Source organism: Spermophilus citellus, assembly GCF_964194105.1.
Source record: "Spermophilus citellus genome assembly, chromosome: 12".
NCBI classification, from domain to species: Eukaryota; Metazoa; Chordata; class Mammalia; order Rodentia; family Sciuridae; genus Spermophilus; species Spermophilus citellus.
This window is the reverse complement of record NC_138198.1, coordinates 85,513,849-85,758,564: the sequence shown is the minus strand read 5'-3', so window position 1 is coordinate 85,758,564 and position 244,716 is coordinate 85,513,849. Positions and strand designations below refer to the sequence as shown.

The following is a 244,716-nucleotide window of genomic DNA, read 5'->3' as shown; positions in this document are numbered from 1 at the left end:
GGCGGACACAACATCTTTGTTGGTATGTGGTGCTGAGGATCGAACCAGGGCCACACGCATGCCAGGCGAGCGCGCTACCACTTGAGCCACATCCCCAGCCCTCCATTTCTTTCTTGATAAGTTCCCAGTTTGTAGTATTCAGTCATCACAACAGGAAATGGATGAAGACAACCTAATGTAGAATGAAAGTCTCTTGTGACATGCCCACTGTCTGGCATCACTTCTGGCTCCCTGCCTTCCCACACTACTGTCCATGGGAGACCCTGTTTTTTTTTTTTTTTTTTTTTTTTGCCAGGGAGAAGAAGGGGAAGAGCTTTCCACAAGAAGTCGTTGATCCTAGCTAGCTTGACAAACATCCTTCCTTGTATTCCTGTTCTCCGTCTGGTATGTTCATCACTTCCCTCTCTTCCCCGTAGGCTCTGGAAGTTCCTTGACAGAGGGTCTGGGTTCTTTTCCTGTTTAACATGCAGCTTCTTCACAATATGGCAAAGATTTTGTGGTCTGCACCTACCATCATCTCTCTGGAATTTTTTCCCTGGGCCTCCCCAGACACTCTTCCCTATCATAAGTGTGAATGTGTTTCATCTTCTTTTCCCTCTACTATGAAGCAATGCATTCCATTTTGATTATATTGTTAGCTAATAAGGTATAATAAGTTCCTTTTCTTCTTTATTTAAAAAAGCAACTTTTGAATGAAAAAAGAAAGGCTTCAAGTTTTAAAGTTTAAAAAATCGTGTTTCCTATAGTTTTTAATACATTAAATCTGGATTTAAATTTAAATTGCAATGAGCATTCATATATCAAGAACTCTTGAGAAGACTCACAGTAAAGCAGCTATTCTCAAAATATTTTTTATCGCCAGGCATGGTGGCACATGCCTGTAATCCCAGTGATTCTGGAGGCCAAGGCAAGAGGATCACAATTTCCAAGCCAACCTGGCAACAGTGAGACCCTGTCTCAAAATCATAAAAATGGCTGAGGGTGTAGTTCAGTGGCAAATCACCCCTGGATTCTATCCCCAGTACAAAATAAAAGAACAAAAAAATATTTTTAGTCTCAGGAAATGCTTATACTTTTGGAAGGGGCGGGAAGGGTGTACTGTGGATTGTTCAGAGGCACTTGACTACTGAGTCACATCCCTAGCCACACACACACACACACACACACACACACATATCTCTTAAGTTGTTATGGGCCTTTATTTTATTTATTTATATGTGATGCTGAGAATCAAACCCAGTGCCTCACACATGCTAGGCAAGTGCTCTACCACTGAGCCACATCCCCAAACCTTTTTTTTTTTTTTTTTTAGAGAGTGAGAGAGGAGAGAGAGAGAGAGAGAGAGAGAGAGAGAGAGAGAGAGAGAATTTTTAATATTTATTTTTTAGTTCTCGGCGGACACAACATCTTTGTTGGTACGTGGTGCTGAGGATCGAACCCGGGCCGCACGCATGCGAGGCGAGCGCGCTACCGCTTGAGCCACATCCCCAGCCCTTTTTTTTTTTGTATTTGTCTCACTGAGTTGCTTAGCACCTCCCTGTTGCTGAGGTTGACTTTGAACTCATGATCCTCTGGCCTCAGCCTTTCAAGCCACTGGGATTACACATGTGGGCCACCGTACCCAGCTTACACTTTTAAAGTTAGTGAGGAACCCACAAATATTCCATTTCTATGGCCTATGTCTATCCATATTTGTCAGGTTAGAAATTTAAACTGAGAATGTTATAAATTATTAATTAGATCATTTAAAAAGAAGAATGCAAAAATCTCATTACATGCTATTTTAGAAAGAGTCCAGTCAGGAGGCAGATATTGTACTACTTATTTGAAGAAGCAAATTCTAATATAGAGAATTATTAGCTGGTAGAAGATGGTTCAGTACTATTAAAGGTAGAAGAGAACTCCAACATGTCCAGACGTAGCAGATGCAAAACTCATTGCTATGGTTTGAATGCATCTCCCCAAAGTGCACATACAGTATTTTGGGATCATGGTGTCTCCTTTGCTAATAAGTACCATGTGTTGTACAGTCAGTCCCGGGAGTTAGCAGTGTTGAGAGGTGGGGACATTTAAAAGTTGATGGGTCAATACTGTGACCTTGGGGATGGGTTAGTTATCTCAGTGCTGGTTCCTAATGAAAGGATGAATTAGGACTCTTTATTCTCTGACTTCCTCTTCCTTAGGATGCCTTCTACCATGTTATGATGCAGAAGGAAGGCCTTCACCAGAAGCAGACCTTCCACCTTGGCCTTTCCAGCCTTTAAAACTGTAAGCCAAGGACATTTCTCTTCCTTATAAATGACAGCCTGTGGTATTGTTATAGTAGCATAAAGAGGACTAAGACAACCATCTCCTCCCTCTTGAGAGAGAGTGGGCAATAAAAGAGCCACAGACTAGGAGAGGACTACTCCCTGGACTGAGATTCAGATCCTCAAAGAGATGCTGATAGCGAAAAGAAACTTGCTTGAGGGACTGGGCCTCCTCGGATCTGTAAGCCATTGCAGGTGGGGAAAGCATTGCCTGGGGGTGTAACTGGAGTCCAGCTGTGAATAATAATAGATCCCAGAGTCCAGAAGCCCTGGGTGTACCTGCAGCTATAGCTCTGCAGTGTCCCTCCAGTGCCCTCTATTGACCAAGTTTATCATTTCGCCATTTGGAAAAGGAGAAAGTTTTTCCCTTTAGGCCCAGCTCCACTATCACAAAGGAGGGCAAAGGAAAGTGGATTTCTAGTCTAGAGGAGAAACGGGTCATTAGCATACATTATCAATATTTCATAAATATTTTAATCAAAGTAACAACCCTCCCCAAATAGTGAGAATAAGGTGGTTTTACATTGTTGCAAATATCTTTAACATCTGGCATAACTTCAGACAGCTAGACTGCATATCTATTTTTTTTTTAAAGATTAAAGATTGTTGTGGATATTTTTCATGCAGCACTAAAATGGTGAGTACAATAAAATATTTTGAGAAGGGACTACATTTACATAGTTTTTATTACAGAGTATTGTTTTTTTTTTTTTCAGAGAGAGTGAGAGAGGAGAGAGAGAGAGAATTTTTAATATTTATTTTTTAGTTCTCGGCGGACACAACATCTTTGTTGGTATGTGGTGCTGAGGATCGAACCCGGGCCGCACGCATGCCAGGCAAGCGCGCTACCGCTTGAGCCACATCCCCAGCCCCAGAGTATTGTTATAATTGTTCTTTTTATTATTAGTTATTGTTAATCTCTCATTGTGACTAATTGATAGATTAATTTTTGTAATAGGTATGTATGATTTTGTGTGTGTGTGCGTGTGTGTGTGTGTGTGGTGCTGGGGATGGAACTCAGGGCTTTGTGCATGCAAGGCAAGCACTCTACCAACTGAGCTATATCACCAGCCAATAATAGGTATGTATGTGTAGAAAAAAAATCAGCAATATATGAGCCTAGGTATTGTCTGTCCATGGTTTCAGGCATTCACTGAGGATCTTAAAGTATATTGACCTGAATAGAAGGGAGTCTTCTGCATTCTCCATAACATCATCCATCTTACCAGCTTTATGTATAGGGAAGCTGTCAATCTCATAGTAATATATATAAGTCTTCCAACTTTTTTTTTTTTGTACTGGGAATTGTAGCCAGGGGCACTTTACCAATGAGCTACATTCCAGCCCTTTTCTTTTTTGTATTTTGAAACAGAGAGTCACTAAATTGCTGAGGCTGGCCCTCAACTTGCAACCTTCCTGACTTACTTAGCCTCTCAAGTTGCAGAGATTACAGGCGTGTCCCACCATGCCTGCCAAGTCTTCCAAAATTCTAATTTCTGCTTGAAAAGTTAAACTTTGTCATTGACAATAAACAGTATCCGTGGTTTCCTTGAAGTGATAGGTTTACTATTTTCATTTTTGAAAAAGTGTTTACCAACTATTCAAATCTGAAAAAAAGCAATTTGTTCCTCCATGGTTCTTTTAAGAAATGGTGTGACAGGTGTGATGGTGACTCGGAATGCCAGCAAGAAGGCCAGCCTCAGCAGCTTAGTGAGACTCTGTCTTAAAATTAAAAATAAAAAGGAGGGGCTGGGGATGTGGCTCAAGCGGTGGCGCGCTCGCCTGGCATGCGTGCGGCCCGGGTTCGATCCTCAGCACCACATACCAACAAAGATGTTGTGTCCGCCGAGAACTAAAAAATAAATATTAAAAATTCTCTCTCTCTCTCTCTCTCTCTCTCTCTCTCTCTCTCCTCTCTTTTTAAAAAATAAAAAAAATAAAATAAAATAAAAAGGAACCGGTGGTTATACCTGTAATCTCAGTGGCTCCGGAGGTTGAGACAGGAGGATCACAAGTTTGAGGCCCTATCCAATTAGACCCTGTCTCAAAATAAAAAATATAAAAAGGGCTAGGAAAGTGGTTCAGTGGTTAAGTGCCTCTGGGTTCGATTTCTGGTACCATAAATAAATAAATGGGGCTGGGGAGGCAGCTCAGTGGTAGAGCACCCCTGGATTCATTCCTGATGGTAGGGGCAGGGGGTGGTGGTGGGAGGCAGTTCATTTAAAAGTGGATAATCCAGGTGGTACTGGCATGCGTGCGGCCCGGGTTCGATCCTCAGCACCATATACAAACAACGATGTTGTGTCCGCCGAGAACTAAAAAATAAATATTAAAAATTCTCACTCTCTCTCTTTAAAAAAAAAAATCACTTAAGGTGCTTTTCTTTAATTCAGTTATCTTATTGTGGTAAATATGAATGTCTCACTTTATTACACAGAATATTCAAAAAGACATCTAATTTTACTGCTTCATCAAGATCACTCTTAAGTAAAACTACATTAAAAAAAACTGAGGGCTGGGGTTGTAGCTCAGTGGTAGAGTGTTCGCCTCACATGTGGAAAGCGCTGGGTTCGATCCTCAGCACCACATAAAAATAAAATAAAGATACTGTGTTCATCTACACCTAAAAAATATTTTTAAAAAACTGAATGTGTGGCAGTAAAGAATATAACTACCGTGCATGTACAATATACAATACTACTGCATAGTTTGGTGTCTACATTAGGGTTCTCCAGACAGAACCAATAGGATATTTTAAAGCGATAGACATATGAGAAAGGATTTCTTAGGGGAATTGGCTCATATGATAGTGGAGGCTGACAAGCCCATGATACACTACCTACAAGTTGGAAAACCAGGGAGGCAACAATGCAGCTCAGTTCAAGTCTGAAGGCCTCAGAACCAGGAAGTCCATGGTGTAACTCTCAATCTGAGGCTGTAGGACTGAAGGTCTGGGCAGACAAAGGCAGGAGAACCTGCCGTCCTGATGTCCAAGGAGAGGAACAGAACAAGGTTCCTGTCTTGGAACAGTGAATGTGCCTTTTCTCTGTCTTTTTTGTTTTTGTTTTTGGTACCAGGGGTTGAACTCAAGGTCACTCAACACTGAGCCACATCCCCAGCCCTATTTTGTATTTTATTTAGAGACAGGGTCTCACTGAGGTGCTTAGCACCTCCCCGTTACTGAGGCTGGCTTTGAACTTTTCATCCTCCTGCCCCAACCCCTCCCAGTCAGCGGGGATTATAGGTGTGCGTCACCGCACCAGATTCCTCTGTCTTTTTGTTCTGTCTGGGGTTAGTAAATTGGATGGTGCCTGCTCACATCAGGTAAGGGCAGATCTTCTTTACACAGTCCACTGTTTCAAATGCCAATCTTTTCCAGAAACTCTCACGGACACACCCAGAAAGAATGTTTACCAGCTACCTGGATATCACTTAGCCCAGTCAAGTTGACCCCCAAAATTAACCATCACAGTGTCCCTGTTCTGATTTGTCCTGAAGCCCCAGCAAGGATATCCATCTTTGCTTTTGCATCATCAGTGGAAATGTCCAAACTGTAAAAAATTAAATAGCATTAAATAAAAATAATTAAAACACTCAAATGCTTCTTGAGACGGTCTCAGATACTAACTGGTAGACAGACTCATTTCAATAACCACTGCAATAAAGAAAACTGCCTGCCTTCCTTCCTTCCTTCCTTCCTTCCTTCCTTCCTTCCTCCCTCCCTCCCTCCCTCCCTCCCTCTCTCTCTTTTTCTTTCTTTCTCTCATACAGGGCACTTAACCACTGTGCTGCATCCCTAGCTCTTTTTAGTTTTAATTTTGAGACAGAGTCTCACTAAGTTGCTCAGGGCCTCACTAAATTATTGAGGCTAGCCTTGAATTTGTGATCCTTCTGCCTTAGCCTCCGGAGTCTTTGGGATTACAGGCGTGTACCACTGCCCAGCTGCTTTACTTTCTTTAAGCCAGTGTTTCACACATTTTCTTTACCAGGAACATGACACATGACATTCATTAGCATCCTACAAGGGATGCTTTGTGGAAGACAAGTTTTGGGAAACTGCTGAACTGCTCCTTTGCCCCGCTATCTTGCACTTTCCTACAAGGACCAGTTCTTAAGGAGGTTCACCTCTTTAATGGTATGTGTACTTTTCCTATCAGAAAGAAAAAATCCTTCTGCACTATCTCCTCTTTTTCAGGAGTTGGGAAGCATATAGGTTTTGTTTCCTGCTTCAGTACAGTTAAAGCTTGCTTATTTAGTAATCTTATTTTTTTGGGGGGTGGGATGGGTACCAGGAATTGAACTCAGGGACATTCAACCACTGAGCCACATCCCCAGCCCTATTTTATATTTTAGTTAGAGACAAGGTCTCACTGAGTCACTTAGGACCTCGCTAAATTGCTGAGGTTGGCTTTGAACTCATGATCCTCCTGCCTCAGCCTCCCGAGCTGCTGGGGTTACAGGTGTGCTCCACTGTGCCCAGTTTATTTAGTAATCTTAAGTTGAGGCCCGTATATAAGACCTTACACCTGGACCCGAGAGGTCTAGTAGGAGACACAGCATGAAACAAGTTACAGCAAAGAGCTGTCAAGACACATTGGTCAGGCTTTCCACCTCGCTTGTGGGTAAGCTTCTTGGAGTCAGACTACAGAGGTGAGTCATGACACATCCTGGCTGCTCAGAGGAAGGGAAGAAACAAGTGTTCCTGATGAGAGGAAGCACGTGCTTACACTGCATGGGTCAGACATGATTCCCATTCACTCACTTGCAGGAGAACTACTTTACCTACACTGAGGGCAACTGCTGGTGGAAACACTTGACCCCATACCACTGGCCACTGCTGATTGGACAAACAACAGAAAGTTGGTCCAAGAACAGCCAATCCTTTGGCCACAGTAACCCTTATAAAGAAAAGAAAAGAAAAAAGGAAAGTCAGCGGGTCCAAGGACACTGCAGAATTGGAACTGAGAACCTTGGAAAGAGAAGGCAAATTAACCATGACACTGTTCTAGACACTCGCCATGTTACCAATGAATAAAGTGACATGGTTAGCATATCTGAGGAACAGCAAGAAGGCCACTGTGAATGTAGCTGAGGAAGGAAAGAAATGGCAGAAGATGAAGTATCTGGGGAGTTGGGGGAAGATCATTAGATTAGTTAAGCTTTCCATAACTACCAGAAAATACCTGAGGCTATTATAAAGAGAAAAGGTTTTTTAGCTCACAATTCTGATGGTTCCAGTCCAAGTTCATGTGGCATCCATGCTTTGGGTTTCTGGTGAGGCACTGGCTGGCAATGGCACGGGGTACACAGTGGAGCAAACTGCTTACCTCATGAACCAAGAACAACAAAGACCCCTGCTGAGGGCCATTGCCAAGTAGGAATGACGCATCAAAATTTCCTTGCCAGCGTACCCCATGTTGCTTAGAGGACATTCGCTGGGACATTGCATGTATGCTTTAGTAAGGTGACCTTGCTCAAGGACCAGGGCGGATCCGGGTTTAGAGCTGATCAGGTTTTAGGGAGTATCCCGTCCTTGGGTTTAGGGAAGTTCCAGGTTTAAGGTGTACCCTGGGGGGGGGGGATAGGGTGTATCCTGCTGCCTCAGGCACACCCGATCCTTGAGTTCTCGTGAGATGCAGAAAGTATTGGAAAAGAAAGCCTCGTGGAGTAGGTGAATTGGGCTGCGGCAGAACTGGGATTTCCCCAGAACGTGTGTGTAGAGGCCGGTGTGAGTTCGGGAATAAAGATTGCTACAAGGTGTGTGCTCGTGATTCTGTGCCCAGCCAAGACTGCGGCAGACCCCCTGGGAGACTGGGTTCCACAGTCCCCATTAAGAGCACACCCCCAAAGACCTATAAAGGCCCCACATCTTAAAGGTCCACAGCATTTCCCAAGGACAACATCCTAGGAACCAAGTCTCTAACACATAGACCCTAGGGGACACACTATTCGTATTCAAACCACAGCAATCACCTAACTACTCAGCTAATGAGTCTAACAGGTTCCCACTTAATGTTATTCCATCTTATTCTTGGGCTATACTGTAGGCCTATAATGGGAGCTTGCATTTTAACAAAATCCCAAGGTCTGTATACGCGCTACAGCAAAAAAAAAAAAAAAAAAAGTAATAGTTTAGATTACTTTTTTTTACAGATAAACAAATTACAATTAGCATTTTTAAAAATTTTCGTATTAGGATGGAGTTTTCTGTTTCTACAAAAGACATCTCTGGGGCTGGGCTCAGCATGCCTATAATCCAGTGACTTGGGAGGCTGAGGCAGGAGGATTGTAAGTTCAAAACTTATTGAGACCCTGTCTCAAAATTAAAAAATATATATATAAAGGGCAGGGGATGTGCTTCAGTAGTTCAGTACCCATGGGTTCAATTCCTAGTACAAAAAAAAAGTTGGGATTTTGATGGGAATGGTGGTGACTTTGTATATAGCATTGGGTAGAATTGACATCTTAACCATATTAAGTCTTCTAGTCTATGAACACAGACTATCCTTTTCTCTTTTGTCTCATTTCTCTTTAACAACAGCAACGCTTTGCATTTTATAGTTTACAAGACTTTTACTTCACTGGTTTAGTTACTCCTAAGTATTTTATTCTTTGTGATGTTATTACAAATAGAATTGTCTTCTTAATTCCTTTATGAATTATTTATTGTTAGTTAATAGAAACAAAACCTATTATTTGTGTGTTAATTTAGCATCCTGCAATGAATTGCACTGAAATCGTCTATAAGTGCTAGAACTCATAAACAAATATCTTCTGTTTACAAAAATAATTTACTGATTTTTTTTTTTTTTTTTTTACAATTTGTATGGTTTCTTTTGGTTGCTATTGTTGGTTTTGTTTGTTTATTTGCTTGCCTAATTGTTTTGGTTAGAGCTTTGCATACTTCAAAATTGCTCTTTAGATTGCTGAGGAGCTTCCCTTTTCTCCTCCAGTTACTGAGTATTTTCATCACAGTTGATCCTTTAAAGGTTTTCTCCATCTTGTGGCTTATCACCGATAGACAAGGAAACCTTGAGTGTGTTTGAAAATGGGGAGCCACAGAACGGAACAAGTTGTGATTCCTAGATTTTTACTTGCAGATTGCTGTCTACAGCAGTGGAATTTGTTATTTAAGAAATAAACTCTATTATGTGGATTCACCTATCATAGTACTAGTACTACTTTAATGCAAAAGAAAGAGGGTAATTTCCCAAATATATAAAAAGCTCTTATAAATCAATGAGAAGAAAGACTAAAATCCTATTGGAAAAATTAAGCATAGGATCTGAACAATCAATGGAAAAATTCAAAAGGCTTTAAATGAACAAAATATTCAATATCATAATGGGGAAAGCAAATCAAAAAAAAGCAAATTGTATTCAATTTTTTTACAAAAATAAAGACACACTGGGGCTGTGTTGAAAGCCACAGCCGAAGGGGCCCCAGCAAACTTCCAGCTGCCAGCAAACTTCTAGCTGCCAGCTGATGATTGGCTCACAGCAGCCCCAGCAAACTTCTAGCTGCCAACTGATTGGCTCCTCTGCAGTGATGCTCATTGGGCTGTTTCCCCTCCCTTTCAGACCATGGAGCTGCTCATTGGGGGACTTTTTTGGCTCCGCCCACGCGACCCAGCCAATGGGCCTCAAGAGCAGGAGGAGTGGGGTTGGTTGAGAGGCTTGTGGGAAGCTGGTGGTGGCAGTTGGGCTCTGAGGGTTTTCCTGAAGAGCTGTGTAGTGCGGTGTGTGTGTTCTAAAAATAAAGTTCCTTTCCTTTGACAAGTGGCTCCTGAATTGTGCCCAGCCAGACTGCACCAGGGCTGAGATTGTGGCTCAGTGGTAGAGCGCTTGCCTAGCATGTGCAGGACCCTGGGTTTGATCCTCAGCAGTGGTGAGGATCAAAATAAATAAATAAAGATATTGTGTCTAACTAGAGCTAAAAAAGTAAATATTAAAAAAAAATAAAGACACATTAATTCTTAATGTGAGATTTCCTCTATTTTTTTTTTTTTAGAGAGAGAGAGAGAGAGAGAGAATTTTTTTAATCTTTATTTTTTAGTTTTCGGCGGGCACAACATCTTTGTTTGTATGTGGTGCTGAGGATGGAACCCAGGCCGCACGCGTTCCAGGCAAGCGCGCTAAGGCTTGAGCCACATCCCCAGCCCCAGATTTCCTCTATTTTGGAAAAAAAAATTTAAAACTACTGTATCAGATTGGGTTCAATTAGTGAAGCAAAACCACTGTGATATAGAAAAAGCAATTTCTATGGCAAATACACCCCACACAATTGTGGGAGTCTATGTAGATTATGCAAGACTGTTGCTCCTTTGGTATAGGGACTGAAGGCACAATGCTCAGCTCTGTCTGGTAATCAGAAAAAAAAAGAAAAACTGGATATGAATTGGGAGGAGAGAACCCACAAGGTCAAACTGGTGCCCACAAGTATCATTTTACTGTTTGCAAATATGATACCAGTGACCTTCAGGAAAAGCTGATGTTCTTTCCATGAAGATACACACACACACACACACACACACACACACACACACACACCTGGTCTGATTGCCAGAGAATCTGAAGGAAGAGAAGAACAGGATTTGGAGGAACTAGAGTAGTTATAGGCTTGAATGTCTCTCCACACCAAGGCAAGCCAGCTAATCAACATTTGGGAGTGCTACCATGCCTAACACAAGTCGCTGAGCTGCTTCCCTTCAGCCTTTTGAATCCTATTCAAATTTCCCTGATGGTCAACCCTAATCTGGAGCTATAGAAGAAAGAGAATTCTAAGAAACAGAACTCCTGTTTAAATGTATTAAACTAAGCCAGTGTAACCACAATGGGAAGATGTGAGAAAGAGGGATTGTCACTGTTAGAAGCAGCCTAAATTCATGTAATTGTATAAAATACTTTGATCTTGCAATTCTACTTCTAGTGATTTACTTTATAAAAAATACCCTCACATATGTGACAAATGCAAGTTTATTCATTGCAACATTATTTGCAATGACAATATTATGAAAACTAATGCTTATCAATGGAAGATTGGTTATTAAGTTGTTATATCAATAAAATGGAAGGAAAGACACATGAAAGATCCTCAATCTTCCACTTTCATATTGTTGGAAAAACAAGGTATAGAAACAGTGTAGAATGTGCTACCATTTATATAAAAAGATATTAATATTTGTGTGTACATATATGCATCATATGTGTGTATACATATATGTATACATATCACTTGATGAATACTGAAAATATCAGTGGAAATTTATTGATAGTATGAGTTGCCTCCAAAAGAGTATCTTAGTTGCTGAAGGGATAATGAAATGGAGACATTAAAAATATTGGGCTGGGCCAGACGCAGCAGCTCACACCTGTAATCCCAGTGGCTCAGGAGGCTGAGACAGGAGGATCATGAATTCAAAACCAGCCTCAGCAATGGCAAAGTAGTAAGCAACTCAGTGAGATCCTGTCTCTAAATAAAATTCAAAACTGGGCTGAAGATGTGGCTCAGTGGTCGAGTACTCCCCTAAAAAATAACAGTAATAATATAAGCCAGGCATGGTGATACAATCCTGTAATCCCAACAAATTGGGAAGCTAAGGCAGGAGGATCACAATTTTGAGGCTGGCTTTAGAAACTTAGTGAGACCCTGTCTCAAAAGAAAAAATTAAAAGGGCTAGGATGTAGCTCAGTGATAAAGCAACCTTGGTTTCAATCTCTAGTATGAATGAATAAATAAATAATTAAATAAATAAATAACAAAAATTCCTTTCAATGAGAATATTACTATTCATTTCTTCAAAAATTGTTTTTTTTTTATCTCATATATACCTCTATGTGAAATTAAGATCTTAAAGAAATCTAGTACCTGTATTATTCTCCTTCTCCTTCTTGTGGGGGGACTGGGAATTGAACTCAGGGGCACTCAACCACTGAGCCCAATCCCCAGCCGTATTTTGTATTACAGGGTCTCACTGAATTGCTTTGAGTCTCGCTTTTTGCTGAGGCTGGCTTTGAACTTGTGATCCTCTTGCCTCACCCTTCCAAGCTGCTGGGGTTACAGGCGTGTGCCACCATGCACAACTACCTGTATTTTTTAATATGTAAAATGTATAACACAATGTACCTTTATATACATGAACTAAAACTACAGTGAAAAATCTTTTTGTAGTTAGGTTTTTTCATAAAACTTAGTATACCTAAAATTTGTGGAGTTATGACAATTGCTGAATTTCTCCCTAAGGGAGTTAGTCTCAGTAGATGTACATAAAAACAAGCACACAATCACACACACATACAGAATTTTTCATTAAATTACATAAAGCCTAGAAATAACCTCTTGTCTCTAGGAAATATGAAATACATGAATTTTTGGCAAATTTGGAGAAGCATATATTTCAATCATACCCTTTTGTCAAAGATCAAGTAGAAATTTATTAAGTTCTGAATGTTCCTTAAGTCTTATACAAATCTGTTTCCTAAGAGGGCTGATAAAGAATCATTTCAAATAATGGTGAGATTGTTATTATTTCACTAACTTGTTCATCTCTTAATGTCCAAGATGAAAAAATAAATTTTAAAGTGCTAAGCCTTCGTAATAAATCAGAGAAGACTTTGGCTCTGTTAGACAGTAACTTGAACATCTTGAAGACATACACAAATTAGAGTGAGTATTACAATGAGCATTCCATCCACTGTTTAATAAATATGACGTGTTGTGATGTACTGTCAAGTGAGGGTGGGAAACATTGGAAAGAATCCACTGCTTTAAAATTAGCCCAATTTATGTCTAAGAATTTGTGATCTAAGCTTTACCACATGTATAAACTCGAACATGTATAACCTCTTTGAAAATCAATTTCCTCATCTTTAAAAGGGGAATGTTGACATGATCCAAAATGATTTTCATGTGGATTCAATTATAGAAAATGCAAAGTTGTAGCTCTCAGGTGTTATTATTTTTGAAAACTTGGACTTTTTTCCCCTAGTCTTTTCAGTTTTGTTCTTGCCAAAAGAAAAAATGTAAAAATTCTGAAACAAAAGGAATGCAAATATTCACAACTTCTTTTTCAATGTAAACAATAGTAGAATCAATTATTCATTGATAATGTATTTGAGACATAAAAGATCCCATTCAGATGACCAGTAAACCAAATAATATCGATATCTTTCAAATAGAACATCCCAATTGCTATATTTCAATTTCATTAAAAGAAACAAAGTGAAAAAAAATACTGTGTGTTAAATGCAGTTGAAACTTTATGTTCCATTCTTTTTTTTTTTAGAGTTTATTTTTTAGTTGTTGATAGACCTTTATTTTTTATTTATTTATATGCAGTGCTGAGAATTGAACCCAGTGCCTCACATATGCCAGGCAAGGGCACTACCGCTGAGCCACAACCCCAGCCCTATGTTCCATTCTTTTTGAAGCTGATTTTGCTTTTTGTTTTTACTACATGTAAATACATTCATAGACATCACTTTACATATTATTGTTATGCATGCTTTTAATTTTTCTGTGTTTCTCTATGGCAAAGTATGTTTACATTTTTTTCTAAACTTTTTATCTAAATTGAAATTTTTTGGATTTGTAATTGTGACAAACAGCACATAGTAAACAGAGTAGATAATTGTATGTGCAGTTTAGGGAATAAGGAAGTGAATACAAACAAAAACCAACACCCAGCTTTCACCAGTTCTTGTGCATTCCCCTCCCCAGCTCCCAATAGAAGTTCTCACCATCCTGAATTTTCCAACTATCCTGGCTCCGTTTTTTTTTTTTTTTTTCAATTTTATTTCATTTTATCTTTTAAATACTATCTTTAGCTTTGCAGATTTTTTTTTTGTACCCAGGATTGAACTCAAGGACACTCAACCACTCAGCCACATCCCCAGCCCTTTTTTATTTTGATAGGGGGTCTCTCTGAGTTGTGGACCTCACTAAGTTGCTGAGAATGGTTTGGAACTTGTGATCCTCCTGCTTCAGCCTCCTGAACCACTGGGATTATAAGGTGTGTGTGACACTGTACCAGCCTGGCCTAAACTTTTTAGAAATGTTATTATATATTTGATGTAGTTTTTGCTTAATATTGTTTTTGAGACTTATTCATGTTGACACATGGCTATAGTTCCTTCCTCCTTTCCCCTGCAATATGGTATGCTCCTATATGAATAAATCATAATTTGTTTGCTTATTCTATTGATGACTGATAATTACTTCTCATTTTTTTCCTGTCAGGAGGAATTTGTTATTATTTTATTCACATATGCAAGTTTTGGAAAGCTTATATACCTGGAAGTAGAACTGCAGGCATATGCCTCTTTGACTTTACTAGATATCACTAACTTGCTGCCCCAGACTCTCATCTCATTTACTGTTCTAAAAGCCGTAGATAAAAGAATTTTTTGGGTTCCATGTGTTCACCAACAATTCATTTTTAAATTTTTTTGGGGGGATTGAACCAGAGGCACTTTATCACTGAGCCATATCCCCAGCCCATTTTATTTATTTATTTATTTTTATTTTGAGTTAGTGTCTCACTAAGTTGCTTAGAGCCTCAGTAAATTGCTGAAGGTGGCCTTGAACTTGTGATACTCCTGCCTCAGCCTCCTGAATTGCTGAAATTACAGATGTGCCACTATGCCCAGCATAACCAACACTTTATACATAAAATTTGTATAAATGACTTTATACAGTCATTTTTATTTTACAGTCTGATGGTTATAAAAAAGAGTATTTCAACATAGTTATGTGTTTGCTTGATTATTAGAATGGGAAAGCATCATTTAATAAGATCCTCACAAGAGAAAATAACGTGGGTGTCACCTCCTGTAAACTGTTTATACATTCCATTCACTTTTCTGTTGCATTTTATTCCTTTGAATCAATAGTTCTCTGAGCTGGACTGAGAATGTAGCTTAGTGGCAAAGGACCCATCCAATATGCTTGAATTTCAGGGCTTCATCCCCAGAACTACACAGAAAGGAGAAAACAAACAGTGTTAACATCAGCAACAAAAACAGATCAAGAGCTGGGCTTAGTGGTGCATGCCTGTAATCCTAGAAGTTCCTGAGGCTGAGGCAGGAGGATTGTGAATTCAAAGCCAGCCTCAGCAATTTAGTGAGACCCTAAACAATTCAGCAAGACTCCGTCTCTAAATAAAATATAAAAAAGGGCTCGGGATGTGACTCAGTGGTTAAGTGCCCTAGTTCAATCCCCTGTATCCCCACCGTCCCCACCCCACCCCCAAAAACAAAAAAGATCAATGGAGTAGCTGGGGCTCCGGAGGCTGAGGCAGGAGAATTGTGAGAACAAAGCCATTCTCAGCAATGGTGAGGTGTTAAGCAACTCAGTGAGACCCTGTCTCTAAATAGAATACAAAAAAATAGGGCTGCTGATGGGGCTCAGTGGTCGGGTGTCCCAGAGTTCAATTCCTGGTATCCCCTCGAAAGAAATGAAATAAAAAAATTTAATAAAAACAACAATCTCAACACTGCCACCATCAAAGGGGCAAAAATAATATGCAATAAACGAAAAAGTAAAAAAAAAAATAATAAAAACAAAACATAAAATTTTAAAAAGGAAGAAAAATAAAATGAAAAAAGAAAAATTAGACAATTAAAAAGAAAAAATGAGGAAAGCTGGAAAAGGTAAGCAAGTGAAAAAAAGGGAAAAAATTAAATACTAAAAGAAAAAAATTTAAAAATTTAAATTAAAATTAATTTTAAAAAATGTATGCTCACTCGCTCTCCTTCTGTTTCGTCTTCTTGGCTGCCATATGTAAGAAACTGTGCTATTCTTGTGCTCCCAGAAAATTAAAAACCAAACAAAAAGAAGTAATTAAAGAGTAAAGTTTTCCTCTGGGTTGAGGTGCTTAATAGTGTTTTGCAGAGTGGATGATCACAACCTATGTTCATCTGAGCTTCTTCCTATGGCTTCTTAGGCTGCCTGTCCATTGGCAAGACCAAAGGCTGGGGGTTATTCACCCCTCTTTTCCTTTGCTGTACTCACCAGACAACCAGTGAGAATTGTTTGTGGTCAGTAGAACACCTCCTAGCTGCCCTGCATGGAGAAAAAGCCAATGCAGAACCAAGCTTTCCAGGCAAAGATTTACTCTGGAATTTGGGGCTCTCTGAGGGCCAAGCAGGTGCCTACGTTGCAGCAGGTCAAGGACAGTGGAGACTTTTGTGCTGTTCACTCAGAGTTCAGGAGAGGTTATGGAATCTGTGACAGTTTGAATATGTAAAATCCTCTAAGGGCTCATGTGTTGAAGGCTTGGTCCCCAATGCAGTGATGTTTAGAGGTGGGGATTTGGGGAAGTGATTGAATTATGAGGGAACGGATCTTATCAATGGATTAATCCATTTGATGGCATTGGGAGATGGTGGAAACTTCCAATGTAGGTTTTTTGGAAGAGGTAGGTTACCGAAGGCATGCCTTGGAAGTGTACACTGCTATAGCGTTTTATTTTTAAGACAGAGTCTCGCTAAATGGCCCAGGATATTCTCCTGCCACAACCTTCTGAGTTGCTGGGATTACAGGCAGGAGCCACTGTGCCAGCAGGAGCATATGTTTTATCCCTGGCCACTTCCTTGGTCCTTGGCTTCCTGGCTGCCATGAAGTGAGCAGCTTTACTCCTCCACAACCTTCCACTATGATGTGTCTACAGTGGAGCCAACTAACCATGGACTGAAATCTCTGAAACTGTGAGCCAAAATAAATCTTTCCTCTTCTAAATTCATTATCTTTGTCAAAGTGACAATAAGCTAACACAGTCTCTGTGCTGGGTGTGGTGGTGAGCTCTGTGTAGTCCACTGCCTTCTGCTCTGATATTCTTTTATTTGTGTGTGTGTGTGTGGGTACCCAGAATTGAATGGGGGGGTGCGGTGGGGGTCTTAACCACTGAGCAACATTCCCAGTCCTTTTTTATATTTTATTTAGAGACAGGGTCTCACTGAGTCAATTAGGACCTTGCTAAACTGCTGAGGTTGGCTTTAAACTCGAAATCCTCCTGCCTTGGCCTCCCAAGCTGCTGGGATCACAGGTGTGGGCAACTGTGCCCAGCTCTGCTGTGATATTCTGATACTTAGCTCCCTTGCAAAATCACATGTGAATGCTCATTTCTCTGGAATCCTGCTTATAGAACTGCTGATTTTTAAGGGGAAGCACTCTCTATTCCATGTTACAGTATAGTTTCCCACAAGAGAATTCCCAGCAGCTTTGTGTCTGGGGCCCAACTCTCTAGGCAGCTGCCCATTGAGCCAGTACAGTGATATTGCCACAGGGACCTGCAGTCAGAAAATATTCACTCCCAGAGCAGTAAGCTCAGATAAGACCTTCTCAAGGTTGCCCCTTAGAGCATGATGAGACTACAGTGCAAAGTGAACTTCTCCAGAACCAGTTTCATGGGATATTAGCTCTTTAGACTATTCCTACAAGGTACAGATTCCTGTGCTAGTGTCGCTCACTGAGACTCTTTCATCCCTACCCCTTGCCTTCCACCACACTGCTGCATGGCATGTATTAGGATGCATGGATGTGGTGGTGGGCCCTGTGTAGTCCACTGCCTTTATTTGTGTGTGTGTGTGTGGGGGGGTACCCAGGATTGAACGGGGGTGGGGGGAAGGGGGTGGGGGTGAGGGTGGGGGTGAGGGGGTGGGGTGGGGTGGGGCTTAACCTCTGAACAACATTCCCATTCCTTTTTTATAATTTATTTAGAGACAGGGTCTCACTGAGTCAATTAGGACCTTGCTAAACTGCTGAGGCTGGCTTTAAACTTGAAATCCGGGGGTTTCTTCAAGTCTTTGTGTATTCACCATTGAACTTCAGCATTCTCCCAGTCACCCATCTTGACTAAACTTTGTGGAGAAATATGTGAGTGCTGGGTGTGGTGGTGCATGCCTGTAATCCCAGACTCAGGAGGGTGAGGCAGGAGGATCACAAACTCAAGGTCAACCTCAACAATTTACTGAGGTCCTAAGTAGTTTAGGGAGGTCCTATTAAAAAAAAAAAAAGTCTGAGGATTCAGCTTGTAGTAAGGTGGCCTTGGGTTTAGTACTCTCTGGTACTAAAAAAACGTGTTAGTGCTGGGTGCCTCTAAATCTACTATCTTTTTCTAAATTGTTTTAGTAGTTGATATAAATTTACATGTGGTGCTGAGAATCAAACCCAGTGCCTCACACATGCCAGGCAAGTGCACTACAGCTGAGCCACAGTCCCAGCCCCTGAATCTACTATCTTTTTTTAAATCTCAACCCTAAGTGATGTCTTAAATAATAGCAGTAATGTTTGAGTTTTTTTTTGTTACAATCTTACATTAAATAAAAAATTGCTTTGTTGGGCTGGGGATATTGTTCAGTGGAAAGCAAGCACTTGCCTAGCATAAACAAGGCCTGGGGTCAACTCCCAGTACTGCATAAACAAACAAAAATTGCTTTCTGCAGACGAGTAAAACTTGGCCAAAATAACACTTAGACTTCCAGTCAAGTAAAGCAATGAGCCAAAATATAACCAGACTCTGATGTCTGAGAATAACTGAGTCACTGGAGAAAAAAACCCAATGAGATTTAAAAAAAAAAAAAAAAAAAAAGCTCTTGCCTCTCATGATTTATCTTTGTGAGGGACAGACTGGTGAGAAATTACTCCATTTTGATGGACAGTTGTGTTGGCAAAGCACTGTAATCAGCAGCACCAGGAGGGCATAAGTTATAGAACTTGTCTCATGAGGGTCATTAAGAAAATTAAATGAGTGAATGTTTATAAAGAATTCAGAACAGTTTCTGGCATGCAGCATTTTATGAATATTTATTTGTCAAGTAAAAATAATGGGTAGAATTACAACCATATCCTGAGACGATGTATCCCTATTTCTCCCAGATAGGAAATGTGGAAATGCACAGAGCTGAGCTATGGTTTATAAAAGAGCCATTAACATTTTATCTATTTACGTCAAATCCATCCAGAGGTGTAGAATGTTCTGTTTTCAGATCTGTGGTGGAAACTGGGATACAGGGAGGTCTCACTCCCTCTTTTCTTCATTATCACCCAAAATAGATTTAATTTCCTTTTTAAAAGATCTGGTGTTGTTTGTTACATTTATTAGGGAAGATTCAAATAAGTTGCTCAGGAAACACTAGCAACCTACCATACTTTATTAAATTCACAGTTCATGAGGAAATAGACATTTTAGCATTCATATAACTCATAAGAATAGGCTTAACTATTTGGCATTTGACTTCTTCAGGATAAGGACTGTATCTAGGTCATTTCTGGTACCTGCACATAGAATGTTCAATCAAGGATGAATAGTATAGAATGTCACTTCAAATTACTGCACCTTCAGGTTTCCCAGGATGTAGGGACTTACTTTGTTGCTTGTAATGCAGTCCTCTCTTCCTGGAAGTACTCCTGTTTTTACTTAACTAGAGCCTGAATCCACTGTTAAATATGTATTTATTGACTATGTGGTATCTTACCATCACTATAATGTTCAACGAGTGTCAAAGAGATTAGGAAGTTGGCTTCTACAGTGAGTAAGTGATTAGACTAGTTGATTACTCTCCTCTTTCTCTCAATATCTGATTTCTTTTTTGAAAACAGGGACACTCTGTAAAGGTAAAATTTCTAAGCTGATTCTAAACTGCAAAGCCTGAATTAAAATGTAAAAGACAGGGCATTGTAAAGTATTGTTAAGTTCCTCTGCTACACCCAGAACCTGAAATTCCTGAGATAGTTAAGACAATGCCCTACTGGCCATTTAGCCTAGGGCCCTGTGCAGTTTGTCACAGGGCCGGAACCAATCAGTTTGAATATGTACCCCGCTTAGGAGTGACCAATCACCCCCGCCCGACCTGTTCCCACCAATGAATGTGCTAATCATGTCTCAGAGTTGTTGTTCAATTTTCCCGCACCTCATGATGATTTGTTCTGATGTATGCAAAGCCCCCGCCCTCTCCAAAAAGTGTACTTAAGCTCTGCTTGACCTCTGCTCTGGGCTCTGGGCTGCTCTCCCTTCTTGAGTGAGCATGGAGCCCCAGCGTGCTGGAATGGATCCCCAATAAATCCCCTTCTGCAATTGCATGAAGCCAGTCTCTTGTGTGGTCTCTCCCTCCGATGCTTCGCCAGACCCTTACAACTCTAGATACTTTTTTTGGAGATAGAGTCTCGGTAAGTTGCTTATGGTCTTGCTAAACTGCCAAGGGTGGCCTCGAATTTGCAATTCTCCCGCTTCAGCCTCCTGAGTTGCATGCTCCACCATACCTGGCCAAAAATCTGATGTTTTAAAGAATGCAATCTGCAAGTTAACAGTCCTACAAGCATGTATTAAGTCATAACTTCAGGTGGCTGTGGAAACAAAGATGAAAAAGACTCAGTTCTCAGCCCTAACATTTCTTACATATCTTCTAGTTTAAAAGGGAAGACAGAAACATACACTGGAGAAGATAGCGTTTTCAACAAATGGTGCTGGGAAAACTGAAAATCCATATGTAGAACAATGAAACTAAATCCCTCTCTCACCCTGTACCAAAATCAATTCAAAGTAGATCAAAGACCTAGGAAACACTGCAACTGCTAGAAGAAAGCAGAGTCAACACTCCACTAGTGCAGGCACCAACTTCCTTAATACTCCCTAAAACGCAAGAACTTAAACCCAGAATCAATAGAGGGTTTATTAAAAAGCTTCTGCACAGCAATGGAAACAATTAAGAGCATGAAAAGAGAGCATACAGAATACAAGAAAGTCTTTCCAGCAACTACTATTCCAACAAGGGGTTGATATCCAGAATATATAAAGAACTAAAAAAACAAACAAACAAACAAAAAAACCACACAACAAAAAACCAAAACAAAACCCAAATAACCTAATCAATAAATAGGAAAATAGACTAAACATACATTTCGCAAAAGAAGAAATGCAAATGACCAACAAATATATGAAAAAATGTTCAACATACTTGGCAATCAGGGTAATACAAATCAAAGCTACAGTGAAATTTCATCTCATTCCAGTTATAATGGCAATCATTATGAATACAAATATCAAATGCTGGTGAGGATGTGGGAAGAAACACACATTCATGCATTGTTTGTGGGACTGCAAATTAGTACAACCACTCTGTAAAGCAGTATGGAGATTCCTCAAAAGACTAGGAATGGAGTCACCACATGACCCAGCTATCTACTCCTTGGTATTTACCTGAAAGAACTAAAATCAGCATACTAAAGTGATACATGCATACCAATGTTTACAGCAGCACAATTCACAATAGCTAAGTTATGGAACCAGCCTAGGTGTCTGTCAAAACCTGAATGGATAAAAAAAAAAGTTTGTATATACATAATGGAGTTTTACTCAGCCAAAAAGAAGAACAGAATTATGTCATTAGCTGGTAAATGGATGGAATCAGAGAATATTATTGCTAGGTGAAATAAGCCAGACTCAGAAAGTCAAGGGTTGAATGTTTTCTCTCACACATGGAAACAAGAAAAAAATCAGGATTTTTAAAGAAAGGGTATGTCATGAAAATAGATGGGAGAAGAATGGCATAGAGAAAGGGGGAAGAAGGGGGATGTGAAAGGAGAGCGACTATGGAATGAAACTGACAAAATTATGCTATGTGCATGTATGAATACATTAATTCTACTTTTATGTATAACTATAATACATCAATTAAAAATAAATAAGTAAATAAATTAAAGACCAATAGAGTAGAGTAAGGGGACTGGGGAAGGGAGAAGATGAGAGAAGGGGTAAGCACTGGAGACTGAAATGAAGCAAACAGTGTTATATGCACTTATGAATATGTCAAAATGAACTTTACTATTATGCGTAACTCTCATGCACTAACACAAATATTTTTTAAAAACCAGCATTATAAGGGCACATAGACCAAAACTGTATTAAATCAGCATTTCTAATGATCTCTGTAACAGGCAGGGTAATGACATTATGGAAGTCATTCTGTTTTCTACTCAAGAGTTATCCAGAACCACTGGAAATTCCGTGGCAGCAAAGGACAGGAAAGACTACACCAAGGCTGCTGGTAATCATCAGAAGCAATGTAATTCCCTCAGGAATGTGTCCCCAAGCAGTGAAAGTGCAAAGAACCTCACAGGGAATCTTCCAATCAGCTTCCATGGAAGCTACTTTGAATATTATACATACAAAATGAGTGACTGATGGTAACTTTCCAGGGAGCTGCTGTGAACTGAAGGTCTGCCATATGCCCATGCTGGTGGCTGGCTGCATACAGAGAACAATGACCTCATCTTCTTTATTGCCTTCCAAATTTTACATGAAGGTATGTCATAGGTACATTCCAACCTGGAACCATATGTAGAAGAACATTTTGGAAATACAATTCTAATTCTTATTCCTAGGAAGGGGTGGGAGGGATGCTGAGTTGACAACGTGTACTTATACAGCTTGCACAGAGGAAACTGTTGTTTTTTTCCTCTCCGTTGGTTTCTCTAATTGTATATATAGTCCTTCTAATATCTTCTTGAATGAGTAAATAACAGAGAATAAACTAGGAAAAAATAAATGCAACTCAGTATTACATTCAATTTATTGTGGAATAGCCAGCTCTTTAACTGAGGGTGAATACTCAAACTTCACCCAAATTACTCATTTCTTAAAATTAGAATTTTTTTCTTAATTAAATCTGCTTATCTAAAGAAAACCTTCACACCAATCTATGTAAGACTGAAGACAGCCACAAATTTGGCATTCTCAAAGTAGCACATTTGAGTATTAAAGGTAATACTGCAAACTAACTTATTTCTTTTAACTCTTCATTAAGTAACTCCAAGCAGTACAGCAAAACATTAAAAGCTCCCAATGCTCATTCTAAGAATTAGGCATTCTTCTTTGATTTTTTCTTCTCTGCTTCTTCCTTTTCCTTTTCTATTTCAGTTACTTGTAACTCAATTTCTTTAGCACTAAACATCTGAAAAGAAAAAAGAAATTAAAGCAAATTTCAATTATGCCAATGTCTAAATATTTACAACATGAAGCAATCCCATTTTCATAAGCTTATATTTGTTTATAATTTTGCATTTTATAACTTCAAGTGTACAACAAAATGATTCAAAAGGTTTAAAAGCCACATATGTGTAATAATTATTGTAAAGATATTAAGATAAATTTAATTATCTTAATAATAAAAAAAAGAGAATCTGGAATATGAAAAAACATAATCAACTTAATGAGAAGAAATATTGTCAAAGATGTTAAGAAAACAAAGTGATTTTAGCAATTAATTCGCCACCAGATTTTGCAATATAAGGAAGTTTAAATTCATAAAGTTTATTTATCTGGTCAAAAATTGAAGAGGGTTTAAAAATCAGGTCCCTGTGACTCTGATTTCAATTCCAGAATTCTTTTTATTTCACCAATAAGATATGTGGCAGAAAGTCTATATTTGTCAATAATCTGTAAAACATATTACCTGGACATATTATATTTTATATATTTTAAATGTAATTTTCCATGATTTGAGTGCCTTTGTACTCTCAGCTAGAGAGTTCACTGGCAAACTAGACTGAACAGAGTTTTACCTAATGAACCCTATTCCAAATGCTATTTTAGCTAATAAGTCCTCTATCAAAATACTCTGAACAGTTTATTTTGTGGCTCAATGCTTTTAATCCATAATGGCTGGAAAAGGCATATAGATAATGTCAGATTTGCCACAAAAGATGTATGGAAAGATTATCATGCTAGGTACTAAAATGTAAGCCTGACAGAGGTTCAAGGAGCTCCAGGTGAAATGTAGAAAAATAGATCAAAACCAGCAGACAGAGGCTGAGGACACAGCTCAGTGGTAGAGCCTGTGCTTAGTGCACACAAGGCTCTGGGTGCAATCCCCAGCATGGCAAAAAAACGAAACCAAAACAAACCCCCAAACCAGTACACAATCAGAAGAGGGTAGGAGTTTCCTTGATATAAGGAAGAATAACATTTATGTTAGAAACCTGGAGAATCAACAATTATATAAAAGTAGTAGCTGAATGACACTGATACATTCAGGAGATCTAAAAGACAGGAAGAGTAACAACTGCTCTCTTAAGCAATGAATTTACAGAGAGTACATGTTCTCTAATGGCTAGGGGGCTGGCTCAGTAAGCCTTCCTTACAGAAACACAGTAAATGGTGGAGGTAGAGATCAAGTACCTCTAAGTCTTCAAAAAGAGCCCGGGACTCATAACTGCTTGAAATGAGTATGTATAAATTAGTACATTAGCTTACAGAAGCTAATACTATACAAAACAGAAGTCATCATGGTGTCAAAGGGTATGAAAGGATATCTGACACTTAAAATGAAGATTCATAGCTTCAACATTTTAACTTCTCAAACTATACTACTGATATTTTTTCTTCTTTGGTTAATAACATACCTTCAAAGGTTGATTTCTTCTTATTATAGCCAGTTCAATGTTTTTTCCACCAGACTGGACAACCTAATGTAGAACAAGTATATATCAGAACTACTTCAGCTGGCTCGGGGTCTAGTTCAATGGTACAATTGTGTGCCTAGCATGGGCAAGTCCCTGAGCTTGATCCCTAGCACTAAAACACACACACACACACACACACACACACACACACACACAATCATTCAGTAAATGTGTTTAGTAAATTAAAATGGATGAGGAAAAGTAGCTAGTTTTCTGAATGTGATCACTTACTTCTAGCAAAGCTCTTATTGCTAATTTAATAGCTTCATTGTCATTTGCTATAGCATCTTCTGTGTAATTCTTTTCTAGAAATTCTCGGACAGTTTTAGCACTTCGGCCTATTGCATTTGCCTTTAAAAATAAAAAAAATAATAATTAATATCATTACAATATAAATGAATTTATGATTTTGAAGTTAGGATTTTGAAGTTTTTTATTTCTTAGTAAAAATTATGGACTTAATAACTTAGTAAACATCTCACAAACTCATTTGGTTATTATATGAATAATCCATAATGGTGACATTACTTTTATTTGCAAATATACCAATGTTTTGTCCTGACTTAGTTTGATGGCTCCTAAGTCCTTCATAAAAGTCTTTTTTAGTCATTAGAAAACACTGAAAAAGTTGAAACTCCAAAAGGTATGGAGAAGAAAGGAGGTATAACTTTTCAATAGGATGCAAAAGGAAGAGAGAAAAAAGACATCAATGTCAATGTGAAAAAGAAAACTATTAACATGAATAGAACCAAACAGCATTTTCTTAGACTAAATATGTACTTTGAATAGGTGTACTGGGTCACTTACTCTTTATTTCTTTGACTCTCTAAGCAACAAGGGCTTCTATCCATTCTCTATTCTTTAGAAATTTCCCTCAGATGAAGGAAAGAGGTAAACTGATTTCCCTAGTTGCATGGCTATAGGTAGCAAATAGTGTGTTCTTTTAATTCAGATTAAATACCCAGATCAGTATGGATGAGGATGATGATGATTCATATTAACAGAGCACTTAAGAGCTAGAAATCTTGCTGTTTTAAGTGGATTGTCTCATTTAACCATCATAAAAATGATTATGAACTCCAATTCTTGGATGACAAAATGGAGGCTTGGAAAGGCTAAAATAGGATTTCTGAGCCTTAGCACTATTAGTATTTTGGCCAGATAATTTGTTGTGGGCTGTCCTGTGAGTTGTAGGATATTTAGCAGCCTTTACTAATTGGATGCCAGAGGCACTTTGTTATACATATGCAATGTCTCCCAACGTATCATATGTCGCCAATGCAGTAATGTCCAGAGGTGGGGATTTTGGGAAGTGACTGGATCACAAGGGCTCTAACCCCATCAGTGGATGAATCTACTGATGGCTGGATGGGAGGTGGGATTTGGTTGAAGTAAGCAGGTCATAGTGGGGGGTGAGGGATGGAAGGATTATCTTTTCCCAGTTTCTTCCTTTCTCTGCTTTCTGGCTGCCATGAGTTGAGCAGCATCCTCTGCCATCTTCTGCCATGATATTTGTCTTACCTTAAACCCAGAGCAATGCAACTAGCCAACCTCTTCTAAGTTTGATCCCAAGGGCACTTAACCACTGAGCCACATCCCCAGCCCTTAAAAAAAAAATTTTTTTTTTGAGACAGGTTTTACTAAATTACTCTGGCCTCACTAAATTGCTGAAGCTGGCTTGAATTTGTGGTCCTCCTGCCTCAGCCTCCTGAGCTGCTGGGATTATAGGTATGCACCACAGTGCCCAGCTCTTAGTTTTTCTTATCAGATATTTTGGTCAGAGGTGAAAAACTGACTCATACACTCCCCCACACCCCATAGAAGTTGTGACAACCAAATCTCTCTTTTATTTTGCTACTAGGGATTCAACCAGGTGTTTGCCACTGAGCTATATCCCCAGTGCTTTTTATTTTTTGAGACAGGGTCTTGCTAAATTTCTGAGGCTGGCCTCAAACTTGAGGTCCTCATGCTTCAGCTTCCTGAGTAGCTGGGATTTTAGGTGTACGTCACCTCACCTGGCTCAAGTAGCTTTTAAACAATCCCTGTTAACTATTGGCTCCAGTAATCTTGCCCTAAATCACATAAAACTGGGTTTTGAAACCAAGTGGTCTGAATCAACAAGTCATGCATTTAACTCTGTACATGTCTTGCCTTACGCCCCTTTGTTATGATGAACTATAGAGGGGAAAGAATCAGCAGAAAGCCCCATCATTTTACTGGTGTTAAATGGGGGAATGTCATAACAGCTCTACTGTGATCACAGGAAAGGAATCTCAAAGCAAATTTTAGGAAGTGGTCATGAAAATATATCTTTTTACTACATGAGATTACACTGCTCTGGCTAGAAGAAGATTTTTCTACTTCACTTTTTTTCTACATTATTATATTTCAGAGGATTAAAATAAGCAGCTGTGAATTTTTACATAAAATTTTGCAACCCTGAAACTTTTCTAAGCTCACAGGGAAAGCCTGTGATTTTGGATTGTACTTGCTTCTAGGTCTTTCTATTTATTTTTGATTCTTGCAGTACTGGGGCTTGAACCCAGGGGTGCTCTACCACTGATCTATGACCCCAGTCCTTTTCATTTTTTATTTTGAGACAGGGTATTTCTAGTTTGTGATTCTCCTGCCTCAGCACTGAGTCGCTGCTGTTGCAACTGTGTGCTCTGCACTTAGGTGCTTATAGTATTTTCTTGTTTTGTTTTTTTGCAGCTGGTTGCTGCCCAGCAAGGAGGCACTTTAATAGTGGTTTATCCAAAAATATCATTGGGGGCTGGGGATGTGGCTCAGCGGTAGAGCGCTCGCCTAACACATGTGAGGTGCTGGGTTCAATCCTCAGCACCACATAAAAATAAATAAAGGCATTGTGTCCAACTACAACCAAAAATATATATATATATATTTTTAAAAATCACTGGGTCCTTAAGGTCACCCTGTAAATTCCTGGTGGCTTTTTTGTCTACCTTATCCAAATGCTGATGTTAAAATTCTTTAACTCTTAACAGGGCAGAGAAGCTCACATCTATAATCTAAACTACTTAGGAGGCTGAGGCAGGAAGACTGCAAGTTGATGGCCAGCCTGGGTAACTCAGTGAGATTTGGCCTCAAAATAAAATATAAAAAATACTAGGGATGTATCTCAGTGGTAGATGCTTCTGGGTTCAATCCCTAGTACTACATAACAACAATAACAAAACGAACTTTAACTCTTACCTTCCAGACTGGTTTCCTAAGATCTAGCCTGTTTCTAACACTCATATCCTCTGCCCCCATCACCTACTCTAGCCTATTTCAATAAAGGCTCTGATAGTTTTGCAATGTTTTTCCTTCCTATCTGCATAGCACACAACTTTTTTAATGTGGTAAATACTAACAGTGTCAAATTTAATATTCATTTTTCTTTTGTGACAGACCTCTAGATAATGTGACTGCAGAAAAATGTCATTGTCTAGTGTGTGCTAATGAATAGGTAAAAAGTACAAGTATAATGGAGCTTCTGGAAATCTTTGCTGCTTGGAATTCATACAGGTTGGCTGGAGGTCTAGCAGCCACGTTGAGGGCATGGGGAAAAGAGTTAAAAAAAAAAAAAAGCAAAATGCCAGCATCTTCAAACTTCTTATTATGTGAGAAAAATCAATCCTTATGTGTTAAGTGTTGTCAGGTCTTTGTTGTTAGGTATCTAATACCTCATTAGGGGCTGGGGTTGTGGCTCAGTGGTAGAGCAATTGCTTAGCATGTGCAAGACCCTGGGTTTGAAAGGGTAAAGTTTCTAAGCTGGAAAGTTTGAATTAAAATGTAAAAGATTAGGTACTATTAAGTTCCTCTTTTACACCCAGATTCCTGAGATAGTTAAGACAACGCCCTACTGGCCATTCAGCCTAGGGCCCTGTGCAGTTCGTCACAGGGCCCGAACCAATCAGTTTGAATGTGTACTCAGTTTAGAAGTGACCAATCACCCCTGCCCAGCCTGTTCCCGCCAATGAATGGACTAATCATGTATCAGAGTTGTTGTTCAATTTTCCCGCGCCTCATGATGATTTGTTCTGATGTATGCAAAGCCCCCCACCCTCTCCAAAAAGTGTACTTAAGCTCTGCTTGACCTCTGCTCTGGGCTCCGGGCTGCTCTCCCTTCTTGAGTGAGCATGGAGTCCCAGCGCGCTGGAATGGATCCAATAAATCCCCCTTGCAATTGCATGAAGCTAGTCTCGTGGTCTCTTTCTCCGACGTTTCGCCTGACCCTTACATTTGGTGCGTTGGCCGGGAACTGCGCATCGCCGGACAGGGAGACCTACGAACTGCTTTGGGGGTAAGTAAGGCGCCTTTCTCTCTCTTTCTCTCTCTCTCTCTCCCCTCTCCTTCTTCTCCTTCTCTCCCCCTTGTTCTTCTTTCGAAATTGCTCAGGTGCGATCGCTCAGGTTTGGCTCAGGTGCGATCGCTCAGGTTTGGTCTCTGGCGGCTCAATGGTGGGCGTAAGTCCCCAGAGGGCATAAGCTCTCAGAGCCTCGGGTGGGGTTGGCAGTGTGTGTGTGTGGCTGTCAGTGGAGAGCGTAAGCTCCCCCTGGCGGTGACTGGCAGACGTGCCTCAGGAGTCACAGGCCACGCCCCCAAGGGACGCTTTGGGGGACTCGGGGTGACGGAGGTGCTCCCCATCAGGTAGAGGGGCGGATGAACCCTCCTCGGTGTATTTTACTGCCAACCCGTCTGGTTTTGCCGGCAACTCTTTCTGTTGAATTCACTGTCTGTCTTTAATTTTTGCTTCTGAATTTGTGTTAAACGTTTACTGTGTGTCCGCATTTGTGTTGTCTCCCTGCGCTTCAGAGTGGCCCACCCTCGGAGTTGAATGGCCCCCAGGAGAGTCCCTCCTGTTTCAGCCAGGGCCGCATGGCCATCCAGATCATGGTGATCTAACCTTTCAGGACCTCTGCGAATCTCCTCCTGTATGGGTGGGGTCTGCGCAGTCTGCCGGGAGGATTCCGCGGTATGGCGGATTCATCCTGTCCCTGTTCCTCCTGGCCCTTCCACCCATCTGTCCTCTCCGCCAGTGGCCGTCTCCCCTGGGGGGGGGAGGGGGAATGCTCCCGCAGGTTTGGGGGATGGGCGGACGGAATCGGGGGTGAGGTCCGCGGGGGACCGCCCCTCCTCCCCCTCCTCTGCCGGCAACCAGTTGCCACTGGGCCCATTCGCACCACAGCAGAGCGGGCGGAGTTGGCGGGGGATTGCCCCCCCCCCCCCCCCCCCGCGAGCAGAAAAAGCGGCTCTGGAGTACCTGGCCCTCTCCCTCCTTCGTGGGGGTAGAAGGGACCGGGTCCTCAAACCCCCCCCGAATGTTACAGCCCTCCCCGGCTGCAATCACCAAATCCCGGCGCAAAAGAATCGAATGGGTCTTCCTCGAGTCGGGCTGCTTAAAAATGAAGCCCAAAGCAGATGATAGATTCCAACTAAGGTTAATACTGAGACTAGGAAAGCGATGTTTTCTCTCCCTCCCGTAATCAGCTTGAGTGCAAATAGAGATGCTTGCTGGAGATTTAACAACTTTGACATCTCGCTTTGACTTTTCTCAAAGCCCTGTCCTCATTATTAAATTGGTGTTAATTGGCTTTAGAGATGTTTTATTGGGGAAGCCTAGCACTCGAAATAACTGTAAGCAGAGGATGGGCTTTTTGGGAGCTGGCTACTAAAAAGTTAGGAAAAAAAAAAAAGCCTAGTGCCTAAGGTCAAACCAAACTGGAGGAGCTAATCTTGCAAGTGAAAGGGAAACTGAGGAATTCCCAGCAGCTGCCAGAGCCATTTTCGCTTTGGGGAAAATTTCCTCATAATTTCCCTGCACTTAAGGATTACTCCACCTAAATGCAGTAAAGTCAGTCACACTGAGACCCTTGATTTTACACCTATAGTTGCCCCTATGTGAAAACATCTGGTCCACTCGTGGGAAAGTCTATGGTGCCACTGATGGGAGTCATAATTAAATGAAAGTTCAAAACTTGGAGGGATATATTCTTATCTGGTTGTCTGATTGTTTCTTAAAGATAAACTAGGTTAAATGTGTGTCTAAAAAAATAATTTCTTTATTGTAACAATCTGGTATCTGAATGGGTTTCTAAAGCATTGCGCTATCTTGCAGTTAAAAGTTGGGTTTAAGCAATTGTTTAGTTTGATTTCAGATAGTTCTAAAGAGTTTCAATTTTTGAACTGGGTAGCCTAAGGAGATTTCACTAGGTATACAGTGCATTGATTTGGGCAAGGATAGTAAATTATGATTTGGTATCTGTTTCTGTGTGTGTAAGATTTAGAGAAAAAGTGTTGAATTAAAACGTTGGTCTGCCTTATTGAAATGACATTAATTAGCAACAGTCTTGGGAATTTTCAAAGCTTAATTTCAGATATGCATGGTAGTGTGTGGTTCTTCCTAAAATTTTTCAGGCAAATTTAATGTAACTTAATACTACTTTAGGAACTTCAGAACAAAGAAAGTAGCTTAATGATCCTGAAGGAACTTCTTCTGATGGTGGCTTTTATACTATCAAGAAAGATCCTATTTTCAGTTTTGTGTGAGCAAGTTTTTCTAGTGTAGGAAGATATAAAGATGAAATTTTGTAAATTGTACCATATTTTCAACTTCCACACCTGAAAATTGTGACTTATGGTTAAAATGCCTTAGACATGAAGTTTCTGCTCAAAATTCCAGTTTTCCCAGTTCCTTCCAGACTTCAGCCAGGACTTAAATTGATATGCAAATAGAAGAAGCCTGGAGCACTCAGTAGGAGACAGATCTGAGGCCCAAAGGAAAAAAAAGTAAAGGTGTCTTACCTGAACTCAAACTAGATTAAACCAAAGAGTAAATTGTATGGCATTTACTAATTACTGGCCGGTCAATTCTTTCTAGGACTTTTGCCTTTTCTTAGATTCTATGTTTTTTTTGAGCTCATGAGTTTTATCCTACAGACAAGTTAATGTTTTTCTGATAAGTTCTATTTTTTGATCAACTGGAGTTTTTTTTTTAAAGAACATTACAATGGAGATTTCATCTGCGAAAAACTATGAGGCCTTTATTATTGTTATGTGTGCACACTCTTGTTATGTGTTGTATGTCGGTATGTCTGTATGTGTGTATGTCCATATATCCTGCAGTGATATGACAATTAACAGATGAGGAGCGCTCATAAAAAAATTAAAAATGGATCCAAATATCTTTGATTCACGTGATTCAAATGGTTCAATTTAAATTTGGTAAACAGATAAAAAAGGAGGTCTTAAATTAAGCTTATAAGTTTTTCTAGGTGTTCAAAAAGGCCCTAATAAAATGTTAACTCTGCTTAAATTAAAAAGTTTACAAGTATTGTTTCAAGATGTGAACAGAAGGGGGTTAACAGATAGAAAAGAGAAACTAGAAGGTTCTAAATATGGTTTAATAGAAGGAAAATGTGTTTCTGGATAAGAGAGTCTAATTAAGAGGGTTTAAGTAAATGATAAAAAAGGTCTGTGCAAGTTGGTTATAAATAAATTTTTGAGCAAGTAGTCTTAAAGAAATTAAGCAACTGGTTAAACAAGTGCTATTGTTTTAGAGAATTATGCTATGTTATTTCTTTAAAAGCCAAACTTGGTTAGCATAAAATCATCAATGTAATTGTGATGTTACTAATGTGTTCATATCTTCCAGGTATACAAGTCTGTAAGGTAGAAGCTTTACAAGCTGATGTTCTAAAGTTGTATGGTAATTTTAGGTTCAAAGAAAAAAAACATGTTGGAAATTTATTTATATCACTTGTGTTCTATAACTGTACTTATTATCAATAAGTTATGTAACGTTCTATGTTGCTTTCTACACTGAGACACAATTTAAATGTATTTTTAAGTTAATGAGAGCCTAATCTGGGTAAAGGTTTTATTGTAAAACACAAAAGTGCTTTGCTACTTTCCTACAAGAGGTTAGAAGCTTCCAGCCTTCCTTTAATTCATGTTTTAGATGTGATATTATGTTGTGTTAGCTAATATTCATGTGAACTTGAGCAACAATTTATGTAAGTTTTGTAAAATGATGTCTAAAAAGCAAAGATCAGCTTTAGAACTATAGTATTTAAGACTTATGAAGAGCCCCACCTTACTTGAGATAAGGCTCTATGTCCCAACTCACTGCATGTGAAAGTGACTATGAAAGAAGTAGGCCAGATTTCAGTGCATTTAAAGTTGTGCCCAAAAGTTGGTTTTTGTCACGATTGCCAGGATATCAAACAGGGGATTATAATGCATAACTCTGCCAGAATTCAAGGTAGCTATTACGTAAACTAAATATGTTTTTATCCTAGTTAGTTTTGTTTTGAAGTTTGCTTTTAGATGGTCTAAGGATTGCCTGTTAATTTTTTTTAAGAGGTACTGCTTTAAGAACTCACAACCTGGGTTAACTTAAGGTAAGGAGTTATCACCTACAGGATAGAGAGATAGACATAAAAGTTCAGCACCCTTAATATAAGGCTGTTAACTTATTTTGCTGGATGTTTAAGATTAAGTTTTAAAATTAAAAATTTGGCTCTTGCCCTCTGAGTCAGTCTGAATCAGGGGATAGGGAACTTTTTCAAAGGGCTCTGCAACTCTAGGCCACATAACCTCCCGATCAGGGAGATTAATGAGACCAGTGGAGGACAGGAAGCCAGTCAGTGCATTTGCTGTGAAGAGGAGGGTCATCAGAAAAGGGAGATATCCCTGATGCTTCTGAGGGAAGCCACATGGTCAAGCAAGGCCTGGACCCATCCTAGCGCAAATGGCACTAGCAGAACTGAGAAGCTGCTGTGAAGTTCCCGAGGACTTCCCAGAGACTCAGCTGACTGTTAACAATAGGAAGAAACAGAAGTCAGTTTGACTTGCTTCATCTTAAACACTTAGCAAAGACAGTCAAAGCCAAAGCACAGCTGTTCCTGGACATCTTAAATGATAATAATAGTTAAATGTAACTTCCATAAATAAGTAGACTGGAGGCTACAAAAGAGATTCTTAGACTGAAATGCCTGATAACTGTCAAAGGGACTGCTAGAGTAGTTTTAGTCTAAGGCCTTTATTTCTAACCAACGCAGGTAGGCTTGATGTTTGCTAGTATGGTTATCCAGCCCTGAGTAGCACAATTAAAGATTTCTCTATTAGACACAGAGGTCATACTAGCAAAGGATTTTGAAGGATCAGATGGCATTAGATTATTAGACTATATCTTAAGGGAAAAGACATCTGTAACCCTAAATGTTGTGTTGACATCCCTGACATGTCTGACAATGTGACAAATATCCTTAAAGATTTACATGCTCAGATGGAAGCCATGTCCTCAGCAACTTTGTTGTGAAAACAATATCTTAGCTCCTAGTTCCTGGTACTGCCTTATTGGAAAACATTGTTAATCTTTGTCTTGGTCATTATACTCATTGGCATATTTCTGTGCTGTGGCATTTCTTGCTGCATCAATCTGGTTCCAGTACTAATGAATTCTTGTTTCTCTTATAGACCACCTATCACTCGAATGGCCCTCCAGCCTATTACTTCTCAATTGGACTTTTAGCATGGACCACTCGATAGACCCGATATTTCTAAGGGGGACTCCAAACTGCTTGCCCCACACCGTCCCTTTTCAGCCTGAAGAAGCCAGAGAGATCCTCTTCGTCCCCCTTCCTCACAGCAGTAAGGAGTTCCCAAATTAGAGGGGGGAATGAAGCCAGATTTAAAGTTAGGTAGTCAGTGTAGTTAGATAAATCAGGGTCTAATACCGAGTGAAATCTAAAATGGAGGCCATGCTAAAAATGATTCCAGGAAACACAGGACAACCCATGGTAATCAGAAGGCAATATGCTCCACCGACAGAGATGAAAAATGAGACTCCCCAATATTCATTACTTTTAAGATTAAAAGTAGTCAGAAAAAGGAGTGGGGAATGAAAGGGTAAAGTTTCTAAGCTGGAAAGTTTGAATTAAAATGTAAAAGATTAGGTACTATTAAGTTCCTCTTTTACACCCAGATTCCTGAGATAGTTAAGACAACGCCCTACTGGCCATTCAGCCTAGGGCCCTGTGCAGTTCGTCACAGGGCCCGAACCAATCAGTTTGAATGTGTACTCAGTTTAGAAGTGACCAATCACCCCTGCCCAGCCTGTTCCCGCCAATGAATGGACTAATCATGTATCAGAGTTGTTGTTCAATTTTCCCGCGCCTCATGATGATTTGTTCTGATGTATGCAAAGCCCCCCACCCTCTCCAAAAAGTGTACTTAAGCTCTGCTTGACCTCTGCTCTGGGCTCCGGGCTGCTCTCCCTTCTTGAGTGAGCATGGAGTCCCAGCGCGCTGGAATGGATCCAATAAATCCCCCTTGCAATTGCATGAAGCTAGTCTCGTGGTCTCTTTCTCCGACGTTTCGCCTGACCCTTACAGGTTCAATCCTCAACACCACATAAAAATAAATTTTAAAAAAGGTACAACTAAAAAATAAATATTAAAAAAAATTTTAAAATAAATACCTCATTAATAATCCACTGAGCCTGATCCTGTGACATACTACCTCAAACTCCTTCAGAAATAAAAACTTTCTTCTTCTTATTCTTCTTCTTCTTCTTTTTTTTTTTTTTTTTTTTTGTACTGGGGGTTGAACTCAGAGGCACTCAACAACTGAGCCACATCCCCAGCCCTGCTTTTGTTGAGGCTGGCTTTGAACTCAGGATCCTCCTGCCTCAGCCTCTCAAGCCACTGGGATTACAGGCATGTGCCACCACGCCCTGCAATTTTATTCTTGCAGCTACTGAAAATACTACCAGCAGAAGCTCACAGCCCTTAACCCTCCTTGGAAAGTTCCTAGATTAACATGAGCTGCCTTGTGTAAGGTTATGGCTCTTTCAGAGGCAGCCCTAACCAATGACTCCAATCTGGAACAACTCTGAAGAGCCACCACAGATCCAGAGCTTCCAACAGGGTCATTTGAAGTCTGTACTGTGACTGTGCCATAGGTGGCCCAACTCTTCCTTCTACCCTTCAACAGATGCTCATCCCAACAGCACTTCCTAAGAAACTTCCTAAAAATAACTGCCTCTTTTTGGAGCTAGTTTTTAAATGGAACTTAATTGTAATAATCTTTCAAAGTCTAGAAATTACTTTTCTGTCCTGTTCTTTACTGCATGTGTATCTCTGCCAGTGATCATGGTTCTCATGAAACACACATTGAGGAAGTCAAGGCCAGGTCCTCTAGTCCCCTGGACGACTTTCCTTGAGGTTGTGTGACTTCAGGAAGACTGAGGCCTCAATTGACGGAGGTCAGGCCACTTTCTTACCTGAAGACTTTCTGACTCCTACAGTGAATCTCGAACATATTCTCCCATATAAGAAAAATAGATATGGTAACGATTAAGAAACTTTCCCCATAATAAATCAAGTTAATCATAATTTCCATTATCTTTTGAAAGCAAAACAGGCTGTTTTCAACACAGTGAATTTAATGGTTATAGTAAACATTCTTTGAAGTATTTTCTGCCCTGAGATTCTGTCCTTACGGCAACATTTTCCAAAGTGGATTTCACAGAGTACTAGAGTAGAGAAAGAGGATCTATGAAGAGAGTTCTGTAAGACTGGAAGACGCCGCACCACAGGACACAGATCACCAAAGAGGTTTCTGCTTTATTACAAAAGGCTGTGTGTTTATATAGGTCTAAGGAGAGGTCGCAGGGCTGAGGTAGATAACAGGTCGCCCACTTATTGGCAAGCTCTTCCATATGTCAGTTCCGGAGCCCAAGAAGTTAATTCTAATTGGGGCTAAGGCTTCCCACCGGCAGGGTTTGAACATTGGCTCTGGCGGGAACGTTTCGCGCCAGTGAAAGAAACAAAGAGGAGAAAGAGGGTCCTTAGACCCCATGCTGGGGTTTTTCCTCTGGGGTGCTGCTGCCATTATATGTTTTCCCAACAAGTTCTACATTTAAGGAATTTTGGACACTTCTATTTTACATGCATTTAAAAAATTTATAGATACTTTCAGAAGACCCAAAAGTATTTCAATAATGAAAATTATTGAAAAAATTTAAAGAAACATCTCCTCATATTATCTAGGTAGAGAGTTTTTTACTTTATTTAATGCATCAAAAGAAAAATACTTTGAGCATTGGTGGTTATACTGATGAGCAAAGCTGCCTTGCAAAAGAAAAACACTTTAAGGCTGAGGCAGGAATATCTTAAGTTCAAAGTCAACCTCAGCAATGGCAGGGCACTAAGCAACTTAGTGAGACCCTGTCTCTAAATAAAATAAAAAATACTATTCTTACATAAGCAACACATTAACTTTACTCACATTTATAAGTGCTATGGTTCATACCCAGAACAGCAAAACATGTCCCTTTATAAATCATTAATACTCTTAGTCACAGGGGGTCTTAAGTCTATGGATGTGTGTCTCTTTAAAGTGGTACAGAGTGATTTTGTTTGTTTTTTGGTATGAGGGATTGAACCCAGGGACACTTTACCACCTAGCTATATCACCAGCCTTTTCTTTTCTTTAACTTTGAGACACGGTTTCACTAAGTTGCTGAGGATGGTTTTGAATTTACAATCTTCTTGCTTCAGTCTCCAGAGTCACTGATGTTGAGAGCCACAGCCAAGTCGGATGGCGCCCGGCATTGCCAGAAGTAGTGGTTGAGAGTTGACACAAGAGAGCCATTAAGATGATAATTAGGTTAAGCTGTGTATAACTGCTGTGACTGGATGATGCTGGATTGGGGCAGGCTGTGTATTCAGTTGTATATGGACCCTGCTGTCGGGCAATAGGGCGGCTCCTACTGCCTCGGGCGCCAGCTACTTTTGAGTTCTCTCGGAGTTTCCGGAGTTTCCCTTTGAGTTCCCGTTGGGTTCTAGCGGGGTGCCCACTGAGTGCTAGCGGAGCCCAGTGAGGGCGGAGAGTTCCCAGGGAGTGCGTGGGAAGTGGGGAGTGCTGGTGGAGTTCGGGCAATAAAGGAGTTCCTGTTTGAACCTACAAGTGCCTCGTGGTGGCTTGGTTATTTTGTGCCCAGACTGCGGCAACTGGGATTATATGTGTGGGACACTGCACCCAGCCATGCTAGATTTCAGAACTACTAAGCAAAAACCTATTAATTCCCTCAATTAAATGTCTATATTATTTTGAAAAAAATAAATAAAACAGGACTACAGAAAAAGGCACTTAGAAGTAGAATTTCATGCTCTGAAGGCTTTAAGTGTTTTAACCATAAAACATGAGTAGTGATTACTGTAAAACAAACCTTATATGCTTAAGACATAAACTTTCCCTCATAAGTTTTTAGTTAATAGAGAAAATAAAATAAGCAAAAAAGGAAACATTACTTGCTGGGCACACTGGCACACGCCTGTAATCCCAGTGGCTCACAGGCTGAGGCAGGAATATCTCTAGTTCAAAGTCAACCTCAGAAATGGCGAGGCACTAAGCAACTTAGTGAGACCCTGTCTCTAAATAAAATACAAAATAGGACTGGGGATGTGGTTCAGCGGTAGAGTACCCCTGAGTTCAATCCCTGGTACCAAAAAGAAAAAGAATTACAAATGCTTCAGAAATTCAAAAGAGCCAGTCACAGTGGTGCTGTAATTACAGCAACTCAGGAAGGTAAATCAGGAGGATCACAAGTTAGAGACCAGCCTCAGCAATTTAGTGAGGCCCTAAGCAAATTAGAAAGAACCTGTCTCTCCCTTCCCCCCCCCCCCCAAAGGGGCTGGGATGCCATGGATTCAAGGATCTGATTACTGTTGATGGGGCAGAGGAATATGTCAGGACCATGTTAGTAGCAAACCACCTTGAAATAGGAGGTAATGTCTCCCTGCAGAAAGAGGAGACTTGATCACTACCTACTATAAAAGTGGTAGCTTCCCCAAGTTTAGGGTTTCTTGGCTACTAGGATGACCCATTGGTCCACCTGGGTTCCTCTGTTTTGCTTATGGCATTTTGAAGAGCATGGAGAACTGGCACAGTCATTGAGTTCATGCTGCTTGTTATGATGAGCTTGAAAGATGTAGTGTGACTGACCAAGGCTTGGCTCTTCTTTTTTTCTTTAGTGAAAGATAAAAGAGTATTTTTAGGTTGACTTCTTTTTTTTTTTTTTTTAAAGAGAGAGTGAGAGACAGAGAGAGAGAGAGAGAGAGAGAGAGAGAGAGAGAGAGAGAGAGAATTTTTTTTAATCTTTATTTTTTAGTTTTCGGCGGGCACAACATCTTTGTTTTGTATGTGGTGCTGAGAATCGAACCCGGGCCACACGCATGCCAGGAGAGCGCGCTACCACTTGAGCCACATCCCCAGCCCTAGGTTGACTTCTTAATTTGTTGTTTTTAGATATACATGGCATTACAGCATATTTTTACATATTATACATACATGGAGTATAACTTCCCATTCTTGTGGTTGTATATGATACGGAGCTACACTGGTCGTGTATTCATATATGAACATAAGAAAGTTATCAATTCATTCTACTGTCTTTCCTATTCCCATCTACCCTGCCTTCCCTTCATTTCCCTTTGTCTAATCCAATGAACTTATACTCTTCCCCAGGGCACACCCCCCCCCCCCCATTGTGCATTAGAATCTGCATATCAGAGAACATTTGCCCTTTGGTTTTTTGGGACTGGCTTATTTCACTTAGCATGATAGTCTCCAGATCCATTCATTTACCAGAAAATGCCATCATTTCATTCTTTTTTATGGCTAAATAATATAACACTGTGTATATACAGCACATTTTGTTTATCAACCCATCTATTGAAGGACACCTAGGCTGGTTCCATAGCTTAGCTATTGTGAATTGACCTGCAATAAACATTGATGTAGTTGTGTCACTATAGTATTCCGATTTTAAGCCCTTTGGGTATACATTGAAAAAATTTTCTAAGGAATCTCCATATTACTTTCCAGACTGGGTGCACCAATTTGCAGCCCTACCAGCAATGTATGAGTGAGTATTTTCCTCCACATCCTCACTAACATTTATTATTATTTATATTCTTGATAATTGCCATTCTGACTGGATTGAGATGAAATCTCAGGGTAGTTTTAATTTGCACTTCTCTAATTGCTAGAGATGTTGGGCATTTTTTCATATATTTGTTGACTGATAGTATTTCTTCTTTTTCGATGTGCCTGGTAAGTTCCTTTGCCCATTTATTAAATTAGGTTATTTATTGTTTTGGTGGTTTTTGAGTACTTTACATATCCTGGAAATTAATGCTGTATCTGAGGTGCAGGTGGCAAAGATTTTCTCCCATTTTATAGGCTCTCTCTTCACGTTCTTGATTGTTTCCCCATTTATAGATTCTCAATTTTACTTCTTCCTCTTTGGGAGTCTTGTTGAAGAATTCAGTTCCTAAGCTGACACGACGGAGAAAGAGTTGGGTCTACTTTTTCTTCTAATAGGCACAAGGTCCCTGGTCCTTGATTTACTTTGAGTTGAGTTTTGATCAGGGTGAGAGACAGGGTTTAATTTCATTTAGCTACATATGGATTTCCAGTTTTCCCAGCACCATTTGTTGAAGAGGCTATCCTTTTCTCCAATGTATGTTAATGGCACCTTTGTTTAGTATGAGGTAATTGTATTTATGTGGGCTTATCTCTGTGTTTCCTATTCTGTACCATTGGTCTTCATGTCTATTTTTGGTGCCAATATCATGTCATTTTTGTTACTATACCTCTGTAGTATAGTTTAAGGTCTGGTATTGTGATACCTCCTGTTTTTCTACTAAGGATTGCTTTGGCTATTCTGGGCCTCTTATTTTTCCAAATTAATTTCACGGGTGCTTTTTCTATTTTCATGAAGAACATCACTGGAACCTTAATAGGAATTGTATTAAGTCTGTATAGTGCTTTTGGTAGTAAGACCATTTTAACAATATTAATTCTGCCTATCTAAGAACATGGGAGATCTTTTCATCTTCAAAGGTTTTCTTCAATTTCTTTCTTTAGTGTTCTGTTTTCATTGTAAAGGTCTTTCATCTCCTTTTTTAGATCAATTCCCAAATACTTATTTTTGAGGCAAGTGTGAATGGGATAGTTTTCCTATCTTTCATTGGTTTATCACTAATGTATAAGAATGCAATGATTTGTGGGTGTTAATTTTATAAACTGCTACTTTGCTGAATTCATTTGTGAATCCTAAAAGTCTCCTGATGGAGTTTTTTTGGGTCTTCTAAATATAGAATCATGTCCTCAGCTAATAGGGATAGTATGAGTTCTTCTTTTCCAATTCATATTCCTTTAATTTCTTTCTTCTAATTAATTGCTCTGGCAAAAGTTTCCAGGACTATGTTGAATAGAAGTGGTGAAAGACGCCAATCCTGTCTTGTTCCAGTTTTTAGAGAAAACGTTTCCAATTTTTCTCCATTTAGAATGATGCTAGCCTTGGGTTTAGTATATGTAGCTCTTACAATGTTGAGGTATGTTCCTACTGTCCCTAGTTTTTCTAGTGATTTGAACATGAATGGATGCTGTATTTTGTCAAAAACTGAATCTAATTACAATAGTCATGTGACTCTTGTATTTAGGCTACTGAAGTGACTGACGAATTATGTTTATTTATTTCCGGATATTGAACCAACCTAGCATCCCTGGGGTGAACTCCGCTTGATCATGGTGTTCTATCTTTTAAATATATTTTTGTATGGATTTTGCCTACAGTATTTTACTAAGAATTTTTGCATCTATATTTATCAAGGATATTGCTCTGAAGTTTTCTTTCCTTGATGTGTTTTTGTTTTTTGGTATCAGGGTAATACTAGCTTCATAAAATGGGTTTGGAAGTTTTCTATTTCATAGAATAATTTGAGGAGGATTGGTGTTAGTTCTACTTTAAAGGTCTGATAGAACTTGGCTGAGAACCTGGTCCTGGGCTAGGTTTTTTTTTGTGTTGTTCTCATGAGTTACTATGGTAGGCCTTTGATGGTGTCTTCAACTTCACTGCTTGAAATTTATCTGTCTAAATTTTCTATGTCCTCCTGACTCAATTTGGGCAGGTCATATGTTTCTAGAAATTTGTCATTGTCTTCAAGATTTTCTATTCCATTAGAGAATAAGTTTTCCAAATAAGTTCTGATTATCATCTGTGTTTCACTAGTTTCCATTGTGATATTTCCTTTTTCATAGTGCATTTTAGTAATTTGAGTTTTCTCTTGTTAGCTTGCCTAAGTGTTTATATCAATTTTCTTGATTTTTTTTTAAAGAACCAACTTTTTGTATCATCATTTTTTTGAATTTTTATTTGTTTCAATTTCATTAACATCATCACTGATTTTAATTACTTCTTGTCTTCTACTGATTTTGGTGTTGATTTGTTCTTCTTTTTATAGGCTTTGAGATGTAATGTTAGGTAACTTATTTGGTGACTTTCTGTTCTTTTAATAAATGAGCTTACTGCAATGAACTTTCCTCTCAGAATAGCCTTCAAAGGATCCCAGAGATTTTGGTATATTTTTTTTTAAAGAGAGAGGGAGAGAGGGAGAGAGGGAGAGAGGGAGAGGGAGAGGGAGAGGGAGAGGGAGAGGGAGGGAGGGAGAGAGAGAGAGAGAGAGAGAGAGAGAGAGAGAGAGAATTTTAATATTTATTTTTTAGTTCTCGGCGGACACAACATCTTTGTTTGTATGTGGTGCTGAGGATCGAACCCGGGCTGCACACCTGCCAGGTGAGCACGCTACCGCTGAGCCACATCTCCAGCCTGAGATTTTGGTATATTGTATTACCATTCTCATTTACCTCTAAGTATTTTTTTTATTTAATCTGTGATTTTTTCTACTAAATAATTTATTATTTAGTCTCCAGGTGTTAAGAGTAGCTTATTTTATCTTTGATTTCTAATTTCATTCCATCATGATATGATAAAATGCAAGGTATTATCTCTATGTTTTCATATTTGCTGAGAGTTGCTTTGTGGGATAAGATATGGTCCATTTTAGAGAAGGATCTGTATGCTGCTGAGAAGAAAATGTATTCAGTCTTTAATGGATGAAAAATTATACATATGTCTGTTACATCTAAATTATCAATTGCATTTTTTAGTTCTATAATCTATCCAGTGATGAGAGAAGCATGTTAAAGTCATCCAGTATTATTTTATTGTGGTCCATTTGATTCTTGAAATGGAAAGGGGTTTGTCTGATGTACATAGATGTTCCACTGTTTGGGGCATAAATATTTGCAATTGTTATGTCTTGTTTATGTATAATTCCCTTAAACAGTTATGAAATGTCCTTTTTATCCCTTCTAATTTGTCTTGAAATCCATTTTACCTGATATGAGGATGGAAACCCCTGCCTGTTTACATGATCCATGTAGGTGATATGTTTTTCTCCATCCTTTTACCTTCAGTCTGTGGATGTCTCTGCCTATGAGGTGAGTCTCTTGGAGATAGCATGTTGCTGGGTCTTGGGTCTTAATCCAATCTACTAGTATATGTCTTTTGATTGACGAGTTTAGGCCATTTACATGCAATGCTATTATTGAGAAAGATTTTTATTCCCTGTCATTTTAAGTCATTTCTGGTTTTAATTTGTATTAGTTTCTCCTTTGATTCACTATTCTTTTAGTGTAGTTCCTCCCTTTGCTGGTTTTCAGTTTTACTTTTCATTTTTCTTCATGAAATATTTTACTGAATATGTTTTATAGTGCAGGATTTCTTGCTGTAAATTCTTTTACCCTTTGTTTATCATGGAAGATTTTTACTTCATGGTCAATTCTAAAGCCTAATTTTGCTGGGTATAGTATTCTTGGCTGACATTCATTTTCTTTCAGAGCTTGGTATTTATTATTCTACAACCTCTGAACTTTGAATGTCTTCCTTGAGAAATCAGCTGATATATGTTTTCTTCTAAATATGACCTCTATGACCTGCTATTTTTCTCTGGAAGCCTTTAAAATCCTATCTTGATTCTGTATGTCAGGCATTGTACTTTTGCATATTTGGAGTTCTGTAGCTCCTGTATTTGACTTTTCCATTTCATTCTTTAGGTTTGGGAATTTTTCTGATATTATTTCATTGAAAAGATTGTGCATTCCTTTGGTTTGCATCTCTGAGCCTTCATCTATCCTGATAAACCTTAAATTTGGTCTTTCAGGTTATCCCATGTTTCTTGGGAAGTTTTGTTCATCAACTTTTTTTTTATTTTTTAGTTTTAGGTGTACACAATATCTTTATTTTTTATTTTTATGTGGTGCTGAGGATTGAATACAGTGCCTCATGCATGCTAGATGAGTGTGCCACCACCGAGCCACAACCCCAGCCCTTGGTTCACTGTCTTTAACATCTTTTCTCCATGGTCAACTTTATCTTCAAGATTATATATTTTGTCTTCTTTGCCTGAAAGTCTTGTCTTCCAAATGATCTAGTCTGTTGGTGATGCTTTCCACTGAATTTTTAATTTGGTTTATTGATTCCTTCATTTTCAGGATTTCTGATTTCTTGTTCAGAATCTTTCCTTACTGAAATAATCTTTCACTTCCTGTATTTTCTCTAATTTCACTCCTTACATTGTCCTTTATCTTGCAGATCAGTTTAACTATGTACATTCTAAATTCCTCTGATGTTTCTTCCATAGTGTGTAGAAGGATTCTGTTGTTGAAGCATCTTAGTTTGTTTTAGCAGATTTGCTCCCTTGCTTTTTCATTTTGTTTGTGTGTCATTGCATATAACAGTATGGATCTGAGGCTGTAGAGTTTCTACCCTGTGGACTTAATATTGTGTCCCCAAAGATTTCCAGTACTTCACCATTTAGGGGGAGACAAATAATAACAATCAATGCAAACAATATAAGCATTAAATCAAATAATTCCTGCTATGACATCTACAACGTCAATTGTCACAATAAGTAGGAATGAGGTGATCAGTTACTGTCTACAATAAAAACAGTAAATCTGCAAAAAAGGTTTTAAATTTCAAATGGTAGACAGGGAGAGAACAGAAGTGATGCAGAATCTAATGATACTAGGGAGGGGGGAGAGAAATAGAAGTAAAAAAATAAAGGAAGAGTGAAAGAATAATAGTGATTGAATATTAGTAGAAGAAAAGAGAGAAATGGAAACAGATAAATGAGAGTAAAAAATACATATAAAGTAAAATTTTTAAATAAAAATGAAAGAAACCAAAACAAAACTGAAATATACTTATCAAACATCCTAGTCCTCAACAATTGATCCATGAAAAATAACTAGCTTCAAAAATACTAGAAATGAGAAAAAGACAAATATAAATATATATAAATATCTATGAACCATTAAGGTTACAGTTAAACAGAGAAAAGAAAAAAGAAATCTCAATGAAAAGTTAAAGAATTGTTTCCATGGTGTTCAAAAGATTCTCAGCTTTCTTTCTCAGCAGTGTTAGGTGGGGTCATCTGGATTATGATGCTTGTTCCACCCTCAGGGCAGGATTGCTGCAATTAGTGTGGTAATCCCATAGGCAGAACTCCTGGAGGGAAGTTTAGGTTTAGGTATGCTCCAGGTTCTTCACTGAATGCCAACTGGTCTGGAGAGTTTAAACCAATGTTCTTCCAGGGCCTAGCAATTGTCAGTCCACACTGGAAGACTGCAACCCAAGGATCTCCTTTGGGTTCCACTTGTGTCGTGGAGGAGCCAATTCTTAGTTCACTATGGTATCTGTGGACCACATGTTTCCTTAGTTCACTATGGTACCTGTGGACCACATGTTTCCTGGTCTTTGAGTTCTATCTCCAAACTCAATCTCTCCTGCCCCTGCCCTTTCCAATTCGTGGCTTGGCACCTCTCTCCCAGCCAGCCCTGCAAGCAGCTGGATTAGAGAAGGAGGGGAAGAGCTGGGTAAGTTTCCATGACTAGTAGTTCCCTGTGTAAACCTCTCTCCATATTTGATTTTCTCCTGGTGACTTAGGCACACTGTGTCGTGCAGTGTGGGTTTGCCAGGAGTTGGCTCCCATAGCTGTCAGCCCCTGCTCTGAGGCTGCAAAATGGTTCCTTCCTCTGTCCTCTACAAGTACCTGGGGGAGATGCAGCTTCTTTCACACACTAGGATATTGTGCAGTACACCTTTCAGGTTAGTCGGGCAGCGTCTTTGATCTCTAAACTCTCTGTACCCACACACACCTCAGTCACCCACTAAAAATGCAGGTTCCTTTAATTCCCTTATCCCTGGCTTGTGGAGGGACCACTCTGGCTGATGCTTCTGGCCATGGCAGTGGCTATGGCGCTAAGGATTTCTTCCTTATTATATCCGATCTCCTGAGTCCCCAGTCTCCTTTGAATGTCCAGTATTATATTCCAGTAAAGTCCCCCCACTTCCCTTTTTTGTTCACCCATTTTGCTGAGAAGCTGCCTATCTGCTTTCTTGGTTTCTAGGAAAGTGACGTTCTCTATTCTACCATATCGAAATCTCTCTAGATTGATCTTATTAAATAAAAATAGTCTGATTTATGGTTTTCCAGTTGATCTCTAAGAAAGATTATTTCCATACATAGCTTAACTTTATGTTCAGGAACCTTTCTCAAAAAGATCTGTATCAATGTATTATAGATATATATACCAGTGCTAAAATACAGGGGTTAGAAATTACAGCCTCTGGGCCAATTCACTGTTTTTATAATAAAGTTTCATTGGTACATGGTCACACACACTCCTTTACATATTGACAATTTCTCATTTTATGCTATTACAACAGAGCTTAGTAATTAGAGCAGAGACTATCCTATAAGCCTAAACTATTTACCACTGGGCTTTTAAAGACAGTTAGCTCATTCCTACTATAAATCAGTAGTTTATACTCCTAAAATGCTTTTGTTTATTTTACCTATTGGTATTTACCAAATTAGTGTTAAAAGAGTTCTGTTCCTTGGCCCCAAGTAAGGTTCTGTTTTTCAGAGTTGTCTATGTAGTTGGTAATCTTTATTTTTTTTCAAACAGGAATATCTAACTTCTTTTATTTGCCAGACAACATCCAATATAAATTTCCCCCAAAGCATCTAAGAACTGCAAATTTCTGACCAGTTTACAAAACCACAAACTGACACTTTATCATGATGGTCAACAGCTGGAGATCTTGATACAAGGTAATGTCTTTTTTTGGTTACAGAGCAAGCTAGCTTACTCTTTACTCTAAATGCAACTGATTCTCTTTATGTTAAATGTTCCTCAGCTGTGAAGCAAACCAATGGTGTATGCAGCATTCAACTAGGACACATGACATCAACTATGTGGGACATGAATACAAAAGGAATCTATGAAAATATGCTGATACTCATGCCATTTGCTGTGTCATTAGGAATAAATTCCTTTGTTTCAAACCCAGTGGGTCTTGTGGTTTGGGCCCCTATCCTTGAAATAGCAGCAGGCTAATTATTAGCATGTAAGTATTATAGTATAAAATCAAATCCAGACTGAATTAGAAATCAAAACTGAAAATTTAAAAACAATTAACTAACTTATAAATAATAAATTACATATTTATTAGCCTCTCTGGTCTGCCATAACAAAATACTGGGTGGCGTAAATAACAGAATTTATTTTCTCAAAGTTCTGGAGCCTAAAAATCTAAGGTCATGGTGCTGGCAATTCTGGTTTGTGGTAAGGGCTCTCTTCATAGCTTGCAGACAGCCACTTTCTTACTGTGTCCTCATATGGTCTTTTTTCTATCTATGTGTACACGCAAAATGCAAAAGAAATATCTCCTTGGTATATCTTTGTCATCTTGTAAGGACACCAAAATTAGGGCCCCACCTTTACATTTAACCTTAATTATCTCCTTAAGGCTCTGTCTTCAAATACACTAGTTCAACATATCAATTTTGGGGAACACAGTTTAGTCCATAACATGTAATGTAAATACCATTTTTTAATGAAAAAATTATATTTCCCCAAACAACAACATATAACTTCATGGAAAGATTGGTTCTGTTTTATATTTTTGTAATGAAGTTTACTGTTTGGCTTTATTTTAAAAGCTGGATTCTTCTGTTCTGCATTCAACAATTTGCAATACTATTATTGTGGGTAAAGTGCAGTCTTATGCGAATGTACAGTTATGAAAGGGAGAAATATTTTAATACCCTTCTCAGAAAGTGTGCATATTCAGAGCTGACCATGGTGGTATATGCCTGTAATCCCAGTGACCTGGAAGACTGCAAGTTCAAGACCAGCCTCAGCAACTTAGTAAGACCCTGTCTCAAAATTTAAAAGTGCTGGGGATATAGCTCAGTCATAAAGTGGCCTTGGGTTCAAATCATAGTACCAAAAGAAAACTATGAATATTCCACTCAGAAGGTTGTTTGTTTTGGGTACACTGGGGATTGAACCCAGGGACACTTTACCACTGAGCTACATCCCTAATACTTTTCATTTTTTATTTTGAAAATGAAAAGTGAGACAGGATCTTAACTAAGTTCCTGAGGGTTTCACCAAGTTTCTAAGGCTGGCTTTGAACTTGAGACTCTCCTGTCTCAGCCTCCTGAGTGTCTGGAATTACAGGTGTGCATCACCATGCCCCACCCTGGGGGTACACCGAGACTTGAAGCCAGAGAACATCATGGTAGATGCCAGAGGCAATATCAAACTCAATGACTTTGTCCTCGGAGCCAGGTTCATAGCTGGGCAGAAGCTGAAAAATTTCTGGCATACTCTCATATACCTTGCCTGTGAAATTGTCCTAAAGCAGGAGTATGTGAGAGTTCCCCAGTGGACATCTGGAGCCTAGGTGCCCTTCTGTATTTTATACTGACAGAGAGCCCACCCATTTAGGGGAACTACTGCTCAGGAGATGCTGATGCAGGTATCATGTCCCTAGCTCTGTTTCCATCAAAGCACAAAGGCTCATCCGCAAAATATTCACCATGAAACATAAGAAGTGGCCCACACTCAAGAAAATCTCACAGCATCCATGGCTAAAGCAGGATGAGCAGTGTGTACCCCATCATTCTAGCGAGGCACTCCCCAAAGACACAGACCCTATGATCATGATCATCCTGTTTGACATGGGTTTTGATTCATACCAAACCTGGGTGTCTCTGGCCAAAAGGGAATGTGGCAGTAATGGCCACATACCTGATACTGAACCACAGCAAGGCAAGGGGGTAGGGTGAGTGTTCCAGGGAAAGCCTGTGCCTCCCAAGGATCTTTCAGATGTCCCTGTCCTCCCAAAGGGGAGTGCAGCTTAGCCTGTCCTTTGTACCTTTCCCTTTCCCTATGAGTATCAGCTACCTGAGGAGGCCCAACAACTAGAGCCCAAATGTGAGCCTGTCTACCATTCCTCCCATTTCCTGCCTGCAAAAGGCCCCAACTCTCAGCAGTTCCTCCCAGTCTGATTCTGCTTCCACATGCCCGATCCCTCTGCCACCTTCATTAGGCAGTCCAGAACAGAGAGCAGCAGTTCTTCTTCTCAGGATACATCCACAGAGCAAGACCCTGGCAACAGAAATGGTTGGAAGTGGGTGAAGAGGAGGATCACTGCCTGTGTCTGACAAACGTGTTGCTGCATGACATGCATCAGCAATAAAGTGGCTCCAATAACATAGAAAAGAAACGCATTACATCCATAAGCAGCAGCATCCTTCCAAGGAAGGGGAGAGATGATTCAGACACCACAAGTGGACAGCTCATCTCTCTTCTGCCCCCACCTGTGGAAGACCTCAGAGACTTTTCTGCCTGGGACACTTTGCCCTGCCCTGCCCCTCTGTTGTTTCTCCCATTTCTTCTGACCTGTTTCTTAAATTGGTTTTAGAAAATTGGATCAGAACATTTTTGTTCCAAAGATTAAAATGTAAGCTGATGAAAAGAAAGGTGGGGCCCCAAGCTGAGGGCAGGATCCCATCAGCTGTCCTCTCCAAGGTCTGGACCTCTATGCCTCTCTCTGCAGTGTAGATAGATACTCACTGGCCTTGATCCAGAATACATGGGACTCACATGCCTTAAGCAGTATAGAGCATTCCTCTCCATAAACTAGGTCTCTCCCCTTGAGCCAGTGTAGACATGACTTTTAGTTGGTGACCTTGGCCAGAAGGAATTCCTCCCTGAAGGTGTGAACAAGGCAGGTGGTAGCTGTTGGTGGCAACTGAGAATGCGCAACCTCAGTGTTCTATGGCGGCATCTTCATGATACTGTGTTCAGAGAAGGAAGAGATGGACCAGTGGGCAGCATGGACCTGCCTGACGGGGCCAGGGCAGAGATGAAGAGACTCAGTGCCAAGATGAAGAAGGAAGAGTTGTAGAAAGCACTGCCAGTGCCAGGAAGGAGAGACTCGAGGACAGTACACCCGGGCATGAGTGTGCCCAGCTCTGACATGGCAAGGTCCTCTATCACTGCCCCATTCAAAGCATTCTTGATGAAGGGGTGGTAATTTCTTAAAAGTTAATTGCAATTTGGAATCTGCAATCATATGAGTGAATTTTTTTTGTACTTCTGTAACATTAAAGTATGTTGTCTTATTATTTTAATTTTTTTTTTTAGTCATGACAGTAGAATGCATTTTGACATATAATGGAATGTACATACATCAATCAAATTGTCAATTCTATTCTGCTGCCCTTCCTATCCTCCCTACTCCTCCCCTCCTCTCCCATCCTTTCTCTCTATCCAATCTAATGTGACACACTCTTTTTTTATTTTTCTCATTACAACATCATATATGTATTCTGTATAACAATGAGTTTCTCCTTCCATCTTCTGTGTAACTCCCCTTCTCCCTCTTTTTCCCTCCCACCTCTCTTCCCTATTAAGTGGTAGTCTTCTTCTCATGCACTTCCTCCCTATCCCATTTTGAGTCACCCCCATTATATCAGAGAAGACATTCAGCATTTGTTTTTTAGGGATCGGCTAACTTCACTTAGCATAATCTGCTCTAATGCCATCCATTTGCCTGCAAATGCCATGATTTTATTATTTTTTTAGTGCTGAGTAATATTCCATTGTGTATAAATGCCACATTTTTTAATCCATTCATCTATTGAAGGGCATCTAGGTTGGTTCCATATTCTAGCTATTGTGAATTGTGCTGCTATAAACATTGATGTGGCTGCGTCGCTGTAGTATGCTCTTCTTAGGTCTTTTGGGTATAGTCCAAGGAGGGCAATAGCTGGGTCAAATGGTGGTTCCATTCCCAGCTTTCCCAGGAATCTCAGTACTGCTTTCCACATTGGCTGCACCAATCTGCAGTCCCACCAGCAATGTATGAGTGTACCTTTTTCCCCGCATCCTCGCCAGCACTTATTGTGGTTTGACTTCATAATGGATGCCACTCAATTTCAATTTGTTGCATATGGATTTCCAGTTCTCCCAGCACCATTTGTTGAAGATGCTATCTTTTCTCCATTGCATGGTTTTAGCACCTTTGTCTAATATAAGGTAGTTGTAATTTTGTGGATTTGTCTCTGTGTCCTCTATTTTGTACCACTGGTTTACCAGCCTGTTTTGGTGCCAGTTCCATGCTGTTTTTGTTACTATTGCTCTATAGTATAGTTTAAAATCTGGAATTGCAATACCACCAATTTCACACTTCCTGCTTAGAATTACTTTAGCTATTCTCAGTCTCTTGTTTTTCCAGATGAATTTCATGATTGCTTTTTCTATTTCTGCAAGGAATGTCATTGGGATTTTGATGGTAATTGCATTGAATCTGTAAAGTGCTTTTGGTAGTATGGCCATCTTAATAATATTAATTCTACCAATCCATGAGCAAGGTAAATCCTTCCATCTTCCAAGGTCTTCTTCTATTTCTTTCTTCAGAGTTCTGTAGTTTTCATTGTATAGCTCTTTTACCTCTTTTGTTGATTCCTAGGTATTTTTTTTTTGAGGATATTGTGAATGGAGTAGTTGTCTTCATTTCCATTTCAGAGAATTTGTCACTGATATACAGGAATGCCTTTCATTTATTGGTATTGATTTTATATCCTGCCACTTTGCTGAATTCATTTACTAGTTCTAGATGTTTCTTGGTTGAATTTTTTGGGTCTGCTAGGTATAGGATCACGTCATCGGCAAATAGTGCTAATTTAAATTCTTCTTTTCCTATATTTATGCCTTTAATTTCTTTTGTCTGTCTAATTGCTCTGGCTAGTGTTTCAAGAACTATGTTGAATAAAAGTGGTGAGAGAGGGGATCCCTGTCTTGTTCCAGATTTTAAAGGGAATGCCTTCATTTTCTCCATTTAGAAAGATGCTGGCCTGAGGCTTAGTGTATATACCTTTTACTATTTTGAGGTAATTTCCTGTTATCCCTAATTTTTCTAGAGTTTTGAACATAAAAGTATTTTGTCAAATGCTTTTTTCAGCATGTATCGAGATGATCATATGGTTCTTTTCTTTAAGTCTATTGATGTGGTGAATTACATTTATTGATTTCCATATATTGAACCATCCTTGCATCCCAGGGATGAATCCCACTTGGTCATGGTGCATGATCTTTTTGATATGTTTTTGTATCTGATTTGCAAGAATTTTATTGAGATTTTTGCATCTAAATTCATTAGGGATATTGGTCTGTAGTTTTCTTTCTTTGAGGTGTCTTTATCTGGTTTGGGAATCAGGGTGATATTGGCCTCACAGAATGAATTTGGAAGTTCTCCCTCCTTTTCTATCTCCTGAAATTGATTGTAGAGTATTGGTATTAGTTCTTCTTTAAAGTTCTTGTAAAACTCTGCTGTATATCCATCCAGATCTGGGCTTTTCTTGGTTGGTAGTCTTTTGATGGCTTCTTCTATTTCCTCACTCGATATTGGTCTGTTTAGGTTGTTTATATCGTCCTGACTCAATCTGGGTAGCTCATATGTCTTAAGGAATTTATCAATGCCTTTACTACCTTCTATTTTATTAGAGTATAGGGTTTCAAAATAATTTCTAATTATCTTCTGTATTTCTGAATTGTCTGTTGTGATGTTGCCTTTTTCATCCCATAAGCTAGTAATCTGGGTTCTCTCTCTTCTTCTCTTTGTTAGCGTGGCTAGTGGTCTATCAATCTTTTTTATTTATTTATTTATTTTTTTTAAAGAGAGAGAGAATTTTAATATATATATATATATATATTTTTTTTTTTTAAATTATCGGCAGACACAACATCTTTGTTTATACGTGGTGTTGAGGATCGAACCCTGGCCGCACGCAAGCTAGGCGAGCGTGTTACTGCTTGAGCCACATCCCCAGCCCCTCTTATTTATTTTTTCAAAGAACCAAGTTTTAGTTTTGTCAATTTTTTCAATTGTTTCTTTTGTTTCGATTTCATTAATTTCAGCTCTGATTTTAATTATTTCTTGCCTTCTACTGTATTTCCTGCTGATTTGTTCTTCTTTTTCTAAGGCTTCAAGGATAGTGTAAGGTCATTTATTTGTTGGCTTTTCCTTCTTTTAAGGAATGAACTCCATGAAATGAATTTTCCTCTTAGTACTGCTTTCATAGTGTCCCAGAGATTTCAATATGTTGTGTCTGAGTTTTCATTTACCTCTAAGAATTTTTTAATTTCCTCTTTGATGTCTTGTGTAACCCTTTGTTCATTCAGTAGCATATTGTTTAATCTCCATGCGATGTAGGTTTTATTCTTTCTTATTTTATTATTGATTTCCAATTTCATTCCATTATGATCAGATAAAATGCATGGTAGTATCTCTACTCCTTTGTAATTGCTAAGATTTGCCCTGTGACATAATATATGGTCTATTTTTGAGAAGGATCCATGTGCTGCTGAGAAGAAAGTGTATCCGCTTGATGTTGGGTGGTATATATCAATTAAGTCTAAGTTATTAATTGTATTATTGAGCTATATGGTTTCTTTATTCAACTTTTGTTTGGAAGATCTGTCCAGTGGTGAGAGAGGTGTGTTAAAATCTCCCATGATTATTGTGTTGTGGTCTATTTGACTCTTGAACTTGAGAAGAGTTTGTTTGATGAACGTAGCTGCACCACTGTTTGGGGCATATATATTAATGATTGTCAAGTCTTGTTGGTGTATGGTTCCCTTGAGCAGTATGTAGTGTCCTTGTCCTTTTGATTAACTTTGGCTTGAAGTCTATTTTATTTGATACAAGAATGGACACCCCTGCATGCTTCCGGGGTCCATATGAGTGGTATGATTTTTCCCAACCTTTCACCTTCAGTCTGTGTATGTCTTTTCCTATCAGATGAGTCTCCTGTAGGCAGCATATTGTTGGATCTTTTTTTTAATCCATTCTACTATCCTATGTCTTTTGATTGGTGCATTTAATCCATTAACATTTAGGGTTACTATTGAGATACGGTTTGTACTTCCAGCCATATTTGATTATGTATGTTACTTAACATGATTTGTTTTTCCTCTATGATTAGTTTTTCCTTTATTGTACTACCTCCCGCTGTTGGTTTTCATTGTTATTTTTCATTTCCTATTCCTGTAATGTTTTGCCAAGGATGTTTTGAAGAGCTGGTTTTCTAGCTGCAAATTAACTTTTGTTTATCGTGGAAGACTTTTATTTCATCTTCAATCCTGAGGCTTAATTTCACTGGATACATGATTCTTGGTTGGAACACTTTTTCTTTCAGCGTTTGAAATACGTTGTTCTAGGATCTTCTATCTTTCAGAGTCTGTGTGGAAAGATCAGCAGTTATCCTGATTGGTTTACTCTTAAATGTAATCTGCTTCCTCTCTCTTGTGGCTTTTAAGATTCTCTCCTTATTCTGTATGTTGGGCATCTTCATTATTATGTGTCTTGGTGTGGATATCTTATGATTTTGTACATTCGGTGTCCTATAGGCTTCTAGTATTTGGATTTTTCATTATTTTTTTTAAATTTTTTTTTATTGATTGTTCAAAACATTACAGAGCTCATGATATATCATCTTTCATACATTTGACTCAATTGGGTTTTGAACTCCCATTTTTACCCCAAATACAGATTGCAGAATCACATCTGTTACACACTCACATTTTTACATAATGGCATATTAGTGACTGTTGTATTCTGCTACCATTCCTATCTCCTACTATCCCCCCTCCCTTCCCCTCCCCTCCCATCTTCCCTCTCTACCTCCTCTGCTGTTGTTCAATTCTCTCCCCTTTTTTTTTCCTCCCCCTTGCCCCTCACAACCTCTTATAATTTTGTGTATCATTGAAGGTCTCCTACCATTTCCATATGTTTTTTCTTCTCTCTCTTTCTCTCCCCCCATTCGTCTTTGTTTACTGTTAGTCTTTTCCTCATGCTCTTCCTTCCTGTTCTGTTCTTAGTTGCTTTCTTTATATCAAAGAAGACACTTGGCATTTGGTTTTTAGGGCTTGGCTAGCTTCACTTAGCATAATCTGCTCTAATGCCATCCATTTCCCTCCAAATTCTATGATTTTGTCATTTCTTAGTGCTGCATAATACTCCATTGTGTATAGATGCCACATTTTTTTTATCCATTCATCTATTGAAGGGCATCTAGGTTGATTCCACAGTCTAGCTATTGTGAATTATGCCGCTATAATCATTGATGTGGCCATATCCCTATAGTGCACTCTTTTAAGGTCCTCAGGGAATAGTCCGAGAAGGGCGATAGCTGGGTCAAATGGTGGATCCATTCCCAGCTTTCCCAGGAATCTCCATACTACTTTCCAAACTGGCCTCACCAATTTGCAGTCCCACCAGCAGTGTACAAGTGTACCCTTTTCCCCACATCCTCACCAACACTTATTGTTGTTTGACTTCATAATGGCTGCCAATCTTACTGGAGTGAGATGGTATCTTAGGGTGGTTTTGATTTGCATTTCTCTGATTGCTAGAGATGGTGAGCATTTTTTCATGTACTTGTTGACTGATTATATGTTCTCCTCTGAGAAGTGTCTGTTCAGGTCCTTGGCCCATTTGTTGATCATTCTTTTTTTTTAAAGAGAGAGAAGAGAATTTTTTTAACATTTATTTTTTAGTTTTGGGCGGACACAACATCTCTGTTTGTATGTGGTGCTGAGGACCGAACCCGGGCCGCACGCATGCCAGGCGAGCGTGCTACCGCTTGAGCCAAATCCCCAGCCCCTCTTTTTCATTCTTTAAGTCTGGGAAGTTTTCTAGTATTATTTCATTGAATAGATTGCTCATTCCCTTGGTTTGCACCTCTATACCCTCTTGTGTCCCAATAACTCTTAAGTTTGGTTTCTTTATGTTATCCCATAATTCTTGGATGTTCTGCTCATGATTTCTTAACATTCTCGCTGAGCTATGTTCTTTTCAAGTTGAAAAACTTTGTCTTCGTTGTCTGAAGTTCTATCTTCTAAGCGTTCTACTCTGGTGGTAATACTCTTGAGTTTTTAATTTGGTTTATTGTTTCCTGCATTTCTAGGATTTCTTTTTTTATTTATTTATTTTTTAAAGATATGCACTTTATTTTTATTTTTTTTTGAATTTTAATATTTATTTATTTATTTTTTTGGCAGACACAACATCTTTGTTTGTATGTGGTGTTGAGGATCAAACCCAGGCCGCACACATGCCAGGCGAGCACGCTACCGCTTGAGCCACATTCCCAACCCATTTCCAGGATTTCTGTTTGTTTGCTTTTTATATTCTCTATCTCCCTATAGAGTTGATCTTTTGCTTCTTGGATTTGTTTATGTAATTCATTGTCAAAGTGATCTTTCATAGTCTGAATTTGCTGTATAATGTCTTCCTTGAGACTCCAGGTCATCTGAAGCATGTATATCCTGAACTCTTTGTCTGACATTCCATCAGCTGCAGATATTACCTCATCTAATGTTGTATTGACCTGTATTGTTTGTGGTCCTTTCTTTCCTTGTCTTTTCATACTGCTCATGTTTCTTTCTAGCTTTGTGAAACTGTTGTGTTAATGGTTTTCCCCTTATATATTTATATTGTTCTTGTATAGCTCTAAAATCCCTCTTTTTCGGAGAAAGACAATATTAACAGTTCCCAAAATCAACAGTACATCATCTAAGCACAAGTTTTCATTATGAATACATTTATAGTTAGATTCTAAGTCTATAGATATTGGTTTTAATTATTATTTAAGAATATAGTCATTAGCTTCATAAAAGGCATACCATATCTGGTGGCATATAGAAAACTTAATTTCAGATGAAGGATGTTATAGTTAGAGGGAAGGAGTGAGGGTATGAGGTTAAACTAACTTACTCAGCAACTTTGGAGAACTCTAACCAATAGACTGGTAATTTATGGAAGAATGTATAGACTCAACCTCCTATCTGTATTTAGATAGTTACCCTACGTATAGATAGCAAAAGTTAGGAAGTTGACAGTGGGATAGAGGGAATACGAATGAAGAAAAGAAAAAAAAATAACAAGGAAGAAAAGATAAATAAGAGAGAAGGAAAAGGAAAGTAAGATAGAAATAAAGAAAAAAATGGGGGAAAGGTGGGGTATATGCAATTCCTCTATATTATATTACTTTGGTAATTCGGTTGTTCATGCACAGTTCTTGGTTTCACATATGTTGAAGTTGTGAAAGAGAGAGAAGAGAGAAAGAGAAAAAAAAAAGTCTCTCAGAACACTGTTTTCCTTGCTTCCAGTAGGTGGCATTGTCTATTCCTAGCTTGAGCCTCTGTTTTCAGGGTGGTGGTATAGCCAGTGTGAAAGGACATGATCTTCCACCTGTATCTTCCCTACTCTAGTCTCTGAGGTGGAAACCAGGTGCCTGCACAGTTGTTGTTTTGCGTTGATAGCTACAACCCCCAAAGCTTGTGGGAAATATTTTGAGTTATCGCAGCTAAGGGTGGAGGGGTTGGAAACCGGGTACCTGGATCAGCCGCAGAACCGTGCTGGTAGCCACACCCGCTTTGATGGGTTTTAAGGGTTGATGGGCTTCCTCTGGACTAGCACGCAGGGCGGGGCCGGGCTTCCTCCTCCGGTCTGGGCTGGTGCTGGGCTTCCTCCTCCGGTCCTTGTCTTATTATTTTTAAATAAGTTAATATTTAAACAGGTTCACTACATTATGCAGATCTTTTAAATATTGACCTATTTGATTTCTAATATCAAATAATTATGCTTGTTAATTTCTCCATCATATATATATATATATATATATATGTGTGTGTGTGTGTGTGTGTGTGTCAAAATATACTTTACTGTCATGCATATCTAAAAATAAAAAATTTTAAAAAGTGAAATATCATCTTGGTATTACTATGAAAATCGGATTTTCCTCCTTCATGGGTCACTGAGATGTTTTCTTTTGCACACAAAGCCTCTGAGCATCTTCCCTACTGATACCTTGGAAATTACATGGGCCATATACCTGGTTCTAAACACGAAGTGGTTAGAAGAAAAAAACAATGTTTTGAGCCAATGGCATGATCACAGTGATGGGGTTTCCAGGAGGGTCCAAGTGGTCAATCTTCACTTTTATGTAAGTTGTAAGGAACCAATGAGAACATCACAGGGATGGGAAAGGGGAGCTAATTACCATAATTCTTGGCAAGTACTAGTTGGGGGTCTCAAGCTGCCTACGTCAACATCAGGGACGGAGCTAAATAGCCAGCTGGTACCTGCAGGTCACCGTGAGATCATTCCTGGTAAAACGGATCCTTGTTAGACAATACTGGATATTCCTTGATGAAGAACTTGTACAGGCTGGACAGCTATCAAGTGTGATGTACCTCTAGTGTTATCAGAAGACTTGAAGTCCAACTCATACTTCCTAGACCTGAAGAACTCAGAGACAAATATATCCATGCTAATTACAGTCTAAACAGTATAACAGGTTTTTATTGATTTGATTTTTTCAGTAGCTCCAGGATTTCTTAATTTTCAGGATGTTAGGTACAAACATGCACTTGACCCCACTTTGTAGCATCTTTACCATCTCTATTCTTCTTTTTTTAACCTATTTTTAGTTGTAGATGGACACAATACCTTTATTTATGTGGTGCCAAGTATGGAAGCCAGTGTCTCACACATGCTAGGCAAGTGCTCTACTATTGAGCCACAACACCAGCCCCACCATCTGTCTTTTTGATGACATTTTTCAGGTTATGGTAGTCCTTTACTCCAATATGCATGGATGAAGTTGCCTGCCTGAGTTCTGACACCATGAAAGCCAGCAAAAATCATACTAAAAGCTGGAACTGGCAGGAGGAATTCAGAACTGGCAGTCTTATTTTGGAGTTGCCAGTAAAGTCTGTGATATGGCAATACAGTGTACCTCCTTCTCAGTGGTGACAGTTTGAGAGAGCCCCAGAATGGGACTCACCCGAACTTGGATTTATTTTCTATTTCACCCATTTTGATCACCATCTATTTATCAATTTTCTGTCCTATGACACTCCCTTTATTGCTAACCAGGAAAGGTGCAATACTATTGATGTGCTCAGCAGCCTTTTAGACACCCTTCTCCATAGAACAAGACTTATCAAGATCCTGGTGCTATGGCCTCCACATATACCAGTTGAGACACTACTGGGTATAGCGGCTCTAAAAAGATTTTTTTTTAAAGATTCTTATTTCTATTCTATTTTATTTCACTTGTGTCCATTTCACTGATATAGTTCCAATAGTTCCATAATTGAAATTTTAGGGTTTAATGGGCTCAAGTGTCTTAGGACCTATAAAGGGCTTCTTAGATGTCTTTGTAACTGGCTGTGGAAGCTCCGTCTTTTTTTTTTTTTTTCCTTTTGGAAGCTCCATCTTAATGTGGATTTATTGTTACTCTCATGTCTGCATATACTTCTCTCTTTAATATAACCGTTGTCCTTGCTCAATCCCACCCTTCCATTTTTGCCTTATTTCAGTATGCATTCTGTGTTGTGGATCCAGAATCCTGAGTCATTGTTTATTCCTTGTACACATTTTGTTGTCTGTGTCTTTGGTTTGGTTTGGTTATGTATCTGTAGTGCTACCCAAGGAATATGCTCCAGAGTCTGTACTTTGATCTCCCACCCTTTACATCTGTCTTCCCTTTCTACTTGCCTGTCAGGTGGAATTCAAAAAGAAATTTTTGTTGCAGAGACTGGAATATCGTGTTCAGTGTTCTGAGTTGAAAGGCAGCTTTACTTTTCCGAGATTCTGGAGATGGTTTCAGAGGTCTTAGTCCAGAAAAGGCCGGCTCCATTCTGCTGGGCTTGAGGTGAGGCTTAACATCATGGCGGAAGAGTGTGGTGGAGGGAAGCAGCTCACATCATGGTGATCTAGAAGCCTAAAAAGACTGTCTTAAGGTGAAAAGAACAGCTTCAACATAGGATTTTCATAAGAGTTAAAGATCTCCCTGGGATGGATTTTGAAACAGACATGATGAATTTCTGACCACCAGCTCTTGTTGCCAAGGAAAGAATCAGTAGAGGGTGCTATGCTGCAAATGAAGCAAGCATTAATCTAGTGAGGTCTCTGAAAATGATTTTTTTTTTTACCTTATGGACCAGGGATTTGCAGATGGAATTTTGAGAGCTGCCACTTTAGAATTTTCCTCCTTTTGAGTTCAAATATACATTTAAAAACTTATAATAGAAGTCATGCATGGTCGTACATGCGTAAAATCTCAATGATTCAGGAGACTGAGACAGGCGGCTCACAAGTTCAAGACCAGCCTCAGTAATTTAGCAAGACCCCGAGTAACTTAGAGAGACCCTATCTCAAGATAAAAATAAAAAGAGCTGGACATGTAGCTCAGTGGTAAAATGCCTCTGGGTTCATTCACACTATCAAAAGCAACAACAAACCTCATAACATAATGACTATTCTATTCTAGCATTGGAGGTTTTTATAAAAGGATAGTTTTTAGTTAATGTAATTTGACAAACCAAGGAACCCGTTACAACAATTTTAAAGAAGTTTCTTCTAAGTCCCAAAACGCAAATAGTCAATGACCTCACTTACACTGAATCTAAAATAATCAAACTCATAGATACAATAGAATAGTAGTTACTAGAGGCTGGTTGAGGGAAGGAAATGGGAACTTTCTGGTTGAAGAGTACAAACTTTCAGTCAGGATAAATAAGTTCTGGATATCTACTGCATAGCATGGTGGTTATAGTTAATAATAATATACTGGGGACTTAAAAATTGCTTATAGAGAATAGATTCTAGGTATGGTGATAGGTGTGTTATCAAAACATCACATTTTCACCAATACATAAAATTTTCATTTTTCATTTTTTTTTTAAATTGGGAGGCCTAGAATGCAGCTCAGTGGCAGAGTGCTTACCTAACACATGGGAGGCCCTGGGTTCAAGAAACAAAAATTTAAAGTTGACATGCCAACATGACTAACTGATTTTGCTGAACTCTTCCATCATGGAAGGAGTAGCAGCATTATCTCACTGGAAGACGAACTTACAGTTTACCCGTACATATGCCAAATGTACATTTACTGAATGCTTTTCAGTATTATACATCATGGTATCCCACAAAATATTGCCTCTAAGCAATGAATTAACTGTGAAGAAGCAGGGAAACTGACATATGCTCAGGGCATTCACTGGTTCTTATCATATTTTTTATCACCTCGAAGGAGCCCGTCAGATAGAAATATGAAGACTCAGTTACAGCAGCAGTTATAAGACAACATCTGTCAAGGCTAGGATTCTGTTCTATAAGATCTTGTGTCCTGAACCATGCACCAGTAATTAAGTTCTCCCCAAACCTACAGATACAGAAACCAAAGAATGGATGCGCCTTATTTATATCCCTAATGGCCCACTTGTAAAATTTCTGCTTCCTGTTCCCATTTGGTTCTACTAATTTAAAGTCCTAGTCCTCAAGGTGGGGAAGGGGTTATATTGATACCAGGAGACATCATAATTTTAACGAACTAGGAACTGAGACTTCCTCTTGGCTATTTGGGCCTTTTCATGCCATTGAACCTATAGAAGGAGTTGTTATCATTGTAAGGATGCTGTTTTAGTCAGCTTTTTTTGCTGCTGTGACCAAAAGACCTGACAAAAACAATTAGAAGAGGAAAAGTTTATTTGCGGGCTCATGGTTTCAGAGGTCTCAATCCACAGATGACCAACTCTGTTGCTCTGGGTCCAAGGTGAGGCAAAATATCATAGTGTTAAGAGTGGTAGAGGAAACAGCTCAGGACATGACAGTTATGAAGCAGAGAGATAGAAACTCCCCTCTACATGGACAAAATATATATCCCAAAGGTATGACCCCAATGACTCATATCCTCCAGGCACACCCTACCTGCCTACAGTTACCACCCAGTTAATCCCTATCACAAGATTAATGTACTGATTAGATTAAGGCTTTCATAACCAATCATTTCACCTCAAAGCTTTCTTGCATTGTCTCATACAGGAGCTTTTGGAGGATACCTAAATCTAAACCATAACTGATACTATGATTTATTCTGATTATCAAAATTAAAAATGACTACTATACAGGGAGAAGATATTAGAACTCAAAAGAGATTTTCTGAAGGTTTCTCTTAGCACTTCCACATAAAGTGAAAAAGTTAATGGAAGGCTCTATAACCCACGAAGGCAAGATCACTAATGGACCAGAACCTTCAGAATTAAAAGTTGTGATCTGGGTTCAATGGTGCATACCTATAATCTGAGCCATTCAGGAGCCTTAGGTAGGATCAAAAGTTCGGATGCTAGTTCCAGCAACTTAATGAGACCCTGTCTCAAAAAAAAAAAAAAAAAAAAAAAAAAAAAAGGTGGGGTTTCCTGGGTTCAACCCCCAGTAACAAGGAAGGAAGGAAGGAAAGCTGTGTCATGTGCCAGGTAATGATCCCTCAACAAACTAAAGTACTGGCATTAGCTACTTCTATTCTTATTTCTATAACAGGTCATGAAGACAGTTTATTTTTATAACTTCCCATTTCTATTACCTATTCTACATGTTATTCTTCCTGTACCTTGTGAGACTAAAATCTAGCACTGCAAAGTGTTGTAATTCCAGTCAGTGCCATGGCTGCTCCCAACAGTCCATTGCACCATTTTGTTAGGCTACATGAAATAATATGTCATCATAAAAACAAACAAATGGAACACAGAAAAACAAAAAACTTGATCATAGATAAAATGCCATACTCCCTCAGAAGTAGAAATCCAATCAGTTTTTATTCTATCTTTCAAAAATGGATATCAGAATTTATATAATGTGTACAGAGTGTCAATTGGCTAAGGGCGGTAACATGTTATAGTGGAAAGAATTAAATGTTTATTCCAATATTGCTTCAGTATTTACTGAGTTTTAATTTTAATGTTGCTATTAAATAGGGATTTGAACCTAAATCAATCTCTTAATCCCTGAATCTCAATTACCAAATTCATAAAATAAAAAATTTTTCAAATGTTTTATTATAGATGAGTTTTTAAGTTGCATAATACTTCCTTCAACCAAAGCCTTACAAAAAAACATAGTATAAGAAGTGAGTAAAATAACAATAGTGAGGCACATGTGTGTGCATATTCACAACTGTTCACATGTTCTTAACTCTACCATGTGGCCTGAAGACACCACAGCAGAGCACAGTTCAGATCAATGAAATGATCAATAAAATTTACAATAATTATAAGAATTCCAGGGCTGGGGTTTTGGCTCAGCAGTACAGCGCTTGCCTAGAACGTGCGAGGCCTTCGAGTTTGAGCCTCAGCACCACATATAAATAAATAAAAGTATTGTGTCCAACCACAACTAAAAATAAATATTAATAAAAAGAATTCCATAATTTTCCCAAGAGAAAATTAAAATACTTCTCTGTAAGTCCCCAGAAAGCAATTTAAAATGAAAACTTCATGTAAACTTAGAAATTGCTGTTATGATATTGAAATAAATACTAAATGTAATGATAAATGCAAACAGAAGATGGCAGGCTTTAAATTATTTAAAGATGGGAATATACTAACTTCTTTTGTTTAGGTCACTGATTTGGAAGGCACAGAAACCTAGTAGATGTTAAAAAATTCTTGGCATGAAAAAGTTCTGATATTTGCAGCAGGTAAACCATACCTTCTGATTACCAATTAGATTTCACAAACAGATTAAAAGATTGCATCTGGCACAAGTATTCTGGTATTTGTTGGAAGATTACAATCCACTGTTTTAGTGATCTGGTTAAATGGATTTATTTTTGTGGTACTGAGGATTGAAATCAGAGGCACTTTAACACTGAGCTACATCCTCAGCCATTTTTATTTTGAGATGGGGTATCTCTAAATTGCTTAGGGATTCATTAAGTTGCTAAGTCTGGCCGCAAACTTGGAATCTTCCTGTAGTAGCCATCTGAGCCTCTGGAATTACAGGTGTGTGTCACTGCACCCAGCTGGTTAACTGGTTTATGAAACAGTATCTTACACATATGATCAGAGTCAACCAATTTCTTAAGACATGCATAAAGACCATAGCAATATTTCCCACTTAATTTATTTGGCAATAGTAAACTAAACTCAGCAGGAAATTATTTAAAACCTATGTACTTAAACTTTTGATAAAGTCACATTTCTGAACTGTCATCTTATTCTATGAGAATATATAAAAATTCATTTCTAGAAACTGCTACTAGTTTTTCTGGGCTTTTTTATTGGATTTGAGTGCACCATAAACAAAGCAGTTCAGTACAAATACAAGAATAACAATTTAGCCAAGAAACGAATTACATTCCACAAATTATGTAGAGGTCATTGCTGTATACTAACAAATAAGTATATATCAGAGTTTAGGATGCTCTGACTGACTTAGAATAGAGAACACATTAAGCATTTCAGTATGGAGTTTAAGCGCCCATCTAGTTCTTCACTAAAAGCAAAAACACTATTTTACTCAAAACAAGCATCTATATGAAGCAATACTAATTTGGAAAAAAAATGAATGCTCAATAGAAACTAGACAGTATTTCTCTTATTTGGCCATTTAGGTTTGTCAGTTAGGTCTGTCACATCTTTTCAAAAGTAAGGAAAGGATCCTGTGATTAATAAACACCAAGGCATTTCATTATCCAAAAATTGTAATTTCTGACCAGCTGACTATATTTATAAAGGTTTTGACAGTGCAAACATTTGCCTTTTAATTTTAATTTGTTATATATAACAAGATTCATTAAATTTACATTACACATATAGAGCATAATTTTTCATATCACTGGCCAGTGCAAACATTTTAATGCAACATAATTTTGTCATGTTCCTGAAAGCTATTAAGCATTTATTTATTTATTTATTTATTTTTAAAAGATATTTTATTAGTTGTTGGTGGCCCTTTGTTTATTTTCATGTGGTGCTGAGAATCGAACCTAGTACCTCACACATGCTAGGCAAGTGCTCTACCACTGAGCCACAACCCGCGCCTGCTATTAAGCATTTAAAAGTGAAAACATTTATTCAATTTCTCAAAAAGTATTAACAAATTGAAGACTCACTTTCCATGCATGGTAAGTACCAGAGGGATCTGTCTGATATAATCTTGGGATACCATCATCATCAAAACCTACAATTAAGGCAGAGATTCCGAAAGGTCTTCGTCCATTGCTCTGGGTATATTTCTGAAAAATAAAATTTATTTTTAGAATAACACTATTAATTATTACATACAAATTCTAATAATTAATAGAGCATTGCTATCAAAATGGTCTCCCTTCCTAATTCTTATTCTACACATTTTTAGAATTCTTTCTGGACTAATTTCAATTCATAACAAATTTTGAAAGAAATTAATGTATACAATCTATAAAATAAAACCAACTTTATATAACTGTATAAAATTCTGTGTCCGTGTTTAATTATGTGGCTTGAAACAGCTTAATAGTAGCTTTCTTCCTGGTCTTGTCTATATATTGTTTCTATTTTCCTTTCATTTTTTGCAGGGGGAGGTACTCGGGACTTAGATGTTCTCAAAATGTTTTCCTATTGTGTTGTGTACATTTTGGTAACAAACTAGACTGTAACCTCTTTAATAGTAGAGAACAGTGTTCATGACATACCCATCTTGGTTCTCAGCAAAACTGACTTCAATGAGTTGTATACTTTTGAAGCACATCCTTGGTTTACCTGGAGGAACACTATAATTGCTACTATTATCATCCAGTATCCTTACTTGATACTATTATTAACAAATATATTCTGTTCACTTATACTAAGTTATCTTTACTTAAAAACCCAAGTGAGATATTTCTTTCAGTCCCAAGACAAGGGACCCTTTGTTTCTCTTGAATAAAAAGCATGTTGTTTTTTTTCTTTCACAGACAAAGTGGCACTGGAAACCAATTATATTTCTTATTACTTCAGTGCCAGGGAACTTCCTGGATATGTGCTCCAAGGATGGAATTCACACTGAGACTGGTGCTCCTACATGTCATACAAAAAAGCAGCCATGATAGAAAGCTAAGGACTAAAAATTTGGGCAACTTTATATAAACTGTATAAAATTCTGTGTTTGTGTTTAATTATGTGGTTTGAAACAGCTTAATAGTAGCTTTCTTCCTGGTCTTGTCTATATATTGTGTCTATTTTCCTTTTTTTTTTTTTTTGTAGGGGGAGGTACTTGGGACTGAATTCAGGGGGACTCAACCACTGAGCCACATCCCCAAAATCCTGTTTTGTATTTTGGAGACAGGGTCTGAGTTGCTTAGCGCAACACCTTTGCTGAGGTTGGCTTTGAACTTGTGATCCTCCTGTCTCAGCCACCCGAGCTGCTGGGATTATAGGCATGTGCCATGGTACCCAGCTTTCTATTTATTTTCTTACTTTTCAATTTTATTATATGAATTTTTAAAAAGCCACTTCAGAATTCAATGTTAATAGTTAAACTTGAACCTCTTTGAAAATAAAGTTTATGTGTTAATTCCTCTGTACTTCCTAATGTGCCTAGTGTACCTCTAGGCATGAAGTAGTTGCTCTGTAAATATACCTTAGAGGAGAAGACTTTTTACTTTTTTTTTTTTTGCTTAATCAACTTTTTTTTTTTTTTTTTTGTGTGTGTGTGTGTGTGTGGTCCTGGGGATTGAACCCAGGGCCTTGTGCATGAGGGACAAGCACTCTACCAACTGAGCTATATCCCCTTCATCATTTTTTTAAATAAAAAAATTATATATGCACAGGGTTAAAATAATATAAAAGTACAAAAGGTGCTCATGAGATCTATCTTCTGCCCCAGACCTTACCAGTCCCAATCCCATTGTTACAAATTTACAATTCTTTTCATAAAAATTCTATGCACAGCCTCTGCTGCCATAGACAAAATGCACGTAAAACAAGAGAAAAATAATACTTGTATACATCATGATTACATTTATCATTAAACCACGTATCTATGCATGGGTTCCAGAAGAAGTCATATCTAAACTTGCTCAGCTGTGTTTAGGTTCATAGGTGAAAAAAATGGGCATTTCTTTGGGAAAAAAAAATTAAAGAATGCTAGTATCTGTATCTCCAGAAGTGTAGAAATTGCCTTAAAAGATTATAGACTTATGTTCTTTTAAGTTTTATATAATTTCAAGAATTGAAATTGACTGGGATATCTAGTGATTAAGTCAATGCATTTTTATCTGAATAAGAGTGTGACTGTGAATTAACTGTGAGAAAGAATAAAGTATCTAGTAGATTAATAGATCAAATGCTTGGGGTAGCTGTACTGTTTCTATGACAGAACCTAAAACAATGGATTATTACTAGATTAGATATTTTAACTGATTTGAAGAAACCTAATAGAATATTAGCTTACCTGCTTTAAAGTTGCTATGAAGCGAGTTATATATTCTACAGTTACTGGGTCTTCAACTGTAAGCTTATGGCTCTGGCACTCCACCCGGGCTCTGTTTATTACTACTCTAGCATCAGCAGTCAATCCTATAAAAATAGTCAAAATTTTACAAAAATACTTTTTTTCATAATACATATTTTCCTTCTCCAATCAAACCTTTCTTATAACATCTTTTTTCTCAATACATGACCTTTATAAAGGAATTATGATATAAGGTGTCACTTAAACATTCTGATTTATTTCCTTTTCAAACTTAATTTGATGCATTCTTTTTTGTAAAGAAAATAGTTTTCAAGATTTATGGTTTAGGGGCTAAGGATGTAGCTAAAAAAAAAAAAAAAAAAAAAAAAAAAAGACCCAGACATGGTGGCACACACCATAATCCCAGCGATTTGGGTTCAGCTCCTGTTAAGGCAGGAGGATCACAAGTCAAAGCCAGCCACAGCAAAAGCAAGTTGTTAAGCAAGTCAGTGAGACTCTGTCTCTAAATTAAATACAAAATAGGGCTGGGGATGTGGTTTAGTGGTTGAGTGCCCCTGAGTTCAATCCCCAGTAAAAAGAATGATTTAAACACTAATAATAAGCTAGATTTAATCTCCTGAAAATAAGAGTTTTACTTTACATTGTGAAACATACTTCCACTGAATTAAAACTGCATTTAATAAAACCATAATTTTTTTGGCCTAAGATCAAGATTTAAAAATCAAGATGTTGAAACAGAAAAAAAACTTTTTTTCAATGCTGGGGAAAAATCCAGGGCCTAAAACATGCTGTGCAAGTATTCTACCACTGAGCTACAACCCGACTCTAAATTTTTTATTTTGAGACAGTCTTGCTCCATTGGCTGAGCTTGTCCTCTTGCCTCAGCCTCTAGAGTAGCTGGGATTACAGGTGTGCACCACTGCACCCAGCCAGAAAAAGAAAACATATGACTTTGCTTTTACAATATCAAAATGTCTTATGATTAGTTCTCAATATTTCCATAAGGAAACAGATGTGTCCTATCAAAGGAATAACAAACTGACTACAAACTTTAACTGATAAAATGGTCACAAACATTTGTATTAAGGATTTATTTAGCATTTGACTTTTATTTGGCCATTTTCTTTCCCCACTCTCTTAATACTAACTAGATTGCCAAAAAAAAAAAAAACCCAAAAAACACACTTTTATAAAATCTTTCTCACATAACTATCCATCTTTCATGGATTCCCTTCAACAGAGTTTCAAAACCTATTTCTAGAAACCCAAAAGAATCTGAAGACAGATAATGTTAGCTAACAATGAAGAAACTGTCTGAACCTCTGTTTGCAATCCCCTAACACTCATGTAGGGTGTGAATCATCATCACATACACAGTTAAAGAAAAGAAACCAATTCTCTTCTCTTTGCAAAAGTTATCTAAGATAAAGAAACAGCAAGAGATTGATTAGTTTACCCTACAGATGAAAACTTCAGTCAGTTTGCTTGGCATGGTGGCACATACCTGTAATCACAGGCACTAGGAAGACTAAGCAGAAGGACTAAAAGTTCAAGGCCAGCCTGGGCAACTCAGCAAGGATCTGTCTTAATTAGTCAATTAATTTAAAGCAATGGGGATGTAGTTCAATGGTAGAACACTTGCCTAGCATACAGGAAACCCTAGGTATAATAGTTGATACTGCAAAAAATTTAAAACAAACAAAAATCTTCAATTAGAAATATAATCAGATATGTAATTTTGTATTGAATCAAATATATGATGTCATTGTATTGTCTTGAGCAATTAATAAAAAAAAATTTTTTAAAAAGAAATATAATCAGATATGGTATGCCAAAGTATTTTCTCTTTACAATGTGAAATGTGATACAAAACTAAGTGACATAAAGAAGTAGTAATATAACTGATTCAAGGAAAAAATAATCAATGATAAATTTGCCAAACTTTATAAGTAATATAGTTTTATATGTCTGTTTTGAATATAAGTAGCAATTATATCCATCATTTGGTTAGGCAAAAGAGAACAAATTCTATTTGGGGAAAGCATTTAAAATCATAATTTCATTTTGTTTAAAAGCAAGCCACACATAGAACAAATGAGCTCTCAATTTATTTTAAATTTATACCACATTATCTTGAAAATACTATCATCATATAAAATTTATACAATGGAACTCCATATGATATATAATTTAAAAAGATTCTTTCATTCTTCTGAAGGTTTGTTTCCTAAACATTTAATACACAGTATAACAATATCAACAAAATGTCATTTTTTTCAAAGTGAAACTATATTTTTTTATATATGCTCACTATAAACTAGGAAACAAAAGCTACCATTCCAAAATTCATAAATATAATTATATTATACATGTTCTTCTGTAACTTGCCATTTTATATTATAATTGCTTTATATTATACATGTATATTCATATAAATATAAAATGGATACTTTCTTAAGCTAGTACATATTTTGCCACATCCTTTCTTGTTATTTATTTATTTAGGTACCAGGGATTGAACTTGAGGGTGCTTAACCACTGAACCACATCCCCAGCCCTTTTTATGTTTTATTTTGAGACAGGGTCTTGCTAAGTTGCTTAGGGCCTAGCTAGGTTGCTGAGGCTGGCTTTGACCTCATGATCCTCCTGCCTTAGCCTCCTGAGCCACTGGGATTACAGTCTTGTGCCATTGTGCCTGAGCTTTTTATATATTAACCATATATGGTACTACTAGTAGTAATAATAATATCTGTTCAACACATGTCAGACATCTTTTTTTTCTTTTTGGTACTGGGGATGAATTCAGGGACACTTTGTCACTGAGCCACATCCGGAGATCTTTTCATTTGTTAGAGACAGGGTCTCACTATGTTGCTTAGGGCCTCACTAAGTTGCTGAGGCAGGCCTGGAATTTGTGATTCTCCTACCTAGCCTCCTGAGTCGCTGGAATTACCACTGTGCCCAGACACTATTTCAATGAATCATATGTATTACTCCCTTAATTCTTGTAACAAATCAATGAAGTACTCAAATGGATGAGTAAAGCAAGGAAAGGGGCATTCAAGTACTCTGTCCATAGTCCAGGTATAGTAAATAACGAAGTCTGGCTTTGAACTCAGTGGGAATAAGGACTTCAGAACGTTTGTGTGTGTGTGTGTGTGTGTGTGTGTGTGTGTGTGTGTGTGTGTTTGTACCAGGGATTGAACCCAGGGGTGCTTAACCAGTGAGCAACATCTCTAGCCCACATTACTTTTTATTCTGAGACAGGGTCTCACTAAGTTGATGAGGCTGTCTTTGAACTTGTGATCTTCCAGCTTCAGCCTCCAAACTCCTGCAATTACAGGTGTGCTCCACCATGCCCATTTGTATTGAGGTCTTTTTTAAAAAGTACTTATTTATTTTTTTTTAGTTGTAGTTGGACACAATATCTTTATTTTTATGTGGTGCTGAGGATCGAACCCAGGGCCTCGAATGTGCTAGGTGAGCACTCTATCGCTGAGCCACAATCCCAGCTCTGTATTGAATTTTTAAATCAAGAAATATGAGACCTCCAGCTTTGTTCTTTTCTAAGATTGGGCAATTCAGGGCCATTTGAGATTTCGTAAATTTCAAATAGATTTTATTAAAAATATCATTGGGATTTTGATAGGAATGCCACTGAAGCTGTATACTGCCTTGGACAGTACTGGTATGTTCATAATAAATTAAGTCTTCCAGTTCATAAATGAGGGGCATTTACTTCTTTGTATCTTCTTTAATTTCTTTCAGCAACATTTCATATTTTTCATCATAGAACTCTTTTACCTCCCGTTAATTTATTCTAAATAGTATCTTATTCTTTTTGATGTTACTGTAAATGAATTCTGTGTATGTGTGTGAATACAGATTGAAACTAGGAATATTCTGCCTCTTAATACCATAGCCTGTCAGAATTTTGAGACAGTTCTGTCTCAAAATAAATAAAGAACTAGTAAATGGTGCTTACTAGTTCTTTATTCGAGACAGTCTCCCTAAGTTGTTACAAGTTGAACTTGTGATCTTCCTGCCTCAGCTTCCTAAGTAAGTAGGATTAAAGGCATGCACCGGGCTGGGGATGTGGCTCAAGCAGTAGCGTGCTCACCTCGCATGCATGCGGCCCGGGTTCGATCCTCAGCACCACATACAAAGATGTTGTGTCCACTGATAACTAAAAAATAAATATTAAAATTCTCTGTCAAAAAAAATAAATAAAGGCATGCACCTCTGTGCCTAGCATGACAAAATTTTTAAGTTACTATTCAAATTTCTCACTGTTAGGTTTAGAAATGACTGAATTCTTTTATATCTTTTTTTTTTTTCTTTGCTGTACTGGGAATTGAACCCATGGCCTTGAGCATGCACCTGATTTTTTAAGTTTTGATTTTGTGCCCTGCAACTTTGTTCAATTCATTATTTATAACAATATTTTTGTGTGGAATTGATAGTCTCTACTTATAAGATCACAATGTCTGTAAACATTTGACTTCTTCCTTCATAATTTGGATGCCTTTTGTTTTTTTTTCATGCACAACTACTCTGAATAGGACATTCATTACTATATTGAATAGGAGCAGAGCAAAAGAGGCACCCTTGTCTTATTCTTGATTCTGGAAGAAAAGCTTTTCAGTGTTTTACCAATAAGATGTGGGTTTTTCATATGTGATCTTAATTATGTTGAAGTAATTTCCTTTTATTCTGTAGTTATTGAATGTTTTTTAAAACTTTTTTGTAGTTGTAGATGGACAGCATGCCTTTATTATTACACGTTATTACTATGTGTATTTTTTTATGTGGTGCTGAGGATCGAACCCAGTGCCTCCCTTGTGCAAGGCAGATAAGCTGCCATTGAGCTACAGCCCCAGCCCCTATTGAGTGTCTTCTGAGGAGTATAATTTTGAATTTTGTCAAATGCATTTTTCTGTACCAAATGATAAGATCATGTATTTTTTCCTTGAATATTCTTTTCCTGTTAACATGATGTATTTTATTGATTCGTTTTCTTATGCCAAACCATCCTTACACTCCAAAAATAAATTCCACTTGGTCATGAGGTATGATCCTATTAATATGTTGAATTCAGTTTGCTAGTATTTTGTTGATATTTTTATATCACTGTTCATCAGCAATATTGTTTCTTTTTTTTTTTTTTTTCAGAGTAGAAATTAGAAGTTTATTAAAGGACAGCAGAAAAGACTTCTCCCGGAGGAAGAAGGGGACCCAAGAGGTGGAATCCCTCAATATTGTTTCTATAATTTTATCTTCTTGTAGTATCTTTGCTTTCGGCATCTTGATAATATCAGTCTCATAAAATTAATTTAGAGGTGTTCTCTTTAATTTTTTGGACAAGTCTGAAAATGATTTATTAATTCCTCTTTAAAATATTTGGTAGAATTTACCAGTGAAGTCATTAGATCCTGGACTATTCTTTGTTGGGGATCTTTGGTAACTGATTCAATTTCTTTGCTATGCCTATTGAGATTTTAAGTTTCATATTGAGTACTTAAAGGGATCTGTGTATTTGAAGAAATTTTGTTGGTATACAATAGTACTCTCTTAAAATCCTCTATTTCTCTAAAATTGGCAGTAAAATTCCCTTTTTTTCTTATTTTGATTCAATAATCTTTTTTTAGTCAATATAGTTGTCAATTTTGTTCACCTTTTCAAAGAACCAATTTTTGGTGTTATTAATATTCTATTATTTTTCTATTCTCTCTATTTCACTCTGTGCTGATCTCTATTATTATCTCCTTTTCTAGCTTTGGAATTAGTTTGTCTCATCTTGTTTTTAACATATAGGTTGTTGAGTTAGGTCTCTGTTTTTCAATATAAGTGTTTGCATCTATATTTCCTTTGTAACACTGCTTTAACTCTATTTCCTAAGTAAGACTGCTGTGTGTTCAGTTATTTATTTCTCTCAAGATATCTGCTAATTTCCTTTGGGCTTTTTTTTTTTTTTCTCCCACTCCATGGACGATTTAGGAGTATTCTGCTTACTTTCCATTTATTTGTAAAGTTTTAGGTTTTATTCTTCTGCTACTTATTTCTAGTTTCATTCCATTTTGATCAGAAAAGATACTTCATATGATTTTTATCTTTTATATTTATTGACTTGATTCCAAAAGGAAATAGGATAAGAGCTACATTTTGCTGAATAAGATTTTTAAACTTCAATATAAAATTCCAGCTTAAAATACACTTAAAGGGGCTCAGGTTGTGGCTCAGTGGTAGAGAGCTTACCAAGCTTGCTGAGGCACTGGGTTCGATTCCTGGCACCACATAAAAATAAAATAAAGGTATTGTGTCCACCTACAACTAAAAAACTATTTTAAAAATACACACTTAGAAAATGAGCAAAAACAAAATAAAAAAGATAATGTCTTATCCACTGTACAAAGGGAAATAAGCACATGAAAAATATGTTCAACATCATTAACCACGAGGGAAATACAAATTAAAACCACAATTAAATATTACTACATGCTTATAGGAATTTCTAAAATTAAAAAAAAAAACTGGGCTGGGCATGGTGGTTCACACCTGTAAATCCCAGTGGCTCAGGAGGCTGATGCAGGAGGATTTCGAGTTCAAAGCCAGCCTCAACAACTTAGCAAGGCCCTAAGCAACTCAGCAAGACCCTGTCTCTAAATAATATATAAAAAGGGAGGGGGATATGGCTCAGGGTTAAGCACCCCTGGGTTCAACCCCCAGTACCAATAAAAAATAAATTTAAAAAAATTGAAATTAAAAAAAAAATTAATGAGCTGGGGATGTGGCTCAAGTGGTAGCATGCTCACCTGGCATGCGTGCGGCCTGGGTTTGATCCTCAGCACCACATACAAACAAAAATGTTGTGTCCGCCGAAAACTAAAAAATAAATATTAAAAATAAATTCTCTCTCTCTCACTCACTCTTAAAAAAAATTAACAACAACAAATGCTGTTGAGGATATAGAAAAATGAACCATTCATACAATGCTAGTGGGAATATAAAAGAGTATAGTTACTTTGAAATAAAATTTGGAAGTGTTTTATGAGAATAAGCATGCATTATCATACAATCTAGCAATGATACTCTTACGGTATTCAACCAAGAGATATGAAAACCTATATTCACACAAAAACTATACACAAATGTTCAAAATACTTTATTTGTGATAGGCAAAACCTGGAACTACTCCAAATGTCCTTCAGTGGCTAAGCTGTTAACAAACTGCAACACATTCATACCATGGGATACTACTTAGAAATAAAAGAGGAAAGTATAATTGATATATGCAATAACTTGCTTGGATGAATTGTAAGAAAATTATGCTGAATGAAAAAAGACCACTGAAAAGGCTATATACATCATATGATTTTATTCATATGACATTCTGAAAATGACAAAATTTGAAAATAGAAAGTAGACTTGTAGGGGCTGGGGCTATGGTTCAGTGGTAGCACACTTGCCTAGCATATGTGAGGCACTGGGTTCCATTCTCAGCACCACATATAAATAAGGACTATCAACAACTAAAAAAAATAAATTGAATTAAAAAAAATAGATTAGTGGCTTCCAGAGGTCAAAGATGGGGAGAAGGAATACCATAGGTAGTGTTTTGTGATAGAAGAGTTTGTGTATCTTGACAGTGGTGGTAACTAAATGAACCTATACTTGTGGTAAGTATAACTACAAATATGCACATACACATGCAATTGAATGCATATAAAACTGGTGAAATCTGTAAAAACTCTTTAAATATACAAATAAGAATTTATGGGTTTTGAAGGTATGGCCATTGAGAGAGACTGGGTAAAGTTAAAGTGAACTTTCCTGAGGTTTTTGGAAACTTTTTGGGAATCTATAAGTATTTCAAAATAAAAAGTTGATAGATAGAAGGTGCAGTGGCACACACCTGTAATCCTAGTGGCTTGGGAGACTGAGGCAGGAGGATCACAAGTTCAGAGCCAGCCCCAAGCAACTTAGAGAGACCCTGTCTCAAACTAAAATAATAAAAAGGGGGGCTGAGGCTGGGCTCAGTGGTAGTGCACTTGCCTGGCATGTGTGACACTGGGTTTGACTCAGCACCATATATAAAGAAATACAATAAAGATTTATCAACAACTAAAAAAAATAAAATAAAAATTTTTTAAAAATGAATAAGGAGGAAAGGTAGCAGAATACAACAGTCACTAATATGGCAGTATGTAAAAACGTGATGTGTAACCGATGTGATTCTGCAATCTGTATTTGGGGTAAAAATGGGAGTTCATAACCCACTTGATTCTAATGTATGAAATATGATTTGTCAAGAGCTTTGTAATGTTGTGAACAACCAATAAAAAAAAAATGAATAAGGCCAGAGATGTGACTTAAGGATTGAGCACCTCTGGGTCCAATCTCCAGTATCCCCCCCCCCCAAAAAAAGTTCATAGTAGCTAGGTATATAGCTTAATGTTAGAGTGTTTACCTACCATGCATAAAGTCCTGAGTTTAATCCCTAGCACTACAAAAACAAAACAAAGCGCTTGTGCACACACATACACACACACACACACACAAACAGCTTAAAAGGAGAACTTCTCCCTAAAGTTCTAAGGAGTTAAAATACTTCTTTTAACATTTATGCTTTATTATCAAAGCATTATCATAAATCCCAGTTTATAAAGTCACAATTTTCTTTTACAAATGTTATATTGTTTCTTTTCAATAAGATATGAAGTATAACTATATATATACTGCATATATACAGCAAATTGCAGTAGTAGGGCCAACTGTGTTGCCCCACTGCACTAGAATACTATTATGCATCATTATTGTTGGTCCATAAGTACCTGCAAAAGCCATGCAGACATGATCATCAAGAGCACAAATTTTCCTCACAGTTCTTTCATCTTGAAGTTTAGCAACAGATTTTTTTTCTACTCCAAGCACAACTATATTGGTGCCTCTAATTCCAACCTGTTGAGTCATTAAAAAAACAGTTAATTTGAAACTTAAGACTGACAAGTTATTCTAATAAATGACTATTCTTTAAGTATTCAATAAAATGAGAAAAGCAGACTTCTAGGAAAATAGTTGCATAGATACTAGCTTATGGGAGGCCCATTCCCTAAACTCAAAGCAAAGAAGATAGGTAGAAACTGCAAAGAAAACACCACCACTGAGAAACTACATGAACACCCTAATCACACACAACGCAATTGAAAAAGTACTATCTAACTACAGTACAATTTCAACTAAAACAAGATGGTAATCCATGTGAATTCCTTATAGAGTGGCAATAGCAGAACTGATAATGAAAGTAGTTAAAAAAACAAAACCTGAAGTATACAAAATTCTGCAAAAGCTCTCTCATGTATCTCACAATTTGGAGGGATAGAAATTGGAGGTTGTTGTAGCTCCACTCCAAATACACATGTTGAAATCCTGATCCCCAAAGTGATAATATTAGGCATTCGGGCCTCCTGGAGATAATTAGTTCACAAGGGTGGAGTGCTCACAGATTGGATTAGTGCCTTATAAAAAGATCCAAGGAAGCTCATTTGCTTCTTCTACCTTGTGAGGCCAAAGCAAGTAGGCACCATCTGTGATGTAGGAAACAGGTCCTCATCGGACACCAAATTGGCCTTGATATTAGACATCTCAGTCTCTGGAATTATGAGAAATAAACTTCTTAGTTTATAAGCTAATCAGTTTATGGTACTTAAAGCCAAATGTGATGACATTAAAAATGCTTTATATAACAATGCAAAGAGGTGTTCTCTGAATCAGCATTTTTGAAGTATAAGTACACAATAGATTAAATAGAAAGACAGACTTGAAATTAAATCTTTCAGTTAAATAAAACATAGACAATTTATCAAAGCATTTGCTTTTATTGTTCCCTCATTTCATTTAAATCTGTCAGTTTATCCAAGAGACCTTTCCTAACCATCCTAAGATGATCAATGCTCTCTGCATATCCCATCCTCATCGAATGGACAAATGTTTAACTTTATATACTATAGGTACTCTTCTCATGGACATTATAACAATTTAACATACATTATGACTCAAAAACATCCCAGCATATTCCCCAGATTAAAACAAATCAAATGAAATTTATTGATCATAAGCTATTTCTATAACTCTCATCTAAATAATTTAACTCCCAAGGCAGATTATTTAGAAAATGTTGATAATAAATATATTAATATTAAAGTCTTTGGGATATGGCCAAAATTATGCCCAGGAGAAAATTCATTATCTTATGTTTCTAATTAAATAAGAAAAAAATTAAAGTAATAAAGCATTCAAAAAGTACAAAAAGAAATTCAAATATTTAAGCTTAGCTAAAGAGGAAAAATAAAGAAGCAAAAATGAATGTTTAAGGAGAAAACAATAAAATTGATAAATAATACCAAGAGTTTTTTTTAAACAAAAGAAATCTCTCTATTAATCTAACCATGAGGACAGAATAAAAGAAATGTATTCAGGGGCTAGGGGTGTAGCTCAGTGGTAGAATATTTGCCTCACACGGGTAAGGCTGCCTCGCACGGGTAAGGCACTGGGGGTTTAGTCCTCAGCACCACATAAAAATACATCAATCAATCAATAAAAGGTTAAAAAAACTATTTAAAAATGTATTCAAATGTGAAAAAGTAGCAATTTAATAATTATAGCAATAATTTAATAAACTTGAAAAACTGAAAAGGATGACAGGGAAAAAATAAATCGACTCCAGAAAAGACAAGGCTGGGGTTGTGGCTCAGTGGTAGAGCACTCACCTAGCACATGTGAGGCCCTGGGTTTGATCCTCAGCACCACATAAAAATAAATTAAATAAAGGTATTGTGTCCAACTACAATTAAGAAATAATTTTCTTTAAAAAGAGAGAGAGAGAGAGAGAGAGAGAGAGAAAATTTTTTTAATATTTATTTTTTAGTGGACACAACATCTTTATTTTTATGTGGTGCTGAGGATTAAACCCAGCGCCCCGTGCATGCCAGGCAAGTGGCTACCGCTTGAGCCACATCCCCAGCCCAGAAATAATTTTTTTTAAGAAAAAAAAAAAATACAGACACCTTAGTCTCGCTAATAAATACGGATAATATTCAGAAAAAGTATTGTTGTTCAAAAATAAGCATGAGACTTGGGGGACTCAATGGTGAATTCTTTTAGTTTTCTGTTCTGAGTAATTCCTAAGCTATTTAAATTATTCTATGTTAAAGTTAAAACTATAGTAACACAATTATATTAAATATAGAAACAAATGTAAATAAGAAAACTTACAAAGGTATCTGATAAAATTCAACATCCATACCTAATTTACTAACAACAGAAAAACAGAAGACTATATTCCACATGATTAAATTTGTCACAAACTAGAAACCAGATTAATTTTTCTGATTCATCTCAAAAAATGAATCTCTATCTGCTCAACTGTTTAAACAAATGCCCAGTTGCTATGTGTAGTAGTCAGTTTTTTTGTTATTTTAATAAAATATCTGAGATAATTAACCTGTGAACAGAAAAGGTTTACTCTGATTCATGGTTTTGGAGATTCCAGTCCAAGTTCAGGTGGACTCATCATTTTGGGTTTCTGATAGGGGTGCTACATGGTAATGGTGGGAAGCAAACAGGGAGCAAACTACTCACATCCTGAGCCAGGAAGCAAAAGAGAAAAGGAAGAGGAAAGAGATCAGGATCCCATGATCTCCTTCTAAGGCACAATTCCAGTGACCTAAGCACCTCCTACAATGTTCTACCTCCTAAAAATTCCACCATCTCCCAAAAGAGACCAAAAGTAAACACATGGGTAGGGGGATGACATTCAATATTCAACTATTAGCACCATCCTTTATCACTCTCTGTCCCTCCCGATCCTTTTTCACAATTACCAAGCGTCCAAGCTATCTACTACTTTCTATCACCATTGCAGTACAAGCAACTACCATTTTCATCATCAGGCTACTGCAACAGCCTAATAAGATTTCTCAGTTTTTACTCTGGATTCCCGACTATCTGAATCCACACAGTCCCCATTGGACCTTCATGCAGTTTCCATAAAGCAGCCAAGGTGGGCATTTTAAAACATCAACAGAGTCAGATTATGTTCCTATTGACTTCCCTTCCACAATTTGCCAAGGCGCTTAGTTATCTGACTCCTGCATGTGTCTCCAACAGCATGTCATATTCTTCCTTATTCATCAAGTGCCAGCCCAACTAGTGTGTTTTCTTCCTCCAAGTCTTCATGTGTTACATTCCTTCTACCTGGAACACTTATCTCTCAACTTAAATTTTAGCTCAAAAAGTCCTTCTCTTAAAAAAAGTTCTTTTCTTCTAATCAACAAATTTATAATTATTTATAATTATCTTTCTAAACATTAATTCTGCAAAGGCAAGGAAACCATGAGCTGAATCTAGAAAGTGCAACACTCTACAAACCAATTAGCCCAGTCGCTTTAAGTCAAGGCATAAGAATGGGGAAGATGTTGTTCAATAATAAAACAGAAATATTTAACCGCTAAGTGCTATAAAAAGATATTTTGTGAGCAATTAGAAAAATCAGAACACAGGCTATTATAATATATTAAACAGTTATCATTAATTTCACTCATAGTGAGAATGGTTTTAAGAAACATCTTTGTATTTTAGAGAAATATACTGAAATGTAATGATTATCTAGGATTTGTTTTTAAATACTTCACCCCAAAATAAATTTCATTCTTAAACTGACACCTACATAAAAATTAATTCAAAATGGATCGCAGATTTAAATATAAGATGTAAAATAATAAAATTTTAGAAAAAAATAGAAAAACTTTGGAATCTAAAGCTAGGCAATAATTCTTAGAATTGATACCAAAAACATGAACTACACAAAGAAGAAATTATAAATCTTCTTTGAAGTTACAATTTATCCATGAAGTTGAAAAAATGATGAAAATATATGCAACAGACTGGTAGAAAATATTTGCAAAACATATCTGAAAAGGACTAGTATCTAGAATATGTAAAGAACTGTCAAATATCAATAGTACAAAAATAAGCCATTCATTAGAAAATGCTCAAAAGATGCATTTCAACAAAGAAGACAGATGGCAAATAAGTACATGAGAATATGTTCAACCATCTATCATTAACCATTAATGTCCAACTTAGTTAATTTAATTAAAACCACAGATACGAGCCACTACACACTTATCAAGATGATTAAACCAAAAAACAGTAACACCACCAAATGCTGGCAAGGATGTAGGGAAACTAGATAACTCATACATTGCTAGTAGGAGTGTAAAACTATGTAGTTACTGTAGGAAACCATTTGGCAGTTTCTTATAAACTACCCAAGCAATTACACATAACCTGCATACTGAGGCACTTATACCAGAGAAACAAAAACTTGTTTTCATGCTTTGGCTTCCTTTCTAGGGATTGTTCTATCATTAGGAAAGGATCAATGCCATCAATGTGCTGCTTTCCTCTTTACTCCCTCTTCCCAGGCCACACTATTTGGGGGTTTGTCATTTTCCATATCTAATATTAAATGTGTAAGAGATTTATGACTATCCTTTGATTTTTGTTAACCAATTCACACCTGTGATTATTGTTACCATACACTCTGGATTCTAAATCACTCTTTAAAAGTTAAGCTCAGTTAAATGAAAACCTTTGGAGAACACGTTGCCAAGTTGGTGTTCTCCAAACTAAAAGTTATGTGTAGCAAAAGTCTTGGGTTTGTACGGAAATAACAAGTTTTGTTGGTATTTATTCATGTATTTGATGTTTTAGAGCTGGATAAAATAAACTATTACCAATAAGTTATAGATACAATTTTGTGTTATTCTTCACACTGGAATTAGATTTCAAAAATTTTTTTTGGAAGGTATTAAGGAGAGTCTGATTTAAAGGTGATATTGTAAAACATGGAAGCATTCTTCCACTCTTTCCATAAAAAGAAAGTTAAAAGCTCTTAGCCTTTCTTTGATGTATCAGATATAATATTGTATTGTGTTATTTGTGAAGAGCCCCTCCCTACCTGAGATAGGGCTCTGGCTCCCACCTTACAACATGTTAGAATGGCTCCAAAATAGGCTAGACTTCAGCTCATTTAAAAGTTTTGTTTAAAAGATTGATTTCTGTTGTAAAGATTACAGTGATCTCAAACAGGGGATATAATATATAACTAAGTAAAGGTTCAAGATTTTAAAAATTTATTTTCACACAAAGCCTGCATAAATAAAACTATAAAATGTTTTCATACTATGAGATACTATTTATATAACATTTCTTTTTTTTTCTTTCTGTGTGTGTGTGTGTGTGTTAGTTACTGGGAATTGAACCCAGGGGGTCTCTACCATTGATCTACATCACCAGTGCTTCTTTATTTTTCATTCAGAAACAAGATCTCACTACATTACCCAGACTGGCCTTGAAATTTCGATCCTCCTAACTCAGCCTCCAAAGTCTCTGGGATTACAGGTGTGTGCCACTGTGATCTGCCTATGTAATATTTCTGAAATGGAAAAATTTTAGATATGGTGGACAGATGAATGCTGCTAGGGGTTAAGACATGATGAGAAGGATATGATGACTAGATATACAAATGTACATGTACAATAAGATCTGATACAACTTTATATACACATTAGTACAAAGAAAACTGGAGAAATCTGAATAAAATCGGTGTGTATCAATTACAATAACCTGGCTGTGTGTGTGTTTTTTTTAAGTTGTAGATGGACACAATACCTTATTTTATTTATTTTTAGGTGGTGCTGAGAATTGAACCCAGTGCCTCACATGTGTGAGACAATGAGTCATGGTTTTACCACTGAGCCATGACCCCAGCCCCTGTGTTATTTTTACTATAGTTTTGCAAAATGTTATCATTGGCAGAAAATGGGTAAAGCATGCAAGGGCTTTCTCTATGTATTATTCCTTAAAACTACATGTGAATTTATAAGTACTGCAATAAAGATTTCAATTTTAACAAACTCCAGGGCTGGGAGCTAGGAGGTGGAATGCTTGCCTAGCATGCACAAAGCCCTAGGTTCAATCCTAGGCACACCAAAAAAAATAAAATAAAATAACAACAACAAAAATCCCACAAAACTCCAATAGAAAGAGAAATGTGTTTAACTGGAAGCAAACTGATAAAAATGTCGATAACTTTAACTATTGAAGCTGGGTGATGGACATAGAGCAGAAATTAATTTTTCTATTATGTCTTTTTTAAAAAATATATTTTATTTTAGTTGTAGCTGGACACAATACTTTTATTTTATTTTTATGTGGTGCTGAGGATCGAACCCAGCTCCCCACATGTGCTAGGCAAGCGCTCTACTGCTGAGCCACAACCCCAGCCCTCTATTATGTCTTTATGTATTTAAAATAATCCATAATAAAAGGTTAAAAATAAACTTCAAAACAAGTAAACCTCAACTTTCTCTATTAGCCCTTTCTCACCACCATTTAAACGTATTCTAGTCTCTCTTAAACATAATCTTAAAAATCCACTCCACTTTAATCCAGCTTTTTTCCCCCCTCAACCCCTCCAAAGTCACATATTGTCATCTTCTCTCAGCTCACAGCAACCTGATTTCTATCTCCTATCTCCTCTGAGAGTTCAGACACAGGTCATTAAGGTCCTTCAAGGCACAGGCTATCCTCTCAAAGGAAGATGAATAGTACTCAAGAATTTTCATTTATTCAAACTTAACATAAGTGTTAAGAATGGGAGAGAAATGATACACTTGAAAATTATAATCTCCAGGAAAGATAAATTTCCTCAATTCTAAACAGGTATATTTCATAGCCTCACAGTCTCTGTGTGTCAGGAATCTGAACATCTTTTAGCCAGAGGGCTCTGGAACTCACAAGGCTGCAATCAAGTTGTGCCCCAGGACTGCGTTTATCTCATGGCTCCACTGGAAGAGGAACCATTTCCAAGCTCACACATATCATTGCTGGCAAGATCTAGTTTCTCCTACACTGCTGGATTAAGGGTCTTGGTACCACACTGAATTTTGAGCAGATGTTTCTCTCAGGTCCATTGCCATGTAGTTCCCTTGGTAGGGCAACTAACAACATAAGAAGCTGGGTTCTATGACAGTGAGCTAGTAAGAGAGCAAGTAATGGCAAGCAAAAGTGAATCATCTCTTCATAATCTAATCTCTGAAATGACATTCCATCAATTTTGCATATTTCATTCCTTCAAAGTCACTCATTACAGGGGCTGGGGTTAAGCTTAGTGGTAGAGAACTTGCCTAGAATGCTTGAAGCCCTGGGTTAAATCCCAGAACCACACACAAAAAATTAATTAATTAATTAATTAATTAATTAATGGCTGGGGATTTAGTGGTAGAACACTTGCAAGGGGTTCAATCCCAGGACTGAAAAAAATTAAATCATAAGATTCATCCCACACCCAAGGAGGGGCATGAAAAACCAGGAAGTAGGGATCACTGGAGGCCATTCTGGAAGTGCTCAGACATATCTCAATTTCAGGAAGACCATAAATATTATATTCCTGCTCAAACCTGGTGCTTCATATTCTTTATCAAAAAGGCAACACTATTAACTTAGTGGTCAACCCCCCAAACAAACAGAAGCAGCATCTTTGACTCTTCCCTCTCCAATACCTCTTTTTACCCCCTCCCACCACCAGCAAACACCATCCAAATAATCATCACATCCAATACTGCTGACATCTCTTTGGAATCTGCTGTATTTCCATTTCTGCATCAACCCTAGCAAAAACTAGTAACATCTTTCATCTACACTATCTCCATAGTATCCTATTTCCCTGCTTCTAGTTATGATTTCATCTAATCTACAGATCACAATGTAGTCTGAGAAATCTTTGGAAAATGAAATGAAAGAGGAGAGAGTGTATGCACACAAGCACACAAGAGAGTAAAATGAAAACCTCAATGTGCCATTCTTCTACTTAAAACTTTACAGGTAGGGACCATTTCTCACTAAGCAAATCAAGACAGGACAAACTTGGACAAGAGGATCTATGAATTATAATATTTATTCTTTGCATGTTGTCCTTTAGCACTTCTAGAGATTTTCTCTCTATAGAAGCAAACATGGCCACCAGCATCTTGAACTCATATCCCAACAGCTCTCCCACAGAATAAAAGTTACCATTATCTCTAGTCAGAATTAACTCCCGAAGGTGGACTCATAGCACTGAATCATGTGCTCATGACTGTGGCCAGGAGGAAAGAAACTATGATGACTCTACCTGGCTTATGTGAGTACCTACGAGGTTGGATAAGTGTACTCATGCTACTAGAAGGATAGAATAGCAATAATCTAGAAAGTTACAGTAGTCACATCAAAACCTTTTAGGCCTCTTATCTCTCAGGATCAAATATATTCTACTAAAACAGTTTTAAAAGTATTCCATGATCTGGTTCTGCTTTCTAGCTTCTTGTCTTCATATATTTCCATTACTTCACAATGTTAAGTGTCCTCCAGTTCACAGAACACAGATGTCTTCTGCTACTGGTCCTCCCACATGCTATTTCCTTTGTCTAAAATATTCTTCACTTTTTTCCTTTTTTAAATATCACTATCTCAATGGGGCTTCCCTTATACCTAGAATTCCCATAATTATATTCAATATATCCAATATGATATTCTCTATTACTATATTTGTTATTTATTCATTTTCTCAATCATCTAACCTTCCTACTAAACAGCAAATTCTATAATAAAATACTGGGGTTCAACACCCAGTTTAGCATGTTAAAAATGTCTTGAAGAAATAAATGTGCTTAAAGAATTATAGACAAAATTGAACTGAAGGAAAAAGAGAAAAACCAAAAGAACAGTAAATAATAATGTCTTCAATTTATTAAGTACTTTCTGTGAACTAGGCACTATGCAAGATGCTTAACATGTTTTACCCCAATTCTCACATCAACCCTAGAAAACAGGCATTGTTCTGATGTCTATTTCCTACTAAAGACATTGAACCTCAGAGAAATTAATTGCCTTAAGCAACACACATCTATTTCCATATTCATGATAATGACAGCTTATTGATATACAAATATTTACTGAACAGAGTAACTTTGAAACTAGAAAAATATAAGTATGAATATGGACTCCTTCACCTTCTGGCTGGGTACTTTCAGCAAACTATGAGTGCTTCCAAATCATGTTTCTCACAAATGTAAAAAAGTGGTTAAATGCTGTCCTTAATACCAGATGTGGTACATAAAATGCCTGTTACAAAATACTGCTTAAATGTTAGTTCCTTCCTAGTACTTATACTGTGCAGCAGAATATAAAACAGAAATTACACCATTTAGAACCTCAAAGATCTTACTATCTGGTTGATGAGATTATTTCATTAAATATTCCTGAAATTAAATAGAATCTGATGTGAAACAGTAAACATGTACAACACCCAGCAGTACAGATTATAAAGTCAGAAAAAGAAAATGATCCACGATGAGTGTGTGAATCAGAAAAAGCTTTCATGAAGGAAGAGAAATGTGTGGAGACTCTTAAAGTATAAGTAAGGGCTAAGAAGGTAGCTCAGCAAGAGGATGTGTGCTTAGTATGTGCAAGACGCCTGGGTTCAATCCCCAACACTGCAAACAACCACCATCACAAAGTTAAAAGGATATGTAAGATGTACATCAGTAAAGAGAAAGGTGTTTTTCCTTCTTCCTCCTCACAGGGGAAGAAGCATATATTAATGAAATCAAGGAACTGCTCTTCAATTAACGAAGGCAGATTTAAAACAAACAACAACAACAACAAAAACTAGGCATGGTGGCACAAGTTTTAATCCCAGCTGCTCAGGAGGGTGAGGTAGAAGGATGACAAATTTGTCAGCCTAGACATCTTAGTAAGATCCTGCTTCAAAAATAAAAAATAAGATGTATCTCAGGGCTGGGGATGTGGCTCAAGCGGTAGCGCGTTCGCCTGGCATGCGTGCGGCCCGGGTTCGATCCTCAGCACCACATACCAACAAAGATGTTGTGTCCGCCGAGAACTAAAAAATAAATATTAAAATTTTCTCTCTCTCTCTCTCCCCCCCACTCTCTCTCTTAAAAAAAAAAAAAGATGTATCTCAGTGGTAGAGCACTCCTGGGTTCAATTCTCAACACTGGGGGGGGGGGGAGAAAAGAAGAGAGAGAAAGAGAAGGTGGATAAGGATTATGGAAAGCTTTGATGGCAGAATTGTGGAGCTGAGATTCATAGAAGAAAGAAATATGGAGCCAATTAAGAATTTGGGGTCAGGGAAAGGACAGACTGAGGAATGATAATAAATCTTATATTTTTTTCCACAGAAATATCATGGTTTACTTTTTTCCCTAAGAAGGAAGGTAGTACTTCTCCAAAATATTATTCAACATATTTTGCATTTAAAGAAAAAGAAACTAAAACCAAAAAAAAAAAAAAAATCTAACAGCTTTCTCACCCACTTCATGCTGTCAGGTAATCATCTAGAGAGGAGAACCTAAGCCCTCTAAGTATGGCCCATATAACTTTTGTACAACTAAACAATATAACATGTACTTACTGGCCAAAATTGGCCAATCCTGGTTTATTTGTAATTCTTCATATTAACTGTTGTTTATAGACATACTAATTTACAACCTCTTTTAATAAACAAGTGCCAGTATAAACTTTACCCTATGCAAAAGGTCATAGCACCCTCAAGGAAACACAATGAATAACTTCATACAAAGATGCAAATTATAATTTCAGAATCCTGAGACAAAATTCTCATCCTTCCAATGTATCTTTAAAAATGCCCACTATAGGTATTTTTATATCCTTACCCTTTTACAGCTCATTACAAAGGAACTATCAATCAGTTCTATAGTGTTCTTAAAACATTTTAAATGAGCCAATGTGGTTTCTTATTACACCTCAGTCTTCTCCCATTACACCCTTTATTTTAGGCTCTAAAACTTGGGCATTATTTTCTAACCATATGCTACATGTCATGCTGGGGATTATATAACTTTTGTTTTTATCAAAATGGTACCCTTTTGGTTTAAGCTACATCAGGCTTTTCTTAAATTTACAATTCTAAAAAAATTACTTATAAAACAGAAGCTAAACTAGTGGGCCTAATTAAATAGAAAAATACTTTAAAATGATTCTGCTTTCTAATGTTATTTTTGCCCCATCATATTTGATAGATTTATAATGAGAGTGAATTATTTCCTTCCATTATCAAGTGGGTAAAGAAAAGTGAGAGTAAAGACACTTGTGGACTCAGAAATGCTGTGTATTCTCACAGCTACTGTCTAATTTCCAAAACATACAACAAACATGCTCATGAAATTTTAGATATTTTTTTAAAATCAGAACCTTTTAAATTTATAGGCTAGGTCTTGAAAGTTTGGGGATAATAGATCTTTGGTCACCAGGGCACTTTTGTCCTTTTTAATTTTTATAAATCATTAAGCTTACTGAACATAGTTAAAATTTGGCAGCAATATTACTGCTACCTTGAGTATTTGAAAGTTTTTCAGTAATGTGGTACCTAAGTCTAACAAAGTATAATCTCTCATGAAACTTCCATTATCACTTAAAAACAACAACAAAGGTGGCAAAAAGTGGAGATTCTTGGGATTTTGAGCCTCTAAAAGGCCACCAAATATTGGGGTGGAGATTTTGGTACAATTATTTTTCATGGATATATCTGGACTACCATTTTTAGCTGTTTCCTCACGAATAAGAGTTTAATATTATGTAGGTTTAAACCATATAAAAGAAAAATTTTAATTTGGGTGGGGGAAGGTACTGTGCTTTATTACTTAGCTACATTCCTCTTCTAAGTGCCTTGCCTAGCATCTGAGTGGCCATTTTAAGGCTTTCCCGCCCTAGGGTTTTTCAGAGAAAGGCTCACCACTCCCTCAAACCAATCCAACCCTGCAGCGCCTGCATTCTTTCCCTGGCCAAGGGCATATCACCACTCCCTCCTACCAATCCCACCCTTAATCGTCCACATCAGGACCCGAACTATGCGGCTCTACATTCCTGAGCCACCGCCATAAATCTCCAATCCCAAGCCTGCGTGGCTTCTGGCGGGCTATGGACTGATGCCCTTTGTCAGCTCTGACAAACTCTCCTGTGTATCTCCGCCTGGTCACCGTCTTTCATTTCTCGCTGGCCCATCCGGGTTCCTCGCTTTCCTGTCACCCAGTTCTTTTTAATTTTCAGACACGGTCCCTGTAAGGTGCTTAAGACTTCTCTGAATTACTGAAGCTCGCCTTGAACTTGGGATCTTCCTGCCTCAGCCTCCTGAGTGGCTGGGATTGCAAGCGCGCACCACAGGATCTGGACCCCTTTTTAATTTTTATGATGATTAAAACAACGGCTTCTGCCATAAAGGTACCGTTAAGTTTCCCATGATTCTGTGAATTCCTGAGGCAGTGGGCTATGAGCATTCAGGTTAGCTGTGCTAGCCTTATTTACGGCCAGACATAGCATTAATACTCGTTGGGGTCCAGGTTATCAAACACAGTCTTTGGTCTGTAACTATCTTTAAACAAAAACCAATGAAATCTACCAGAGTTTACTCCGCCCAAATCTCAGAAGTAGCATCTCCTTCAATTAAAAAAAAAAAAAAAAAAACAAGCACTTTCCACAAGTGCTGGACTCTCCCCAACACTCAAGCACTAAGCTGGGGCAGTGCGGGGCGGCCTGCCAAGACCCAGGGGAATGAAGGTCGGGAAGTCGCTGCTCACCGCAGTGGATCCCTTCTTCACTGCTTCCTGCGCATATTCCACTTGAAAAAGGTGTCCGTCTGGGGAGAAGACGGTGATTGCCCGGTCATACCGAGACGCCATCGTATAAAACTAAGATTCCCGCGGAGCCTAAGACGCTACCAGAGCTACACGTGGCTGGAAACCGCTTGCACCTCCACGTGCTGGCTCCCGGAAGTGCTCACGAACGCCCCGCGCCTCGAGCCGCCTCCCAGAAGTCTTTGCGCCTCACGCAAGCGCACGGGCACGCGCCTCGAGCCGCCTCCCAGAAGTCTTTGCGCCCACGCCTTTGGCTGCCTCCCAGAAGTCCTAGTGCGCGAGGGTCTAGGTGACCTCAGCCTCTTCCTTTCCCTTCTTGTCTCGTAAATCTCCGAGATTGCCATCAGTGTAATCCTGGGCGTGATGACAGCTCACTGATTTATAAAAATGATATGCAAGATTAAGGGCTTAAAGATAAAATCTTCAAAGGTCAGATATTTTTGTATGCACTTATTAACAGAAAGAATGGTACGTACAATTTCAGCCTCTTGCCTTTGGTTTTCAATTCTAAAGTCCCCTACCACCACCCCCTTTTTCTTTCTCTGGTTATCTTTGGTCACTTGAATCCAAGAAATGATAATTTTCAAAATAGTGTTGTTTATTCTTTTTTGTTTGTTTTGTTTTGCCTTGTGAGCAAATAGATCCTGTGAGCAAATGGTCCATTAACTAGAGGAAATTGTCCATCAAACTAATACTAATGACAGTAATTAAGAAAATACTCTTTTCATTGAAGAAAAATTAAAAAATCCAAAGATGTGACTTGAATGATTTATGGAAGTTTAGCTATATCTGTATTATGTTGTAAAACATTACTACCTGTGAAACAACTCTCTTTATCAATAATATGAGAGTATTAAAAAATTCTTCAGCAATGTGGTCCAAAGGTCGAACATTAAATGTGCATTATAAAAATGATTCCAGGAGGTGCTAATGACCAAGTAAATTTGGCTATTATTACCTACTCTGTATTGTTTATTAGATGCTGTATTAAAATGGACAGGATCTTAAAGTTGGTGAAATCAATTTGGACTTAAGAAAAAGAGCTAGGCATGGTGGGGCATGTCTGTAATGCCAGCAACTTGGGAGTCTGAAGCAGGAGTATCTTAAGTTCAAGCCAGCCTCAGCAACTTAGCAAAATCCTGTCTCAAAAGGGTTGGGGATGTGGCTAAGTGGTTAAGTACCCCTAGATTCAATCCTGGTACTGAAAAGAAAAAAGAAAGAAAGAAAAATTATCCACAAAAGAGGAAACTCATTTTTCTTAATTCCAAAAAAGCTAGAATTGAGTTGACTCTTGAGAGCAATTTGTATTCATTCCCCTTCTGGTCTCTTTTTTTCCATTGGAAAATAAGTTAATTCATTTTGGGGAATGGGTAGACATCCAATCTCAGAACTTCTGGAATTGCTTCTTGGTGCCAGCAGCCTTGATGACCTTGAGCACATTACAGTGCACTATCTTGTTAAGGGGCCCGCACTTGACCAATGTGATAATATCACCAATCTGGACATACCTGAAGCAGGGGGATAGGTGCACAGACATGTTCTTGTGGTGCTTCTCCCAGTAACTGTACTTGCATATGTAATGGAAATAGTCCCAGAGGATAACAGTGGTGCCTGCATCTTCATCTTGGTCACCACACCCAAACAGAATCTGCCCTTGGATAAAAATGTTACCAGTAAAGGGACATTCTTATTAATGTAGGTGTCCTCAATGGCCTCCTTGGGTGTCCTGAAGTGCAGGCTAATATTATTGTGGTATTTAGAGGCGTCTCCTTGCCAGTTTTTCCCAGCAAGACCCCCTTCTTGTTTTGAAAGATGGTTAGCTGCTTTTGATAAGCACACTGAGTCTAAATGTCTGCCACCTTCTCGGCTACCTGAAAAAAGAACCCCTTTTCTTTACTGTGGGAAACTCTAGAAAAGTTTGGTTCTACTGAGAAAAACAAAAATTTCCAACAGAACAATTTATTTTGTGGTTACAAAACTGTTGTTTGCCAGAAGATGTTTTTTTGAGAAGTATTTCATTATTCTTGTTAAGTAACCCCCTTTTCTGTTCTATATTGAAATAATAGAAAAATAGTGGAGAGAAGTCTCCTACTCTTCACCTAGTTTGGTCCAATGGTAATACCTTACATACCTATAGTACAATAAAATAACAAAGCTATGAAACTGACATTGGTACAACCCATAGAGGCTTTTCAGATTTCAGCAATTTTACATGTACTCCTATGTGTGTTTCTGTGTAATTTATTGTGTGCTAAAACCACTACCACCATTAAGATATAGAACTGTTTCAAATCACAAAGATCCCTATGCTGTCCACCTTAGAAAACATATCTTTCTACCTCCACCATCCCTGACAACCACTAATCTGTTCTCCTTCTCTATAATTCTGTCATTTCAAAAAATGTATATAAATGGAATTCTACATTATGTAAAGGTTTGTGACTTTTTTTTTTTTTAAATTATGGACTCAGCCAGGTGCGATACCAAAAAGACAAAAACAACAAAAAAACTTATAGACTCACATTTAAAGACATTTTACAGAGGGTCTTTGTACCATTCATTTAGTTCTCCCAGTTGGTGACATCTTATATGCTTATGGTATAATATGAAAATGAGAAAACTGACATTTGAATAGAGGATTTTTGTAACTTTGATTGAAAGGAATTTTATGAATGTTATAATGTGTTATAGTGTACATTTTAGAAATATTGACAAGGATTAATTCACACATTCAGGCTTCATATTGAGACTACAATTTAACAGTTTTGTGGTTTGGGGTAGTGTTTAAGTCAACTTTTTTATTACTGTGACCAAAAGACCTGACAAGAACAATTAGAGGAGGAAAAGTTTATTTGGGGGCTCAAAATTAATTTTATAGAAGTCTAGTTCTATTCCTTAGGGCTTGAGGCAAGGCAAAACATCATGGTGGAAGAGTGTGGTGGAGGGAAACAGCTCAGGACATTGCACCATGAAGCAGAGAGAGAGAGAGAGACAGAGAGCTCCATTCTTTAGGGATAAAATATATACCCCAAAGACATGTTCCCAATGACCCATTTCTTCCAGCCACACCCTACTTGCCTACACTTACATTCTGGTTGATACCTATCAGGTGATTAATTTACTGGTTGGATTAAGGCTCTCATAACCTGGTCATTCCACCTTTAAATCTTCTTGCATTGTCTCACACATGAGCTTTTGGAGGATACCTGATATCTAACCATAACAGGTAGATAAAATTAATTTTACTAAAACTTAGTTTCCTTACCTGTAAAATGGGGATAGTATCTACTTCACAAGGTTGTTGTGAAGAATAAATGAAATAATACATTAGTCCCCAGGTCTACTTGATACAGAGTAAATGCTTACAAAATGGTAGCTATTGTTATTTGTCATTGAGTTAACTAAAAAGTTGATTACTCTATAAAAGAGAAATTTGGAAGTGTAAAGCTATAGCATGAACCCGTTTATACTTTTAAAGAATATATGTATACAAATATATGATCCTAAATATGTGAGGAAAAGAGTGAAAGAACATACACCAAGTTGACAAAAGTGGTTTTCTTTGCAGGAGGACAGAGATTGGAAAGAGAATAGAAAGACATGGTAAACAAAGAGAAGTCACCATTTTAAACTGTTTATGTGTAACTATATTATGTTTTTTTATAGATTTTTTTTAGAGAGAGGGAAGAGAGAGAGAATTTTAATATTTTATTTTTTAGTTATTGGCGGACACAACATCTTTGTTTGTATGTGGTGCTGAGGATCGAACCTGGGCCGCACGCATGCCAGGCGAGCGCGCTACTGCTTGAGCCACATCCCCAGCCCTTATGTTATTTTTTACAACAAGCATAGTTTAGACTAACAAAAACAATGGTCAGAAACAATTTAATGCCTAGAGATTTTTAACGATGGTAATCTTAATGATTTGAGCCAAATCTTCTATTGAGAACAACTAGAAATATGGGACAAAATATGTTTTCAAATCCATGTTGCAGGGTGCAGTGATACATGCCTGTAATCCCGGTGACTGGAGAGGCTGAGGCAGGAGGATCCCAAATTCAAAGCCAGCCTTAGCAATTTAGTGAGCCCATGAATAATTTAGCGAGACCCCATCTCAAAGCAAAATGTAAAATTTGCTGGGGATGTGGCTCAGTGGTTAAGCACCTCTGAGTTCAATTCCTGGCACACACAAAAAAACAAATAAACCAAAACAAAAAACAAAATCTGTATGCTATTCCTAAAGAGCTAACAAGGAATGAACATTTGTGGTGCTTATATTTAAAGGAGAAGAAAAACCCAGAGATATTTGTCTGTTCCTGATGCCTAGTTTAGAAGTTAAAGCAGATCTTTTTTTAAAAGTGTCCCTGGATTGAACCCAGGGGTGCTTAACCACATCCTCAGTGCTTTTTATTTTTTATTTTGAGACAGGATCTTGCTCAATTGCTGAGACTAACTTGCCTCAGCTTTCTAAGCTGTTGAGATTATAGACTTGTTCCACTGCGTCCAGCTAAAGCAGATCTTTGATTAGACAAAAATTGGAGTTCAAAGCATGACGAGATGTTATGCAAAACATTTAAGCTTTTTTGTTGGAACCCATTATCCCACAAGAGTGAAGTCAAAATAGACCTATTCTACATTCTGACGTGGCTACTACATATACCTTGCTTGCTCATATACCTTGTTCTGCTTTTTCTGCAACCACGTTTGACAAACTTTGTATGATTGAGATTGAGAAATTGAGAAGTCAAAATTGAAGAACACAGAAACACAAAGTAATATCCTTCAAAATGCCGGGTTTCTGTTCTCATGACTAAAAGGCTCAGGGGTCACTCCAGTTAAACTGGGCTAATTGGGCTTCACGAAATAACCACACAAGAGACACAAATACCTTTTTCTTTGGGGTCACTGTGACAGCTCCTCTGAACTTAAGGGTACACAGGAAGAGAGAGAGCGAGAGCACACCCTGACCCCTTTTATTGAGGGGAAGTTATTTAAATGAGTCAAGGGGTCAGGTTTCAGGGGGCTGAGTCTATCTTCATGATGTTCACTGTCAGCAGGTTGACTGACACCTGGGTAGGCCACACCCAAGGGCACAGTAAGAGAAGGGGACACACACAAGGCACTTCCATGGAAGATTCTATCTTAAACAGGGAAAGGGGTTATAGTACAAAGGAACAGGTGAGCATAGCTTCACCCATGGAACTGTAGCAAGACACACCCATGCATGAGACACCAACCCTCGACCCTCAGACCCAAGAAGGGTGGGGAAAGCTCTGCCACATTAATGTGACTGAGCACCTCAGCACCCAGCCAGGGAGTGTGACTCAGTCACTGTAAGGTTGGTTTCCCACATCAAAAGAAACAATGGAACAGGAGTGCTGCCAACATGCCTTGTGTGAGCACTGCCTTCATATTTTACTTCTTTTAGCTGTTTAGCTTATAAGATGCAAAGAGGTTGGATCAAGTCTAAATAACTGTGCTGCCCCTTTCACATCAAAAAATTGAGAACTAAACCAGGTGTGGTGGTGCACACCTATAATCCAGTGGCTTGGGAAGCGGAGACAGGAGGATTGCGAGTTCAAACCGAGCCTCAGCAAAAGCAAGATACTAAGCAACTCAGCAAGACCCTGTCTCTAAATAAAATACAAATAGGACTGGGATGTGGCTCAGTGGTCAAGTGCCCCTGAGTTGAATTCCCAGTACAAAAAAAAGAACTACTGACAGGGAAGGCCATGCCTGCTCCTCGAATATGCCTATCTAGCTGGCAGGTAAAGAAAAGAACTTGAATGTTGGTGTAAGAAATGGGGTGGGATGATAATTGAAATCCAGAATAAAAACCAGACTGATTCAAGGTGTCCTGAAGGCTGTAAAATGCAGTCTAATAGATTCCTTGTGGGGTTTTTGTTGTTGTTGTTCAAAGATTTTAATTATTGGAATGCACAATTTTACAATATTCAAATAAAGTTTAAAGCTTAAAAAACCTTTTTTTTTAGAGAGTGAGAGAATTTTAATATTTATTTTTTAGTATTTGGCGGACACAACATCTTTGTTTGTATGTGGTGCTGAGGATGGAACCTGGGCCCCACGCATGCCAGGCGAGCGCGCTACTGCTTGAGCCACATCCCCAGCCCCCAAAACACCTTTTTGCACAGAGACAATAACTAAGCACAATAGAAATGCTTTATTTTTTTATTTATTTTTTTTTAAAGAGAGAGTGAGAGAGGGGGGAGAGAGAGAAGAGAGAGAGAGAGAGAGAGAGAGAGAGAGAATTTTTAATATTTATTTTTTAGTTCTCGGCGGACACAACATCTTTGTTGGTATGTGGTGCTGAGGATCGAACCTGGGCCGCACACATGCAAGGCGAGCGTGCTACCGCTTGAGCCACATCCCCAGCCCCTAGAAATGCTTTATTACAGTGCTTCCAACACTTTGCCTTTTAAAAAATTACTGAAGACACCAGAGTGCTTTCTAAATGTGTGTTATGTCTATCAATATTTATCATATTAGAAATTAGAAATTATTAGTTCATGAAAAATAATAAATTTATTACATAATAATAATAACTAAGTTTTAAATTCACCTCAATCCCTAATTGAAATAAAGCAGTGGTTGTCATAAACTATTATATAGTTCTTTGGAGCAATACCAAAAACTTTGAAGGGAATCACAATGTTAAAATTATAATAATATTAAGACAATATCTTGCTTTTCATTACATGAATATGTATATTGACAATGCAAAAGCAAAAGTGGGTGAATCTACTGGATTCTTATCTGTATCAAGGCAGTAGCACTAAACTTACTCTAGTACATGCTGTATTCTTTATTCCTAAGCACTCATGGGGGGAAAATAACCAATTTCATTTTAGAATCTGATTTACTAAGCATTAAATTATTAATTATTTTGTTTTTGACTCTTGAATATCTATCTTTTTTAATATTTATTTTTTAGTTGTAGTTGGACACAATACCTTTATTTTATTTATTTTTATGTCGTGCTGAGGATCAAACCCAGGGTCTTGCATGTGCTAGGTGAGCGCTCTACTGCTGAGCCACAATCCCTGCCCCAGAATACCTATCTTCTTACAAAAGACAGAGAGAGAAGTCCATATAAAGCATTTTTACTGTCTTTAAATAAGATGGTTGGCTTGAAGCACCTGTGTAAATCTTTTAGTTGCTGGCTGAATCAGCCCCCTTTTCTCATGGAACACCTTTTATATTAGAAAGAATGACTGACAAACTATGTTTATTCAGAGTTACTTATTTAGACAGATATTTGAAGATGAACAAAGTGAGTCTGTCTCTTCGAGAAAAACAACGTTTAATGATCTTATCTATTTCCAAAGATAAAAATTCAAGCTTTTAAGCAACAGTTGGGATTTTTGAAGACTTTTATCACTATGAACTTAACTGTTTCCCAATGATTAAAGACTACTGATAAGATTTATGGTGATGTGATTTTTTTTTGATGTACTAGATTTGCAAGATATAAGATATTCATAACTTTGTGAGCCAGTATTTTCCAGAACTAAAGTATGATGTACAGTTGTGCATAAGTAAAAGCAATAATCAAAGGGTTTTTGTTTGTTTGTTTGTTTTTTTGGTGTGTGCTTGTGTGGTGATGATGGGGATCAAACCCAGGGCCTTAGCACATGCTAGGCAAGCACTCTACTACTGAGCTATATCCCCAACCCTTAGAACTAATATTCAAATAGACCAGGATTTTAATGTAAAAGAGTACTAAAAGTTCTTTAATAGGATTTTTGATTACATACTTCAACTGATGTCTAGGAAACTAAATAATTGTATACTTGCTTTGAAGGGATCTAAAAGGCCTATTTAAATAATTATCTTCTTTGTTCTACTATATATCTTTGTAAGGTTAGATTTTCTCCCTATATTTCAAGCAAAATAACATTGCAGCAGTTTGAATATAGAAGCAAATATGAGAATAAAGCTGTTTTATTGAGCCAAACATTGAGAGATTTACAGGGCTGGGGATATAGCTCAGTGGTAGGGAGCTTGCCTAGTATATACAAGATCCTGGGCTAGTTTCCAACACACACACACACACACACACACACACACACACAGACATAGGCAGAGAAGAGACTTGCAATGTCATTCTCATTTTTTTAAATTTGGAAAATGTAATTATCACAAAAATGTGTTAACTGTGTAAATGTATAATGAGTTTATTACTTTTCATGAACTAATAAAAGTAAAGCTTCTTTTAATTTCTAATATGATAAATATTAATAGACATAACCCACATTTAGAAAACACTCTGGGTTCTTCAATAATTTTTTAAAAGGCAAAGTGTTGGAAGCACTAGAACAAAGCATTTCTAGTGTGCTTAGTGAGTAGTTGCCTACCAGAAGCAAAAGTAAATTCTGTGCATAGAAAGATAATGTCATGCAGAGCTGCATATAATTGTTGTATTGTTGCATTTTTATATGCAGTATTCTGTGCTCAATCAAAAATAATCATGCACACTTAAAGAAAAGATGGATCAAACAACAAGATAAACAATAGGCAATAGAAAGAGGCTCATATAATACATTAAAGTTATCAAATACATATTTTTTTTTTTGTACCAGGGATTGAACCCAAGGGCACCTAACCACTGAGCCACATCCCTATTTCTTTTAATTTTTAATTTTGAGAAAGGGTCTCACTAAATTGTTGAGGCGGCTTTGAATTTGTGATCTTCCCAGGTCTCTGGGGTTACCACCACACCTGGATCAGATACAGATTTTTGAAACAAATAAGATAATTATAATCAAGAGATTAAAAACTAGATTGAGGGGTTTGTTTATGTTTTTATTTTTGTTTTGGTAGTACTGGGGATTGAACCGAGGGTTGCTCTACTTCTAAGCTAGATCCCCAAACCCTTTTCTTGGTCTTTTTCTCCCCCATTAAGCAGTCTATCTTTAAGCTACATTCCCAGTCCTTTTTCTTTTTGTTTTGAGACAGAGCCTTCCTAAATTGTTGAGGCTAGCTTCAAATGTAGGATCCTTCTGTCTCAGCCTCCTCAGAAGCTGGGATTACAGGCTTGTGTCACCAGGGCAAATCCCTTTTCAGCCTTTGAGACAGGGCCTCACTAAATTGCCCAATATGGCCTTGAATTTGTGACCATCCTGCCTAAGACACTTGAGTAGCTGGAACTACAGGTGTGTGCCACTATGCCTGTCCTGATTGAGATTTTTTAACAGGAACTAGAACTATTAATAAATAGTCAGTTGGAAATTGTAAAAACGAAAACTATATTAACTAAAATTAAAAGGTCAATGAATGAATTTAAGATTGGAGACCTAGTTTAAGATAGAAGTGTGAATTATAAAATAGTATAAGAAGAAAAATCTATATTAAAGCACAGAGAAAAGAATAGGGAGCACTGAAAAAAATATCCTGGATGTGTTGAAAAATCTAATGTATATATAGTTGGGGTGCTAGAAGATAGGAAATAAAGGTCAAAATAATACATAAAGATATTTGGTTTGGAATTTTTCAAAATTAACAAAAGAAACAAAAGATTTAGGAAAAACTGAACACTGAGCAGGATAAAATTCACATTTAGAAAAACCATAATAAACCTGCTATAAACCAAAAATTTACAGCAAGAAAAATTTAAAGCTATCCAAAGGGGGGAAATTAGCATATTACCAATATGCAATAATTGACATTCAACTGATTTATTTCTATAATGACATACAGGATTCTATCTTCAGCATGCTAAAAGAAAAAAAATGCAAGCAAGATATTCTGTATGTAGTGAAAATTGTCCCTCAAAACTGAAGGTAAATGAAGGTATTTTTCATACAAAGAAAACCAGAAAACATTACTTAAATACTTTTTAAAGAAAATACTAAATAGTGTTCTTTAGACAGAAAAAAAAATGATCAAAGATGTAAGTTTGGAGATGTAGGAAGAAATGAAGAGCATTAAGGTAAATACATGCCTAAATTAAAAAAAAATTGACTAAAATAATAATAATCCCTTATGTGTGTATTAAGATAAGAGTATTAAAATCAGTGATGAAATATAACTTGGGAAAGAGTGCAAATGAAATTAAGGTGTCCTCAATTGCCTTTCATTGTTGCACAGTGTTCAAAAAGTAAACGTATGTTCATTTCACAGTACTGGGGATTGAACCCATGGGCACTCTGACACTGAGCTACATCCCCATCCCATTTTATTTTTTATTTTAAGACAAGGACTTGTATGTGTTAACATGCCTGTAATTCCAGCAACTCGGGAGACTGAGACAGGAGGATTGCAGGTTCAAAGCCAGCCTCAGCAACTTAGTGAGATCCTGTTTAAAATAAAAATTAAAAAGGGCTGGGGATGTAAGTGTTCCTGGATTCAATCCTGTACCAAAAATACAAAATAAAAAGATAGTGTCTTGCTAAATTGCCCAGTCTGGCCTCAACTTGTGATCCTCCTGCTTCAGACTCTCAAGTAACTGTATTGCAGGCATATACCACAACGTTTGTAATATATTAATTTTCAGGTGGTCCAGAAGACATGTTGTAATCTTTGCAAAAATCACTAAGAGAATAATGTAATATTGTGTAAAAAAAATATAATAATAAAAGATATCACTAGAAAGAAGGGGTTGGGAGTGTAGCTCAGTGGTACAGCTTGTGCCTATCATGCAGAAGTCCTTGGGTTCAGTCCCCAGTCCCCAAAAAAGATAGAAAATAAAGAGAAAGGAATAATTACAGGCTAGAAAAATAGAAAGCAAATAGTATTTAGTAGATTTAAAGATAATTATATTAATACTTATATTCTCTATAATTATATAAACATTTTAGTTATAAGAAATAGTTGTAGGGGCTATGGCTGTGGCTCAGTGGTGGCATACTTGCCTGGCATGTGGGAGGCACTGGGTTTGATTCTCAGCACCACATATAAATAAAGAAAATAAAGGTCTATCAGTAGCTAAAAAAACAGCATTTATTAAAAAAATTTAATAAATAAATAAAGCATTTATTAAAAAATAGTTTAGAGTAGATAAAAATAAATGCACTTATGTACTGCTTAGAATAAATAATAAAAGAGTTTTAAAAAGTGAAAGTGAAGAAGATACATCATGCAACATTTAACCAAAAAACCCCAAAACAAAAAACTGCTAAAAAGTAGATCTTACCTCAAGATGCATAGCAAGGAGTTGGGCATAGTGGCACATGACTGTATTCCCAGCAACTCTGGGGACTGAGGCTGGAGGATCACAAGTTAGAGGCCACCCTGGGCAATTTAGCAAGAACCTGTCTCAAAATTTAAAAAAAGTTCTGGGGATATAGCTCAGTAGTTAAGTGCCCCTGGATTTAATCCTGAGTACTGAATAAATTTTTTTTAAAAAAAGTATAGCAAGAGATTCTGACGAATATTTTATAATGACAAATCTAATCTGGAAGATCCAACAATTCTAAATTTGTACCCAATACCAAGTATTACAGGTGGAAATTCAATAGTTTTCTTGGTAATTGATAAAATAAGCAGACTAAAAAACAAAGAAACAAACAAAAAACCCAATAAATACTATTCAAACAACATGATGAATAAAATTGGCATGCTATCTCTGTCAGTGTCTTTCCCATCATGTATGTACACACTAAATATATTAATTAATGAATGTAACTTACCACTTTATAGTGTGTATAAAATAACTGCAGACTTCATTTACATTTTGAACAAACATTAGATATTTACAAAAATTGACTGTATAATAGGTTTTGAGGAAAGTTTGACAAATCTCAAAGGATTAAAAGCATACAAAGTATTTTCTCTGCCAGTAGTGAAATTAGGCCAGAAATCAGTAACAATATAAGTAGAAAACACCACATACTGAAAAATTTTTAAATCTTTTTCAAAATTATGGTTCTAAGAGGAATTAATAATGGAAATTAGTAAATACTTTTAACTGAATCATAACAAAAACATAATATGTAAAAGTTTTGTGTTAGGGCCAAAATAGTGTTGGAGGGTGGTGGTTTAAAATAGCATTAAGGGTGCTGGGGATATAGGTCAGTTAGTAGACTGCTTATTTCATATGCACAAGGCCATGGGTTCAATTCTCAGCACCACAAGAAAAAATAAAAAAGCATTATAAAAGAAGAAAGGCTAAACATCAATTTTTTAAGCATCCATGTCAAGATGTTATATATATATTTAAGATGGTATATTTTAAAAACAGCATATTAAATCAAGGAAAGTGAAAGGAAAAAAATAAGAATAGTGGCTGTTGCTATGGCTCAGTGGTAGAGCACTTGCCTAGTACATGTGGGGCACTGAGTTCCATTTTTAGCATCACATAAAAATAAATAAAATAAAGATATCATTTCCATCTACAGTGAATTAAAAAAATAGAAAATAAAGCTAAAATTTGGGTTATTGAAAAACTAATAAAACTGATAGATACTGGAAAACCAAATCAAGAAAAGAAAGTAGGTATGAATAATAGTAGTAACAAGATGAACCTTAATACCATGAAAATTTTTTTGTAACTTAATGACAGTAATGAAAAATTGAGGTAAAATGAGCAAATTCTTAGAAAAGCATCAAAAACCTAACACAAGGTGGGGGTGATGGAAAGAAATGTCTTGTATGTCTCAAATTTGTTAAATCCATAAATAAAAATTCTATCTTAAAGAAACTCTTGACCCAGGGATATCATCACTTCCGAATCCTATAAACCTTTTAAGAAACAATACCAATCTTATTCAAATTCATCAAGAGAATAGAAAAAGACTTCTTCCATACTTGTTTTATGAAGCAGTATAATCTTAACAAAACCCGATATAAGAGAAGAAAATGAATGCATAGAAAAATTCTAAGCAAAATAACAAATGTACAAAAAGATAAGTGTATCACAAGTTGAATTTATTCTATGAATTAATCAATGAATGTAATTTACCACTTTATAGTTTGGATGTGAGGTGTCCCAAAAATTCATGTGTGAGACAATGCAAGAAGGTTTAAAGGAGAAATGATTGTCCCACACCAACCTTAACCCAATCAGTGGTTTAACCAGTGATGGGATTAACTGGGATGGGGCTGAAGGTGGGTAGGCTGTGGCTGGAGGAAGTGGGTCATTGGGCGCGTGGCTTTAGGATATATATTTTGTATCTGGCAAGTAGAGTCTCTCTGCTGTCTTACCATCAAGTGAGCTGCTTCCCTCTGCCACTGTCTTCCACCATGATGTTCTGACTCACCTAGAGTCCTGAAGAATGGAGCTGGCTGTCTATGGACTGAGATCTCTGAAATTGTGAGCCCTCAAATAAACTTTTCCTTTTCTAAAATTGTTTTGGTCAGTCTTTTAGTCACAGCAGTGAAAAAGTTAACTGAAATACCGCATTAACAGACTACAGCAGAAGCTGGCAAAGTACTGCTCCGGGACCAAATTTGTCCTACTGCTTCCCTTGTTCTTATGAGTAATGTTTTATTGGAGCACAGTTGTGCCTATTCTTCTTTATATTGTCTATCATTGCTTTCCTGCTAAAATGGCTAAGCTGCATAATAACACAGGGCCTGTATAGCTTGCAAAACCTAAAATATTTACCATCTGGTCCTTTATAGAAAAGGTCTTCTGATTCACAGAATAAAGGGGAAGTTTTTACTCAACAAATGCAGAAAAGCATACAATTCACCATCTCTAGCAATCTCATTGACTCAAAACAGTCTAAGAATAGGAAGACATTTCTTTAATGTCCCAAGGTCCCTCACAAGAACCCTTAAAGCTCCACGTTCCATCCCCATCACTGGGGGAAAAAAATTAAGCCAGGCACAGTGGTGCATGCTTCTAATCCCTGTGACTCAAAAAGCTGAATCAGGAGGATTGCAAGTTCCAGGCAGCCTGGACAATTTAGCGAGACTCTGTCTTAAAATAAAAGGGACTGGGGAAGTAGCTCAGTGGAAAAGTACCTGTGTTCAATCCCCAGCACCAAAAATTTTTGTTAAAAAGAAACCTTAAGGGCTGGGGATGTGGCTCAAGCGGTAGCGCGCTCGCCTGGAATGCCTGCGGCCCAGGTTTGATCCTCAGCACCACATACCAACAAAGATGTTGTGTCTGCCGAGAACTAAAAAAAATAAATAAATATTAAAAAATCTCTCTCTCTCTCACTCTCTCTTTAAAAAAAAAAAAAAGAAACCTTAAGTAAACATGATATTCAATGGCAAGGTGTTGGAACATTTTTCATTTAAGATCAATGTAGCTGGGTGATGGTGTACAACTATAATCTCAGCAGTTTGGGAGACTGAGGAAGGAGGATCTCAAGTTTGAAGCCAGCCAGTACAATTTAGTGTGAACCTGCCTCAAAATAAAAACAAAAAGTGTTGGACTGGGAAAGTAGCTCGTGGTAAAATACCCTTATGTTCAATTCCCAGTACCAAAACATTTTTTAATTGAAAAAAAATTAATTTTGTTGCTAGGAAGTATGATATTAGGGTCTTTGGAGGTTCCTTTTACCTTTTGAAAGGTCTAGGAGGTGGCCAGTGTGGTGCTACATGCCTGTAATACCAGCAGCTTGGAAATTGGGAGGCTGAGGCAGGAAGATCCCAAGTTTCAGGTCAGCTTGGCCAACTTAGTGAGACCCTGTCTTGAAATTTAAAAATAAATGAATAAATAAAGGGTTTGTTTTCCTTTGCTTTCTAAAACTCATTTTCTCTTAGGAGAATATGATGGAATTTTCCAGAGGTACAAGATGTTTGAGGATCCAGTAGCTATCAGAGCAAATGGAAAATGTTGAAAGACTCCAAATTTTCATATTCAATCAGGTAAATAATTGAGAGCCGTGACTCACTTAAACAAAAGATCTTTAAGACACACAATATTTTTAAGGGTGCTAAGGGATTCTGAGGCCAAAATGCTTGAGAATTACTACCTGTGGGTTTGCAATATTATGCTTTTTATTATCATATATTTTAACTTTTTATGCTATAATTCTTCTATTGTCATCATCATTTTCTTCTTTTATTATTATTGCAGTGCTGGGGATTGAACCCAGGGCTTTATGTCCACTAGGGAAGCACTCCCAGCCTCTATTATTTTTCTTTTAAGATAATGTGTAAGAAATGTGATTATTAGTTTAATTTAATATGTATTAGGATGGTAGTTTGCAATATATTCAATAACATCAACATTTTACTACATATTGTTGAAATCCCACATTATATTGGAAAACATTATATTAGTTTCTTATTACTTTTCTATGAAGATATCACAAACTTAGTGGCTTAAAATTACATATCTTTAAACACTGTTTTGAAGTTTGGTAAGCCTGATACGTGGGCTAAAATTCAGGTGTTAGAGAAGTTAACAGTGTCAGAAAGTTAGCAATGCCCATCTTCCTCAAGATGCCATCTCTCTGATTCTGACTTTTAAGTCTTACTATTCCCTGTTTAAGGGCACTTGAGATTTCACAGGGTTCACCTGGATAATCTAGGTTACTCTTCACATTTTAAAATCAGTTGGTTAACCACTTTAATTCCATGTAGAATATTAATTCCAATTTGCTATGTCACATAACATAATCAATAGTTTCCAGGGATTAGGGAGTAGTCATCTTTGTGAAATTGTTCTGTCTACCACACCCATGCCTAGGGAACTTAGTTAATAGACACTATTTTATAATCCTCTCTATAAATTATGAAGTAGTTGGAGAACAGTTATATGTGTGTATGTGTGTAAATATATATATATATATATATATATATATTTTTTTTTTTTTTTTTACTAAGGGTAGAGAATATACTAAATAGCAGAGAGGAGTACATAAATTCTGGCCAGAAAACTTTCCAAGGATAGACTCAATATCATTTCTACTCTTGAAATGAACATTTTTCTCCTTATTACTTTTTTTACTTTATTTTTGCAGTACTGGGAATTGAAACCAGTGCTTTATACATGCTAGACAAGTGCTCTACTGCCAAGTTATATCTCCAGCCCTCGTACTATATTTTTATGTACAAATCTAATTCTTGTAACTTACAGTACCTGATGTGTTTTTACATAGTTTATCTGTTAAAATTGAAACAATCTGTATTGAAAAATCCAATGTAAGTAAAGGCAATCACCAGCATACTAGCTAGTACATAATAAATGCTAAATAAATAAGCATTGATGGAGGATGTTGCTGTATATTTATCATATTGAGTTAAGTTGGGTGAAACTATCCATGAAACTATGTATTTTTCCAAAAAGCAATTCTTTTTTATATCATAAAATCCCCAAATATAATTGATTTGATTCATTCTTAATTCATTTAATATTTAATAATATAAGAAGTGACAATGTGCCAGATAGGCTATGTTATAATCTAAGTTGAATGAAATTTGCTGTAGTATTGAAAATAAGTCTTTTATGGAGAATTGTGAAAAGCGATTTGTTCTGCCTAGAACAATGATTAAATAAATATAGCATATGCTGTTCTCCTTGCAATCTTGAAATCTGTGGAAGTCACAACTCAAATTGACTCATCAAATGCCACAGAGACTGTGAGCAGAAATATTTTGAAAGATATTACCTAAGGGATTGTGCCCTGAGCCCAATTATGGGCAGACAGGCTGGGTCTATGCCTTCCTAGTGTATTCTAAGAATTTATGGCAGCACAGGGGCTTAAAATATCAGCAAATTTGGTAGTACAGATGTTCTATTAATTATAAAACAATAAGTGTTAAAAGAAATTCTTTTTTAAAACAAAGTTTTCTCCATTATCTGCATATACATGATTTATTTGGGGAGAGGATTAAGATTTTTAATCCCATGATTACAGTTTCACTGAATATTGGACATTATCCAGCAGCACTTCATCAGTTCATTGAAATATATTTAAGGAATACAAACAACTTCATAGAAAGCAAATTAAAAATTGAAACATTTGAAAATCAAATAAGCAATTTTCTATAGCAGCACTGTAAAGTACTATTTCTATTTTCAATTTGTTAAAACAGTCTGCTATACATTCATTAGTGTGAATAAACAAGAATGAATTGTTAATATAGATTACTTATTCTGAGTCTCTTTATACATTCTTCTATTAGTATTATTCAAAAAAATCTCCCACCTCTTGATTATGTGACTTCAATTCCTACTTCAGATGTCCCTTTGCAAAAGTAGTCTGAATAAAGGGACTGATTTTTTTTTTTGTTTGTTTGTTTGGGGAGATGCTTAACTGGGGAGCTATTTTTTTTTTAAGTCCCCAGAGTCATTTCCCAGATTTAGGCTAACTTTGCATATTCGTTCTTCATTCCTTTCTTAACTAAATGCCAGAGGCTCTTGATTTTCCTTTTCCTCCCAGCTCTTCTATCAATCTACCTTGGGATTCCTCTCAAAACTAATGGTGAAGTGAAACAGGATTTACTACATTCCCTAAGACACCTCTGGCTGAGGCATCTCCTTGGTTTCAATCTTCCTTCTGTCTGAATTTTCAACTTTTGCAGGTAAGACTGAGTTTTACCAAGAAAGCCTGAGAATGAGGCAAGGTTCTTTTTAAGTGTCTTCTTCCAGTGAGATCATTTACATTTCCAGCTGAACCTTTTGGCTAGTGCCTTCCTACAGATTTCATGTAATGAGACACATAGAAAATTATAGTATTTTTTCCCAAGCCAAACTGTACTCAGATTTATTAAAAATACTCTTCATAAACAATCATGGTATTTCATGTAGGACATGGATTGATGGTATACCAGAACTTTCAAACTCCCTCTTGGATGGACTGCCCAAATCAGGAAGCCACCATAAAACCCAATGAAGTCTTCATTTAATGTTCTGAATAGGAAAAGTTTGGACTGAGGTTTGATATTTTACATTTAGCATGTTGTTTTAACAACTTTTCATGAGTTGACCCTGAATTTCAGGAACTGAAATGAAAATGGCAGAATTACCAATCTGAAGATTCACAATCTAGAAAAGGAACTGCTGCACTTTTGAGGGACATCATCTCTCTAATGTCACTGGAAAGTCCAGATTGACAGGTCTTCATGAAGTTGGTGAAACCAATTTTGGGGAGTCAGGTCCCAACAAGTTTCTGGGTTCAGGGGAGTTAAGTCTATGTCAGTGGCAGAGAGGGAGAGAAGAACATAAAGATGAATTTGAGAAAATGATTGTATTTTTAAGGCATACATAATGTAAGCACAAAATAACCTGGTCAGATGCAGACCTCACAAATTCAGCAAAGCCTTTATTCAGCAGCAGAGTCTATCCGTCAGGCATCAGAGCACAGCTTTCTGGACCAAAAATGGTCCCCAATTACAGCAAGGTCTGTGTTTATATAGGTTACACACTGGGAGATGACTCAACCAATGAAGACCTTAACAGAATATATTAGTTTGGGCATTCAGGAAGCTTTTTCGAGAATTTTTTTTTTTTTTTTTGAGAGAGTGAGAGAGGGGAGAGAGAGAGAGAATTTTTAATATTTATTTTTTAGTTCTCGGCGGACACAACATATTCGTTGGTATGTGGTGCTGAGGATCGAACCCGGGCCGCTCGCCTCGCATGCCAGCGCGCTACCGCTTGAGCCACATCCCCAGCCCCATTTTCGAGAATTTGAAATTTGTTTTTACTGGGTAAGAATGGAGGGCTCAGAGTTCAGCATTTAGTGCTTATCTCTTACCCTCCAGGGTCTAATTGTACTGTCACTGGGAAAGGATTTATATGGGGAAGGATCAATGTTTTGGCTCCTTCCCAGAGATTGTCATTTTTAGGCCTGATGGACATCTCCTTCCTAGGGATGGTCTTGTCACTGGGTAAGTTTTGTTTCCCTCCCAGGGATTGTCCTTTCACTGGGAAAGGATCAATGTTATTAATATGTTGTTTTCTTCCTCCTTCTCTCTTCCCAGGCTACACTGTTTGGGGGGTTGTCATTTCTATATCCTTCACATAGAATCACTGTGGTTATTTCTGCATGGGGTGCTAAGAGTGCCCTAGGCTGCTACTACGAAGGAGTAAAATACCTCAGGAGGACCCATAACCTGTTCTTAATGGATTTCCCTTCCCCACTGTTGGGAATTTGTAATTTAAAAAAAGATGGTACCTATCCCTGGGTGTCTTCCTAGAATGGGAGTTCCACTGGGGGATTTTTTTTTTTTTTTTAAACTGGTTAGACAGCTGTCCTCATTGGTTCCTGTTGCTTTTTAAGATTTCTATGTTATCTGCCAAGTGGATGTAACTGGAGCAGTTGGAGTATTTAGGATTTGTTTTTTCAGCCAGGCATGATGGAGCATGCCTGGAATTCTAGCGACTCTGGGGGTTGAGGCAGAAGGATCTCAGGTTCAAAGCCAGCTTCAGCAATTTACCATTGAGCTACATACCCCAGCCATTTTATTTTTGATTTTGAGGCAGTTTCACTAAATTGCTTAGGGCCTTGCCAATGTACTGAGGCTGTATTCCTCCTGCCTCAACCTCCCAGTTGATGGGAATACAGGCATATGTCATCAGGACTCTGGGCTTAAATAAGGTACTTTTGTGTAAACAAAACATGACCTTACATACTAGATGTTAGACTCACAGCCTGGTGGTAGGCAAGAATTAGTTTCTATTCTGAATTCAATAGATTATTTTTCAATTCAGTTTGATACATAAAGTACAAACATAACAGTGTTTTCTTCAAGGCTTAGAATTCCGAAGAATATTTGCCATTCGAAGGGAGGCAGTATAAACTCCCTTCCTTTATTTTTGGAATGGCTTGAGTTTTTTCAGGTTTCAGTTTAGATATAATGGAGGCCAGGCACAGGGATGCACACCTGTAATCCCAGGACTAGGGTGACTGAGGCAGAAGGATGGCAAGTTCAAGACCAGCCTCATTAACTAACCCTGTCTCAAAATAAAAACATAAAAGGACTAAGGAGGTAGTTCAGTGATGGAGTGTTTGGGTGCAATCCCTAGTGCTCCCTGCTCTCTTTATAAAGATGTCCCACTTTAACTTACATCATTCTCTTGTTTGCCAGTCTTTCTTTGGGCTTCACATATACGCATATTAACTTCATTTTTGGCCTGTCAACTTTATTCAAATACAAATCATTGAGCAGAGGTTCCCTGTCCAACTCTTTCAGTTGTGTCTACCGGTACCTAGCATAAAGCCTGGCAAAGATGACACACCCAAATTTGCTGAATGAATGAAACTGAACTTATGCAAAACAATTTATTTGAAACAAAATTTAAAAATGTCTTTTTTATTTTTCTATTTTATTTATAAATATTGAATTTTGAGTCTCAACGTTGGGTAACATTTTATATAAACTTTTATTTTTTGTTGTATGTTAGTCTAGATTTACAGAATAATTTAAAAATCCACAGCAACACATTACCCACATTTGCTTGTGTTCTTCACTCATTCGAAAACTTTTTCCCCTTCACACTGACTTGAAGCCTAGCAGCTTGGGCGTACTTGACAAACCACTAAGTATATCATTGGAAACGAGAGAGCGACCGTGCTTTCAAAGCTTAATCCCAAATTGGATGAAACCGACCCACTTCTCTGCTAGCCGTGTTGGACGACTGCCCCCGAGTACCGGACACAGCCTTGGTGTCCCAATTTTGGGTCAGCATTACTTTCTAATTGTTAGACACGACTTGGCGTGCGAGCGAAGCTGTGGACTCGGAGGTGCGCTTTTGGGGCGTAACCGAGCCATTTAAATCAGCGAATCCGCGTTCACCGAGTTCTTCCACCTCTGGCTCATCTCGGCAGATGCTCCACGGGTCCGCACGAACTCCCGAGTCCAGACCGTCCTCCTCCTCTCTCCCGGCTGCCCGGACAACTCAGGGCCGCCGCTTCTTCTCAAGGAAGGGTAACGATGAAGTTGGAAAAACTGAACTAGGTCTATAACAGCGCACGAAACGCACTTTTGAGGCTGCTTCAGGGCGCCGGGGAGGGCGGCGAGCAGCACCCGCGCGAAAGGGGCGGGCCGGCTTGGGCCGCTCGCATTTCCTGTGACAGGGGCTGCCCCTGCCTCTCCCTCTCCCGCGGCGGCGGGACCATTTCCTGAATCGCTGAAGCGGAGGGAGGACTGTGGCGCGGCTCTACCATTAGCACAAAGGAACGGGGGTGCCTACCAGAAAAGGTCGGGTGTGCTCCAGAGCATTCAAGAATGGAGAAGTTTTATTCGGAGCTGTGGTTTCTAAAAACCGCACAGAAACAAGATCTCCACGACCCGGAGTTCCTCGTTGAGGACAGACCAGTTGGTTGTTTGCTCGGCACTGGAGCATCCCCCCTCCCTGCATTCCCGAGGTGGTTCCGCCCGAGAGGCCGGCGTCTTTCCCCCAGTTTGCCGTTCACCCGGAGCGCTCGGGACTTGCCGATAGTGGTGACGGCGGCAACATGTCTGTGGCGTTCGCAGCCCCGCGTCAGCGAGGCAAGGGGGAGATCACACCCGCCGCGATCCAGAAGGTGAAAGCTCGCCGGGCTGGGGATGCCAGGCTCATCCCGTCTTTGCGAGAGACCCCGAGGGCAGGGCCGGGCGGGAATCGGCCCGGCCGGGGGCGGAGGGGGAGGCGGAGGCGGGCCTGCTGGGAAGCGGCAGTCTATGGGAACCCAAGCCGCGGGCTGTGCCTGAGTGGGAGGCTGAAGAGGGCGAACCGGTTTTTTTCTTTCACGGAGTCTTCCGCGCGTTTAGGCTCTTAGAGGCACAAAAGCCCACGCAACCGTCGCCCGATTTCTCTAGGGATGGGGCGGCGTTCGGACGGCGGGGCGCGTGCGCCCGCGCCCGCGCGGGGAAGGGCAGTGTGTTGGAGCCTGCGGCCCCGCGCGTCGCTCAGAGTTACTTTGGCGTCGCTCCGCCCCGCCCCGCGCGCCGCGGCTGCCTGGTGCGGACCCCACCTCAGGTCGCCCGGCGCGGAGGGAGAGTCGGAATCCCGTGAACTCCCGCGGAGTTGGGGATCTCTCTGGAGAACTTGAGAACCTTAATAGAGTCTTTGCGGGCAGACGAGGAAGAACTCCATGGATTTTGGGGGTGATCCTGGGGCCCCTTTCTGCTTTCTGGATCACCCCATGTACATTTATATCTGCAGCAAATATTTCTGGAGTGCCTATTGCAAGCTTTGGGGTTACTGTGGTGAGCAGTGAACCCTGCTCTCTTGGAGCTTGCAGTCCAGTGGTGGAGACACTCCTGACTAATTACATAAGTCCTGATGAAAACACAAGGGGCTGCGTCCCCCTTAGAAAAGCTACCGCAGTCGCTGCGGTATTACTGCCAGTTGGGGACACAAAGATTCTGTATTATCCTCCTCCCTGTTGTTGCCTACGGAGCAAGGCAGCTTTGTAAATTGTAGTGGGCTGAACTTGGAAAAGTTACTTGCTAATTTTAGCAGTTTATATTAAATATTTCCATTTTCTTTTCTGCACTGGAGCAAGGATGAAAACAGAAGAAAAGTCAACTTTTAATGCCACTCAGGGAACCATTGTGTGCCCGTAGAATATGTTAATCGGTTTCTGTTTACTGTCAGATTCTTTGTGGTGTGGCATTTGACATTTGCCCAACTGTTGCTTTATCTCATGAACAAACCGGCTTGTTAGTGCCTGGAAAAGCAGTGCTTTGGTGTAGTGCGCTGGACTAAGCCTGCAGCCTGGCAAACGGTGTCAAGTGCACATGCACACAAAACATGTTTTTGGAGGAGTTCTGTCTTATTTTTGGACTCTAAAAAACTCTGGAATTTTTCTTTGTTCCTACAGAGTTTTTCTTATGTAAGTCTCAGGCTGTTTATCATGGATAATTAATTTAGAGGATGCTGATTATCGTGACATGAGAGGAGAAAAATGAATTCCAAACTCAGTGCCTCATCTTTAGTGTCGAATTGATATTATATATGAGACATTTTAATTTCAAGCTTGTTAGATTGACGAATATACTGGAGAAGATACGTTGTGAATTCACTAAACTGGAGTTTGGATTAGGATGTTGAGACATTAAGTGCAAAATTTTTATTTGGCATCCAGGAATTGTATTTATTACAATCTTGTTAGACCGTTTTTTCCCCCTCAGCAAGGGAAGATTATGATGAAGATACAGGAAAAAAGTCACAGCTAATGTTATTTATTTATTTTGGTACCAGGGATTAAACCCAGGGGTGTTTAACCACTGAGCCATAGCACCTTTTTCATATTTATTTAGAGATAGGGTCTCCTTGAATTGGTTAGGGCTTTGGTAAATTGCTGAGGCTGGCTTTGAACTGTCATTCCTCCTGCCTCAGCCTCTTGAGCCGCTGGGAGTACAGGCATGTACCACTGTGCCCAGCACATCTAATGTTAAATGGGTCTTTTTTAATGAAAAAAAATTAAGTTATTTAGATAGCGATTATAGCATTGTTCTTTCATTGAATTCTGGAAGACTGGGATAGGTGTATAAGGAACGGCTCTTGTTCCTTGATCTTGAAGGTCCTGGAAACTTAAGTGGTTTGTTCAGGATAGCAAAGTTGGCACTAAAACTAACTGACCTTTAATTGCCATAATTAGTACTCTTTCAAAGAGTGTGACTTATTTAACTTTCAAAGCCAAGATGGCTTAGAATTGTTACAAGAAGAACAAATTGCTATTTTTTTTTTATTGGTTGTTCACAACATTACAAAGCTCTTGACATATCATATTTCATACATTAGATTGAAGTGGGTTATGAACTCCCAGTTTTACCCCAAATGCAGATTGCAGAATCATGTTGGTTACACATCCACAATTTTACATAATGCCATATTAGTAATTGTTGTATTCTGCTACCTTTCACAAATTGATATTTTTAAAAAAGTTTTGAGACAACATATATCTGGTAATCTTACAGGTCTGTATTAATATACATGTTTAGAAATCTTTGTACTTTATTATTATACATATTTGGAGAATCATAAAATCATACTGGTATAGAACTTGGAAGCTAGCCACTACCTTATCAAGCCTCTTGAGCTGAAATTTTCATGTATTTTACTTAATTCTGTATAATAAGGATAGACTTTCTCCTTACAATTACTAAGCTGTAGAATGATGCAAAGCCAACTTGGACTCTTAAATTTTAGTCTTAACTCGCTAAAACTACTTTTACAGATAGCAGAGGTAATTAAATGTTTGAATGTAAAAGAAACCTAAATTTTCCTTTCTGGGCTTCAGTTAATAATACAGAGGGAGAATACTTAGAATAGGGATATTTAAAATTATTGATTAAGTATGATATCATTCCAAAGATATAAAATAGTTTTTTTGTAGTAAACCATAGTAGGTGTAGGAAAAGACCTAAATGAATTCAGTTTCTAAATAAATAAAGTATTTCTAGAAATCTGAAGGAAGAAATATCACTTGTTTAATACATTGTCCATATGAACTGTGTATTGCATACTTTTATAAAAGAGATTTCTTTAGTGTGTAATGAAATTTTATGTGAGCTGATTCACTAATCCCCTTTATAATTTGTTATTAAAATGAATTTTAAAATATAGCAGCAGGTAGCAACATTAACAAAGTATTTTTTAAGAGAATTATGTTTTTTGTGTTTTCATGTTTGCTTAAATGATTTTAGAATATATAACAGTCGTTTCCGGGTAGCAATATAGTGTTAGGGGGTGCACTTTAATGTTCTTTTATAAGCAGTATTTATTAATGCCCTCCCTCAAATTTTCTAGTTTTTTATTTTACTTGACAGACTTTACAATAAACTTTTTCTAATTTTATTTCAGATGTTGGATGAAAATAACCATCTTATTCAGTGTATAATGGACTATCAGAATAAAGGAAAGACTTCAGAGTGTTCTCAGTAAGATTGATAAGAAACATTTTTTGTATTCATTTTTCTGTGTGTGTATTTTTTTTTTACTTTTTCATTTAAAACAGGTTGAATTATAACTATTTTAAAGTGTAAAGTTTAGTGTTTTTAAAATATTTTGTAGAGTTATGCAATTTTAGAAAGTTTTCATCATCCCAGAAAGAATTCTTATGCCCTGTGGCAGTCATTTCCCATCCTCCTCTCTAATCTTTGAACTCCAGATATACTTGCTATTTTTATAGATTTTAGATTTGCCTATTGGATCCAGACAATATGTGATCTGTTCTGAGTTTTTTCACATGGTAAAATGTTTTCAAGGTTCATCCATGTTGAAGCACATATCAGAACTTCATTTTTATTGCCAAATGTTTTTCCACTGTACATTATTTGTCAGTGATAGACATTTGGGTGGTTTATAATACTGCTATGAACCTCTGTGTACAAGTTTCCATGTCTTTCTTGGTATTTTACAAAAGAAAACTTTCTTTGTGAGGGAGGTGGGTATCAATTTTTTTTTACACTTCTTACCCTGTTTTATAAATAATGAATTCAAATCTGTGTATCGATCGATCTATGGAAAAGTTAGATATTGATCTATGTAGTATGTTTATTTGCTTCTGTGATATAGATGAGAAAGCAAAGCCTATGTTTAATAAATAATTGGTTACTGTTTATGAGAACCACACTTTTTAAATTTGAAATGATATGTCTGAAGTAAATGGTATATCCTAATTGAAACTGATATGATAGAATAAGTTGAATATTTTATCAAACATCTCTGGAGGAGCATTGTCTAGCGGATATTTAAATGTAGGCCACATATGTAATATAAAATATTCTTGTGGATGCAGTATATAAATAAAAAGAAAAAGGTGAAATGAATATTAATAATATATTTAAACTCATTATTTCCAAAATGTAATTTCATTATTTAATCAACATAAAAAGTATTAATGAGATATTTTACATTGTTTTATTCATATTAAGTATTGAAAATCCATTGTGTATATTACTATAATGACACATCTCATTTTGAATTAGCCACATTTCATTTTGTCTAGTACTGCTGTATTGGACAACACAGCTTTTGGATATCTTATTGAGACCATTTTATGGGGCACATCTGTCTTTCTTAGCAATCTCACTAGTCTGTTTCCAGGCAGACATTCCCAGCAACCTCTGGCTAGCTTGCTTTTCCTTTTGTGCTGGTCTCTTGGTTGTCATTTGATTCACTACATGTTAATTTCAGGTCTTTGTTACTTTTTCTTCTTTGTGTAGAACTATTTTGAAATCAAAAAGTTGTATTTTGTTTTTGTAAAAACAAAATCATCCAGATTTGATGGTGCACACCTCTAATCCCAACTACTCTACAGGTGGAGGCGGGAGAATCACAAGTTCAAGGCTGACATAATTAGACTCTACCTTGAAATAAAGTGAAAGGCCTGGGGGATAGGAGGATAGCTTTATGGTAGAATACTTGTTTAGCATGTGCAAGGCTGTAGGTTCAATCCCTGCTATTGTAAACAATTTTTAAAAAATTAAAAAATCAAAGTATAAAAACAGAGAACATAAGTAATCTTTTTATTTCCAGTCTTATTTCTCTTCCTTCCACAGTTGACTATTTTTAATGCTTTAGTATGTATCCTTCCAAAAACTTTGCTGTACATTTATATGTTGTATTCATATCTATGTAAACATACACGGATAAATATTGTTGTTCTAATATTTTTGTAGATGATAGTTTTATTTTTTGTGGTGCTGTGGCTTAAACCCAGGACCTTGCACCTACCTGCTAGGCAAGTGCTGTACCCTGACCTGCATCCCTAGCTGTAGGTTACAGTTATTAAATGGAATTAATGGGTCAAAGACCATGCTAAATGGCAAGATTACCCCACAAAGAAATGGTATTGGTTTGCTTTCCCTAATCAGGTTTTCAGAGTCCTGGTTTTAAACCATACCTGCCAGCAGTGAGTATTAGCCATCTTTTAAATATTTTTGTCTATGTGATTGGTGAAAAGTGGTGTCTTTTTAAATAAAACATTATTTTGTAATAATTTTCACGCTTAATGAAAGTTCAAAGATAGCACAAGAGACCAGGGGTGGTGGGGTGGGGGTGCTGGAAGGTATGGTGCATGCCTGTAATCTTAGCAGCTAGCAAGGCTGAGGCAGGAGGATTACAGGTTCAAAGCCAGCCTCAATAACTTAGCAAGGCCCTAAACAAATTAGTGAGACCTTGTCTCAAAATAAAAAAAGTAAAAGGGCTGGGGATGTGGCTCAATGATTTAATCCTTGGTACAAAAAAAGAAAAAACCACAAGAAATTTCTGTGTGATATTCACTGAAATTCCTCAAATGATAACATTGGCCTATTTGCTCTTTCATTTTTTTATCATAGTGTTTTTTTTTTTTTTCTGGAACATTTGAGAGTAAGTATAGATTGTGAGTCTCTCTTCTTACTTTGAGAAATCTCAGTGTTTCCTAAAAACAAAAATGTATTTCTAAATTGCCAGAATGTAATTGTCAAAATCAAGAATATAATACTATTATTCATTCTTTTTTTTTAAACATATACTTGAGAGCTTTATTGAAATATATTTTACATCCTTTAACATGCAACTTTTCAGAGTACACAATTCGGTGGCTTTCAGTATATTCATAGGTTGTACCACCATCACTGCTGCCTTATATTATAAACATTTTTTCATCACTCTGAAAAGAGATCTCTACTATTTTTTTTTTTGAGAGAGAGAGAGAGAGAATTTTTAATATTTATTTTTTAGTTCTCGGCAGACACAACATCTTTGTTGGTATGTGGTGCTGAGGATCGAACCTGGGCCGCACGCATGCCAGGCGAGCGCGCTACCGCTTGAGCCACATCCCCAGCCCAAGAGATCTCTACTATTATTCAGTCTTTATCACCTTTTCAGATTTTGCCAGTTGTCCCATTAGTGGGTTTTTTTTTTTTTTTCCCCTGGTCCAGGGTCCAATGCAGGATCAGATGTTGCATTTAGTTTGCATGTCTTATCTTAATACTTTAATTTGGAACTGTTCCTTTGTCTTGTCATTATACTTTAATCTAGAATTATTCCTTTCTATCTTGAAATTGATGTTGAAGAATACAGACTAGTTATTTTGTGGACTGTATTTCTTTTAGGATTTGACTGCTGTTTCTTCAGGATTAAATTCACACTATGTACTTTGCCATTTGCCAGTAGTACCACAGACACAATATTCTGTCCTTCTCAGTCCATTCTTAGTTTGTCCCAATATTGGTGATAACTTTGACTTAATTAAGGTGGTGGCTACTATTTTCTCTACCATAAAGTTATTGTTTTTTTCCTTTGTAATTTATATGTATCTTGATGGGAAAATACTTTGAGACACACATATGCTCTTATCATACTTTTACACATTAATTTTAGCATCTCCCAGTGATTTGTTTCCTGATGTAGTTATTATTATAGTCATTGTCAAATGCTAACTAGACCCATCATTCCTTCTGTATTTATTTGGAATCCTACTTAAGAAAGATATTTTCCCTTCTCTCCCCAATTCATTAATTCATTCCTTTATTTATATCTGAAATGACTTGCACATTTTTGTTGTTTTCTTTAGGTTGTAATTTATTACACTAATAATACTATTTTTTTTAACTGTTCCATATTCAGCCACTGGGAGCCCCTCTGTATTCTTGACATTTCTCTATTATTTTTTGAGAATTTTCTTATTTTGTACCACAAAATGTTCTAGTTTTATCCCATCCTTTTTCCTGTAGAAGTCTGGAATCACCAATTTCTCTAAGCCTAGTTCTTTTTTGTAGGATGATATTTAGAAACCAAGATCTGAGTATTAGATTTTTTAATTTTCTAATCAGCTGTCCATTTTGCATTTTATATGGATTAATTCAACTTGGGAGGCATTGATTAGAATAATTATTTTTACCTTTGGCTTTAAAGAACTCAAAATATGGCCTTTGGATTTTATGGCATAGGACAATTTAATTTCTTTCTTTCTTTTTTTGTATTGGGAATTGAATCCAGGGCCATTTAACCACATCTCCACCCCTTTTAATTCATTTACTTATTTTAAGACTGGGTCTCACTAAATTCCTTAGGGCCTTGCTAAGTGCTGAGACTAACCTTGAATTTGTGATTCTCCTGCCTCAGCCTCCAACTCACTGGATTTACAGGCCTGTGTCAAAGCATCAGATCACCAGATTTAGTTTCTTATTGGACCCAGCAGCACATGTCATGAGTAGTAGATGTTCAGAGTGATAATTAACTTTTATAACTCAAGTCAGCAAAAATTTATGCTGTATTATTTTGTATATTTTCAACTTTTTCAGGAGCATATGATCATTTCCTTTGTTCTCTGTATATTGAAATAGACCTCATTTTCACATATGCTTGATGCAAATGGGGCTTAAATTGATTTAGGCTAGAATATTAAATTCTGCCCTTTGATGAATTTCACAACTTTCTTTTTCAGAACCAGGGACGCCTTGTGTTGCATAGGGTGAGCCTGAATTCTTGGGCTTAGTTTTCTGTTTCATTTGCCTAAGTAGCTGGGAAATGGGCATGGGCTACCAAACCTAGTTTGTAATTTAATTTTATTTTTTGTATTAAAGATTAAGTATCACTGACCTACATCCTCAATCCTTTTTTATTTTTTTATTTTGAGACAGAGTCTCGCTAAATTGCTTAGTACTGTACTAAGTTGCTAAGCCTGGCCTGAAACTTGTGATCCTCCTGCCTCAGCCTCCAAAGTCCCTGGGATTACAGGTGTGCACCACTGCATCCTGCTTCAACCCAGCCTTGATGTATTTAATTTTATTCTTATTGTTCTTTACATATTCTTATTTAAGTTGTCAGGGTTGGTTTGTGAGTAAAGAAAAAATGTCCTCTTACCAACTCAATTTTCATAATGTAGAAAAAGAAAAAGGAAAATATGAGATGTGTTAAAAATTACAACTGTTTAAGAATTAATAGGGGCTGGGGATGTGGCTCAAGCGGTGGCGTGCTTGCCTGGCATGTGTGCGGCCCAGGTTCGATCCTCAGCACCACATAAACAAAGATGTTGTGTCTGCCGAAAACTGAAAAACAAAAAAAAAGAATTAATAGGCTAATTTTAATTAAATACTTCCTTCAGATGTGATAACTTTGCCTGAAGCAGTTTTTTTTTTTTTTTTTTTTTAATTAAAAGAACTATTTTGGGGACTGGGGTTGTGGCTCAGCGGTAGAGTGCTTGCCTAGCATGTGTGAAGCCCTGGGTTTTATCCTCAGCACCACATAAAAATAAATAAAATAAAGGTATTGTGTCCAACTACAACTAAAAAATAAATATGTAAAAAGAAAAAGAATCAATACCTTATTTAAAAAAAAAGAAATATTTTGCTAGGCATGGTGGCGCACACGTATTATTCCAGTGGCTGAGGCAGGAGGATTATGAGTTCAAAGCCAGCCTCAGTAATTTAGTGGGGTCCTAAGAAATACTGGGAGACCCTGTCTCTAAATAAGAATACAAACAAAGTGCTGGGGATGTTGCTCAGTGGTTAACGCCCCTGGATTCATTCCCTGGTACCAAAAAACCCAAAAAACTATTTTATGAAAAAAATATATGCATTGTAAAAAATTAGAAAACAAATATGTTGAGATAAGTGAGTTAATATCATATTTCTACCACCCCAAAATTTTTCACTGGCAATGTGTTTGTATATATTGCTTTCTCCAACTTTATTTGCAGACATATACAAACATACCATAATTTTTTTTCTGGTGTAGGGGGGCGTCAAACAGATATGAATCAATGGTATGAATCACTTTTGGACCTCTATGTCCAGATCCTCTTCCTTTTTCATTCTGGTAACATGAGAACACATTTTTAAGCTGTTATGGCAGTTAAGCATTTTCTAAATTGACCAACTGATTACTTTAGTCAGTCCTTATTTTTTGCATTTTGTGTTGGGTCTAGTTGTTTCAGAGTGTTTATAAGTAGTTATGAAACTGAAAATTTAAGGGTTTTTCTTTTTGGGGGTTGATGTTAGGAATTAATCCTGGGGCCTTGTGCATGCTGGATAAGCACTGTACCACTGAGCCACATCCCTGTCCCAAGGGAACTTAATTTTAAATTTCTACTTGGGAACATCACTTTTATTCTTTAAAATGTATTCCTGTTGTCTAATAGAAATGTATCCTTTATACCTTCTAGGTAAAGTTTTTTTTTTTTTTTTAAGAAATCTGACCATTTCAGATTAATTTTTAATTATATCAATACATTTAATAGTTGTTATTTTACATTATGCAAGGAAATTGATGTAGTAGTGTATTAGTGGAATCTTTAAGAGGTGAACATTCTCTCACTTAATATCTTAATAATAGTAAGTATTTGGGGATAACCATCAGTAGATGAAAACAGTATTATCACCAAACATAAAACATTTTGCTAGGTATGGTTGTGCACAAATCCTAGTAACTCAGTAGGTTGATGCAGGAGAATCACAAGTTTGAGGCCTCTTGGGACCTCAGTGAGGCCCTAAGAAACTTAGTGAGACCCTGTCTCAAAATAAAAAACGAAAGGGCTTGGGATATATAGCTCAGTGGTAAAGTGTCCCTGGGTTCAATCTCAGTACCAAAAATAAACAAATAAAAACCTTCAAAATCATAAAATGTAGAATATATTTTATATCTGCTGCTAGCTTATAAAAGAATTACCAGCATCAGATTGAACATGTTTTATATGTGCCCTTAGCTTATATATTCAATTTTCTGTTCTTTTTTTTGGGGTGGGGGGTACCGGGGATTAAACTCAAGGGGCACTCAACCACTGAGCCAAATCACCAGCCCCATTTTGTATTTTATTTTAGAGACAGGGCCTCACTGATTTGCTTAGTATCTCACTTTTTGCTGAATCTGGCATTGAACTCGCAATCCTTCTGCCTCAGCCCCCAGAGTTGCTGGGATTACAGGCATACAACACTGCGCTCAGCTACGCTTTTCTTTTTTAATGCACTATTTTAGAAATCATAAGTGTATACATTAAGAAAATGCAGTCATGTTGCTTAATAATGGGATATTCTGAGAAATGCATCATTAGTCAATTTCATCATTGTGCAGATGTCATGGGGTGTACAGTGTACAAACAAAGATAACTGGGTTACTTCGTGAAATAATCTTATGGGATCACTATGATATATAAAGAGATATACGTCCATCATTATGTTATTATATGGTATATAACTAAACTACACCAGTGACAAATGTAATGGTATTTATGGAATCTCAGGAAGATATTTAATTTTTTATTATTATTTTGTGTGTAACTAAATTTAGACTCTTGAATCTTTCCTGATTGCATTTAAGTTTACCTATACACAGACTTAGAAAACATAAATATATACTATATTTGTTAGTATTTGTCTTTGAGCCTTGTTTTATCTTAGAATAAGTTTATTTGATGAATGCTGTAAAAAGCATGCAATTTTGGGCTGGGGATATAGCTCAGCTGGTAGAGTGCTTGCCTCACATGCACAATGTCCTGTGTTCAATTCCCAGCACCACACACACACACACACACACACACACACATGCAGTTTCACCAAAAAGAAAAACCTATTGAAGTTAGAAAAGCCCAGTTAAAAAAAATTTTTTTTCCCTACCTTTTTGTTTTGGGGGAAATGACTTTGGGGAGGTATCAGGACAAATTTAAATGTGCTTTGTGGGTTAGATGGTAATATTGTTAATGTTAATTTTAATTTCCTTATTATCATGGTTATACTGTTCTTTAAGGGAATGTCCTTATGTTTGAGAAACTGACAATGAAGTATTAGGAGTAATGGGCTGTTATATCTGCAGCTGACACACAAATGGTTTTGGAAAAAAGTGTGTGTGTGTGTCTGCATACCTGTGTGTATTTAGAGACAAATGATAGGATGTGTTAAAATACTAAAATTAGGGAATCTTTTTTTTTTTCCCTAAAGAGAGAGAGACAGAGAGAGAGAGAGAGAGAATGTGTGTGTGTGTGTGAGAGAGAGAGAGAGAGAATTTTTTAATATTTATTTTTTAGTTTTCGGCGGACACAACATCTTTGTTTGTATGTGGTGCTGAGGATTGAACCCGGGCTGCACGCATGCCAGACGAGCCCGCTACCACTTGAGCCACCTCCCCAGCCCCTAAAAATTAGGGAATCTGAAAGAAAGATAAATGGGATTCTTTACTGTTCTCAAAACTTTTCTGCAAGTTTTAAGTAATTTTAAAATTAAAAGTTAAAAAGTTTGGCGGGGATGGAAGGATTAAATGAACACTAGATAGGGAAGGGAGAGGGCACACTGGTAGGAAAGATGGTGGAATGCAATGGTCATCATTACTCTAAGTACATGTAAGAAGACACGAAGGATGTGACTCTACTTTATGTACAACAAGAGACGTAAAAAATTGTTCTCTATATGTGTATTATGAATTGTAATGCATTCTGTTATAACAAATCAAAATTTTAAAAAAATTTGATGGTTAGAAGAAGGTTAGGGGAATTAATCTACTTCATAAACAATGCTCTATTTATAGTTATTTAAAATTGCAAGGGACTTTCGAAGAAATCTACTTTAACTTCATTTTTAGATAAGTGAGACTGTTGAGTGGCAGATTGGATTTAATAGTACTTCAACACTGGCTTAGTAAGTACTAATCAGCATAACAATTTTTTAATTAAAGAATCATGAATACAATTCCGGAAGTTGCTTTCTGAGGTAAAGTGCTGGTTGCTTGAATCTTTGTGAGATTCTACCATGGCTTACAATTGTGAGGGCCAGAAAGGGCAGAAGGTGATGGTGTAGCTCATCAGCCTTACTTTAGATACTTGCAAAACAGAAGCTGGATTCAGGTGTGGTTCTGTAATCAAGCTAATATGCCAGTGGATGGCTGAATTTATTGGTTTTGATGAGTACATGAATCTTGTATTAGATGATGCAGAAGAGATTCATACTAAAAGTAAAGAAAACAATTAGGTAGGATCATGCTAAAAGGAGATAATATTACTCTGCTATAAAGTGTCTCCAATTAGATATGATGAATGAGTGAGAAATCACAGAGAAAGTTACATTTTTTTTTTAGATGTTCTTTGCTGGGAGTATAGTTCTAAAACATTTGTTTATATTGTTTTGATTATCCTTATGTTATTACCAGATGACAGTGAATGCTGTGGGACTCTTTATTAAAAAAAAAGAATCATGAATAAACTATGCCTTTTAGTACAATTTATATTTCTATTTTTGGTGTGGTAGTCAGTGGTCCTCAGAAAATCTTGTATCTGAGTATTTAATACAACCATAGTAATAATTAAATATCAGGAAAGCATGAAGGAAGAGACTTTGAAATGAAGTATATTTGTTCTAATAAAAAATGACAGATTGGCAGTATGGAAACCAGTATGGAGGTTCCTTAAAAGACTAGGCATGGAACCACTATATGACCCAGCTATGTCACTCCTTGGTTTTTATTCTGAAGATAGTGATTAGTGATACCCACACACCCATGTTTATAGCAGCACAATTCACAATAGCCACACTATGGAACCAGCCTAGGTGTCCATCAGCCGATGAATGGATAAAGAAAATGTATATATGAACAATGGAGTTTTATTCAGCCATAAAGAAAAATGAAATTATAGCTTTTGTAGGAAAGTGGATGGAACTAGAGACCATTACATTAAGCATAGTAAGTCAAACTGAAAAGTTTAGGGTCCTGTATTTTCACTCATATGTGGTAGCTAGAGGGGAAAAGGAAAAGGAAGATGGAGGCAAACCTCATTAAAATCAAAAGGGGATTAGAAGAGGAAATGGACCAAGGGGTTAGAGTGGGGAGGGAGGGAGTGGGAAAGTACTGGGGAGTGATACTGGCCAGATTATATTGTTGTATGTTGTATAAGTGTATGAATATATAACAACAGAACTATCAGTATGTACAAGTATAATGCACCAATAAAAATGGGGAAAAAAATGACAGGTTGGTTTTTAAAGAATTCTGTATCTTTTTAAAATTTAAATTTTTTAAAATCTTTTTCTGGTGCTGGGGATAGAATGGAAGGCCCTTTTTTCTGCTAGGCAAACTCTCTACCACTGAGATACATCTTCAACCCTTAGAATCCTGTATCTTAAATTCCATTTAAGCTGTCTTCAGAATACAAAATGGTTCCCATTACTTGTTGCTGTTAGTACAATTTGAAAAACAAAACTAATCATCTGAGTAATTCAGTACAATGTAATAACTTTTTTTGGTCCTTGTTTAAGACTCATTAAAAAATAGATCATGTCTGACTAGGTACATGTTGAGGAACAGCATTAAATGTATAGACTTGTTAGTAAACTAAGGTTAGTGAGAATTAAGTTTTTTCCCCTTGATAAACAAAAATTGTGAAGCCAGTTGTTTCTAACAGGAAAAAAATATGTACCAAATAATTTACTATGTTTTCTTTTAAGGTCTTTTTTTAGGAAATAATTTTGTTTTGGACCTGAATTCATATACTTTAATCTGATAAAACTTTTGACTTATTTTCATTATTTTAATTCATAGTTAATATGTGGTGAGATCTTTGTTAATTTTTACCTTAAATATTGTTGAGAACCACAGCCCAGTCAGAATGACGCCTGGCATTTGCTAGAGGGAATGGTTGAAAGGTGATGCCAGTGAACCATTGAGATGGTGATTTGAATTAAGCTACATATAATTGCTGTGATGCTGGAGTGATTGAATTGTATATTTGACTTTTACTGTCAGGCAATGGGGCGCCCACTACTTTGGAGTTCCCGCGCAGTTCTTGGGGTTCAGTTCTTGGGGTTCGGAGAGATTGGACGGGCCGTGTGGTGTGTGCAGTGCTGGTGAGAGTTGGGGAATAAAGAGTTGCTGTTTGAATCTACAAGGCTTTGTGGTGGCTTGGTTATTTGTGCCCAGCCAGACTGCGGCAAAATATATTATTACTTGGAATTATTTTGCAGAGGAAGTAGGAAAAATTGAAGTGTTATTGATGTTAAGCTAACAAATCTTCTATAGAAATGATTGGAATGTTTATATTTAAGCATATAGGAATAGTTTTTTTAATACTGATATTTGTTTTGTTTTAATAGGTATCAGCAGATGTTGCATACAAACTTGGTATACCTTGCTACAATAGCAGATTCTAATCAAAATATGCAGTCTCTTTTACCAGCAGTAAGTACCTTTAAAATAGTGTGAAGTAGATAGTCTTTATAGTCTTTATAGTTACGGTATAACACATTTTTGTTGAGTGATTTTTGAGTTTTGTTTAGTAAACCTTGAATTACTTTGAGAACTTGAAAGTACACAATATTATCTAAAAGCTTTATTATTTTGCTCTCATTTAATTTGAATTAATCTATCTAGAATCAGTTCTTATCCTCAGAAAGTTATATCTACTCACCCATGCACCCACATACTTGCCCACCTACCTATGTATTTATCTTTTTAATTTTAATTACACAAGTAATTTGCTGATGTATCTGGAATATTTCACAGCAAATACCAGACATCCTATAATTTCACTAATAAATGTTTCAGTATACATTTCTGGTAGATAAGACCATTATCCTACCCAATAAAATTAACTATAATTTCTTAACATCTTGTGATAACCAATCTGTTTGAATTTTTCCATCAGTTATCTCATAATGTCTAAAAGTTTTAAAGTTCAGTTGCTTCAGAATATAAACAAGGTCTGTGGATTGCATTGGTTGTTATATGTATTAAGTTTCTTTCAATGTATATCAGTTTGTCTTTTTAGATTTGCATTTATTGGAGAAATTGAGTCATCTACCATATAAATTTTATCACATTCTGGATTGTATCCTCCTGATCATTATCCATGTTTCCTCAATCTCTTATTTCATGTAAATTGATAATTGGGTAGAGAGGCTTAATTATAGATAAGTTTGGTTTTTGGTTGAGAGTATTTATTGGTGGTAGGTACTATGTACTTCTTAGGGTATCATATCAGGAAGAACATGTTTGATAATATTTTTAGCAGTGTTAAAATTGATCAGTGAGAATTGGTAATGCCAATCTGATCAGTCCATTTTGAAGCTTACTATCTACCTTTCACCTAATTGTTTTAGTAGTCATTTATGTTTATTGAGGGTCCTATATTTCATTTTGGTATCACAGAATGGCAGATTTCTATTTTACAATTCTCTTAAAGTTAGTAAAATAAAAACTTCCTTTTACTGAATTCTTGGTTATACTGAAATTAAAAAAAAAAAAAAAAACCATTAGGAGAGTCAGGATAGAGGCTCCATGCTATCCCTTTATGAGTTTTCAGAATAACCAGTTGGTCCTTACAACCTGCCAGTGTGACCAGTGGTTTTGTTTTTACATTTATTTGAATTTACAGATTTTAATTTGAGAATTAAAAAAAAAATTGATCGATTGTACTGGGTTTATTTAACCCAAGGTGCTTTACCACATGCCTATTCCTTTTTATTTTTTATTTTGAGATAGGGTCTCACTAAGTTACCCAGGCTGACCTTGAACTTGAGTGCCTCAGCCTCCCAGAGTTGCTGGGTTTACAGGCATGTGCTGCCATCCTCAAGTGTTTTTATTAGGTTATTTTGTCCAGGCTGGTCTTGAACTCCTGAGCTCAAGTGATCCTCATGCCTTATCCTCCTGCATGCTAGTACTATAGGTGAACAATACTGTATTCAGCTTCAATTTTTATATTTTTAATATTTAAATTCATTGCAATCATTGTTTTTATTTTTTAATTTTTCTTTTGGTGCTAGAGATTGAACCCAGGGGTGTTTTCTCACTGAGTTACATCCACAGTCCTTTTTATTTTTTATTTTTAGATAAGGTCTTGCTAAGTTGCTGAGGCTAGCCTCAAAGTTGTACTCCTTTTGCTTCTGCCTTTAGAGTTACTAGGGATGTGCTACCATGCCCAGTGTAGTTATTCGTTATGATACTCAAATTATCTTTCTTTGATCCGTGGAAGCCTCTTCATTTGGCTCCTATGTGCTTCTGATGTGACTCTGGTATTATTTTATAGCTTCTTTGATTTTGTGATTTGAGAGATCAGAGTGATTTATTTTATGTCTTAGGCCTGTAATCAACAGTATTTTCAAGAAGTTTTTTTATTTTTCTAATGACAACTGGTATTTAGAGATCAAAATTTGAATGCTTGGAGCACTCTTTATTAATCAAATATTGAGATCTTAGTGATAGTTCTACTTTAGGAAGGGATTTTTATTTAGTTTTGAGTTTATGTATTTCTATCTTTTCTCTTAATCTAAAAATCTATGTTCCTTAATGACATTACTATAGTTCCTTATTTGCTTTGTACTCCTTTATATAAGGAATATTTTAAATATAATGATACCAAGATTACTAGTAACAGTAAGATATTTGTCCATAAGATAGATCTTATTGTGTTATTTAATCAATTAATTTTGTTTTGAACTTGAAATAGTTCTTTGTGTGACTTTTGTCATAAACTTCATTATCAACCAAGTAAAATTTAGTTTTGTGATTAGGAGGAGGAATAAGTTTATTTTCATTTGTTTCCATATGAGTAGCTCTTTGTCCCAGTATTATTTAGTGGAAAACTAAAACATTTTTTCTCTGTTTTGTGATGCCACTTCTGGCATATATCAAGTGTCTGGACATTTGTTGTTCTGTGTCTGATGTCTGTTCTGTTCCATTGGTCTATTTTCATAAATTCTACATTATCTTGTCACATTTGATGTTTATTAAACGAGTTTGTACTCTTTTTTTCTTTTCCTCAAAAAATAAGTGTCTTGGCTGTTAGTCATTTGCATTTCTATATATCCTTAAGTATCATCATGTCATGTTACATACATACATACATACTATATTGGGATTTTCATTGATATCACCTTGACTTTAAATTAATTTGTGAAGAATTGATCTTTATAAAATTACATTTTCCAAATCATGAGTATTGCACATATTTTCATTTATTTAGTACTTTCAAGTCTGTCAAGGAAGTTTTATGATTTTCTTTCAGGCTTTGAATATCTCTTATTGGACTTATTGCTAGGTATTTTATTGGAGTTCTTGATTTTTAAATTTTATTTTCTAACTACAGTTGCTATTTACATGGAAATGCAATTGATTTGGAATCTCACAATCTTGTTCCTTTTTATTTCTAACAGTTTTTCTGTAGATAACTTTGTTTTCTATATTCACAATCATATCATTTGTGAATAGAAAAAAAATTTTTTTTGCCAATCCTTACACCTTTTATTTCTTTCTCTTGCCTTACTTCTCTGGCTAGGATCTCCAGTACATTCCTGAATAGAAGTGGTACTAGAGAACATCCTTGTCTTGTTCCTGATCTCAAAGGGAAAGTTTTCACTGTTTGAATATTATAATTATGATGTTTAACAATGTTCATCACATTCCACCATCATTTCTAACTCCAAGCCCCTTCCCTTCCCCTTCCACCCCTCTTTGTGATGGATATTATTATCCAAAGTACATGTATGAAGACACGAATTGCTGTGAATGTACTTTGTATACAACCAAAGATATGAAAAATTGTGCCCTATATGTGTAATAAGAATTGTAATGCATTCTGTTGTCATAAATAAATAAAAAAATTAATTAAGAAAAAAGAAAGATAGAATGAAATATAAAAAAAATAAGTATGATGTTTGCTGTAGTATTGTATAGATACCTGTTATTAGAATAAAGAAGTTCCCTCTGTTTCTGGCAGGCCAAGTAAGAATTGATACCTTGAATGGATTTAAAACTTTATCAAATAATTTTATTGCATTTAATGAAATGATCAAAAGCTTTTTCTTCTTTAAACTGTTAATGTGATAAATTACACTGATTGATTTTTACTTTTTTAGTTTCTCATTCTTATAATTAACTTCCTTGTTCATGACATACTTGGTCACAATTTTAAAAAAATTGATGCACTAGCACAGTTCACAATAGCTAGATCATGGAACGAACCTAGATGCCCTTCAGTAAATGAATGGATAAAGAAAATGTGGTATATATTCACAATGGAATATTACTCTGCATTAAAAGAGAATAAAATCATTGTGTTTGCAGGTAAATGGATGGAGTTGGAGAATATAATGCTAAGTGAAGTAAGCTAATCCCCAAAAAACCAAATGCTGAAGTTTTCTCTGATATAAGGATGCTGATTCATAATGGGGTTGGGGTGGGGAGCATGGGAGGAATAGATGAACTTTAGATAGGGCAAAGGGGAGGGAGAAGAAGGGAGGGGATATGGGAGTAGGAAAGACCATGGAATGAGATGGACATCATTTCCCTAATAAGTACATGTATGAAGACACACACACACACACACACACACACACACACACACACAAATTTTTGCTGCACTTAGTTTATTAAATTTTGATTAGGATTTTTACATCTTTGTTCATGAGTGTAAATTTTCCTTTCTTATAATGCCGTTGTCTGTTTTTTTTTTTTTTTTTTTTTTTTTCTTATTTGAGATTATGTGGTGTCATAAAATGAGCTGGAGAATTTTCCCACTTTTTTTTTTTAACCTGGAAGAATGTGCAAAATATGACTGCCATTTATTTTTAAAATGATCATTATATTATTTTAGAAAAGCCACGTCATTCTAGAGTTTTCTTTGTGAGAAAACTTCTGTTTACTTATTTCTTTAATGATTGATTATAGGATAGCTTATATATACCCATACATATATATTCTTTTTTCTTTTCTTTTTGGTACTAGTGATTGAAGCCAAGGGTGCATAACCACTGAGCTACTTTCCCAGTCCTTTTTATGTTTTTACTTTGAGGAAGAGTCTTGCTGAGTTGCCTAGGCTGGACTTGAACTTGTGATCCTGCTTGTTTCCCATGTTGCTAGGATTGTAGATTTGGGCCATTGTGCCCAGCTATTTTAGTCTTTTGAAGAATCATTTTGGGCTTTTTTTGAGGCTGCTTTTCTTTTTGAATTTTTTTAGTTATAGATAGATACAATATCTTTGTTTATTTTTATGTGGTGCTGAAGATAGAACCCAATGCCTCACACATGCTAGGCAAGCACTTTATCACTGAGCCACCACCCTAGACCTCATTTTTGCCTTTTTTGTCTTTCTCTTTTGCAGCATTTTTCAAACTTTTTGGTCTCAGAACCCCATTACATTCTTAAAATTTTTTGAGAACTCCAGAGAGCTTTCTCTTTATATCTTTTCTTTTTAATTTTTCTCATATCTTAATTTAATATTGAGAAATGAAAAAATTATTAATTCTTTTTTTTTCTTTTTTTATTGGTTGTTCAAAACATTACAAAGCTCATGACATATCATATTTCATACATTAGATTCAAGTGGGTTCTTTTTACATAATGCCCTATTAGTAACTGTTGTATTCTGCTACCTTTCCTATCCTCTACTATCCTCCCTCCCCTCCCCTCCCCTCCCATCTTCTCTCTCTACCCCATCTACTGTAATTCATTTCTCTCCTTGTTTATTTTCCCATTCCCCTCACAATCTCTTATATGAAATTTTGTATAACAATGAGGGTCTCCCTCCATTTCCATGCAATTTCCCTTTTCTCTCCCTTTCCCTCCCACCTCATGTCTCTGTTTAATGTTAATCTTTTCTTCCTGCTCTTCCTCCCTGCTCTGTTCTTAGTTGCTCTCATTATATCAAAGAAGACATTTGGTAGTTGTTTTTTAGGAATTGGCTAGCTTCACTAAGCATAATCTGCTCTAGTGCCATCCATTTCCCTGCAAATTCCATGATTTTGTCATTTTTTAGTGCTGCGTAATACTCCATGGTGTATAAACACCACATTTTTTTTATCCATTCATCTATTGAAGGGCATCTGGGTTGGTTCCACGGTCTAGCAATTGTGAATTGTGCTGCTATGAACATCGATGTGGCAGTATCCCTGTAGTACGCTCTTTTAAGGTCTTTAGGGAATAGTCCGAGAAGGACAAAAGCTGGGTCAAATGGTGGTTCCATTCCCAGCTTTCCCAGGAATCTCCATACTGCTTTCCAAATTGGCCGCACCAGTTTGCAGTCCCACCAGCAATGTACGAGAGTACCCTTTTCCCCACATCCTCACCAGCACTTGTTGTTGTTTGACTTCATAATGGCTGCCAATCTTACTGGAGTGAGATGGTATCTTAGGGTGGTTTTGATTTGCATTTCTCTGACTGCTAGAGGTGGTGAGCATTTTTTCATGTACTTGTTGATTGATTGTATATCCTCTTCTGAGAAGTGTCTGTTCAGGTCCTTGGCCCATTTGTTGATTGGGTTATTTGTTATCTTGTTTAAGTTTTTGAGATCTTTGTATACTCTGGATATTAGGGCTCTATCTGAAGTGTGAGGAGTAAAAATTTGTTCCCATGATGTAGGCTCCCTATTTACCTCTCTTATTGTTTCTCTTGCTGAGAAAAAACTTTTTAGTTTAAGTAAGTCCCATTTGTTGATTCTTGTTATTAACTCTTGTGCTATGGGTGTCCTATTAAGGAATTTGGAGCCCGACCCCACAATATGTAGATCGGAGCCAACTTTTTCTTCTATCAGACGCAGAGTCTCTGATTTGATATCAAGCTCCTTGATCCACTTTGAGTTAACTTTTGTGCATGGCGAGAGGAGGGGATTCAGTTTCATTTTGTTGCACATGGATTTCCAGTTTTCCCAGCACCATTTGTTGAAGATGCTATCCTTCCTCCATTGCATGCTTTTAGCTCCTTTATCAAATATAAGATAGTTGTAGCTTTGTGGATTAGTCTCTGTGTCTCTATTCTGTACCATTGGTCCACCCACCTGTTTTGGTACCAGTACCATGCTGTTTTTGTTACTATTGCTCTGTAATATAGTTTGAAATCTGGTATCGCTATTCCGCCTGATTCACACTTCCTGCTTAGAATTGCTTTTGCTATTCTGAGTCTTCTATTTTTCCATTTGAATTTCATGATTGCTTTATCTATTTCTACAAGAAATGCCATTGGGATTTTGATTGGCATTGCATTAAACCTATAGAGAACTTTTGGTAATATCACCATTTTGATAATGTTAGTTCTGCCTATCCATGAACAGGGTATATTTTTCCATCTTCTAAGATCTTCTTCTACTTCTCTTTTTAGGATTCTGTAGTTTTCATTGTATAAATCTTTCACCTCTTTTGTTAGGTTGATTCCCAAGTATTTTATTTTATTTTTTTGAGGATATTGTGAATGGAGTGTTTTTCCCCATTTCCGTTTCAGAAGTTTTGTTGCTGATATACAGAAATGCCTTTGATGTATGCATGTTGATTTTATATTCTACCACTTTGCTGAATTCATTTATTAGTTCTAGTAGTTTTTTTGTAGACCCTTTTGGGTCTTCTAGGTATAGAATCATGTCATCTGCAAATAGTGATAATTTAAGTTCTTCTTTTCCTATTTTTATGCCTTTAATTTTTTCGTCTGTCTAATTGCTCTGGCCAGTGTTTCAAGAACTATATTGAGTAGAAGTGGTGATAGACAGGATCCCTGTCTTGTTCCAGATTTTAGAGGGAATGCCTTCAATTTTTCTCCATTCAGAATGATGCTAGCCTGAGGCTTAGCATAGATAGCTTTTACAATGTCGAGGAAAGTTCCTGTTATCCTTAGTTTTTCTAATGTTTTGAACATAAAGGGATGCTGTACTTTGTCAAATGCTTTTTCTGCATCTATCGAGATGATCATATGGTTCTTATCTTTGAGTCTATTGGTGTGGTGAATAACATTTATTGATTTCCGTATATTGAACCATCCTTGCATCCCAGGGATGAATCCTACTTCATCATGGTGCACAATTTTTTTGATGTGCCTTTGTATCCGATTCGCCAGAATTTTATTGAGGATTTTTGCATCTAGGTTCATCAGAGATATTGGTCTGTAGTTTCCTTTCTTTGAGGTGTCTTTGTCTGGTTTCGGAATCAGGGTGATGTTGGCCTCATAGCATGAATTTGGCAGAGCTTCCTCTTTTTCTATTTCCGGAAATAACTTGAAAAGTATTGGTATTAATTCTTCTTTAATGGTTTTGTAAAACTCCGCTGTATACCCATCCGGTCCTGGGCTTTTCTTGGTTGGTAGTCTTTTGATGGCTTCTTCAATTTCATCCATTGATATTGGTCTGTTTAAATTGTGTGTATCCTCCTGACTCAGTCTGGGCAAATCATATGACTTAAGGAACTTATCGATGTCTTCACTATCTTCTATTTTATTGGAATATAGGTTTTCAAAATAATTTCTAATTGTCTTCTGTATTTCTGTAGCATCTGTTGTGATATTGCCTTTTTCATCCCGTATGTTAGTAATTTGAGTTCTCTCTCTTCTTCTCTTCATTAGCATGGCTAAAGGTCTGTCGATCTTATTTATTTTTTCAAAGAACCAACTTTTAGTTTTGTTAATTTTTTCAATAGTTTCTTTTGTTTCAATTTCATTGATTTCCGCTCTGATTTTAATTATTTCTTGCCTTCTGCTACATTTGCTGTTGTTTTGCTCTTCATTTTCTAGGGCTTTGAGATGAAGTGTGAGCTCATTTATTTGTTGGTTTTTCCTTTTTTTGAGGAATGACCTCCAGGTGATGAATTTCCCTCTTAAAACTGCTTTCATTGTGTCCCATAGATTCCTATATGTTGTGTCTGTATTTTCATTTATCTCTAAGAATTTTTTGATTTCCTCCTTTTTGTCTTCTGTAACCCATTGATCATTCAGTAACCTATTGTTCATTTTCCATGTGATGTAGGATTTTTCCTTCTTTCTTTTATCATTGATTTCCAGTTTCATTCCATTATGATCAGATAAAATGCATGGTATTATCTCCACCCCTTTATATTTACTGAGGGTTGCTCTATGGCATAATATATGGTCTGGTTTTGAGAAGGATCCATGTGCTGCTGAGAAAAAAGTATATCTACTTGATGATGATTGATATATTCTATATATGTCAGTTAAGTCTAGGTTATTGATTGTGATATTTAGTTCTATAGTTTCTTTATTCAACTTTTGTTTGGAGGATCTGTCCAATGGTGAGAGAGGTGTGTTGAAGTCACCCATAATTATTGTGTTGTGGTCTATTTGATTCTTGAACTTGAGGAGAATTTGTTTTATGAATGTCGCAGCACCATTATTTGGTGCATAAATATTGATAATTGTTATGTCTTGTTGGTGAATGGTTCCTTTTAACAGTATATAATGACCTTATTTATCCGTTTTGATTAACTTAGTCTTGAAGTCGATTTTATTCGATATGAGGATGGGCACCCCTGCTTGCTTACGAGGACCGTGTGCGTGGTATATTTTTTCCCATCCTTTCACCTTCAGCCTGTGTATTTCTTTTCCAATCAGATGTGTCTCCTGGAGGCAGCATATTGTTGGATTTGTTTTTTTAATCCATGTTACCAGCGTATGTCGCTTTATTGGAGTTTAAGCCATTAACGTTTAGAGCTACTATTGATATATGGTTTGTACTGCCAGGCATGTTTGATTATGTATCTTTTTTTTTTTTAATTTAGTTTGTTTCTCCTTGATTAGCTTTCTCCCCACCCTCTGTCATTACCAAGGCACTTCCCACTGATGGTTTTGGTTGTTGTTTCTCATTACTTCCTCGTGTAGTGTTTTGCTCAAGACGCTTTGCAATGCAGGTTTTCTGGCTGCAAATTCTTTTAGCTTTTGTTTATCATGAAAGATTTTTATTTCATTGTCGTACCTGAAGCTTAATTTTACTGGATACAGAATCCTTGGTTGGCATCCATTGTCTTTCAGTGTTTGAAATACGTTGTTCCAGGATCTTCTCGCTTTCAGTGTCTGTGATGAAAAATCTGTTGTTAACCTTATTGGTTTACCCCTGAATGTAATCTGCATCCTTTCTCTTGTAGCTTTTAATATTTTCTCTTTGTTCTGTATATTGGCTATCTTCATAACAATGTGTCTTGGCGTTGGTCTACTGTGATTTTGTGTGCTTGGTGTCCTGTATGCATCTACAATTTGTATATCCGTTTCCTTTTTTATTTCTGGAAAGTTTTCTGTAATTATTTCATTCAGTACGTTACTCATTCCCTTGGTTTGAATCTCTATACCTTCCTCTATCCCGATGACTCGTACTTTGGTTTTTTTATGTTATCCCATATATCTTGGATGTTTTTCTCGTGATTTTTTGCCAGCCTTTCTGAGTTGGCTAGAGTCTTTTCAAGAATATATATTTTGTCTTCATTATCTGATGTTCTGGCTTCTACTTGCTCCACTCTGTTAGTGATACTCTCAATTGAGTTTTTAATTTGGTTTATCGTTTCCTTTATTTTTAGAATTATTGTTTGATTTTTTTTTATAATCTCTATCTCCTGATAAAGATGCTTAACTTCTTCTTTTATCTGTTTATGTAATTCATACTCAATGTGTTCTTTTGCTGCTTGAATTTGTTGTCTTGTATCCTCTTTAAGGTTCCATTCCATCTGTCTAAGCTATTCCTTGAGTTCTTTATATGACCATTTTTCTGATGACTCTAGGTCCTCCTGAATATTTAGGCTGTCCTTCATTGTTTGTAGTCCTTTTCTTCTTTGCTTTTTTATGCTGCTCATGTTAGTTCTTGTTCGTTTTGACTGCTGAGTTACTGTTTACTCTTATAAATTTATTTGATGCTTGGGAGGAAAGATATTAGAAGGGAAGGGAAGAAGTCACTAAAGAGAATGAGAGTAGGCAGGTAGAATTCAAGGAAGGAGGAATAAGAAAATTGAAAAGAAATGAAAAGATAAAATAGAAAAAATATAGGAAATAAAGAAAGAAAACATTTTTTTTAAAAAAAACAATGATAATTAAAAAAATGAAAATTAAAAAAAAATAATAATAAAATAAAAAAATTTAAAAAATTAAACATTAAAAAAAAGTTAAAGAACAACAACAAGAAAATAAATGAAATTGAAAGAAAAAAACCCCAAATTTAAAAATAATAATAATAAAAATAATAAATGCAGTCATAGAGTTCGATTAACTTCTCTTCCAGTTGGTGGAGCTGTGCCCACTGGGCCAAGCTTCTCCTCTCAACACGTGGGAAGCAATCACTGTGCAGCAGCTCTTCCTCCCAGACTGGGCAGGTCTTCAATCCTGAGTGTCTAGGGCCTTCTCTTGTGTTTCCTCAAGCCAGGCCCCGCTCACCTGTGACACTCACCACAATACTGGCTACACGCCAGGTCTGCTGTTCCTGGGAGCCCTGTTTTCATGAATGCCTGGGCACACTCTCCCTGTTTGTCTCCCTCAGACCCTAAGTTTGTAGAGCTTGGGGCTGAGAACCCCCAGCGAATTTGCTTGCCCTCCGGTAGCCACGTCCCCGGTAGCTGGTGCAAGAGACCTCAGTTGTCAGCACTGGTGGTAGTGGTAGCCGGGAGTTCTGAGCCGCGAGTCCCGCGCCACTCCTGATTCCCTCAGTCTGGCTATCGCGCTCACGGGAGAGCTGGGAGGTGCCCTTATGGGAGAGCTGGGAGGGGGGAGGGGCCCTTAAGGTTTCCCCGCTGTGTGGAGAGTGATGGCTAGGGGATTATACACCTGTCGCCGCTGGTTTCAATGAAGTTATCCCCTCCGCCCATGAGGTCAGTTCTCTGCCATGGTGGTATCCCATGCAAATAGTGACCGTTCGTTCCCTTTGCCAGGTGACCAATGCAATGGGTGGGTCCTGACTGTCTCTCCCAAGCCCCGTTTCAATCCTGTGGGCACTGCCTATGAAGGCTCTGTTGGCTTTTACCTTGTAAGTTCAGAAGGGCCAACCAGTTATTTCAGCGGGCTCGTTAGTGCTGAGTCACGAGAAGCAGACGAACCGGAGCTTGAATGCAGCCGATCCGGGCTCGGTGTGTGTTCTGAGAGGCCCAAACTGTTGGCCCCAGATCCAGTCAGGTCAGCATTGCCTAGTGATCCTGAGCAAACAGCATTTAGACTTTTTCCAACTCCCTATGCCCGCGCAGCTGAAGAGGTCGGAGACTTGATCTCTCCGCGCCCGCTGCCATGTTGGATCTCTTATTAATTCTTTAAGTAACATTCTTGAAAGGAAAATAAATGAATGGTGTCATTTTTATATTTTTGCACATTTCTTTTACATGTCTGGCTTAATAGAAGTCACCTGTATTTTTATATCTATTTATGAATTTAGTAATTTGGAATTTTTTTTTTTCAATTCAAGTAAAGAAAATGCAGTCTTAGGTATATAGTTGGAAAAGGGAAAGCTGTTTTGTAGCCTTTTTGATTGTTCTGTATAATTTTCTTTGATGTTACAACAGACCTCCAAGTTTCTTTTTTTTTTCTCCAAAGCTTAGTTGCAGTATAGAGTCCTAAATTATATCGATATATGATTTTACTCTGGTACATTAAATTCTGTTGGTTTTATACTTTGAATAGATCTTTTATTCATATATAATTTTACAATATCATGCACTGGTTATTTGGAAAATAAAAGTTTGCTGAGTTAGGCAAATTTTCCATACATTGACATTTTGTGATGTGATACTGAAGATGACAATTGATAAAATTACTTCTGGTCTCACCAGGAAAGCATTGGGAATTTGTCAGGCTTGAAGTAGTAGATATGTTTGTAACATTTTCAATTTTTATTTAAAATCTTAAATTTGATCTTGGCAGTAAATGCTTTCTCTTGTTTTCAGGATTCATTATTATTTGTTTTTAAACAAATATGTGCCAAGTACCCAAACCTGGATAAGTATAGTTAACAGTTATTATTTCAGGTAAAAATGGTGTTCCGTGAATATGATGCTTAATTCAATTAGCAAATCACAAAGTGCTTTTAAAAAAGTCTATATTTATTATTTTGCCACGTCACAGCGTATTTATTTATTTGAAAAAACATGAAAGAACTTTCCAGTATAGCTACACCAGTAAGACAAGGGGGATTTACGTCCTTAACTATGCCTTCTAGGGGCTAACAGTGACTTTGAGGTTTTATAGAAGGGTGAATGAGGGCAGTGGTGGGGGTTCCATGTAGCCAGAGGGATGCACAGCTTCCAAAGCAGGTGAGGTCTGTCCATCATTATTTTAGGATTGGCCAGGCTTGTCTGTGATAAGAAAGTTGCTCTTGCCTTGGGGATAGTCAGAAAGTTTATGGGATCAGACCTGTTTCTGGAATCCAAGGTGACTTGGATCTAAGGAGACAGATGCAAAATGGGGACAAGAGTTGCTAGGTCTTTAATCCTGCTTTTAGCCACCCATTGGACATTTGCAGGCAAAAGTGAAGAGTCTTAAGTCCTTGTTACAATCCCCCCTGGTTTGTTCATTCCTCAATCTTGAGGGAACTAGGGCAGTCTGGCTTATACAGATCTCTTAGCCTGATGATAACTATCTCTTTGAACAATGGCGTAAGCAAATAAGTGAAAAGGGTCAGATTTTTTTAGCCAGAGTCAGATTTTGGGGCCCATTCAGTCCAACAAGTTTGTTTTTCTGTTTCACCAAATGATGGTAAAAAGCAGCTAATACTGTTACTAAGTGGAAAGAAAGCAAGAGACCCTGAAGTGAATGTATTATTGGCAGCCTCATGGGTCCCTCTTTTTCTGCCCTTTTTGTTTTAGGTTGTGTAGTTGCAAGTGGCTAATGCCCTAATGGTATGCTTTCTCCTTACATGGCTTTTCCAAACTGTTGCCAGAATCCCAGGCCAGATTCCTGACTGATGGTTCAGTAAATCAGATCTACCCGCTTTCCTCCAAAACTGGGAAGACAAGGGGACCCATGTTCTTAATCCTGCTTCCTGTCACAGGATATTTAAAAGACGTGGAGAATTTAATAAATTAATTAAATTAAATTATTAAATTTTTTACTGCTTAATGAAAGTACATTTTAAAGTATAACTGGCTTTTTTATATACAGCGATTAATAGTAAAGCATTTGCTCTTGCTTCAATTCATAATGTTTCAGCAGTTACATCTTCTGTTGCTTTTGTACCATCATTATAAATATTAATATAGCATTCAAGACAAACAGTATTTTAGTATTCTTTTGGAAATAGTTTTGCCCTTGGGGACTTCTTAAAACTGTCTGGAGGGGCATGGGCTATAACTCAGTGGCAGAGTGTTTGCCTTGCAGGTGTGAGGTAGTGGGTTTGATCCTCAGCACCACATAAAAATAAATAAAAAATAAAGGCATGCTGTCCAGCTACAACTACCTATATATATCTATCTATCACTGGGTTTCTTTTTAAAAAAGTGTCTGGAGGACCCCACTTTATGAACCATTGCTCTATTATCTGTTTTTGTTTATAATTAAACTTTGAACTTTGTTTCCTTTTTTTTTTTTCTGACTTTTTGGTTTATTTTGCTGTTCTGAGTTTCGAGATGATTGCTTTCTTCTGCAATATTCAACCTTCCATATCCATATTAATACAGTATTTAAGGGCATTTTCTTCTAGTCATAGTTCTGATATGTGCTATATATTGTATTTATTCAGTTCCAAGTATTTTAAAATTTATTTCTTTTTTATGGAAGAGTTGATGAAATTATTTCTTAATTTCCAGACTTTGGGGAATTTTATTATTTTCTTCATTTTTGGGTTCATTGCATTATAGTTAGATATTATTTTTTATGGCTTTAGTGCTTTGTAATTCTTTGAGAGTTATTTTAGGTTGTAGCATATGACCAATTTTTAAAATGTTTTCTGTGTATTTTAAAAGATTGTGTATTCTTTAGTTATTGAAATGCCAAGTTCTAAATGTGTCTGTTGAGTCAAGTGTGTTAATCGATTCTTTTTGTGAACTACCATTTTGCCTCTAATAATGCATTTTGTGTTTAAGTCTGCTTTGTCTAATGTTAGTATCACTAAATGACTTTTCTTTAGTGTTTGCATGGTAGATAGTCATCTTTCTTCTCCCTTGTTTTAGAAATGTGTATTGTGTACAGCTTGTAGGTTTAAAAAAAATTCATTGTAGATCTTTTGTCTTTTAACTGGAACATTAAATTCATTCATATTGAATATATATATATATATATATATCTTAAGTTTAAACCTACCAATGCATTTCCTTTGTCTCAGGTGTTGTATATTCCTTTCCCTGTTCCTTTGTCTTCTTTATAATTGGTTTTCATTATTTTTTCTTTGCAAGAACTGCTAGCGACTTCAGTGACCTCCTGTTGTCATGCGTTTTAAATCTGTATGTTAGCCTACAAATGATTATTATTTCTTTCTTTTTTTCCCATGTTGATCTTTTTTTTTAATATTAGTTCTAATCAATTATACATGATAGTAGAAGGCTCTTCAATTCATTGTACACAAATGGAGCAGAATTTTCACTTCTCTGGTTGTATAAAGAGTCAAATTATTCGCGCAATCATACAATTCGTGTACCTAGGGTAATGATGCCCATCTCATTTCACCATCTTTTCTACCTCTTCCTGCCCTGCCCCCCAACTTTGCTCCATTCAAAGTTCTTCCACTCATCCCATGCCTCCCTACCCCATTATTGATTAGCACCCACTTATCAGAGAAAACATTTCTGCTCCTGTTTTCTTGGGATTGGCTTATTTTGTTTAGCATGTTGTTGTTATTTGTTTCTTCGTTTCTTTTCTTTTTTTAGTATTTTTTAGTTGTAGGTGGACACAATACCTTCATTTAATTTTTTTATGTGGTGCTGAGGATTGAATCCAGTGCCTCATGCATGCTAGGTGAGTGCTCTCCCTCTGAGATACAACCCCAGTCCCATATTTATTTGTTTTTTGAAGTTAACATTCCTTAGACTCATCTGAATAGTTGATGCATTTCAGTTCTTACTTCAGTTTCTCTTAGATCAGTTTCAATTCTTAGATCAGTTTCTCTTTTTCCTTCCAGAGAACATTCTATAATATTGTGGGAGTACAGGTTTGCTGATGACAAATACTTTCAAGGTTTTTGTTTTTGCCCAGTGGCATGGTGGTTGGGGAAGGTATATTTTTGAAAATTCCTTTATTTCAATATAATTTTTTTTAAATTTTTAGTTGTAGGTGGACACAATATCTTTATTTTATTTATTTATATGTGGTGCTGAAGACCTAACCCAGTGTCTCACACATGCTAGTCAAGTGTTCTACCACTGAGCCACAACCTCAGCTCAACATCATTCATCATTCTTGTTTTTTTTTTTTTTTTCTTCTTTTCCTCTTGGTGCTTGGTCAACATCATTCTTCTTCTTCTTTTTAAAATATGCTTTTAGTTGTCAGTGGACCTTAATTTTATTTATTGATAATGTGGTGCTGAGAATCGAACCCAGTGCCTCACACATGCTAGGCAAGCGCTCTGCCACTGAGCCACAACCCAGCCCAACATCATTCTTTAAAACACATTTTTTTGCCAAGGACAGATTCTGGTTTGGCACTTGTTTTCTATCAGCATGTTGAATTCATCCTGACTTTGTATCCATTGAAAGTACAGATGTCAACCTAATTGTTGCTACTTTGAAGGTAATCTTTCTATTTTTTTTGGACTGGATTTAAGATATTTTGTTTTGTTTCAGGTTTTCTCTGATATGTCTTGGTGTGGATTTCTTTTTATTTATCATGTTTGGTGCTGGTTGGAAATTTGGAAATCTGTAGGTTGATCTTTCAACAGTTTTGTGAAATTTTCAGTCATTACCTCTTCAAGCAGATCTTTTCTGTAAAAATCCAACTAATGTTAGACATCATAACTGAATTTTTGTGTCTCTTAATACCTCCAGATTTTTCCAATCTTTCATTTTCTGGATATATATATATATATTTTTTTCTGAGTATAATCTGATACTTACATTTATCTGTTGAATTCTTAATATCTGCTCATAGTTTTTTTTTGGGGGGGGAGTACCAGGAATTGAACTCAGGGGCACTTGACCACTGACCCGCATCCCCAGCCCTATTTTGTATTTTATTTATAGTCAGGGTCTCACTGAGTTCCAAGCACCTCACCATTGTTGAGGCTGGCTTTGAACTCTTGATCCTCTTGCCTCAGCCTTCCCAGCTGCTGGGATTACAGGTGTGAGCAACCATGCCTGGCTCGTATATTTTTTTTAGTTCTAGAATTTTTAGTTTTAAAATCTGCTCTGCTTTTTGCTGAAATTTTGAACAGTATTGGGTAGATTTTAAAACATACCAAAATATTTCAGAGATGAGTCACATACCCAACAACTAGATTCTGCAGTTAACATTTTATTATGTTTGGTTTGTCATACATGAACACACACAAACACATATTTGTTCATCCTTCTATTAATCTGTTTTTCATTTTTTAGGATGGCATTGTTGTTTTTAAAGTCTGTCCAAAAATTCTAATATTTGAGATTCTTGTGGATTTGTGTTCTTTGTCTCCTGTCTCTGTTAGTTGTCATTCATGTTATATTGCCTTGTCATATATATTTGATTTTCTTGATTGTGAATCAGGAATTATTTTGGATTTTCATTGTAGAAATAATTTGCTGAGTAGGGTGATACTATCTTCCTCTAAGCAGCATTGTCATTTTCTTTTGCCAAGTGTCTAGGGACATAAGCCATCTAGTATCCCTTTAATGGGATTTCATAGATTGAGTGTTCTAGGTATCTTTAGATGAACTGAATTGGGTATACAGACGAAGCAAAGTTTTTTATACATCTGATTGGGTCAATCTCACTGAGTTTTTTTTCCTTTTCCAGGATCTTGGATTGATCATTTTTCACTAATTGGCCTGTGCTTTCATATCTGTGAGAAATTTTAAAAATATTTTTCCATCTTTTTTTTTTCTTTTGTTTCATTGTTTGAAACAAAAACCTTGTCTGCCTTTGTCTTTACTTTCTTTTAAGTATTAGAATTGAATTCCATTTCTTGTCTATAGAATATTAGTTACTTTTTGGCTTCTCAAATGTGATCATTTCTTTGGAGTAAGAACTAACACTTGAAGAATGACTAGTATGTATTAAGGCCTTTGAATACTTTATTTCATCCTGATAAATAACCCATTCTGTGGTTAAGGAAACAGAGTCTTAGTTAATTAACTTGACTAGAACTTATAGTTGATAAGTGGTAGCACTGAGATTTTAACATAGGTCTTATTGAAAGCAAAGTTTGTGCTTTATGTTGTATTGCTACTAGTATGAAATGGAAATAAAAATGTGACCCATCTACTTTCCTCCCCAGCTGTTTAACTTAACATTTTTTAAACATGTTCATCAGTGTTAATGTTACATTCTTGAACATTTTTCTCACTGTATATTTTTGTTTCTGGGAGATTTCATCCATGCTGTTGCTTTATTCTTTTTTTTTAAATTTTTTAGTTGTTGATGTACTTTTATTTATTTTTATTTATTTATATGTGATGCTGAAGATTGAACTTGGTGTCTAACACATGCTGGGCAAGTGCTACTGAGCCACAACCCCAGCCCATGTTTCTTTTATTCTTGACTTTAGTTTCCATTAATACATAGATGATCCTCATATATGGATTTTCTTGCCCAAGTGTGAGACATGAATCCAGCTTCCATAAGATATATGCATTTGGGTATTCTGTAGACAAAACTCTTTTCTCCTCAGCCTGCCCTGTGTTGTTCTTTGCTATAAAAAGTTCACAGCCTGTATTTTCATATTTCCTATTGCAAGTGAGTATGTCAAAAATAGGATTATTGTCTCAATCCTCTCCCCTTTCTTTTACCTGCCCACAACTTGGTCTCCAAGTCTTTTTTTCCCCTTCTTGTACTTGGCATCGAGCTGCACAATAAAGAGCATGTAATTGCAACATTTAATACTAAAAACAAGAAGCAGGTTTACAGGTGAAATGTCTTTGAAGTGTTTGTAAGATTCAGTACAAATTAAGGCATCAATATTTGTCTGATTTTGAGGTGAGACTTTGTTGAGAACAAAAAGGCAAATAAGAAAACTACAGAAAAATCTGATTTGACTTCTTTAAAAATGCAAAACAACCTTTTTACATGCTAAAAATTCTATAAGCAAAAGACAACAAATAGTTATTCTACAGTGTAATAGGGTGCAATTTTAGAAATACTGTGTATTTAAAGTATATTTGAAACAGTAGAAGAGGTTATTAATTCTTTATTGAGGATAAGGGAAAGGTCCCTTATTCTTTATATCCCAAAAGTGTAACACTATATTTTGTAGAAAATTATCGGGAGAATTTTACCATGTTAATTATTTGCTGAATAGTATATATAAAATTCAGAAGATTGTCTGATTGAACCTTGGTATGTAAAGATGTTGTTAGATCTTACCGTGTATAATAGAAATGTTTGTGTGTGCATGTGTGTTTGAAATTTCTTTCTTTTTTTTTTCCAGAACTGTATTAAAATCAGAGTAGCTTCTACATGTATTGGAAACCTAAAGATTATCCCTTGACATTAATTGAAAACAATAGATCTAGTTCATCCCTATGGGATATATAGCTGACAAAGAAACAATAGCAACAACAACAACAACTAGATACTAGAAATTAAGTAATTCACTATTATTGGCACAAATAACAACAATATTTGTACAGCTAGGTGTGGTGGTCTACACCTGTGATCCCAGTGGCTGGGGAGACTTAAGCAGGAGGTTTGCAAATTTGAGTCTAGTCTTAGCAATTTAGTGAGACCCTGAGTAATTTAGCCAGACCCCATCTCAAAATAAAAAGTTCCGGGGATTGTGGCTCAGTGGTTAAATGCCCCTGGGTTCAAATCCCAGCACCCTGCTCCCCGCCTCCCCCCCACCACAAAAAGAAGACCATAGTTGTAAAATATTATTTATTGAAACATTGTTTATATTAGCAAAAACAACAAACTGGAACAAGTGTCAGCATTGAGGATGAGTTAAAAAGTGAATTTTAACTATTCAGTTAAATTCTACACTTTTGAATGAGATCACCATATATACTGGTGAAAAGTAATGTCTACATTAGAATAAAATCACAGAATCATGTTTCCCTATTTTCAAAAAGTAACTGTTTATGTCTGAATTTTTAAAAAGTTCCTGGAAATGTGCACATCAAGTGTCAAATGGTTCCCATATTTATTATTTCTACTTTTTATAATGATCATATATTTTGTAATTGAAACAAATAGGCAGATATAAAAATCATACAAACAATGAAAGTTTAAGCATGTATATCTGTTCTGGTTTTGTTTGTTTATTTGTTTTTGGTGCCAGAGATTGAACCTTGGGGCACTTAGCCATGGAACCAGCTCTTTTTTACGTATTTTTTTGAGATTGAGTTTTGCTAAATTGGTTAGGGCCTTGCTAAATTTCTGAGTCTGGCTTTCAACTTGCCATCCTCCTGCCTTATCTTCTAGAGTTGCTGGAATTACAGACTGCCTGTTTCTTAATGTGTGTTATTATTAACAATTTTAAGATGTGTGGTATTATTAACAACCACAGGCACCACCTGTTGTTCAAACCTGTAGCCCTAGGGACTCTGGAGGCTGAGGCAGGAGGATCACAGGTTAAGGCCAGCCTCAGCAACTTAAGTCCTAAACAGTTTAGTGAGACACTGTCTCAGAAATTAAAAGGAGCCGGCATGGCTGGGAGGCTGAGGCAGGATGATCAAATCAGTTCAAAGCCAGCCTCAGCAATTTAGCAAGACCCTGAGCAACTCAGCGGGACTCTGTCTCTAAATAAATACAAAAATGGCTGAGGATGTTGCTCAGTGGTCGAGTGCCTCTGGGTTCAATCTCTGATTACCCACCAACCCCTCAAAAAATGGACTGGAATGTAGCTCAGTGGTTAAGTGCCCCAGGTTCAGTCTCCAGTACCAAAAAACAAAACCTAGACTCTCATCTTGCCATACTTTAGGAGTGGATTATTTTTATTTTTATTTATTTTTTTGTGGTGCTGGGAATATAACCCAAGATCTCATCATTTTAAGTACATGCTGTTCACTAAGGTACATCCTCAGTCCTTTTTTGTTTTTGGGTGGGGGACTGGAGATTGAACTTAGGGGCACTTGCCCACTGAATCATATATCCAGCCCTATTTTGTATTTTATTTAGAGACAGGGTCTCACTGAGTTGCTTAGCACCTTGCTTTTGCTGAGGCTGGCTTTGAATTCATGATCCTCCTGCCTTAGCCTCCCCAGCCACTGGGATTACAAGTGTGTGCCACCCCATCCCACTCGCAGTCCTTTATTTTTGTTTTCAATTTTCAATTATATTCTGGAGAATTCCTCAATTCTGGGAAGAGTAGGGCATTTACTTTTTGTTATTTAATATTAAGTGAATTTGGAGTGACTGTTAATGAATATCCTTAGGGTTGGGTAGCCTTAGGGTTTTCAGAGCTGAGATAAAATGTAATGCTGGAGTTCATGTGTTGGATGTTTTCTGTTTTATAAAAAAGAGAAAGATTGAACTTAATGGAAACCTGGTGTTAAAATTGGGGAGAGTATAGTTAGTTTAAAATTGGGGAGAATATAGTTAGTAGATGAATCAGTTTCTGGGGCCTGAGCCCTCGGGAAATTTATATAATCATCGTCTTTTAAAAATAAGTGGAAAATATTATTAATGTAGAAGTTCATCTGGTAAGGTTTTATGGTATGACTGAGTTCTCCATTAGATCCTTTTTTGGGTGGGACAAGATGACATGTCAAGATTATTAAAATAAGGAACTGAATTCATTAAGTCTAAAAATCTTGCTTAGATTCAAGATTAGCCATGTTGGCATCCTGAAATTTCTTATGAAAATAAGTGAGGATAAGAGGGGACCTTCCTTAATTGTTTCCTTTAAGTGTAGAGTGCATTTTTAGGAGACTTACGTGGGACCAAGATGGGGTTTTGGAGCCTTTCTTGATTGGCTCAATCATTTATCATTTATGTGTAGAGAAGTTATTAAATATAGAAAAATTTTTATTATATTTCCTTTTTGAATAATTTATTTTTCAATCGTCTATTTCTGTGTTATTTTAGTGCCTCCTTGTGGAGAACTATATTAATGACAATTATATTAAAGATAGTTATACAACTGAAGGATTATTAAACTAAAAATTATGTTATGGTGATATATTCTGAAGAAACATTAAAGATAATTTATGGTTGAGATTATTTATAGTATTATGGTAAATCTTTTAAATTTGAGAACTCATTAATTTGTTTACAAAATATTAAAATGTTCTATGTGTCAGTTAATAGTCATTAGGTACTTTTGAAACATAAGTGAACAGATCAATCTTGGATTTTATATTCTATCAAGCAAGGCAATCATAATAAATAAATAGATCATTAGCATGTTGGAAGATAAGAGCTGTGGAAAGGGAAAAATAGAACAAGAGTGGTGTTTTGGAATACTGGGGGTGGGGGTTGGGATTTGCAGTATGAAATGGAGTTAAATCTCATTGAGACGGTTGACATCTGAATAAAGACTTGAGGAAGAGTGTTTTGGAAGAGAAAACAAACAGGAAGAGTGGTCCTGAAGTAAGACTATCTTTGACTTGTTAAAGGAACAGCGTGAAGGTTGTTGTGGCTGGAATGGAATAAATAAGGAGGTGTGGACAGATGATAGAGTTTTGTAGGTGTAGGACAGATGATAATGGAAGCTGTTGGAGGATTTTTGAGCAGAAGAATGAATTGATACATTTTAATAAGCGCATTGTGACTACTGTTGAAGAATTCAATATAGAAGAGCATAGATTGAAGCAGATAGTTAAATTAGGAGACTACAGTAATAATCAACATAAGAGATGTCATGGTGGCTGCATGGGGTGGTGATAGAGGAGGTGATGGTAGAAATGGTTGAATTTGTGGTGTATCTTGAAATTGAGGTCAAAGGACATGCTGAGAATTTAATGTGGGACCAGGGAATGAGAAAGAGGAATTACGGATGACTCCCTGGTTTTCACCTGAGAAACTGGAAGGGTGAAATTGCTATCACTGAGTCTAGGGATAAGACAATTTGAAGGTATGATATAACAAGAATTAATGTCTGGTAGACTTCCAAAGGGAGATATGAAGATGGAATGGGCAATTTTGAACAGTTAAAAGCAATATAAATTGCTGAAAGATACTGGCCCCTTATTTGATTTTGAACTGTTGTTTATATATCAAAAAAATTTTTTTTTTATTTTTGAACTCTAACACATAGCAGGGAAGACAATCACACAGACATATTTGAAATTACAGCTGTAGTAAGTTCTGTGAAGAAAGGTTACCTGGGACTTTGGGAGAAGACAGTGGAGGCTTGATTATTCTGATGTTCTGACTAGGAGATTTTCTGGTGGATAGGGCTGGAAGTAATATTAATAATTCACAAAAGTAAATCCACTCACTTAAAGTGTGTAGATACATGAGTCTCTACAAATCCATGTAACTATCATTACAATCAAGTTATGGAACAATGCTGTCATCCCAAAAAAGTTTTTTAATGTTCATTTCTTTCTGGTTTTTATATGGGCTTTTAATAACATTGATTTGTAGGAGTTCTGTATACATTCTAGAATAAGTCTTAGTAGGCTGCATATATTGCATATTTTTTTAAAGAGAGAGAGAGAATATGAATTTTTTAATATTTATTTTTTAGTTTTCAGTGGACACAACATCTTTTGTTTGTATGTGGTGCTGAGGATCGAACCCGGGCCGCACGCATGCCAGGCGAGCGTGCTACCGCTTGAGCCACATCCCTAGCCCTTGCATATTTTTTTTTACTTTGAAAATTGTGTTTTTATTCTTCTAATGGTGTTTAATTAACTAGAGTTTCTAGTTAAAATGAATAATGTTAATAATGTTAACTTATCAGTTTTTATGGGTAATTTCTGTATCCTGTTTAGGGAATATTTTCCTCTATCAAGGTCATAATGATAATGCCTATTTTATTCTTAAAGTGTTATCTATGTTCCATTGCAGATTAAATTTGTGTATAATCTGGGCCAAGAATTAAGATTCTTTTTTCTTAGTTGTTGATCGACCATTTTATTTATTTGTATGTGGTGTTGAGAAATGAACCTAGTACCTCACACATGCCAGGCAAGTGCTCTACCACTGAGCCACAACCCCAGCCCACTTCAGGTTCTTTTTTATTCCTATTATATGCAGTTGATCTAACATCATTTATTGTAAAGATCATTTTTTCACCATTGAATGTAAGATGTTTTGTTGTTATTGTATATGTGAGTTGTTTCTCAGCCGTTCTTTTGGTCTATTTATCCTTGCATCAACCCCATGTTTCAGTTATGGTAGTTTATAATATGTCTGTATATCTGGTAGTATTGTTCTTTCTTTAAGACTGTCCTGTCTATTCTATGTCCTATAAATTTCCATATACATTTTAAAGTCAGCTTGTGAATTTCTGGGGAAAGCTTGCTGCGCTTTTGACAAGGATTACATAGAATCTGTAGGTCAGCATCAAGGAAGCTGATTATAATATTGAATCTTACAGTGTTTCAGTGTAAAGGTATCACGTTATCTCTTGTTACGTTAAAAAATGTTTTTTAATTTCAAAAGTTTTTATTTTATTTTTGAATGTATGCAACTGTAAAGGGACCCTTATACGCTTTAAATTTTTAAAATTGTTTCTTTTAGATATACATGACAGTAGAATGTATTTTGACATATCATACATACATGGAGTATAACTTAGTCTAATTAGGATTCCATTCTTGTGGTTGTATGTGATGTGGAATTAACACTGGTTGTGTATTGATTCATACATGAATGTAGGAAAGTTATGTCTGATCCATTCTACTGTCTTTGTATTCCCATCCCCCCTCCCTGCCTTTCATTTCCCTTTGTCTAATTCACTGAACTTCTGTCCCCTCCCCATTGTGTGTTAGCATCCACATATAAGACAGAACATTTGGCCTTTGGTTTTTTGGAATTGGCTTATTTCACCTAGCATTATAGTCTCCAGTTCCATCCATTTACCTACAAATGCATAATTTCATTCTTCCTTGTGGCTGAGTAATATTCCATTGTGTATGTTTTTATATCACATTTTATTTATCCATTCATCTATTGAAGGACACCTAGGTTGGTTCCATAGCTTAGTTATTGTGGTTTGAGCTGCTATAAACATTGATGTGGCTGTGGCACTCTAGTATACTGATTTAAAGTCCTTCCTTAGTGTATATGCTGAGGAGTAGGATGACTGAGTCAAATGGTGATTCCATTCCAAGGTTTCTGAGGCCTAGAGATTCAAATTTTTGGATCATGTTATATATAATGTCAGTTTTTAAATTTCATTTTGTAATTATTAGTAATATATAGGAATATAGTTGACTTTTTAATATGTTCAGCTTGTATCCGGTTATCCTGCTATATTCATTTATTTTAAATATGCACTTACTCATGCATCAGTGAAGATAAAGTTGTTTTCTAATCTTTATTTTTTATTCTTCTACTTCATTTCTATACTTTATAACATTGATTTGCTTATTGGTTATTTATTTTGTTGAATACAGTTCTTGTTAATGAATATTCTTATCCTATTCCTCAATTCAAAGGGAAAGAGTTCAATATTTCATTTTAGGATATTGTCTGTAATAGGTTTGTAACTTAGTTGTTTTTCAATGAAGAACGCTATTGTTTTGGTTTTCGTCACATTGAGGTTTAAATCCCGTGCCTTGTGCATACTAGATAAGTGCTTTACCACTAGGCTTCCCCCTAGCCCCAAGAATGCTCTTTCTTTTCTTAACTTTGGAAAATTTTTGTTACAAATGGGTATTGAATTTTATCAAATTATTTTTCTTTATATATTGATGGTTAACTAGATTTTACTTTGGTAATTTGGTGTATTACATTAATTAATTATCAAAAATTAAATCACTTGAATCCTGGAGTAGACCCCATTGGTTTCAATGTAATCTGGATTTGATTTTCTAAAATTTTGTTTAGCATTTTTGTAATTTATAGCATGAGAATGTGACTTGTATATTTCTTCTTTTAGTAGTATCCTTGTCAGATTTTGGTGACCTCAATAAAGAGTTAGAGATCCCCTTATTTTTTGTTCTCTGGAAGATTGCAAATGATTAATATTAGAAAATTTTAATTATCTTTTTTTCTTTTTTTATTGGTTGTTCAAAACATTACAAAGCTCTTGACATATTGTATTTCATACATTAGATTCAAGTGGGTTATGAACTCCCATTTTTACCCCAAATATAGATTGCAGAATCACATCGGTTACACATCCACATTTTTACATAATGCCATATTAGTAACTGTTGTATTCTGCTACCTTTCCTATCCTCTACTATCTCCCCTCCCCTCCCCTCCCATCTTCTCTCTCTACCCCATCTACTGTAATTCATTTCTCTCCTTGTTTATTTTCCCATTCCCCTCACAACCTCTTATATGTAATTTGTATAACAATGAGGGTCTCCTTCCATTTCCATGAAATTTCCCTTTTCTCTCCCTTTCCCTCCCACCTCATGTCTCTGTTTAATGTTAATCTTTTCTTCCTGCTCTTCCTCCCTGCTCTGTTCATAGTTGCTCTCATTATATCAAAGAAGACATTTGGCATTTGTTTTTTAGGGATTGGATAGCTTCACTTAGCATAATCTGCTCTAGTGCCATCCATTTCCCTGCAAATTCCATGATTTTGTCATTTTTTAGTGCAGAGTAATACTCCATTTTGTATAAATGCCACTTTTTTTCTTATCCATTCATCTATTGAAGGGCATCTGGGTTGGTTCCACAGTCTAGCTCTTGTGAATTGTGCTGCTATGAACATCGATGTGGCAGTATCCCTGTAGCATGCTCTTTTAAGGTCTTCAGGGAATAGTCCGAGAAGGGCAATAGCTGGGTCAAATGGTGGTTCCATTCCCAGCTTTCCCAGGAATCTCCATACTGCTTTCCAAATTGGCCGCACCAATTTGCAGTCCCACCAGCAATGTACAAGTGTACCATTTTCTCCACATCCTTGCCAGCACTTGTTGTTGTTGGACTTCATAGTGGCTGCCAATCTTACTGGAGTGAGATGGTATCTTAGGGTGCTTTTGATTTGCATTTCTCTGACTGCTAGAGGTGGTGAGCATTTTTTCATGTACTTGTTGATTGATTGTATGTCCTCTGAGAAGTGTCTGTTCAGGTCCTTGGCCCATTTGTTGATTGGGTTATTTGTTATCTTGTTTAATTTTTTGAGTTCTTTGTATACTCTGGATATTAGGGCTCTATTCTAAGTGTGAGGAGTAAAAATTTGTTCCCAGGATGTAGGCTCCCTATTTACCTCTCTTATTGTTTCTCTTGCTGAGAAAAAACTTTTTAGTTTAAGTAAGTCCCATTTATTGATTCTTGTTATTAACTCTTGTGCTATGGGTGTCCTATTAAGGAATTTGGAGCCCGACCCCACAATATGTAGATCGGAGCCAACTTTTTCTTCTATCAGATGCAGAGTCTCTGATTTGATATCAAGCTCCTTGATCCATTTTGAATTAACTTCTGTGCATGGCGAGAGAAGTTTCATTTTGTTGCATATGGATTTCCAGTTTTCCCAGTACCATTTGTTGAAGATGCTATCCTTCCTCCATTGCATGCTTTTAGCCCCTTTATCAAATATAAGATAGTTGTAACTTTGTGGATTAGTCTCTGAAATTTTTTATTATCTTAATAGTTTAGAAGTGAAGCCTTAGTGAAGCCATCTATATCAGGAGATTTCTTCAGGGAAGATTCTAAATTATGGATTCAGTTTTTTTAACAGGATTATTTAGATTTTTTTGGTCAATTTCCAAAAGCTATATTTTTCAAAAGAATTTTTCCATTTCAAGTAAATTATCAAATGCATTGTCTAAAGTTGTTCTTTGTGTCCTCTTAACATCTTAATTTTCTCTTATTTGCTTTTTATTGCATTGAGCTTAGCTACTGTAGATAGCTTTTTTTTCCAACTTCTTAAATACACATTTTAAATATATAACTTATCCTGTAAACATACCTTAAACTCAGTCTCACAAGTTGATTCAGTTTAATCATTTCTTATTTCCATTGTGATTCCTTCTCTGAGTAATAATTTTCTATTGTTGGTTACTAGTTTAATTCTACTGTGCTTAGAAAACAGTCCCTATATTTTAGTCTTCTGCGTTTGTTGACCTGCTTTTTTTGGTCTTGTGACTTACTAGGCAAAGTATGTTAAAATCTCCAGCCATTATTATGAATTATTCTAATTCGTTGAACCTATATTAGGAGATGTATACAAATTTGTGATTGTCAAACATTCTCATTGAATTTATCCTTTTATCATAATAAGGCATAGCCCTCTATTCCCAGTGATCAGTCAGTTGTACAATAGTAACATAACATTGTCATCATGCTTTTGATTAATGTTTACATGGTTATGTCTTTTTCTTTTAAATAATCTGTACTCTTGAATTTAAAGTCTCTTGTAAACAGTACTTAGTTGTGTGTTTTTAAGTCCAATATAATGTAATATAATCTTTGCTTACATGGCAATTAAATATTAGAATGAGTTTATGAATATTTCATATAGAAGGTGATATAGTAGGAATTGAATCTTATCAACCAGACATTTGCTTTCTATTTGTCCCGTTTTTGTCTTTGAATTAATCAAGCATTATTTTTTTCTATTAAATTTTTAGCTATCTACTTTTAATATGTTTTAAGTGATTTCCTTTGAGATTATATTCATCACTAATTTTTTAGATTCTAGTGTAGATCTATACTTTTAAAACTTGCAGAAAAAAAGGAAAGATCCTTAGCAATTTAACTTCATTTAATTACTGTCTTTTGTGTTAATTTTACCCTATATTCGTATTTTTATATATGTTTAAATCATACAAGTCATCATTTTTTTAAAAAAATATTTATTTATTTATTTTAGTTCTCAGCCGGCGAACACAACATCTTTGTTGGTATGTGGTGCTGAGGTTCGAACCCGGGCCGCACGCATGCCAGGCGAGCTCGCTACCACTTGAGCCCCATCCCCAGCCCCATACAAGTCATCATTAGCTGTTATTTTAAATGTCAATATTAGTTTATACTCATATATTTACCTTTTCTCATAACTCCTCTAGTCTGTGCTTCTATGTAAAGTCATTTCATATAACAAATTCTTTTAGCTTTTGTTCATTAAAAAATATTTTTATTTCATTTCCATGTCAGAAGGGATATTTTCTTCAATATAGAATTCTAAACTGATTGGTTTGTTTTCTTTTTTCTTTGTCTTAGCTCTTTAGAGTTGTCATTTTATAATCATCTGTTTCCATTATTTCTGATAGAAAAAAATTCAGTGCTAGTCTTATTGCTGCTCCATTTTCCTTAAATGATTTTAAATTTTTTCTTTTGACTTTGGTTTTCAGTACTTTGACTGTGATGTGTTTAAGGTAGGGTTTTCTTTATATCCTCCTGAGATTTGTAGAGCTTCATAGTTCATAAGCTAGAGGCTTCTTTTCTCCCCCCCCCCCCTTTCTTTCTGTTTTAGCTTTGGAAAATTCTTACAGTATTTTGCAAATAGTGTTGTGTTTTATTCTGTATCCTCTTTGTTATAACTCCAGTTAGGTGTGTGCTAGACCTTTTTATCATGTTTTCTGTGTCTTCATGTTCTTTTTTTATATTCTCTCTTTTATATCTTTGTATAATTTTTCTGTAAGTTTCTTCTCTGATCCTCTGTTTTGCTGTTTCCAACCATTGAATTCTTTTTTTCCCCCAATTTTTAAAAATTGGTGCATTAGTTGTACATAATGGTGGGATTTGTTGTTAAGTATTTTTTACCAGTGCACAATGTAACAATGTAATTTATTCTGATCATTCCCCTGAATTTCCCTATTTGCTCCTCTCCTACCTAACCTTTCTCTACTCTATAGATCTTTCAATTTTCATTAGACCTACCCCCTACTACTTTTCTTTTCCTTTTTTCTGTTTAGCTTCCACATATAAGAGAAAATATAGGATCCTTGACTTTCTGAGTTTACCTTATTTTGCTTAGCAGAAGTTCTTAAATTCTATTCTCCTGCAAAAGACCCAAGTCTCTGTTCATCGATGAATAAAACTCCATTATTGTGTATATGTACCACATTTTCTTTATCCATTCATCTGTTGACAGACATGCTGATTTACACTTTAGTGATTGTATTTTCCAGTTCTAGATTTATATCTGATGGCCTTTAAAAAATTCTAGGAGTTTACTAAAGTTCTACATCTTTCCTGTCCCCTCACCTTTGAAAATATCAAGCACAGGTATTTCAAATTCTCTGTAACTCAAAAATTTGAATGAATTTGGTCTTTTAAAATGATTTGTTACTTCCTTTAGTTACTCATTCTTTTAAAATGTAATAAAATTAATTAATTTGTTTTTTGTACTGGAGGTTGAACTTGGGGTGCTTTACTACTGAGTTACATTCCCCAGTCTTTTTCATTTATTTATTTATTTGTTTATTTATTTATTTTAAAAATATTTCTTTAATTGTTGATAGACCTTTATTTTATTTATTCATATGTGGTGCTGAGAATCGAACCCAGTGCCTCACACATGCCAGGCAAGTGTGCTACTGCTGAGCCACAGCCACAGCCCTATTTTTTTATTTTGAGATAGGGTCTTGTCACGTTGTTGAGGCTGGCTTCAAACTTGCCGTTCTTCTGCCTCAGGCTGTCAAATAGCTGGAATTACAGGTGTGTACTATCCATTCCCCAGTTTTATCTTAAGATTAAATTTATAAAGCATAACTTTCATCATTTTAGCCATTTTAAGGTGTATAATTCAGTGTTTGTTGTTAGTATATTCACAGTGCAGTCTTAAGTTCAGAGTACTTCCATCACCCCTGAAAATACAACTCATATATGATGTCAGTCAGTCCCACTTCCCCTTTCTCCCCATCCTGTGGCAACAGCTAATCTTTTCTCTCTTTCTCTTACTTATTCTGGACATTTAATATAAATGTAGTCACACAACATGTGGCCCCTTTTGTGTCCAGCTCCTCCCACTTGGAATATTTTCAAGTTTATCCATATTATAACGTGCGTCAGAACTTCATTCCTTTTCTGTGAATGAATAATACTCTATTGTATTCATGAACCACATTTTGTTTAGCCATTCCTCAGTTGGTGGACATCTGCGTTTTTTCCCATCTTTTGACTATTGTGAATTATGCCATAGTGAATGTTTGTATACAACTTTTGTCTGAATGTGTTTTATTTCTCTTGAATAAATACCAGGAATGGACTTGCTAGATGATATGGTAGACATACATTTAACTTCTTGAGGAACTGCCAAACTGTTTTCCAAAGTGACTATACCGTTTTTCACTTTTCCTAGCATATATGAGAATTCCTGTTTCTCTACATTTTAGCCAACACCTACCATTTGGGTAGTTATTATTATAGCCATCCTATTGGGTGTTGTCCATTTATGATGGTTTTTTAAAATGCCTGTGATTTATGATAAAATGTCAGACATTGTGTCTAGATAGGGTTGCATACCTGAAATCCCAGTTACTTGGGAGGCTATGGAGGAGGATTGCAAGTTTGAGGCCAGCCTGGGCAATTTAGTCAGATTGTGTCTCAAAAAATTTTTTTAAAAAAAGGTTGGGGATGAGCTCAGTGGTAGAGAACCCCTGGGATCCATCCCAGTATTTAAGAAAAAGGGCAAACATAACAATTCTAGAAAATCAAAGATTGTGTTCTTTTCTTCTAAAGAGAATTAAGTTTTCCTTTGGTATGAGAAGTACTAGGAGATCACCTTGAGTATTGAGGGTTCATTAAAAGATTTATAGGGCTAATCTATTTCAGTTTTGACCTTAGTCTGAGGTGAGGCTCTTCTGAAATCTGGAGAGCTGGAGTTGTTTATGAAGTCCCCTCTAACTGGATGGGCTGTACTCCAATCTTTTATATACCTAGCAGTAGGCAGTAGCTGGAATCTCTGCTTGGTTCTTTGGCCTCCTAACTGCTGTTTTCTAGTAGTTGTCTTGAATTTTTCACTTTCTGTAGTTTTCCTTTTTTGGGGACTTTATTCTTTAATTTTCTGCCGATTTTTAAAAAACTGACTCATTCCCCCTTAATCCAGAAGAATTTCTGCTTTGTGTTTTGGCACTTTTTACTCCATACACTGCACACTCACAGAAAAAGCCAAAGAAATTGGGGAGCTGGTCTTTTAACATTCTTCCCCTTTTTCAAGAAGTGTAGCTTCTGTTCCTCTTTGGTTACATAGTGCTTTAGTGCTTTTAGACAGTTTTTTTTTGCATTTTGTCAGGATTTTATCACTTTTATTAGCAGAAGGGTTAGTTATTACTCTTAGGATGGTAAATAACAACTAGTGATGTTTTATGAGTTGAAATACAAATAATTAACCAGGTTTGAAAGCATGATAAGTAAAGGATAATTAAAAGTAAGATATGTAATAGACTTGATGTTTGGTTTTTGTATTGTGTCTAAAAACTAAACAAGGTTATTAAGTGTTTTAAGATACAAGTTGGATAAAAAATTAAGATGAGAGCTGAAAAGAATACTTAATAAACGCCAATTATCTGGATTTAGTAGTGACGAAATTAAAATTCTAACTTTTGTAGGTGCTATCAGAGTAGTACCTGCTATTTCTTTTTTAAAAAATAGTTTTTTTTTTAATTGTAGATGGACAGCATGCGTTTGTTTTATTTGTTTATTTTTATGTGGTGCTAAGCATTGAACCCTGTGCTTCACACATGCTAGGCAAGCGTTCTGCCACTGAGCTACAGACCTAGCCCAGCACTTGTTATTTCTACACTATGAGCTATTCATTAAATGATTGGAGGTTTGAGTGCATGTGTTGGCTAAAGAATAACATATATATCTGTTAAGTGTTTCAGAGGCAACTGTGCTGACAAAATCTGGAAAGGTATATAGTAAATAACTGATCAACAAATATTGTGGAAAAAATTTTAAAAATAAAGCAAAAATAAAAAATGTGGGAGGAAGTTACTGGTTTGGACATTATGTTCAGATCATGGGGAAGCAGAGAAAAAAGACAGAAAGTAGATCTGTAAAGCATAAGTCCTTCTAACCTGTAGGGTTAAAAATAGATATTTGGAAAGAAACTAACCATTTGCTTTCTCCACCAAAATGTTCCCAAGATGGGAGCCCTGTGTTGCAGACTGTCTTGTATCTATGTTTTTCCTTTTGCCCTTTTGTGAACTCTCAAGGTTAGTCAGTGGTTTTCTTGAAAATTTCATTAGGAAATTTGCCAAAGGCATCCTTTTGAGGCAGCTGTCTCTGTACCCTTGGAGGCCATCAGTAATGTTTCCAATCTATAGCAGTAGTCGACACAAAAATATTGAACTGAACTATTATCTTTGTGTTTTAAAACATTATTCCATTGCCACCACTTTTTCTGCACCTCAAACAGTATAAAATATGTCATATTTTTGGACCTCTGGTCCTTTTATATTTTTTATTATTCTCCCTTTTCAAGTAAAAATAATGATTAGTAAATATATTCAAATATGTAATGAAAGGAGAATTAATTTTTAATGTTATTTAAATAACAATAGCTACATTAGAAATCCTTAGTAAATAAATGAATGAGAATTCTGTTTGTATAGAATGTTAACCTTTTTGCCATTGAGATTTTATAAATTAAAATACACTTTAATTGTGGTCTGTTTTTGTCCTAAGGTGCTCAAATGCTAAGCATCTTGTGAAGTTTTGGGGGGTATTATATATGATATTTATAAGTCCATGATTAAAATACATTAGAAGAAATTGAAATGCATTTGTTGTTTTGTTTGTCCAATTTAATAATATAGTCAACTGTTATTCCATATGCATCTTTTATACATTGGTGTAACTGTTTCTCTTGTTTTGCTAAACTGTCTTCTTTCAGCCACCCACACAGAATATGCCTATGGGTCCTGGAGTGATGAATCAGAGCGGCCCTCCCCCACCTCCACGCTCTCACAACATGCCTTCAGATGGAATGGTAGGTGGGGGTCCTCCTGCACCACACATGCAGAACCAGATGAACGGCCAGATGCCTGGTAAGTTTTTCTCCTCTAAGACATTAACACCAGAGTTGCTTAGCAACTGAAACGACATGGGGGCTCAAGGGATACTAGATTGTTGATGACAAAACTGCTTTGAATGCCCCCGAGTACAAGCTCTCTTACAGTTTGTTAGCTACAGAGCTACGTGACCTGTATTCAGTGTTTATCAGGCTGCCCTTGGGCTTTGATGTAGCTGACACACAGCATTCCTCTGATGAACAGAACTGGCTAAATTTAGTCTGTCTGAAACTATGCAACATAGTTGGCTTTAGAAGCTTTTTTTGGGGAAAAAGTCATTGTACCATGGCTTAAGAAATAAAATATGTTTACAAAAAGGTATTCTAACATCCCTGAGTTTTTATTTACTTAAAAATTTTTTGATCTCTGAAGCAGTATCACTGAGAAAAACACATGGGAAAAAGAAACAAAAACAAACTCTAAAGTGCTGGTGTATTTAGTATTTCTTCATAGATATTACTGATACTGAATCAGGACTTTTATGAATACATATGTTTTTAGTATAACAAATATGGAAATTGATTTTAAAGCAAAATTAAAAGCTAAGAAATAGTGTAAGCTTTCTCATATATTTTGCCATTCTTGTTTCTCTTTGTCCATTTAACTTTAGAATCACTAGAATGGTGTCTTTTAGGCCATTGGTGCTTATTTAGTTATTGTTTGCTGAAAATATCTTCAGTTTGTGTAACAATAGTAATGATGATAACTATCATTTTTGGCAGAGTATTCTCTACCTTTAATACGAGAATATTTTTGCTTTCTAAAGACAAAGACTATTTTCGGTAGAAAAAAGCAAACAAACATGTCTAGCAATAAGGATAGTAAATTTAAATTATAGAACAGTTTATTGTTAAAGTTAATAATTAGCATCCTTACGATAGTATCTTTTCCAGCTGATTGTGTTGTTGGTAGCATTGGTTCCAAGGACAACAGATATAGTAAAAGAAACAAAGGGGGGAACACAGAGCAAAAGAGGCAAGGTAGCCTAGTTTAGAAGATTGATGTGACACTAATCATGTAGGAGGTAAATGCTATTTCATTGGCTCTCTTATTTCCTGCTAAGACTCTCAGCATTGATGGCTCCCACACAGTATGGAGGTAGGAATAAAGACAGAACTACTTTTTAGTTTGCAGTTAGGTTGTAGTCAGGAGAAAGCTGTTTGCTAAATCCACATTTAGCTTATTGGGACACATTGTTTTTAGAACTATAAGAGCAGTGCTAATACAGATTAGTTAGGAATTCTGTGATCTTTGATGGTAGTACCTTCGATCAGGTATACAACATAAAGGTATGTGTAATTATATTAGGTATATAACATATCTCCAGATAACAGTGAAGCCCAAGACCAAGTAAGCATTTGAGAAGTGCACAATTAATATCCTAACATTTTGGTTTTTATTTTGGTGTAAGGCCATCTGAAATAGTTACATTCTTTCCATAACCCAGAGATTATCAACCATTTAAGACTTGTATTGTAGAGCATCTAAAATAATAGTTAGGGGACTCTCCTAGTAATAATAGCATCTAGTCACCCTTTTTAATGTGAACACTAATTTTAACTTGGCTCTTAATTTCCTATTTTAGTTCTAATAGGTTATTTGATAATTTAAGTTTTAGAGATACTTATGCCATTTGATTTTGACCACAGAACCTCTCAGTCCCAGTTCCTTTTTAAAAAAATATTGATTAAAAAATCAAAACTAGGCTGGGCATGATGGCACATGCCCATAATCCCAACAGCTGGGGAGGCTGAGGCAGGAGGATCACAAGTTCAAAGCAAGCCTCAGCAACTTAGCGAGGCCCTGTTTCAAAAAAAAAAAGGGGTGGGGTGGGGATGTGGCTCAGTGCTTGAGCACCCCTGGGTTCAATTCCTGATAACAAAACAAAACAAACAAAAAACCCCTAGATAATACATGATCATGCAGCCAAAATAAAAAAGTACCAAGGTTTATAGCCCTTACCTCTCCAAACTGAGTTCCAGAGAGGCATTGGTTACCCTTCAAAGAGGTTTCTCTCTTTCTTTGTCTCTACCCCCAAAAAATTTTTCTTTTTTTTTTTTTGTACTATTCTTTTAAAAAAAAACAAACTGTAGCACATTGAATAGTCTTATATGTCTTCTTTCCCTCTTAAAGATTTATCATAGAAACCATTACTCTATTCAGTGTATAAAGAGCTGCCTCATTCTTTTTGGTTGCTGCATCATGTATTTTTTGTTTTTGTGTTTGTTTTTTATGGATATACCCTAACTTATCTGAACCCTTTTCCTTTTGATAGAAATAAATGTTGTTTCTTGTATGTTGATAAAGTTGTGCTGCCATGAATATATTTATAAAACACATATACTTTTTTACATACTTGTACCAAATATTTATATAGAATAAATTCTTAGAACTGAAATTGCTGGGTTCAAAGTATGTACATTTAAAAATTTGATAACCTTATTGTGAAGTTCCTGTATAAAAAATAATACTTATTTACATTTTTTTCTCTGTGTAGTATCTGAAAGTGCTTCTTTCTTTAAAATATAGGTTTATTAAAGTTGATTTTTGAGAATCTAAGGTGAAAATTGTATTTTAGTTTTTTTAAGTAAAGCAATCAGTCATTCCTTGTTTATGAATCTATTTTTAGGTTTCTTTGAGCTTTTTATTCATGTCTTTCATCTCCCCCCTTTTTTATTTGTTTTAATTAGGTATACATGACAATACAATGATCAAATTTTATATTTTAATTGTTGTTGGTATCGGGGATTAAACCCAGAGGTGTTTAATCACTTCACTGAGCCATATCCGCAGCCCTTTTTATTTTTTATCTTGAAACAAGGTCTTGCTAAGTTGCTTAGGGCCTTGCTAAATTGGTGAGGCTGGCTTTTAACTTGTGAATCTTCCTGTTTCAGCCTCCTGAGCCCCTGGGATTATAGGTGTACAGCACTGTTTTATCAATTTTTGTTTTTAAAGGTGTGGAATTTCTAGAAAGCATTTTCCTCCCAAGATTATTTTAAAGTTTCTCCTTTTTGAGATTCTGTAATATTGTTTCTTTTTTCTTCTTTTTTAATGTTTAAAATTTTTATACATAGTAGATTAGTTTTATTGGGAGAAATGAGGTGATCCAGCTAATTTTTTTTTCCAGATGACTACACCATTGCCACAATACCATTTACTGAATTAATTTTTTTGCTGCCCACTGATACTTAATATCACTACTATTATCACTTACCTTACTATGTATTTGGGTATATTTTAGATCCTATTCTGGTTGATTGATCTGTTAATCTATTCATTCATATTAATTAGTACTACATCTTTAATTACTCCAGCTTTATGTTTTGCTGTCTCATAAAGCTAGTTTACCCTTATTACTCTTCTTTTTCAGAGTATTCTTGGCTTTCCTAATACATCAGTTTCTTAATCTCTAAGATGGGAATAATAAGAATATTCACAGTGTTTTCTATCATTCATATGAGCGATTTGTTTGCTATTAAATATTCAAATTATTGTTTAGTGTTATGACTACAATGATGAAAAAAACCTACAAATAGCTATTTTAGGTACTTTTGTATAAACCATCTCTTTAACTTTCAATATTTTGGTTCTGATCATTTTTCTTCAAAGGGCCTAACCATATGCCTATGCAGGGACCTGGACCCAATCAACTCAATATGACAAACAGTTCCATGAATATGCCTTCAAGTAGCCATGGATCCATGGGAGGTTACAACCATTCTGTGCCATCATCACAGAGCATGCCAGTACAGAATCAGATGACAATGAGTCAAGGGCAGCCAATGGGAAACTATGGCCCTCGACCAAATATGAATATGCAACCAAATCAAGGTAATTAAGCTTTGTTCTATACTAACGTGCTGTGTTTCCCTTTTAAAGTACATATTTATATCAGGTTGTTAGCTGATTCATAAAAAATTAAGTAGTAAGAAACAGTCATGCTTTTAAAAAAAGGGGAATGTTGAGTTTGATGTTAGATTAAATCTTTTTTTTAACATTTATAAATTAAATTGCTGAAGTTAGCTTTTCAAGATTTAAAAAATTTGTCATTTGAACAGTTTATTAGGAGATTTTTTTATATTATTGAGTTGTTTTTAAAGCAAATCATTGAATAATCAAACATTTTGTTTAGAGCTAGAAAAATGAGAATATAATTTTTGCCTTTGCAGGTACACCTTCTTAAATAAATCTGCTCTAAGGTTCATTTTACTTTTTAAGGATATATTAGTTTATATTACTTTCTTTGGACTTAGTCAGGGTTTGATATTAGAATGTTCAGTGGAGGTGCTGCTCTACTCTTCTTAGAGTGGTCTGAGTCCATTAAAGTTTATTACCAGTCTCAGAGAGTGAAATTGTTATCATGTTTCTCTTTTAAGTATCCTTGAATAAAAACTAAAAACCAGTAAATGGTGTTCTGTTCTGCTAATTGCCTGTTAAAACATTTGGCATCTTGCCAGCATAAAGTTATTTCACTTACAAAATGTGGTGAGGTTAAGAATATAAGAAAATTAAGTATATTTGAAATAAAATTTCCTAGATCTGATTATAAAAAATAGATTACTGAAATGTACTCAGATAAAGAAAGTTAATGTACTACTGAATTATTTTATGATGAAATACTATTTAATTTTTAAATATTAGTAAAGAAGAAAGTATAATTTTGATGAGAGATATTGAAAACAGGTAATAGACTTAACTGTTGGTACAGTTTCACAAAACTGGTTTTGGCTGCATTTTTCCCCCCTGAAGTTCTTTAATGCCCATTATGAAGTATTTTCTTTCTTTTTTATTTACTTCATTTAAAGGTTCAAAACAATAGCAAGATCCAGTCAGTGTTAAATCAGAAGGAAGGTCATTCAGATATATCTGAGAGAGTGATAAAACTGATGATGATTTTGATAGCACACTTCTTAAAAACCTATAGTTAGGGAAAGATAGGGTGTACACAGAAATGGATGCCTCTATAGGGTAGTTTGATACAGTATGATGTGATTGGAAGAAGAAAATAAAGCAGTGAGCATGTAGAAATTAGTTACTGTTTTTGGAGAAAAAGAGTCAAGATATTCATAGCAATTTAAAATGGCATTTTATACAAATGTATCATTTTTATTTTTACTATAGTACTAATGTTACTTTTTGCTTAGTTCTCATCATTCATGAGTTTCTGGATAGAAAACACAGATTATACAAAAAATAACTATGTAGAGGTGTGATTTGAAAAAATAAATACTTTTCAAAGGAAAAAAATATGGAAATTATTGAGGAAATTCTGTTTTTAAATGTCTGTCTTGGGTATAAATAAAAATGTGCTTTTAAATTTTGGTATCTCAGAATCAAAAAACACCAAACAAAATTGTGATTCTAAAAATAAAGAAGATTTAGAAAAGTTATAGAGTATTCTGGCAGCATCCAATTTCTTTTTTGTTTGTTTCATTTTTGGTACTAGGGATTGAATGCTGGGATGTTAACCACTGAGTCATATCCCCAGCCCTTTTTATTTACTTACTTTGAGACAGGATCTTGCTAAATTGCTTAGGACCTCATTAAGTTGCTGTGGCTAGCTTTGAACTTAAGATCCTCCTGCCTCACTTTCCTGAGCTCCTGGAATTACACTTGTGCACTACTGCACCCATTTTCTTAATCATGAATTAAGATATGGAACCTATTGTATCAAATTGTTTAGCATGATGAAAGTTTCAGTAATGAATTTTTACAATTCATTTCTTTATAAAACATTTTTTAGGTACTTTTTACAAAAAAATAAGGTATATATTTTACATTAAGTATGTTTTAGTTTAGACCCAGTTATGGTAACACATACCTGTAATCCCAGCTACTTGGAGGCTGAGGCAGGAGAATTCCAAGTTCATGGCTACCCTGAATGATTAAGCCAGACCATATCTCAAAATAAATATAATTGAAGGTTTGGGGATGTTAACTCAGCAATAGAGTACTTGACTAGAATAAATGAGAAATGGGTTCAGTCCCCAGTATTAAAAAACAAAATAAGGATTTATTTTTGTTATTTGTTTTGACCTAACTAGATGGAAAAAACTCTGTAATAGGAAAAATGTTTGCCTTTTAATAGTTTCTCACATTTATTGAAATATTCTGTGTTCTTTGAGTTAAAATAAAAATGTTAAAATCTTCTTTTGAATAGCCTCATATTTCAACACATTTATCTCTGTATCAGGAAATGCTAGAAAAATGTTAGGACTATTTAATAACTTTTTTATTAATGGGGTTATGAGTCATGGAAAAGAAAAACTTATGAAATTTCTTAGATTATAGCTCAGTGGTATTAGTATATGGTTTGCATGCATGTAAGTTTGATCCCCAGCACAGAAAACAAAACAACAAAGAAACCTGTGGTAAGTGACAAACAGAAAAAAAGGAATAATTGAAGAATTATGTTTTTAAAGAGAGCTATGTAAGTGGTAATTATTTAGTATATTAAATTAGTAGTATTAATATAACATTAATATGTTAATAATTATTGAGTAATTAGTAATTAGCCAATTATCAATTATATAGTAGTAGTTTTCTATCTTTTTTTCATGTTTCTGAGGATCCATTCCAGGGCCTCAGAAATCATGTAGACAAGGAATCTACCACTGAACTATGTTCCCAGACCCCAGTATTAGTTTTGTAAGCAAACCGTTCCAAATATAGATACATTAATGCTAGTAGTTTTGAAGTGATTTTGGTTTTTAACCATACTTGCAAATTGCTCTAAGAATTCAAACATTTTCCCTAATTTTTCTCTTCCTTGCCTTCCTCTATTTCTGTCTCTCTCAATATCAAGAGTGAAATTAAGGAGAAAAAAGTAAATTCTAAAAATCTCATTGTAATTTGGGAGTAGATTGAAATCAGTGCAAAGGATAGATATTTTACACAGTTAACTAGTTTATAATTTTGATTGCTTGAAGACAAGAGAGAGAGTCTGCTAATTTACACTAGTAGCTACAATAAGGCATACAGAGTTTAGTGTTATAGTAATGATATTATTTCCAGGAATAGAATAATGGAAGTTCTTTGTGCTTCATTATTGAGTTTTTTAATGTTTACTGGATTTTTTTTTTTTTTTCTGTCATGGTGTTGCAGATTTGAACCTATGGCCTTAAGCATGCTAGGCAAGTGCTTATCACTGAACTACATTCAACCCTTGGGGGCGAAAAATCAGTACAAGGGCTAATATAACAACAAAATGAAAACCTATCACACAAAATATGTCATTTTAAAATGCTGCACAAAGTCAGGTGTGACGATTTACCCTGTACTCCCGACTTCAGGGAAGTCTAAAGCAAGAAAAACACTTGAACCCAGGAGTCTGAGGCTATTCTGGGCAACAGTGAGAACCTGTCTCTTTAAAACACATAAACACAGAGAGTTGACCCCACTGAGTTTACTAACTATACATTTTGTATTCATACTTGTTAAAAAAAGAATATCAGCAATTATTGTTTTTTGAACTTTTTAAAAAATGAGCTTATATGTAGTGGTATATTATAATCGTCTTTTAGTTTATTTGTAGTGACTTACATGTGCTTAGAAATCTAGAAAACTGAAGTGTTATTTTTTTTAAGTTGTAGATGGACATGATACCTTTATTTTATATATTTTTTAATTTTTATGTGGTGCTGAGTTATTAAACCCAGTGCCTCACACATGATAGTCAAGTGCTCTACCACTGAGCCACAACCCCAGCCCCTAAAGTTTTATGATTTTCTTTCTTAAACTTACTGCAGAAGGTTCCTTTAATGTAATAGGCAATCCAACCTATACTTTCCCATGTTATTTTCACTATTATCTATCTAGTACATTGATCATCATTTTGAACCTGAAGAGAACCAGATTCCTAATAAGCTTACTCCTTTGTAGAGCATAAACCTCACCAGAATTCAAAAAACTCTAAAAAGGTAGGAAATTGTTGTTTATTGCCATTTCCCTAAGTGCTGAGAATAATGACTGAGGTTAAATAATACATCTATTCTGTGAATAGGAATTGGAATAAGATGTCATGGGATAACCTAGAAAGACAGAGTTGGTGCATTAAAAATGTTTAAGAAAGCAACAGATACATTTATTGGAGCATAGTCAAATAAGAATAGGAAGACCTTCTGAAGATGACCAACATTATATTTGATAGAATCAGCTTATTTTTCATTCCCAGACATTAGTAATTGTAGCTTTACTTATTTCCAGAATTTTACTAATTATGTATTCAAAAGGAAAGGGGGTTTCACCAATTATTACATTTGTTTTACAAATTCCATGTAAATAATTCTTTTTGAACTCATATCTTGGCAGGATCTTTGGACTAAATTGATTACTTTCTTAAAGTAAGATTAAATAATGGTGCATTTAAACATCCTGATTCACTGATTACATAATTTCTAAAATATCAGTTGGTTTATTTCTGGTTTTGGTTTTGTTTTGAACAGTATTAAGAAAGTCTTGAGGGGCTGGGGATGTGGCTCAAGTGGTAGCATGCTCGCCTGGCATGCGTGTGGTGCGGCCCGGGTTCGATCCTCAGCACCACATACAAAACAAAGATGTTATGCCCGCCGAAAACTAAAAAATAAAGATTAAAAAATTCTCTCTCTCTCTCTCTCTCTCTCTCTCTCTCTCTCTCTCTCTCTCTCTCTGTCTCTCACTCTCTCTTTAAAAAAAAAAAAAAAAGTCTTGATTCATTTAAATGGTAAGTTCCAAATCCATGGTTTTTAAATACCATGCTTTTTATTAGTGTGCTCTTTGATCAGACTGATTCAGAGGCTTGACATTAGAGTAGTAGGACAGTTTAACATTTAATTCTGCATACCTATTGTGACAGGTATGTTTCCTTGTGCCTTTTTGCTATTAGTATATATGAATCTACCTCATTTCTAAAATAGTATTATTCTTTGCATGAACCTAGAATATATTTTAGCCTAACTATATCTACTTTTAAAACATTTTTCTAGTCTTTTTATTATTACAAATAATTCTGGAAGAAAAATTTTTGTTTGAATAGTTGTGTTAGATTTTCGTAAGACAAATTCTGGAATAGAATTGTCAGGATAAAATACATGAGAATTTAAAATATTTGAGAGAAGTTATTTTCAATAAAGATGTAAAGGATGTGTGAGGTCACATCCCTAGAGTATACGGAAGTGCTGATTTCACTACATATCTATGGTATTAATTTTTTTAATCTTTACTGAACATATATAAAATATATATATATATATATAAATATATATATATAAATATTATATGCCCAAGAGCATTCTACTTCTGAACTACATCTCAGTCATTTACATTTGATTTTGAGACAGAGTCTTGCTAAGTCTCTGAGGCTTTCCTCCTGCTTCAGCACCCTGAGTCGCTGGGATTATAGTTGTGCACTGCTGGATCTACCAGTCCTCTTAACTTTTATTTCTTTGATTGTTAGAGAAGATTCTGAACTTCTTCAGTTATTTGCCATTTGTGTGTTTTCTGTGAATTGCCTCTTCATGTTCTATATTGTGTGGTTTATACCTCTATTATTAATTTGAAGGAGTTCTTTATAGATTAAAGCTTTTCAAATTATATGAATTTCACATAAGTCAAACATTTTGTTCATTTTTAAGGTATGGCAGTTTAGTTTTTTGAAATGTTTTATTCCAGCAGAAGGATTCTGAAAATGATAATATTACTTCCATGGGAAAAAATATAGTTATTTCCTAATTGTAGAAGAATGTTGATTCTAAACTTTCAAAATTGTGGCCTAGATTTTAGTAATTATTGGTAAAATGCTTATTCAGCATGCTTATTAGCATATTAACAGGTCTGAGATTCCCTACAGGAAAGAAACCAATTTGATTTGGTTACCCTAAGTATGTTCACAATAGAACTTTTTCTTTTTTAGTGTTATTACTTAAAAAATTAAGAGTGTTGACTTAAGGGAGAAGTGAGTGTATTAAAAGCTATGGTATTAGAAGACATACATTATTTAATAAGTAGATAATAGGAAGGAAAAAACATCTGACGATTATTACCACATTTTAACATGGAAGCTTAGACTAAATAGGACTAGCTGGTAAGTTTGGAGGGAAGCCAAGAGATTATAGTTTCTTAGAAGCTAAGCTGATTTTAAAATCAGAATTGTGTGAGCAGGTGAGGTGAGGATTGAAAAATAACTTGGATTTTATGACAAAGATGGACAGTTTTATGGAGAGATTGGGGCAGAAGCCTGATTGACATGTTCATGAGAAAATTGAAAGAGAAAAAAATGGTAATAGTGAGTAAAGACAATTATTTCTAGTTATTTTTTGATACAGGAGGGGTAAAAAAGGATTAATAGCCAGAAGAATATATGTCAAGAAATATTTTTTAAAATGTGGGAATGTTAAGTTTTGTTTTATATGATAGGAATGATACATTAGAGGGAAAATTGATGATGCAGGAGAGAAAGATGAGGCACAATTGCAAGAGCCATTCATTTGAGTCAGTGTGAGGAGTTAGATGGCACAGTTCCTAGGACTACCCTTAGCTCTGAAGCTAACTGTGAAATTTTAGTCAATTGTGAAATTATAGGGGATGACCTCCTAGACTGGCCTTATTTCTGACACCAATTACAAGTTCAAGGGTTCCCTAAACCATCCTCTGGTTCAATCATGTTTTTGGAAGGATTCACAGAACTCACTGACTGCTGTTACACTCACAGATAGAATTTATTACAGAGAAAGTATACAGATTTACGTTAGTTAAGGGAAGAAATGCATAGTGTGGAGCCCAGAAATGGTATCCGATGCAGTGTTTACATTATTTGCTCCTGAAGCAGTCAGGATGCTTTCTCTCCTGGTATGGACATGTGATGATACAGAGTATTGCTAACCAGTAGGGTTCATCTGAGCCTTGATGTTAAAAGATTTTTTATTAGGGCTTTGTTATGTACGTTTAACTGATTTCCCACATGGTTGATCTCAGTCTCTAGGCATAATCCCTGCTCTATGAATCCATGTCAAAGTCCCCATTCAGGAGCTATAGGAATCCCCAATTGTTTGTGTGTGTGTGTGTGTGTGTGTGTGTGTGTGTGTGTGTGTTGTGTGTAATATAATATACACATAATATACATATATCTTATTTAATATAGTAATAAGTATTGTGATGTTATGTAACATAAAATAATTACTTTTAGGGGTTGAAATTATAGGGGATGGTCCCTAATATTGGCCCTTACTTTTGTGAAATTATAGGGGATGGTTTCCAAGACTGGTCACACTTCTGCCTTGATGTTACTGAATATATATACTGAATATTAAGTATGACATAGAAAATTTAAAATGAAAAATATTTTAAATACTCCAGTAAATGTCATATTTGATCTCTAGTGTTTTGGTTGAATGAGAATTGTGTATACCTTCATTTCTTTTCACTGTTAAAATCAGTAAGTCTCTGAAATGCTGCTAATATTGCAAGTTTCTGTTACAAAGAATTTTAGGTTTATTATAGCCATTACATTGTAGTTCAGACTATATATTTTGTTTATACCTTTGAATCAGTATTGCCTATATTGAATAAATTTTTCAAGGTCATGATTTTTCCCCTATACATTTTTTCTAGTTATAAAATAATGTTTAATATGAAAAAAACCTAAAAATACAAAAAAAAAAAACAGCACAAAAAAAGGATGATCTCTAATCTTGATATGTAAGTTTTAAATTATTCCATAGATAAATTCAATTAAGTATAGTAGTCTGTACTTAGGCTATTTGTAGCAGCAAACTTATAGTTATGTAAATGTAATTATTTATAAATATTTGTTTATTTCCCCCTGGACTCTTCAGTTCTTAGAAATCAGGAACTGTGTTTTGTTTGTTCACTATTTGTCCTATTTGTTGATTGACTAATGATTAGCTAGATATGTATTCTCCTGCCATAACAAGTTAGAGAAATCAACTTCCTTCTTTCTTGTATTGTCATCTATCAGCTTTCATTCCAAGAATGAAACAAAGAAGGCCTTGTTAGTTAACTATCAGGTAAAATGGATAAATGGATAATATCAAAATCTTCTGGGTTTGGGAAATAAAATCCAAGTGAGTTTCACTTAAAACAATAACTGAGCAGAATTTAGGTTCATTATTTTAAAACAAAGTTTTAAAATGGGTTCACAGGAAGTTGCAAAGATGAAATAGAGATGTTCTGTGTACCTTGGCCCCAGCTATCTCTAGTTGCTGAAAACTCCTGTTACTCTTTCCTCATTTCTTAATTTTTTTTATTTTGAGAATATTGAATAGATGGAATTATACAGTGTTTGACCTTTTGAGATTGTTCACAGCATAATTAATACCTTTAGTTTTTTTCCAAATTGTTTCATATAGTAGCAGTTTATTTCTTTTTATCGTTGAGTAGTACTCCATGGTATGGATGTACTACAGTTTGGCCTTTTATCTTTTTTTTTTTTTTTTTTTTTTGTAGTTGTAGATGGACAGAATGCCTTTATTTTATTTGTTTATTTTTATGTGGTGCTGAGGATCGAACCCAGTGCTTCATGCATGCTAGGCAAGCACTCTTCCACTGAGCTACATCCCCAGACCCTGGCCTTTCATCTATTAAGGAACATTTTAGTTGCTTATAGTTTTGGGGTTTTTACAAATAAAGATGCTATGGATAATCATATGTGTCCATGTTTTTTATTGGACATTAATTTTCATTTCTCTGAGAAATGTACCTAGGAAGTGTAATTGTCTTGAGTTGTAAAATACGTGCTTTACAAATTAAAAATTTTAATAAATATGAAAAGTCTTGCTTATTTGTAGTCTATTCCTTCAGAATTTTTCTGGTTAGAATAATCTATTCTTTGCCAGATGGTTCATAATTTTATGACTTTCCTGCTCAGTAACAAAGCTAGGTATTCTAATGTAGCCCAGCTCCGTGGCTATCTGCTTGGGTAAGTTAGGGTCTTCACAACAGAGATACATGTGCCACATAAATGTAGATCTTTGGAACTCTTTTCAGTAAACAACAGATGTTTACCAGTGACTTTTTTTTAAAAAAATCACTATTGTGTAATACAGTTGAAACTATTTAAGAGGAATCCTTTTAAGAAGAGTTATCTAAATAGCATAACCTTTTATTTTGCGGATTTATTAATTCACTACACATCCTTTTGCCAGTTCTCAATCATGAGGAAGTTAAATATATAGTCTAAACTCCCAGCCTAGTTTATAAAAAGCCCTGTGAATTAAAATTATGCCCTTGAGAAATTAATGATTTCTTAACTCAGCTTTATTGATATTTTGAGGTGGATAATTCTTTCTTGTGGGAACCTGTCCAGTGCATTATGGAATGTTTAGCAGTATTTCTTTCCTCTGCATACTAGATGACAATTGCACCCCGACCCCCCAGTTTTTTTTTAATCTTTTTCTCCCTTTTTATTGGCACATTATAATATATATATAACAGTGGGATTTGTTGTAATATATTCATACATGTAAACAATAAAACAGTATAATTTGCTCATTTTCATTCCCCAGTACATCCCCTGTTCTTCCCTCCTTGTTCTTCCCGGCTCCCCTTCTCCAACCCCGGAGTTGTGACAACTAAAACTCAGATTTTGCTAAATGTCCTCTGGAGGACAGATTCATTTAAGGCAGAGAATCACAACTCTTAAGGAACAGGGAATGTGAATAATTGCATGTAAGATGATCTGTGTCACTAAAGAAACAAATGATAACAACAAAACATTGATGATATTGTTCATAACTTTTAATACTTCTATGAGAATTTCTGTAAAAATTTCATGTTATTTTTTATTTTATTTCATTTTATTTTTTTATTACTTTTTTTATTGGTTGTTCACAACATTACAAAGCTCTTGACATATCATATTTCATACATTAGATTGAAGTGGGTTATGAACCCCCAATTTTACCCCAAATGCAGATTGCAGAATCACGTCGGTTACACATCCACAATTTTACATAATGCCCTATTAGTAATTGTTGTATTCTGCTACCTTTCCTATCCCCTACTATCCCCCCTCCCCTCCCTTCCCATCTTCTCTCTCTACCCCATCTACTGTAATTCATTTCTCTCCTTATTTATTTTCCCATTCCCCTCACAACCTCTTATATGTAATTTTGTATAGCAATGAGGGTCTCCCTTCATTTCCATGCAATTTCCCTTTTCTCTCCCTTTCCCTCCCATCTCATGTCTCTGTTTAATGTTAATCTTTTCTTCCTGCTCTTCCTCCCTGCTCTGTTCATAGTTGCTCTCATTATATCAAAGAAGACATTTGGTATTTGTTTTTTAGGGATTGGATAGCTTCACTAAGCATAATCTGCTCTAGTGCCATCCATTTCCCTGCAAATTCTATGATTTTGTCATTTTTTATTGCTGCATAGTACTCCATTGTGTATAGATGCCACATTTTTTTTTTCATCCATTCATCTATTGAAGGGCATCTGGGTTGGTTCCACAGTCTAGCTATTGTGAATTGTGCTGCTATGAACATCGATGTGGCAGTATCCCTGTAGCATGCTCTTTTAAGGTCTTCAGGGAATAGTCCGAGAAGGGCAATAGCAGGGTCAAATGGTGGTTCCATTCCCAGCTTTCCCAGGAATCTCCAAACTGCTTTCCAAATTGGCCGCACCAATTTGCAGTCCCACCAGCAATGTACAAGACTACCCTTTTCTCCACATCCTCGCCAGCACTTGTTGTTGTTTGACTTCATAGTGGCTGCCAATCTTACTGGAGTGAGATGGTATCTTAGGGTGGTTTTGATTTGCATTTCTCTGATTGCTAGAGATGGTGAGCATTTTTTCATGTACTTGTTGATTGATTGTATATCCTCCTCTGAGAAGTGTCTGTTCAGGTCCTTGGCCCATTTGTTGATTGGGTTATTTGTTATCTTATTGTCTAATTTTTTGAGTTCTTTGTATACTCTGGATATTAGGGCTCTATCTGAAGTGTGAGGAGTAAAAATTTGTTCCCAGGATGTAGGCTTCCTATTTACGTCTCTTATTGTTTCTCCTGCTGAGAAAAAACTTTTTAGTTTAAGTAAGTCCCATTTGTTGATTCTTGTTATTAACTCTTGTGCTATGGGTGTCCTATTAAGGAATTTGGAGCCCGACCCCACAGTATGTAGATCGGAGCCAACTTTTTCTTCTATCAGATGCAGAGTCTCTGATTTGATATCAAGCTCCTTGATCCATTTTGAGTTAACTTTTGTGCATGGCGAGAGAAAGGGATTCAGTTTCATTTTGTTGCATATGGATTTCCAGTTTTCCCAACACCATTTGTTGAAGATGCTATCCTTCCTCCATTGCATGCTTTTAGCCCCTTTATCAAATATAAGATAGTTGTAACTTTGTGTATTAGTCTCTGTGTCCTCTATTCTATACCATTGGTCCACCTGCCTGTTTTGGTACCAGTACCATGCTGTTTTTGTCACTATTGCTCTGTAATATAGTTTGAAATCTGGTATCGCTATACCGCCTGATTCACACTTCCTGTTTAGAATTGCTTTTGCTATTCTGGGTCTTTTATTTTTCCATATGAATTTCATGATTGCTTTATCTATTTCTACAAGAAATGCCGTTGGGATTTTGATTGGCATTGCATTAAACCTATAGAGAACTTTTGGTAATATCGCCATTTTGATGATGTTAGTTCTGCCTATCCATGAACAGGGTATATTTTTCCATCTTCTAAGATCTTCTTCTACTTCTCTCTTTAGGGTTCTGTAGTTTTCATTTTATAAATCTTTCACCTCTTTTGTTAGGTTGATTCCCAAGTATTTTATTATTTTTGAGGATATTGTGAATGGAGTGTTTTTCCTCATTTCCGTTTCAGAAGTTTTGTCGCTGATATACAGAAGTGCCTTTGATTTATGCGTGTTGGTTTTATATCCTGCCACTTTGCTGAATTCATTTATTAGTTCTAGTAGTTTCTTTGTAGACCCTTTTGGGTCTTCTAGGTATAGAATCATGTCATCTGCAAATAGTGATAATTTAAGTTCTTCTTTTCCTATTTTTATGCCTTTAATTTCTTTCGTCTAATTGCTCTGGCCAGTGTTTCGAGAACTATATTGAATAGAAGTGGTGATAGAGGGCATCCCTGTCTTGTTCCGGATTTTAGAGGGAATGCCTTTAACTTTTGTCCATTCAGAATGATGCTAGCCTGAGGCTTAGCATAGATAGCTTTTACAATGTCAAGGTAAGTTCCTGTTATCCCTAGTTTTTCTAATGTTTTGAACATAAAGGGATGCTGTACTTTGTCGAATGCTTTCTCTGCATCTATCGAGATGATCATATGGTTCTTATCTTTAAGTCTGTTGATGTGGTGAATAACATTTATTGATTTCCGTATATTGAACCATCCTTGCATCCCAGGGATGAATCCTACTTGATCATGGTGCACAATTTTTTTGATGTGTTTTTGTATTCGATTCGCCAGAATTTTATTGAGGATTTTTGTATCTAGGTTCATTAGAGATATTGGTCTGTAGTTTTCTTTCTTTGAGGTGTCTTTGTCTGGTTTCGGAATCAGGGTGATGTTGGCCTCATAGAACGAATTTGGAAGAGCTCCCTCTTTTTCTATTTCCTGAAATAACTTGAAAAGTATTGGTATTAATTCTTCTTTAAAGGTTTTGTAAAACTCCGCTGTATACCCATCCGGTCCTGGGCTTTTCTTGGTTGGTAGTCTTTTGATGGCTTCTTCAATTTCATCCATTGATATTGGTCTGTTCAAATTGTGTGTATCCTCTTGACTCAGTCTGGGCAAATCATATGACTTAAGAAATTTATCGACGTCTTCACTATCTTCTATTTTATTGGAATATAGGTTTTCAAAATAATTTCTAATTGTCTTCTGTATTTCTGTAGCATCTATTGTGATATTGCCTTTTTCATCCCATATGTTAGTAATTTGAGTTCTCTGTCTTCTTCTCTTCGTTAGCATGGCTAAAGGTCTGTCGATCTTATTTATTTTTTCGAAGAACCAACTTTTAGTTTTGTTAATTTTTTCAGCAGTTTCTTTTGTTTCAATTTCATTGATTTCCGCTCTGATTTTAATTATTTCTTGCCTTCTGCTACATTTGCTGTTGTTTTGCTCTTCCTTTTCTAGGGCTTTGAGATGAAGTGTGAGCTCATTTATTTGTTGGTTTTTTCTTTTTTTGAGGAATGACCACCAGGCGATGAATTTTCCTCTTAAAACTGCTATCATTGTGTCCCATAGATTCCTATATGTTGTGTCTGTATTTTCATTTATCTCTAAGAATTTTTTGATTTCCTCCTTTATGTCTTCTGTAACCCATTGATCATTCAGTAACCTATTGTTCATTTTCCATGTGATGTAGGATTTTTCCTTCCTTCTTTTATCATTGATTTCCAGTTTCATTCCATTATGATCAGATAAAATGCATGGTATTATCTCCACCCCTTTATATTTACTGAGGGTTGCCCTATGGCATAATATATGGTCTATTTTTGAGAAGGATCCATGTGCTGCTGAGAAAAAAGTATATCTACTTGATGATGGTTGATATATTCTATATATGTCAGTTAAGTCTAGGTTATTGATTGTGATATTTAGTTCTATAGTTTCTTTATTCAACTTTTGTTTGGAGGATCTGTCCAATGGTGAGAGAGGTGTGTTGAAGTCACCCATAATTATTGTGTTGTGGTCTATTTGATTCTTGAACTTGAGGAGAATTTATTTTATGAATGTTGCAGCACCATCATTTGATGCATAAATATTGATAATTGTTATGTCTTGTTGGTGAATGGTGCCTTTTAACAGTATATAATGACCTTATTTATCCGTTTTGATTAACTTAGTCTTGAAGCCGATTTTATTCGATATGAGGATGGCCACCCCTGCTTGCTTACGAGGACCGTGTGCATGGTATATTTTTTCCCATCCTTTCACCTTCAACCTGTGTATGTCTTTTCCAATCAGATGTGTCTCCTGGAGGCAGCATATTGTTGGATTTGTTTTTTTAATCCATGTTACCAGCCTATGTTGCTTTATTGGAGAGTTTAAGCCATTAACATTCAGAGTTAATATTGATATATGGTTTGTACTTCCATCCATGTTTGATTATTTATCCTTTTTTTAAAAAATTTAGTTTGTTTCTCTATGATTATCTTTTCCCTCACCCTCTGTCTTTACTGAGGCACTTCCCACTGATGGTTTTGGTTATTGTTTTTCATTTCTTCCTCGTGTAGTGTTTTGCTCAAAATGCTTTGCAATGCTGGTTTTCTGGCTGCAAATTCTTTTAACTTTTGTTTATCATGAAAGATTTTTATTTCGTTGTCATACCTGAAGCTTAATTTTGCTGGATACAGAATTCTTGGTTGGCATCCATTGTCTTTCAGTGTTTGAAATACATTGTTCCATGACCTTCTTGCTTTCAGTGTCTGTGATGAAAAAATCTGTTGTTAACCTTATTGGTTTACCCCCGAATGTAATCTGTCTCCTTTCTCTTGTAGCTTTTAATATTTTCTCTTTGTTCTGTATATTGGATAATTTCATAGCAATGTGTCTTGGCGTTGGTCTACTGTGATTTTGTGTGCTCGGTGTCCTGTATGCATCTTCAATTTGTATATCTGTTTCCTTTTTTATTTCTGGAAAGTTTTCTGTAATTATTTCATTCAGCAGGTTACTCATTCCCTTGGTTTGAATCTCTGTACCTTCTTCTATCCCGATGACTCGTAATTTTGGTTTTTTTATGTTATCCCATAACTCTTGGATGTTTTTCTCGTGATTTTTTACCAGCCTTTCTGAGTTGGCTAGAGTCTTTTCAAGATGATATATTTTGTCTTCATTATCTGACGTTCTGGCTTCTACTTGCTCCACTCTGTTAGTGATACTCTCAGTTGAGTTTTTAATTTGGTTTATCGTTTCCTTCATTTCTAGAATTATTGTTTGATTATTTTTTATAATCTCTATCTCCTGATAAAGATGCTTAACTTCTTCTTTTATCTGTTTATGTAATTCATTTTCAATGTGTTCTTTCACTGTTTGGATTTGCTGTCTCGTATCCTCTTTAAGGTTCCATTCCATCTGTCTAAGGTGTTCCTTGAGTTCTTTATATGACCATTTTTCTGATGACTCTAGGTCCTCCTGAATATTTAGGCTGTCCTTCATTGTTTGTAGTCCTTTTCTTCCTTGCTTTTTGAAGCTGCTCATGTTACTTCTTGTTCTGTTTGATGAGTTACTGTTTACTCCTATAAACTTATTAGATTCTTGGGAGGAAAGGTATTAGAAGGGAAGGGAAGAAGTCACTAAAGAGAATGGGAGTAAGCAGGTAGAATTCAAGGAAGGGGGATAAGATAATTGAAAAGAAATGAAAAGAGAAAAGAAGAAAAAAATAGGAAATAAAAAGGAAAAAATTTTAAAAAAATAATTTAAAAAATTAAAATTAGAAGAAAAAAAATTTAAAAAATTGTAAAAAACAAATTAAAAAAACAAGAAAGAAAAATGAAAATGAAAGAAAAACCCAAATCAAAAAAAAATGCGAAAAGAAAAAAGAAAAAAAAAACTAATAAATGCAGTCTTAGAGTTTGATTAACTTCTCTTCCAGTAGGTGGCGTTGTGCCCACCAGGCCAAGTTTCTCCTGTCAATTCGCGGGAACCAGTCACTGTGCAGCAGTTCCTCCCAGACTGGGCGAGTCTCCAATCCTGAGTGCCTAGGGCCTCCTCTTGTGTCTCTCATTTCCCGCTTTTCCTCTAGCCAGGCCCCTCTCACGGGTGCCGCTCACCACAATACTGGCTACACGCCAGGTCTGCTGCTCCCGGGAGCCCTGTTTTCATGAACGACTGGGCACACTCTCCCAGTTTGCCATTCCCTCAGACCCTAAGTTTGTAGAGCTTGGGGCTGAGAATCCTCAGCAAATTTTACTTGCCCTCCGGTAGCCACGCCCCCGGTAGCTGGTGCAAGAGACCTCAGCTGTCAGCACTGGTGGGAGTGGTAGTTCCGCGCTGCAGGTCCCGCGCCACCTCTGATTCCCTCAGTCTGGCTATCGTGCTCACGGGAGAGCTGGGAGGGGTCCTTATGGTTTCCCCGATGTGTGGAGAGGGAAGGCTAGGGAATTACACACCTGTAGCCGCAGGTTTCAATGAAGTTATCTCCTCCGCGGCAGTCTGATGACGTCAGTTCTCTGTCATGGTGGTATCTCTTGCAAATGGCGACAGTTCGTTTCCCTTTGCCGGGCGACCAATGCAACGGGTGGATCCTTACTGTCTCTCCCAAGCCCCGTTTCAAACCTGTGGCCACTACCTATGAAGGCTCAGTAGGCATTTACCTCCGTAGGATGAGAAGGGCTGACCAGTTGTTTCAGTCGGATGGATTAGTGCTGAGTCACAGCTGTTTGTCTGCAGGAAGCAGGGAACGGGAGCTTGAATTCAGCCGATCTGGGCTCAGTGTGTGTTCTGAGAGGCCCAGACTGTTCGCCCCAGATCCACGTCAGCTCAGCAGTGCGTAGTGATCCTGAGCAAACAGGTTTAGGTTGTTTACGACTCCCTATGCCTGCACAGCTGAAGAGGTCAGAGACTTGATCTCTCTGCACCCGCCGCCATGTTGGAATCCTGGTTTTTAATTCAAAATTTTATGTTATGAAAAAAGAAAAAAACCTCCCCGCCTTCTCCTATGGATCGAACCCAAGGGCATTTTACAACTGCACATCTATCCCTAGTCCTTTTTGTTTCTTATTTTGAGACAAGGTGTCGCTAAGTTGCTGAGGCTGGTTTCGAATTTATGATCCTCTGCTTCAGCCTCTCAAGTAGCTGAGATTACATGGCCCACTGCACTTAGTCAAAAAAGTTTGTATCACTTAATGAGTTGTTTTTTTTACTAACTAAAATGTATCATGGTTTTATTTTTCATTAGTTACTTAGGTAAGTAACCAGCTAAGTTTGTGCCTAGCTACTAAGTTTCTGGGATAATTGTACATTTTCTTATTCAGCTTTTGTTCTTTTATCCTTGGTATGGTGTCCAAACATCTGACTGTGAACTATTTAAAATTCTTCATGTGGACAGACGTATAATTTAGTTATGTAGAGAATCTTTTTTTCATTTTAAATGACTGCTTAAACATATAGTAGTGTAGCTACTTGAGTTTTCTAGAATACAGGAATTTTTCTCTTGTAAACCAACTATTAGTACTGTATTTGAGTTATAAATGGCTTATTTTGAGAATAATTGGTTAAGGAACAAGTAGTAAAATATGAATAGTAAATGATAAAATATTAAAATGAAAATAATGATTGTCAACAGTTTCCTTATAGAATCAATGCTGATTCTTATAATTATTGGTAAATTGAGGAAATTCCTTATATTTTAGGAAAATTAAGTTGATAATACCTGTTTTCATAATATATGGGGAGGATAAATAATATATATAAAGCTTTTAGCTTAGTTCATGGCTCTTAATAAGTGCTCATTTAATGTTAGTTATCATTTTTAACTATGTTGTTGAAATAATTCTTAGATTAATGAAACTATTTATAGAATTTTAGTGTGTTGGTTTTCATCTACAGATATGAATAAGTGAATATGTCAGAACATTTTTAAAAATTATATTGTTTCAAAACTCTTCACAGGTTAATTAAAACAATGTCTGTAAAACCTTTTTTCTTCTTGATCTATCTAATTGTAAGTCATTGAGATTGTGGTAATTCCTGTCACATCTCTGTGCCACTTGGGTTTTGGCCCATCCTCTGGTATATAAGAAGTACTCAAATTTTATCCTCAGCTTACTCTTTTAAGAAAATTCTTTCTGACTCAGATAAAACTAAGTATTAACCATCTCAGTGGAATCAAGAATTTCAGTAATATAAAGTACAATAATTTGGGGAATATTTTATGTTTTAAGATATGGTCATTATTTCTGTCGAATATCTAGAAGGGTATAAAACTCAAAATGGAATTAAATAACATGGTAATTTTTTGTTTTATGTCCTTGTAAAAAGTATATTAGTAATTAAGATATTAGTAAGAGTCTTCATATATTATACTTTGTAGTGCATCTTAACATCAAAATGGTTTAAGGAAAATATGAGGAATATCCGTTAAGCATATAATAACACATAATGCTATTATTCACAGAAAAAGGTTATTTATAATAGACTCATTTTGTACTTTTATTTTACTCTATAGTGTACATTTTTGAAACTTACTTTGGGGTATTCTTTTGAGATTTAGCTCTTATTTTCATTAGTGTCTCAGGAGATGATACACATTACCACTGTAGCATATTTCTTTATCATAAAGAAAATGTTTCCTAAACAATCAGAATTGAAGTTATAAAATCGTAATTTTTTTATTTTTAGTGGGTAAGTCTTCAAGGAAACAATGAAAAGTACGTTTGTATAGAAGAGCAAGCCTGTTCATTCTCTCTGTGATTTTAGGATCCTCAGAAGGAGGAAAGTGACTGAGAATAAGGGAAGGGTGGTAATTGAGCTCTTTGGGATTGGAATTGCTGATGGTCCCAAAAGATAAAGCACAAGCAGCATGGTCTTTGCTGTCTAGAGCTTAAGCTAGAATTACTTTTCTCCTTTAGAGCAAAGCTTAGAATTTTATTGTGTATCTTTTTGGATCCCCCCCCCCCCCAGTTATTATGTTTTTTATTTTAATTTTGGTTTCAATGCATAGAGCATACACTAGTTGTATTGCTACTTTCAGTTAAGGCCAGAGGTTTTCAGACAGTGTTGGAGAAGAAAGACACAGCAAAACCTTCATTTCCTGAAGATAAATTACACAAATAATCAGGTTGCCTATTATACTGTGACTCTTAGTTTCAGTACTTAATTATATATAAAATATACTTGAAATTATAACCTCAGTTAAGCTCATTATCGTCTTAGAACTTTTTTGTCTGGATGCAATACCTTTATTTTATTTATTTATTTATCTGTGGTGCTGAGGATCAAACCCAGTGCCTCACACATACTAGGCAAGCGCTCTACCACTGAGCCACGACCCCAGCCCTAGAACTTTTTTACAGCAAAACTTGTTTCTGAACTACAGACCAAATATAGCTTATTTTTTAGTAGAGCTAATGAAAAATAGTGGAACAGGTATATGCTTTGAAATCAGATTTGAGATTTGTCCTAATCCCAACTAGTATCTATTGGTTATATAATCTTGATCTTTGGATTTCTTGGCTGAAAACTTGAAATTAAAAAAAAAAAAAACAACTTGGGATTGTTCTCTGGTAGTTAGTTGTTAGGGGTTTATAGGAAATGAATGTGAAAGCATGTAACTGGCAGTGTAGCTGTGCATTAAATGTTAAATTTTCTTCCTCTCTACTCTCACTGAGCTACTTAGTTCCTATTATTAAGAGTTTATTTCCTTGTTGAAAGAAGGGCCTGGAGTAACTTTTGAAAAGACTTATTTTACAATGATAAAATTAAAAGGAAAAGAAGAATTTGGAAAAAAAAAAGTAGAACAGAATAAGATGAGTAGGAGAAAAACATTAGCTGTGAGAGCATTCCTTTGGATAAAATATTTCTTTACTTAGAAAGTATTTCTGCTTACTTTGTTACTATTATGATAGGTCAGTAATTCTTTTAAAGAGGTGATTTTGCTTTGCATTGTTTTCGGTTGTTTATTTAAATAATTGAATGATGAGCTCTTGGCTCTTCTAGGCAGGTTTTCCTATAAAACTTTTCCAGGCTCTTGATTGTTTCTTTGCCTTTTATACTTTCTTCTTAAATTGTCCCCAAGAGAGTCAAGGGGGGAGTATTTGTAACTGTATAAACAGTAGACTGGCAGTGACTCAGGAGGCTGAAGCAAGAGGATTGCAAATTCAAGACCAGCCTCAGCAATTTAGTGAGGCCCTATCTCAAAATAAAAGAACTGGGGATATGGCTCCAATGGTAAAGTGCCCCTGGGTTCAGTCCGCAGTCCTAAAATTAAATTTATGAAATTCTACTGATGTATTTGCAAATGTTTGTATAATTACCTTTTCTGTCATTATTAAGTGGCTATTCAAAATAAAATAAAATAGAAATCCAGGAATTTGATTTCTTTCCCTTCGTTTGACTACTGACTTGTGTATTTCTAAAAAGGTGGTATAGGTAAATATTAGGTAGAACATGGAAAATATATACATTCAAGATATTCATATATTTTATCTTTTTTGTCTTTATTTATTTATTTATTTTTTGAATAACTAGAATACTGCTCTAGGGGTCAGCTACCGTATATTGGTTGTTTATATCCTTATTTACAGGGTTTTTTAAGGTGTGGGAGCGTTAATTCAAAGATTTGCTTTTAAGTTGATTTTATTATGTTATTATATATTTTGTATTATAAACAGAATCTTGTAATTCTCTGAAGATGTTAAAATTCTGTGCAAAAAAAATTATGTGCATAATGTTTATTTTCAGGTCCAATGATGCATCAGCAGCCCCCTTCTCAGCAATACAATATGCCACAAGGAGGTGGGCAGCATTACCAAGGACAGCAGCCACCCATGGGAATGATGGGTCAAGTTAACCAAGGCAATCATATGATGGGTCAGAGACAGATTCCTCCCTATAGACCACCTCAACAGGGTAAGATTACATTTGGAAAATTTCCTGCTTAATATTAATAACAGTAATTGAAAGGCTTTGAGTTTAGTGAACTTTTTGTCTAGGCATAGTCGGGGTTTTTTGTTGTTATTCCCCCACCTCCAAAGACAGTGGATATAGTAGGTATGAAGGGTCCTAAGAGTCATTAAATAAATAAGAACTTCCTGATACACAGGTTTCTCTTATCCTAAAATTTTTATATCAAAAACTTGCTAATTTGCATTAGGAAATACTGTTTTCTCTTTTACCAGTTTAGAATATATGGCTAGGAACAAGCCCAATTTTATCTTGATGTGCTCTAATATCAAAATGAAAAGGAAATTAATCTTCTACCAAGTTGAACCTATTTTTAAGAACCTAGTATTTGTTTTTTCTGAGTTGTTTTGTTTGATATTGCATGAGTGGTCTTAACGTTAATTTTAGTAAATGTGGTATGTAGAATTGCTGTGTTTCTATGTGTGTGTGTATATATGAATAATTAAAAGTACCAGAAATGCCAAAGTGTTGGAGGGGAATCTGCATCTGAAAAATAATCTCTCATTACATCAGAATAGAAAGCCTTTGATGACAGAGAACAAATTATTTACATCTTGACTGGTTGTGGTTTTTCAGGCCCACCACAGCAGTACTCAGGCCAGGAAGACTATTATGGGGACCAATACAGTCATGGTGGACAAGGTCCTCCAGAAGGCATGAACCAGCAATATTACCCTGATGGTAATCTCTCCTAACGTTAACCTTCCCATTTTCTATCCCTGCCCGACATTAATGTAGACAGTGAAGATGAAGAAACTATCAATTTGTTTCTTCTGAATTTAGAAACACTTTAGTAATTTAAGTATTAGTTTATAGCCTAATTCAAAGTATATTTTGAGTAGCTATTCCATTAGTACCATCAGGAATCACATTCTGTCATTGGAATCCTTTTCGTATATAAGAGGATCCTTTCATATCTGTGATTGCTCATTTGAACTGAAACGAATGTTATTGATTTACTTTTTTTTAAGTAACAGCTTTATCAAGATACAATTCACATACTATAAAATTCAGCTATTGGTTTACTTTTATACATTGTATAAATACATGGAGAATATAGTTCTTGAATATCAGTTAACATCGCGTACTTCTCAAAGAACAATGTTCTGTTGTGTACATTAGTGTTGGATTTGAGAAGAATTAGGGGGACTATACTCTATCACAGGATATATAGATTTGTATAGATTTAGTAGAATAAGCAAGATAATTTAGAAACCAGATTTTTAGTTATTCAGCTTAGTGGGTTTCTTTTGTTTTGTTTTTAAAGAGGGAAGGTAGATTGTGAAAAAATAATTAGTAAAGAAGATCACATTTTAAGAAAATCTAATTAGTAATAATAAAAGTATACAAGTAGGTTTTCACTGTGCAGTTTTAAAAATATTTCTTTGTTTGAAAATTCTTACAATGTAATTTTGAAGAAAAAATAATCCAAATCTGTAGAGATGAAAAATTAAGATGTAGTCATATTATAAAATAATTTGTCTTATTATGAAATGATTTCCCAGAAAATTCATTCATAGTAAACTCCTTTGGCATATTTAAGTTACTTAGTAGAGAAACTTGAGAATTTTAAAGCTAAAGCGTCAGGAGCTGTTGACTAGATACTAATGTAAGCTAGCAAGAAGATATAATTTGGTGTATTTGAAAAATTGTTTCACAAAAAATGGTTTGGGAATATTCAAATGTTAGAGCACAGAGTATATTTAACTATATTCTTCTTTCTGTAATTAGATATTCTTATAAAATTTAGTTCAGATTTTAACAACTTGAAATACAATTAGGGAAACTTAAAGTGTTTGAATATAAAGAAAGGTACATTGGTACTCTAAAGACACGGATTTTTACCACAGAGGCTCTAAATATACAGAAAGGGCAATCATCTATAATAGTTACATCATTAAATGTTTATTAGTGATAATGACATTATGGATTATTCTTATTTAGAGAATGATGTATTTTTCGATCTCAGATTTTTCTTGCCATGAATTATTTAGAAAGTTGGCTTTTTTATTTTTTATTTCATATGTACACATCGTATTTAGCTTTTTCTAAAAAAAACTTAGTAATTTTAGTATGGACTATAGATTTTTAAAGAGTTGAAATCTACTTTGTTAAGTTATATTGTTGAAATTAATGATTATTTTATTTGTTTAATTTTTAAATGATTTAGTTGAACTTTGGGTCCTAATTATTTCCTGAAATGTGAAATTTGCCTTATTATAAATATGACCTTTCTATTCAAAATAGATAGGTATATTATTTTTGTAAATATCAAAACCTTAAGGTTATTGTACTTTTTATTACATTAGTGGATTTTTTATTTGTACAGTATCATTTTTGCATTAATGTATATAAGTATGTCTTGATATATGCATAAATATTCCACTTATAACAACAATTATTTTCTTAAACAGCATTGGATATTTTTTTCCCCATGTCCAGATAGTAACATAGATGAAGAGTTGGCAAACTTTTTCTGCAAAGGGCCAGATAATAAATTTTTTAGTCTTTGTAGGGCATATTGTCTTGGTCTCAACCACTGAATCCTTACTTTTTCAGTTTGACATAGTCCTTAAATGAATGGCCATGACTATATTACAATAAAACTTTATTTACAAAAACAGGCCACTGGCTATATAAAGCCTACAGGACACAGTTTGCCTACCTTTGATATAGATAATTACGTAGTGGTTTGGGAATATTCAAATGTTAGAGCACTGAGTATAATATTTATTCATTAACCATATTCTTTCTTCTATAATTAGACATTCTTGTAAAATTCAGTTCAGATTTTAGCAACTTGAAAAGTCATTTTCTACAATTAGTGAAATTTATTTAAAGGATGAAAATAGAATCTAGTTATCTTATAGGTGAAATTTATTATTTCTTAAAATTGAAGGTGTACCCTAGCATTTAACACTGTTAAGTTTAAGAAGGTATATGTTTATGATACTCCAGAAATATTTTCTAAAGACTTCTAAAGTGGCACCATTAATAAATATATTTTGCACCTGAAAACACTTTGAGATTATGTGAGAAAATGTTAGGAGTGTGAAAAAATTGTTTCAGTTTCTTTCAGGGGAAAAAAAGTTATGGAGCTCTTTTATATTTTGCATTGTTTTTAGCATATGCTGTGGAATTGGAGACCAGCAGAACAGGTGTTTGACAAAATATGATAATTGCTTCTTTTGTTCATTCTGATTTAATTCAAGTTATTTACATGTGAAAGGCCTGAATGCTTTCATTCTCCAAAAAAAAAAAAAGAAGATAAAGTTTTTCCCTCCTCAATGAGGAATATCAGAGTCAAGTCTATAAGTGTAATGTTTCTAAAACTACTGCTTTTTGCTTTAAAAAAATTGCACGTTATCTCAATATGAAAACAGTCACATTTGTAAATATTTGGCTAATGCAATTGAAATTATTTTTTATGTATTTCCATTTCTTTTTCTTTTTTTCAATTTTATCTGAAAGTTTAAATATTTTTAGGGTTTTCACTCAGTGGCCATTAACGTTTCTTCCTGTCTCTTGTCGAATTGATGTAGGTCATAATGATTACGGTTATCAGCAACCGTCGTATCCTGAACAAGGCTACGATAGGCCTTATGAGGATTCCTCACAACATTACTACGAAGGAGGTATCTATATACCTTCACACACATACATATATATCCCCTTCTACAGGAATGAAAATTCTTGCATAAGACAACTTCTACCCATGCAAAGCTCTTGTAGAATACTAGTTGCTGGCTGTCTTAAAAGTTACAGGGAGCCCAAAACAATCAAAATAATTTCCTTACAAATATTTAAAATGTATAACCATGACTTGCCATTTCTAACAACAATAAAAAGACTAAAACATTTAAAAATAATTTTTTCCTCAGTGGAAATTTTCTATTTGAACATAAATCCATCAATCCAATTTTTTTTTCCTCGTGTGTTTACATATGTATAATTTTACATATAAGTATAGTGCCTTTAGGAAACAGCTTGCTGATCTTGTGTAGCTAGTGTGTGCTCTTGTAGCTGTCTTTAATTTTGTCTTTTTTATTTTATTTAGCATAGTCATGATCTTATGACTGTGATGTTCCAGTAAATGTAATGCTCGTATGGCAGAGACGCTGAAAATGCTGCAGTTCAACCTTGCAAAATTGGCTTTAACTGCAGTTTGTTTGGCCGAAATCCTTCTGTTTGGTTTGAGTTTTTCTTTGTTTTGTTAACTTTTAAAAATCAATATGCCATTTTATTTTGTTCTTGTGTTGTTGGCTATGCATCTTAGAGGGAAAAAGTTAATTCAGCAAACTTCTCAGTGTTTTTTTTTCCTCTTCTCCAATTATCCTTTAGGAAATTCACAATATGGCCAACAACAGGATGCTTACCAGGGACCCCCTCCACAACAAGGATATCCACCCCAGCAGCAGCAGTACCCAGGGCAGCAGGGCTACCCAGGACAGCAGCAGGGCTATGGTAATAACTTCTAACAATTTTTATTCCCCCCATCCCAATGTGATGATTTCTGTTTTGAAATATGAAAGTGGAGATATTTAACATTTAGTTTTATAAGAATTAGTTCTTAAAATTCATAGGTTTAGCCTAGTGTCTCCTATTAGAGCATTTGTTTAAAATATTCCTCTTAGATAATAATAATAATCCAAAAATCACAAACTAAAGGTAGTTCATTGACCAAAGTTAAGATGTGTAGTCATTTAAAAGACAAGAAAAAGGAATTCTCAGACCTAGTTGGTATTCATGACCAGCCAATAACTTTGTATGTGTTTGGAAAACTAATGATTGGGATTAGAATTAACTATGTGTACATAACTTGCTTAGCACATTTGTTTTTAAAAAAGAATAACTGTTAACTACAAAAAATAACATTGAGCTGGGTATGGTGGTGCATGCCTGTAAGCCCAGCAGCTCAGTGAGCTGAGGCAGGAGGATCGTGAATTCATCATTAGCACCAATAACTTAGTGAGGTCCTGTATCAAAATAGAATAGAAAAAAGTGGGGCTGGGAATGTTTCTTAAGTGGTTAAGTTCCTCTAGATTAAATTTCTGGTTCCAAAAATAAATATATAAGTAACACTGAATGATGGGGACCTGCTATCTCAGTCTTAAATTTTAGGCTACTATAGTCATTTTAGAAAATAAGGTTTAATAACATAGAAGTAGCTGCTTTTTAATACTAATACCACCTCTTGCTAAGTTGGTCTCTTTTTCACATCAGTCATAACTTACTGTTTATAGTAATTGATTTAAGCCCTGCTATTCCTATTGGCACCTTTGTCTACATATGATAGAAAATCTAAAAATCCAAGGTCAGGATGAAATTCTCTTGACCTTTCAACATAAACATTAGAACTGATATTGGGAATCAGGTATATTCCTAAAGAAGAGAAGCTGTGGTTCCTTGATTCTAGACCTGTCTTTAGAACTATTCCATGCATTTATTATTTTTATTTAACAAAGAAGTTTGGCATGATGCCTCGAACCTGTAATTTCAGTGACTCAGGAGGCTGAAGCAGGAGGATTACAAATTCAATACCAGCCTTAGCAACTTAGTGAGAACCCTGTCTCAAAATAAAAAATAAAAAGGGTGGGAATGTAGCTCAGTAGTAAAGAGGACCTGGGTTCAATCCCTAGTACAAAACAAACAAAATGACAACAAATAAACAAAGGATCTTGCTTACCCCTCCCCTTCATGACTATTTAAATAGTGTTTGTATTTGGAATAAATAGAATATTCTGATTTTATTGTATTTGCATAAGAACAAATGTGATGTGACTTAATCAGGCAAATTTATTGACTTAGGAGAAACATAATTCTCATTCGGAAGAGAGGGTTAAACAAATGTTAATTGATTTAATAGAAAATTTGGAGTTTTAATAAATGACGATATAGTAAATAGACGATTGGATTTATTTAAAATTGGAAATTTATTGTTTTCTTTTGACACTTTCTTCTGTAGTCATTGTTTTTATGCCTGGTTTTGAATGACTGGCAGAAAACATTGAAGTGTCAAAGCTTTTAGCTTATGCTTTATAAAGCATTCTTTATAGTAGATAAGAGTAGAATTTCTAAAATACACAGATTTGTTTAGCACACCAAATCAATTCCTTGCTGTCTCTGGAACTTGAAATCATTTTTGTGGATTAAGTATAAAAGGTGATTGATTCTCAGAGTAACCTTTTTTTAAAAAAATTATAGCATTAAAATTATGCATAGTACTTGGGTTCATTTCGATAAGATAAGACATGCAAGGATTTTTATTTTATTCTCCATTCTTCTCCCTTTCCCTTTTCTTTTCCATTCTCCTATTTTCTCTCTCCTCTGTTGAACTTCCTTTCACTACTTTATTTATTTTTGATTGGCATTTTCTACATATATACACAGGTAAAATTCTTTTTGGTACATTTATATATGTATATAACAGGCTATTGTTAAACTCCTTCCATATTTCTACCCCTTTTCCTTCTTTCCTCCCTCCCTCCTGTTCTTCTTCTATTCTACTGATTACCATATATCTTTCTGATGTCCAATCTCGTTCTCTGCCACCTTCCTTCCCTTATTTTGCTCTAGCTTTAACACATGAGGAAATATTCTGCTCTTGATTTTCTGAATCTCAACTTATTTCACTTAGCTTGATTTCCTCCGTTTCCATTCATTTACCAGCAAATGGCATTATTTCATTCTTCTTTATAGCTGAGTAGAACTCCATTTTTCAGAGTAACTTTTGAATCAAGTTTTTTCATATTCAACCTGTGACTTTTCAGATTTTTAGTTTCTGTTTTAAAACACTGTCATAATAAGTTTACTGATAGAGTATAGCCATAGGATTCCTTTGGTGATGGCATATGTTAATCTGGAGTTATAAATATATCAATGCTCGGTCTATATTTTGAAATTATTTCATAATTTTTCTTTGAATCTACATTTTTTTCTTTTTTTTCTTGCTTGCTTGCAGTTAACTTTCCAGCTACAAATTATAAATTTTCAGTGTGTAAATTAATTTTGTTATTATACTTTATAATTCCTTGAGTATTTCTTCCCCATTTTATTTTATACATTTACTAATATCTAGGACATAACACAAAATAGTTTTTATTGAAGCAGCATTAGAGTATTTTCACGCTTACAACCATTGAATTTTATTTCACAAAGCATTTTGGAAAAATCTTGGTACCAAACTTTCCTTTGTAGTTTAGATATGAAAATATAGTAACATCTAATTTAAAACCCTTCTCAAATTCTAGAAACTTATTATATTTTTGCCTAGACTTGTCTTTGTGAATTATTTTATAGGTCCTTCACAGGGTGGTCCAGGTCCTCAGTATCCTAACTATCCACAAGGACAAGGTCAGCAGTATGGGGGTTATAGACCAACACAACCTGGACCACCCCAGCCACCCCAACAGAGGCCTTATGGATATGACCAGGTAAGTTATTGGGCCAGCTGTGGAACTGTCACCTTGTTTGTTCATTGTTGATTTGAGTATTTTTCACTTGAAAGTTCATATTTTCTTCTTTTGTTTCTGGGACATTTGTAAGTAAAAAATAAGTATGTTACTTTTAAGTCTCTTTCATAGAAAGCTAGTGTAGTTGATCATAGTCACTCTGACATGTAAAACACATTTTGAAATATGGCAATGGTATATTCTCATTCTCTCTCTCTCTCTCTGTCTCTCTATTTTATCCTTAGGCACACTTAATATAGGTATTTCTTCCTCATGTTTATTGGTGAAAACTTTGCATAGACTTGGTGAGATTTGAAATCCACCTGTGTTGTTGCTTTTATTAGCTCCCCGCTTACTTCTTGTGCTTTTAGAAGTTGTATGGTTTTAGATTTTACCTTTAAGTCTATGATCCAATTTTGAGTTAATTTATTGATACATTACAGAATATGAATTGAAGATTGGTGTGTTTTCTTTTCTACATAGCTAATGTTCTCAGCTATTGAGGACTCTTTTCTCTACTGAGTTATCTTTTTACTTTTACTGAAAATCAGTTATCCATAAACATCTCTATTTCTGTTTTATTGAGCTATTTTCATTTCAGTCCATACTGTCTTTATTGTTACAGTTTTATAATAGTCTTGAAATCAGATAGTCTAGTTTTCCAACTTCATTCTTTTTTCAAAATTGTTTCATCACTGTAGATTCTTTGTATTTCCATATAAATTTTATAATTAATTTGTTAATTTCTGCACAGAGCCTACTTGCATTTTGATTGGAATGTTCTTGAGTCTGTAGATAGTTTGGGGAAGATTGCAATGATATCAGTGAGTGTTTCAACATACGAAAACGACATATTCCTTAAAACAATATCTTTTCAACAGAACTACTGTTTTCAGTGTATAGATGTTAACATAGCATTTGGCAGAATTATCCCATAATTCTGCTGTTGTAAATTTTTTAAACATTCCAATTTCCAGTTGGTTGCTAGTATATATAAACATAATTTATTTTTGTATATTGATATTTTATCAGAACTGTAACCTTATTAGTATCATTTGTTATATCTAGTAGTTTTTTTGTAGATTACATCACATTTTCTATATAGAAATATTGTCTTACTTCTTTTTTTCCAAACAGAATGTTGCCCCCTCCTATCCCTCCCATCTTCCCTGCCTCAACTACAGTTTTAAGTAAAAATATTTAGAGTGGACATTTTTTGTCTTGTTTTTGATCTCAGGTGGGAGGTGATCAGTTCTTCATTCTTATGTAAGGCTTTTTATTTTTTGGTTGATATCTTTTATCAGGTGTGGTATTCCTAGTTTGCTGAGAATTTTGGGGGATTGTGATTTTCTTTTTTTAGTTTGTTAATATATTGAATAACATTGTTTTATCTTCAAATGTTAAATCAACTTTCCTATTTGAGATATACTCTTATTTGGTCATTGTCCTTATTTGGTGTTATCCTTTCACATATTGGATTTGATTAGCTAAAATTTTGTTTAAAAAATTTCCATCTATTTTCATGAGGAATATTGTATTCAAGTTTTCTTTCCTTATAATGTCTTTGGTTTTGTTATGAAGATCAAGTATTAGTCTATAATAGAGTGATTTGGGAAGAATTCTCCTTCTACATTTTTCTTGCAGAATTAGCAGAAAATTGATAATATTCTTTTTAAAATACTTGGTACAATTTGCCGGTGACTTGGGCTTGGAGATTCTTTGTTAAAAAGTTTTAAATTACAAATTTAATTTCTTTATTAATTATAGGAGTGTTTAGGTTTTCTATTTTTCCTTGGGGAACTTTTTTCCTAGAAATTTGTTCATTTATATATGCTGTTGAATAATTTCTTTATTAATCCTTTTTTAAAGATTTTTTTTTTTTAGTTGTAGGTGGACACAATACCTTTATTATTTATTTATTTATATGTGGTACTGAGGATCGAACCCAGTGCTTCACGCATTAGGCGTGTGTTCTACCATTGAACCACAACCCCAGTCCCTTTATTAATCCTCTTACTAGCTCTAGAATCTATAGTGATAGTACATCTCTCATTTCTGATGCTGGTAATTTTTATCTTTCTTTTTTTACCTTGTTTATCTGTCTGGTTTTTATCTACTTCATTGATTTTTGAGTTAGCTGTTGGTTTATTTTATTTTGCCCATTTACTCTTCTGTTTTCTGTTTCTTTCTACCAGATCTTTATTCTTATTTCTGCTTACTAAAGTTTCATTTGCTTTTATTTTTCTACTTTCTTAAGAAGGGAGCTGCAGCTTCATTGATTTAGGACCTTTCTAATCTAAGTGTTTGATTCCATATAAGTGCTCTGAAGCTGCATTACACAGTTTTTATGTGATCTGTTCTCATTTTCAATAAGTTTGAACTACATTCTGATTTACTTTCGATTTCTTTTTTGACCCGAGTTACTTAGAAGTTTATGACTTAATTTAATTTTTAAATATTTAGAGATTTTCCAGATTTTTTAAGTTACTGATTTCTAATTTAATTTTGTAATTATAATAGAACATAGTTGCTGTGGCTTGAATTATTTTTTGTTTATTTAGATCTATTTTATGGCCCAGAATGTGGTCTGTGAGGGTATTCTATAAATGTCAATTAGATCAGGTTGGTTGATAATATTGTTTCATTACTGGGGATTAAACCCAGGGACACTGTATCAACTGAGCAGCATCCCTAGTCCCTATCTGCATTTTTTTTCTTTTCTTTTTTCTTTCTTTCTTTTTTTTTTTTTTTGAGACAGGGTCTCCCTAGATTGCCCACAGTGGGCTCAAATTTGTGATCTTCTTGTTTCATTGTCCTATACCTGGGATTGGAGGCATGCACCACAACACCTGAGTCTAGGTATTAGGTGATTTTTTTTTACACATTGAGAAAGGAATATTAAATATTTGTCTACAGGAATACATTTTTCTATTTCTCCTTTAGTGTTGTCCAGTTTTGCTTCATGAAAATTTTTTAGTATTTATTTTTCAGTTTTTAGGTGGACACAATGTCTTTATTTTATTTATTTATTTATTTATTTATTTATTTATTTATTTATTTTAAAGAGAGAGAGAGGGAATTTTTCTTTTAATATTTATTTTTAAGTTTTCGGTGGACACAACATCTTTATTTTATGTGGTGGTGAGGATCGAATCCAGTGTCTCACGCATGCCAGGCAAACGCGTTACCACATTAGCCACATCCCCAATCCTTGGCTCTACATTTTTAAGGCACATAAATCTTTAGAAGTTTTAGTTTTCCTGATGAATTTATTTCACATTATTGGTATAGCTAGGTGTATCATCTTTATTATTTTTTCCCCTATATGTCACATCTGATTTTTGTTCTCTTTTTCTTATTTTGATTTTTTCTTTTTTTTAAAGAATAAGCTTTATTTAAATATATTCACATAACGTACAATTCACCATTTTAAAGTGTACTATTGCCAGGTGTGTGGTGTATGCCTGTAATCCCAGCGGCCCCAGAGATTGAGTCAGGAGGGTCTCGAGTTCAAAGCCAGCCTCAGCAACAGAGAGGCACTAAGCATCTCAGTGAGACCCTGTCTCTAAATAAAATACAAAATAGGGCTGGGGATGTGGCTCAGTGGTCAAGTGCCCTGAGTTCAATTCATAGTACCCCCGGCCCCAAGTGTTATTCAGTGTTTTATAGTATATCCACAAAGTTCTACAGCCATCACCACTATTTTCAGTTTAGACATTTCACCACCTAAGAAAGAAACTATACTCATTAATAGTCACTCATTTCTCCCTAAATACTCACCCTCAGGCAATAGCTAGTTTGCTTTCTTTCTCTTTGAATTTGCTTATTCTGTACCTTTAAGAAAAAAGGAATCATATAGTAAGTGGTATTTTATGACTAGCATTTTGTTTTCTTTCATTTAGCATAATATTTTCAGTGTTTGTCCATGTAGTCATTTCAAGTGAAAATAAACCACTTTATGTATTATGGTATAAGAGCCTTAGAATGGCTTACTTTTATTTCTTTTTTTTCTCAACCTTCATGTTAGTGTTACAAATTTTACTTATACAAATATTATAATCCCTACACTATATGGGATTTATTTTTTAAAAATCATCCTTTAAAGTTATTTAAAGAATAAAGAAAAAAAAGTTATACCTACATCTTAACCTACATAGTTCCTGTTTCTTGTACTCTTTATTCCCATGTGTACATACATATGTACCTGGTATCATTTTATTTTGCCTGAAGAACTCCTTTACCATTTCATGAAATAGACATCATCTGGTGATAAATTCTTGCAGCTTTTGTACAGTTAAAAAAATATTTTTTTATCTTCGTTTTTGAAAGATATCAACTATGGGTATAGAATCCTAGGTTGACAGATTTTTTTCTTTTTCTATTTTTTTCACAATACCTTTATTTCATTTATTTGTTTGTTTGTTTATTTTTATGTGGTGCTGAGGATTGAACCCAGGGCTTTGCATGTGCTAGGTGAGCGCTCTACTACTGAGCCACAACCCTAGCTCCTAATTTTTTTCTTTTCATTCTTTAAAAATGTTTCTCTACTGTCATCTTCTTTACTTTGTTTCCAAGGAGACATTTGCTATTATTCTTTGTCTTAGTGTGTCTTTTTTTCCCCAGCTGCTTTATAAGGTTTTTCCCTTTATCAAATTGTTTGACTGTAAATTTTTCTTTTCTGCACATTGTAATTAGAGAATTCTTTGTATAGATTTCTTCATGTTTATAATGCTTAGGATTTGTTGAGCTTCTTGGATGTGTAGCTTTTAAATTTTTATCAAACAAGAAAAATTTTTGGTGAAATATTTTTCCTGTCTCTTCCCTACACTCCTGTCTCTCTTCTGTAACTCCATATATGTATATATATTTTTTTGTTTTGTTTTGTTTTCCCTTGGTGCTAGGGATTGAACCCAGGGCCTTGTGCATTAAAGGCAAGCACTCTATCAACTGAGCTATGTCCCCATCCCTCCATATATGTATATATAGCTGTCTGAAGTTGTCCCAAAGCTCACTAATCCTCTGTTTTTTTAATTAAAAAAAATTTTTTTTAGTTGTAGGAGGACAGAATGCCTTTATTTTATTTATTTATTTTTTATGTGGTGCTGAGGATCAAACCTAGTGCCTCACACGTTACAAGCATTCTGCAGGTGAGCTACAGCCCTCACCCTAATCCTCTGTTTTTAAATCTGTATTTCTTTCCATTTTATTTTGGGTTTTGTTATATCTTGAAATTATCTAATCTTTATTGTTTATTTTGTTTTTAATCTTCCCCAAGATTTTTTTTTTTTTAATCTTGGTCACAATAATCTGCACCTCTGGAAGTTTTTATTGGTCCTTTTTAAGTCTTTTTATGTGTCCTTAAAATTTTTGAACATATTAAAGAAAAATTTATGCTTTCTGTTAATTCTTGTCATTTCTGGTCAGTTTTGATGATTGATTTTGTTTCCTCTTTTTTTGTGGGTTATATTTTCTTCCTTTATAATGTATGATAATCTTTGGATTCTAGACATTGTGACTATTACTTTGTTGGGGGATAGATATATTTGTATTGCTAGAGATATTCTTGAGCTTTGTTTGAGATTTGGTTTAAGAAATTAAAAGTGCTTTGGTCTTTTCAGATTTCCTTTTAAAATTTTTTTAGGCAGGACCAGTGCAGTATCTAATCTTAATTTAAATGTTCCCAACTCTAAAGGTAAAAGCCTTTTAAGTACTCTACCAGTGACCTTTGAAACATAAGGCTTTTTCACTTTAGCTGGCAAAAGGGAATAAGCACCATTTCTGTTCCTATGTGATATTGTTTCTTTTTCTTTATTTTTATTTTTTGGGTAATGGGTATTGAATTCAGGGGTACTTGACCACTGAGCCACATGCCCAGCTTTTTTTGTATTTTATTTAGAGATGAGGTCTCACTGAATTGCTTAGCGCCTCACTTTTGCTGAGACTGGCTTTGAACTCGAGATCCTCCTGCCTCAGCCTCCCCAGCCACTGGAATTACAGGCATGTGCCACCAGCCAGATATTGTTTCTTATAATCCTCTTGTATGTTTCTTCCCTCAACCCTGGGTATTTTTCTCACTCATTGGTGTATCAGTACTCTGTTGCATACTTAAGGATTCTTTCCACAGGTCTTTATGTGCAGATCTTTCTCCTCTTGTCCTATTAACTCTAGTTACCTGTTTTTCCTCCAGACTCTAAGCTTTATCTCCTTAATTCAGAGCATCTGGCAGGCTCAGCCTGTTTCACTCCATCCACTACAGCGTGGAAATTCTCGAGGCAGTAAGCTCATCTCATTTGTTTTCTACGTCTCAGGATTCTTGTTCTTTGTTTCCTCTGTCCAGTATTCTGAATACAGTTGTTTCTCATATATATATATATATATATATATATATATATATATATATATATATAATTTTTTTATTGTTTTAGGTTAGAGAATAAATCCATCTTTTTAAAAAAATATTTATTTTTTAGTTGTAGTTGGACACAATACCTTTACTTTATTTATTTCATTTATTTTTGTGTGGTGCTGAGGTTCGAACCCAAGACCTCACATGTGCTAGGCAAGCGCTCTACCACTGAACCACAACTCCAGCCCAATAAATCCATCTTGGCCAGAAAAAAATGCTTTAATTTTTAAGCATAACATTTGTCTCCATTTGATGGATTCTTTAGTTATTGTTTATTGTCACATTTTACTTCCCTTGATGTAAATTCTTTAAATACATCACTTTGTATATTGTTGGGTCTTCATTACCTAGTAGACAGAACATAGTCAAAAATATTAATGAATAAAGTATAAATAGATGCATAAGGCCATTACTTTTTAGATTGAATGGCAACCACAAGAATAGAGAAAAGAGCCCTCAAAAAATTATTATGAAGAATTATTGTGAAGACTTTTGATTAGATAAGTTGAATGAAGGAAATTAAAGATGATTGGTTATTCAGTTTTCTAGCATTGGAGCTTTTCTCATTCATTGCCTCTCACTAGACAATCTCTTTTTTTCATATTTAGTTTCAATTTACTATGCAATTAACTCCTAAATCTCTACTTCTAGTCTGAATTGTTCTTTTCAAAATCAGATGCCTACTGAACATCCCCACTTAGGTGTATCATATGTCTGTTAATTCAGTATAACCAAAACAAACTCAATAGTTTTTCTCCACCCAAACTTATTTCTTTTTTCAGTGTTCTTTTCAAAGAGAGGGGTACTGTCACCAAGCTAGAATGCCAAGTATTATATTTAATATTTAAGTCTCCCTTCCCTCTCCCCGTCTGATAAGTGACCAAAATTTTTGTTTCTCTTGAACAGTTCTTTCTTTCTTTCTTTTTTTAAATAAATATGTATTTTTTAGTTGTTGATGGATTTTTATTTTATTCATTTATTTATAAGTAGTGCTAAGAATTGAACCCAGTGCCTCACACATGCCAGGCAAGTGCTCTACCACTAAGTCACAACCCCAGCCCCTCCTGAAAATTCTTGAATCTATCCACTTATAATCTTCTGCTTTGTCCTGGTTGAGATCATTATCATCTTACCTTTTCATTCATCATGGCGAGATTTTCCATATTGTCTTCTTGTTTTCTTTTTCATTACTTCTTGACATTCTTGAAAAAAAATTACCAAAGCAAGAGAAACTGAGGCTTGGAGTGTTGGGTTGATTTACTCAAGATAACAGAGCTAAGAAGTGATGAGGGTGAATGACAAATTCTGAGTGAAAAGAGCCTGTGCTCAATTTATTATACTGTGGTCCTCCTACGCCTGGGTTTTGCTTTCTTCAGTTTCAATTATCTGCTATTAGCCAAAATCTTAAATATTATGTCTTTTAACTTTTTCGAGAGAGACCACATTCACATAACATGTATTACATTATATGTATTTGTTATTAATCTCTTGCTCTGTATACTAACAAATTAAACTTTACCATAGGTATGTCTGTATAAGAAGAAAACAGTATATGTAGGGTTTGTTACTATCTGTGTTTTTAGGCATCCAGTGAGGGTCCTGGAATGTATCCTTTTTGCACAAAGTGGGGAACTATTCTACCACTTTGCCACCAATAATATTAGTGAGAAATTGAGTAGTTTGCAAAATATTTTCATGGGTTGTTTTGGGTTGCATAACTTTTGAATTAGGATTATAATCACCCTTAACTTGTCAGATGAAAAAAATTGAGACTCAAGGAAAGTTAGGTAACTTCTTGCCCAACGTCCAAGAAGGCCATTAAGTGGTGAAGGTTATTACTAGAAATTGGCTTCTGGCTCTAAAACCCGTATTTATAACCCATTATACTGTCCTCGAGTTTGCTATCGGTGTCAGATACAGTTATACATTTTTAGGCTTGATTATGATTTGGTTTGGCACTAGCAATATGGTTGAGTGTAGTCAAGTTATTTAAACTTTGAGTACCTTAATTTCTTTATCTATAATATGGAGATAATATTTACTTTAGAGGTTTATGTAGACACAAAGGACTTACTACATGTCTGACACATGGTGAGGTCTTAGTTATTCGGGTACCATAAGGGTTAACTTGTTAGTATTAACTAGACTTCTTTTTCTTCATTACCTCAGCTCTGTTTTACAAAATAATTGTTAGCTTCTACTGCTCATTATTGTATTCTTTCTTTTCTTCCAACTTCTCTCAGCATGATATACCCCTGACTTTGTGTTAGCTATTCCTTCTATTAGAATTATTCCCTGTTCTCTGCTTTCTAAATCTTAGTGTTTTCTTAAGGTTCCCACATTCTCTGAAATATTTTTCTAATTATTTTAGTCTATGCTAATCTTTTCCTATCTGAACTTTTATTGAATTAATCTTCTGTTGTGTAAGTATACTTTAATTATTCATTTCTAAGTCTTCCTTCTCCATTTTTAAGTTTATTATGGTGATGAACAATGTGTTCTGTAAATGTTTATAATTACTTAGATATAATTTATTTGGCATACATTATTGAAGATGTCTTATGTGTGAGGCTTGCCTGAATACTTGGGGCATAAAGATGGATAAAATAGGCTCCATGTCCTCAAGTAGCTCATAATGTAGTAGATAAATTATAGCTTATATTTCTGTGGCATAGTAGTTTTTAGCTTCTCTTCTGCTTTCATATCATTCATATGGGCAATGCACTTTTATCATTAACATCTCATTTCACACATTCACTAAGAAAGCATTTTCCTCCAGCATTGAGTCTCACTGGTTTTCCTCTTTGAGACAGGGATTTCATTCTGTTATGCAGAGGATCACTGGGCTCACATGATCCTCTTGAATCAGCCATCCAAGTAACTGGGAATACAGGAATGGGTCATCCCATCCTGCTGATTCATAATTCTAAAAGCCCTTTCTCATGCTCTTTCTTATTTATGTATTATAGCAGATAAATCAGGTAGGAATTAATGTAGCTACTAACACAAAGGAAATTGTTGATCTAAAGAGGTAGATGATGATATCTCCTCTCAATGAGTAAATAAACAATTTCAGAGTTTCTAAAGACTCAAATAGAAAGTTAGTAACAGAGTTTGAACTTTTCAGTTTTAATATTTAGATACTATAACAAAGGATTAATAAGCTACAGTATGCTAAGAATTGACCTTTTTCTTTAATTCCTTTTTTTTTTTTTTTTTTTTTTTTTTTAGTTATTGGTGGACACAGTACTTTTATTTTATTTATTTATCTTTTTATGTGGTACTGAGGATCAAACCCAGGGCCTCACATGTGCTAGGCAAGCTCTCCACCACTGAGCTATGACCCCAACCCCTTAACCTTTGTTTTTTTATTTTAAACTTTTTAATACAGAAATCTTAAATTATAAATAGAGTAATATAATAAATACCCACATATATAACTATTATACAACTTCAGCAGTTATCAACATAATGTTGCTAATGCTGTTCTTACTCCATAAATTATTTTTTTTCTTGCAAATCCTAGATGTAATTTTACCTATAAGCAATTCAATATGAGCAATGACTTTAAATTTGGCTGAATATAGCTTTGTAGAGTACATTATCATGAAATACTTTAATAGTATTTAGAGTAAGTAGTCCATTTTATACATGGTGACGACTAACAGCTAACAGTTATCAAGTATTTATCTATTTCTGTGGAAATATGAATTTTCAGGGTACTGTTATGGTATTGAAGTATTTTATCACTAGAATATTTTCTTGAGTCACGTCCATGTGACTTGTAGGAAGAAGTTTAGCCATGTGAAACAATGTAAACTTCCAGTTAGTACTGTTTTTAGAAAATAGGTGCTTTTATGAATGTCTATTTTAAGCACATATAAGAAATTTTTAATAAAATATGTATTTTCTAGTTTGTCCTATTGTTTTTAGAGGAAAAGATATTCCTTCTCTTCTGCAACTAACCTTAACAGGCATTTAGTGTATATTTTTACCTCACTTGTAGAATTTTGCTACTTCATCATGTCTTTTTCATTTGTAATCTTTTTTTCCTCTGCTATCCTGCCAACGTACAGGTCTTCGAGACTACCTTATTAAAAACTACAATATCAAAGTGGCACATGCCTATAATTCTAACGGTTTAGGACGCTGAGGCTGAAGAATCACAGGTTCAAAGCCAGCCCCAGCAACTTAGCAAGTCCCTAAGCAATTTTGTGAGACCCTATCTCAAAATAAAACATAAAAAAAGCAAGGGAGGAGGCCCTGGGGAATGTGGTTCAGCATTGTTAAGCACCCTTAGGTACCAAAACAAAACAACAACAATGACAAAAATAAAACAGGAAAACAAAAAACCCAACAACTACAAAAACAAAACAAAATTTTCCTTGATTTTTATGTTGTAGCTGCCTATCTGAATACCTCTGCTGACCCTTTTGTTGGCCTTGTGGAGAGGCCCAAATTCTTTAGTTTAGATAGAACATTCTTTACCTTTTATCTCTCAGATGCCTTTTCATTCTTACTTTACCTCAAATACTCTTGGTGTTGATTTGTAATAGTAGTTACAAGTTATAAGCTGGTACCTCACCAGGTTGTCATATTAGTGTATGATTTATACACTAATATTTGCCACATCAGAGTTTTAGAATAGAACTTTTCACATATCACTGCTCAATCCAATTCAACAAAATTTGCCAAATATTTAAATTCCCACTATGTGACAGCTACTGTTTTCTAGTCTCATTTGCTAATCCCTTGGGTATTTTTTACTATGAATTTCATTTGCTATTGAATATAATATCAGAAGAAATTAGAGGGATACTGTGTACCTAATATATAACTATTTTGTTTGTTGGCAGTACTATGTACTGTGACAACATAAAATTTATCTTTTTTTAATTTTCTGTGCTAACTGAATTTAGGTCAAACTATTATCTAACTTTTTTTTTTAATTTATCTTTTAGGGACAGTATGGAAATTACCAGCCGTGAAAAAGTACTTACATTCCAATAGCCAGTATCTATTAGCAGCCATATTGTCACCTCAGCACTGTGGACACCTCCCTGTGAAGAGTTCCTTTCATTCCATCTAGTTTTTGGAAAAACCTTATGGATAAGTGGCTGTTTCATCATTAAGCAGCCTTTGTGGTTTAGTTGTAAAAGGCTTTAGTAGCTCAAAAATATTCAATTTCACATTTCTACTCTAGATGGCAACATTGGACAGAAAATGCAATGACATAGCCAATTTGCAGTGATTTCCAAACTGTGTTTCAAATGGACTGTTACAGACTGAAAGGTGTGAACAGCTTTGTATGTTTATGAAGGTTAAGGGGATTTAATACTTTTCCACAGATTCTTTTGTAAGGGGAAGAGGGAAATGTACACTTTTTACAGCAGCAATATTTTGTATATTATGTTTATTTCATGTGGTAAATATGCAAGGCGGTACACTACGCACTGGACAAAATCAGAAATCCTCTGTTAATGTGGACTAGAGTGTGGTAGATGCTTGACTGTGTTGGTCTCAAAATGGTGTACTGTGAAGATAGAGGTGAGGGAAAAGACAAAGCACACCATATGTCCACTGTTAATGTTCTTATAGAGGAAATTAAATCCCTTTTATCTGTTAGATAATCAAGGGCACTGTGATACAGTTTTGAGTAAAGACACATTTTTTTAAAAGCCTTCCAGTTTTGTGAATTAAAACCTTTTTTATAAAGATCATTTATAATACTGTTTTAAAATATGAGGCAATAAGAATAACTTTATGTTGAATCTGAAGAGTCTTTGGTAGTAATTTCAGGTAAATGAAGTGGTAATCCTCTCCTAAAATAGCAATAACAAAGTTTTAATTTTACCTTGTTTGAGTAATCAGGGAACTTAGAAAGTAATATCAAAACATTTTATGAATGATATCAAAGAAGTGTCAGCATTGATCCAGTAACTTTATTTTTTAACATTAGAAAGATAATTGGTTTATATAACAAAATAGTTTGGGAGACTTTCTAAATCTTTATTTTAACTTTCTGAACTGGAAATAATGCCATTTATAAAGGGACACTTATGTTTTCTCCCCCTTTTTATGTTGATTAATATACTACAGAGATGTTTAGGAAAAGACTCATTTATGGAGTTTTTCTGATCTGTATTAAAATCATAGAGGTTACATTTTAAATCTCTTTCTAAGCACGGCATATTTAATCGTTATTTGAGATTGTCCTGTACCTGATTATTTTAGCTAAATTCAAGGGTATTGCATTAAGCAGGAAAGCATGCATTGAGAAATTTCTAACCACAGTCATTTAAGCATAATCTGAAAATATCTAGCCCAAAGGTAAGTTGCTATTTTCATCGCAGTTGCCTGTGCCCAGGGAATTAGATGTATTCTTTATAATTGAATTGGTTTTTCCCACTTCTAACTGGAAACAAAACAGAAGGGGTGCCATAAATTTGAATAAGCAGAATATACTGTTCTCAACATACTGTAATCAAAAGGAGGAATTTCTTTGTGTATCTGTGTGTGTGTGTGTGTGTGTGTGTGAGAGAGAGAGAGAGAGAGAGAGAGAGAGAGAGAATATGCGTGTATTTTAAGGTAAGAACAGGTTTTTTCCAACTTGGTCATTAGAAAATGGACATCAAGTTTGAGCAGATAAAGCATGGACAGCCTTATTGTGATTGAAATGCTTATAGGTTCTGTGCCAATTTTCCACCACTGTGTACTTTGTTGCTATTTAAAACTGTATCAACTCTAACAGAAGAATAAATTATTTGTGATTTTAATTTTCTCATTTGTTTCTTTAAATTAGATCTCTTTGACTCTCTTGTTTTGTCTGGAGACTGTGCTGTGGGTTTTTATATAAGTTAGTCCAGTATAAGCAGACTATATTTGTATTCTAAGACTTTATCAAAATTCTCTTGCCATGCCCAAGTTAATTAGAATTAACTGTTCAGTAATCAGTATGTTGTGTAGGTTGTTTGTTACAGAATTCTTTCTCTGAAAATGAAGTCCATGAGGCTATAATCAAGATGACTGAATTAGATAAATGAGTTGAAGAGACAAAATTGTACTGAACCCAACCTGGTGTAGATACGTTATCTCATTTGAAATAAGCTCAACTGACATTAAGAAATAATTTGTCTTGCCAACCCATCTTCTGTTGTCTTATTCTCCTTTTAATGGAAACTAAAATTGCAATTTTAATAAGCAGAATTTCCTCCAGGACTTTCTTCCTGGAGACTGGTGCATTTGCAAGGTTTAATTGTTTTATAACAGTCCTATTTCGTAAAAGTTTTTAATTGGTGGTGACAAAAATTGCCTTACTCCTTTGATACCTAGTAGAAAGAATAACTTTACCAGTGGCTTTCTACCAATTACAACATTTCCATACAGACTACATAGTCCAAAACTTTCATTTTATCAAAATGTATTATAATAAATAAATATCATACTATCCCAGCAGTTTCTAGAAGCAAAATGTTACTAATGAAAGAGCAGGTTGATTATTGATGAAACATTTGAACTATTGTGTTCTAGTAAAGTTAGACTTTGTGAGTATTCTGTAGCTTTATTCGGGTAGTACATCTTGGCTTTATTTATTTTTTCATGTGGAATACTTCATGAATTTGCATGTCATCCTTGCACAGGTGTCCTGGTAATCTTCTCCGTATTATTCTACTTTTAATATATGTGTTGCCAAAGCAAGCACTAATTTTAATTTTTTAAATGGAGCTTTCAAACACACTGAAGTGGAAAGAATGGTATAATGAATCCCCAGTTCCAGTAACTCAACTTATTTACATCAATTCATGGCCAGTCTTCTGTTGTCTACACAACATTCTACAAATTGAGGCAAATACTGTATTTTTTAATCCCTAAATATTTCACTAAGGATCTCTAAAAGATACATTCTTTAAAAAACAAACAAAATCTCCTTGAACCATAAAGGAGTCTTTATTTTCCTAAAATTCTGCATTTTCGGTGTTAACATTTGATTTAGAAACCCATCTTAAGAATCCATACTTATAAACCACTGCCTTTTCTTTCAATTTTAAAAGGTAATTCATATTAAATAAAAGATTAATAGAAACATTGTATAAAAAGAACATTTTCCATAATGACATTCCTTAAAGGTAACAATTTATTAAAGGTTTGGTACATTTTTTCCAACTTTATTTTAAGCACTTAAGCCAACAAATATTAGTGGTTGTTTTTAAAGGAATTATACCACATACTATTTTGTAACTCCTTTTTTCTTTCTTTTTAGCCTAGAAATATCTTAAGTGCTTCCTATTTTTGCATTGTGTCTTTTCTTTCTTTTCTTCCTTTTCCTTCTTTTCTTTCTTTCTTTCTTTCTTGGTTTTTTTCACAGCTTCTTACTGTGTGTTGCCCAGCTGGCCTCAAATTTGTTATGTTCCCATTTCAACCTCCTCAGTAGCTGGGATTACAATCATGTGCTACTGTACCTGATTTGTCTCTCATTTTTCACTATTGCAAAAACAAAGTTTTCATTAAGTGTGTGGTATGGGTTTTTTTGTATGCTTTTAGAATACTTCTATACAGTACATTTCTAACATGCTGGGTACAATGCTATATGCACATTTTAAGAAGTGTCAGCCTAAAAATGTACATCCTTACCAATTAGTATTTATAATTCCAGTAGATTTTTAAAAAAATGTTCTCTGAACTTAATTACATTTGAATTATTTGGGAGTCAAGCATCATTTTAAATGTCTAATGACACTTTACTTTGTGTTCTGCATTGCCTGTTTATTTTTTAGTTGTAGTTGGACACAATAAAGCCTTTGTTTTATTTATTTATTTTTATGTGGTGCTGAGGACCGAACCCAGGGCATCGCGCATGTTAGACAAGCAATCTACTGATAAGCCACAATCCCAGACCCCCCCTCTACCTTTTCAAGGGCCTCAGCCTTTTCCTGCAACATCTTCCCTTTTTTTAAATTTCGCCTTAGGTTCAACATCCAAAGTAGGGTATGCAGAGGTAAGCTGTCTGGTAGGACAAAGGATTGAATGTTATTTCCCTGAAAAATCAGTGTTTCCAGCTGTACAGTATCTCTGTTCTTCGGGGTCATTTTTACAGCTTTAAGATTTGTATTTATGCTGACAGTCTACACCTGTAATTGTTCCATGGACTTGTGTTCCATTCTTCAGTTCAGTGGTTACAGTTTCATGACTCAAATTCATCAAAAATCTCAGGAGGGGCTGGAATTATGGCTGAGTGGTAGAGCACTTGCCTTGCATGTGTGAGGCCCTGGGTTCAATCCTCAGCACCACATAAAAATAAATAAATAAAGGTATTGTGTCCAAATACAACTAAAAAAAACAACCAAACAAAAAAAATCTCACGAACTTCATCCTAGTGGCGGCGCCATTAACCATTTGGTGCATAGTATCAGACAACCCAAGACCCACCAACTAAAAGTTATGAATGGTCAGAAACACCTACTCTGGATGCTTATTTGTTCATTATTTTTAAAACTGGTTTTGATGTCTTTTACTATATAAAAGTTTTAAGGTTTTATATAGTCAAAAAATGTGTTATTTGTAGCCTCCCTAACTTGCATATTTATAAAAATATTCCTCATTTGCTTCCATTTTTGTAAAAACTTATGTACATAGTATGATTAGAGCATTGTTTTTCTACCTGAGTAACCAGTTGTTTAAACATCATTTATTGCAAAAACTATATTTTTTCCAGTGATTCAAGATGCCTCTATATAAAAAAAATAAAAATTAAGGCATGGTTTATTCCATTTCAAATGCCAGTTAAATTAATTTAAGCATAACTACTTAATTGCCATAAAGTTGTGAATTGCCCCCAACAAGGTTTTTTTTTTTTTTTTTTTTTTTTTTACATAACAATGACTGAGGCTGGGGCTGGAGCTCAGTGGTGGAGTGCTTCCCTTGCAAGTGTGAGGTACTGGGTCCCATCCTCAGCACCATAAAAAAATAAATAAAAATATTTTGTCCATCTACAACTAAATAAATAAATAAAACCCAATGACTGGCTTTTTAATAGTAAGATAATTATTAAAATGTTTTTATATAGAATGACTAGACTCTTTCAGAGATATTTGCTTGAAATTTAGAAGGTTTTAATTCTTTGTGCCCTGCTAATTAATTACCTGTAGGTGCTCAGAATTATCTCTATTAAGTGACTAAGGGGAAAAGAATCAGTAGAAAAGCTGGTTTTATTGTTTACAAATTCAAGTCTCTGAAATAGACAATGCAGTATAATTTTCATTAATTCAGTAAAAACCTATAAATAGGGTGACTAATTTATTGCTAGATCTGGAGAACTTTTGAAAATAAATGGGGGTGTGTTTCATATACCCATAAACCTATGTATATATAAACACAGACACACATACTTAGGTGTTTATATATTATGTACATTCCATATATGGATAAATGTGTGTACTTTCAAAATTTTTGTTGTTTTCCTGATGGAGATATCCATAGTTTAATAACTTAGATATGTGAGTAATACATTTATATTCAGGTTGTGATCTTTTTTTAAAAAAAGTTGTTTTTTAATATAATAAATAAATATATTTATTATATATATTAATAAATATATATAAATATATATATTTAGTTGTAGTTGTACACAATATCTTTATTTTTTTATTTTTATGTGGTGCTGAGGTTCGAACCCAGAGCCTCACTCATGCTAGGCAAATGCTCTACTTCTGAGCCACAACCCCAGCCCCATGTTGTGATCTTTTAACTGTTAGAACATACTGAGAGGTTTTTCAGTACATTTTTTTTAAATGCTAAAATAGGTGAATAAGAAATTCTTTGGGACTGGGATTGTGGCTCAACGGCAGAGCGCTCGCCTAGCAGGGGCGGGACCCGGGTTTGATTCTCAGCACCACATAAAAATAAAGGCATTGTGTTGTGTCCATCTACAAAAAAGATTCATATTCTCATATTCTCTCTCTCTCTCTTTTTCAAAAAAAAAAAGAAATTCTTAATATTCTGAGATGGTTTTTAAAATAATTTCTTATCTTTATTAGGGAATACTAATCCCCCAATATATTTTTTTAAATAGCCCTATCTGTATTTTGAGTAGGTACATGGCTGTCTACCTCAAGACACTTAACATCCTCTTTAGCAGCTATATAAGCTGAAGTGATGATGTGTGTATCCTCTAGATCTCATTTTAAGAATGTGGTCCCTTTGCTGTATTCCATTTCCTGTGGACTGGAACATGGCATATTGTTGAAAACTTTGGTTTTACAGATTAGACATTAGACATACTCTATATACAAGGCAGTGCTTGTATATAGAAGCAGAAGTCCCCCAGAATGGTCTCATAAACACCAGTCTTCTACTTATTTGCTTGGACTTTGACGTGGAGGAAGAGAGAACACTTCTATCTTATAAAATAATTTGTTATAGCAGCAGAGCCTGTGCCTCTAATATAAGGTCATAAAGTGGATGGCCAGTTCACACTACCTATGGCATCATATGGAATCATAGTTTTCACAAGTGACAAGTTATTGTATTTATAGTATATAATTATTCATATTCTTGACTAGTGAAGAAAACAAAATTTTTAAATATTTTAATATCATCCCAAGCTTTCCATCATTTGCATGTCTTGGAATGCCACATTTAATAACATTAGATTTTGTTAAGTATTGGTAAAATATACCTAACATTTATAATCTTACTGGTACCTATCTAGTTATAAATTTTGTAAATATGTTTTCTTTACACTGAGATTCCATCTCACTCCAGTCAGAATGGCAATCATCAGAATACAAGAAACAATAAATGTTGGTGAGGATGGGGGAGGGGGAATTCCATACATTTCTGGAGAAATTGGTACAACCACTTTGGAAAGCAGTATGGATATTCCTCAGAAAACTTGAAATGGAACCACCATTTGACCCAGTCATCCCACTCCTAGGTTTATTCCCAAAGAATTTAAAATCAGCATACTACAGTGATGCAGCCATATCTATGTTTATAGTGGCTCAATTCACAATAGCTAAACTATGGAACCAACATAGGTGCCCTTCAACAGATGAATGGATAAAGAAACTGGTGTATATATATATATACACAATGGAATATTACTCATCCTTAAAGAAGAATGAGATTATGGCATTTGCCAGTAAATGGATGAAACTAGAGAATATTAAGCTAGAACCAAAGGATGTTTTCTCTGATGTGCAGATGCTAATTCACAATGGGGGACGAGCAGAAGAATAGTGGCATTTTGGACTAGACGGGAGTGAAGGGAGAGGAGGGTGTATGCGGGTAGGAATGATAGTAGAATGAATCAGACATTACCCTATGTGCATATATGATTACATGAACTACCAGATGAATGAGAAATTATACATCATTTATGTATGATGTGTCAAAATGCATTCTGCATTTTGTATAACTAATTAGGACAAATAAATATATTTTAAAAACAAATAACATTTTCTATTTACCAGAGAATTATATAGGATCTCTTTTAGGTTTTTCACTCTATTTTCCATCACTTTAGTCTGTTCCCTGGGTTTGTTTTTATTTGTTTTTATTTTCCTGAGTATTTTTTGCTGTTCCCTTAATTTTCTGGCTTTTGTTATTGACATGTATTTTGATTTTATATTATGTACCAACTTTGGGGAAAAAAAGACATAACAAAAACATTTTGATTTTATACCTACAGTGGCTCTAATTATTCAGCTTGGGTCAAATGTAAAGAACTTAATGTCTACAGATGTAGCAGTTTTATCAATGGAAGGATATTTTGGGATAGTGTCATTTCATATTGTTCTATTCACATGATCAAGTTTTGTATATTTAGGACTCCGATATCAGAGAACCCAAATATTGTTCATAGCTATCAAGAGTTTACCTGCCTTTCTGTCAGTACATCTATACTAGGGAATTATATCTCTTAATGCTTAGTAAATTAAGAGTTAGGAAGTGTGGTGGTGGCTTTCTTTTCAGTACTAATATTCTACCCAAAGAAATTTTATTTCCTGTTCATTAATTTCAGTATTCCTCTTTCCCAAGATCTCACTTCACAGCAAGCTTTCATACTTGAAGCTCTACATGTTCGTTCTCAGTCCTCATTCCCACATAAACACAACCATTTTGAAAACATGAACTGATATTAATTACCCCCTTGGCACCAAAAAGTCAGGATTTCCTGATGCGGCACGCTAATGTAAAATACATTAGTGCAAACGCTGGCTCCAAGGGGTAATACTCTCTAAATAAGCACAGCAATGTTTTTCTTTATTCACGACTCTCAGACTATTCTGAAAGTCATTCATCTTCCCCCTCCCCGCTCCCCAAAAAGCGATTTGAGTTTTAATAAGTTATAACTGGATTTTCATAAGGAGGAATTGAGTTCCATGCTGCAAATCATTGGCACTTCACTCTTTGGTTTAGTGAAACAAAATCTACCCAAATGTTCCAGTGATTAAATGGCTTTGAACTATAATTTGCAGTAGTCCATTGGAAGATAATAACAGTTTTATATTTAATCTTTAGTATCACTAAAAATGTATTTTACATTTCGACCTAATATATTTTTTTGGAATTAGAGTAAGAAAGCCATCCACTAAAGACCAGAAAGTATGTGCATGGGTGTTTTGGTTGGTTTGGGGGTATATGTGTGTCTTTTTGAATATTTCATGTAGACTTTTTGATTAAGAAGCATTATTCCATGCTTAGATGTACCCTCTCCAAACATACAACTGTTGCTGCTACTACTACTATTAATAGAAAAATGTTGGTGCTACCACTACTACTAATAGAAAAAAACTGAAAACAGAGAATCAAGCTAAAGAAACCAGGATCAAAAGCTAAGCATTTCTGTGGACCAAAAATTAATAAAAAATATAAGTTGGCGAGTAAAGCGGAAGTCATGGGTTTCCTGGGTTCTAATTTAGAAGCTAGTGATAGCCTTGAGAAACTGGTTTTCCATGGAGTAATAGAGAATATAAATGCTACACAAAGTCAACTACTGAAGCAAAGTCTGTTTTAAGGCAGGGGCTAAAATGTGACTCCTACTTTTCTCCTTTTTAGCAGGAAGCATTTAAAAAAGAAAGATGCTTTTTGGCCTTGTTTTGAGGGATCTGAGCTCGATGTTGCTACAAGATAGATATATTAGTCTCCATCTAGAACTGAATCAAGCAATTTTGAAGTGTGGTATTAGGTATAATTAGAAGAATAGGATGTTTTTAAAATTGAAGAATAGGAAGTTCTCTCAAAGATTTGGTTTTATAGTTGGTTTAGAATTCAGTGGGATAAATGGAAGTATAGAAGAAAAGAGGAAGAGTGGAAAGACAGGAAAAAAAAGATAAAACAAAAGTCCATTAGCCAAATTTTCAAAATTATGCCAATAAACTCATTTAGTAGAACATGCATTCACACCATGTGAAATCCATTCATTCATGTCATCTTCTAATAGATATAAAATCAGAAAGCAAATGAAACAACAGGTACATATAAAATCCACTTAGAAATCTAACAAGTGAAAAATAGAGCCATTGAAATATGCTCAATTGGTATAATTAGAATTGAACACAGTTGAAGAGAAAATCTGTGAATTAGATAGTAGTATGAGAAAGTGTCCCATAATAGAGCACCAAGAAACATTTAAATGTATGGATAGGAACAATAAAGAGATATGAAAGTATATGTAGAGTTTTAGTGTGGGATCTCCAAGAAAAAATGGAGAGATTGGTAGAAAAGCAAGATACTAACAAAAGCTGATAATTTCCCACAACTAAATTAACAATGCACATATTTCAAGTTCACACTAGTCTAATCAGGACAAATTCATATATATGAGTACTCATATATACATTTATATGAGTACAATTCATACCAGGCATATTAGTGTTCAGGGAGAAAAAAATCTAAAAACCTACCTGAAAGGCAAGGCACATTACCTGTAAAAAAAAAAAAAAAATTAGACAAAAAAGAATTCTCTGCATCATAAGACATGATAGAAAAAAAAACATGATAGTTAAACATTGAGGGAAAAATAAGTCAGTTTAAATGTGAAACCCAACTAAAGTATAATTTTAAAGTGAAGTCAAAATAAAATGTATTCAGGTTAACAAAGATTAAGAGAATATATCATCCACAGAAGACACACTTAAGAGGGGAAAAATTCAGAAGGGAGGTATAGGAAGATTTTACAGTTCTGCTCACTGAAGGAACAGAATTCCTTGATTCTGTTGTTGACCACGTGACTTGCTGTGGCCAGTGGGATAGTAACGTGACTGAATGAAGCTTGTGAAAGTACTAAGGTAGTTTTGCTTCCACTTTTGTTCCTCACCTTTGCCTTGGAAATCTGCTCAGGCTAACCCGCTGGAGGAATGTGAGAAATATAGAGGGTAAAGCTAGGTTGATACACCAACACTAGCCGACTCCTAATCAGATTCAGCAGAGCCATCCAGCCAACCATCCAAATGATCACAGATTCATAAGCAAGCCCAACTCAAATCAGCTAGAATCTGCAGACTCTTAAGCTAAACAGATGGTTCTTGTTGTACAAGCCATCAATTTGTATGTTTCTTTGTTTTGCAGTGAAATTATAGTAATAAAGAGCTGATCCATTAACAAGGTTCTAGGACAAGATAGGAAGCAAGATAAATGAATAGGCTGTAATGTGCTAAGGGTTTTTTATGGTCAGGAAACTGAAGTCAGAAAAACTCTTGGAAATTTTTCGGGTAAAATAACAAGGGTAATGTTAAAACTATTAATATAAAAATGTAGAAGTCATTAAAAGAATACATATACAACTCAGAAATGTATAATCAAAAAAGAAAGGGGTGGGGATAGGGGCGGGTGGTGGGTAATGCATGCTTGTAATCCCTGCAACTCTGGAGGCTGAGGAAGATACAAGAGCATCAAAAGTTCAAGGCCAGCCTTAGCCTGGTGAAACTGTCTCAAAAAAAAATTTTTTTTTAAGTATAGAAAGAGCAAATAAAATAAATAATAAATGTTTGAAGAGGTAAATATGTTTAACCTGATTTAGACATTTCTCATTATATACATGTATCAAACATTACATGGTACCCTATTAATACGTACAACTCTTCCATTTTTTTGTATCATTTAAAAATAAAATTTAAACAACAACAAAACAAAAAGTCCTGGGGAAGTAGCCCAGTGATAGAGTATCCCTGGGTTTAGTCCCCTAGTGCTGAAAGAGAAAGAAAGAAAAGAAAACGTACTCATCCAATGAAAGGAATGATTAAAGGAAAGGGAGGCAAAGGTGGTTAAAAAATACAAAATATGATAGATTATATTTAAATACATCAGTAGTCTCAAACTGCTTAAACTCACTTATTGAAAGAATTTATTTTTTTTAAAGAGAGAGTGAGAGAGGAAAGAGAGAATTTTTTTTTTAATATTTATTTTTTAGTTCTTGGCGGACACAACATCTTTGTTGGTATGTGGTGCTGAGGATCGAACCCGGGCCGCACGCATGCCAGGCGAGTGCGCTACTGCTTGAGCCACATCCCCAGCCCATCACTTGCAATATCTCAGATGCTTGGTAACAGTGTCCCGTAGAGGAGGCATATTGGCTATCACTGGTGCAGAAAATCAAATAAATATAGAAACCTGTACCTAACAGTATTCAGTTTTTTCAAGTACATGTGATATTTTACAAAATTGACTTCATGCTTATTTACAAAAGAAGTCTAATAAAAATTAAAAAATATTATACAAATCACTTTTTCTGACAATATCATATGTGTTAGGAACTTTCAAAATTGATTAAACAACTTGTGGTTAAAGGAAAAATCACAGCAGAAATTTATAAAATTTAGGAATGAACTACAATAAAAGTTCTGTATCAAATTTGTGCCTGTAGTCAAAAATAACAATGCACACTTAAAATTTTAAGAGGGAGAGGAAAAAAAAGGATGCAGATACTGTAGTTCTTAGAAGTAAATTGATGACTTTAAATGTATTTATTAAAACACACACACACACACACACACACACACACACACACACACACAAATTCAACTCAGGAATGTAGATGAGCCAAAGCTAAAATTAGATAAAACTAAAATATTAGAAAAGTGTTTTGAATAAAATAACAAAGGCAGAAATTAATAAAATTTAAAAAATTAAAGGATCATCAAAAAGAACCCAAAGCTGTTTTTACAAAATAAAAATAAAACCAGAAATAAAATGTTATGACTCGTGTCTTAGTCCATTTGGACTGCTATAACAAAATACAATGGGGAACTTAGAAACAACAGGAATTTATTTCTCTAAGTTCTGGAGGCAGGAAAGTCCCAGATATGGTACATGCAGGTTTGGTGTCTGGTGAGGGCTCCTGTCCTAGGTCATAGATGGTGCTTCTCCTGTGTCATGGTATGTGTCCTTATATGATGAAAGGGATGAGGAAGCTCTCTGAGATCTCTTTTATAAAAATTGGTCAGTCCTACTCTTGAGAAAGCCTTCAGGATCTTGTCACCTCCCAGAGAGCCTGCCTTCTAATACCATCATCCTAGTGATTACAATTCAACACGTGAATCTGGGGAAGCGGGGCGCAGGAGGAAACTTTCAGAGGATAGTATTCCATTCTCCGACCCTACTCAAAATTCATGTCCTCATTTGCAAAATACATTCACTTTATCTCCATAGTCCTAAAAGTCTTAACTCATTCCAGCATCAACTTTAAAATCTAAATCCAAAAGCTCATTTAAATATCATCTAAATCAGATGTGGGTAAGACCCAAGCTATAATTCATCCTGATGCAAATTACTGTGAGCCCATGAAATCAAAACAAGTTATAGCTTCCAAAATATAACAGTAGGACAAACATAAGGTAGATTTCCCATTCCAAAGGGGAGAAATGGGGAAGAAGAAAGGGGTAAAAGGTCTCTAGTAAGTTTAAAGCCCAACAGGGCAAACAACATTAAATCTTAAATTCCCAGAATAATCTTCTTTGAATCAAAAGTGTGGTTTCTGGTCACCCTGGGCAAGGGCTGGCACCTCAAGTTTCCAGCTGCCCTGCCCTCATAAGTATACTGGATTCAGCCACCTGCACTCTCCTGGGTTATAGCTGGGTTGTGATTGGATTGTCTATGGCTCTCCAGGGATGGAATTGCAGAGCTGATGGCTGTAGGATGCAGGTATGGCACTTAAAATAAGCAGTTTTAGGGCTGGGGTTGTGGCTCAGTGGTAGAGGGCTTCCCTAGCACGTGTGAGGCACTGGGTTCAATTCTCAGCACTGCATATAAGTAGATGAATAAAATAAAGATCCATCGACATCTAAAAAATTTTTTAAAAAAATAAGCAGTTTTAGGGAGGGAAAAGAGTATGACTATGTGTGTGCTGTTTTATTCAGTTTTTTCCTCTGATGTGACCAAAAGACCTAACAAGAATAATTTTAGAGGAGTAAGTTTATCTGGGGGCTTAGGGTCTCGGAGATCTCAGTCCATTGATAGCTGACTCCATTCCTAGTGGCCTGAGGTGAGACAGAACATCATGGCAGAAGTGTGTGGTGGAGGAATACAGCTTAAGACACAGCAATCAGGAAGCAGAGAGACTCCCCTCATCATGGAGAAAGTTTACACCCCAAAGGCACCCCCCCAGGAACCCATGTCCCCAGCTACACCATACCTGCCTATGGTAAACAAGCCAGTCAATACCCATCAGGACATTAATTGACTGATGAGGTTAAGATGCTCATAACCCAATCATTTCACCTCTGAACCTTCCTGCATTGACTCACTCATGAACTTTTGTGGGACAATTCACATCTAAATCATAACATGTGCTATGTATTCTAAACATTTGCTAAAGATATACACAAAAGAACTGTATGGCAAGTATGATCATGATGATCATCTGATATTTGTTGTTAATATTTTAAGAGGTGAAATGTGATGTACCATGTGGTCTCTGGTTTTTTTTAGAAGCCATAACTAGACTTGGGAAACAACACTAAATTCTTTGATCATCTACAGCTTTTTAATGAATTTCCTCAATGCCTAAAGGGAGTCAGTGTCAGCTCTCTGAAAACAGGGACTTTTTGTGTACTGCTGGTCACGATGCCTAGAATGATGCCCAGTATGTAATGGAGTTCCATAAATTCTGGTTGGGAATGTTGGTTATTAATTAGTATGAATCCAGACACTTAAGATTCTTATATTTAGAATTAAGTAGTAAAATAAATGAGCTACAGGTAAAAGTTAGGACTTCAACCCAGATACACTATGCTTGATCCACAATTGCAAAATCCCAATCTGCTCTATGAACATTCTGCTACAAAACCTGGCCTGACCCTTGGTGAGGCTATTTTGTAGCCTGTCTTTAACCTAGTCAAGATTCTCCTGGAGGTGCCACGTGATATACTATCTCTGCATATATCTGGCTTTGGGAGATTTGCATAAGGAATTATGAACCTGTGTCAATGTCTACACTGCAGCTCTATAACAGAAGAATTATATTTCATTTTGAGTAGGCCTGGTCATAACAATGGTTCACTAGTGAATGATAGCATGCACCAATATTATGGTTATGCAATGAAAAGCATAGCTAACTTTCCCCTTGTTAATAAACAAGTCTCTAAGATAATTTGCCTTGGTGGACAATATTATTGTGGGAATGAAGATGGGAGAATGATGACTTTGATGACCATCTTTCCTTTCTTTGGTCTCTAACCCTCTACTCTCACAGATTCTTTAGAATCCTACATGTTAGGAAAGTGTGTGCCAATTGGCTCTTTCACTAACACAGCCAACTACCTGATACCTATAATGGTCTCACCATCATGAGCTTCCTCTGCCTCCCTGCATCATATGGCTTTCATAGCCGTGGCCACTGGCCAGTCCTGCCTTAATGATGCTGCTTCTACTTCCCAGAATTCCTACTTCACTCTGTATAATCCACCCAAACATTTTGTTCCATTCCTGGTGGCTTTCTTTACTGCATAATATTCACTCAACCATATTCAATCAAGCCTCCTGTTAAACCTGTTTCCTTTGGAAACTTTTATGGTTTCAAAGAATTTCCAGGTTCCTCTGGTAGATAGTTTCCTTTCATTCAGGGGTGATGGGCTTCTGGTCTGGCACATGTGATTATTAGCAGTAATTTCTCCTTTTTTGTGTGCAAAATCGATAGCAAGAGCTCCTTGGTGAGCAGGTGATAGATTTGTACACTTATACTGTGCATCAATAGAATGCTGTTGAGAGCCACAGCTGAGTAGGGATGGCTCCTGGCATTTTTGCCAGAAGGAGAGGTTGAGAGGTGACGCCAGTGAGCCATTAAGATGATGATAATTATGTTAAGCTGTGTATAATTGCTGTGGCTGGATGATGCTGGATTGAAACAGACTGTGTATGCAGTTGTATATAGATCCCTGCTGTCCTGCAATAGGGCGGCTCCTGCTGCCTCGGGCACCTGCTACTTTTGAGTTCTCGAGGAGTTCCCGTTGAGTTCTCGCAGAGCCCTGTTGAGGGTGGAGAGAGTTCCCAGGGAGTGCACGTGCAGTGCTGGTGGAGTTCGGGCAATAAAGGAGTTCCTGTTTGAACCTACAAGTGCCTCGTGGCGGCTCGGTTATTTTGTGCCCAGCCAGACTTCGGCAGAATGCCAAAGTGGGAAAAGGATAATTAATGAAAATTCAGGCTGAAAAAGATAAGCTACTAACTCTATCACTTCATATTTGGAAATTTAGATTAAAAATTATCTTCGGAAACAAATAGAGTCAAGCCTCCTAATTTGAACTAAATATACTATATTTCATCTAATTTAAGAGTTATTTAGTTCACATTTTAATTTATCTGAAATTGGGAGGAGTTTTTCCTTTCTTTATAACACATAAAGTAGTGATGTATCTTACAATCAATAATGCTTTAGACTAGATGAATTGCAATATAAATGTTTAGAAAAAATAATATACTAATATTTTTTAGATTATTTATTCATTTATATTTAAAAAATTTTTCTTTTTAGTCGTATATGACATTAGAATGTATTTTGACATATCATACATACATGGAGTATAATTTCCTATTTTTGTGGTTGTACATGATATGGAATTATACTGGTCGTGTATTCATATATAAACATAGGAAAGTTATGTCCATTTCATTCTATTGTCTTCCCATTCCCATCCTCTCTCACTTCCCCCCATTTCTGCCATGTCTAATCTGATGAACTTCCACTCCTCTCCCACCCCTTGCCTACATCCACATATTACAGAGAACATTTGGTCTTTGATTTTTTGGAATTGGCTTATTTCACTTAGCATGATAGTCTCCAGTTCCATCCATTTACTGACAAATGCCATAATTTCATTCTTCTTTAAGGCTGAGTAATATTCCATTGTGTATATATGCCACGTTTTCTTTATCCATTTATCTATTGAAGGGTACCTAGGTTGGTCCCACCGCTTAGCTATTGTGAATTGAGCTGCTATGAACATTGATGTGGCCGCATCACTATAATATGGTAATTTTAAGTCCTTTGGATATATGCAGAGGAGTGGGATAGCTGAGTCAAATGGTGGTTCCATTTGAAGTTTTTGTTTTGTTTTGTGGTGCTGGGGATTGAACCCAGGGCCTTGTGCATGCAAGGCAGGCACTCTACCAATTGAGCTATATACCCAGCCCTGAATTCCAGGTTTTTTGAGGAATGTCCATACTGCTTTCCAGAGTGGTTATACCAATTTGCAGTTCCACCAGCAATGTATGAGTGTATATTTTCCTCCACATCCTAGCCAAAATTTATGGTTACTTATATTCTTGATAATTGCCATTCAATTGAAAGTGAGATGAAATCTCAGTGTAGTTTTAATTTGTGTTTCTCTAATTGATAGTGATGTTGAACATTTTTCATATATATATATATATATAAAATATTTATTTTTTAGTTGTAAGTGTACACAATAGCTTTATTTTATTTTAACGTGGTGCTGAGGCTCAAACCATGCATGCTAGGTGAGCACTCTCTACCACTGAGCCACAACCCCAGCCCTTTTCATATATATTTTGACTATTCATATTTCTTCTTCTGTGAAGTGTCCGTTCAGCAGTTACTTTGCCCATTTATTGATTGGGTTATCTGTTTTTTTTTTTTTGTATGTGTGTGTGTTAAGTTTTTTAGTTCTTTGTATATCCTGAAGATTAATGCTCTATTTGAAGTGTAGGTGGCCAAGACTTTCTCCCATTCTGTAGGTTCTCTCTTCATGTTCTTGATTGTTTCCTTTGCTGTGAAGAGACTTTTTAGTTTGATACTATTCCGTTTATTGATTCTTGATTTTACTTCTTGTGCTTTAGGCGTCTTGTTGAGGAATTTGGTTCCTTAGACCACATGATGGAGATTTGGGCCTACTCATTCTTCTAGTAGGTGCAGGGTCTCTGGTCTAATATATAGGTCCACTTAGAGTTGAGATTTGTGCTGGGTGAGAGATAGGGATCTAATTTCATTTTATTACATATGGATTTCCAGTTTTCCCAGCAACATTTGTTGAAGAGGCTATCTTTTCTCCAATGTATGTTTATAGCATCTTGGTCTAGTATGAGATAACTGTATTTATATGGGTTTGTCTCTGTGTCTTCTGTTCTATACCATTGGTCTTCTTGTCTGTTTTGGTGTCAATACCATGTTGTTTTTGTTATTAAAGCTCTGTAATATAATTTAAAGTTTGGTATTGTGATGCCTCCTGCTTTACATTTCTTGCAGAGGATTGCTTTGGCTATTCTGGGTCTCTTATTTTTCCAAATGAATTTTGTGAGTACTTTTTCTATGTCTATGAAGAATTCATCAGAACCTTAATAGGAATTGCATTAAGTTTGTATAGCACTTTTGGTAGTATGGCCATTTTGACAATATTAATTCTGCCTATCCAAGAACATGGGAGATCTTTCCATCTTTTCTAAGGTCTTCTTCAATTTCTTTCTTTAGTGTTCTGTAGTTTTTATTGTAGTTATTTCACCTCTTTTGTTAGATTGATTTCCAAATATTTTATTGTCTTCAGGAAATTGTGAATGGGATAGTTTTCCTAAGCTGTCTTTCAGTTTATTAATCACTGAAGTATAGGAATGTAATTGATTTGTGGGTGCTAATTTAAATCCTGCTACTTTGATGAATTCATTTATGAGTTCCAGAAGTTTTCTGGTGTAGTTTTTTTGGGTCTTCTAAATATAGAACCACATCATGAGGAAATAGAAATTATTTGAGTTTTTCTTTTCCTATTTGTATTCAAATTAAATAATTTCTTTTTCTGAAAAGAAAAATTTTCTGAAATCAATTTCATTGATTTCAGCTCGGTCTAATTGCTCTGGCTAGAGTTTCCAGGACTATGTTGAATAGAAGTGGTGAAAGAGGACATCCTATCTTATTTCAGATTTTTGAGGGACTTCTTCCAATTTTTTTCCATTTAGAATGATGTTGGCCTTAGGTTTAGCATATATAGCTTTCAAAACACTAGTTTTCCTAGTGTTTTAAACATGAATGGATGCTGTATTTTGTCAAATGCTTTTTCTGAATCTATTGAGATAATCATGTGATTCTTGTCTTTAGGTCTATTGATGTGATAAATTATGTTTAATGATTTCCGTACATTGAACCAACTTGCATCCCTGGGATGAACCCCACTTGATCAGAGTGCACTATCTTTTTAATATCTGTTTTTATATGCAATTTTCCAATAGTTTACCAAGAGTTTTTGCATCTATGTCCATCAGGGATATTGGTCTGACATTTTCTTTCCTTGATGTGTCTTTGGTTTTGGTATCAGGGTGCTACTGGGTTCAGAGAATGAATTTGGAAGGTTTCTTTACTTTCTATTTTGTGGAATAATTTGAGGAGGATTGGTATTAGTTCTTCTTTGCAGGTCTGGTAGAACTCAGCTGAGATCCATCTGGTCCTGGGATTTTCTTTCTTGGTAGGCTTTTGATGATGTCTTCAATTTATTGCTTGAAATTTATCTGTTTAAATTTTCTATGTCCTCCTGATTCAATTTGGGTAGGTCATATGTCTCTAGAAATCTGTCAATATCTTCAAGATTTTCTATTTTATCAGAGTATAAATTTTCAAAATAGATTCTGATTATCATCTGCATTCAAGTAGTGTCTGTTGAGATATTTCCTTTTTCATCACAAATTTTAGTTATTTGAGTGTTCTCTCTTTTTGTTAGTTTGGCTAAGGGTTTATCAGTTTTACTTATTTTTCAAAGAACCAACTTTTTGTTTTGTTAATTTGGGGGATTGTTTCTTTTGTTTCAATTTCATTTATTTTAGCTCTGATTTTAATTATTTTCTGTCTTCTACTACTTTTGGTGTTGATTTGTTCTTTTTCTAGGGCTTTGAGATGTAATGTTAGGTTATTAATTTGTTGACTTTCTATTCTTTTAATTAATGAGCTCAATGCAATGAACTTTCCTCTTCATAGTGTCCCAGAGATTTTGATATGTTCTATCACTATTCTTATTTACCTCTTAATTATTTTTTATTTCATCCCTAATTTCTTCTGCTGTCCATTCATCATTCAGTAGTGTATTATTTAGTCTCCAGGTTTTAGAGTAGCTTCTATCATTTATTTTATCATTGATTTCTAATTTAATTCCATTATGATCTGATAGGAGGCAAAGTATTATCTCTGTGTTTTTGTATTTGCTAAGATTTGCTTTGTGACCTAAGATACAGTCTATTTTAGAGAAGGATTCATGTGCTGCTGAGAAGACAGTGTATTCAGTCACTGATGGATGAAATAATCTATATATGTCTTTTAAGTCTAAATTATTAATTTTTTTTAGTTTTATAGCTCTTTTATTTAGTTTTTTTGGGGTGGGGGGAATCTATCCAGAGGTGAGAACGGTGTATTAAAGTCATCCAGTATTATTGTGTTGTGGTCTATTTGATTCTTGAAATTGAGAAGTATTTGCTTGATGTATGTGGATGCTCCATTGTCTGGGGCATAAATATTTATGATTGTCATGTCTTTTTTTTTTAAAGAGAGAGTGAGAGAGGAGAGAGAGAGAGAGAGAGAGAATTTTTTAATATTTATTTTTTAGTTCTCGGTGGACACAACATCTTTGTTGGTATGTGGTGCTGAGGATCGAACCCGGGCCGCACGCATGCCAGGCGAGCGCGCTACCGCTTGAGCCACATCCCCAGCCCCGATTGTCATGTCTTGTTGATGTATAATTCCCTTAAGAAGCATGAAATGTCCTTCTTTGTCCCTTCTGATTAATTTTGGCTTAAAGTCCACTTTATCTGATATTAGGATAGAAACCCTGCTTGTGTACGAGATTCATGTGAATGATGTGTTTTTTCCTATCCTTTTACCTTCAGTCTATGGATGTCTTTGCCTATGAGATGAGTCTCTTGGAGACAGCATATTGTGGAGTCTTGTTTTTCAATACAATTTGCCAGTCTATGTCTTTTGATTGATGAGTTTAGGCCATTTACATTTAATGTTATTATTGAGATGATTTTTATTCCCTGTCATTTTGATTTATTTCTGATTTTTAAAATATTTATTTTTAGTTGTAGTTGGACACAATATCTTTATTTTACTTATTTGTTTTTATGTGGTGTTGAGGATTGAACCCAGGGCCTTGCATGTGCTAGATGAACGCCCTATCGCTGAGGCACAACCCCTGCCCCTTATTTCTGATTTTTAATGAATTAGTTTCCTCATTTATTCACTATTCTTTTAGTGTAGTTCTTACCTTTTCTGATTTTCACTATTTTTTTTATTTCTTTTTAATGAAACATTTTATTGAGTAGGTTTTATAGTGTAGGCTTTCTTGCTGTGAATTCTTCTAACCTTTGTTTATTGTGGAAGGTTTTTATTTCATCATCAAATCTGAACATTAATTTTGCTGGATATAGTATTCTTGGTGAAATTATTTTAGTTCTTCTTTTCCTATTTGTATTCATTTAATTTGTATTCATTTAATCCATTTTATTTCAGAGCTTGGTATATTTATTCCAAGACCTCCTAGCTTTGAGGGTCTTGGTTGAGAGATTAGCTGAGGTCTGGATTGATCTCCCCCTAAATGTTACCTTTCATCTTTTTCTCCATCAGCCTTTAAAATTCTATCCTTATTCTGCATGTTAGGCATTTTCATAATAATGTGCCTTGGTCTGTTGTAATTTGTATATTTGGAATCCTGTTAGCCTCCTGTATTTGATTTTCCATTTCATTCTTTAGGTTTGGGAAATTTTCTGGCTTCATTGAAAAGATTGTACATTCCTTTCATTTGTATCTTTGAGCCTTCATCTATGTCAATAATTCTTTAATTTGGTCTATGTTCCTTGGAAGTTCTATTCATGGCCTCTTAACATCTTTTCTCCATGGTCAACTTTGTTTTTAAGATTATATATTTTGTCTTCATTACCTGAACTTTGTCTTCCAAGTGACCTAGTCTGTTGGTGATGCTTTCCATTGAATTTTTAATTTGGGTTGTTGATTCCTTCATTTCGAGAATTTCTGCTTTTTTTTTTTAAATCAGAATCTCTGTTTATTAAAGTGATCTTTCACTTTATTTTCTTTCTGATTTCATTCCTTATACCATCTTTTACTTAACAGATCAGTTTAACTATGTACATTCTAAACTCCTTCTCTGATATTTCTTTCACTGTGGTGTTGATGGATTCTGTTATTGGAATATCTTCATCTGGGAAAGTTTGTTCTCTTGCTTTTTCATGTTGTTTGCATGTCTACCACTGTAACAGTATGGATGTGAGGCAGTAGAGTTTCTGCCCTGTGAACTTCTAGTGTCCCTTAAAGCTTCTAGTATTTCCCTGTTTAAGGGGAGACAAATAATAACAATAACCAAAGCAAACTATATACAGCATTAAACCAAATTTTTCCCACTATGAGGTCTGCAATGTTAATTATCACAATAAACAGTAGTGATATGATCAGCTATTTACTACAATAAAAATGCCACTTTTGCAAAAGGGTTTACAGTTTCAAATGGTGGGCAGGAAGAGAACAGAAGTGATACAGAATGTGATGATTATGAGTGAGGAAGAGAGAAGATAGAAGTAAAAGATTAAAGTAAGAGTGAGAGAAAGAACAATAGAAATTGCTCCCAGTGGAAGAAAAGGAAGGAAAAATAATTAAGGGAAGAAGAAAGGTAGGAGAAAAAAAAAAAATATATATATATATATAGTGAATTTTTTTTTAAATAAAAAGAATAGAAAACCAAACTAAAATATACTACTCAAACATCCTCGTCCTCAAAAAACTGGTCCATGAAAAATAACTGGCTTCAAAAATGCTAGAAATCCGAAAAAATCAAACATGAATATGTGTAAATGTTCATGTACCATTAAGGTACAATTCAACAGAGAAAAGGAAAAAAAGGAATAAAGAAAAAAAAATCTTGATGAGAAGTTAAATGATTCTTTCCATTGGAGTTCAAAAGAGTCTCAGCTTCTCTTCTTAGCAGTTTTAGGTGGGGTCATTTGGAGTGTGATGCTCCACCCTCCAGATTGTTAGTGAGAGAGGTAATCCCAAATGCAGAATTCCTGGAGGCAGGGTCTAGTCTTAGTTGGGCTCCGGGCTCTTCATTGAATGCCAGTTGATCTGGTGGTTTTAAATGAGCACACCTCATATGTGTCTCCTCACTGTTCTTGAACATGCCAATCACACTTCCATCTTAGGGATTTGCTTTGTCTTTTCCCTTAGACATCCACTTTGTCTTTTCTCAGACTCTTCACTGAATGCCAATTGGTCTGGCACATGTTCAGAACCCAATAATTGCTTGTCCGTGCTGGAAGACTGTACCCCAGGGATCTCCCCTGGGTTTCACTTTTATGTGATGAAAGAGCCAATTCTTAGTTCCCTAAATCATCCGAAGACCCCATGTTTCCTGGTCCTGAGTTCAGTTTCCATTTCCAAACTCAATCTCTCCTGCCCCTGCCCTTCCAACTTCCTGGCCAGACTTGTCTCTCCCAGCCAGTCTTGCAAGTACCTGGATTGGAGGGGGAGGGGTAGCGATGGGTGGGTTTCCATGATCAGTTGTCATGTGTGCACACCTCTCTCCACGTTTGATTTTCTCATGATCTCTTAGGGACACTCCATGTTGAACAGTGTGTTTTCTAGACCTGTATTTCCAGCCAAACTTGGGTTTGCTAGCAAGTGACTCCCCCAGCTGCTGGTCCCTATGCTGTGGCTGCAAAATGGTCCTTCCTTTGTCCTCTGCATGCCTCTTGGAGAGATGGCGGTTTCTTTCCCACACAAGCATATTGTGCAGCGCACCTTTCATTTAGTTGGGCAACGTCCTTGATCTCTAAATGCTCTATACCCAGACATGCCTCAGTCCTCTTAAAAAAGAACCTCATAAGGGGTTCTTTTAATTCCTTTATGACGGGAAAGGGAGGAACGAGAGATGGGTGAGCGAGAAATGAAAGATGGAGACAGAGATATACATATACAGAGTTTATCTGTCAGAGCTGAAAATAAAGGCCATCTCTATAGGAGAGAGAGGCAAAACAGGCTTGTGTTCTGGGACTTTTATGGGGGAGGCTCAGAAATCAGAGCCAGGTGTGTGATGCAGGCAGTTAAGGGTGGGGTTGGTATGAGGGAGTGGTGAGCCTTTCTCAGAAACGCCCTTGGGCGGGAAAGTGAAACTTTTTCCTTAAAGTGGTACCTGTCACTTAAGATGGCCACCCAGATGCTAAGCAAGGACCTTATACCTTATCCCTCCACTTTGCTTATGGAGGAACTACTCTGGCTGGTGCTTATAGCCTCGTTGTGGCAACAGCTGTGGCACTGGGGATTTCTTCCTTATCTTATTATGTATCCAACCTCCTGAGTTGAATATATAATAGGGGATCTGCTTTGAATGTCCAGTTTTAATATCCGGTAAAGTCACCTTTTTTTTTGTTTTTGTTTTTGTTTTTGTTCATTCACCTGCTGAGAAGCTGCCTTCTTTCTTGATTTCATGCTATGGAGCAGCCAAGAAAGTGACCTCCTCTATTTCACATCTTGAAATGATCCTTCATAGATTTTATAATAAACTAAATAATTTTAAAAAGCCCTATAATTAAAAACCCACATTTTAAAAAGTATATCTATCATCTATCTATCTTTTTCTTAATCAATTCTGCAATTGTAGGATGTTTGGTTTGCTTATGGAAATTCTTAGTAGGGCAGAGGTGAACATCTTTGTACCTGTGCTTATTCTATATAGAGGCAGTGTTGGGGGGTTAAACGCAGAACCTGGAGTTAGACTGCCTGGGTTTGAATCTTGCTTTCTTCCATATTTACTGTTTATGAAAAGTGCTGAATTTGGCTTTGTTGTAAGGATTAAGTGAGTTAATATACATATATTATTCCAGCTTTCTAATATTATTGCAGGCTAATGCATTAGGTGTAGTAATTGCAGGCTAATGCATTAAGTGTAGTAGTGCCAGGTACACAGTAACTGCCACATTTCTTTTCTTTTTTCTTATTTATTTATTTTTTTTTTAGTTCTAGGTGGACACAATGTCTTAATTTTAATTTTTTTTTAAAGGAGAGGGAGAGGGAGAGGGAGAGGGAGGGAGAGAGAGAGAGAGAGAGAGAGAGAATCTTTTTTTTTTTTTTTTTTTTTGCACATGGACACAACACAAGGCCTTTATTTTATTTTATTTTATTTTTTTTGTATGTGGTGCTGGGAATTGAACCTGGGTCCTGCCCCGTGCTAAGCAAGCGCTCTACCGCTGAGCCACAATCCCAGCCCCAATGTCTTTATTTTACTTTATGTGATGCTGAGGATAGAACCCAGTGCCTCAAGCATGCTAGGTACGAGACACAACCCCAGTAACTGCCACATTTCTTTCCAATGAGTTTATATTAATTTATACTCCATGAATAATCTGAGTTTGTATTATCTTAGCTTTGCCAATTTTTGGCATCTAAAGAAATAAATGCTTGTTTTTTTTATTGTTGGTCATTCAAAACATTACATAATTCTTTTTTTATTACATAATTCTTAATATATCATATTTCACAGTTTGATTCAAGTGGGTTATGAACTCCCATTTTTACCCCGTATACAGATTGCTGTATCACATCAGTTACACTTCCATTGATTTACATATTGCCATTCTAGTGTCTGATGTATTCTGCTGTCTATCCTATTCTCTACTATCCCCCCTCCCCTCCCCTCCCCTCCTCTCCCCTCCCCTTTTCTCTCTCTACCCCCTCTACTGTAAATCATTTCTTCCACTTGTATTATTCTTCTCTTATCCCTCATTTCCTCTTATATGTAATTTTGTAAAACCCTGAGGATCACCTTCCATTTCCATGCGATTTCCCTTCTCACTCCCTTTCCCTCCCACCTCTCATCCCTGTTTAATGTTAATCTTCTTCTCAAGCTCTTCGTCCCTACCCTGTCCTTGGTTACTCCCCTTATATCAAAGAAGTCATTTGGCATTTGTTTTTTAAGGATTGGCTAGCTTCACTTAGCATAATCTGCTCTAATGCCATCCATTTCCCTCCAAATTCTATGATTTTGTCATTTTTTAATGCAGAGTAATACTCCATTGTGTATAAATGCCACATTTTTTTAATCCATTCATCTATTGAAGGGCATCTGGGTTGGTTCCACAATCTTGCTATTGTGAATTGTGCTGCTATGAACATCGATGTGGCAGTGTCCCTGTAGCATGCTCTTATTAGGTCTTTAGGGAATAGACCGAGAAGGGGAATAGCTGGGTCAAATGGTGGTTCATTCCCAGCTTTCCAAGAAATCTCCATACTGCTTTCCAAATTGGCTGCACCAATTTGCAGTCCCACCAACAATGAACAAGTGTACCCTTTTCCTGCATCCTCTCCAGCACTTGTTGTTGTTGGACTTCATAATGGCTGCCAATCTTACTGGAGTGAGATGGTATCTTAGGGTGGTTTTGATTTGCATTTCTCTGACTGCTAGAGATGGTGAGCATTTTTTCATGTACTTGTTGATTGATTGTATGTCCTCCTCTGAGAAGTGTCTGTTCAGGTCCTTGGCCCATTTGTTGATTGGGTTATTTGTTATCTTATTGTCTAATTTTTTGAGTTCTTTGTATACTCTGGATATTAGGGCTGTATCTGAAGTGTGTGGAGTAAAGATTTGTTCCCAGGATGTAGGCTCCCTGTTTACCTCTCTTATTGTTTCTTTTGCTGAGAAAAAACTTTTTAGTTTGAGTAAGTGCCATTTGTTGATTCTAGTTGTTAACTCTTGCGCTATGGGTGTCCTATTAAGGAATTTGGAGCCCGACCCCACAGTATGTAGATCATAGCCAACTTTTTCTTCTATCAGACGCCGTGTCTCTGATTTAATATCAAGCTCCTTGATCCATTTTGAGTTAACTTTTGTGCATGGCGAGATAAAGGGATTCAGTTTCATTTTGATGCAAATGGATTTCCAGTTTTCCCAGCACCATTTGTTGAAGATGCTATCCTTCCTCCATTGCATGCTTTAGCCCCTTTATCAAATATAAGATAGTTGTAGTTTTGTGGATTGGTTACTGTGTCCTCTATTCTGTACCATTGGTCCACCCGCCTGTTTTGGTACCAGTACCATGCTGTATTTGTTACTATAATGCTTGTTAATTTCACAGATAAAAATGGTATTTTACTCTAATACATATTTCTTCAGTTATTGATATGATTTGAATTGGACATTTTCTGTATGCTAGATATTAGTATTTCCTTATTTATCCATGTCTGTCATTTTATCTATTTCTATCCATTTTATCTATAGTTTTAAAGGGTTCTTTTATATTTGGATAAATTCAATGGGTAATATCATACTTTTATAATATAATTATTTGGATAAATTAATTCTGTAGTCAGTTATACTTAAAAAGCAGGACCCCCCATTTTGGCTTTTAAATGTATAAGCTTAATATAATGTAGGCAAATATATCTAGTCTGTTACTTGAAAGCTTGGACAATCCTTTAACGTTCACCTATATTTTCTTTTATTTTTTTTTCTATCTATATTTTCTTACTTTTACAATGTTTAGATTTTTTTAAACACATAGCTTTAATTAATCTTTAATTTTAAAAGTGGAATATATTTTTAAATAATTTTAACCAACACATTTATTGATTCATTCATTCCTCTTGTAAATAATTTGAAGTAATAAATGCTAATTTTAGGAAAATTAGAAAATACGAAAACATATAAAGAATATTAAATTTGCCTATAATTCCACTATCTAATGAGAACCATTATTAACATTTTTAAGTTCTTCTGTATTTGTTTGTTTGTTTTTTAAATATTTATTCACAATACCTTTATTTCACTCATTTATTTTTTACGTGGTGCTGAGGATCAAACACAGGGTCCTGCTCATGCGAGACGAGCACTCTACTGCTGAGCCATAACCCCAACCCCTGTTCTTCCGTTTTTAAGAAATTATTCTATATGATGATATATTTTTGTTGTTGCTTCCTTTGTCATATATTAGAATCTTTCCCTGGGCTATTTATCTTGTGTCTCTATTGTATCCTTACCCTAAACCCCATGCCTTTTAACTGTTTAGGATTGAAGGATGTTCAATGCCAGGAGGTCATATGTGTCTCCTCACTGTTCTTTCTTTTTTTTAATATTTATTTTTTAGTTGTAATTGGATGCAATACCTTTATTTTATTTATTTATTTTTATGTGGTGCTGAGGATCAAACCCAGGGCCTCACATGTGCTTGGTGAGCCACACCCCCAGTCCTCCTCACTGTTCTTGAATGTGCCAATCACACTTCCACCTTAGGGACTTTGCTTTGTCTTTTCTCTTAGACATCCACACCACTCACCTCTACTTTCATCTTCTTAGGTTTCTACATTTTATTATTACTATGGTTTTCTCTGTCCGCTCATTTAAAAATGGAAACCTCTTTCCCCTAGGTACTCCTTCTTCCCCTTTTCTAATTTCTTCTAAGTTCTTATCATCAACTCACATACTCTACTTTTTTCTTGAAACATATGCATATAAACATGCACATATCTTACATTTGTTTATTGCCTCTTTCTCCCACTACAGTATAAGCTTCATGAAGACAGGGGTTTTGTTTTCTTTATATACATTTACAACCATTGTACCCAGAACAGTGCCTGGCACATACCAGTATATTCAATAAATACTTACTGAATGCATGAATGAGTATCTAGAAAAGAAGACCCCCCTCCCCTATTCCTTTTATTTTAACTTCACTTGCTTATTTTGGTTGGTCATATATATCAGCCTTTGGTTTTTCAAGTCCTTAAGAAAGTTTTGTAACTTAATGCAGAAATATTTCTTTCCGCTACTTCTTTTCTTGCAGTACTAAAACAGTCTCTACTTCTATGCATGTACATTTTGTAGTCACTAAGCTTTTTTTTTTAATTCAGTATACTTTTTTTCAGTTGATTCTATTACTCTGACACTCTGTGTAATATCTAATGCTTCTTGGTAGATCTCAATCTCTTGATGTCCTTTGTTTGTTGGTTTGTTTTAATCTTTAGTTTCCTCTGTTATTTTAAAAAAACAAATTCCTAAGCAGCATGTTTTAAAACACATTTAAAGGTATATAAAGAATGTAGTTTCTCCTTCTGTAGTTGCATGAGGTAACCAATAGTAATGGAATTTTTAAATCCTATTTTTTTTTGTAGTTCAATTTATTTTATTTTATTTTATTTTATTTATTTTTTATTATTTTTTTTATTGGTTGTTCACAACATTACAAAGCTCTTGACATATCATATTTCATACATTAGATTGAAGTGGGTTATGAACTCCCAATTTTACCCCAAATGTAGATTACAGAATCATGTCGGTTACACATCCACAATTTTACGTAATGCCCTATTAGTAATTGTTGTATTCTGCTACCTTTCCTATCCCCTACTATCCCCCCTCCCCTCCCCTCCCATCTTCTCTCTCTACCCCATCTATTGTAATTCATTTCTCTCCTTGTTTATTTTCCCATTCCCCTCACAACCTCTTATATGTAATTTTGTATAGCAATGAGGGTCTCCCTCCATTTCCATGCAATTCTCCTTTTCTCTCCCTTTCCCTCCCATCTCATGTCTCTGTTTAATGTTAATCTTTTCTTCCTGCTCTTCCTCCCTGCTCTGTTCATAGTTGCTCTCATTATATCAAAGAAGACATTTGGTATTTGTTTTTTAGGGATTGGCTAGCTTCACTAAGCATAATCTGCTCTAGTGCCATCCATTTCCCTGCAAATTTTATGATTTTGTCATTTTTTATTGCTGCATAGTAGTCCATTGTGTATAGATGCCACATTTTTTTATCCATTCATCTATTGAAGGGCATCTGGGTTGGTTCCACAATCTTGCTATCGTGAATTGTGCTGCTATGAACATCGATGTGGCAGTGTCCCTGTAGCATGCTCTTTTAAGGTCTTCAGGGAATAGTCCGAGAAGGGCAATAGCAGGGTCAAATGGTGGTTCCATTCCCAGCTTTCCCAGGAATCTCCAAACTGCTTTCCAAATTGGCCGCAGCAATTTGCAGTCCCACCAGCAATGTACAAGACTACCCTTTTCTCCACATCCTCGCCAGCACTTGTTGTTGTTTGACTTCATAGTGGCTGCCAATCTTACTGGAGTGAGATGGTATCTTAGGGTGGTTTTGATTTGCATTTCTCTGACTGCTAGAGATGGAGAGCATTTTTTCATGTACTTGTTGATTGATTGTATGTCCTCCTCTGAGAAGTGTCTGTTCAGGTCCTTGGCCCATTTGTTGATTGGGTTATTTGTTATCTTATTGTCTAATTTTTTGAGTTCTTTGTATACTCTGGATATTAGGGCTCTATCTGAAGTGTGAGGAGTAAAACTTTGTTCCCAGGATGTAGGCTCCCTATTTACCTCTCTTATTGTTTCTCTTGCTGAGAAAAAACTTTTTAGTTTGAGTAAGTCCCATTTGTTGATTCTTATTATTAACTCTTGTGCTATGGGTGTCCTATTAAGGAATTTGGAGCCCGACCCCACAATATGTAGATCGGAGCCAACTTTTTGTTCTATCAGACGCAGAGTCTCTGATTTCATATCAAGCTCCTTGATCCATTTTGAGTTAACTTTTGTGCATGGCGAGAGAAAGGGATTCAGTTTCATTTTGATGCATATGGATTTCCAGTTTTCCCAGCACCATTTGTTGAAGATGCTATCCTTCCTCCGTTGCATGCTTTTAGCCCCTTTATCAAATATAAGATAGTTGTAACTTTGTGTATTAGTCTCTGTGTCCTCTATTCTATACCATTGGTCCACCCACCTGTTTTGGTACCAGTACCATGCTGTTTTTGTCACTATTGCTCTGTAATATAGTTTGAAATCTGGTATCGCTATACCGCCTGATTCACACTTCCTGCTTAGAATGCTTTTGCTATTCTGGGTCTTTTATTTTTCCATATGAATTTCATGATTCCTTTATCTATTTCTACAAGAAATGCCATTGGGATTTTGATTGGCATTGCATTAAACCTATAGAGAACTTTTGGTAATATCGCCATTTTGATGATGTTAGTTCTGCCTATCCATGAACAAGGATTATTTTTCCATCTTGTAAGATCTTCTTCTACTTCTCTTTTAGGGTTCTGTAGTTTTCATTGTATAAATCTTTCACCTCTTTTGTTAGGTTGATTCCCAAGTATTTTATTTTTTTGGAGGATATTGTGAATGGAGTGTTTTTCCTCATTTCCGTTTCAGAAGTTTTGTCGCTGATATACAGAAGTGCCTTTGATTTATGCGTGTTGATTTTATATCCTGCCACTTTGCTGAATTCATTTATTAGTTCTAGTAGTTTCTTTGTAGACCCTTTTGGGTCTTCTAGGTATAGGATCATGTCATCTGCAAATAGTGATAATTTAAGTTCTTCTTTTCCTATTCTTATGCCTTTAATTTCTTTCGTCTGTCTAATTGCTCTGGCCAGTGTTTCGAGAACTATATTGAATAGAAGTGGTGATAGAGGGCATCCCTGTCTTGTTCCAGATTTTAGAGGGAATGCCTTCAATTTTTCTCCATTCAGAATGATGCTAGCCTGAGGCTTAGCATAGATAGCTTTTACAATGTCGAGGTAAGTTCCTGTTATCCCTAGTTTTTCTAATGTTTTGAACATAAAGGGATGCTGTACTTTGTCGAATGCTTTCTCTGCGTCTATCGAGATGATCATATGGTTCTTATCTATAAGTCTATTGATGTGGTGAATAACATTTATTGATTTCCTTATATTGAACCATCCTTGCATCCCAGGGATGAATCCTACTTGATCATGGTGCACAATTTTTTTGATGTGCCTTTGTATCCGATTCGCCAGAATTTTATTGAGGATTTTTGCATCTAGGTTCATTAGAGATATTGGTCTGTAGTTTTCTTTCTTTGAGGTGTCTTTGTCTGGTTTCGGAATCAGGGTGATGTTGGCCTCATAGAACGAATTTGGAAGAGCTCCCTCTTTTTCTATTTCCTGAAATAACTTGAAAAGTATTGGTATTAATTCTTCTTTAAAGGTTTTGTAAAACTCCGCTGTATACCCATCCGGTCCTGGGCTTTTCTTGGTTGGTAGTCTTTTGATGGCTTCTTCAATTTCATCCATTGATATTGGTCTGTTTAAATTGTGTGTATCCTCTTGACTCAGTCTGGGCAAATCATATGACTTAAGAAATTTATCGACGTCTTCACTATCTTCTATTTTATTGGAATATAGGTTTTCAAAATAATTTCTAATTGTCTTCTGTATTTCTGTAGCATCTATTGTGATATTGCCTTTTTCATCCCATATGTTAGTAATTTGAGTTCTCTGTCTTCTTCTCTTCGTTAGCATGGCTAAAGGTCTGTCGATCTTATTTATTTTTTCGAAGAACCAACTTTTAGTTTTGTTAATTTTTTCAGCAGTTTCTTTTGTTTCAATTTCATTGATTTCCGCTCTGATTTTAATTATTTCTTGCCTTCTGCTACATTTGCTGTTGTTTTGCTCTTCCTTTTCTAGGGCTTTGAGATGAAGTGTGAGCTCATTTATTTGTTTTTTTTTTTTTTTTAAATATTTATTTATTTTTTTTAGTTCTCGGCGGACACAACATCTTTGTTGGTATGTGGTGCTGAGGATCGAACCCAGGCCGCACGCATGCCAGGCGAGCGCGCTACCGCTTGAGCCACATCCCCTATTTGTTGTTTTTTTCTTTTTTTGAGGAATGACCACCAGGCGATGAATTTTCCTCTTAAAACTGCTTTCATTGTGTCCCATAGATTCCGATATGTTGTGTCTGTATTTTCATTTATCTCTAAGAATTTTTTGATTTCCTCCTTTATGTATTCTGTAACCCATTGATCATTCAGTAACATATTGTTCATTTTCCATGTGATGTAGGATTTTTCCTTCCTTCTTTTATCATTGATTTCCAGTTTCATTCCATTATGATCAGATAAAATGCAAGGTATTATCTCCACCCCTTTATATTTACTGAGGGTTGCCCTATGGCATAATATATGGTCTATTTTTGAGAAGGATCCCTGTGCTGCTGAGAAAAAAGTATATCCACTTGATGATGGTTGATATATTCTATATATGTCAGTTAAGTCTAGGTTATTGATTGCGATATTGAGTTCTATAGTTTCTTTATTCAACTTTTGTTTGGAGGATCTGTCCAATGGTGAGAGAGGTGTGTTGAAGTCACCCATAATTATTGTGTTGTGGTCTATTTGATTCTTGAACTTGAGGAGAATTTGTTTTATGAACGTCGCACCACCATTATTTGGTACATAAATATTGATAATTGTTATGTCTTGTTGGTGAATGGTTCCTTTTAACAGTATATAATGTCCTTCCTTATCCCTTTTGACTAACTTAGTCTCGAAGTCGATTTTATTCGATATGAGGATGGCCACCCCTGCTTGCTTACGAGGACCGTGTGCGTGGTATATTTTTTCCCAACCTGTCACCTTCAGCCTTTGTATGTCTTTTCCAATCAGATGTGTCTCCTGGAGGCAACATATTGTTGGATTTGTTTTTTTAATCCATGTTACCAGCCTATGTCGCTTTACTGGAGAGTTTAAGCCATTAATGTTTAGAGTTACTATTGATATATGGTTTGTACTGCCAGCCATGTTTGATTATTTATCTTTTTTTTAAATTTAGTTTCTTTCTGCATGATTAGCTTTTCCTCTGCCCTCTGTCATTACCTAGGCACTTCCCACTGATGGTGTTGGTTGTTGTTTTTCATTTCTTCCTCGTGTAGTGTTTTGCTCAAGACGCTTTGCAATGCTGGTTTTCTGGCTGCAAATTCTTTTAGCTTTTGTTTATCATGAAAGATTTTTATTTCGTTGTCGTGCCTGAAGCTTAATTTTGCTGGATACAGAATTCTTGGTTGGCATCCATTGTCTTTCAGTGTTTGAAATACGTTGTTCCAGGATCTTCTCGCTTTCAATGTCTGTGATAAAAAATCCGTTGTTAACCTTATTGGTTTATCCCTGAATGTAATCTGCATCCTTTCTCTTGTAGCTTTTAATATTTTCTCTTTGTTCTGTATATTGGCTATCTTCATAACAATGTGTCTTGATGTTGGTCTACTGTGATTTTGTGTGCTTGGTGTCCTGTATGCGTCTACAATTTGTATATCCGTTTCCTTTTTTATTTCTGGATAGTTTTCTGTAATTATTTCATTCAGCAGGTTACTCATTCCCTTGGTTTGAATCTCTGTACCTTCTTCTATCCTGATGACTCGTAAGTTTGGTTTTTTTATGTTATCCCATAACTCTTGGATGTTTTTCTCGTGATTTTTTACCAGCCTTTCTGAGTTGGCTAGACTGTTTTCAAGATGATATATTTTGTCTTCATTATCTGATGTTCTGGCTTCTACTTGCTCCACTCTCTTAGTGATACTCTCAATTGAGTTTTTAATTTGGTTTATCATTTCCTTCATTTCTAGAATTATTGTTTGATTATTTTTTATAATCTCTATCTCCTGATAAAGATGCTTAACTTCTTCTTTTATCTGTTTATGTAATTCATTCTCAATGTGTTCTTTCGCTGCTTGAATTTGCTGTCTTGTATCCTCTTTAAGGTTCCATTCCATCTGTCTAAGGTGTTCCTTGAGTTCTTTATATGACCATTTTTCTGATGACTCTAGGTCCTCCTGAATATTTAGGCTGTCCTGCATTGTGTGTACTCTTTTTCTTCCTTGCTTTTTGAAGCTGCTCATGTTACTTCTTGCTTTTTGAAGCTGCTCATGTTACTTCTGCTCATGTTACTGTTTACTCCTATAAATTTATTTGATGCTTGGGAGGAAAGGTATTAGAAGGGAAGGGAATAAGTCACTAAAGAGAATGAGAGTAAGCAGGTAGAATTCAAGGAAGGGGAATAAGATAATTGAAAAGAAATGAAAAGCAAAAGAAGAAAAAAAAATAGGAAATAAAAAAGAAAAAAATTTAAAAAAAAAAATAAAAAAAATTAAAATTAAAATTAGAAGAAAAAATTTAAAAAATTGTAAAAAAAAATTAAAAAAACAACAAGAAAGAAAAATGAAAATGAAAGAAAAACCCAAATTAAAAAAAAAGCGAAAAGGAAAAAGAAAAAAAAAAACTAATAAATGCAGTCTTAGAGTTTGATTAACTTCTCTTCCAGTAGGTGGCGCTGTGCCCACCAGGCCAAGTTTCTCCTGTCAATACGCGGGAACAAATCACTGTGTAGCAGCTCCTCCCAGACTGGGCGAGTCTCCAATCCTGAGTGCCTAGGGCCTCGTCTTGTGTCTAGTCACTTCCCACTTTTCCTCTAGTCAGGCCCCTCTCACGGGTGCCGCTCACCACAATACTGGCTACACGCCAGATCTGCTGCTTCCGGGAGCCCTGTTTTCATGAACGATTGGGCACACTCTCCCAGTTTGCCATTCCCTCAGACCCTAAGTTTGTAGAGCTTGGGGCTGAGAATCCTCAGGGAATTTTACTTGCCCTCCGGTAGCCACGCCCCCGGTAGCTGGTGCAAGAGACCTCAGGTGTCAGCACTGGTGGGAGCGGTAGTTCCGCGCCGCGGGTCCTGCACCACCTCTGATTCCCTGGGTCTGGCTATCGCGCTCACGGGAGAGCTGGGAGGGGCCCTTACGGGAGAGCTGGGAGGGGCCCTTAAGGTTTCCCCGATGTGTGGAGAGGGAAGGCTAGGGGATCACACACCTGTAGCCACAGGTTTCAATGAAGTTATCTCCTCCACCACAGTCTGATGACGTCAGTTCTCTGCCATGGTGGTATCTCTTGCAAATGGTGACAGTTCGTTTCCCTTTGCCGGGTGACCAATGCAACGGGTGGGTCCTTACTGTCTCTCCCAAGCCCCGTTTCAAACCTGTGGCCACTACCTATGAAGGCTCGGTTGGCATTTACCTCTGTAGGAACAGAAGGGCTGACCAGTTGTTTCAGCTGGATGGATTAGTGCTGAGTCACAGCTGTTTGTCTGTGGGAAGCAGGCGAACGGGAGCTTGAATTCAGCCGATCCGGGCTCGGTGTGTGTTCTGAGAGGCCCAGACTGTTCGCCCCAGATCCACGTCAGCTCAGCATTGCCTAGTGATCGAAGTATCGGTGAGTCTACTTAATCTTCTCAAAGAAGATGGGATCAGCGATGGAATGGTGAGTCTACTTGGCGATTTTATGTTAGATGCTGTAGTCGGAATGGTGAGTCCACTTGCCGAATTTATGTCAGATGCTGTAGGCATTTCATTGATGGGTTCCACACAAGTTATGTCTTCCAGGTCTGAGCTCTTGTCGACATTCAGGCTAGGGGGCACTGACAAGCCTGTTGATGCATTTTTATTTCCCTTGTCATTGTTGTCAGAGGCTACCGTGGAGTCTGTGAAAGCACTCATAATTCTCAGGCAAAATCGGCTGCAACTGCCATCAAGATGACTGAAGAAAGCCGAATTTTTAAATTCTGAGACAGTCTTGCTAAACTGCTTAGAGCTTTTATATATGTAATAAGAATTGTAATGCATTCCACTATATATATATAAATTGCTTAGAGCTTTGCTAAGTTGCTGAGGCTGGTCTCAAATTTTCAGTCTTCCTGCCTCATCCTCCCAAATTGTTCCATAATTTTCTCTGGACTCATACAGATATATAAATACTACACTTGGGTCTATTTTTTAAATTTATATATAACAGTGGAATGCATTACAATTCTTATTACATAATAGAGCACAATTTTTCATATCTCTGGTTGTATACATAGTATATTCACAACAATTCATGTCTTCATACATGTACTTTGGATAATAATGATCATTGCATTCAACCATCATTAATTACCCCATGCCCCCTCCCTTACCCTCCCACCCCACTTATGTGTATTTTTTAAATGAGTAATATTATGTGCATTACATATTACTGTGTGGCTTCTTTGTAAAATATCTTTATTGATGTATTGATGGGTAGTTGTCACTCTGTATCATTACCTCTTGTTATTTTATGCTAATTATCACTCCTTTCCCAAATCCCTTTTCTCTGTGGGCTCCTTTGACTACCGTCTCTCTGGACCCCATTTCTACCTATCCATCTGCTATTTCTCATCTCCTCCCCTTGTGGTCTTTTTACTGCCTGCCTTTTAAAAGTTGGTATCCTCCAGGGTCTCATCCTCAGTTACCTTCTCTTTACCTTCTTACAAATATGTTCTCCCTGGAGGAATTTTCTCCCTATTGCTGGTTTGACTACTATCTCTACACTTTGTGTCCCATCCCAGACCTCTCCCAGACTTCACCTCCAGCCAAGGTATGTTGCACAGTCTCATGAGGAACAATTGTTAAATTCTCAAGAATTTTGTGAGTCAGTTGCTAAATCTGCCCTTGCTCAAAATCATATAAACTTATGATTAAATTATATCTTAGGAAAGTAATAAGTACTTAAAAGCATTGTTTCCTATTTTGCTACATTTCCTTATTGTCAATGCTCTTCAGGTTATATATGTCTGTTATTACATCTGAATGGTGGAAATTACTGGTGGAAATTACTGGTGGAACGCTATTGCCAACCATGTGTTCAATGATGTTATGTTGGCAACTTGAAAACTGTCACAGTGGGAATATTTACACCATGAAAATTGGGAAATGCTATATATTAGGACTTAATTTGTAATTCTATTGACTTTCTAGACTTCAGGAAGTGATCTGAAAAATGTTGATAATGTAGATTAAGCTAAATAGTGTGTAGTATCTATAAATGTTACATTGTGACTAACATGAAAAATTAAGGAAATATTCTTCAAATATTAAAAAATTACTATTCATTTCAGCAAAAAAGTGCTCATATCATTGATGAACCAGAGAAATCCTGACCCACATCTTCATTGTTTCACTTTCTCTTACTCCTTAACATAAATACCAAGCAACATTTGAGTCATAATTATACTTTCATCAGTTTCAAATGTGGATACAAGAGCTTAGCAAAACTGAACAAAAACATTCTGTGAGAACTGATTGATGGAACAGAATTTATAATAAAGCATATTGCGTATTTTATTATTGTTGTGAATTATATCCTTCATATCAATAAAATGTATAAAAACATATGTATACATATACACACGCATCTCCCCCTCCCCTGGAGAGCCAGTTAAATATTTACCAGCAAGTCACTTCTGGAGACCCTCATTATCAACTGCCTAGCAGACATTTTAAATTTAAAATGATAGGCATCTCAGACTATGTAAAAAAGTGAATTTATTTTTCTCCCCAAATCTTTTTCTCTTTTGGTACACTGTATCTTGAAGACTTAACAACCCTAAGGAGGTTAAAAAAAAAAGGGGGGGGGAACAAGAGCTCTCAGTTGCTTTTTCAGCATGTCATATCTGTAAAGCTGGAAAGAAGGTAAGAGGAAGAGAAGGTTTGTGGGAATTTTTGTTTGGCTAGCTTTAAGAAAGGGGGTCTTGCTTTTAGTCATGGGGACAGAGCTATGGGAAGAGGTTAATTGGAAGCTGAAGGAAGAGGGAATAGATGACAAAGCCAGAAGAGGTAGGATCCTGAGCATCTAAGCCCTGAGTAAGAAGAGTCATCTCCTCCATACTGACAGCAGGTAAGGAAGTCAGGATCATGGCATGACCAGGATGGGTTTAGGAGCAGAGCCTGGGACAATGATTCTCCTTCAGGTGGTTTTGGGGGAAGTTGGACAGGTATGAGAAGAAATCCAAGCCTAGGAGTGAACTTGACTGGGGGACACTAACTTTGGCCTCATTCTGGAGGGAAGTGCTGCATCAGGAGCTGCACCACCATCATATCCCCAACTTGAGGCAGGAGACTGATCATTCATGCATGTGCTTGCTCTATGTGGGCAGGGGGCATGGCCTTCAGGTTAGGTGGGGTCTGTCTGGCTGAGGGCATGCTCCAGGGAAGTAATAAGCTGTGATTTTTTTTTTTTTTTTTTTTGTACTGGGGATTGAACTCGGGGGCGCTTGACCACTGAGCCACATCCCTAGCCCTTTTTTTGTATTTTATTTAGATACAGGGTCTCACTGAGTTGCTTAGCGCCTCACTTTTGCTGAGATTGGCTTTGAACTTGTGATCCTCCTGCTTCAGCCTCCTGAGCTGCTCGGATTACAGGTATGTGTCACCGTGCCTGGTCACAAACTGTGATTTTAAACAATCAGCTATCAGAACAGCTGAGGGGCAAGATTACCTGCCAGCAAAGGGGTACTCTGAGTGGGGCATTTGGGGGTGGGAATGAAGACAGTTCCTTATGAGTGGTCTCCCTTTTAAAAATAGCTTTTTATTTATTTATTTATTGGTACCAGAGATTAAACCCAGGGGCACTTAGCCACTGAGCCACATCCCCAGCACTTTTTATTTTGATCCAGAGTCTTGCTAAATCGCTTAGGGCATCACTAAGTTGCTGAGGCTGGTCTTGAACTTGCATCAGTCTCCCACGTCTCTGGGATTATAGGCTTGGTGCCTGGCTGGTCTCCCTTTTTTTCAAAGAATAATCCAAATAAACTACTGAGGGTGAGGAGGAACCAAGAAGGACATTGAACTTGACTAGCATAGGAAGGTTTGGAGCAGGTGCTATAAGTAGGTAATGGGAGAGGGGTTGCCCTGGGCAGTGCTCAGGGTGAACTTACTCTGGAGCAGATAATGACAGCAGTTTGTATTGTTATTTAAATAGTCTTTAGCAGTCTCTGTGTAGGAGAAAAAGGCAGATGGAAGGCTTGATCCTGTGTTGAGGCTTGGCTGGGTAAGCAGTGCAAACACAATTAAACCATGTTTTGATATGGCACCTGACCCCAAACTACTTGTGAGCAGGTGAGGAATGCTTTTTGGGGAAGTTCCTCTCTCCATATTGTAGAACTATTATAAAATTCTTTAAGTTTGAAAAGAAAAATACATTAGTTTTAACATTTCTTTTCCTGTTAAGGCAGCTTATGTGTAGTCCACATTCCTGAGGGGTTTAAAATATATTTTGTAGACATATAGCAATTGTACATATTTATATGGAGCAGGGCAACATTTCAGTACTTTGTAATAATAGGAAGGATCAGATCAGGGTTTAATTTTGTTTTACCAGCAAGAAGCGAATGTGAGTGCCAGCCATTGGCACTATATTATGTGTGCATCTGAAAATACATACCTAGATAGAAAGGAAATTGGAAACATCACCATTATAACAAATACTTCTTTCAAAGTTTGTGTCTGTATCTCGGAAATATCTTGATCTCTGTCTCTGAGCCATTTTCTCATGGCTGTTTTGAAATATGACTTTGAAACAAAATGTAGTTGATTCTTGGGCTCAGTTCTTCCTCTATCATATATTCACTTCCTTTCTGGATCCTCCTGGCATGAATGGAATGTACTTCCCTGCTCACGCCTGTAGGTTTGGCCACATTCCTTGCTTTAGTTTGACAGAATCCAATGGACATTCTAGTTTTGAGCCTCGGCTCAGGAGGTGAGCACATTCTGGCTAGCCCTCTGGTCCAAGGAGGATCAGAGACATGTGGGACAGATCCATAGTCACACGTGAAGTAGAACCGTCAAAAATTCATTCACACAACCATGGAAACAGTGCTTATTGATATGTGCCACTGTTTTTTTTTTTTTTCTGTGATTGTTATCCAGTGTTGTTTTGGCAATAGCTAAATGATACACAATTTCTTTTTTGTCTAAAGTACTTAGTGCTTCTATAAAGTCTCCACCATTTTTTAAAATTTGGTATACCTACTTCTAATATGTTCTATATTTAATGCTATGATCTTTATTTTGTACTGGGATTTCTGAGTCCAATCACAGTCTAAGAAAAATTTTGCCTGCTTTTGCTCTCTCAGATTCTGGTAAAAATGAGAAAACAAGTTGGATTTTATTTTCCTCAAATCATATTAAATTGTAACTAAACTTTGCCTGTCTTTTTAAATCTTTTGCTAAGGTCATGACAATGAGAAATGGATACTGGAGTTCGTACCGTGTTTTCTTTTTAAAGCATTCAGTTTTCAGAATTCTCTTTATGTTATGTAGGTCTGAAAGGTTAAAAATAACTGTCTCTTCAGAGACTTCTTCTTGGACTATATTCTTCCTTGGGATTCCCTAAGCTTTTCCTACCCAAACTTGGTCATCAACCTTGCCTAATTTTAAAATCTCCAAGACCCAATGTTCTACATAAAATCAGTGAGATCTTTCCCACCAGAAAATCCCAGCAGCTGCACATTATATTCTCTGGTCTGATTCTGCATGAATTTGATTTTATATACTCTATTGTAATAATTTATTAACTTGATAAAATCTGCTGACTCCTCATGGAAAATATTGTTTATATTTTATATTTCCTGCAGCTTTTTTCCATAGCCTTTATTATTGAGTATTTACATGAGAATAGGGCCTTTGTTTTTTAAAAGTTCATCTGTGCCTGTTGTTTATTGTCTCAACAGCCCTCCACTTGTGACATACATCGTGCTTTTCATATTGAAAGCACTCACTGAACTCTGAATAATTAATCTTGCCATCCTGTTTGAGTTATCTAGTTGAATTGAATTAGCCCTGTTTTCTGGTAGAGGAGCCTAGAGTGAGAGAGGAGTTGGTCACTTGGGGATGCCTGGGTCCCAGTATAAAAGCCCATGCTCTGCTTACTCAAGAGGAAGCCCTGGTCCTTGGTTAGTTCTGCTGGATTATTGTCATGTGGTTTTGTGAATGCTTGCTTTTCCTCTGTAGTGTTTCTGAAGGCGAGATATCCAGGATACAGGAAAGATGCACCTTGGAGAAAGAAATTTCACAAATAAAGTCACCACTGAATATTTCTCAGGGAGTGGTTCCTGCATAACCTGTTGGTAAGGTCAAGGCAGTGTCCTTACATAACAGCGTGGGCTGTTCTGCCGCCTGGAGCTCTTCCTACACCTTGTCTATGCCTGGACCACAGCTCTGGGATCAACTGTCTAGTAACCAGTTGAATTATTAAAAGAAGATCCATTGTGTTCACAGTAGCCATTAAACTAGCTTGATTAATCAGATTCTTTCTTTTTATGTTGTGCTCATGGATTTCCGACGTGGCTTACTAATTAGGGATCAACAGCAGTATGATTAGAAGACAAACAAAATTTAAAAAATCGATGGAGCACTTTTAATATTCAATTTGGTTTTGCAAGAAAAAGGAGAAACCATGCAGTTTTTACAGAGCACTAGGAGGAGCGTCCTGTGTATTCTTGCCCTCTGGGATGTCTTCCACGACTTTCTATTTCTCTCATTCCCCTCGATAGATTCCTGTTAAAATTCTTCAAGGCCCTTCTCAATTGCAGCAACCTCTATCTCTCAACCCATCTTTTCCTTTTGAATCCACATTATATTTTGTTTGAAGCTCTCTTATGTAAGTTATTACAGCCTACTGTCTTTATCCTCCTGCTAGATTATAAACTTCTTGGGGGCAAGGTCTATAATTAATTCATCTTTATATTCTCTGAAGGCCTAGGAGCCTTCTCTTGTTTTATTTGAATAATGTTCAATTCAATGTTAAAATAACTAATGAAATGTAATACATATATACCCTTCCCCCGGTTGGGTTAGACTTGGATGGGAAATCTCAGGCTAAAACTCTGAGGAAAACCAAATGTTAGCAAAATTGGGATAGTTATATTGTTAGGAACTTATGCAAACCAAATCTAGAATTACAGTTTTAGCGAATTTCACAAATTTTTGTAGTGTCTGTATGATAGAGACTCCAATTTTCAAAAGGACCAGGTTGCCCCAGTTAGAGAGCAGGATCTGTGAATGGAAGCTCGGTTTGCCCTTCATCTGCAGGAAAGAACACAATGGGGTAGAAATGGAAGAGAACTTGTTCTCCTGTGTACTCTAAAATTAATTCCACTGCTATTCACCAATCTTTAGGAATCTGGAAATAATATGCCCGTTGGCTATTTGTGTTAGAACAGATGTAAAATTAATCTGTCTAGCTAACACTAGTAGGTCTGCCTTGGCCAGTGAAATATTTTAAAATAGTTCTTCCAAACAGGAACCATAACAAAGCTTTCCAAATCACAGTATTAGTAGGCCCAAATACTGTCACATGTCATATGTATTCCTGTTTCCCCTCTGGTGAACTATTTTTTACCTTCTCTCAAGAAGCACAGGTTCGTTTTCCCTGCATAACTGCCTTCTTGCAAGGCAGGTCTCTTGCCCAATATCAGTGCCTTCTATAGTGGGCTGACCCAAACAGCTGGGTCTTCTGCAGCTCTTC

General features: G+C 36.0%; 2 protein-coding genes and 2 pseudogenes across 12 annotated transcripts; 2 read left to right on the top strand and 2 right to left on the bottom strand.

The window, feature by feature from the left end:
* Positions 1–23,164: 23,164 nt before the first annotated feature.
* PSMA8 (proteasome 20S subunit alpha 8) lies at positions 23,165–89,153 on the bottom strand (the record flags this gene model as incomplete). Its single annotated transcript, XM_081263302.1, has 7 exons — positions 23,165–23,257; positions 24,708–24,770; positions 24,999–25,118; positions 65,015–65,137; positions 67,315–67,439; positions 76,167–76,293; positions 89,052–89,153. 7 exons carry the CDS (start codon positions 89,151–89,153, stop codon positions 23,165–23,167), a joined length of 753 nt encoding a protein of 250 aa, XP_081119428.1.
* Positions 89,154–90,492: 1,339 nt separating this feature from the next.
* Positions 90,493–109,083, bottom strand: LOC308631657 (small ribosomal subunit protein uS17-like; annotated as a pseudogene). The gene is made up of 2 exons: positions 109,036–109,083; positions 90,493–90,952 (listed from the first exon to the last, which is right to left on the bottom strand). The product of its transcript is annotated as a small ribosomal subunit protein uS17-like (transcript).
* Positions 109,084–109,422: 339 nt separating this feature from the next.
* On the top strand, positions 109,423–203,890 carry SS18 (SS18 subunit of BAF chromatin remodeling complex). Of its 9 annotated transcripts, XM_081263347.1 has the most exons (11): positions 110,309–110,494; positions 113,761–113,837; positions 124,959–125,043; positions 158,498–158,651; positions 162,285–162,506; positions 183,036–183,203; positions 183,834–183,938; positions 186,800–186,892; positions 187,599–187,721; positions 190,557–190,690; positions 202,076–203,890. In XM_081263347.1, exons 1-11 carry the CDS (start codon positions 110,426–110,428, stop codon positions 202,100–202,102), a joined length of 1,257 nt encoding a protein of 418 aa, XP_081119473.1. In that variant the 5' UTR covers positions 110,309–110,425; the 3' UTR covers positions 202,103–203,890. The 9 variants fall into 9 exon arrangements, with proteins under 9 accessions (XP_081119467.1, XP_081119469.1, XP_081119468.1 ...); XM_081263342.1 differs by lacking the exon at positions 113,761–113,837 and having other exon boundaries at positions 109,434–110,494; XM_081263349.1 differs by lacking the exon at positions 186,800–186,892 and having other exon boundaries at positions 110,310–110,494.
* LOC308631544 (small nuclear ribonucleoprotein E-like) lies at positions 122,625–122,884 on the top strand (annotated as a pseudogene). Its single transcript has one exon. The product of its transcript is annotated as a small nuclear ribonucleoprotein E-like (transcript).
* Positions 203,891–244,716: the final 40,826 nt, after the last annotated feature.

Bases quoted from the DNA above. Each gene is read 5' to 3' on its own strand.
- SS18 (XM_081263341.1), top strand. From the start codon at position 110,196: ATGGAGAAGTTTTATTCGGAGCTGTGGTTTCTAAAAACCGCACAGAAA. The intron at 110,495-124,958 runs GTGAAAGCTCGC...TTGTTTTAATAG, and splicing joins CACCCGCCGCGATCCAGAAG to GTATCAGCAGATGTTGCATA. The intron at 162,507-183,035 runs GTAATTAAGCTT...GTTTATTTTCAG, and splicing joins GAATATGCAACCAAATCAAG to GTCCAATGATGCATCAGCAG.